The following is a 288,358-nucleotide window of genomic DNA, read 5'->3' as shown; positions in this document are numbered from 1 at the left end:
AATGTCTTAACACTGTGATTAAGTAAATGAGGTGAAAGCTATGTTAATTAGTAGGATGTGAGCACTCCAATTTGTACAAATAATCAACACATTGAATCCCACAAAGGCATAAATGTATTCATGATCTATGCATATATGACTTAATAAATAAATATATATACATATATATATATAGAGAGAGAGAGAGAGAGAAATGGGTCTCACGAATCCACCAGTCTCTGCAAAGCTACAGAGACTCCTTACTGGGCAAGTCACATTTCTGAGGAAATAGCAGCTGTAAATATGTATGCCTTTTATAGTAATAGTTTTAGTTTATATTGAATATGTTGATGCTTAAGTTTCTTTTTTTCCTTTTTTAAGCAAACTGTCACTCTATCACTCTGGGGTTGAGTGCCCTGGCATCATTATAGCTCACAGCAACCTCAAACTCTTGGGCTTAAGTGATCCTACTGTCGCAGCATCCCAAGTAGCTGGAACTATAGGTGCATGGCTAATTTTTTTCTAATTTTTTTAGTTCTGCTCTAGCTAGTCTCGAACTCCTGAGCTCAAGCAAGCTGCCATCTTGGCCTCCCAGAGTGCTAGGATTACAGGGAGGAGCCAATGCACCCAGCAGATACTTAAGTTTCTTAATTATACCTTCCTTTTAGTGAGCCATAAATTTTCAAGGTTTAGGGCACTGTTCTCAGGAGTCGGTCTGCACCAAGGTCTAAGGGGCATGTTAAGTAAGTATACCCCGGATTTCTTCCTGCTTCAGTGTCCAGATGATACATTCTACATGAATGTGTTCATGACAGTAAAATTTTCAAGCAACTGAAGAAAGTTGCTTTCAAAAAAGCTTTCTGAGGAAAAGTGACCATATGACTGATCTGAAGGAAGGATAAAGGTGTGTAACTGATCCACACATATTGGCCCTATTAGGTAGTATCTTCTATGGGAGGCCACTGTGATCCGACAGAGCAGAGAAACTAATAAATGAAAAGACCATTTAAAAGCCAAAATGACATTTTAACAATATTGATTCTTCCCAGCCATGAACATGGTATGTTCTTCCATTTGTTAATATCCTCTGCTATTTCTTTTCATAGGGTTTCGTAATTTTCTTTATAGAGGTCCTTCATCACTTTCGTTAGGTATATTCCTAGGTATTTAATTTTCTTTGAAGCTTTGGTGAAGGGGGTTGTGTCCTTAATTAGCCTCTCATCTTGGCTGTTATTGCCGTATTACTGACTTGTGGATGTTAATTTTATATCCTGAGACATTACTGTATTTTTTTGATGACTTCCAGGAGTTTTGTGGTTGAGTCTTTGGCATTCTCTAAGTATAAGATCATATCATCAGCAAAGAGGGAGAGTTTGACCTCCTCTGCTCCCATTTGGATTCCCTTTATTTCCTTGTCTTATCTAATTGTATTGGCTAGAACTTCCAGCACTATGTTGAATAGAAGTGGCGATAGAGGACAACCTTGTCTGGTTCTAGTTTTAAGTGGAAAAGCTTTTAGTTTTACTCCATTCAATAAAATATTAGCTGCGGGTTTGTCTTAGATAGCTTTGATCAGTTTAAGAAATGTGCCACCCATGCCTATACTCTTCAGTGTTCTAATTAGAAAAGGATGCTGGATTTTATCAAATGCTTTTTCTGCGTCTATTGAGAGGATCGTATGGTCTTTGTTTTTACCTCTGTTGATATGGTGAATAACGTTTATGGACTTGTGTATGTTAAACCAGTCTTGCATCCCTGGGATGAAACCTACACTATTATGATGTATAACTTTTTTGATGACAAAGCTGTAATCTATTGGCTAGGATTTTGTTGAGAATTTTTGTATGTATATTTATTACTGAAATTGGTCTGAAATTCTCCTTTGTAGTTGGGTCTTTTCCTGGTTTTGGTATCACGGTGATATTTGCTTCATAGGACGTGTTGGGGAAGATTCCTTCCTTGTCAATTATTTGGAATAATTTCTTCAGTACAGGAATAAGTTCTTCCTTGAAGGTTTGATAGAATTCTGGTATGAAGTCATCTGGACCAGGGCATTTTTTTTGTTGGAAGATTTTTTGTTTCTTTAATTTCAGTGCTTTAAATTGGTCTGTTGAAATGTCTATACTTCCCAAAGCAATCTACTGATTCAATGCCATCCCTATTAAAATGCCAGCATCATACTTTCAAGACTTGGAAAAAATAATTTTTCATTTTGTATGGAATGAGAAAAAAACCTGTATACCTAAGGCAGTTCTTAGTAATAACAACAAAGCTAGGGGCATCAACATACCATACTTTAGGCTATACTACAAGGCCACAGTGGTCAAGACAGCATGGTACTGGCACAAAAATAGAGACACAGACATTTGTAATCAAATAGAAAACCAGGAAATGAAACTAACATCTTACAGCTACCTAATCTTTGATAAACCAAAGAAGAACATACACTGGGGGAAAGAATCCCTGTTCAGTAAAGGGTGCTGGGAGAACTGGATATCCATATGTAAAAGACTGAAACTGGACCCATGCCTTTCTCCACTCACAAAAATTGATTCAAGATGGATAAAGGACTTAAATTTGAGGCATGAAATGATAAAAATCCTCAAAGAAAGCATAAGGGAAAAAACTGGTTGAAGATATCAGCCTGGGGAAAGAATTTATGAAGAAGACTTCTGTGGCAATGGCAACAACAAAAATAAACAAATGGGACTTAATTAGACTGAAAAACTTCTATACAGCTAAGGAAACAACAACCAAAGCTACTAGACAACCTACACAATAGAAAGGATATTTGGATACTTTGGATCAGACAAAAGCTCAATAACCAAATCTACAAATTTGGTCTACATCTACAAATAACTCAAATTAATCAAAATGAAAAAAGCCAACAATCCCTTAGATCAATGGGCAAGACAGATGAATAGAACCTTCCCTAAGAAGATAGACAAATGGCTAAGAAACATGAAAAAATTCTCTTTGTCCCTAATTATTAGAGAAATGCACATTAAAACCACCCTGAGATATCATCTATCCCCAGTGAGAATGGCCCATATCACAAAATCTCAAAAATGCAAATGCTGGTGTGGATGTGGAGAGAAGGGAACACTTTTACACTGCTGGTGGGACTACAAACTAATATAACCTTTTTGGAAGGAAGTATGGAGAACCCTCAAAGAACTCAAACTAGACCTCCCATTTGATCCTGTAATCCCATTACTGGGCATTTACCCAAAAGAAAAAAAAAAATCCTTTTACCATAAGGACATCTGCACAAGACTGTTTATTGCAGCTCAATTTACAATTGCCAAATTGTGGAAACAGCCTAAATGCCCACCAACCCAGGAATGGATTAACAAGATATGATATATGTACATACATATATATACATATATACATATTATACATATATATATATATATCATGGAATACTATTCAGCCATTAAAAAAGACAGAGACTTTACATCCTTTGTGTTAACCTGTATGGGAGTGGAACACATTATTCTTAGTAAAGTATCACTAGAATGGAGAAGCAAGAATCCTATGTATTAAATTTTGATATGAGGACAATTAATGACCTAGTACATGGTGGGGGGGGAGGGGAAAGCAGAGAGAGGGAAGGAGGAGGAGAGGTGGGAGAAGGAAAGAGAAGAGAGAGGGAAGGAGGGGAGGTGGGGGGTCTTGGTGTGGGACACACCTTTTGGGGGCAGGACACAATTATAAGAGGGACTTTACCTAACAAATGCAATCAATGTAACCTGGTTCTTTGTACCCTTAATGAGTCCCCAACAATAAAAAGTGAATAGTAAATAGATAAATAAATAAATAGATAGATAAATAAATAAAAGCCAAAATGGTAAATATATAAACATTCAAACTACTCTTAGAATCTCAGCCATTTTTTAAAAAATATATTAATTTTAGAGCTGGAAGGGGCCTTAGAAATTACTAATTCACACTTGAAGTTTAAGGTAGAAAAATAGGAGTTTTATGGGATTTCTCTTTCCTCAGAAATATTCCCTGGAAAATCATGAAGAGAAAATTGGGGGTTGCATATTACTGACAACTCTAAGCAAAATGAAAGAAATTGGCTCAGAGATCATAGCCAGACACATGGTAATCAGGCCCCTTTTGACTCTAATGCTCTCTTGGATTTTTCTATGCTGGTGCCCTTCCCAGATTGTGCTTTCTAAAGATTTTAAGACCTACCTCTCTTGAAATATTCCTTCTTCATCTCCCCTCTCCCTCAGTACTGAGTGGTAGACTGGCTAATCTAATAGATTCTCTTTGAGAATGTTTTTCAATAGTTAATAATAACCTAGTATGTTATTTTCTTAATGTTAGTTTAACAATTGTTTTCTATGCTTAGACCCAATACTTTTTTAATTATTTAGAAAATTAAAATAAAGTCTAACTAACTCATATCTTTTTTCCACCAGACAAGAAAACATTTGAGCAGAGACCTATTATTCACATTTTTTAAAAATCTGGCTTTTTAAATCCGGTTTTCTACCTTAACTAGTTTTTTTTGTTGTTGTTGTTATTTTCTAAGTAGCATTCACATTTTTCCAAATGATATGCCATGGTACTCTCTTGCTTTTCTAATTCTTTTAGGCTACCTGTAATTTTATTTTACTTCTTATTTACAAGGCTATTTCTTTGTGTTAACTGTCCACTTTTTCTTGATTTGATTTCCCAAGGGTTAATGTTTTTATTCCCTTCATCCCATACATCTCATACATCCCACACATTTTGGAACCTATTTTACTTTCGATTATCAGTTCTACCTTTTAAATTATTTTCTAACTTAATTTCTGCCTTTACCTTTATGAGTTCTGTTTTCTGTTTTCCCCGGACCTGATTTTTTAGAGATACATTTTACATTTTACTTTATTTGTGAATCCTTTTACTTCTTTGACTAACATGTTCATATATTTCCTCTTTTGAAAATAATAACAGCATCTGATGTTATTAATTTGTCTCTGAATCCAGCTTCATGTTGTATGTTTAGACATATGATTGACATACTGATCATTTGTCCCATACTATACTATGTCCCCTTTTCTGATAGTGTACCCATGCAGCCTCTAATGAGCAAGAACTTGGGACATCATTGGATTTGGATTGGACCAGACCAGTCCCAAGCGACTAAACAGAGATGGACATCTGATTCAACTAAACCAACCAGATTTTTCTCTACTTGAAGGTTAGATTTGTAAAACAGTTTCTCCAATCAGTAGCTGCTGGACTCTAACTGGGATATAAGAAAAAGTCAGAATAGAAGAAGCTATGCTGAACCCATAATAAAATGGAATGAAAAAAAGGGCTATATATAAAGCTTGTGCATAAAAAAGGGGAAGAACCAAAAGACTCTTTAGAGTGAGACAGAAAGATTTTAATGATTTTTCTTTATTTTTCTAAGACTTTCTATTACTTCTGCAGTTTGACTTCTTAGAAGCAAGAGTTAGTTTGTTTTCTTGTACCAAAATTATTCCTATCATAGCAGTTATTTTATTTCATACTTATTTATTTGTTTTGAGACAGGATCTCTCTCTTGCCTGGGCCCAAGTGCAGCAGCAGCATCATAGCTCCCTACAACCTCAGACTCCTGTGCTTGATTGATCCTTCTGCCTCAGCCTCTGGACTAGCTGAGACTACAGGCACGTGCCACCACACCTAGTTAATTTTTCTATTTTTTGTAGAGACAGGGTCTCACTATCTGGTGGCTGAAAACAGTAAAGTTTACTCTCTGTTTCTGGAGGTCAGAAATACAAAATGAGTTTTGTGGACTAAAATCAAGATGTTATCAGGTCTTTGATCCTTCTAGAGGCCTTGAGGGGAAATCTGCTTCTTGCCTTTTTTAGATTTTCGAGGCCACCTGTATTTCTTGGCCGTGGCCCCTTCTTTATCTTCAAAGCACATTGCCGATAATCTTTTTCCATTATCTCATCTTCTCTCTTCTCTGACTTTTCTTCCTGTCTTATCGGGACCATTGTAATTACCCTAGGGCCATCTAGATAAACCATTTTAACTTAATTACATCTGCAATGTCTCTTTTACCATTTAAGGTAACATATTCACAAGTTCTGAAATTACCAGACGAACATTTTTGAGTGCCCATTGTTCAGCCTACCATAGAACATTAGATTTAGGGGATTTTTACACCCGTGCCCTTCTATAACCGTAGATCTTAGTCACATAAATTCTCTGCACCTCAGTTTCCAAATCTGTAAAGTAAGGGGCTCAATACTGAATGACTTTAAAAAAAAAAAATCCTTTTCTAGGCCAACCTTTCTAGGTTATGATGAATCACTCATAAAATAACACCAAATTGTCAGCATAATTTTGGAGGGTGGTTATCTTTTCTGAAGAATATTTTACTAATTTTAAGTACTAGGTTTCTTAGTTTCATGCCAGCATTTAAATTTTCCCCTTTCATTTGACAAGAACAGCATTCTGCTTTGCACTGTGTATAATGATTTTGTCCTTTCTTAATGACATTGTTCCTCCTTCTTATTTAACGCTTCCTTTTCTTTCTTATGCTTCTCCTTGTTCCGTCCCACTCATACTGCCCTACCTCCTAATTCTCTTGCTCAAAAATCACATTTAAAAAACTTGTGAGACTAACTAATATGCTGTGGCTTTTAAAGGAGCTTATTTTAAATAAACACTCCACTGTTTTTTCCATTCACTTTTCAAAAAATATAGAAGTGAGTTATGAGGCTTATCATCTATTCTCTCCTCACCCCCTTCAATCTCACAGACTAATAAAGCTCTACTTAGTCAATACTTAAGCCTTTTAATAAAGTGCTATTTTAATAAAATAACAACCATGAGAAATGTTAGGATTTGCATCTGCAATTTTCCTTTCTTTAAAGTCACTGTTCTTCTGAAATCAGCTGAGGTTCTCTGGTTTCTCAATCATACTGGAAATTGGACTGGAGAGGGATCCTTGGTCAAACATAAGAAAGGTGAGGGAAATACACTTGTTTATAAGATTAACCTTTGGAAAGCCAGTTAGTTAGGTAAGCACCCAGTGCCAGAAGGAACTGGCAATCTCTGATGTAACAGGGATGTCTACACTGATAGACCCTTCTGCGTAGGGCCTGGTGTCCAGGTGCTGGACAGAAGGCAGACCGTGAGATCAGGCATGAGGTAGGCACTGTCCTTGTATTCATGCATGGTTGGAAGTGGAGAGGGGTGTCCTACTGAAGTGGTAGATAATAGGTCAGGTACAAGGTCACTATTGTTCCCTGCTGACCATTCCTAGCAGTAATCACACCTATGTGGACAGGAAAGGCATCAAGGTCTAACTTTTTTGTTCTCACATTAACCTGATGAGACTATTAATGCACTTCCTGCTTTTCAAAATTGATTCAGGAAAAGAGGCAAGAGAAAAGCAAAGACTGACTTTCAGACTTAGCCTTTCTTTTCAGAAACTAAGCTCCTACCTTCTGAGACATTACTTTTAATTCCAAACCCTAAACATCACACCATTTGGAGAAACAAAATACTTAAAAGAATTGTCTGGGGGGCGGGGGAGTGGGCATGGTGGTTCAGGCCTCTAATCCTAGCACTCAAGGAGGCCAAGATGCGTGAATTGCCTGAGAAGTTTGAGACCAGCCTGAGCGGTGAGTGCCTGTAATCCCAGCTACTCAGGAGGCTGAGGCAGGAGGATCCCTTGAGACCAAGAGTATGAGGTTGCTGTGAGCTATGACACCTCGGCACTCTACCTAGGGTGACAAAGTGAGACCCTATCGAAAACAAAAACAAAAACAAAAAGTCAGAGATTACATAAAAGACCTAAGTGACAATCTCATACAGGAAAGAGAATAGGCTTCTTTTAAGTGGGCATTTTTAAAATTTCAACTTGTTGTGTTAGCCCCATTGCTAGTACATTCCCATCAATAAAAATTAATGCAACTGTGTATTTCAAAATCAGCAAGAACCAAGATGAACCAATTTCTTTGGCTTTTTCCAGTATTTGTTTTCTATACTTCCATTATCCTAACTCTGAATTTGGCCTGAAAATACTTTCCAATTAATGTCTAACATGATGCAGCTTATGATGTGGTTATAGCTCCTTGGGGAACAGAATTAAACCATCAAACCCATTTTCTAAGTCTAGAGTTAAAGGTTAATGGATTTTCTAAAATGCTAAACAAATTCGAAGCAACATCCCTCAGAGGGAGAGATGAGGAAAAACATCAAAGGTTTGTCTTGCCAATTTTTTTCTCTATATGTTCTAAGTAATATCAAAAGAACTGCACAAAACTATGGAGTCTAAAAATTAAATTTGTTACTACCTTCTACTGAGGATTTTCTAGCAAATTTAAGTTTTTACCTTGTTTCTTGGAAGAAGTACTGTAATAGTCGGTCAGCAGCAAATGTTATATACATTGATCAGGTGAACCAGCTAAGAATGCTAGAAAAACCGACATGCTCAGCTTCTCACAATAATAATAGAAAGGAGATTAATATTCATAACATAAGAGCCGGCTACATTACTCATTACCTGGACCATCCTCTCTGAGAATTAAAAATACAATATCTCTTCAGAAAAAGATAAGCCCAATTATAGATGATGTGGTCAATTACATTGCTTTTTAAAATACTTTCTTCCTTTCTACTTCCATAGGAGGTAAGGAAGACTTACTCTGTCTGGAGGCTTCAGGCTCGCCTACACAACTTGCTTGGACTGCTGGCAACAGGTAAGACACCAGCAGAAGCTTGAAATGTGCTTGCACAATTGTCTTCTTGTGTCCCTGCCATTGCCATGAAAAAAGACCCCTGTACATAACTATTTGCCCCAAGATAAAGACCAGGGCCAGACCTGTAGCTCAACATGCTTCCACTCCACTGAGTCCAGCCAAGACTAGCCCACTCCTGCCAACCAACAGACCCACGAAGAATGAGCACTCTTGGTTGAGTGGCACTGAGATGACGCGTTACACGGGTAATGACTCACCAGACACATGCTGCCTATGTGGCGTACAGTCTAGGGGCTAAGACGGCTGGATTCCTGAGCTGCTTTCCTATTTTTTTAGCTCCTGAGCCCTAATCCCCCAGGCTCCCAGCCATTTCTATAGTTTTGCAACTAAACTGTGCTTAGTTGTCTTCCTACTGCCCCAATAGTTACAACTGAAATTTCTATAACCAGTGTCCCATCTTGCTTGGATTTTTCTGCTGAAATATTTCAGAAAATGCCAGCCTGGGATATGCTACTTTAGACTTCAATCTGAGGGCACCTGGGAACAGGAAATGCAGGGAAGGGCTTTCTCTGAACTCCACTTGCCTGCCCAAAGACAGCCTTCATATAGAACGCTGCTGCCATGGCGGATCCCCTGTGTGGGAATCTCATCAACCAGGAAGGATGAAACTCACATCACAGGAGAGGAGACCAGCCATCAACACCATGCTTAGACAGACTTTATCAGCTGTTCTCCTGAGGGCTTAGTCATCTTCACCCCCCAATTGCTCACTGTCCCCCAAGTTGCCTACATCACTCCACCCTCTCTCCTATGAAGAGAGTATATAAGCTTCTGGATCTCACTAGGTTTTGAGGTATTTGCTTTTCTTTCATGTAATGTCCCTGTGTACGTAGTAAATCTGTATACCTTTTCTCTTGTGACTCTGCCTACTGTCAGTTTATTTTGCAGACTCAATTATCAAACTCTCAGAGGATAGAGGAAAAGTTTCCCCTCCCCTACACTGCTATTGCTCAGGGCAATCTGTGGAATCCCCAGAAATTTAAATAGGTTTAAGGTATTTACAGATTTGGTTTCTGTATATTTTTGCTCTTCTGCTATATTTGAAGAAAGACAGCACTGAGGTCACTATTTGTTCAGAGTGAGTTTTATCACTGTAACATTGAGAAAAGTATTTTTAAAATGATAGAATAGCTCAGTGGCCAGGGCCCCAGTCACATACACTGGAGCTGGCAGGTTCAAATCCAGCCTGGGCCTGCCAAACAAAAATGACAACTACAACCAAAAAATAGCCAGGCATTGTGGTGGGTGCCTGTAGTCCCAGCTGCTTGGGGGGCTGAGGCAAGAGAATCACCTAAGCCCAAGAGTTGGAAGTTGCTGTGAGCTGTGATGCCATGGCACTCTACCCAGGGCAACAAAGTGAGACTCTGTCTCAAAAAAAAAAAAAAAATTGATATAATCTGGATGTAATTCCATAAGAAGTACGGCTGATAGGAAAGAACAATTGCTTTATCACATTAGAAGTCTACTTATATTGATACATCATATGCACACAATCGGATGTAAGTCAGACTTTCAAACTGCAGTGTTCTCAGCCTAACACTATTGACATTTAGGCCCAAATTGTCCTTTTGTGGGGGCTTTCCATGCATTGTACGATGTTTAGCAGCGTCCTTGCCTTCTACTCAACAGATGCCAGTAGAACCACAGCTGTGATAACCCAAAAACATCTCTAGACATTTCCAAATGCCCCTAGGCAAAGTTAATCCAGATGAGTACCACAAGTTAGAGAACATTGCATTTTAATTTGTCAACTAATGGAACAGTTCTATTTTTCCCTTTTTTCCTCCTGAATGATTTTGCTAATCTGCCCAATCTCTATGTTCTCTCTCTGCCATTAAGGGTAGTCATTCTTTACACATGCCTCTCAAATTTTAGAGAAATGTTTCATTGCATTGCAATCTAGTTATAATGCCAGGATAAATGTCAAAACAATGAAGATAAACTGTTAAATGGGGGCTTATGGGATTGGTAAACATAACATCTGTTATGCTAACCTTTTGGTTCCCATATTGTATATTGAAAACAAAATAGTGAATTTTGAAACTCACTTGTACCCGCACATACCCTTATTATTACATAGATCTGGACATCATAATGGTGTTCATTAAAGAGTTATTCTACCGGTATCTCCTTGTTCTAATTGTATAGCATCAAAAGTAGGGAATTTCTCTACTGACTTGAAGAAGCTTTATACTCCAAAACAGTTACAACTAGTCTGATTCTTATAATTAGACAGTATAAGATTTCTTGCACACAAACACTATAATCACATTTTGTTTTCAGCAAAGAACCATCTGTTTTCTGAAGGATACACTCTCAAGCATGCAATATTTCATTTAGATATTATGATGTTGCTGTTTTTCCTTGCCATGCTAGCCACAGTCAGGGCAAGTGTTAAGTCCGCAATTCGTGTCATGTGTTGTGATAAGGTTATCTCCTTTTCTAATGTTGGTTTTGAGGCAGTGTGTTAATATTTTACACAAAGAATGGCATAGAAAATAGGGCAGTAACTAAAACAGTTCATATTAGAAACAACTACACTGGCAGATGGTGAGGGCCCTTTCGCTGACAATGTTCAGGCTTAGTCTATAAAGTCAAGTAAGTTTTCTTGGGATGGGCAGTTAGCTATTCTGATTTTCACATTTCCTCTAAGTCTAACATTCTGTTATTCTTATTTTTAAAACTCTGATCAATGAACTCTTGAACTATTTTTGGAAAGTATGTGCTAGGAGAAGTAATGCCTAACATTTATCAAATACAGAGATTTCGTTTTATCCTCCACAAACTCCTATAAAATGGATATCATCATCTCCATTTTGCAGATGGAGAAAATAAGGTTTACAAAGCTAATGTACCTCCTTCCAATTCAGTGTCAAAGCAGAGATTTAAGCTCAGGTTCAGTTGACTACAAAGTCACTATCCTGAAATAGCAGACTAGAGGTCAGAGCTCATAGTAATTTTTTTAGCCAAGTCAGAATATGCAAGCCACAGATTTTTGCCACACACAACAAACTCTTTCTTTGTGTCTCTTAAAATTCTATGCCTTTTATCACTTATATCGAAGTTCTATATGAAACAGAAACCTGCTTAGACAATGAAGAGAAACATACTAATAAGAGTCCTGCTACAACATAAGCTCATTCTGTAGTTAAATAATTGCATTGATTCATAATATAATTAAATCTTCTATGCACACCAACAAACTGCATTAAGGGGAAAGAATAAAGCCATGTCACGTTAATTTTGATCTGCTTTAAAATGGTATATGCCCATTTACTGAAGTCTGTGTGTGTGTGTGTATGGTAAGAAGTAAGTTTTGAGTTCTTTCATGTTTGTGCCATTCTTTTCCACACCTTCAGAAATATTTGTCAAGAAACATGATCAAAAATAGATCAAGAATCTGGTTTATAATACAACTATTTCCTGACAGAAGTCAGACAACTACAAAATAAGATGGTTCTTTGTACATATTTCAGAGCAAGATGAGGAAACACAATGTTAAAGGCATGTACCAGAAATGCTATTTCTGCATGAAAACAATGAAATGTCAGGATCCAGAGGAATCCCATAAGTCACTTTATTCGCTTCTGCTTTAATTTATTACATGAAATGCTTGCGGCCAGAGATCTGAGACCTTTTCTCCTATTAAATCTACAATCGACTAAATTGACACAATTCCACTCTCTCACACAACAAAAGTCATCCTGTCTAAATTACATGATTTAGTTTTATCTATAGTTTGACCTTTCCTTAGCTTATATTTCTTATTCACATTTACAAGCTTTTGAAAGCTGACTTCACTTCCAAAGGCATTTTCCTAAGAAAAGCAAAATAATACCTTCAGAACACCTCATTATATTTGCATCCCATCATGTTCCAAAAGATATTTGAGAGGACTTACAAAATGATGCATAATAATATGACAGAATTTAAAGAGATAAAGTCAGAGACAAAATAATAATGAGAGAAAATTTAAGATGTGATTTAGTTGGAAAGTAACGTTGATTGACCACTTACTCACTATTACTCATGATTATAAACAAAATAAGCAATTCCAGACGATCCTGCTCTACTGGTTTTACTCCCCAAGGCCATTTCTCTCTGCAACAGCCCACTCTAACTTATCTCCTGTAGAGTCTCTCTGGAAGAGCACCAGGTCAGTTGTATCCTTAAAGTGATAATGGATACCATTTGTTGACTATCTCCTCTGTGCTACCTAAAACATCACTAATTAAATTTGGTCACACTCTAAGCTAAATTCAACTTGTGAATATTTTGTGCACTATTATTTTATTTTTTCTCACATAGGTATTTCTTGTATACTATGTGCATATAAGCCCTTCAAAGATAAGGAAAAGATATTTTACTCTTATATTGCCCCAAATCCCAATCCCACCCCCCCAACCCCTTAACAACAAAAATATCACTTTATTACAAAAGCAGTCTTTGCTCATGTTTGTCATATGTATGTGGGCAGGTGTGTTGGTGTGTGTGCGCGAGTATCCTATTCTAAAACTGCTGATTAAGGACCCTCGATCCCAATACACATACAGGCCATCCCTGGGTTACAAACGGATAGGTCTGTAAGTTTGTTCTCAAGTTGAACTTGCATGCAAGTTGGAACAGAGTATATACATTTACCTACTACCTGTAATAGCCTCCATTCGTAAGTGCAAGTTGTACATAAGTTGGATGTTTATAACTCAGAGAATGCCTGTAAAAACTTTGCAAGGAGAGGTGAAAGAGATTTTTATGAGTTGAATAGTATCCCTCCTGAAATTCCCATGTTGAAGTTGTAACCTCTAGTACTTCAGACTTTATTTAGAGATACTTACAGAAGTAATTGAGTTGAAAATGAGGCTATTATGGTAAATCCTAATCTAATACTACTAGTGTCCTTGTAGGAAGAGGAAATTAGGATGCAGGCGGGCACAGAGGGAAGACAGTGTGAAGACACAGGGCAAAGATGAACATCCAAGGCCAGGGAGAGAAACCTGGAACAGATGTTTCCTTCCCAGCCTTTAGAAAGAACAAACCCTACTGACACCTTACTCTTGAACTTCTAGCTTCCAAAACTGTGAGAAAATTAAATTCTGTGGTTTAAGCCAGCCAGTTTGAAGGTGCTTTGGTCCAGCAGTCCTAGCAAATTAATACAGGGGGCATTTCGTATTTTTGTTTGTGTTTTTTAACTTGTGGTAGCTAGGTATTATTTAAGAGTATCTGAATTCATTGAAATAAGAATTGTATACATTTTACTCTTTGTATTTATATGTACCAAACTATTAAAGCCATATATACAGTGGGGCCATATGCGCAATAGTTAGTTCCTACTCACTGATGGAAAGAAGGCAATTTTTCACCAGTGATTCGAAGAGAATAATATGTCTTATTCCAGTATGAATGATAGAATTTATAGTACTGTCGTACTCAACAACTTTATTGAGGTTGAGCTCTGTGACTGTTACTGTTACAAACACTGCATCCATAATAAACCATTTCATCCCCACAGTTACACGAAGAAGGTGATGCTATCATTATCTCCATAGCTTGCTGCTTTGCACAGTACCTCTTCTTCAGGCCTTGACTCCTAACCACAGAAAGTTCTAGTGTTCCCTTATATATTTGCCTAAGGAACATTCCTTTATTAACTAACCTTTGGTAGCTCCTTTTCTCAGAACACTTTCATTCTATTTATTCTGCAAGATTCTGGATATTAATATTAAAAGTTCATGAAAGTTTTACATATAATGTAGCGCTCTGTCATCCTATAGATAACTTAGTTCAGAATCCTTATTGATGATTCCTTAAAATTCTCATCCCAAGGCCCTCTCCCAGACCTAATGAATTAGTTTCTATGGGTAGAACCCTGAAAACTGTATTTGTAATTAAAGTTCTTGAATACTTCCCCAATACATTCAAATTTGAGAACCATAGCCTATTTTGAAAATGTCAGCTGTATTTTAATAAATATTAGTTTAATTTTTTCATTGATTAATGAAAACTTTGCCTACTAATCATAGAAGAAGAATCCTAAAAAAGGATAATCATGAAATTACTATATAATTTTTAAAATCAATGCAGCTTTAAAGTAGCTTACATGCACACTGTTAGGAAAACAAGGAAAGTAGGCATTAATACTCAACAAATGAGCCCAAAAACATCACTAGACCATCTGCTTTACATTAAATTTCCCATTAAGAAGGACAATTTTGGCATATGATTCCTGACCCTGTGGATTTCACCAATTATTTCATAATTCCGTGATCCAAGCTACAAGCTCCAAAAACATGTATTGACAATGAAATCTAATGGACTGAAAGAAAAAAAGAATTCATTATGAAAGATACATCATTCTCATTATTTCAGGAAATTTTCCATCAATTTGATTTCTTGAAAGTCAGTAGTCTTAGATTATAGAAAAGCCTAAATATTTCTAAGTTACGGATTAGTAATAGGAAGAACTACCCACTGATCTTCAGTTCCTGATTTTCAAATCCTTTTGTAGTCTTTTTTCCACATTGAATAGAACTGACATGTCTAACCAGTAGGTTATTATAAAGTGATAGAGTGGGACTTCTGAGGGTAGGCCATAGAAGATGTTGTGGTTTTTCTCCTATTTTCTCCCCCACATTACTGACTTTGAAAGACTCTCACTGCCATGCTAGGCTCCCACTGCAGGAACACTTAAGCAGCCTGTAGAAAGCCCCATGTGGAGAAGAACCACCTTATGCCAACACCCAACTTTCTACCCCTGGGATTGAGTCTTCTCAGACAATCAATCTTTCAAATGAATGCAGCCTCAGCTGCCATCTTGCTTGCAACCTCATGAGATACCCTGAACCAGAACCATGCAGCTAAACCACTGCTGAATTCCTAACCCACAGAAACTATGTGATACAGCAAATGTTTGTTCACTTTGAATATTTTGTTATATAGCAATAGATATAAATTAATACAGATATAAATGCAATGATTGCAAGAATGCTTAGAAAATGCTAAACTAGCTCTTAACACGATTGACCTATATGTCCTCACTTAGCCCTCCAAACCCAGCTCCATTTTCACTTTTCCACCATTTTTTTTCAGATAGCTCTTTCTCAGTCCCCTCTGCTTTCTTCTTTCTTCTCCTATACAGTGTTTGGCCATTTCTCAGAGATCTACTTTTCATCCTCTTTGGTTCATTCATCCCATATCAAATCATCAAATCATCATCTCTAGGAAGATGGTTTTCAAACCTATTTCTCCAGCTCTAACTGTCTCTCTGAGGCTACAATATACAAATGGCACTTGAACATTTCCACTTAGATGGTCAGAGTCAACATATCCACAACTGGATTTGACTTCTTGTCTTTAAAATTGGTTGTCCTAAAAGATATTTGCAGGTTATGCTCTGACAAAGGTTAAATAACCAGAATCCACAGAGAACTCAAAAGTATTAGCAAGAAAAAAACAAGTAATCCCATCTCAGGCTGGGCGAGGGACTTGAAGAGAAACTTCCTTGAAGAAGACAGGCGCATGGCTTACAGACATATTAAAAAATGCTCATTATCCTTAATCATCAGAGAAATTCAAATCAAAACTACTTTGAAATATCATCTAATTCCAGTAAGATTAGCCTATATCACAAAATCCTAAAACCAGAGATGTTGGCATGGATGTGAAGAACAGGAAACACTTCTACACTACTGGTAGGAATGCAAACTAATACATTCCTTTTGGAAAGATGTTTGGAGAACACTTAGAGATCTAAAAATAGACCTGCTATTCGATCCTACAATTCCTCTACTAGGTACATATCCAGAAGACCAAAAATCACATCATAACAAAGATATTTGTACCAGAATGTTTATTGCAGCCCAATTCATAATTGCTAAGTCATGGAAGAAACCCAAGTGCCCATCGACCCACGAATGGATCAATAAATTGTAATATATGTACACCATGGAATATTATGCAGCCTTAAAGAAAGATGGAGACTTTACCTCTTTCATGTTTACATGGATGGAGCTGGAACATATTCTTCTTAGCAAAGTATCTCAAGAATGGAAGAAAAAGTATCCAATGTACTCAGCCCTACTATGAAACTAATATATAGCTTTCATATGAAAGCTATAACCCAACTATAACCTAAGAATATGTGGAAAGGGGATAGGGAGGGGAGGGGAGGAGGGAGGAGGGAGGGACGGAAGGTAATTGGTAGGACCACACCTACGGTGCATCTTACAAGGGTACAAGTGAAACTTACTAAATGTAGAAAATAAATGTCTTAACACAATAACTAAGAAAATGCCAGGAAGGCTATGTTAACCAGTGTGATGAAAATATGTCAACTTGTATATAAAACCAGTGTGTGGTGCCCCATGATTGCATTAATGTATACAGCTATGATTTAATTAAAAAAAAAAGTATTCAAATTGTAACTGAGGTAGAATAGTCTTTGAGAGGCTATTCTCACTGTTCTCCAGAATTGTTGGCCTTCTGATAATAAAGCTTGTTGGACCTAAAAAAAAAAAAAAAAAAAAAAAGGTTGTCCTGGTCTGACTTTAGATATTTTAGTGAGACCATTCTTCTCCCTATTGATAAACCATCAAACCACAAATTCTCTAACTCTTCACTCATTTTCTGACTTACATATTTTACTTTAAATTCTGTGAATTTATGCTACTGATACGTCTTTAAAATCCTGTTTCTTCTCATTCTTGTTACTTGATTCACAGCCACTTCCTTGCAAGGTGCTAATTACAATAACTTCATAGGGTGATAATTGCAGTAACCACGTATTTATTCCTATTAGCTTAAAGCATCTGTTCACTTCAATCTGTCATGCACACAACTGTCAAATTCATCTTTCTAGAGACAACATCTATTCTTCTTTCACTCTGAAACTATCTATGGAAATTCCCTGTCTTTAATTTTACCTTCTTCAACTAAGCTGGAATTTTACTAACATCTTAACATGCCAAATATAGTACCACCTCCATACACTTACCAGTTAGTTCCCCACTCATTAATGACCTTCGTCTCATACCTGTTCATAAAAATTAAATCCTTGTCATGTACAATCCAACTCAAGTCTCACATTTCTAATAAACTTTCTTTGTTCTCTCTGCTTCATAAATGGTGCCAGTATATGTATAAAAAAAGTTCAATGAATAGAAAGGCAATCTGGAATTAAGGTACTATCCATAAAACTTCTCTGAACTACTATTCTACTCACTACTTATTGCATTCATTAAGCAATAAGTAACATATATCTTTCAATCAATGAAGAAATAGCTCAACAGGAATCAGCTGAAATAGAATGATATTTTTGTAAACCTCTAGAAATTACATAGTTCCATCAGAAATTATGAATGAATGTTGGTGATTAATAACTGGCACCAGTTCTAACTAAGTGCCTAGATTTTAGCTCAGAGTAAATCTGTTGTAATTCAGAAGAAAAGATAGCTTTTTCTACGGTTGTTTGATTTCCTTGCCATTGTTCTATATTGTTATAATACTTAAATTCTACTTTTTACACAACATCTATTACAAAGAGTGAGCAATGCTGTCTTTCTCTTAAAACAAAAATTGTTTTATATGTTCCTGAAATCTCTTAAATGCTAGACCTACAGGCCAAGCCCACCTTATGGTATTTCTCTAACAGCACCAACATAGCATACCTTCCAAAGCCAAAAGAATACCACATAAAGCCATTTATGATTTATCTAACTCCAAAATACTGACAATAACATTATGGAACATTTTCATGTTAATGAGTCTCTTCTTTCTCCATAAATTGCTCTCCCCTGGAAGTCAGAAGCCAGGTTCAATGATTCATTTAGGAAATGTTTACTGATTATTAGTAAAATTTGAAGGAAGAGTCCATTTAAAAGGATCCATTTAAAAATTTGAAGGAAGAATGTATGAAGCAGTCAGAGTTCTGAGTTGCAAGCAACAGAAACCAACCCTGGTCACATTAAGGAGAAAAGAAAAACAATGTGTTGAAAAGCCACTGAGACATGCAGAATCATCTAGAAGCCTAAAGAACCAGGCTTAGAAAAAAAAAAGGTGGTGGGGGGCAGGTGAACTAAAACATAAATAAAACTGGTTGGGGGAGAGCGTTAATGTACTATGTCTTTCCACTGGACACTGGAACTTCTACCACTGCTACCTTCAGCCCTGGACTCTAGAGTCCACTTCTAACACTGTTACCTGGGAGACTAGATGGTGCTGCAGATTTATATTCTGTAGCAGGCATGTCTGATTTGGCTTGCCTAGGTCATGGTTATACACCTCAGATACAAGAGGCTGAGAAAACAGTGACAATTCTTTTGGCTTCAATACAAGAGGCAAAAGAAATCAAACATGGGAATGAGATTCAGATACAAGGCAACAAAAATAACTTTTTAAAATTTTATATTTCTATGCCAATGTATTATGATCATTTTACACTTTATTTATTTTTATTTTTTGAGACAGAGTCTCACTACGTCGCCCTCGGTAGAGTGCTATGGCATCACAGCGATTCTCTTGCCTCAGCCTCCCGAGTAGCTGGGACTACAGGTGCCCACCACAATGCCTGGCTACTTTTTTTGTTGCAGTTGTCATTGTTGATTTTAGCTGGCCCAGGCTGGATTTGAACCCGCCAGCCTCAGTGTATGTGCCCAGTGCCCTACCCACTGACCTACGGGCACTGCCATTTTGCACTTTAGGAAGATTATTCTAACACCAATATTGAAAATAATTATAGAGACAAAATTGGAGTTTCAGTTTGAAGCAACATGAAAAACATTACGAAGCTAAGAGGATACGAAGAAAACAATGAATTTAAAAGAAAGTAAAGTGATAAAATTGACAGAATCTGGAGACCAACTGGACTAGATAAGTAAAGAAAGGTTGCCAAAAATTGTTCTTAGATTGCTGGGCTGGGGTTCCGTGTGAATTAAAACAGAACATTTAGCAAATTGATGGAAGGTAATGAATATCAATTAGGGTCATGTTGAGAATAAGGTGTTTGTGGTAGTTTAAATATGGCCATAATTTTTTTTTTTTTTTAGTAAAACTAAAAAGAGTGGAATCTATTTTCCCCAATCCTCGAAATTGTAGTAGCTCTTATGATTTGCTTTAACTGATAGAACATGGTAGAAACAACATGAGACTGGCAAGTCTCAGCCACAAGTAGTCTTGAAGTTTCCAGTTTCCACTCTTATTATCTTCAAACATTTTCGCCACCATATGAAGAAACAAATGCTGGCCTGGACAAGAGACCCAAATGGAGAAAAAGAGGCTCAGCCATTCTAGCCTTCTGAACTGAAGACCCCAAAATATGAATGAAGTCATTCAGAACTAGTCAACCACAACCAACCCATTAACTAACTATAGCTCCCTGAGTGACCAGGGCAGAAGCACCTTTCAACTGAACCCCACCCAAATTGCAGATTCATGAACAAAGAAATAATTATCATTTTATGACACTAGAGTTTAGGATTGCTTGTTATACAGTGATACAGAACTGATATATTGCTGACAGAATGTCCATTTGGGAGTTGGATACGAGACTAGAGCAAATGAAGTATGGTCAATGTCATGGACTGCATGAGATCATCCAGCATGAAGTCATATTGTTTCAGTAATTGGCAAAGGTAATGATTTAAACTAACACTTAAGATAACAGTAGAGGGAAAAAAATGGTGGAAGAAACTATAAAGGAGCAGCCAGTGATGATTCAAGCAAATCCAGTAAACAACTAGGAAATCATGGATGACCTTGGTGAAAACTACTTGTGTTTTTTGGAAGTTGGTATAAAAGCGAGATAATGTGGATTGCAATGGGTTTGAAAAGCAAAGAAAAAAATCAGTGGAGATATCTCTTTGAAAATATTTCCGTACAATTAAAAGCAAAAGATAAGACAGAAGTTGCAGGATTTTCCCCCCAAACATGAAAAAGATGTTTATACCGTGATATAAAACAAGAGAGAGATTTAGGTTACTAAAAGATTTCAATGATGCTGCAATGTTCCTAACAAATAGTAGGAGCAAGGATTGGGCACAAGAATAAAGGGAACAGCCTTTATCAGGAAAAATCTGTACATCCACTGATCTTGTAGGGCAAGTGTCAACAGCTTATGTGGTGGGGAGGGGCTGATACTGGAGGATAGGGAGGCATAGTCCACAGTAAATTAATTGCCAGGAAAGGAAAGCAATTTCAGCCTGTGGTTTTCCATTTTTCTCTATAAAGTTATAAATCATTTATCTTCAAAAAATGGGGATATGTGAAAGGTTAACAGGCCTGAGGAGAGTAGCAAAGATTTGAACAGGGAACAGTTTAAATATAGCCACAAATTGTTTGTAGTTCTTAGCAAACAGACCTCTGGAGTCTGTTTTCCCAGCTCTTGAAATAGAATTTGTCTGATGACTTGCTTTAACTAATAGAATGTGACAGAAATAAATGCGCCTGGCAAGTCCAAGAACTCTGGGTTCATATTCTGCCTCTCCCACGTATTGGCTGTGTACCTGTGGAAAATTGTTCCCTCAGTTATGCAGCACCCATTTGTGGACTAACTGACTCTCATACGTGCCAGGCAGCATGCGGCATATTAACTACTTAATGATGAAAGAATAAAAACAACAGTACATTCACTACTTCTAAGAAGTGTATGTTCCTTGGAAATTACTTATGCTGTGTTTCAAAGGCTGTGTCTGAAAATGTGTCTAAAAATTGTGGCAACTACACTGACAATACCTAACAGAGAATATAAGCTATGTGTGTGATACTATCCTCAGCCCCTAACTGTATTATCTCCCTCTACTCTCCCAACAGCAGTAAGGGGTTAAGATATTATTTTTCCCATTTTATAGATAAGAAAACTGATACCAGGAGCTTAAAAACATTTTTTTATGTTTGAGTACTAATCCATGGTTTGTGTATAGATAGTACATTTTCTTAATCCACTCATACATTGGTGAGCACTTAGGTTGATTCCCACATCTTTGCAATTGTGAATTGTGCTGCAATAAACATCTGAGTGCAAGTGTCTTTTTATTAAAATGAATCTTTTTCCTTTGAATAAACACCAAGAAGCAGGATTTGAGGGTAGAATTTAAATACATTTATTTCTATGGGTATCACCATATTGCTTTCCATAGAGGTTGTACAAATTCACATTCCCACCAACAGTGTGGAACTGTCCTTTCTCTCTGCATCCACACTAGCATCCATTGCTGTCTGATTTTTTTTAATAATGGCCATGCTGACATATATATCATTGAGTACTACTGAGCCATAAAAGGGAATGAAATAATATCTTTTGCAGCAACCTTGATGGAATTAGAGACCACCAGTAAAGTATCTCAGGAATGGAAAAGCAAACACCACATAAACTATACTCTCTTACAATTGGGAGTTAATCAATGGTCACACATAGGCACAGAGATACAAAGGTCATTGGAAATTAAGAAGGTGGAAGGTGGGGAGGGAAGAGGGGCAAAACTTACCTACTAGGTACAGTGAACACTGTTAGGGTAATGGGCAAACTAAAAGCCCTAACTTAAGCATTACACAAGGCATCCATGTAACAAAAACATTTGTATTCACTTAATATTTTGCAATAAAAAGAGATGGAAAAAACTTATCCAAATCCACACATCTTGTGAATCCTAAAGGAGGATTTTAAATACAAGCAAAATGACTCCAAATTCTCTTTCTTCTACAGAGCCGCTCTATATAAACTAATCAATTCATGTTAGTGATTATTATTTTTCCTATAACTACTGCTTAGCTGAGACTGGACACCATTACTCTTTAGTAGTACCAATTCTCACTGGATGCATAACATTGGTTTCCTATCAGTATTCAGTGTAGGGAAGAGAAGACAGACATTTGGATTGACCACAGACTGAACTTTTCTTGGGCAGATATAGTAGATGGCTGTGAAAATTATATACTACTAAGAGACTATTAACACAAACATCATCTGTGGGACTTGATTATACACAGAAGGGAATTAAGCCATGAGAAAGGTGATAAATTGAGAGAAAATTAAGTAATAAAGAGAACTGAATCTCAGCTAGATAGAAGAATACTTGCAGTTGGAGTATGAAAGTGAACGAACAGGAAAGACAGTGGCACAGGCAAGGATCGCGGTGGCTAATGTGCCTTCAGTAGAACTTGCAGTCTCTGCACACAGTATTTGAGTAATAAAAATGTGGGTGTTAAAGAGTGCCACATGGAATCTTGGTAAGAAACCTCTTTGGTACCTGTACAAAGCCTAGTTCTGTCTGGGTAGGATTAAACATTTGTGTATGGCATAATGAGGGGATTCACCATTGCTTATGGAAAAACTTAGGATTTTCTTTTGGAACATAGTGACTTTAAGTCAGCATTTCTCTCTTCTGTTTTTAAAACTTATCCAAGAAGCAAAAAGCAACAAAGAGTATGAGGGGAAGGAAAATAAAAACTTCAAACTCTATTTTTAGTGATATTTTTAGTGAAGTTAGGAGACAGCTAAAACTCCAGAACCCATAGAAGACCACCAAAAGCATAGAGTTTGGGAGGAAAAGCAGATACGTAACACTGTGCTCCATAGTGGCGGATCTCAGGAAGAGACGGCATAGTAAACTTCTTGAAGTTAGAGAGAACATATAAGTTGCTAGACTGAAACCCTTTACCATAATGAGAATAGGGGTAACCAAATAGAACTACCTCAAGTTCCAAGAAGAAAAGAAGGTAGAATTAAATGGGGAATCGCACGGCCTAGCCATCTTTACAGGAACTGGTCCATTTCTTTAGCGGCAAAGGGGAGAAAAAACACCTTTCATTATAAAAACATCCCCATGACTGCCTGTTTCCACAAGCTGGGGAGAAATAAGAATTCACTAGACTTGATCACAAGAAATATTCAAGCTTCTCTGATATACAGGTTTGACTCACCCCTAACTTAAGCCTTCTACTGATACTGAACTGAGGAAAAATTGTGTAAGTAATTTAAAAGGTACTAGTATGCTCTAAAAAAAAAAAAAAAAAAAACCTACAAAAAAATGAACTGAGGCATGAAAAAGAAAATAAATGGAAAATGAAAAACTACCAGAAAGAAGTTGTCCCCCACACACAAAAATGACCAAATTAAGGGGGGAGGGGAGCCTCTATAAAAAAAAAGCACGTACGAGGCTAACAAGGAAATACTGTAACTTAGGAAAGAGATGGCAAGATAAGAGAAAGGGATGCAATAGGAGATAATAGAAATTAGGAATAAAGGAAAAGAAAAAAATATAATCACCACAGAAATAAACTTGGAAAGAGTCGAAGGGAAGCAACTACCACTTCATGATGGACCTAGAATAAAAACCTTAAAATTAAGCAAAATGAAACAGAAATGGTTAAGAAAATTTTCATGAAATAAAAGACTTTACAAATATTGGAAATCTACCATTTACCAAGATAAGCTAACCCAGAATGGTCTATACTAGTCTAAACTTTATAAGGAAAGGAAATTCTCTGGGCATTGAAGAAAAAAGACCTTGGATTGGCCTGAGATTTTTCCCTTTCCTTTCAACATCAGAACACACAGTGGAGTATAAAATCTCAAAAAAAAAAAAAAAAATGTGATTTAAGCCTTTTGTACACAAACTGCTTATCAGCTATAAAGACAAATGGCTTTATCTAAATAACTATAGAACTAAGACTAAAATAAATATAGGAAAGAGAGTAGCAAACTCAAAACACTATAAGCTCTGACAAAGTATAAATCATTTAATAAAAAGGAGTTTAGAATAGTAGAATGTAGAAGAGGTTAGAAATACAATAAGTATCTTAGTATGGCTTTTGAGACGGCAGCACATGTGATAAAGGCTTTTGCGCAAGTACTTTATTGGCAAGTGTGATCTAAAGCAGTTAGAAATCTAAAGAATAAAAGAAGGAAAATAGAGGAGGGAGAGTTGTCACAAAAATGTATTATCAAATTAGGCATTGCTACCTGCCCCACTAATTGACCCAAAATTGTTCAATTGTACCTTCACCCTACACATTTGGGGTGACACTTTACTTACATGCGACATTCCTTTTTTTACATCAAAACTATTTGTGGAATTTTGTTTTATTTCCATTGATCTGTCTTTCATCTCAGGTACCAGCACCACATTATTTCTATTACTGAAGGTTTAAAATGCGTTTGAATATGTGGAAGAGCCAGTTCTCCTCATAAATTTTCTTTTTCAGATCTTTTTCTTGACTATCCCTGTTTTTTATTTTTCATTTGAACTTCAGTATCAGCTTGTCTGAATCCAAAATAAAAATGCTGTTGCTATTTTTACAGATCATGTTCAATCTTCGTGATGCTGCTTTTTCCTATCCAAGAAACGATACACATTTCCATTTATTCATCTTCTTTAGTATTTTTTAGTAACATGTTAAAACATTCTATATATAGATCTTACACATCTTGCACGCTTATTTCTAAGCATTTTATCTTTCTTGCTGAATTGTTGAATAAGGTTTTTCTTCTCTTTTATCATATATATGAAATTGATTTCTATAGATTGTATACTCAGAAACTTACTAAGTTTCTGTTACGCTGGTTGCTTTCTTTAAGTTTTTGTCATGAAATCTATATCTTTATTGAATCTGAGTGTTGATAAATTTAATATGGTTTGAAGTCAAGAGCTACCAAAATCCTTTGCATTTGATAAATGATGCTATTTGAACCCCGATCTCATCTTTTATAAATGCATTATTTCAACCTCATTTTGGCATCTGAAACAATGTTTTGATTGCTGCCGATATGTTCGCTTTTATTCAGTACTGAAAACATTATTTATCTATTAAATACCTGCAGCTATTGAAACAATAACTTTGAGTAGATCCCTTTACTCCTGAAGTGTATAGAAGGGTTGTTGGGTGTGCTGGTAGAGACACAGAACCAGCTTCTACCTTTACTGTGGCACACAAAGACGACCAGACTCTGCCCTGAGAATCTAAGGCTGGGATCAGGACTTGCTGTCTTCATTTAAGAAGTATTTCGGATGCTATCAGAAGTAGCCTCGATCTAGGCGGAGCAAGATGGCAGCCAAGTAACAGCTTCCTTGCATCTGGGCACTCTGAGTCTGGGGAGATAGTACTCCAGGCATCTCTAGCTGGTGGGATCTGCCTATCATCCCCCTGTGAGGATACAGGGAGTCAGCGAGAGACTTCTGGACCCCAAGAGGAGGACTAAAACAGTGGAAAAACGGTGAGTTGTCGCGTGTGTTCAATCCGTCTAAACCCACCCGCAACTGTAAGTTCAGTAGCAGCGAGACTGCAAATGGGAAGGGCCTTACCTGTGAACTGTTTTGGTGTCTTTGGACTTGGCACTCAGTTGAACTGCCTTGGGGAGAGCCTGAACGGGAGTGCAGAGAACTTTGTCCGTTGTCTAGGGCCCCAGTCTGAGCCGCTGAGCCAGACGGAGCTAATAGTGTTTGGCTGTGGGTCACAGGGAGCCATTGTGAGTGATCTGCCCCGGCAAGCTCCGCCCTCAGGGTCGCAGAGCTAGAATCTGGTGGGAGCTGGTAACCCAGCGACCAAGTAGCCTAAGGGTGGGGTCTGAGCCACCTTGCAGCCGTAACCCTCAGGGACAGAGTGAGACCGGTTTTGGCACACTGGGTAAGTGGATAGCCACTTCAGCAGTGATTCCAGCGACAAGCACTTGCCTGGGAAAACTTCTTCTCAGCAAGTTTACAAGTTCAAAGTGCCTTTTAAGTGGGCTGAAGAGAGATTTAGGGTGTCTACCTGCTGGGGTTTGAGAAATCAGCAGCCTGCAGTAGTATCAGACCTGTGATTAACATCTCTTACCCCAGAAGACCACGTGTTGCCCAGACAATATTCAATAACATATACATACTACTTCGTTTTTGGTTGTGTTTTTTTTTTTTTCTTTTTTTGGTTTGGTTGGGTTTTTTTGCTTATTTTGATGTTCTTTTGTTTTTTTAATTTCAACCTTTTCCATACAGATCCTTTTTCTTTCTCAATTTTTCTAGTTTAGTTATAATTTCTCATTGCTGCCTTTTTCAATAACTAGAACTTCATTTTTGCTAGTGTTTCTACTGCTATTATTTGTTTTTTCACCCAATTTTATCAAGTAAAGTTTTCTGTTTGCTTGTTTTGGTTTGATTTATAGCATTTTTGTCTTTCCTCTCTACTTGGTGGAGGTGGGGTACTGTGTCTGATCAGGTTAGCAAAGAGCTGCTGACCTCAAGGGAACCACCCAACTGGGCATCCCCAGAAGGTGGTTTTTTTTTAAGGTTGTGTCAAAATACCCTACTGTACACCTATATTGCTCTGTCTCCCTCTTTCTGTGCCTCTCTTCTTTTTGTCAATAGTCCTTTTATGCACCCCCTCTCCTTTCTCTATTTTTCTTTTTTTTTTTCTTATCGCTTGGTCCTCCTTTCTTTCATTGCTTTTTTGCTCTTCAACCTTCTCACCCTTCTGGTCCTGTAACCCTTAGTCCACAGGCACGAGAACTTAAAGAGCAAGAGGAAGTGAAAGGAAAATTAGGGCAAGGAAACAGATAAAAGAAATCACCCATGAGGAAGAATCAGCAGAAAACTCCAGGCAACATGAAGAACCAGTCCAGAACAACCCCATCAAGGGACCATGAGGTAGCTACTGCAGAGGAGTCCACCTATAAAGAAATGTTACGAATGACAAAAAGGGAATTTAGAATACACATGTTGAAAACAATGAAAGAAATGATGGAAACAATGAAGGAAACTGCTAATAAAGTGGAAAATAACCAAAAGGAAATCCAAAAACAGAATCAAATAAGAGATGAACGATATGAAGAATATAAAAAGGATATAGCAGACCTGAAGGAACTGAAACAGTCAATTAGGGAACTTAAAGATGCAATGGAAAGTATCAGCAACAGGTGAGACCATGCAGAAGAAAGAATTTCAGAGGTAGAAGACAAAGTTCTTGAGATAACTCAGATAGTAAAAGAGGCAGAAAAGAAGAGACATAAAGCAGAACATTCACTGTCAGAATTATGGGACTTTATGAAGCATTCCAACATATGAGTTATAGGAATTCCAGAAGGGGAAGAAGAATGCCCCAGAGGAATGGAAGCCATACTAGAGAATATTATAAAAGAAAATTTCCCAAACATCACCAAAGATTCTGACACACTGCTTTCAGAGGGCTATCGGACCCCAGGTCGCCTCAACTCTAACCAAGCTTCTCCAAGACACATTGTGATGAACCTGTCCAAAGTCAAGACAAAAGAAAAGATTCTGCAAGCTGCCAGCAGTAAGCGCCAGTTGACCTACAGGGGCAAATCCATCAGAGTGACCACAGACTTCTCTAATGAAACTTTCCAAGCAAGAAGACAATGGTCATCTACCTTTAATCTACTTAAACAGAACAATTTTCAGCCCAGAATTCTGTACCCTGCTAAGCTAAGCTTCAAAATTGACGGAGAAATCAAATCATTTACGGATATACAAACATTGAGGAAATTCGCCACAACAAGACCAGCTCTACAGGAAATACTTCAACCTGTTCTGCACACTGACCACCACAATGGATCAGCAGCAAAGTAAGAACTCACAAATTGAAGGACAGAACCTAACCTCCACACTGATGCAAAAGATAAAACTAAGCAATGGATTCTCACAAAATAAGATGAATAGAATACTACCACACTTACCAATTATCTCAATAAATGTTAATGGCTTGAATTCCCCACTGAAGAGACATAGATTGGCTGACTAGATTAAAAAACACAAGCCATCCATTTGCTATCTGCAAGAAACACACCTGGCTTCAAAAGACAAATTAAAGCTCCGAGTCAAGGGTTGGAAGACAATTTTTCAGGCAAATGGAATTCAGAAGAAAAGAGGAGTTGCAATCTTATTTTCAGATACATGTGGATTTAAAGCAACTAAAGTCAAAAAAGACAAAGATGGTCACTTTATATTGGTCAAGGGAAAAATACAACAAGAAGACATTTCAATTCTAAATATTTATGCACCAAATTTAAATGCTCCCAGATTCTGGAAACAGACCTTACTCAGTCTGAGCAATATGATATCTCATAATACCATCATAACAGGGGACTTTAACACTCCTCTTACAGAGCTGGAAAGATCCTCTAAACAGAAATTAAACAAAGATATGAGAGATTTAAATGAGACCCTAGAACAACTATGCTTGATAGACGCATATAGAACACTCCACCCCAAAGATAAAGAATATATATTCTCTCATCATCCCATGGAACATTCTCCAAAATTTATCATATCCTGGGACACAAACAAATATCAACAGAATCAAAAGAATTAAAATTTTACCTTGTATCTTCTCAGACCATAAGGCAGTAAAGGTGGAACTCAACTCTAATAAAAATGCTCAACCCCACACAAAGGCATGGAAATTAAACAATCTTCTGTTGAATAACAGATGGGTGCAGGAAGAAATAAAACAAGAAATCATTAACTTCCTTGAGCATAACAACAATGAAGACACAAGCTACCAAAACCTGTGGGATACTGCAAAAGCAGTTTAGAGAGGAAAATTCATCGCTTTAGATGCCTACATTCGAAAAACAGAAAGAGAGTGCATCAACAATCTCACAAAATGGAAAAAGAAGAATTGGAATGGAATTGGAGAAAGAAGAACAATCTAAGCCTAAACTCAGTAGAAGAAAAGAAATATCCAAAATCAAATCAGAGATCAATGAAATTGAAAACAAAAGAATCATTCAGAAAATTAATGAAACAAGGAGTTGGTTTTTTGAAAAAATAAATAAAATAGATAAACCATTGGCCAGACTAACTAGAAATAGAAAAGTAAAATCTCTAGTAACCTCAATCAGAAATGATAAAGGGGAAATAACAATGGATCCCACAGAGATACAAGAGATCATCTCTGAATATTACCAGAAACTCTATGCCCAGAAATTTGACAATGTAAAGGAAATGGATCAATATTTGGAATCACACCCTCTCCCTGGACTCAGCCAGGAAGAAATAGAGCTCCTGAACAGACCAATTTCAAGCACTGAGATCAAAGAAACAATAAAAAATCTTCCAACCAAAAAATGCCCTGGTCCAGATGGCTTCACTCCAGAATTCTACCAAACCTTCAAGGAAGAGCTTATTCCTGTACTGCATGCAGAAATTATTCCAAAAATATGAGGAAGAAGGGATCTTCCCCAACACATTCTATGAAGCAAATATCAACCTGGTACCAAAACCAGGAAAAGACCCAAACAAAAAGGAGAATTTCAGACCAATCTCACTCATGAATATAGATGCAAAAATTCTCAACAAAATCCTAGCCAATAGATTACAGCTTATCATCAAAAACGTCATTCATCATGATCAAGTAGGCTTCATCCCAGGGATGCAAGACTGGTTTAACATACGCAAGTCCATAAATGTTATCCACCATATTAACAGAGGCAAAAATAAAGATCACATGATCCTCTCAATAGATGCAGAAAAAGCATTTGATAAAATCCAGCATCCTTTTCTAATTAGAACTCTGAAGAGTATAGGCACAGGCGGCACATTTCTAAAACTGATTGAAGCTATCTATGACAAACCCACAGCCAATATTTTACTGAATGGAGTAAAACTGAAAGCTTTTCCTCTTAGAACTGGAAACAGACAAGGTTGTCCTCTGTCACCTTTACTATTCAACATAGTGCTGGAAGTTCTAGCCAATACAATTGGGCAAGACAAGGAAATAAAGGGAATCCAAATGGGAGCAGAAGAGGTCAAACTCTCCCTCTTTGCTGACGACATGATCTTATACTTAGAGAACCCCAAAGACTCAACCACAAGACTCCTAGAAGTCATCAAAAAATACAGTAATGTTTCAGGATATAAAATCAATGTCCACAAGTCAGTTGCCTTTGTATACGCCAATAACAGTCAAGATGAGAAGCTAATTAAGGACACAACTCCCTTCACCATAGTTTCAAAGAAAATGAAATACCTAGGAATATACCTAACGAAGGAGGTGAAGGACCTCTATAAAGAAAACTATGAAATCCTCAGAAAGGAAATAGCAGAGGATATTAACAAATGGAAGTACATACCATGCTCATGGATGGGAAGAATCAACATTGTTAAAATGTCTATACTTCCCAAAGCAATCTACCTATTCAATGCCATTCCTATCAAAATACCAACATCGTACTTTCAAGATTTGGAAAAAATGATTCTGTGTTTTGTATGGAACCGGAAAAAACCCTGTATAGCTGAGGCAGTTCTTAGTAATAAAAATAAAGCTGGGGGCATCAGCATACCAGATTTTAGTCTGTACTACAAAGCCATAGTGGTCAAGACAGCATGGTACTGGCACAAAAATAGAGACATACACACTTGGAATCAAACTGAAAACCAAGAAATGAAACTAACATCTTACAACCACCTAATCTTCGATAAACCAAACAAGAACATACCTTGGGGGAAAGACTCCCTATTCAAGGAATGGTGTTGGGAGAACTGGATGTCTACATGTAAAAGACTGAAACTGGACCCACACCTTTCCCCACTCACAAAAATTGATTCAAGATGGATAAAGGACTTAAATTTAAGGCATGAAACAAAAATCCTCCAAGAAAGCATAGGAAAAACACTGGAAGATATTGGCCTGGGGAAAGACTTCATGAAGAAGACTGCCATGGCAATTGCAACAACAACAAAAATAAACAAATGGGACTTCATTAAACTGAAAAGCTTCTGTACAGCTAAGGAGACAATAACCAAAGCAAAGAGACAACCTACACAATGGGAAAGGATATTTGCATATTTTCAATCAGACAAAAGCTTGATAACTAGGATCTATAGAGAACTCAAATTAATCCACATGAAAAAAGCTAACAATCCCATATATCAATGGGCAAGAGACATGAATAGAACTTTCTCTAAAGATTACAGACAAATGGCTAACAAATACATGAAAAAATGTTCATCATCTCTATATATTAGAGAAATGCAAATCAAAACAACCCTGAGATATCATCTAACCCCAGAGAGAATGGCCCACATCATAAAATCTCAAAACTGCAGATGCTGGCGTGGATGTGGAGAGAAGGGAACACTTTTACACTGCTGGAGGGACTGCAAACTAGTACAACCTTTCTGGAAGGAAGTATGGAGAAACGTCAAAGCACTCAAGCTAGACCTCTCATTTGATCCTGCAATCCCATTACTGGGCATCTACCCAGAAGGAAAAAAATCCTTTTATCATAAGGACACTTTTACTAGACTGTTTATTACAGCTCAATTTACAATCGCCAAAATGTGGAAACAGCCTAAATGCCCTCCAACCCAAGAATGGATTAACAAGCTGTGGTATATGTATACCATGGAATACTATTCAGCCATTAAAAAAAATGGAGACTTTACATCCTTCGTATTAACCTGGATGGAAGTGGAAGACATTATTCTTAGTAAAGCATCACAAGAATGGAGAAGCATGAATCCTATGTACTCAATTTTGATATGAGGACAATTAATGACAATTAAGGTTATGGTGGGGGGAAAGCAGAAAGAGGGACGGAGGGAGGGGGGTGGCGCCTTGATGTGTGCCACACTTTATGGGGGCAAGACATGATTGCAAGAGGGACTTTACCTAACAATTGCAATGAGTGTAACCTGGCTTATTGTACCCTCAATGAATCCCCAACAATAAAAACAAATAAATAAATAAACTAAATAAATAAATAAAAAAGAAACAATAACTTTGTTCATTAGGTAGAAATATTGACAAATACTAAACAAAATGATTCTAAGTGAATAAATAATGTTATAATAACTACATATTCAATATTATTACTAATTAAAAATATACAATAAAGGCAAAACTATGGGAGACAGAAATAAAATCAGTTGCTGACAGTGTTTAGAGGGGAAACAGGGATGCAGAGAGGGAGCATAGAGAATATTAGAAGCAGAGAAACTCCTCTGCATGGTACAGTCATGTGCCCTGTAACAATGGGATACTTTCTGGGAAATGTAGCATATCATCAGGCAGTGTCATCCTTGTGTGAACATCACAGAGTGTACTTTAAAAAACCTACATGGTATGGCCTACTACACACCTAGACCTCATGGTATAGCCTATCACTTGTATGCTGCAAACCTGCACAGCATCTTACTTTTCTGAATACTGTATGCAATTGTAACACAATGGTACATAGAAAAAGTACAGTGCAGATATAATATTTTAATATTATAGGACTAGTGCCATATATGTAGTCCACAGTTAACTAAAATATTTATGCAGCAAACGACTGCACTGTAATGGTAGATACCTGCCATTACACATTTGTCCAAACCCACTGAATGTATTACAGCAAAGATAAACCCTGATGTAAACTATGGACTTGGGTAATGACGGTGTGTCAGTGTAAGTTCATCAGTTGTAAGAGATGTGCTACTCTGGTCGGGAATGTTGATGATGAGAAGGCTATGCATGTGTGGGGCGATATGGGATATCTGTACTGTCTGTGCAATTTTTCTTTGAACCTAGATCTGCTTTACAAATAGAGTTTCTTTTTAAAACCTCAACTACCTGTCAACAAAATTTGTAAAAGAAATAAATATTAGAAAGTTGAGATTTTAAAAGTAAACTTTGCATCAATTTAGCAAAAAATAAATAAATTATATTATCAAGGTATGAGTTTAATTGAATGGACAGTGTGATGACAACAAAAAGACCTCATGAGTAAGGCTGGCATTTACTTTAATCAAGTAATTTTATATACCTCCTGCTATTATCACTAATAAGAGCTAATATGCTTTTATATGCTGAATCCTTAATGCAAAAATTATTCCTTAACTATGGTTAGAGTCAGTGTTGCATGTATCCTTTCTTGCACTCCTGTCATAAATAGACAATATAAGAGTATGTATATAAGAGCTGTAATGTGGAGAAAGCAATAGAGATGGCAAAACGGAGGCAGTTTCTGCTTGTCGCTTAAAGGAAACATGAAAGAAATATAAGAGATGACATTTGCCCTCAAGGCCATCAGATCTTAGCTGGGAAAGATTGTGCCTGAAATTACTGGCAGTAAAAGGTTCTGTTTTCTGTTGCCTCGAAGTGCAATAATACATTTAAAAAGAAAGCAAATACATAAAAGCAACTCTATCAGTGTTTCTCAAGAGGAGTGATGTTGGAATATGTGACAGTACAGTCCTTCATGTGTGCAGGACTGTCCCATGGATTGCATGATTGTTTATATTCCTGGTCCCTATCTTCTAAATGCCAGCTGTCCCCAGCCATTGTTTCAGACAAAAAGGAATTTAATTTAATTTCAAATGACCTCCCATATTTATTTACAAATTGAGACTCATTAAACTAAATGTTTTGGAACTCTAGTGTTCCAAAGAATCTTAGGTGCTTGATGTGTCCTGTTCAACTTAATATTGCAAACTATAGTAAAAATAATAATGATAACAGGATATTCAAAACTGTTTAGATATCTTTGATTCCTCGCTTTCTCTCATCTTCCACATCAGATCAATCAGCACTGCTCTGCCTTTTCTACCTTTAAAACTGCATCACAGTCCAACCACTTTTGTCATCTACCACACCAGGTCATCCAAGCACCCATTATCTCTCACCTGGATTATTATTTTTTTAATTATTATATTTTTTTTATTAAATCACAGCTGTGTACATTGATATGATCATGGGGCATCATTCACTAGCTTCACAGACCGTTTGACACACTTTCATCACACTGGTTAACATAGCCTTCCTGGCATTCTCTCAGTTACTGTGCCAAGACACTTACATTCCACATTTACCAAGTTTCACATATACCCTTGTAAGATGCACCGCTGGTGTAATCCCACCAATCCCCTTCCCTCTACCCACCTCCTCCCTCCCTCCCCTCCCTTTCCCCCTTTCCCCCTATTCACCTGGATTATTGCTGTAGCTTCCTGTAATGGACTAAGTGTTTGTATCTCCCAAAATTCACATGTCAAAGCCCAACCCCCAATATGATGGTATTTGGAGATGGGGCCTTTCAGAGGTGAGTAGAGTTAGATGAGGTCATGAAGATGGGGTCCTGGTATGATGGGATTAGTGGCCCTGGTATGATGGGTATGATGGAATTGAAGAGACACTGAGAGCTTCTCCCCTTTCCTGGGCACATCCATCAAGGAAAGGCCATGTAAGCACATGGCAAAGTGGTAGCTACCTACCCACTAGCTAAGAGAAGAGGCATTCCAAGGAATATTACCTTGCCTGTACCTTGATTTTGTATTTCCCAAACTTCAAAATAATTAGAAATAAAAACCCATTCTTTAAGCCCCCCTAACTGTAGTATTTTGTTATAGCATCCAGTGCAGACTAGTACCTCCCAACTAGTTGTTCTGGTATCCACTTTGCCTTGTTCAGTTCACTCTCAGCCCGGTGGTGGGAGTGATTCTGATAAAATCAGAAATAAGATTGTATAATTCCCTCCTCAAAATACTCCCATGACTTGTTTCCTCATGAGAGTTTAAAACAAGGTCCTTACCTAGCCCTTTATGACTTGGGCCCTATGAGCTCTTTGACATAGCCTTTTAACAGCATCCCTCCTCTTCACCCACCATGCTGTTTGCTGTTCCTCCAGTGTGCCAGGTCACTCTCCACAGGGCCTTTGCACAATCTGCTCTGTCTCTACGGAGCTCCTTCATCCACCAAGGTCTTCACTCACATGTCCAAGGTCACCTGAGATGGCATCATTCCCTTTCTCCCACACAACTGCTTCCTATCTGCTCTCCTTGGTTTGCTTTTCCCATTGTTCTGTGGCGCTTTATTTTCTACACATTATACATTTTACTTATTTATCTTGTGTACTGTGATACACAAGATACACAAGATATTATTTTTACTATAATAAAAAGCTTACCTTTTCCAGTGAAAATGTCAGCTTCATCAGCACAGAGCTTTTCTTTTCTGTATTATTCACTGCTATTTACCCAGGAACTAGAACAGTGTTTCTCAACTTTTTTTTTTATCATTGCTCTTCTCATACATGTTCAGACATCCTTTTTTCCTAAACATCCCCATGAAATGTTAATATCACAGATAATTTGCCACAAATCATTTAAATATCTAAGATTTTTTTTGACCCCAATAAATAATATCTCCCCCATTGGTATAATACCACCAGATTGAGGATGTGTAGTCTAGAATAAAGTTATATAAATAGTACACAGTATATAACTGTGTTAAATAAATGAATGATTTAATTAATATATAATCAATTTTGTCATACTGAATACTATAAACATGATAAGTTATACAAAAATAATTCTTTTGTATAAGTAAGAGAAAGCTTTTTCTCTTTCTCTTTTTCTCTTGTCTGGTATGTCCTGTTCAACTTCTTAATATTTTTTCTATTACTTTTGTTTAATACAAGAAAATCCCAAGATTCCAAGGTGAACTGCTAAATATTGTTAACATTAACACCTATGTAACCATATGAATTATAGTTTTCTACATATTAAGTAACCAGAATAAAATACAAAGACAAATGGCATTTTGAGGCTAAATATAAGACAGCCACATTAGTCTAAACCAGCGGTTCTCAACCTGTGGGTTGCAACGGGGGTCTCCTGCATATCAGATAGTTACATCACAATTCATAATAGTAGCAGAATTACAGTTATGAAGTAGCAATGAAAATAATTTTATGGTTGGGGGTCACCACAACGTGAGGAACTGTATTAAAGGGTCATGGTATTAGGAAGGTTGAGAACCACTGGTCTAAACAATTCCATTTTAAATTTGGCATTAATTAAAGCAGCCTCATTAGCTTGATAATTAAATTCTATAAGTTCAAATATATGGTATTTATAATATCTTGCACAAAAAAATTACTTAAAACTTTGAAAATCATTACATTCAACTGCCTGTTCCCAGAGGTAAGAAGAACTGTGATAATTTATCTTCATAGCTCTGCTACTTTGTTGAATACCTGGTGTATAGAATGCACCTAATGAAGACTGCTGACTGGGTAATTACTCACTCTATTTGGGAGAAGTTTATGGAGAACTGAGGACCTAAATAGAGACTAAAGGTATACATTGAATTTGCAAAGAAGAAACACATCTCAGTTGAGAGAATGTCAGGAAGAAAGATCGTCAGTTATACAGGGAGGACATGGAGAAAATATATTGAGGATATTTTTAATGTGTCCAATTATGAAAGGCCTTGAAAACAAGTCTTGGGAGTTTGGACTGAAAGCTAAAAGCAAAAAGAAACCATTATAGGAATTTATAGAGTAGAGTGACATCATGAAAATTGTCCTTTAGGAAGAATCATCTGACAATAGTTGAAAGAAGAATTAGGAAGAGGAGAGAATGAAAGTGTGTAGATCAGCTGTGAGACGTAGGTAACCTGATGTGAGTTAAAGGGATGACAATTGTTAGTGGGGAAGAATGGAAAGATTCAGGTTACTTTCAAAGAGAACGAGGTAGAGAATTTTCTCACTAAAAGGCTTTGGCTGCAAGTAACAGAAACTGTTTTAAATAGAAAATAGAAGGATTGAATCCCATTGCTGGATACACTATCCGAAGGTAGTGTGCCGTTTGGGACAGACTTAATCCAGTTTTCTCATATTCCATTTCCTTGAGATTCATTTAAATCAGCGATCCTTCATTTGCTAGCCTCAACCTTAAGACAGTATTCTCATAATGACTTCATTTCCACTGCAGTCAGGAAGAATTTCCCCAGAATCACTACAACTCTCAGAGATAAGAACCAGTTTGTTTTGTGTACCAATTCCTAAATCAATATGGCAAGAGGGAAGAGGTTCTCCTCAGAACATGCTAGTGCATTCCTGGGCTGGGGAGGGGGGTCAAGCCTTTCTGAGCCACATAGACAGCCTTGGAGAGGACTGAGTATTACACTAAAATTTGAGTTTCTTAAAGAAAAAGACAAAAGGGATGCTGGGTGTACAATTTATTTAAAAATAAAATAAGCAACCAGGAAGAGAAAACAACAATGACTTACGGTTTCTAGCTGTTGGGCAATATGACAGATAAGAACAGTTTGAGGGTCAGAGATGAGTTTAACTTGATTTTTAGACAAAGCATATTAAGGCACAAAAGAATATGCTATTCAGAGATAGTATCGCTTCAGATTGGAGGAAGGAGGAGAGGATGCTAGGGGATTAAAGAAAACAAATTGCCGCCAGAGAGAGATTAAAGGAATAACAAAAGTAGCGGCATAGACATGCAATTTGAAAAAAGAAAAAAAGTGTCCTGTTGAAGGTGTCAAATGGTACACAGAGATCATGGAGAAGGAGCACTGACAAAGCCAGGTTTGGAGCTTAAAAGGAATGGGGAGAGCGTGAGGAAGTCATGAAGAGATTCACGAAAGATTTCCAGCAAAGACTGAGCTGAAGTTCTCAATATATGTCTGCAACAGGCAGGGTCAACTCAGTCCCCGCCACAGAGCTATTAACAACCGTGGGCAACATTGAACTAGTGTCCACACCATGGCAACTTAGACTCAGCCCCTCTGGAGACACACAAAGGAATTGTGTAGAATGCCCTCAGAATTTGCGCATTAGAGAACAGGGAGGTTGAACACTGGGTGAGGGTTGCCCCCATGTGATAAGATCTATGCAATCCCAACCTCCATCTGCACAGGTGTTTCAGAGAAAGCCCTGAGGTACAAAAGTAAAGGGGACAGACAACCACATGTGCTTAAAGTGACACCCTAGAAGTTGCATCCCACTGTCCAGCACAGCTGTCCAGCACAGCTGAGTGCCACAGCTGCTCAGAGATCAGCAGTGCAAGAAGCTGTGACATGAGCATCACACACAACTGTTACACCAAGGTTTCTCAACCACAGCACTACTGACATCTTGGACCAGATAATTTTTTTGTTGTGAAGGCTGCCATGTGTTTTGTAGGATGTTAAGCAGCATCCCCAACTTTCCCTACTACATGCCGACTGCCTCCTGCCAAGTGTGACAAAGAGAAATGTCTCTGGACTTTACTGAGTGTCCCCAGGAAGGCAAAATCACCCCTAGTTGAGAATCACCATGAAACACCATGTAACCTTGGGAAACTTGCTTCCCTGCTCTAAATCTGTTTCTTGTCTGTAAAATGAAGATAATGATAGATCTGACCTCATTGCATTGAAGAAAATTAAATGAAATGATGGACATTAACAATTTAGCAGAGTTAAGTGGACACTTAGCACATAGCATATGTTTAATAATACGGTAATAATAATAATGGCAGTGCTGTAGAAAATCCCCGATTTTATAGTGGTATATTTTCAAGGTTTAATTCCTCTTCTTCGATTAAAAATAATAAAATAAGGTGCTTAATGATAATAAGGTACTTATTCCTAATATCTGTATTAGCAAATGGATCAAAAGTTGGATCTCCAGATGGATAAATCAAAGTGAAAAATTTGACAGCAGTTCCTTTTGATCTTCTTTCATTACCAAACACCAATTAATTCTCTTAAGTTAAACATGACCACATGTCATTTGGTTACAGCTAAGTGATCATAGAATGTGAAAGAGATAAAAGAACTCTGCTTAAAAAGGGAAGAGAAAATCAGAATGCTGTATTCTAGAATAATCTTGCAGAGTTTACACCTCAGTGTTTTACAAAATATAGATGGAAAATGTACATTTACTAAAACAAATTTTTTGAGCATAGTCTGCAATCTCAGACATAAAGCCATGAATATTTTAGGTTCATTAGCATACACTGAATACCAGCATGCAAACAATGAAATGAATTTAAGGAAATTGTTAATGATTCATTACATAGAGTAATTAGATTTTTGTATGATTGGAGTAAATGCATTAGCAAAAACAATTATGCACTGATACAATGAAAAACCACTCTCAGGGAAAAAAGTCATTAGTGGAATACAAAGGACATTTTGCAGGGCTCCTCCTGTACTTTCTTAGGCTCAATCACAAACAGCTGTTGCCATCTGCCAGGGAGAGCCCTTGGCAGAGACACATGACAAACCTCTGTCAAACCTGAGTGTTGAAAATGTCTACCCCAGAACTGTCAGAGACCTAATAACTTCAAGAGACAGTAAATGAATTTCCAGGAGAACTGACTGACACCATTCTTAAGGGATATCATGGGGGGGAGGGGCAGGAATCAGATAAGATAAGCAGGAAAAGCATATTTCTCAGGAATTACATTTGTGGCTGCTGTTTCTATCTCTGAAACTTGTAGAGGCTTTTGCCCACAGTGGAATCATTGTTGAAGTTTATTACATTTATTGTAACTGCTTTTTAATGTGTATCAAACACTTCAAGTGCTGGTGCCAAGACATTGTCACCTCTGTATCCACAGGACCTAGCACAGAGCAGGCACTCACTAGATGAGGAATGAGTGAAATTACTGGTCCAGCTAAGAACTTAAAATATCAATCTGAGGCTTCACAGGCATGTCTTAAGTTCTGTACATCAGAATCACTGAACCTTCCTGTCAAGTCCTAGCTGTTCTACAATAGATGCAGTCTGAGACAGCAGGAAATGAGGCAATCAAAGCCATGTGACAAAGGCCAACTGACACCCCCCGAGAAAAGAAGTTAGGCAATCTTTCAGAGCATTGGAACAGAAAAAGATGTTTGCCAGCAATTTCCAGATAACTCAGGCAAAGTGCTTTTTTTCTTTTCTACTTGAATTAATAGTATAATTGCCACAGTTTTCCATTTGTGTATTCATATTCAGACACAGCTTCAGATAAAATAATTTGCAGCAGAGTCCTAGGGGAATAAAAGAGGAGCCCAGAGACAAAGGAGGAACCTTAAAAACTAGCCCAACTGTGTCACAGAACAGACTGCATGCATCCAGGTGTCAGTCTGGAAATTATGAAGTGAAACTAGATCTACACAAATGTTTAGGAAATGCTTATTTGAATTTTACAAATAGTGGCAGCTATTTTCACAACGTGAAGTTTTTGATTTTACTTTAATGCACCATATTTCAAAAGTAAACCCATGTTGTTTCCAGTTCATTTCAGTGGACATTGACTGCAAAGAAGTTTTTCTGTAAGAATTCCATCTGGAAAAACTTAAACACAATAGTGATGAAGATTGAAATGATTTTAAAAAATAAACTTAGATAATAATACTGTCTCCCAGGGACTGATGTTGAATAGTAAAAACTCAAGTTAAATACAGTAGAGTTTCACGTTGGTGTTAGCTCTGAAGTCCCACCTCTGAGATTGTGCTGAAGAGGGAATCATGTATGAACAAGCCTCTTCTGAGGCTCTCAAGATTCCCCTCTGCTGTATTTCATCCAAGACAACTGATCTGCTATTTCTCTCCTTGTGTTTATAGCCAGCTGCAAGCTTCAAATGGCAACTGATCACAACAGACTTACAAAATCTGACAGAAAAATAAGCAGACACCATATCAATTAAGATGAAATTAGCTGTGAGTAAGCTTTGTAAATGGCAGCATGTCATGCAAATCTGAGTTATTACAGTACAGAAGATTCATTGGAGCCTTTTTATTGTAACAAAATGATGTGACTATGAGGATAAAACCTCATTAAATATTTTAATCTGATTTTCCTTTCTAATTATCAGTCTTATGTATTTCCTAAGACTAGATTTTTTTTTCTGAAACTAGAAACTAGCCTCTCCCTGCTTTGATTGGATTTCACAGAGCTTCCCCTCCCCACGTTATATCACCTCTGGAACTGTTAGATTCAAAGAAAGATAGGATTAGTCTACCTGCATTACAGGAATTCACCATGGAAACCACAGAACAGGGAAAAAAATGAGTGAAAGAAAAGCAAATCAAAATCACCGTGACTCTTGAAGACACATAGTTAAAATTATAGTAAGAGTTCCCCTTGCTTATGTGGGATTCTATTCCTAAGCTTTGAAGAGAACTCACAGACTTACTATTAGTCAGATTTGAGGCATAAAATGAAATGACTTTATTATGTTAAGCTAAATGACCTGCATAATAATTTCATTTCCCTTCAGGCTTAATTTTTTTTTCTAGATCTGATAGCTTAAAGGTAATATTTATTTATTTATCCATTTATCTATCTATTTATTTCAATTTCAGTTTAATAAAGGGGTACAAAGGATTAGGTTACATTGTGATTCTAAACTGAAGTTTCAAGTGTAGTTGAGCCCTTCACCCAGAGCGTGTGCTGTATACCTTTACATTGTGCACAATAGGTGAGAACTTAACAATCACCCACTTTGTCCTCGTCCACTTCTTTTCCTCTTCTACTGTCCCTTTTCCCTCCTTCCCTTCCCCCTTTCCCTTCTGCCACCTCTCCCCACTTGAATTAGTTGTGTTTTTCTCTCCTGTGGGTGTATAGTTGTTGATTTATTGGTTTCACTGTATCCTATGTACACAGTATTGAGTACATAGGAATTTTGCTTTTCCATTCTTGTGATACTTTACTAAGGAGGTGTTTCAACTCCATCTGGGTAATTAACAAAGGTGTAAAGCCTCCATCTTTTTATGGATGAATAGTATTTCATGGTATACATATACCATAATTTATTAATCCATCCATATATAGATGGGCACTTGGGTTCTTCCATTGTCTTGGCAATTGTGAATTGAGCTGCAATAAAATTCTAGTGCAAATGTCCTTGTGATAAAATGATATGCTTTCTTCTAGGTAGATAAATTGTAATGGGATTGCAGGATCAAATGGAAGGTCTATTTTTAGCTCTTTGAGGAATCTCCATGAAAGGCAATTTTTAAAACTGTTACAAATTTTAAAATAAAACAGGCAAATGTTGACACATTTAAAATATAGACTCCAGGAGGCATATCCATAAGACCATTGTGAATGACTTTATAAACCAATTGTCAATGATACGCTCTGCTTCAAGGATCTTCTTCATTGTTTAGGAAAATTTTGTTTTTCCTTCAAAGTTTACTGCTTTGAAAGAGAAAAAAGTGTGCTTTTAGATGTCTCATCATATTAAACAACTTTAATATTAATTTTTTTGTGAAAAACTGGTCTCTAAACCAGTTTTTTTTGTATCTCCCTTCAGTTTAAAAAGAAAGATCCCCAATAAATCTATGTTAAAACATTCTAAAACATATTTTAAAGATGCTTTAATAATAGTATTTGGTCCTAAGACAAGATATTTTTCATAATCACCTTTGTTTCATTATCTGTTTTCTTTTCCTTTACTATGCCATTGGGCTTTCCTCACTTCCTAAATTGCATCTAGATACCTATGTTGCCTGGATCCCCCCTGGGAGACGGTCATACTTTGAAAACATTATAATCCAGTTTGCAACAATTTTTGTCTCAGTAGGGGTCAGTTTTTTCAAGCAGGACCTACTCAAAGTCAATTGGAATGAAATTTAATGGGCTAAAAAAATTCTCTTGACTAAAATTTTGTAGAATTTAATATGTTATGAAATAAGTGGTTTATTATTATTAATACATACTTAAATTCCTTTTTCAGAATTTCACAATATTGCTATAGCAATGAATACTTGGAAATTTTTTATTTTCATTTTACCTTTCTAAAAAAAGTAAAATTATACCAGAATATTTAAAAAAAAATCACCATTTTATTGACACTGGTGTTGTATTTCTAGAAAAAAGAAAATATTCTTAATTTTTTTCAAAGAAAATATATTTAAGATAGGCCTGAGGGCCAGAATTGAAAACTTATTATTTTCTTTCTTGTTGCTATTTTTTAAAACATACTTAACAAAATAAATTCACTGAAAAACATTTACATATGAAGAACTTATATGCTGTTACAATAGGAAACGGTATGGGAAAATTATATTTGAAAATGATTTCAAGTAATATCTTTCTCTCCCTTATACACACACACACACACACACACACACACACACACACACACACACACACACAGTTTGTTACTTTTTCCAAAGCCTAGCTAAGAGCCTGTAGTAGGCTAATGGTCCCATAATTAAGTTATCTTAATCACTGTAAAACATTGGAAGGAGATCTCCTAGTCATGTCTGACTCACCATACATACATGGTCCAATAACATATTCTGTAACTTCTCCTATGAAAATGTATATAATTTATTTTAAAAATTAAAAGACTTCTAGAATCATACAGATTTTACAATGTTATCCATGTCACACATCCCTTTCCTTTCTGTGGATAAGAAAAGTTGGGAAGTATCTACTTGGTCATATTAGAGAACAATTCAGTTAGTCTTTTCCCATGCTCAACCCTTTTAATTTGATAATTATTTTTCCTTTAAAGTCTTAGTTACAGCTGAATGGAGGAAGAGATGCTATTCTTATCATAAAAAGAAGAAGGCAGTCTTCTAAATGTTTAAATGTGCCTCTTCTTAAGTTTTATGTTAACTTACTTCACATTAAAAATTAAACTTCTCTACTCTTCAGAAAAGTGAAAATTTTGAACAAGTGATTGGAGAAAAAACTTATGTACATATTTACTTATTTAATTATTTATTGTTGATCCATCACTTCAGTCACTGCCACTAAAGCTATAAATCTGAGAAGATAGAATTTGGTGCCTTGTGACAGTGATGGGGCATTTTCAAATCTGTAATGGGTTGCTGTAAAACATATTATCCAACATCTTTGTCATAAGCAATTTCCTAGGGCAAAAGGAAGCCATCTTTCCTAGGGTGGATGGTGTATTTCATAGGTCTTTTGCAGTAGCCAGTTTCATAATTTATTACAACAGCTTCATTCCTAACATACTAAATATTTCCCTCCCTCATTGCTAACCAACCTCTGCTAAATTATGAAGAGATAATCAGGGAGATAACTCCCTTCTTCAATTTCACCTGCTCCTCATCTTCTTCCACCCCCGAACTCATCCCCTAGTACAAGACTCCACCCATATCTGACTGTTTACATCCTTAGCCTCAGAAAGATGCCCACATCAAAGTTTAATGCTCTTCAAGGTGCAGGTAAGAGGCAGCTTACTCAGGCTCAAAACCCCACTCATCTACACAATGATCACAGCTGAGATACCAGAATGATCTTTGGTAGTATCTTCTTCCTCCAAAAAGCTTTTTGGGACTTAAATAAATTTCTCAGAAGGAAGTAAAGAAATCTAGATCAGAATGACGAACCAGGGATTAAAAGAGAGAAGTAGAAAGTTTGAATTAGGGAGATTTTAGCAGCTGACAGCCATGTGACTATGTTCTCAACTGTTCCTGGGTAAATGGTGATAGGAAACATCATAAATACTAATCATTTCTGACCATGAAGTGAGCGCTGTCTTTATTAGGAGTCAGGCACTTGTATAATTCCTTTCCCTTCTACTTTCCTCCACATTCCTATTTAGGAGAGAAAAACATCAGAGGGTCTGGAGTAGGGGGAGGCCATTAGAGGATAGGACTAGGTATGAAAATGCTGTGGTTTTACATTCTCATTCCAGCCGTCAGTTTTCAGTGTTTCTTCCAAACACTTTCTTATTTTCACTCTAAAGCTAAATGAACTAGAACATTTTCTGGAAGATCTTACCTACCTCACAGGATCTACTAATGGAAAACTACTTCATCATCAGAAAAAATAAGCAGCAGTGAGATAGTCAAGCTCTATACTCTGAAGTTAAACTTGGCCACTTTGGGGGCTTGGTAACTTCTCCCTCGGTTGCCCCTCCAGACAGCGTCTGATTTTCATAGCAGTAGTAGTTGTTGTTATTTATCAAAACAGCAGGATGGGGAATCATGGTATATGACAGACACACCTCTTGGGTGTGGGACACAGTTATAAGAGGGATTCTGTCTGACAAATGCAATCAGCATAACCTAATTCTTTGTACCCTCAATGAATCCCAAACAATAAAAAAAACAAAAAAGAAACAGTTTAAAAAAAAAAGACTCTGCCTCAAAATAAATAAATAAATACATACATACATCATAAAAATAATAATAATAAAACAGCAGGAGACCATCTTCTAAATTCATTATTCATAGAAAACAGAAATTAGGTGGCCTATTTATAGCTCCAAATTGTTTTTCTGCGGAGGAATGGGGTGGAGAGATCATCTTGTGCCAAGGCCCTGGATCTGAGGGGGAGATGATGGTGAGCCTCGTAATTCTAAGAATGGATAATTTGCTTTATGGCTTTGTGTCCAATTACCCTCATTTTTTCAGCTTTTAATTTTGTCAGGAATTTTTGACTGAAAACCAGCACAAGACCCAATGCATTAATTCTGGTCCTTTAAACCTAAGATATTAACATAGTATCCAATCTGATGGTGGGAGGGGATGATCTCACAGCTGCACAATCGCATGTTGTAATCACGGCCATTATGTTCTATGCTTTATATTCAATAATTCTCTGGTAGTTCTTTGTGCTAAGCACTGCATATTGATTTGGAGAAAAGTAAATGAGTTTCTGAATACATAAGTCCTTTCTGCTTTACTTAGGACAATTTATTTCCCTTTTTATTCTTTTCTGATTTATTTTCTAAATTGAGGTCATCTGACTCACCTGTTTAACTTTTTTACATAATCTGTTAGGTGCGGTAATTGTTCGATGGGGTAAGTGCTCAAAAAATCAAATTAGAAATGAATTTCATCCTCCTAAGAGTCCAGTTCAAACACTCATGCTTAAATGCTCTGACATAGCACCTGGGATATTTATGGCCATCTTCCAACTTAGCCATCTAGATGGACAAGGGGGCAGTGATTATGTTAAAAAGGCAGCACTCTGATTCCAACACAAGGTTTTTCAGTTGTCTGAAACCTCAATGTTCTCTGACAAGAGACTTCAGGTTGTAGACATGCCCCAAGACACTGAGTGTCCCTGGTGGCTGCTGCTCACATGCCCCTGATGAATCTGCAAGGTGACAAACACAAAGCTGGGTGGTGGGGACAGGACCGTATACCTAAGTGGGGTAACTGGTGCACTCACTCTCCACAGAGAGGGCTGGAAAGCAGGGAGCTTCTGCCTTGGGAGGCCCCCAGCCTCAGCCAGCTAGCTCCAGTTGCACACCACTCCTGCCAGCCCACAAGGGTACAATGAGGTACCGGATGTGCCCAAACTTACAAAGAGCAACTGAAGGGCTAAGCACTCTCCTCTAAGGTGGTAGGTAGCTCCCATTTATTGAGTGACAAACATGCCTGGCATGAGGTTGGATGCCTGACATAAGAAGCTCATGTAATCCTTAAACAACCTTCTGAGGCAGATTTTATTATTAGTCCTATTTTAGAGATCAGAAGAGTGAGGCTTAGCAAGATAAAGTTACTGATCCAAACCTGCACGGCTGGAAAGAAGTAATGCTAATGTTCTAAATCATGCTCTTCACCAGCCACGAACAGTGCTGCTCTTGACCATGAACCAGGCTCCATCCTAACATGCTGTTATTTGTGGAGAAAGCAAATGATTAATTATCTCATGAGATGACCCCCAAATCTGTGGTCAGAAGACCTGCTCTCGCACCCTTGCTCTGCTTCAATCTGGTATGTGTCCAGTGAGTCAGACTGTTCCCTCGCCCCTTCCTGGCAAAATGGGAAAAATTAGGCTTATTGCAGAGAACGACTGTAAGAATCACAGGAAAGAAGAATCAAAGCAGAGTATGTGGCATACCATCAGTGCTCAATTGACGTTTGTTGCATGGGATTCTCAGCTATCTTCATTCCATAATTAAAATGCATATATATTTTATATAGTTTGATAACATCTCACTTCATCTTTAATAGCAACTTGATAAAATCTCAGGTTGAATTTGTTAGCTTAATTCTCCACTTTACTCTGACCTTGTAGGTATATGCCCATGCTATTTGCTTCCAAATTTAGAGCTCACATTCTCAGCCTGAAGCATAAAAGTTGAGGAAGAGGTGAGCACCTAGCTCAGAGGGGGCCACAGCAGGAAACCTGTGAGAAGTTTTTGAACTGAATCTTGGACTTGGTAGTGAACTATGCTACATCCATTCCCTGATATGGTCTGTTTGTCTACACAGGGTTTCTCCTCCTCTTCTCCACAGGGTTTGGGGTTCTTCCAGTTTACAGCCTACAGCACTTCACTGTACCTGCCTCAAGAGGAAGGTGTTGCTGGCAGTGTAGCCAGGTGGGAAGGTAAGTTATACAGAGTGACAGAAACAAAAAGAGGCAAGAGTCGAAGTTGGGGGTGTAATATGAGCCTGCGATAACCTTGGCTTCCTGGAGGTGCCGCATGCCTCTAGACATGAGGGAGTGAGGTTTGGTTGTGTTATATGAGACGGAGAGACGTTGAGAATATCCCTGGTCTTTGAAACACTGAAAAAAACTACCCCAAACCAGCAGACTACAGGACATTTGCACATGCATTGTCTGAAATGCCCCACGCTACCCAACTGGCATCTCCTCCTTCAGAGCCTTCTTTGACTTTTATGTTTAAAGTAGTCACCATCATTCCTATGATGTGTCATCCTCATAGCACTTCTGATCTGAAATAAAATTATTTATTGAGTTAGTTGTCTTTCTATCTGTCTTTCTCTCTGAGAGCTCTAGCACTCCTGAATACTGTCTCCTTAATCCCAAGAATTGATTCGATGCATACTTATCAAAGGAATGAATATTACCAGTGAAATCACCCCTATTTGACTAATTTCCTCCTTATTCTAGGAGTTCTACACTTAGATATTCCATTTTATTCAAAGCTAAGCCTCAAAAATTGGGCTACATGCCCTCTTTTCATATCCCCAAACACTCAACATATTTCCTCTGGTGGCTGGCACATGCTGTTCCCCTACCTGGGCTATCAGTCACCTACACTCCCTCCTCATTCCACCAACTCTCTGTTCTTAGGATGACTGCTTCCCACTCAGACTCAATGTCCTTCCCTAGAAAAGAGTTCCTTAATGATGCAATCGCCCACAGTCTTCTCTTCAATATTTCTATTAGAGCAATGTGGGTTTCCTTTTTCCCTTTGTTTTTTTCAATTCAGTTACTTACCTATTTATTGGCTTCTTATCTGCCTTCCCCACTAGACTATAAACTTCATGAGGGTAGTCAGTGTGTGTATTTTATTTTGTAATGCATGCTTACAGTATAGCCCAATTCCTAGGGTATAAAGTATTAAGCAAATTATTGAATAAATGAACAAATCAGTCTGTCCACATTTGGATTGGGAGGCAGATATAATTTACAAACTTATTAACAGGTGTATCTCCTCACCTCTTTTAGTTTCTATACAGACTATCTCTCTGCTAAAGGACAAATTAAAATTTTATAATATAGTAGTTAGTGGCTGAGACCTTTTGACTGGGATGATACGCAATCCTGGTGGAGACAGAGGAGCTGAGGGGATCTATAGGCCATACAGTGGTAGCAGCTGAACTAACCCTTGCTGCTGTAGGATTTGTAGGCTGTTATGTCTGGCAAGCCATGAAGGATATGGAACCTCAAGTAAAACAAGTTTTTCAAAGTCTACCAAATCTGCCTTTAGTGGGTTTGAATCCAAAATGACAAAATGAGAGGTAGCATTAATACTAGGTGTAAGCCCTACTGCCAATAAAGGAAAAATAAAAGATGCTCATCAACAAATTATGCTCTTAAGTCACCCAGACAAAGGAGCAGCTCTTTCTACAGCAGCCAAAATCAATAAAGCTAAAGATTTAATAGAAGGTCAAGCTAAAAAATGGAGTGAATTTATGATGACTTTTAAGTTCATGTTAGTTTATATATACAAGTACCAGCTTTTTATAATAAAATGCCTCATAGGTACAGTTTTAAAAAATGATTTAGAATAAAATAAGCTAAACCAAAGCCTTGGTATAATTTTCCTGTTTAATTTTTTTTTTTTTTTTGAGACAGAGTCTTACTATGTTGCCCTCAGTAGAGTGTCATGGCATCACAGCTCACAGCAACCTCAAATTCTCAGGCTTAAGCAATTCTCTTGCCTCAGCCTCCCAAGTAGCTGGGACTTCAGGTGCCTACCACAATGGCTAGCTATTTTGTGGTTGCAGTGGTCATTGTTTTGGCAGGCCCAGGCTGGGCTCAAACCTGCCAGCCTTGGTATATGTGGCCAGTGCCCTACTCACTGAGCTATGGGCACCAAGCCTTCCTGTTTAAATTTGAGGATTTTAAACCAGACCATGGACAAGCATATTTGATGGACAAATGCAGACCATTGAATAGAAATACTACTCCTTACTTATTTTGCCAGTAAGCTGCTATGTGTACTATTCAAGACAGAGTGAAATGGACAGTCCCTGCTCTCCAGTCTAACAGGAGACTGATAAACTGGTAGTTATAAGACTATGTGATAAATATTATGATAGAATTAGCATAGGCTGTTGAAGTAGGCACTCTAAGTAGGATGAAAAGCTGTTCAAGGTACAGATAGCTGGACCATCTACTTGGAGCCTTATATTTAAAAGTGAATTAAGCCATGATTTTGATCTAAGAAAGTGACCTGTGTATGTATATAATGTTCCTGACAAAATTTAGTTTCATACATTAAAAATTCTTTTAACAGTAAATAAAAAGAATTCTATAATACTTTGGGGTAAGGAGGAAGTGGAGGTGATTGATGGTCCAGGCAAGGGAACAGCACGTCCTGGAGAAAACTTTAAATTTAAAATCCTCAAATTTAAACAAGAAAATTATACCAAGGCTATGGTCAAGCTTATGCTAAATCATTTTTAAAAACTGTAACTGTGAGGCATTTTATTATAAAAAGATGGCACTCATATATATAAACTAATATGAAGTTAAAATTCATCACAAATTTACTTAACTTTTTTAGCTTGACCCACTAAACTTAAGCTTTATTGATTTTGGCTGCTATAGAAAGAGATGTTCCTTTGGGTGATTAAAAAGCATAATTTGTTGATGAGTATCTTTTATTTTTCCTTTATTGGCAGTAGGGGCTTACACCTAGTATTAATGGTACCTCCCATTTTGTTATTTTGGGTTCAAACCCACCTCTGTAATAGCCACCACTAAAGGCAGATTTTGAAAAACTTGTTTTACTTGAGGCTCCATATTTAGACATACTTGAAGCATATTTAAACATTGCAGATGCAGTCAACCTTCCCTTTCCCAGACCCTTACTCATTTCATTCACAAATGTGTTCTGAGCCCTTTCTGGTGCTAGGTGCTGACAGAAAGATGCACTGGGTGTGGGCCCTGAACTCGAGGAGGTTTGAGTAGCTATCACATACTTTTAGATTTAACCATAATTCACATGTGTCAAATGATTAAATGAATGTGGTTACTTACAGCTTTGTTGACATCTCCTTGTCTTTCATGATACTAAACACAAACAAATAGCTTCTTCCCATAATCTTCCCGGAAAGGCTAAGGATAGGTCATCTTTCCAGAAGAATCAAGAGAGTGGTCTATTTCTGGTACAGAATTGATGCTAAGAAACAAAGTAGTATCCCAGCATCTCCTGGGTCTGACTTACACTCTACTAATTCATTATATTTAAATGAATTTCCTGAACTTCTCACCCTTTTGTATACTCACATAAACATGAAAACATTTTCTAAGCCAAAGGTACTAGGATTCTAACTAGTTATCTTAAGAAGTAACTTCCTTTCACTGGCTCAAATTACTCTCCAGCGGACTCCCCTTGGTGTCCACTGGGGATTGGTTGCAGGACACCCCTCAAATACCAAAATCCTGGCACACTCAAGCCCCTGATGTGAAATGACAGTATTTGCATAAAACCTATGCATATCCTCCCATTTACTTTAAATCATCTCCAGATTACTTACAATACCTAATACCATGTAAATGCTATGAAAATAGCTGTTACACCAAATTTTTTTTATTTTTTTATGTTTTTATTTTATTTTATTTTATTTTTATTAAATCATAGCTGTGTACATTGATATGATCATGGGGCATCATTCACTAGCTTCACAGACCGTTTGACACACTTTCATCACACTGGTTAACATAGCCTTCCTGGCATTCTTTCAGTTACTGTGCCAAGACACTTACATTCCACATTTGCCAAGTTTCACATGTACCCTTGTAAGATGCACGGCTGGTGTAATCCCACCCATACCCTTCCCTCTACCCACTCCTTCCCTCTACTCACTCCCCTTCCTTTCCCCTTTCCCCCTATTCTTAGGTTGTAACTGGGTTATAGCTTTCATGTGAAAACCCTAAATTAGTTACATAGAAGGGCTGAGTACATTGGGTAATTTTTCTTCCATTCTTGAGATAATTTACTAAGAAGAATATGTTCCAGCTCCATCCATGTAAACATGAAAGAGGTAAAGGCTCCACCTTTCTTTAAGGCTGCATAATATTCCATGGTGTACATATACCACAACTTATTAATCCATTCATGGATCGAGGGGCACTTGGGCTTTTTCCATGACTTAGCAATTATGAATAGGGCTGCAATAAACATTCTGGTACAAATATCTTTGTTATGATATGATTTTTGGTCTTCTGGGTATATGCCCAGTAGAGGGATTACAGGATTGAATGGCAGATCTACTTTTAGATCTCTAAGTGTTCTCCATATCTCTTTCCAAAAGGAATGTATTAATTTGCATTCCCACCAGCAGTGCAAAAGTGTTCCCTTTTCTCCACATCCACACCAACATCTCTGGTCTTGGAATTTTGTGATATAGGCTAGTCTCACTGGAGTTAGATGATATCTCAAAGTAGTTTTGATTTGCATTTCTCTGAGGATTAAAGATGATGAGCATTTTTTCATATGTCTGAAGGCTGCACACCTGTCTTCTTCAGAGAAGTTTCTCTTCAGTCCCTTGCCCAGACTGCGATGAGATCACTTGTTCTTTTCTTGCTAATATATTTGAGTTTTCTGTGGATTCTGGTTATTAAACCTTTGTCGGAGACATAACCTGAAAATATCTACTCCCATTCTGAGGGCTGTTTGCTTGCTTCACTTACTGTGTTCTTGGCTGTGCAGAAGCTTTTTAGTTTGATCAAGTCCCAGTAGTGTATTTTTGAAGCCGCTTCAATTGCCTGGGGGGTCCTCCTCATAAAATACTCGCCCAGACCAATTTCTTCAAGGGTTTTCCCTGCACTCTCCTCTAGTATTTTTATAGTTTCATGTCCTAAGTTTAAATCTTTAATCCAGTGAGAGTCTATCTTAGTTAATGGTGAAAGGTGTGGGTCCAGTTTCAGTCTTCTACAGGTTGCCAACCAGTTCACCCAGCACCATTTGCTAAATAGGGAATCTTTTCCCCACTGAATGTTTTTAATTGGCTTGTCAAACATTAAATAACGGTAGGTAGCTGGATTCATCTCTTCGTTCTCTATTCTGTTCCAGACATCTACTTCTCTGTTTTTGTGCCAATACCATGCTGTTTTGATCACTATTGATTTGTAGTATACTCTGAGGTCTGGTAGCATAATTCCTCCTGCTTTGTTTTTATTTCTGAGTAATGTCTTAGCTACTCAAGGTTTTTTCTCATTCCATATAAAACAAAGTATTGTTTTTTCAAGATCTTTAAAGTATGACAGTGGAGCTTTAATAGGGATTGCGTTGAAATTATATATTGCTTTGGGTAGTATAGACATTTTAACAATGTTGATTCTTCCCAGCCATGAGCATAGTATGTTTTTCCATTTGTTAACATTTTCAGCTATTTCTTTTCTTAGAGTTTCATAGTTCTCTTTATAGAGATCTTTCACATCCTTTGTTAGATAAATTCCCAAATATTTCATCTTCTTTGGCACTACTGTGAATGGAATAGAGTCCTTAACTGTTTTTTCAACTTGACTATTGTTGGTATATATAAAGGCTACCGATTTATGAATGTTGATTTTGTAACATGAGACGCTGCTATATTCCTTGATCACTTCTAAGAGTTTTGTAGTAGAGTCCCTAGTGTTTTCCAGATATACAATCATATCATCTGCAAAGAGTGAAAGTTTGATCTCCTCTGACCCTATATGGATACCCTTGATCGTCTTTTCTTCCCTAATTGCAGTGGCTAAAACTTCCATTACAATGTTAAAAAGCAATGGAGACAATGGGCAGCCTGGTCAGGTTCCTGATCTGAGTGGAAATGATTCCAATTTAACTCCATTCAATATGATATTGGCTGTGGGTTTGCTGTAGATGGTCTCTATCAGTTTAAGAAATGTCCCTTCTATACCGATTTTCTTAAGTGTTCTGATCATGAAGGGATACTAGATATTATCAAAAGCTTTTTCTGCATCGACTGAGAGAATCATATGGTCTTTGTTTTTTAATTTGTTTATGTGCTGAATTACATTTATAGATTTACGTATATTGAACCAGCCTTGAGATCCTGGGATAAAACCGACTTGGTCATGATGTATAATTTGTTTGATGTGTTGCTGGATTCTGTTTGTTAGGATCTTATTAAATATTTTTGCATCTATATTCATTAGTGATATTAGTCTATAATTTTCTTTTCTTGTTGGGTCTTTTCCTGGTTTGGGGATCAGGGTGATGTTTGCTTCATAGAACGTGTTGGGTAGTCTTCCTTCCTTTTCTACCTTTTGCAACAGGTTGAGTAATATAGGTACTAATTTCTCTTTAAAGGTTTGGTAGAATTCTGACGTGAAACCATCTGGTCCTGGGCTTTTCCTTTTAGGGAGGTTTTGTATGATTCATGCTATTTCCGAACTTGATATGAGCCTGTTCAACATTTCCACTTGATTCTGGCTAAGTCTTGGAAGGTGACATGCTTCCAAGTATCGGACAATTTCCTTCAGATTTTCATATTTCTGAGAATAAAGTTTCTTGTGATATTCATTAAGGATTTTTTGGATTTCTGAGGAGTCTGTTGTTATTTCATCTTTGTCATTTCAGATTGATGAGATTAGAAATTTTACTCTTTTTTTCCTGATTAAGTTGGCCAAATGTTTATCTATTTTATTGACCTTTTCAAAAAACCAGCTTTTTGATTTATTGATCTGTTGTATTATTCTTTTGTTTTCAATTTCATTTAATTCTGCACTAATTTTGGTTATGTCTTTTCTTCTACTGGGTTTGGGGTTGGAATGTTCTTCCTTTTCCAGTTGCTTGAGATGTCCCATTAAGTTGTTAACTTCCTCTCTTTCCATTCTCTTGAGGAAGGCTCGCAGTGCTATAAATTTCCCTCTTAGAACTGCCTTTGAGGTGTCCCAAAGGTTCGGATAGTTTGTGTCTTCATTGTTGTTTTGTTCCAAAAAATTGGCAATTTCTTTCTTAATCTCATCTCTGACCCAGCTATCATTCAGCATAAGGTTATTTAACTTCCATGTTTTTGTATGAGTATGCAGATTCCTGTTATTACTCAGCTCAAGTTTGTTTCCATGGTGGTCCGAGAAGATGCATGGAATAATTTCTATTCCTTTAAATTTACTGAGGTTAGACTTGTGACCTAAGATGTGATCGATTTTGGAGGATGTTCCGTGGGCTGATGAGAAGTATGTGTATTCAGTTTTGTTGGGATGAAATGTTCTGTAGATGTCTGCTAAATCCAAATGTTGGATGGTTAGGTTTAAATCTAAGATTTCTTTGCTCAGCTTCTTGTTGGAGGATCGATCCAACACTGCCAAAGGAGTGTTGAAATCTCCGACTATTATGGAGCTGGAGGAAATCAAGTTGCTCATGTCTGTTAGAGTTTCTCTTATAAATTGAGGTGCATTCTGGTTGGGTGCATAGATATTAATTATTGAAATCTCATCATATTGAGTATTACCCTTAACAAATATGAAGTGACCATTCTTGTCCTTCCTTACTTTTGTTGGTTTAAAGCCTATTGTATCTGCAAATAAAATTGCAACACCTGCTTTTTTCTGATTACCATTTGCCTGAAATATGGACAACTATCCTTTCACCCTGAATCTGTATTTGTCCTCTCAGTTAAGATGTGACTCTTGTATGCAACAAATATCTAGCCTGAGTTTTTGTATCCAGTCAGTTAACCTATGCCTCTTTAGAGGACAGTTTAAGCTGTTCACTTTAATGGAGAATATTGATAAGTCTGGTGAAATTTGGGGTATTGAGTTTTTCAAAAGGCCAGTGGACATTTTTAATCGTTTTGCCAGTGTGGAAATTGGAGTTTGATCCGAAGTTTCTGAGTGAGTTTACTTTTGTGGTATAGGATTGGGTTGTTCATTATGGAGGATAGGTCTGAGAATATCCTGAAGAGCTGGTTTGGTTATGGCAAATTTCTTCAACATACGAATGTCATTAAAGTATTTAATTTCTCCATCATAAATGAAACTCAGTTTAGCTGGATACAAGATCCGGGGTTATTTTGCTTTAGGAGATTAAAAGTTGATGACCACCCTCTTCTGGCTTGAAAGTTTCAGCAGAGAGATCTGCAGTCATTCTAATATTCTTCCCTTTGAAGGTAATGGTTTTCTTTCTCCTGGCAGCTTTTAGAATTTTCTCCTTCATATTAACTTTAGTGAAGTTAATTATGATATGCCTGGGGGATGTCTTATTGGAATTGAGTTGTGCTGGGGTTCTGAAGCTGTCTGCTATCTGAATTTCAGAATCTCTAGGCATGTTTGGAAAATTCTTTTTCATAATTTCATGCAGAAGGGCCTCTGTGCCCAGCGAGGCCACTTCATCTGTTTCTGGAACTCCAATGATTCAGATATTCACCTTCTTCAAATTATCCTAGAGCTCTCTGAGAGAATGATCCATTTTTGCTCTCCATTTCTCTTCCTCTTTGAGAGTTTGGGAGCATTCAAAGGTTTTATCTTCGATGTCAGAAATCCTTGCTTCTGCTTGTTTCATTCTGTTGCTGAGGGATTCTACTGTATTTTTCATATCTTTGAGGGCTGCAAATTCTTGCTTCAATGTGTCTAAGTCTTTTCTGGTTTTGTGTTTAAATTCGTTAAATTCTTGAGACAACTTTTGAATTTCTCCTTGAATTCCTAATTCCACTTTATTAATTTTGTCTGTAATCCAAATTCTGAATTCAGTTTCTGACATCTCAGTGAGTTGTTTATGAATGGGATCTTCAATTACATCTGCCATATCTTTCCTTGGGGGGGTTGATCTATTCTGGTTATTCATGTTAGCAGAGTTTTTCTGCTGATTACACCCCATGGTTGTTTTACTCCCTCTGATTTTTTCCCCTGGGGCTTTGTCGAGGGCCTGTACAGTGTTGTGGCCTGAGAAACTGGGGCCCTGTCTGGTGTGGTTGGGCTATGTGGTTCTGTCTTGTTTTCAGCTGGTTTCTGTTCCACCACAGTGGAACAGATACTCTGGATTGAAGTCTCAGCTGTAGAGAAATATCAGCAATTAAGTTACCCCACCTGCCACAGGCAAACAATTGGAAAAGGAATTCAAACCTTCCTACCACTGTGCACCCAGGGCACCAACTGGTTTGTCCTTAGGAAATTGGTTCAGTTCAAAAGGTCCAAATCAATTGTCTGAGTCTGCACCTGTCTCGGGTGAGAGAGTTTAAGAGGTCTCTGGGAACTGGATCACAAGGGTCTGGTGACTACTCTGGTGTGGCCTGCTCCAGTGCTGCGTGGAGTCAGAAGGAGCCACCGAGCCAATAGATCAGTCTGGGAAGGTTGCTGCCTCCTTCCCCACCTTGCACCACTGTCACACCCAGTCACTGATAGCCCTGCAGTTGGCTGACCCGGTTGCCTGTAGTGAACCGATACTCCAGGAGTTTGCACCTGCCTGTATCACAAGGAATTCTGCCAGGCCGCTGCGCTCTGCCTCTCTCTAGCAGGAGGAGGTGAGGCCTGACAACCTCGGGCCCTTGATGAAGGTTGGGGGGTTTTCACTCAGGTCCAGTCTTGCCCCTGATTAATGTTACTGACAGAACAGAACAGAACAACTTTGCGGTTCCCCTACAGAAGAGAAGCTGAACTGAGTTCCAAATCACCTTGTATTTGCTCTTGTATTGTCTATAGGCTGATGATCCCCTGAGGGCCAGGTGCATCTTAGGTTCAGTAAAGCGGACCTCTGACTCAGCCCCACCCTGGGAGTTTCCCTGGTTTGCAAGTTGGTGTTGCCTCAGGCAAATCCTATACTAACATTACTGGTTGCCCTGGGAGACAGTGGGTGTGGCTTCAGAATATCCCATAGTGAGCTGTATTGCTTCCAAAAGAGGGCTGCTGTTTTATGCCTCAGGGAACTGCTGCTCCGGTGCAGCTCCCTTCCAGCCACCCATTCTCTCTCTGTTCCTGCACCCCAGAGTCTGCACCAACTGGCTGCAGCCCTGGCAGTCCAGAGTCTGGACTCCTGGGGGACAGGCCTCCAGATCTCAGAGCAAAAGCCGAGGGGAGCGCTGGGAGCCCAGGGTTGCAGGCAGAGAACACACACAGTTTTATGCCTGGCCGTATTTTCGCCAAAAGATGGCTGCCACACTGTGCCTCAGGGAACCACCGCTCTGGTGCAGCTCCCTCTCAGCCGACTGTCCTCTCCTCACTCTAGCCCCCACCAGCTGCAGCCCAGGCACTGTCCACACACCCCCCACCTCTGAGAAACCACCCAAGAGTCTGGACTCCTGGGGGACAGGCCTCCAGACCTTGGAGTGAGAGCGGAGGGGAGTGCTGGGAGTCCAGGATTGTGGGCAGTGAACACACACAGTTTTACACAGTTTTTACTGTGTTTATGCCTGGCTGTATTGTTGCCAAAAGACGGCTGTCACACTGTGCCTCAGGGAACCGCCACTCCGGTGCGGTCCCCTCTCAGCCGACCATCCTCTCCTCAGTCCCATGCCCACAAGCTGGCGCCAACCAGCTGCAGTCCAGGCACCATCCACAGCCCTCGAGAAATCACCCAAGACTCTGAGCTCCTGGGGGACTGGCCTCCAGACCTCAGTGTGAGTGGAGGGGAGTGTTGGGAGCTCAGAATTCCAGGTAGAGACTATATACAGTTTTATACAGTTTTATGCCTGGCAGGAGGACGCTGTGGCACCCTAGTAGGGGGGGTAGGTCCAGTTTTTAGAGGGTCTCTCCCGTGGAGTGTAGTGGGAGGACCTTTGAACTCTGCCCGATTGTTTGTGGGGCACTCTGAGCTGTTCTCATGGGGGAGGGGACTCCCATCTGCTTGGTGATGGATTTTTTACCTTTTGTTTGTATCCTTGTGGTCACAACTCGCCTCAGCAGGGTTGACGTGCGTTCTTCAACCTTCTCTCTTAGTGAAGCTCAAATCCACCAGGTTACTTGCTAAATTTTTGTCCTTTAACTCTCCTTCTGGACGGGAGCCTCTATGGAAAGCTGGCTTCAGTCAGCCATCTTGTCTCCTCCCCCCCACCATATTCTTTTTAATTGTATCTTTTATTGTATTGTTTTTATTGTTTGGGTTTATTCCAAACTTTTTTTTTTTTTTTTTTTTGGCTGGGGCTAGGTTTGAACCTGCCATCTCCAGCATATGGGACCGGCGCCCTACTCCTTGAGCCACAGGCGCTGCCCTATTCCAAATATTTTCTATATGAATTTGTTTGAATCTACAGGTGTGGAATTTACAGATACAGAGGGCTGATTGTATTAGTCTCTTTTTCTTTTTCTCTTTGGCAACACTGTAGTTTGTGCCTTACTAATTTGAAACCAAATTAGCAATCAAATTCAGAGATTTTTTTCTTTTCTTCATCTATGACATCCAATCCTGGGGGGGAGGGGGGCAGCTTTGTTTATGTAGTATCAAAACAAGTAGCTGAAATGTGGGAAATGCAGTCTGTTGCCTGTGATGGTTTCATGATGCTCCCCCCAGATATAAATGGTTTTTGTGTGTTATATGATAAATGGGGCTTTGGGGGTGGGGGGGAAGCAGGATCCTGGCATAATCAGTGTGCTACCAACTTTCTGTAACGTTTTTAAGCTTTATTCTTTGCAAAGTTTTTTTTTCTCTCTCTTAATTACAGTCTACTAAAAGAACTGCCTTCTTCCCCTTTCTGTCCTACCTACCTCAGTCAAATACTAGTATCCTTGGTATGTGGAACCTGCAGAGCAGCCCTCTGTACTAGCTCATGATCTCAAACTTCCAAAGAACAGAGTTTAGGAAGTTCGCTGCCCTTCCTCATATCCTATAATACTCTGGTTGTATTTTCAGCTTAACTAATGCATATCTGTTTACATTTTCTCTTAAGCTAAAGCGAGTCACCTTCTTCCATAGACTCCCAACCCAGTTGTTCAATCTCCTCATTAAATCTATCGGTTCTCCCCCCACAATCTAACTCCAGGCACATTTGACCATCCTCACTGCCATAACCTTAATCCGAGCTGTAACCATATTCTTCCTATATCTCTTTAAGAGACTCCTTCAGGGACCTCCCTGATTGTCTTCTATACAACACCTCCTGCACATTAACTGCAACAGTTCACAGATGTGCTTTCTAAAAGACAAACCCAATCATGTTACTCTTCTGTTTTAAGTGCTCTGGTGGCTTCCCTTTAAGATCACAATATCCAAACTTCCTACTTCAGCTTGCTGTGGCCTGTGTGATATGTGGCCCTTCACTTCTTGCTTTCACAATTCATTCCAGGCACACAGGCCTCTGACTCTTAAGAAACACCAAGCTCTCAGGATCTATGTCTTAGTCCACTTGTGCTGGGTAAACAACTGAAATTTATTCCTCACAGTTCTGGAGGATGGGAAGTTTGGGTCTGCTGAGGGCAGCTCTCTGCCTCCAAAATGCCCTTGTTGCTGCATTTTCTCCAGATAGGAACTCTGTGTCCTCATATGGCAGAGGGGGTGGGGAAAAGAGCCAAATGCTTCATGAAGACTCTTTCAAAAAGGCTTAATCCCACTTACTCCAGGAGGAGCCCTCCTGACCTGATTGCCTCTTAATGGCCCTACCTTTTTCTACCATCACTTTGGCCATTAACCTTCAGCATCTGAATTTTGGAGAGAATACATTCAAACCATAACAGCTTGTGACACTCTCCCACTGGGTTTTCACGTGGCTTCCTCCTTCTCATGACCTATGGTTCAATTCAAATACTTCATCCTCAGAAGCCTTCCTGGTTTCTCATATTAAGCAACACCCCTCTTTACTCTGTGTGACGTATCTGCTGTGGTTTTGCTGTTGCACACACTAGTGTGTGAAATCATCATGTTTACTTGTGTAATGGGTATTATCTATCCCTCCCCGCTTAGGATATAAGCTGCTTAAGGTTAGGCTCATGGTGAGTATTATTCACCATTATATTTCCAACATCAAATTTCTTTCATTCATTCAACAAATACTTGTTTAGCAACTACCATATGTCAACTATGGTCCTGGGCACTGGGATATTAACTCTGAATAGAGTTGAAAATTTCCTGCTTTCAGAGAGTCTACATTACACTTGGGGTAAGGCAGTGCACATTAAAAAACTTGTTAATTAACAACCAAATACATACTATATCAAGTGTTAATAAATTCTTTAAAAGTACAGCAGGAAAGGGAAATAGGGTGTGCTAACAAACACATTTCCCCCCCCCCAAAAAAAATTAAGCTGAGTGAATTACTAGTCTTTGCATTAAGAATATAGGAAGACTCAGTAAGTGTAGTTGAATCAAATAATAAATGAATTGATGAACATTTATATTTCTATTCAGAGGATTTCTTTCTTGTAAAACTTCATGAAAGAGCAATCATAATTTAACCCTCAAATACGCAGTGCTGCATTTGGTGTCTCTGAGCATCAGTGTACAGAAGGAACACCCCATAACTGCTGTGTATTTTTAATTTGTTAAATTATCCTCTACGGCTGATCAGACTAAGATCTGCCTATTTTTACTTCAGGCCACAGCATTACAGGTTGTGTTCAGTTGCCTTTCATGTGACATACGCTATGTTAGGCACACAAAATGATACACAGCACGCACTGATTTGGGTTCCTTTCTTACACAGGAATAGTCATAGAGCACATGCTGTGTATCTTGTACTGCTAATCTGGCTCTTCCACACCCAGACACACATCAGAGTTAAGCCAAACTTTCCAGCAGTAATACATAATACATATGAGTTTCTTCTCAGCAGTTACACTACTTTCCCAGATAAGCAAAGGCCAACATCTTTGTTCAGTGCTTCTAGTGTATTTCGATACTAAAAGTAATAAAAGGCTATAAGCCTACTTTTATTTTTTAAAGAATTGGCTCCTGAGTTACATCTATGATATAGCTGAGGAAACTGTAGATAAAATAATGAAACCTCACACTACAACCTCATGAGGGATATTAAAAGGAAAGGTAAGTTTTTCTCAGAGAATTTGAATGGTGGGAAAGTACCTCAGGAGAGCAAATCAGCTAAGCAGCCCATTTCCTTACAAAGGACACTTCATGTACTCCTATAGAGAAGAGTAAAACAAAAGGCCTGTTCCTCTACTAAAATTATATAATGACTAATGTCAGAGGGTAGAGAAGAGGAAGAGATGATTGTATTGCAGATTATATAAGATTACAGGATTTCAAAATGCATGTAGCTTCTTGCTAAAAATTTAATTTCTCTTCTCCCCTTCTGAACAGTTTAGGCTGGACTTCCCGTGTTCCTTCCTCTCTGATCCTAAGTTTATAAAAATAGAAAGCAAGGAGAAACATTCGTCAGCCAAAATATACCATTTGTGTTTCTAGAATCCAGTAAGAGAGGAAAAAAGACTACACCATTAGTTCAATCTATTACATGGAGATTTCAGTTTTTATGTCTATCACAGGTCTCTCTAACTGCTGCTGGTGTGGAGGGCCAGGGGCCCTTCAGATGAAGCATCAATTCAGCAAATGAGATCCAAGTACATGGAGAAGCTCTGTGTCTTTTGAAACAGCCAAGGAAAAATGAATACAAGTATGTAATCTACATGGGAAGTGGTATGGGATCATTTTTGTTTCAGGCAATCAAAAAGCTAGCATTTCATAAAATCCTGAAAAATATGGGTCTTCCCTGCCAGTCTGACACTGGTGTGGGAACCACAGATGGATCCAATAAATCATGTTTTAGCTACCTCATAAATGGGATCCTTTGGAATGCTCAGCAATAAAGCTCACATTATTGACCCAACTTTCACCAGCCATTGTACAGTCCACATCTTGTTTGCTGTGCCTATGAAAAGAAGTTGTTAATGATGTATGTATTGTCAAGAATTTCTCATGTATTTGGAGTGTTAATTAGTACAGGTGTTTGGGGACAAAACTTCTCAGACACCATTATTTCTGCTATTCTGTAGGTTAGGGAGGGACACACACATGCGCAATACAATTGCATCAAATCAGATTGAAATGTTTTGACAGCGAGATGTAGCAAATGGTTAGGCTGATCTTCTAATGCAAGAGCGATTAACAAGTGATTTACAAGCTGCAGCAGAGTCACAACCTTGAATTACAATGTATAGATGGAGGGGGCTGTTAAAAATGTATAGTGGTTAATAAAACTGCATTTGATTAGATGAAGATTTGGGGATTATTTCTAAAGGATCATATATAATGGTTCTCATACAGCCAAGTGGATTTAAAAAAAATTTTTTTTCTTATTAAATCATAGCTGTGTACATTAATGAGATCATGGGGCATCATACACTGGTTTTATAGACCGTTTGACACATTTTCATCACACTGGTTAACAGAGCCTTCCTGGCATTTTCTCAGTTATTGTGTTAAGACATTTATATTCTACATTTACTAAGTTTCACATGTACCCTTGTAAGATGCACCGCAGGTGTAATCCCACCAATCACCCTCCCTCTACCCATCTTCCCCCTCCCTCCTCTCTCTCTACCCCTTACCCCTATTCTTAGGTTATAACTGGGTTATAGCTTTCATGTGAAAGCCATAAATAGTTTCAAAGTAGGGCTGACTACATTGGATACTTTTTCTTCCATTCTTGAGATACTCTGCTAAGAAGAATATGTTCCAGCTCCATCCATGTAAACATGAAAGAGGTAAAGTCCCCATCTTTCTTTAAAGCTGCATAATATTCCATGGTATACATATACCACAATTTATTAATCCATTTGTGGATTAATGGGCACTTGGGCTTTTCCCCTGACTTAGCAATTAAGAATTGGACTGCAATAAAAATTTTGGTACAAATATCTTTGTTATAATGTGATTTTTGGTCTTCTGGGTATATACTAGTAGAGGAATTATTGGATTGAAAGGCAGATTTATTTTTAGATCTCTAAGTGCTCTCCAAACATCTTTCCAAAAGGAATGTATTAATTTGCATTCCCACGAGCAGTGTAGAAGTGTTCCCTTTTCTCCACATCCACGCCAATATAAATGGTCTTGGGATTTTGTGATGTGGACTAATCTTACTGGAGTTAAATTGTATCTCAAAGTAGTTTTGATTTTCATTTCTCTGAGGATTAAAGATGATGAGCATTTTTTCATATGTCTGTAGGCCATGCACCTGTCTTCTTTAGAGAAGTTTCTCTTCAAGTCCCTTCCCCAGCCTGTGATGGGATCACTTGTTCTTTTCTTGCTTACATGTTTGAGTTCTCTGTGGATTCTGGTTATTAAACCTTTGTCAAATACATAACCTGCAAATATCTTCTCCCATTCTGAGGGCTGTTTGCTTGCTTTACTTACTGTGTTCTTGGCTGTGCAGAAGCTTTTTAGTTTATCAGGTCCCAGTAGCGTATTTTTGAAGCTGCTTCAATTGCCCAGGGGGTCCTCCTCATAAAATACTCACCCAGACCAATTTCTTCAAAAGTTTTCCCTGCACTCTCTTCTAGTATTTTTATAGTTTCATGTCTTAAGTTTAAATCTTTAATCCAGTGAGAGTCTATCTTCATGAATGGTGAAAGGTGTAGGTCCAGTTTCAGTCTTCTATAGGTTGCCAGCCAGTTCACCCAGCACCATTTGTTAAATAGGGAATTTTTTCCCCACTGAATGTTTTTAATTGGCTTGTCAAAGATCAAATAATGGTAAGAAGCTGGATTCATTTCTTGGTTCTCTATTCTGTTCCAGACATCTACTTCTCTGTTTTTGTGCCAGTACTATGCTGTTTTGATCACTATCAATTTATAGTATACTCTGAGGTCTTGTAGAGTGATCCCTCCTGCTTTGTTTTTATTTCTGAGTAACGTCTTGGCTATTTGAGGTTTTTTTCTGATTCCATATAAAACGAAGTATTATTTTTTCAAGATTTTTAAAGTATGACAGTGGAGCTTTAATAGGGATTGCATTAAAATTGTATATTGTTTTGGGTAGTATGGACATTAATAACGTTGGTTCTTCCCAGCCATGAGCATGGTATGTTTTTCCATTTGTTAACATATTTCTTTTCTTAGAGTTTCATAGTTCTCTTTATAGAGATCTTTCATGTCCTTTGTTAGATAAACTCCCAAATATTTTATCTTCTTTGGCACTACTGTGAATGGAATAGAGTCCTTAACTGTTTTTTCAGCTTGACTATTGTTGGTATATATAAAGGCTACCAATTTATGAATGTTGATTTTGTAACTTGAGACACTCCTGTATTCCTTGATCACTTCTAAGAGTTTTGTAGTAGAATCCCTGGTGTTTTCCAGATACATAATCATATCATCTGTGAAGAGCGAAAGTTTGATCTCTTTGGCCCCTATATAGATACCCTTGATAGCCTTTTCTTCCCTAATTGCGATGGCTAAAACTTCCAGTACAATGTTAAAGAGCAGTGGAGACAATGGGAAGCCTTGTCTGGTTCCTGATCTGAGTTGAAATTATTTCAATTTAACTCCATTGAATACGATGTTGACTGTGGGTTTGCTGTAGATGGCCTCTATCAGTTTAAGAAATGTCCCTTCTATACCAATTTTCTTAAGTGTTCTGCTCATGAATGGATGCTGGATATTACCAAAAGCTTTTTCTGCATCAACTGAGAGAATCATATGGTCTTTGGATTTTAATTTGTTTATGTGCTGTATTATACTTACATATTTACGTATATTGAACCAGCCTTGAGACCCTGGGATAAAACCGACTTGCTCATGATGTATAATTTGTTTGATGTGTTGCTGGATTCTGTTGGAATCTTGTTAGGATCTTGTTGAATATTTTTACATCTATATTCATTAGTGATATTGGCTTATAATTTTCTTTTCTTGGTGGGTCTTTTCCTGGTTGGGGATCAGGGTGATGTTTGTTTCATAGAATGTGTTGGGTAGTCTTCCTTCTTTTTCTACATTTTGGAACAGGGTGAGTAATATAGGTACTAGTTCCTCTTTAAAGGTTTGGTAGAATTCTGATGTGAAGCCATCTGGTCCCGGGCTTTTCTTTTTAGGGAGATTTTATATGGTTGATGCTATTTCAGAACTTGATATTGGCCTGTTCAACATTTCCACTTGATTGTGTTGGAAGGTGATGTGCTTCCAAGTGTTGGAAGGTGATGTGCTTCCAAGTATTGGTCAATTTCCTTCAGATTTTCATATTTCTGAGAATAAAGTTTCTTGTAATATTCATTAAGGATTTTTTGAATTTCTGAGGAGTCTGTTGTTATTTCGTCTTTATCGTTTCTGATTGATGAGATTAGTGATTTTACTCTTTTTTTCCTGGTTAGGTTAGCCAAAGGTTCATCTATTTTATTGACCTTTACAAAAACCAACTTTTTGATTTATTGATCTGTTGTATGATTCTTCTGTTTTTAATTTCATTTAATTCTGCTCTAATTTTGGTTATGTCTTTTCTTCTACTGGGTTTGGGGTTGGAATGTTCTTCCTTTTCCAGTTGCTTGAGATGTCCCATTCAGTTGTTAACTTCCTCTCTTTCCGTTCTCTTGAGGAAGGCTTGCAGTGCTATAAATTTCCCTCTTTGGCCTGACTTTGTGGTATCCCAGAAGCTCTGATAATTCATGTCTTTATTGTCATTTTGTTCCAAAAATTTGGCAATTTTCTTCTTAATCTCATCTCTGACCCAGGTATCATTCAGCATACGGTTATTTAACTTCCATGTTATTCAATGGGTATGCAGATTCCTGTTGTTACTGAGCTCAACTTTTATTCCATGGTGGTCCAAGAAGATGCAAGGAATAATTTCTGTTCCTTTAAATTTACTGAGGTTAGACTTGTGACCTAAGATATGCTTAATTTTGGAGTATGTTCCATGGGCTGATGAGAAGTATGTGTATTCAGTTTTGTTGGGTGAAATGTTCTGTAGATGTCTGCTAAATCCAAATGTTGGATGGTTAGGTTTAAATCTAAAATTTCTTTGCTCAGCTTCTTATTGGAGGATCTATCCAACACAGCCAAAGGAGTGTTGAAATCTCTATTATGGAGCTGGTAGAAATCAAGTTGCTCATGTCTGTTAGAGTTTCTCTTATAAATTGAGGTGCTTTCTGGTTGGGTGCATAAATATTAATAATTGAAATCTCATCATATTGAGTATTACCCTTAACAAATATGAAGTGCCCATTCTTATCCTTCCTTACTTTTGTTGGTTTAAAGCCTATTGTGTCTACAAATAGAATTGTAACACCTGTTTTTTTCTGATTACCATTTGCCTGAAATATGGATGACCATCCTTTCACCCTGAGTCTATATTTATCTTTTAAGGTAAGATGCAACTCTTGTATGCAGCAAATATCTGGCCTGATTTTTGTATCCAGTCAGCTAACCTGTGCCTCTTTAGAGGACAGTTTAAGCCATTGACATTATTGGAGAATATTGATAAGTCTGGTAAAATTTTGGGTATCAAGTTTTTCAAAAGTCCAGTGGACATTTTTAATCCTTTCAGCTCTGTGGAAGTTGGAGTTTGATCAAAAGTTTCTGAGTGAGTTTACTTTTGTGGTAGAGGGTTGGGATGGTCATTATGGAGGATAGGTCTGAGAATATCCTGAAGAGCTGGTTTGGTTATGGCAAATTTCTTCAACATATGAATGTCATTAAAGTGTTTAATGAAATTCAGTTTAGCTGGATACAGGATCCGGGGTTGAAAGTTATTTTGCTTTAGGAGATTAAAAGTTGATGACCACCCTCTTCTGGCTTGAAAAGTTTCAGCACAGAGATTTGCAGTCATTCTAATATTCTTCCATTTGTAGGTAATGGGTTTCCTATGTCTGGCTGCTTTGAGAATTTTCTCCTTCATATTAACTTTAGTGAAGATAATTATGATATGCCTGGGGGATGTGTTATTGGGATTGAGTCGTGCTGGGATTCTGAAACTGTCTGCTATCTGAATTTCAGAATCTCTTGGCATGTCTGGAAAATTCTCTTTCATAATTTCATGGAGAAGGGCCTCTGTGCCTCGCGAGGCCATCTCATCAGTTTCAGGGATTCCAATGAGGCGGATATTACCCTTCTTCAAATTATCCCAGAGCTCTCTGAGAGAATGATCCATTTTTACTCTCCATTTCTCTTCCTCTTTGAGAGTATGGAAGCGTTCAAAGGCTTTGTCTTCAATGTCAGAAATCTTTTCTTCTGCTTGCTCCACTCTGTTACTGAGGGAGTCTACTGTATTTTTTCAGATCTTTGAGGGCTGTAAATTTTTGCTTTAGTGCATCAAAATCTTTGGTGGTTTTGTCTTTAAATTCGTTAAATTCTTGAGACAACTTTTGAATTTCTCCTTGAATTCCTAATTCCGACCTTTGAATTGCTCCTCAAATTTCCTATTCCATATTTTCCACCATTCTATTAATGTTGTTTGCAATCCAAATTCTGAATTAGATTTCTGACATCTCGGCCAGCTGTTTATGAATGGGATCTTCAGTTACATCTGCCATATCTTTCCTGGTGGGGGGGGGGGTTGATCTATTCTAGGTATTCATGTTACCAGAGTTTTTCCACTGATTCTGCCCCATGATTATTTTACACCATTTGATTTTTCCCCTGGGAGCTTTGTCGAGGACCTATACAGTGCTATGGCCTGAGAAACTGGGGACCTGTTTGGTTTGCTGGGGCTAAGTGGTTCTGTTTGTTTTCAGCTGATCTCTGTCTGACCCTAGTGAAACAGTTACTCTTGGTTGAAGTCTCAGCTGTGGAGAAATACCAGCAATTAAGTCACCCCACCCCCACCCCCAGGCAACAATTGGAAATGGAGAATAAAACCTTCCTACAACCACACACCCAGAGCACCACTTGAATAGTCCTCAGGTGATTGGCTCAGTTAAAAAGGTCCAAATCAATTATCTCAGTCAGTACCTGTCTCAGGTGGGAGAGTTTAAAAGGTCTCTGGCAACTGGATCGCAGGGATCTGGTGACAACTCAGATATGACTTGCTCCGGTGCTCCATGAAATCAGGAGGACCCACCCAGCAAATAGATTAGTCTGGGTAGGTTGATGCCTCCTTCCCCACCTTGCACCTCTGTTACACCCAGTAACTGATAACTCCATAGGGCTGTGACCCAGTTGCGAACAGATACTCCAGGGGTTTGCACCTGCCTGAATCACAAGGAAATCTATATCTGTTCGGTCAGGCCACTGCAGTCTGCCTCTATCCAGCAGGGGTGTTGTGTCCTGACAACCTCGGGCGCTAAATGGAGACTGGGAGGTGTTCATTCAGTTCCAGCCCCGTCCCTGATTGATATTACTGACAACAGAACAGAACAACTTTGAGGGAATTTGTTTCTGTCCCTGCTAAATTCCCCTGCAGAAGAGAAGCTGTTTTGAGTTCCCAGAGCCTGCGTCTCAGACCCTGTCTTTGCTCCTGTAGGTTTTTATTCAGTTAGCTGTCAGCTCTAGCTTCCTGTCTTCCTCTGTCTATAGGCTGATGATCCCCTGAGGGCCAGGTGCATCTTAGGCTCAGTAAAGCAGTCCTCTGGGTCAGCCCCAACCCGGGAATTTCCTGGCTGTGCATGTGCATGCTCCACCCAGGCCAGTACCACCTCAGGCAAACCCTTTACTCATGGGGCCTGCGTTTCCATCCCAGATCTGTTCCGCAGTCATTGCCACCTGAGGAGATGCCTGGCCTCCTCTGGTTGCCCAGGGAAACGGGGGGGTGGGGTGGGGTGGCTTCAGAATATCAGGGAGTGAGCCCTATTGTTGCCAAAAACAGTTGCTGCTCTGTGCCTTGGAGCACCGCAGCTCCAGTGTGGTTCCCTCTCAGCCGACTTTCCTCTCCTCACTCCTGTGCCGTAGAATCAGCAGTGATCAGCTGTAGTCTAGGCCCTGTCCACACCCCTCGAGAAATCACTCAAGAATCTGGACTCCTGGGGGACAGGCCTCCAGACCTCAGAGTGAGAGTGGAGGGGAGTGCTGGGAGCTCAGAATTGCAGGTAGAGAATATATACAGTTTTATGCCTGGCAGGAGAATGCCGTGGCACCCTAGTAGGGGAGGTGGGTCCAGTTTTTAGAGGGTCTCTCCCGTGGAGTGTAGTGGGAGGAGCTTTGAACTCTGCTCGTTTGTTTGTGGGGCACTCCGAGCCATTCTCATGGGGGAGGGGACTCCCATCCTCTTGGTGATGGATTTTGTACCTTTTGTTTGTGTCCTTGGGGTTGCAGCTTGCCTCAGCGGGGTTGATATGCATTCTTCAACCTTCTCTCTTGGTACAGCTCTAATCCACCAGGTTACCTGCTAAATTTCTGTCCTTTAACTCTCCTTCTGGATGGGAGCCTCTGTGGAAATCTGGCTTCAGTCAGCCATCTTGTCTCTGCCCCTGATTTTTAAAAATTTTGATTTATAGTACCTAGTCATGGATGGACCCTTCAGGCATATGTACGGCAGCCCAGCAGAATTCAAATAGGTGAAATTGTCGAGAAAGCCCATGTCTGTTTGTATCAAGAAAAGCCTGATTTAACAGACATGCTTTATGTACTACCCTGAGGGACAATAAGTTTTGATTTTTTTTTCAATCAAAGAAAGCAAAATTCCAGAGTTTTCCATTTCTTTATAAAATTCTCCTACTCTCAGTTTTTAGCTAACAGCCAACTCTATTATTCTCATCTTAACTTTAGAATACAATATCCTTCCTTATGCCTTGAAGACAATTGAATGCAATCAGAGAGAATGGCTGAGCAGTACAATTTTCACTATTTTTTAAAATGAAGTATTTCTATAAAAGTGTTAGGAAAGGATGTGAATGGATTTGAAACGGGCTAGATAAGATCTGAGAGGATGACACTGATAAAAGAAAAGAAAAGAAAAGTAAATCATCATGATATAGATTAATGATGTTTTCAGAGTATTTTCATTTCTTTTTATCATTCAGGGTGTCCTTTAAAAGAAAACAAAATTTTATCCCCATTTGGCAAATTAAAAATCAGATATCTAGGAGTGAAAAGAAATGTCATAATAAATATAAATGATCAAATATTAAACACAGTGCTTTGAAATATTCTTTTGTTACTAGCCAAGTGCTAGCATTTCTGGGATAACTTTAAGAAATAACCAAAGTACTGTCCCAATGTCCTGCTCACACTGTCTCAACCCTTCCTTCAAGCATATTCAGCATATTTATTCTTTCCTCAATCCTTTCCATCCCTACTTCACAAATTATATGTAAATTATACACATGTAAGAAAACTATAGAAATAGAAAAAGTGTAGAGATTAAGAGAAGAATTGTATGTTAACATATTTAAGAAATGTATTTATTAAGGTCAATAAATATGTGAAAAGTGTTCATATTTAATAATAACTGAACAACTGTGAATCAAATAAAATACTATTTCCTCACTATCAGAATCATAATTTTTTTAAATTAATAACAAGTAGTTGGCACAAAGATGTAAGTAAAGAGGAGTTTTCATATCAAACACTGGTAAAAGTATAAAATGGTATGCTGCTTTATTGTCAATGTGTATTAAAACCTGTCCATATATATGTATATATCTATATTCTTATAGCACTGTTTTCCTTGGAAGGAAAGTACACAAATATGGAAAAACATTACTTTCTTGAAGGACTACTGTATTTTTTAATATTTAAAGTTATAGAAAACTGTATAAAACAATTTATAGAAATAAAAGAAAGATGTAGACTAAATAAACAACTATATATAGGAATATATTCAACAACTATTAGATATTATTATTATTGCATTCAAAGTCCAGGTTGATCTGGACTGTCAGATAAATTTAATTCCTGCCTTTTCCAAACCACATAGGGCCTTTGTCTCCCTGTTCTCTTAATTTACATTTGTTCTCATCATCTACTTTATACAAAAAATACACTGCATTTTGTTTGCCTCACCTCTTCACTAGAAAACTCCCGCCTGCATCCCTGTTTTCTTATGTTTGTCCAAATAGAACTGTCCCCCATCACGCCCTGCCCACTCTCACTTCTCATTGGAATTCTATTGAGGCTAGAACCCAAAACCATTTTACTCTGTTACCTCTATCTGTCCTTTGCCTCCTAACCAAATTCCAAGTCTTGCTTTTTAATGGAGATGGATGCAGGCACCCTAGTATTTCCTAAAAGAGCTTGTTTCTCTTATGATATCTATAAAATGGACAAAATATTATTTTTAAAAAATTTGGACAGAAAGTATCAATGTGACCACAGAAATACTATGCTTAGTTATCATGATTGACTCAACTATTTGTTCAGGACAAAAGAAGAGGTGGATTCCATTTTGGACAATATTTTCATATTTTGAATATGTTCCTTAAAATCTTTAATGGGACAGTTTCACTGATAATTAGAACATGAAGCTGTTCTAATCTCTGCTGTCCACCACTGCAGTCTTACGTGATCACAGAAACTGCCATGTTCCTTGACTCTGCCTGCAGACATCCTGTGCTAATAGGCGAAGAGCCACATCAGGAGATGAGGAATAAAGGGGCTTTTAAATTAGCAGGATTTAAATTCTTTGTTCTTCTGGACAAAGAATTTCTCTATCTTGTTTATCCAAGGTTTATCTCAGAAACACAAGTTTGGTTAATTTTCTTGGTGTTGCAACTGGGCAATGAATGGAGAAACACGCTTATCTCCTAACTATAGCAACAATCTCCAGGTGTAATGAAATAGTTCATTTGATTGCATCAAAAAGCAGGAAAACCAGGGCAGTGAGATGATGCTGTCAGTAGTTTATGTCCCTTTTTAAAGGTAATAATCATTCTGCCGTACATTTCTGCAGCTCCTGATGGTTCACAAAGTACTTTCACATACATTATCTCATTTCAAGGAAAAGAAATGCACATTCTATAAGGGCCATTCCTGAGAGAAAATAAAATGTCAAGCAAATGAAAATCACTCCTAGAATGAATAATTCAGGGAACTGCTCTATCAAAATAGTTACGCTTTTCACGAGAAACAGAGGAGGCAAAAAAATAAAGTAAAATCACCATCACTGGAGTAAATGTGAAATATAGGGGCAGACTAACTTTTCTTATTATGTTCAGGATTCAGGGACTATAATGTGTTTCACATGTATCAAAATTGGAAATAAGATGGGTGCCCTGTGGAATTTCAATGCTTTTCTACCTAAGCAAAAAAAGAAATGCACGTGCCCAAAGTTTGGCAGTATGATGACTTTCTTCTGGCCTCTGATTCCATATGAATTTCACTGTCTGTCAAGACACCTGCCCCGCCTTTATTTCTGTGTGCCTTCTAGTCCATCCAGGCTAGGGTCTTCCCTTGAAAACAGGTGTACACCTTGGTGCCTCCAAGCCTTTGCTGCCCACACTATTCTTCACAGCTAAAATAATCTTTCTTCTTCCAAGCACTTTGCTTCCCAACTACTCTGAGCTACAATCTCCTTTCTTTACTTCTAGCAGCTCCTATTTTTTATTCATTCATTCAACAACTATTTAACAAGAACCACGCAGGCACCGGGCACTGTGCTTGGCACTGGGAATGGAGTGGTGACAAAAACAAATGAGGTCTCTCCTCTTGAGGAGATTACATTTTGGGGGATGTGGAAGAACAGATAGGAAACATATTTCACACATTTCAGATGTTGCTAAGTGCTGGGAAGATCTAGAACAGAGTGCTACGAGAAAGTGGCTGCAGGCTGGTACAGACAGCTTAGAATGACGATTTCAGGAAGGGCTTCACTGAGGAGACGACTTCTGAGCTGAGACCTGAATGGTGAGCCCTGAAAAGATGGCATGCAAAGTGTCCTGGGAAGATTGAACAGCATTTTTAAAGGCCCTAAGGAGGGACCATTGTTTCTTGACTTAATAATTACAAGAACGAGTTTACACCCATGGCAAAGCTACTGTTCATGGATAATATTTTGAAAACAACATATCGTACAGACCATGCATGGCACTTTCCAGGAACAGCAAGAAGGGTGATGTGGCCAGAGAGGCGTGAGCAAGTTACGCCTGGTGGACATAGCGGAGCAGCAGGAAGGTGCTAGATCCTATATGGACTTCACCTTTTACTCTGAGCACACCCAGAAGCATGGGAGAGTTTTCCATAGCAGAGTGGCAAGACACAATTTGCATTTTTCGAAAGATTTCTCTGGCTACTGGGCATAAGACTGACTACAAAGTCAGGACAACATAGACCTGGAGGTTGTTGAAGATCCAGAGAGATAAATGAGGCTTGGAGTTTAAGAGGATGGAGAAAAGCTGGTAGATTTGAGGTCTATTTTGCTCCTTATGCCACCAGAGCTTGTAGATAAAACAAATGTAGAAAGGAAAAGAAACTGAAAGTCCTATTCTACCTTAACTAAACGATTTCATGTGCACTTGTACATGTGTTCTCCAATAGATTATAATTACTGTGCAATTAGTTGTATCCGATTGTTTTTAACTCAACTGCAAAATGAAGATGGCCCTTTTAAAAAGGGCACACAATAAAGACTTGCTACCTTGACTCTAATTAATATTATTTCTATTTCTATTGTGAGGTCAGAAATAGTCCAATCCAGCTGACGGTTGCAAAGCAAAGTGTCTCCCCTCCGTTTTCTCTTCTCCATCGTGCCATCTGTCCCTTCACCTCCTGCTACTTTTTCAGTAGCCCTGATTCTCTCTGTGATTTCTTGGCAACCACCCTCTGCTGATCAGATTTCTGCTTCTGTAAGAGTGCCTGCCCCCTCACTCACTGCACACCACACCTGACTGTGTGCAGCCGGCTCCAGCCATTTACTCTGCTTCTGCTGCCTTCCAGGCCCTCTCTAAGTGATGAGAACCCACAAATAAACATAAGCAGGCCTGAGCAACCCCACAGTGTAATCATCACTCAAGAACTGGGTGGGAAAAGCATCACAAAAATGGAGAAGCATGAATCCTATGTACTCAATCTTGATATGAGGACAATTAATGACAATTAAGGTTATGGGGGGGAAGCAGAAAGAGGGATGGAGGGAGGAGGGTGGGGCCTTAGTGTGTGTCACACTTTATGGGGGCAAGACATGATTGCAAGAGGGACTTTACCTAACAATTGCAATCAGTGTAACTGGCTTATTGTACCCTCAGTGAATCCCCAACAATAAAATATATATATATATAAAAAAAAAAAAGAAAAAAGAAAAGAAAAATAAATGATTACAAAAAAAAAAAAAAAAAAAGAACTGGGTGGGAAGAAAGACACAGGAAAACTCAGATTGGATTCTCTCCGTTAGAACTGAGTTCTCACAGAGTTCTCTAAAAAAGAATTCCTTGCTTCCCTGCACCTTATCTCTCGACCCTCTGGCCAATGTGTGGTTCAAGTTCCAGGAAAGGGAATCTTGATCTTTTTTCGAGAAGCCAAGAGGATTCAGTGATTATGTGAACAGAAATGTCTTTGAAGTTTCTTAAATGATTACATCTATCTCCTCTCCTCATAAACAATGTCCTTTCCTGCGTTTGAGTGTATTTATTTTCAGTAAACACTCATCAAATGACTGCTATTAAGCACAAGAGATAAGTTACTTCTGTCTTCTTAGATCTCTGAAGAGAAGACACAAAATAAAGTAACATGAAAGCCACACCAAGTAGATATCTGCACCACATGGTGTTCTATCACAAAGGAAGGGTGATGTATCCTGAAAAGAAGGCTCAAAAAGGACACCTCAGAGGAGAAGGAGCCTGCCTGGACATGGAAAGGTGGGTGGTATTTTGGGAGGCTGAGAAGGGGAGCATGGTGGTGCAGGAGCAGCTCGAGCTAAAGCTCAAAAGCTCAGGCTGCATTGAGGCTCCAGGTATGGTGTCAAGTTGCATGTGGTGGTAAACAAGCGTCAGGGAGAAATATACAAAAAGTAGCAAGTGACATAAATTCCTTGTCAAGGTTTCAGAAAATTTCTGTGGATAGCAGAGCATTATTCTGTAGCCAACAAGGTGCTGCTGAAAGCTTTCAGGAGAGGAATGGCCCAGTCTAACCCAGAATAAGGGAGATGACGTTGCTGCGACAGCCTCAGGAAAGGCCTACTCAGCTCTCACTTCAAGAGAACCCACAGTTACTTGTTTGGGACTGGAATGGTGTTTTCTCCAAAGTAACCCTTCCTGACCAACAGGGAGCTTCCTCAACAGAAAATTTTCTTCTTAGGGGCTTCCCATCAGCTTCTCTGAGACTTTCTCAAAACTGCGCCGCCCCGAGGCTCTCTGTCCGCAGTCCTGCCTTCTCTGCCTCCCTTCCGGGATGTCGAGGCTATTGAGCAGTCTGAAGCCTCTCTCTGTCAGCCCCTAACTCCTGTCCTTGTATTACCTACAGACAATTCCCCCAAATAATCCTCTTGCATGCTTGGCAGCGGCTCTGCAGAGCACCCAGACTGCCACAGCTGGCAGAGGCAGGACAGATGAGCAGCCCTGACCCATTTTGGGGGTAATATCCAGGGGGGCTCAGACAGCTCCATACCAACAAGGAAGTGTAAGGAAAGGGTGAGGGAGAGAAACACTTTTTATGACCAAAAGAAGAGGAGATTTTGTTTGTCATCTCCAATATTATTGTGGGAGCAGGGATTATGCTTATTACTTTGAAATCACTCCATCATCAATGTATTTTTCCTATTTAGTCAGGCACAGTACAAATAAATATTGGTGTTTTCCTCATTTCTGAGTCTTGCCTATGGTATTTTTTTCCTTATGTGCCCCTGTAGTTGTGTTTACATTAATTTAGTGTGGGATAACTTTAGTAACTCAAGTAAGTGTTTGAAATTGAAAGTTTGAGACATTTATACACTTTCATTTTTGTGAATAACAAATAATATTTATTATGAGCACACTTTATTCATTAGAAAATACAAAACCTTTTATTCACATGTGATGGGGTACAACCCTAAAGATTGTCTCTAGCGAATATAGTTTCATTTGCAATCTTTCTGCTAATATTTCCTTAAAAGAGCAATCATAGCTTTACAAGAGTGTTTAGTTTTCTTAAAAACCAATAGTTTATCAAAAAATCCTCCTCCAGTATCCCAAAATACTTCCAATGTTTAACAAGAGAATAGTAACTATTCTGATTTTCTATGTTCCTATTTTTACCTACTATAGACATATCAAAATATCAGAATGAATGAGTATGAATTTATAGGTAAACTAAATATGGAACATTTAACAGGAGTTCTTAGCTACTCTGATTTGATGAAAACAAAAATTATTCTGTATTTAAGGACTATATGAAACCGTAAAAACTATGGCACATTTTAACGTATGACCACCAAAGTAAAGATGTTTCAAAATCCCTAATAACTTGATAGTAATTATGCATTTGTGTATACCCTAAGAAGGGTTGGTTCAACCCTTATGATTCTCTCTAAATTGTGGTATGTAACTGGTCTCATAACTTGTTTTCATCTCCACATCCTGTGAAATGCTTTTGTTTCTAATATTCTCTTTGAAGTCAAGGAAAGCTTTGCAAATAAAAGAGATGGCACAATCTTGTTCTTTCATATTGTAAAGTAAATAAGGAGAGTAGTTCATTTGATCAGTAGTTATCACCCTGAAATAATTTCCCACCACATCCAGAATCTTGGAATTATTGGGGAAAGGATAGTCATTACCAACATTTATAAACCATATAAAAAATTGAGTCATTACCAACATTTATAAACTATATAAAAAATATAAGGCCTTCAAAATCTAAACCAAAAGAAGATAACCTTAGTATTATCCTAATATCTACCATACCCCTCCTCTTCTTGGCTAAAAGAGTCTTAATTTTGTTTGGAAATCTGCCTATTTGCCAGAAATGGCCGTGTTTGGACTAAGCCAATGATAATGTTCTGTTGTCCATGCTCTCAGCTTCTCTCACTGCTAGTGGTAGCCAGTAAAACACTAACAGAAATTTGTCCCTGGGGGCTTCTGGGAAAGTTTTTGCTTTCCTAATCAAGGACAGATGTCCTGCCACCACCTTTTCTTCCTCCCTCTTGGTTTGACTGTAGATGTGAGATGAAAAAGTGATGCAACCATTTTGCCACCAAAAGACAAGGGCCAAGAGAACTGCAAACACACTGGCTCTGCCACCACGGGGCCACTGAACCAATCCTCAGCCTCCTACATTTAGACTTCTTACTTGAGGAAAAAGAAACCCCTCTTTGTTTAAGCCATTGTTATACCCTCTGTCACCTGCAGTAGAAAGCATCCTTAACTGAAACAGATGGAGATTACTTGTGCTCTAGACTCATTTCCTTATTATTCAAGCTCCAAAAATCAACTTACTGCTCTATGAATCCAATGGGCTGTTTAACAATTGGCGCAAAACCTTTTTCCCTCTGAAATTCTTCTCATCAAAACAACTCAGCTTAAATAAGAAACATTCCCCAAGTAATCACCTTTGCCCTCAGTTCATGCTCCTTCAACACTGTGTACTAACCAGGTGGTGTTTACCAACTAGGTTAAGGGATCCTCGACGTCAGGACTTACCATAATGGTGTAATTACCACTACACTGTTCCCGTTCCTAACACAGTACCAGGAACACTTCATTGAATGTGATACCTTTTAGATAAATCTTACATGGCTACTTGAAGAGAGAACCTTGGTCTCATCTTACAGGCTTTCCTTTGGTTCTAAGTAAAGCTGAACTCTCCTTCCACCTGGCACTCCAGATTAGTAAAAGAAACATACTGCAGAGGTCTTCTTGAAGGACAATTTTGTAATAACAAAGTTTTACATGTGTATAACATTTGATCCAGCAATTCCAATTATAGAAAATTATCCCAGGGATCTGTGGCCAAAGATACCTGCACCTAGCTATCAATTAAAATATTGTTTAAAACACCAGAAGTTGAAAACAGGCTATACGCCCACTGATAAGAGACAGGTTAAAGAAATAATGGTATAGCCACTTAAAAATAGAGTACTGTGGTACTGTTAAAAAGAGGCAGAAAAATCTATATATGATGACATATAAGGTCAAGATACATTACTAAAAAAAAGTTTATAAAAGAGTGTATTTATAGCCCTTTTCTTAAAAAAAAATCTATATGCATTTTAAAAGTCAAAATGAATAAACTTACTTAAAACAGTGGCTGATTCTGAGGTTGGGACTTTAATTCCCTTAGATTTAGAGAGCAGTATGACAGAGTGTGAATTTTTATGATCCATACATGTATAATCTTTATAATCAGAAAGAAATTACTGAGGAAACAGACTTACTCAGGTACAGTTTTCTAGCAATAGCAGAAGGCCAGGAACTTCTGCGCAGCTACTGTCTCTATACAGAAGGGAAGAAATGCAGAGTCAATTTGACATGTGAGATTGAAAGGAACTGGAACTGGGACCATAAGACTGAAGGTTTGGGAAAAAGAACACATCATGAGAATTGTCTGGAACTGGAACAAGGTTTATTGTGCAGTATTGAGCTCCCCAGCCATCCAGCTATACAAGCGAGAGAACCAGTAGCCTTCCTTTACACCTTTCTCTCCCTCGTTCCCCTGAGATGTCCTCTAACACATACACTCTTCTCCATCTCAACCAACACCACCCTCGTCCAGATAAGAATCTTCTCCTGCTTGACCTATCAGAATAACTTACTAATTGGTATCCCTCTGTCAATTTCGGTAGGCAGAATATTGCCCTCCCAGGACGTTTGCCCCCTGATGTCACACCTGTCAATAACTTATGTATGTGGCAAAAGGGATTTTGCAGATTCAAATCAGTATATGGATCAGTTTAACTTCTAAATCGGGAGAGCATCCTGGCTTATTCAGGTGAGCCCAGTGTAATCACATAAACCTTAAGCTCAGGTGAAGGCAGAAGAGGAAGTAAGAGAGACGTGCCGAAGAGAAAGTTGGAGAGATTATAAGTGTGAAAAGGTCTTGACCATGGTTGCTGCCTTGAAGATGGGAGGTGATGCATGAAAAGCAAATGAAGGAAAGGAATTCTGCCAACAGCCAGTGAACTCTACATGAGAACCGAAATTCTGGCAGATACCTTGATTTCTACCTTGTTTAACCCTAGAGAAAAACCCAGTTGAGCCACTCTATGGAAACCATGATGTTTTAAGCTGCTGAGTTTCTGGTAATTTGTTTTAGCAGCATAGAAAAGTAACACATTAACCCTGGCCCATTTCTGGTCTAATCTTCCAACTGTAAGGAGAGTGACTTTTTAAAAAATATTTACTGTTTACTTAAAGCTTTCTACTGTTCTTAGAAAAACTGAAGACTCCTTAACATAAACTTCAAGTCTTATAGGGCCTTTAGTACCCATGAACATGGCCTCATCTAGCCTCATCTCCCCTACAATTCAGCTGCCCTGATCTTCTTCCATTTATGCAATGCTTCCTCTTGCCTCAGGGCCTTTGCACAGGCTGTTCCCTCTGTCTGGAGTGTCCTTCTCTTTCCTCTTACCCTTCTGGACACCACCATCCAAACTTCCATTTATGTCCCTGAACCTCCATCTCAGAGAAGTCTTTCTTGATCTCTGAGTAAAACAAGTATGAAAATTAAAGGCCCCTGTGCAGTGATGTATCTTTCTTTCTAAGCAATTGTGATGGCTGCAATGATTTGTCTGATTACCTGACAATTATCATCTCCCACACTATGCTTAAGTTCCATAAGACAAAGAAATGGTATGTCTTTCTTCATCATCATATCGACTGTCCCTAGGGGAGGGGCTGAACTATACTTAGTTCTTAAAAAATAATTACAGGCCGAACAATGGAATGAATGAGTCATATTCAATCAACTGAACTGGAGATGTAGGAAAGAATACATTAGAAAATACCACCACTAATAAATGTTGAGTCAAGTGGCCACACAATATTCCACCAATTTTTAGGTTGTGTAGTGCTAAGTATTCTGTGCCTATGCAAAGTTTGAAAACTGTCATTTAATCTAACACTACCCAGGAACCCTGTTTTTTTTTTTTCATTAATTGAAATATCTGCCAAAACATTAGTTCATCATCAGTACATATCCTATCTCACCAAATTTAATAAATATTTAAAGTAATGAACTAATAGAAGACACTGATCTTCCATCTTGTACCAAGTTTGTATCCCAAGGGATGTAAACATATCCCCAAATATTAACATGGTCAATTTATGTATTGAACTTCACACTTTACAAAATTTATCTTTGCTTATATCATCTCCCTTAATCCTCTAAATAACTTTATATTTCTATTTTTTATAACTTTTTTCAATTCAGCACAGATTAAGTCGGAGATTTGCTGCTCAGAAGTTTAACTGACTGGCTCAAGTTAAAAAAAAAAACAAAAACTTAAAAGTAACAGAATTTCATCTCAAGTTTTCCTACACCACATCTTAAGTGCTTTAACAGCATCCTGGATTTTCCAGGTAGCAATTAAGCCTTGAACTCTCCTATGTACTTCACTCTCTCCTCCCCTCCTCTTTGGTGACCAAGCCCAGTTCCCCAGAAGGGGTTGGGGTATAGGTCCTCCACCTTTGATGTGACTTCTATTTATGCCTCTGCATATTCATAGATGAGAAAATGAAAGAAGTTGTCATCAAATAAATGTTTGTCAAATGTATTGGCTACTTTATCCTCACTGTTCACACACACACGTACACACACGAGCGTAATCATTGAAGCTTTAAGCTCCTCGAGTTTGAGAGTATAGATTTCTACATAAGAAGTATTCTATTCATTATTTAATATTTTTGGATTGGTGTGAGAGTATGCCTTTTTTTTAAGTAGTTCATAGCTAGAGGAGAAAGTCCTATGGAATTTCTGAGAGATGTAGTTTTTTTCTATGAATTTATGTCCTGATACTACAAATTAGTGTGGAGAGGGCCTTGCCCAGAATGACTTGGATGTGGCTAGCACATAGAGATCAGCTCGAAGATAATTTTTTCTTAACTGGAATGGGTACCATATTCCAATGGCTTCACTGAGCGTACTGGAAAATCCAAGGAAAATTCCAAAAACTGTTAATCTTTACTGTCATAAAGACATAGTCTCTACTTAGATTACATTAAAAGAAATTATTCTCATTTGGATTTTGTTGGCATGTTCTACTTTTTGAAAAGAAACTTAGGAGTGAAATTAGTAGGTCACAGACACACACAACTTCCTTACACATTTTATTTTTTGCTAATTGTTACATTAATGCACACATAAGCAGAAAGTGCTTAAAATTGTCCAGAGGGAGAGAAAAAATTCACTCATAATGATCATTATATTACTTTGAGGCAAATATTGCTAACATCCTCTTATTTTCATCTCCATCATTTCCCTATTTGTTTTTTGTAGTTGAGATGTGGTTTGTTTTTTCTACTTTTTCTACACTAGAGTCAGGGCTTAACCAGGACATTCACAAATCCACCATTTGCCACTAGCTTAGCCACTCCTGGGCAGTGTAACTGTAATTTCCTTCCACTTCACTTTTTTCTTTATTTGTAAATTGATTGAGTGGCATGGTTCTCACATTTTAATGCACACTTTATTCCTATCATGTATCTGATAGTAATGTAATACAGTAAATCCCTTTTGGCATTAAACTGATATATTAAAATTATATGTTTTCAATTATGAAGATACTTATTGACATCTTTTTATAGCATATTTCACAGGCAGCGGATGAAACGACTATCAGATTAAATTCTTCCCACTCATTGACTCAGCTTTAAGGTATTTAAAGTGTATGTGGGAATTAGTTCCAGTAGTTCACAGTCACCCTGAAAAATACATGGCAGCATTAGAGGGGTGAAGAAAAAAGAGAATGCTGATAAATCTGTATAAACCCATTTATTTGAGTAGAAAATTCAAAGTCCCCTGCCCCCCAGGGGTAGGGTCAACACTCCTCTTGATCCTTGACATCCTTGACATCCTTGACAGGATTCACAATAATTAACACTTTTTTGTCCTTACTTGAATTCTAAACAAATTAAGATACAAAATAGAGGAGTTAGGTAGATGTCTCCAACAAAGACATTATGGGAGGATATGACTTACATAGATGGGACAGCCAGCATCCCTGTACGGCGGGCTCTCCCCATGCTGGAGGGGGGTTTGCACCAAGCCACAGCTTCCTCTTCAGAGGCAGACCCTGCTCTGTGATGCAGACAGGAGCCAAGGGCCAGAGCATAAATGAGAAAGGGAGGATGCAGGCTGTGCATGACCTGACTCTCTTTTCTTTCTTTCTTTTTTTTTTTTTTTTTTGGCCGGGGCTGGGTTTGAACCCTCCACCTCCGGCATTTGGGACCGGCGCCCTACTCCTTGAGCCACAGGTGCCGCCCGACCTGACTCTCTTTTCAACCTCACCACCTAGACTGAGCGTCTCTCCATCCCTGGCAGGGGATAGGTACTGGGGAGAAGAGACTCAGGCATTTGATGCGAATGACCCCTATTACATGGAAGGACATACCAGGTATGGGAAAGAAAACCTTCTCCCCTTATGGCTCACCATGAAGAAACACATTTTATTTCCTTATTTTGCTTATATATGTTGCTGCTTTTTACTGAAATTTGGGTTTTGAGATAGCAGCCAATCTGTACAACCCCTGATCACCTCCACAAAAGATATCACACACACTGCACAGGGGCACGAACACATCTTCTGCCAAAGCATATGGTGGGGGGCGTTTCTGCAGATGGTGAGCTAGGAGAGGTCTAAGCGGGAGCTAAATAATGCATACACATGGACATAGAGTCACTGGAAATGTGGAAGGACTGGAGGGTTGTAAAAGATGAGAAATTACTTAATGCAAATCAATACGGCTATGTGCATTTGAAAAAAGAGAAATTACTTAATGAGTACGATGTACACTCTTCGGGTGATGGTGCACCAAGAGCCCAGACTTCACCACTATGCAAGCTATCCATGTCACAAAACTGCACTTTACCACTTACATTTATATCGATTAAAAAGGAAGAAAAAAATCAGACAAACGCACTCCATGTATCGTGTCCAGCAAGGTGCTGACAGTACCCATTCACATTCTTGTTTGCCTGTCTGGTCTGTGAGCTTGTTGATGGCAAGCGCTGTGTCCAATTTAGATTTTATTTTTTTGTTCATAACTACTTTATTGAGCTATAATTCATATACCAAAAAATTCACTGTTCAAGTGTACCATTCATTTTAAGTTTTTTTAATATATTCCCAGAAGTTGACCGCATCATCACTAATTTTCAAACGTTTTCATCATTCCTGTTACAGATTGAATTGTGTTTCCTGAAAATTCACATATTAAAATTTCAACCCCATTACCTCAGAATGTAACATAATGGAGTTAAGGTCTTTAAAGAATTTATTATGTGAAAATAAGACCAGTAGAGTGGGCCCTAATCCAATGTGAGTGGTGTCCTTATAAGAGAGAGACAGACAGACGTAGTAGGGGCACACTCACGCCCAGACACAGAGGAAAGACCATGTGGAGACAGGGCCATCAACAAGCCAAGGAGAAAAGCCTCAGAAAAAACAAATCCTGCTGGCACCTAGGTCTTGGACCTCTAGCCTCCAGAACTGAGAAAATAAATGTCTGTTGTTCAAAAGAAAGAAAGAAGGAGAGAGATTAAGAGATCCTAATTGAAAATTATGTTCAGAGTCTCAGCTTTTCATTTTTCTTTTATTTATCTTTTTTAGAGACAGAGTCTCCCTTTGTCACCCTCAGTAGAGTGCCATGGCATCACAGCTTTCACAGCAACCTCCAGCTCTTGGGCTTAGATGATTCTCTTGCCTCAGCCTCCTGAGTACCTGGGACTACAGGTGCCCACCACAATGCCTGGCTATTTTTTGGTTGCAGTTTGGCTGGGGGTGGGTTTGAACCTGCCACCCTCAGGATCTCAAAACAGAACCAATCTGGATTCCTGTGGAATTAAAAGCCCTTGAAATAATAAAATTCAAGCTAATCTCTGAGAATTTCTTTTGAAAAGTCAAGTCACCCAGATGCCCCTCCCCCATCAACAGCACACACATGTATGAGAGTTTGTATGGAACAGGTGTGTGTCAGCATCTGCCCCGTGTCTTCTGGGAATAAGGCCTCAGACAGAGGTAGAACGGAAGGACTGTGACCATTTCCCTTAACTGTGAAATAGCCAATAACATCACCTGCTTCATCTTAAAAAATGTGTCACAAGTATGTCTAAACGTAAGACTCCAGGAAACAATCATTTCTGTCACTGTTTGCCATTTAGATAAAGCTCCTTAAGAAATGTGTTGAGAATCTATCAATATGTGCTCATTATTGAGCTGGTTACATACTCGGCTCAAAGTTAAACAAACTTTGAAGTTTACTACCACGTTTGAGGAGAGTTTAGAGCTCTTAATGGACATGATTACATGTTGTCAAATAGAATGTCACAGTAATGACTGTTGCCTAACTCCAGTTGCTGTCATTTTTAGAGATCTTGTTAGTTATAAAGAAATGTCTGGTATGTTAGAAAAGCAAGTAATTTCTTCTGAAAAGATAAGTCAGATAAAATAAAATGAGATTTCTCTCTCTGCTTTCCCATCTGAAATAAAGTATTGGCTGGTATAGCCCAGACATTAAAAATACTTCTAGTTGCAAAGTTACTGTTTCAACTCTGATCTATAACAAAGAATATTCAAAGAATGAGCCCAGCTACAACTCAGTAGTAGGGTTAATTACATCTTAATATGATAGATAAGCAAAACAATGATTTTTACACTCTGAGATTTCTTTTTAAACAATGTTTTTTGTTTCTGTTTGTTTTGTTACTGCCTGAAGTCTCTCTTTTTAAAACAGCCTATCCTAAATGAAGTGCAATTCCTAAGCTTTCCTATTAGCATAAATGATTCACTAACTTAATTTGGTGAGAAGACACCGAGTTCAGTTGCCAGCATAAATGTAAGGCTAAATGATCAATTCTAAGATGAATGACAAAGTCCTCCCACATGTACCACGCATAATAGAACCTAATTCTGAGCATCAGTAACTACTTCACTGCCTATCATCTTCCACATGATGGTCAGAACCCAACATGACCAGTAGTTCTTGATACTTAAGTACTAGGTATAATTCTTAGGTGTGACAAGCTATTTTAGGACTAGTCCTAACTTTTTCTGAGATCCTAGGCCAGATATTTACCTTTGGCTTAACTTTCCCTATCTGTGAAATAAGAAGATAAAAAAAGATTGTTAAAGTAATGTCCAGAGAGATGACTATTTAGTAGTCATGAAATGCAAGGTGAATATTATAAATAAAAGGTGCATTTTTACATCATCATGTCAGCCATAAGCATTACAGTAGAATTTAGGATATTTAAAAATAACACACTAGGCTACACTGAAGTACTAAGATAAAGAATATGTGGACTTGACTTCCAGAAGTCTACAGTCCAGTGGGAGAGACCATCAGTCATCACATGCGGATTGACTGGTATGGACATAATCACCTGGTATCACTGCTCCCTTCTTCATCCTGAGATGGTGATATCATTTCTTCTCTGTGTTAACCAATACTATAAACAGGCATCACAAAAATCAGACACACAAAGAATGTTATATTATGTTCCAACACCAATTCTGACATACTAAGTGTCCTATAATTCAATTCAATTTTGATGCTAACTACCCAGAGTGAGGGTGAGGTCCCACAATGTAGAGGGCACGATTCCCATAAGACTACCCTCACTTCAGGCACCAACTGCAAGCAGGCACCCCAGGCACTTCTGTCTGACTTGGCTACAAATTCCAAGATTTTTTCATAACCCCTCTCAAGTTTAATAATTCACTAGCAAAACTCACAGAACCCCAGAAAGCATTATACAGTACTTACGATTACCATTGTTTTCATTATAACAATACAAATGAACAGCCAGATGAGGTGACACATAGAGCAAGGCCTGGAAGGGTGCTGAGTGCAGGAGCATCTGTCCCCGTGGAGCTAGGGTCTATCACCCTCCCAGCACACCAATATGATCACCGACAAGGAAGCTCCCCAAGCCTCAATGACCTGAGTTTTTTATTGGAGGTTCATTAAGTTAGCATGACTGGTTAAATCATCGGCCAGGCAAGTGAACTTAATCTCTAGCCCAGTTCCCTCCCCAGAGGTTGAAGGTGGGTATGAAAGTTCCAATCTTCTAATCGAAGAATTGGTCTCCCTCGCCTCACTGGCATAAGTCCAGGTACAGTCCAAGGAATAGAAACAATATTTTAAGTTGCTGTTTCTGGATCTACAAAACAAAATAATGTCTCTTGGATTCAGCTGTCCCCTTGTATATATAAACAAAACACTCCTCCAGTTTGTTTCTTTCCTAGCCAAGAGAAATTAGGCTCCCATGGCTTCAGACAGCTGTCATGCATTTTCCCAACTGCTGCCACATGCATGTTAGGCTCTGCAAATCATTACCCACACCAACATCTGGCTCTGCTTGCTTTCTTTCAAGCAAGAGTTTAATTTTCCTCTAAGTTTCTAGAAACAGGAAATACCATGAACACTTCAGTGGAATGTGGGATTAAATATTTCTAAAAGCAACTGCTGTTTTTACAAGACATTTGGAGTGATGGCTTATTTTATGGCTTTCAGCTCTGAAAATTCTTCTCACTATTTGAATTGCTGTGAAATCTCTGAGGTCCCTTGCCTTCCTATCAGGCTGTTGTTGTGCTTTTATTCATTCCTGGAATAATGTAGTTGAGGCTCTGCTCTGGTCTGACCACTAGGCATAGAAGTAACATCTCAAATACCAGAAGTTTTGGTTATGAGCCATACGAATAACATCTGAAATACCAGAGTTTTGTCAGAACTGGAGATTTGACCACTAACAAGTGTTTAGAAGCTCTGGGAAGCCCTCAACCTCACTAGCCCTCTCAGGGTTCTCTTGTCTGGGAGTGGGGAACAAAAGAAGGGAATTCAGCAGAAACTAGATGCTTCTTATCATGGGGAAGTAAAGCTAGGTAAATGTCTAACTCTTTCAAAGAATGATAATCACTACTACTGTTGTCTCCATTTGCCAGGTAAGGCACCTTACCCAGATTTAGAAAGAAGCCATGGAAACAATGAGTATTCTTCCACTTCTAAATGGGCCACTGGGTAAAAGGGAGAGCTGGTTTCTGCTGAATTTCCTCTCCTTGTTCTCTGTTGTTGAGATATAGCAAGAGACGACCTCCATTCCCAGGAGGGTACAAGACTAAGAGCAGAAGATTCCAATGCCAAAAAAGTGGTGAGAGGGTGAGACTGCAGGAAGATATATGACAGGGAAAAAATGACAGAAATGCTTTAGTGACTAAAAGCCTTTCACATCTTTGTGACACTGGAGACAGCACAACTAGCTTCTCTGGGATTGAATCTCTCAGCCTCCATTCTGAAGTTTGGCTTGTTGGGCTTTTAAATGGTTGATGACTAATGAAATACAAAGTTTTCTCAGATGCCTACCTGAAATATGTTTCTAAAGAGTATATTATATTCAAGCACTTAGGCAGAAGAATTAAAAGTGAACCTAAAGAGTCTCAACCAACATCCTGAGAATCTGCATCAGTTTTCCAGGCACAAATCCTGAGTGCTGAGGTCAGTATAAAACTTTAAGGAATATGTAAGGTCAAGATGGCAAAGGGCAATGGGAAAGCCCGTTCTTTAATCTGTAATGTAAAGATATTGCCTTAAATCTCTCTCTGTTTTCACTTTTATAAGTACCGTCTCTCTTGCCACCATAATTTCTTTCTCCCAGGAGAAAGATCTAGATGTGAAGTCCTTAAGCCCTGCCTTTTCCTCTGCAGTAGAGGCCACAGAGTTACATTAGTAGGCTTTGCCTTAATCTCCCCTGAAAGCCTTTTCTACATGATTCTCTTGCTCTCAGAGGAGCCCTAAAGTAACTTTTACGTCTTCTTTCAGAAAAGTGCTCTCTTAAAAACAGTCAATCATGGCTTACATTAAAATGATAAAATGGACATTAAGAGATGTCTAGCTACAAATTTTAACTCGGGGGGGGGAGATAAAAAGGGAAAGATCACCACTAACAGCGCATTTATTTATTAGGAGCCTCATATGTGCTTCAGCTCTTGTCACTTTGTGTTCCACAATCAAAGATGGCAGCCACGTGCATGCAGCTGAGAGATGGTGACAGCCATCTCCAGACAGCCTAGGAGGTTCACCCTGGGCTGCCTGGCCTCTCCCTCAGGCTGCTCTCTCCTACTACTAGTGGGGAACTCCATTAGAAGGAAGCAGTAGGTAGTTCTTAGGGACTGAAATTGGATGTACATTTCTGTAATCATTCTTTGATGCATGTATAACAGATTTTAAGGAATTTATCATCTATTTGTTGATCTCTGTTTATTCCTTCCTATAAATCAAGTCAAACATGGAATTCTCATTGCTTTTGTTATAGGTAAGCCCTGTGTAGCCAGTGCAGTTTCACTGCTATTTCTCTTCTTGGTCTCAGGTCATCTCCCAACCTGATCTCAGTAGCTGCTGATATTTAGTCTCCATCACTCTCCACTTCTCAGCCACCAAACGCCACTTTTAGTCATCTTCTCCACTTCTAAATTCCACCCTCCCCTGCCCCTAATGCCACTCTTACCTCCAGCCAGAATCCTTACCCAACACCTACTTCTTTTCAGGCTTGGCATTATAATTCACACTGTTAGCTTATTTGTTAATAGAGGTTTTAAAAAGCATTTTGGAGTTAACCTGAAAATCCTGATTATTCACTGTATTGGCTGCTCTAACTTTTAAATGGACCAATTTTGACATGAACATTTGAAATGCAGGCACTTCATAAGTGTCCTGTGTTAGAACAGGAATTGCACTTTTCAATAGTTTTCTAAAGTTTCTCTGGAAAAAAGATAGAATGCTAATCTCCCCCACTTGGCCTCTACCATCCACCAGGGATTCAGCTACGGTTTCCAGTGAAGTTATCAGCTGCTGCATGTGTTCTAACAAGGCAAACTCCATAATAAGCCATGTCCAAAAATCAAGTACAATTTGAATTAATTTTTATGGCAAGCTTACTTTTCACCACTGGCATCTAATTCTTAGCTCTTGATTCTATCTCAGCCTCACCAGTCATCTTGGACTCCCCATAGTTCTCCTATCTTCTGGTCTTTGTCTATGGATTAGGAAGAGACTGAAGATTATCATGTCAAGAATCACTTTAAGTGAAATGGATAAAGAAATGTTTGTATTAACCTGGATGGACATGGAATACATTTTTCTCAGTAAAGCATCATAAGAACGGAGAAGCAAGAATCCAATGTACTTTATTCTAATATGAAGGCAGTAGATGAGCTAATACAAGGGGGGTAGGGAAATGAGCAATTGGAGAGAGAGGAAGAGGGAGGGGGAGGGGGAGTCACAGTGTACGGCACACCTCCTTGGGGATGGGACACAATTATAAGAGGGGCTTTATCTAAAAAATGCAATCAGTGTAACTTAATTCTTTGCACCCTCAATGAATCTCAAACAATAAAATAAAGGAAAAAAAGATATGTACTTAATAAAGGTGGAGAATTTTTGAGACAAAACTTTCCAGCTTAGTGATGAGTCTATGATTTTTAGCAGAAAGAATTTACCTATCCTAGGAACAGCTTCTTGAATGAGGGGATTAATGGGGTTCAGTGGAGTCATATGTGTCTGTGTAATTGAAAACCTCACTACTGGAGTTTCAGAGGCATTGAAGAAAGAAATTCTGAGCCAAAGAGAAGGCTTTGCTGACCCGTAAGGAATACAGACCTCAGAGGAAAAAAAAAAAAAAAAAAAAGTAGCTGCTATTCATGCCAGACAACAGCAGCTAAAGTGAAACAAATTCTAAATGCAGACAGTCAATATTAAGACACAGTCAATATAGTATCAAGGTAACATTATACATTTCATATGTTTAATGCTAATAATAATGATGCAAATAAAATGGCAGTAGGACATACTAATTTAAGATTTATGTAATTAAATCTTACATACATGCAAAGATTTATGTAATTAAATCTTAAATCTTTTCAAGCCAATATGTGAATGAATTCAAATATTATAGACATAAATATTTTGACTGGAGTTTCTAGTATAAAAAAAAAATTCAGAATGACGAGTTTAGTTTCCTTTTCTAGAAGTCCCAAGATGACTATTCTGCCACCTTAATAGTTTTTTTATTTAAACTATTTCTATTGTTTGTTTGCTTATTTCTGAGATAGAGTCACACTCCGTCTCCCAGGTTGACTCTCGATAATAGACCACTGCAACCTTGAACTCCTGGGCTGAAGCACTCCTCCACCTCAGCCTCCTGAGTAGCTGGGATTACAGGTATGCACCACCATCCCTAACTATCTTTTTCTTTTTAATTTTTGGTAGAGACAGGGTCTTGCTATGTTGGCCTCAAGTGATCCTCTTGCCTTAGCTGCCCAAAGTACTAGGATTGTAGGCAGGAGCCACTGCACCTGGCTCATCTTAAATATTTCTTATTAAAAAATGTGCTAAATACTATAACCTCTGTTGTGCCAGTTCCTTCATTTACAGAGAATCTCTTTCTACTAGGAATTTATTTATTTTTACTTCATCATCACACAAAATCACAAAAGAATAGCTCTAATGAAGAGTTATAAGACAAGTAAAGAGGCAAGTGGGTGGGACAGCATTTTAGCAAAACAGCATTTCAAGGCAAACCTCTGGATTAGAAGACTGCAAATAAATACCACATACTTTCTTCTGATACCTTACTCAGATTGGAAATACAGTTTATATCACAAGCACATAATTGTTCCTGACACTTCTGGTTCTATATTAAGTTATGGCTTTGAAGTGCATTTGGGTTCTAATATTCTGATGGCAAATCTTGGTATGAAAAATTTACAAATGAAAAACAATGGTCAGTATATCATTTCATGAAAAGAGCAAAGGAAAAGGACAGAGGCTTGAGACTGGCCCCTGCTCAGATTAGTGATTTTGTCTAAATTATTTAGCTTCTAGGCTTGGGTAAAATAAGGAGGGTCATTATACTTGTCACCAGAATATGTCCCTTTCAAAGTCCTCGATAAATCCTGCATTGTGTAACTGCAATGTCCTAGGACTAGAAAGACATCTCCCAAACCCAAGATGTGGAGCTGCAAAACTGGGATGAAGACACAAATGTATTTCCTTCCTACAAGAATGAAAGCCTTCTGAACAGAAAATATAGGCACAGCCTTCAAAAGATGAGACTAGCAAACTCAGAAACCATTTGCTTTATTTAAGAGCTGAATTGTTGTTTTCCTTAGAGTTATAGGAGCTGTGTTCTTCGCTAAGGTCCTTGCTTTTATTCAAGTTCCACTTGAACAGTCAACTAATGTTCAAAGTGTGTCACTTTTAATGTGTAAAATGGGCATAATTTCTTTTTTTATTTGATTTAAGAGAATATTGTAAGATTTCAATGAGGTAAAAGATGTGAATTGCCATGCCTTTATAAGCTCTTGAACGCCTGAATTTCACACCATGTTCTGAAGTCTGGTCCCTAGCTTTTCTTCCACAAAGTGCCTGTCCAAGCTTTATGTTGAGTCTGAAGTTGGTTTCCTCCTCCACACTCTTTGCAACACACTATCATCCCTTATTTCATCACTCTGCTCCCTACTCTCTCCCAAGTGAACCTCTTCTCCAATTTCAAGTCTCCTCTAATGATATGTGGAACTAGTGTTCAACAGAGTGTATGTATGTATGTTTAATACCATTTACGTCTTTTTTTTTTCCTGCTAAGTAGTTCACAATAATTGTAGATAACTGGAACTAGTCAGGTAAAGCACCATTTGGTCTAGAACACCTTGGATTTGGAGTTAGTTGTTCTGAGTTCTGGACATAGCTTGGCTCTCTGTCACCCACAAGTCTGTTCTCAATACCAAGTTGCTGGTGTAAACCTGTAGTTTGGTCCAAACAAAACCCCTAGTAGGGTTATGTAGAGTGCTTATTACACATGGAATACCAGAGCTCAACTATTCCCAACCACTGACCCAGAACCATTACCACAGTGGTTAGCGCCTGGCCATTTGCTCTGCATTTTTTTCTTTTTTTCTTTCTTCTTCTTCTTCTTTTTTTTTTTTTTGAGACAGTCTCACTTGGTTGTCCTCAGTAGAGTGATCCTGGCGTCATAGCTCACAGAGTCTTGGGCTCAAGCAATCATTTTGCCTCAGCCTCCCTAGTAGCTGGCAGCTCCTGGGGTGACTGTCAGGAAGACCAACTTTTCAGAAACCCTGCTCCAGATTCTAGACCACACTTTGGCAACGTGTGAAAGCTTGTTAGAAAGAAAGAATCGCCTCTTGTTCTCGCTCCCCGACCTACTGAATCAGAATCTGCATCTTAGCAAAATCCCCAAGAGGTTGTGTCCCACATTAGTTTGAAAAGCACTGTTGGACCTTGGTATCTTGAGGTAGCTTTACAACCTACTGATACCCAGACCCCGCCCAGAGATTCTCCTGTACTTCTCGGGTGCGGCCAGGGCAAAGGGCTCTTACAAGCTTCCCAACTTATTTTAATGTACAGCCACAATAGAGGACTATTGTCCCTCAAATCACAACTCTTTATGGGTAAGCTATAAGCTTAGTAAAATTGGCTTTTGTAAGCTGGCCCGCAACCTTAAGGACCGCTTAGAGTAAACGGTGCTTTTCAAGGGACCATGGACTCCAGAGAAAAGCAAGTTCAACCACAGAGGTTTAGGTTTACAGTACCCGAGGAGGCAGTCTTCTTACAGAGCAGCCCACAAGGATCATCAGCCTCCCTCGACATCCCCCACGCCGACCCCGCCCGGCTCGTCCCTTCCCCGCCCCTGCTCCCCGCCCCGCCTCCCCGTGACGTGCCGCAGCGGGCCGTGATCATGCGCACTCGCGCCCGGTGCTGCCGCGCCGCCTCGCCGCCTGTCATCCTCCGCGGCGCGGCGGTGAGAGGGGTCTGCGGTACCCGCCCGCTCGCTCGCCCGCGATGCGACCGGCCCATTGGCAGAAGGTTGGCGGTCTGCCGGTGGCGGCACGTCGGTTTCTCTCGGACTGGCTTTCCTGTTGAGCCGTGATTCCCTTGGAGCCGGAGACACGCGCCAGGGGCTCACACTCCGGGGCTGGCGGCAGCGGCAGCGGCAGCGGCAGTGGTAGGTCCGTGCGGCGGCTGCAGCCTCAGTTGCCGCCACCGTCTCAGGGCGGTGCGCCGAGGCCAGTGCCGGGCGTCAGGCACGGCTGAGCTGAGGCGGCTGGTGCAGAGCCGCAGCTCCTCGTCCTGCACCCACCGCTGCGGCGGGGCAGTGCGGTGCCGGTGGGGCTGCGCACCGGTTTGCGAGGCTGCCTCAGAGCGCCGTCCCCCCCAGGAAGACTCTGTGCCTCCTGAGTCCCGGTAAGTTGACTAAAGTTTCTGAAGTTGGAGGGGAGCCGTGGGAGGGAGAGGTTCATTTTTATCATCTTTATGTTGTGGGAAGCGGGGGTGGCACCTCTTGTTAGCAATGTTCCAGCTTGGTGAGAAAGTGCAGTGTGGGAAAAAGGAGATACTGCACTCAGACACGGGGAGAGTCTGGAGTCCAGGACTGGCTGGCCCCAGCCTCTGACGAATATGCCAGTTGGAAATGTGCTGGGAGAGGACAGGTGCTCTGAGGGCATTTTGCGTGCTGCTTGTTAATAGCACATTCGGAGCTCCTTAACTGTGTGTGTGTGTGGGGGAGGGGTCCAAGAGGTCTTCTCACCTCCATCCTAAGTCCTGAGGGAATGACTCTCCTTGGATGCCCAGCGCGGCTATGAATCTTTGGGAAGAAGAGCTAAACCACTCCTTTCAGGCCTGCAGGCTTCCCGCGCATCCCATTTTACACTTTCCCTAGGCAGAAGTTGCCAGCGTTTCCATAATTGGAGGCTAGTCCTTTAGGGAAAAAAACAATTTATATATCAAACTGGTGTTTTGTGCTCTAAGGCAAATGAAATGAGAAAAACGCTCTGTGCATGTGATTTCATACACTTTAAGAATGTGGGCAAGTCTCAAAGAAATAGAAATCAGATGATGACACTTGGGTTTCACCGTGCTTGTCCTGCACCTCTTATGTAAGCTTCCTGGCTGGATAACTTTGTCTCTCTGCAGTGGCTGCAGCTGTGGTTCTCCATAACATTTGTTCAAAGTCCAGCTTGAACAGTGTTTAATGAAATGCTGACATGATATAGCTGCCTGTAGTCTGAAACCGTGCACTCTTCAAATTGGAGCGTCTTCTCCTAATAGGGTGCATGGGAGGAAGAACCCCAATATATTTTTCAAGGCAGGTCCAGGAATTAGACACATAAATCAAGTTTTAAAATAGCATGCATTGTGCAGAGAGCATGCAGAAGATCCCTTTTTGAACACATGCCCTTTGTTTTAGAAAAAGTGGAAATTGTTCATGCCAGACAGTTGTTGAGTCTGAAAGTTAAGTGTACTGATGGGCTTAATTATGTTAATAAACAAAGAGCATGATTTATAGGTAGCTTCAGTGTTCTACTGTAAAGGATAGAACTCTTTAACCTTTCTTTCCCAGCTGTCCCTTAGAGCTTTTCCTTTTAAGCAGAGCAATGGATTATCATCATTGATGTTTAATACTTGAGTTGATTAGATTTGTAAAAGGAATAGTGCTTTAAAATGCTGTACAGTATATGGTAAACAATCTACAGTGTACAGTATATTACATAGTGAATATTAAAAAAACTAAGTGGAATATTTACATAGAAATCATGAGTTTAACACAACAGGTCACATTAAAACTGTGATCTGTTTAATTTGGACTTGAAATTGTTGTTTAAAGCAAAACTCAGTGGTGTATTTTAATGTAAGATTTTTTAGGTAATCTTTAGAGAGAGAAGTGCATTTATTTATGGTATTCCAGCATCTAGAACAAGATGAACTAGTTATAGGCACCTTATTTTAAATGTAGGGCTTTTTAAGGAATTCTAAGAAAATACAAAAAATGTTATTTCAGAAGTTGAGAAGTTAGTCAAGTCAACAGATTGCTGTTTATGAGAGCAGCCAGTACCTACTTCTGGAAATGAGTCCTTCTAAGTGTGGAACCTCAAAGAAATTGGCCCAGTAAGTACTGTTGCATTCATCTAGTACCATTTGGCTGAAACTGGGCGAGTTACCCAAACTCTTTGCCTCCATGTTTTCATCTTTAAAATGGGAATAACAGTAGTATCTATCTTACAGGATTGTGGTAAGGAATAAGTGAGTTCATAGATGTAAAGCTTTGAGCCAGTAATCTGGCATATTAAGCTTGCTCTAGGTAAAGTTAACATTGTTATAAAGGGAAATGCATCCTTGGATACTATGGACATTTCACAGCTGCTGTCGGAGGTTAACAGTAGCGGTTCACGTGTATAGTAAGAGAGAGCGTACATATTTATTGGGCACCACTTGGAGATACAGACACCAGCTGGTGTTTAACCTACTGTCCCCTTCAGTTCCTCATTCCAGTTCTTTGAGGTAGGTGGCTTCATCTCTGCTGTAGAGATGAGGAAATGGAAGCTCATTGAGATCAAATAGTAGAAATTGGAGCTAGGATTTTAATTCATGGCTGTGTTCAAACTGACCTTTGTGACCCTGCTGCCTCAACTTTGTAAATGAGATAGATGCATTATTATCCTTAATTTACAGATGAGGAAATCTAAGCTTAAGGATGAAAGTATGCAGAATGGCACCCACCGCTGAGATCTCCATGACTGGGAATGATTATTATCATCATAATTATTGTTAATTCATTCACCCATAGCTCCATACCTCCTAGTATGTAGTAAATGCACCAGAAGGTGAAGTTAGTTTTCTATTTGAAAGTGAATTCTGTTGCTTTTTACTTCTCTGTTCATATATATACACAGGGTCAAAAAGAAAAATTGGTGTAATGTCAGAGTTTACACTGGAGGTTGATGCTCTCCGTTTTGCTTCCTGCCTGTGCATGTAGCTGCAGCAACCCTCACACAGTCAAAACCACCGCGAGCAGCGGTAATCAATCCACAGACAGCATCCTCCCTGATTATGAAGTCCGCCCCAGTAGGAGAGCTCCCCTTGGGCAGAGAGAGAGAGAGAGATCTTGCACTTGGCTTCATATTAAACTGTGAGTTCAGAAATGGAAGTGATTATTCCTTCACATTAATAAGCACGCTTCCTTGAGGCCTCAGTACCAGTGTCACAGGAAGCAGTTTTAAGGATCCATGAAGTACTTTTTTAAACATCTCTCCACAGCCTGTTGAACTTCGGGCCTGAGCCCCAGATGTTGGGAATGATTGAAAGGCTATTTAGGGGGCTTTCTTTTATAGATGGTGTTCTGGCCCTTGGCAAATCTTTACTCTGTTTTCTAGAAATTAAAATCTAATTGCTGTATTAGGCGCCTAGGCACCATAGGCACACAGACTGATGTAATGTTTAATGAAATCTCTGAGCTTATGTATCCCACCATTGAAAGCCACTTCAAGACAGACTTCAGGTTGGCTTTGTTTTTATAAAATAAAAACTCCCTGGGAACAGGCTCCTAATTGTCTACTTCAGTGTACCTGGGGATACAATACCACAGTTGCAAGGTGCCAAAAGAGCCTCCGCCGTCGACAGAGACGTGTCACATCTCTCTGAAACATCTTTTACTTCAAGTTTAACCCTCCTTTGCAGAGAATAGATATTCCCTTTTTCCAGTCAATACTTACATTTCAAATGTTCTTCTGCTTTGGGTTATTCTATAGTAAAAGGCCCCCTTGATCACTTTTGTGACTTAGTTAGTTCCATAATTAATTATTTACTAATGCTTTAGAATTTACATCTAGTTGTTTTATTTCCTGTCTGTGTTGTCCCTTATCTGTTAAGTGGCCTATCTATGGTGACTTTTAAATCTCTAAATAACATTCTTCGGACATCCAGCTTTCTTTTGCTGTCAGAAGATTCATGCATAAGAAATGCAAACTAACTTTAATACGGACATAAGCAAATGAAGGTCATTTACTCTTCCCAGTCGTATGTACTATTTGGAATTTTCTTTTTTTTTTTTTTTTTTTTTGTAGAGACAGAGTCTCACTTTATGGTAGAGTGCCATGGCCTCACACAGCTCACAGCAACCTCCAACTCCTGGGCTTAAGCGATTCTCTTGCCTCAGCCTCCCAAGTAGCTGGGACTACAGGCGCCCACCACAACGCATTTTCACTTTAGGCTTGGGGAGTTGGGAGCTGATATTTCTAAAATGCTTGTCCTATGCATTATGAGGGGTGTATTGGAGGTTTATACAACTTATACAAGCAAGCAGTTCATACTCAACCAGCCCATTGAGCCTGAGTCATCGCTGAGTTTTAGGGCAGGGGGTGGATATGAGGGGAGCACAGCTCTGAGCATGATTTATGTGACTGCCTTTCTAGTCCTTTGGTGGCTATCCCCCTGCATAAGGATAGGAATGAATAGCTGGCAGGGAGCAATCACTACACACTGGCTGCCATGCTGCAAACTTTACACACGCTATTTCCTCTAATCCTCATGGTGACCTTGCGTGGTCTTTACTAGCCTGTTTAGCAAAAGTGGCACCTGAAGTCTAGGAAGTCAGGGTGCTTGTCCAAGGTGATACTAGTGAGTTTCAGAGTAAAGAGTGGAGTCTGGAGCTGTATGATAGGGCCAGTGCTTCTGATAGAATATTCTACTACCTCTGGGTTAATATGTTGCATTATAATACAGGTGTACTGTATCATGCTTTCTGAGAGAATCCTGTGCAATCTCACTTAGTCCCTATATAAAGGTCCCTCACTTGGTCGCTATCTCCCTTGCGCCTCTGTGGGAAGGCACACACCCACCTTCTTGCCCACAGCCAGCAGCAGCAGGAATTGACTGCACAGGAAGCATCATCTCCGTATTTTGGTGGAGGAAGAGCTTAAGCTTAGTTCATGCAGTGAGCTCAAAAAAGAAAACCACACGTCCGTTTTGTGAAGTAGGAAGCATGAAGGCTTCAACTGATAGTGGAGAGGCATGTTAACTTTCTCTGGGTTTGGGGTCATATACTTGCATCGTTTTCATTAACGAAAGGAGAATTGTGGTGACCTGAGATTTTTTTTTTAATTTTAAATGTCTATTTAAATCTAAAAAGTATCAGCAGTGAACTGTCACAGGAGTACCACATTAGTACAGCAGTGTTGTCTGTCATTCCCACGAGACTATGGTTTTTAAAGGAAATGAATACTTACAGCCAACAAATACGGCTCAAGTGTGTTGTTTCATAGTGAGAACACTGTCAACTCTTCCGTGTACGTGTTATAGCCTCTCTAACTCCAGCCCAATGTAGAATAAAAAGAATTTAAAACCATCTTATAATATTTTCAAAACCCTTCCCCTAAACCCTGCCTCCTGTAGTTTTTTCTTGATTGCACATGAGAGCCAATATTTGTTCAATAAGTTATTCATATTCCCTAGAGTTAAAATCGTAAAAGAACTATTGTTATTGTAATATTCTGGCATATTTTGATGTCTTATTCACTTGTTATAGGACTGTATGATTTTTAAATCAGAAAGTGATTAAAATTTTATTTTTAGAAATTTAATTTCCCAAAAGTATACTGCATTGCAGAAGTGGGAGAAATTTGGCCTTACTGGGGGCCTTTGCTAAAAAATACAGTTTTTGAAACTCTATGAACCTATGGAGCAGGCAAGTAAAAAACCATTCTTTGTTTCTAGTTGTTTGTACCTTCACATTAACCTGACATTACAAAAAAACATTCTTTTTTAATTGGTTGCTAGCAGTTTTGTGCCTCCCTCTCCAATTTCATAATCTCCAGCTAACCTATACCCTTTGTTCCATATCACGTATTCATTTACAAGTGATCACCTGTACTTGCTTTTCAAGAGGTATGACTAAATCAACATTACCGTCATGTGCCATCTTCAGGGTTAGAGAACTCCAGGTCTGCATGTGTAAGCTTTTATGTGAATTTGTTCTTTGAGGAATAAGGGTTGATCAGCTAAGTCCTCAGCCATCTCATCTCACTGTATTTGTGTCATTACTATTAATGGTACTTTTGCCCACTCTGGCCCTTTACTCTGAACCACACCATTCCTTCATCACCGCCATTGGGGTAGAACATGATGCAGCTATTGGGAAGCCTTAACATTGAGGCAGCTCATGTTCTAAGTCAGAGGCAGTGAAAACATACAACACAATGTGTTGTTGTTTTTTCTTTTTTAATTAAGAAAAACCAATCCCTGACATAGCTATGCTATGTACAAAAACACCACACCCTCTGCATTCAGCAGTTGGGTGTTGCAACCAGAATAGCCTTACTAATTTGTCCCTGACACCTTCTAAGGAGAGCTATGAACCTCTAATTTACACATAATCATTAGCAGTTTGGCTGTGTTTGAATAAGGTTTAGTTAGAGTGATATTTATTTATTTATATATTCACCAGATATAGGTTGGTATGATACCAAGCATGTTGTGAGATAAGACCTCAAACATAAGAAAATCCCTCTATCTGTCCTTAAGAATCTCAGTCTCATGAGAGAAGAGACACTGAGTTTGTAACCAGTACTTAACGAGGTGCTGGGTTCTGTCGGTGATGCTGACTCCAAGGAAGTGGCTTTCCCTAAGGATCCGTGATCTGAGTCTGGGGGAGCAAATAGGAGGGTACCAGGAAGCTGAGGGTGGAGGTGGGCCAGGGGAAATCCTTCTGAGCACAGGGAACAGGGAATATGGTGTAACAAAGGTACCCATGAGGATGGTGTGTTGTGAAACAGCTGGTCATTCTGTGTGACCGGTGCACATAGTGGGGGAGGGATGAGGCTAGAAGCAGAGATTGGAGGCCAGAGCCACTTCAGGAAGAAGGGTCTTGCAGGCCATATTTGATCTTGTAGATGAATTTGAACACTTGAGGCTATCCTTTTAAAATAATCATTGTGGGTGTATTGCTGAGTGGATAAGGTGAGAAGAGAACAGGAAAGCCATGTTAAAAAAAAGAAAAACCTTTGAATCTTAGTGTAGATTTAAGGTCTGAACTCAGAGAAGCTAGGAGGGGATGGTGACTTTCAGGATGACTCTCAGGTTTCTGGCTTTGAATAGACAGAGGTGATATGGTAATGGTGGTGAATTCAGAGGACGGAGCACTCTGTAGGGGAACATGACAAGTCGTGGGTTTATGCAGTATGACACACCAGAGGAACATCTGGGCTTGAGGTGCAGTTGACAGTTGTACAGCTTGTGCCCTGGAATTCAGGACAGAGGCTGTCCTGGAAATGTAAGTTTGTAGGTCCTCTGTGCATTGGAAATTGTTTTTCAGGTTGTGATCTGCCTGGGAGAGCATGTGCAGTTAAGAAACTGATAAAGGCCAAGGTAGCAGAAGTGATACAGTATTTGCCAGTTTACAGAAAAGGAGATGGGATAGTAAGCTTTTTTTCCAAATGCACTGACCCACCCTGAGTCTCCCTCCTTCCTTCTCTCCCACCTTTCCTTTCCTTTCTTTCATTTTTTATTTTATTATTCTTTTTTGAGATAGAGTCTCATTCTATTGTTCTGGGTAGAGTGCCCGGGAGTCATGGCTCACAGCAACCTCACCGAGCCATCCTCTTGCCGTACCCTCCAGAGTAGCTGGGACTATAGGCACTCACCACAATGCCCAGCTAGTTTTTCTATTTTTCATAGAGATGGGGTCTTGCTCTTGCTTAGGCTGGTCTTCATCTCCAGAGCTCAAGCAATCCATCCCCTTGGCCTCCCATAGTGCTAAGATAATAGGCATGAGCCACCATGCTGGCCAGGATAGTAAGATTAAGTGAGAAAAAGTTCTTGATGGGTGCTTGGACATAAAGTGGCAGAAGCCAGAGGCAAAGCAGAATGAAGTGCTTGACTGAATGGGAAGTGAGTGATAAGAGAAATGAAATAGAAAAGGCAGAGAGCAAAGAGACGGATCTGACTGTTAACTTGTGTTTATCTACACAGATAATGGTGACTGTTTATCATAGAGTTTCAGTTCCTCTCAATAAACGTTATGACCTACTATGTGGAGGGTAGTGGTGAAAGAAATAAAATTACAAGGGCGGCGCCTGTGGCTCAGCGGTAAGGCGCGGGCCCCATATACCGAGGGTGGCGGGTTCAAACCCGGCCCCGGCCAAACTGCAACCAAAAAATAGCCGGGCGTTGTGGCGGGCGCCTGTAGTCCCAGCTACTCGGGAGGCTGAGGCAAGAGAATCGCTGAAGCCCAGGAGCTGGAGGTTGCTGTGAGCTGTGTGAGGCCACGGCACTCTACCGAGGGCCATAGAGTGAGACTCTGTCTCTATAAAAAAAAAAAAAAAAGAAATAAAATTACAAAAAAAGTGTGATCCTGGCTCTCCAGCAGCTTATAGAATTATCATGCCTTGTTTTTCTGTTGCATTCATTCTTATCCTTTGTTGACATCAGGAGGCAGGCAAATGAGAGTATGGGAAGCATGAAAGAAATCACTTTGCTGGTGCATAAACTGCTTCTCCATAGCAGCCATATCTAGATGTGTCCATGAATGAGCACCCTGAGGAGAAAAGCAATAAGTGATACATTATTTGCCAGTTTACAGAAACTATGCTTTTATTTATTTATTTTTAGGTTTATGCTTTTATCATGTCCATAGCATCTTTAGAGGACGTGGACCTTTGAATCAATCCTTTTACAACTATTAATGAGACTTGTGGCTCACTGGATTATGTGACGTATGTTGAATACAGTGTCCTATAATTTTCACCTATCTTATAAAAATAGAACTTGTTGTTATAGACAACTGAAATATTTGGAGAGGATGGAAATAAGTACTGTGTGTTTAGTTCACATCATGCATTTCAGTCCTCAAATGTTTTGTCTTCTTATTTTGAGTTGAAGGCCAATTAGCAAATCTCTGGACATTTCATCTGGGATATTAATGTCTAGCAGTAAAAATGTAGCTTAATACCTTCTTTTTCAAGATCAGCATCACCTTTGAATTTTTTATATTGCTCATACCATACCCATGCTATGGTGTAGGCTTGGGTGCACTTAGTTATCAGAACTCTCAGACTGATAAAGTGAAAAAGGCCTGTTATAGAGATGAAGAAACTGAGAGGGTGGGTGGAGATATAAAGATGACTGGGTGGAGACAACACACTGGTAAGTAGTAGAGCTCCCAGGACCCAAAATTAGACATTCGGACTTCAGATCCTGGGTTCATACCACGCTGTGAAGGTTCTTGGATATTTGTGAATAGCTACTAAAGAAAAATTAAGGGGTGGGATGTTTAAGAGTTCTTTTTTAATAGTCTGCTCAAAGACGTGATAGAAACTGTCAATCCAATTTCCATATTTGATGAGCCACAGGTTCTTTATGCAAATATATGTGATTAAGTTAGACTGGAGCAAAATCTGTTTTTTTATAAAATCACATCTTTCGTTATCTGAAACAGCACTTAACTGAGTATTAAAGGCAGGGTTTTGATATTTTAAATTGTAAAATTATTGTAGTTAAACTTGTTATTTGTAATGCAATGGAAATTTTTTTTTCAGCAGTTGCAATTGCTGTTGAATATAAGAAGCATTCTGTGTGTGTGTGCGCACGCATGTGCATGTTCATGTATATAAAATAAAAGTCAGCTAAATTGTGAACTACTGGTTTTCCTTTATTAACATTCTTGAATTCCCCAAATGCATTAAATGATGTAGCTTGCTTTGTCTTGCCAAAGCAGCTATCATGTTACCCATTTAATGCCAAAGTGTTGAAGCTTTTGTCTTTTTTGTAAGCGGTGTAAAATGACACAGGATAAATCTGAAAGATTTATTTTAGTTTACAACTTCTGTTTTGGCTCCTGCTAGTCTAAAATTTTGATTATCTAATTTAGCTACTGTTAAAGCAGATATTAGCTACAAATATATAGTGATGTTAAAATCATGACATGTACATGGAACGTTATGGCTGTTGGAAAGTTTATGGTGCTGCATTTTTTTTTTATTTCACAAAAAAATAACTAGGAGGCTTACTAAATGGCAATATCTAGATGAAAGCAATTTCTAGCAAGTGCCAAAATGCTGGTGCCAATGTTATCCCTAAATCTCAATTTCAAGCTTCATGGTGCCAATTTTACATTTTAGCTCCAGTAGGAAAAGATGAATCCAAAGGGGCTTACGCATTTGTGACATTTGGTGACTTGCTGTTTTGCTACTGATGCTGATTTTCAAAAGTAACATTACATTTATAAATTTTTTTTTACATTTATAAATTTTTAAAAGTTTTATAAAATGTCAAGCAGCTACTTTCGTTCTGTTAGCTATTACCATGCATGATGTATTTAGAGTAGCCTTAGTCCACTGCATTTGAGAAATTGCAATGTAGACATATGGAAATTTAAATAATAATATAAAGTAATAGGATATTTTACATATGATTTTATTGCATTTATAATAATGTGAGGAAACTCAAATGAAGTAAAAGAAAGATTAATTTGTCCATTTCATGTTTCGTGTGTCTCAGTTTCTTCCAATGACAATGTTATAATGAAGGGCCTAGAGTTAGTATTTACTTACTACTAAGATGAACAATTAAGCTGCATTTCCTACTGGTCTTTTCATGAGTTTATATTTTTATATTATGAACTAGGAGCTCATTTTCTAAAATGTCATTAAATTTTCTTTTCCTCTCTTTCCTTACTGGCATTGAATTTTACTCATTTTAAAGTTAGTGTATACTTGTCATGATAGAACATGTCTAAATTAGTAATCTAATTTGAATAGCATAATTATGTGTTCGGTTGGAGCTTGATTGAATAGCGTGCTTCTGCATATTGTATATATTCTTTCTCTTAGAGGATTTAGGAATTACATACTTAGTATTTCAGAGTCATAAACCTGTTTATGTTTACCAATAGACACACAGAGCAAAATATAAATATTTTTACAAACAGAATTGGAAAAGATAGGCTTCCCATTCATGTGTTAGAAATTGACACATAACTGTCTACTATAGCTTTTCCTTAAACGAACGGATTGATAAGAAATATAGAACTGGTTGAAAACTAGGGTGGTGTCATTTGTAGAATCTAAATTGTTGGTGTTGATACTGGAAGCAACTCCTTTCTTTTGCTAAATAAAAAAGATGATTTGAGGTAAAATATTATTATGAATTCTGAATTTTTGCATGTCCTTAGATAGTGTTAAGAATATTTTTCCTTTGTGTTATTATATAGTGGTCTCTTTGCCCAAAAATGTATGTTTTGAAATTTAATGTGAACATAAAATGCTCAATATTTCCAAATTAGAAACTAAAAAGTCTGGAGTCTGATTATAAATATACAATATGAATAATAACAGCATTTTAAGCTTTGCATTTGAACAGGATTGCTAAATACTGCAGTTGTTGAGAAAAATAAAATAAAGCTCAGATGTATTAAACTTATACTTAATTTAATGGTTTCTGCCATTGCAGTTCTTAACCTTTCCAACTGGTTGAGTTATTTCCTAATAGTGCCATGTCAGGACCTGAATTATTGTAGATCTTTCCTCCTAATACATATTCAATAGCATTTTCAAAATTATTCTCATTGATATAATTCATGATACACAGCCTAGTGCTGGCAAGGGGCATGCTTCTTTGAAACTGCTTTATAGCTATAGGCCATTTGGCATTTGGACTCTTCTCTTTGTGTATTTCCCTTGTTCCATATATCCTGAAGATTGTCAGCCTTATATTAGAATAGCCCTTTTGCTTCTCCACAGTTACACAGAGAACAAAAAGAATTTCTTTCCTTTTCTTCTCGCCATCATACGCCAAGGCCTGTGGTCAGAGAATCATTGTTTGCTAGTCATATGCTTTTTCTTTCTTAACTTCTCACCAGCTTCAGAAGTGATAGCATGAAAGGCATCCTTCAGATGTGGCCACAGTGAGTTTGCGCTGCTTTAAACTCTTTCTATCTCGAGCTGTGGTTCTCAACTCCCCAGAGGACATTTGGCAATGTCTGAATGTTTTTTGGGTTGTCACATCTGGAAGGGAGGTGTTACTGGCATCTAGTGGGTTAGAAGCCCAAGATGCTGTTTTACATTCTGCAGTGCACAAAATGGCCTTCGCCAGCAAAGATTTTTCTGCCCCCAAATGTCAGTAGTTCTGAAGATAAGAAACCCTGATCTGGAAGGTAGGAAATAGCTCTTTAATCTGTGTTATGTTGGTCACGCGCTTGGAAATGTGATAGATCTGGTAAAGAAGACATTGCATTCAGTATAATCATTTGTTGAACACCTACTAGGTTCTGAAAATACAGTGAAGACCATGACATAATTCCTGTCCTTAGGAATTTGTACTCCCTTTGCAGGAATGACTACTAAATAAAACTTAATGCATGCTGTAATTAGAGGTATGCATGGCATGTTAAAGTGAAAACAATTTAAATTTCATTTGCTAAACGTAAGGGAATATCCGGAGGAGATCAGTTTTCTGTCTAGACGTAGTATTAGTCGTTTGCAGATGAAATTTCTCATTTTCCCTTGATAATCAGGAGTAGGTTCCATTTATTATTCTCCCCTCTTCTCATTTCAACTGGTATTCATTTGAAACATCAGGAGAAAATGGGAGATGATTATATAAAAAGTATTACTTTAGTCTATACTTAATAGATCCGACATGTACCCTTGCTTAACACAATAATTAAGTGAGGTGAGGGATATATTAACCAGTACGATATAAGCATTCCAAATTGTATATGAAATCAGCACATTGTACGTGATATACTTCTTTATGATTTAATAACAAAAAAATAAAAACGTATTACTTTAGTAATTTAGGAAATGAAATTTTTTAACATCTTCATTGAGATATAATTTACATGCCATAAAAATCTCCTATTTTAACTGTACAGTTTGCTGATTTTTTTAGTAAACCTATAGAATTTGGAAACTATCACCGCTGTTCAGTTTTAAGACTTCTCTGTCACCCCAAGAAGATCAGATTGGCAATCAATCCTCATTCCCACTGCCAGCCCCAGACAACTACTAATCTTTCCATTGTTTTCTCTTTTCTGTCTCACTTTCTGTCTGTATACCTTAGCAAATCTCTGGACGTTTCACATGGGATGTTAATGTCTAGCATTAAAAATGTAGCTTAATACCTTCTTTTTCAAGATCATCGTCACCTTTGAATTTTTTTTAATTTTAATTTTTATTTATTTATTTATTTTTTTATTATTTTTTTTTTTTGTAGAGACAGTTTCACTTTATTGCCCTCGGTAGAGTGCCGTGGCATCACACGGCTCACAGCAACCTCCAACTCCTGGGCTTAGGCGATTCTCCTGCCTCAGCTTCCGGAGTAGCTGGGACTACAGGCACCCACCACAACGCCCGGCTATTTTTTTGTTGCAGTTTGGCCGGGGCTGGGTTTGAACCCGCCACCCTCGGCATATGGGGCCAGTGCCCTACTCACTGAGCCACAGGCGCCGCCCTTCACCTTTGAATTTTTTATATTGCTCATACCATATACATGCTATGGTGTGGGCTTAGGTACACTTAGTTATCGGAACTCTTAGACTGATAATGTGAAAAATACAGCAAAGGAGAAGATGAGTGTGTGTGTTAAATGCAGCATGTTCTACATTAAAGGGTGTACAGAGTGGCTGTTTTCCAGCTGTGTCCTGCTTTGTTCCTGTGTCAGTGACCCCCCCATGAACTATACTACTTACACTTGTGAACTACTAAAATAATGTTACAGAAATCATACTTACACTTGTGAACTACTAAAATAATGTTACAGAAATCACTGAAAATCTGAGGTTAGGCAAATACCTACATGATATGGGGAAACTATAAAAGGATTAAATCTAGAAAATTCACCTGTCTATGAGTTGTATATAGGTCAACCAAGCCAAACCCTTTGGGGCCAAATGTCTTTAAGAATTCAGCTTTTATACTTTGTTGAATACTGTATGTTAGTGTAATATCCTCATGGGATACAGGGAATACACAGTAATTTCTGTAGCAAAGTGGATGAAAGTTCACCTTTACTTGGACAGAAAAAGACTAAATAACCTCATGCCGGTTCAGGTCAGATTTTGCCTAAGTTCATTTGGTAGCAAAATAATAAAGCAACTGTGTTCAGAAATTTTTGCTTTTCGAAATTGTAGATAAAGGTTTGCAAGACAGTCCTACCATGTCCCAGGAAATTACATTTCACATAATGGCTCTGTCCTCATATAACTTAGCCATGGACATATTTTTCCCATTGGGTTTGACAAAATGCCAAATTAGCTGGTCAGTTTTGGTGGAAGAAAGCCAGGTATGGATGTGTTATGGCCAGCCAGATTTGTGGTTTGTGGCTTTACCTCCCTGCTGTAGCTCTGGACTGTAGCCATGTTCATCTGCTCCAGCCCTCGGGCCCAGAAAGAATAAGATAGTTTTGTTGGATCAAAAATATATTCATGGTGAAAAACCCAAAGGTAGCAATGGCCACTGTTATCCTGGTTAGCTCCAGCCTCAGGCCTGGCAATCCTCACTTCCCTGGCAAAATCCCAGGAAGTGAAACTACACAGCTGTAGAAAGAGATTAAAACCAGGGATGAGATCCACTAGAGTAAATTTTCTTCAGATAAAGATGCTTAGAATTCAAGGAAGATAAAGATGCAAAGAAAACTACATGGGATTCTTAGTGGGCCTGCAACTGAGAAGTAAGTCAACAATCCAAAGTAAGATAGTAAAGATTTGTTGCGAATTGTTAAATTCTGCATAATCATCTTATATACTTTGCCTAATGGTACTTAGGAAGCCTCATTAGTCTTTTAACCATAAATTTCACATCTGTTTTAATTTCTAGATTCTGACAGCGGTACTTAGAAAAACTGTAAATGCAGGCCAGTGGGTCTTAACTTGTTTCTCATACCACTTCTAAGTTGCTACCCATCATGAATGCGATTGAATATTTTGATTGATTTGTAAAATTTGCTTTTGTTACAAGTGAAATGTATACTTGTGTGGGCAATGTTATTATACACTAGGCAGAATGTACTACAGATTGTGGGACCCATTTGCATGCAAGGGGATCCGGTTTCCGTAAATTGGAAGAAAGAGCAGAGTGTAGTATAGCACCAACGTGAGATTAAAAAAAAAAAAATTGCACATTTATAGAAACAGCCAACAATGTTGGCTCCTACAGACTCAGAGCAGCCTCAAGGCAGTAATAAGTTGTCAAAGAGCATCACGATGCTAATGGTCAGGCAAGGAAGAGAGGTGAGAATTCTGGATGCTTTCATAGGGACGCAGAAACATGCAGTAGAAACTATATTGGTACTGTTTATTACCTCTTTTAAAAAGTTTTTAATTGCTTTAAGTGTGCCACCAAAATCTGTCTGAAAGGGAACCATCTGTGTGAAGTGACGTTGAATCATTGCCATTCAGTTGTAGAAGTATGAACCCCACCTTTCCTACCCACACACCTCTCTACTGGGTGTCTTTGTTGGTGTACACCCACCTCCTATGCCGGCCTCTGCCAGTTGTCTCTTCACAGGTCTTACAGCTCTTCGTAAGTATCATTTTCTCTTCTGTCTCCCGACTTCAAAGAGCTAAACTTGTCTCGCCTTGATACTACACCTGCCTTCTCTTGACAGGCATCTTCCTGAGTTTGCACACATTTTTCTTGCTACCACATTTCCTGTTGTTAAAAAACTGATGGCCTCACCCTGTCACTGCTGCACCCCCTTCCTCATTTAAATACACCCTCTGCCCCTGCCCCGCCACAGCTCTCATGATGCTCTATGGAGCCATGTTTCTATTTTTTTTATTTTTGAGACAGGGTCTCACTCTGTTGTCCAGCTAGAGTGCCTTGGCATCGGCTTAGCTCACAGCAACTTCAAACTCCTGCATTGAAGTGATCCTTTTGCCTTCGCCTCCCAAGTAGCTGGGACTATAGGTGCCCCCACAACACTCACCACATTTTTTCTATGTTTAATAGAGACAGGGTCTCGCTCTGGCTCAGACTGTTCTGCAACTCCTGAGCTCAAGGGATCCACCTCCTTTGGCATCCCAGAGTGCTAGGATTACAGGAGTGAGCCATTGCACCCTGCCCGGAGCCATGGTTCTCCCTGCTGGCTACAGGTTACTACTGTCTGGGGAGGTTTAAAACATACTAATGCCCAAGGGTATACCAGAATGAAGTACCCTGGAGTGGGGCCTAGACCTTGGTGGTTTTTGGAAGTTCCCCCCCCAGGAATGCAGCCAGCATTGAGAACCCCTGATACAGAGGGTGCAACCTGTCTAGTGTAGGTAATAAGGGAGCCATTGTGGAAGCAGTAGCAGGGAATTTTGAAAAAGGATGGAAGGGGATTAGAAAACAATACTTCATCCCTCTGTTGATTTTCAGTTTCAACTCAGGAGAATGGGTTCTGGTAAGCCCACCTGGCTGGGGTGACTCCTGCCCCTCTGGGCTTGTATTTTCACCAGTAAGTTCTTAGCAACCATGTGCTCCCAGCAGGCCAGAAACCATTCCAGGCGAATCCTATGTTTACCTCCTCCTGAGACTGGCCACCAGGCACCTGATTCTCCTTTCTGAACTTGAGCCTCCTTCCTTGCAACCTAGTATTTCCATTTTTGTTTTTGTAAGGCTCTGTAAACCAGAGCCATGAGCCCTCCCCATCTGTCACCTGCCGTCGGTTCACTTATAAAGTCCCTGGCTAAAAGGCACACACAGCAGAACTGATTAAGTTCTCAAGTGGAGATCTTCACTTGCTAGAAAGATGAAAGACCAAGTCTTTGCTGGAAAACCTTTTTTTTTTTTTTAAACTTTTATATAAAATATAATTTTTCTGAATTAGTGGAGAGGGGAGACCACTACCAAAATAGAACTATCATCTATTTTTATTTTATTCTTACTTTAATGCACTTACAAGTTTCTAAAATCTTTGTTTATATATTAACAAGTCCAGGACCTGGGCAGATGGTAGGTTTCTTTATAAAGTGCTTTTCAACAAGTCTCTTTTCCAGACTTTCTGTGGTCAGAATGCGTGTTAATTTTCTAGAGGGCCCATCATGTGCTCTGCTGTTGTAGCTTCACGACACTCTCTGGGTCCTATGCTTTATAACTCAGGGATATTTTGTTCCAAAGACAGTATTTTTGTGATTAAGTAGTAAAATTTAAGTGAGGTGACTTTGGTATTAATAACAACTAGTTAGAGCTAACTGTTTTAAGGAAGTCCAATGTGAAATTTATGTGAAAATCCAGTTCTAGAAACAAATAAAGACAAAATGGTTCACTTTACAAAGTCCTTCGTAAGAATTCTTAAAATGCCAGCCTTTTTAAATGGAGTATGGAATCAGTTTACAGAAATTCTAGTTATGTATGAGTTTTTGCCAAGCACAGATATTGCACAAAGAAAACTCTCTACGCTGGATTTCCTTTTGCATGGTAAGAAATGTAATTTTCTATTTGTTAACCAGGGCTGGTAGGGTAGACCAATAATTAATTAAGGTGGGCATCCATCGGATGTTTATTGAGTACCTACTATGTCCCAGAAACTGTGATAGGTAGAGGATGTAGAAACAGACATGCTACCTGCTCTTCCTGGTGAGAGGAGACGATCACATAACAAGGGAGTATAGCACGTGTTAGGTTTTAGCAGAGATGAAGTACATTTGTGTCATTGAGAGTCACTGGATGGTTAGGGAAAGCTTCCCTGAGGAGATGACATTTAAGCTGAAATGTAACCAAAAGAACAAAGACTGGCAGGAATTGAGAGCAGCCTGGGCAGAGCAGACCCAGGCAGTTGAAGGAAGCTGGAAAGGCAAAGATTTGAGGTTGGGTGCCGATAGTCAAGAACAGGGAGCAGAGTAGCCAGGTTTGCATTTTTGGAAAATCACTCTGGTATCAGCATGAAAGGCAGATTGGAGCCAGAGGCAGAGATGCTGGGAACTGAGAAGCTGCCACCAGCTGCCAGCTTGATGGTAAATGCTGGTCTCACACTCTCTTGTGTCCTCTGTTCAAACCCAGATTGGGCCTCGTGGTTTGGTGAGTACACCAACCAGCCTTAATTCATTTGTTGTTTTTGTTTTCTGGTTTTTGGGTTTGGGGTTTTTGGTTTTTGTTTTTTTTTTTTTTTGAGCTGGACTCATTCTGTTGTTCAAGATGAAATGCTGTGGCCTCAGCCTAGCTCACAGCAACTTCAAACTCTGGGTTCTAGTGATCATCCTGCCTCAGCCTACTGAATAAGACTACAAGCACCTACCGCAATGCCCAGCTAATTTTTCTATTATTGTTAGAGACAGGGTCTTGCTCTTTTGCCTGACCTCAAGTGATCCTCTTGAGGATCCCAGAGTGCTAGGAGTATAGGTATGAGCCACCGCACCTGGATCGTTAATTCACTCACTAAAATACTGATTAAAAATGCCAACTGGGCTGGACCCAGCCCTCATCTAATGGTGTAGATTGGCACATAAGACTTCATTAAGCCTTCAGGGGACTCTGATGAAGAGAATTCATGGACCAATATTTGGGAAAGAATGTGTCTTAGGATTGTACTCTTTAATATCCCATTAATTCTTAAACACACACACACACACATACACACACACCATAAGAGAGGTGTATTTTTCCTAGCTACAGATTAAGAAACATACTCAATATGATTAAGCCCGTAGCCCAGGGTCACACAGTTGGTGCATATCATGGCTGGTAAGCAATCTGCCCCTTTTTGTAGGTAGTCCTGCCTGTGTGGAAATGGTAAGAAGAGCCCTGAAAAGTTCAGAAAACCTTTGCTGGTCGATGTGCCCTCTGAAGGAACATAATCCATCTCAAAAAATTTAGGACTCAATACATCACATCTTAGAATAAAACCTGAAATGGTCATTTTTGCTAGCTTTTTTCTTCTCTGAAGGAAGAATTTAATTTTGCTCCTAATTTTTGTCCCTCAGAGTTAGAATGTTAAGTGATAGGGAAAAATACATTTGTTGCAAAGGTGAGATTTGCTCTTCATTGGTCTCTCTGGGTCTCTTTTTGTCACTTTCCATAAAGAAGTTGAGATGGCTCAGAGGTAGCACATTTTTATTGCCCATGGACCTAGAAACCCAGCCATTATGCCTCACAGAAAATTATCATGCTTTCAGTTGCCATGAATTATTTATTTCTTAAGTGGTTCTTGAACTAAGAGTTGTGAAAATGGTGTTAAAGAGGTGGAGAGGGTTGCTGAGTGAAAAGCATGCTGATAATTAGAAATTTTATTTAAAAGCTGGCTTGAAAACACATTTGCTTCAATATATTACCTGCCTGCCCCCTTGTGAGTGTGTGTGAGGAAGGTTCCAGTTTAATTTGCTTCTGTCAATGGGGTATTGAACATATTTATCTGGAAGATTTAATTTCATAATAAAGTTAATCTTGGCCTGACTTTTAGGAAGGTGTCCTTCCTGGGGAGTAGGAAGAGAGGAAGAACATGAAAAAAAGGACAGATAAAGTTCTCCCAGAGAAGATACCCCCACCCCTCATCCACACCCTGTTTTGTGTGGAACCACAGCTTTGGTGTAGGATCCTCCAGAGTGTCAGCCAGCACCCCACACCAGACTCCAAGGTGTGAACTACTTGCCTTTGGCATGAGGCCAGTTCCACTGAGATTCCTGGAATTGATGGCGGGGCTCTGTCTCTCCCAGCAGCCTGGCTGTTCTGAACTGCCAGAACAGTTGGGAGGGGTATGAGGTGGGCCTTTTTGTTGGGAGGGGTGTCAGGTGGGCCTTTTTGTTTACAGACCACACTGTGATTGCCACCGTGTAGATAGCTGCCTTGCTTATTTCAGATCATTGGGTGAACACTCCTTCCTGAGGTTATTTTCATCAGCAACAATCAAATTCAGTTGCTATTGTGTGGGGATGATTATCTAGAGAGGACGATTTCTTGTGTATGGAGGGACGTTGCACTGTTTGGTGTTAGTGGTCGGTCTCATGCCCATCTTATGGTGGAAGGTGGGCCACCTCTGGGGGTATATAGTATATACAAGACAAGGTGGGTCATGTTGAGAGTGCAACATGTCCCCTATCTGTGCCTGCATTTGTGTCTAAGTGAAAGAGGAACTTCAGTGACAATCTGAAAAGGAAAAGAAAACTAAACTGTTAACTGCAGTTTTAAGAAAGGTGGATTTGTTCATAGGAGAGACTTTAGCTTTGTGATTGTAGTGGAAGCATTTATGTGTTGATAATATATGTTATCCATAAAGCCTGGAAACATAGATATAGCTTTAGATATAGGTATCCTAGAACATATTGTGTATTATAAAGTGATATTAATACTTTAATATTACTGTATCGTATATTATAAAGCAATATTAATTTTTTTATATGGCCATTCACCTATTTCTGGACTTTATGACTTCACACCTCTTTAAAATTAATTGTGATAGATTATCTCCTCAATTCTAGCTGTGTCCTTGATTCCTGGCTCACTCACTGAAGGTGACTTATGTGGGGCAGATTCAGGCCAGGTGTACAAGCCAGTTCTGCTTTTGTGTAGCAAGTTTTGATGGTGCCAAAAAAGGCTATGTGCTGTCAGCATATTATTTTCTCTGGGGTTTGTTGGTGGTGGTGGTGGTGGTGGTGTTATTGTTTTTAGTCTATAACTTCCAGGCTTCATTTGTTAAACATTTATTGAGAACCAAGTCTATTTTTCAAGCACATCAATGTATATTGTTAAGGCCTCATAATTCTTACATGGTAAGGGAGGAAATGTAGTTGAAGTGATGATATGACTTGCCTGAGACATGCATCTAGGAAGTTCTGAGTTGAGATTTAAAGGGAGATCTGATCTAAGTTGTGTTCTTTGCTTCACCCCTTCTATTTTCCTGTGATTATTCCATTGAAGGTCACATCACAAGAAATGGCACTAGTTTTAAGGTCAGTTAGGGATTAAATATAAATTATTAAATCAAATTACATGTCTATCTGATGTAGGTAAAGCGGTTTAGTATTATTGACTTGACTTGAGAAGTAATTTTTATTATTTTTTCTGTATGATGTTGGAAAAAACATACTGTTCAATGATGAACTTCATTTACAAAGTCGTAATGCTGTTTTGTTTGTTGAATCAGTTCCACAAAGAGGGATAAATTTTTGGACCGAGCTAGTATTGCTGAATCCATAGAGAGATATCAATATATGATGGTTAATGGTTGACATTTAGAAACTCTTCATTCTAGGATGCAGAGATTCTATGGATTTGTCATATTTAACAAAGATGAAATCACAGTCAGAATAAATACCTTTCTTCAAAGCCTCATCATAGAATTGTCATTTAATATTCATGAATAGGTTTGTTTTGTTTTGTTTTGTTTTTTGTTTGTTTGTTTTATTTTTGGCTGGGGCTGGGGCTGGGGCTGGCTGGTGCCCCACTCCTTTGAGCCACAGGCACTGCCCATGAATAGATTTATTTTTATTCAGATGACTAAATTAACATCATCAGGGTTTGGTTCTTTTATTTTGTTTTTGTTTTGGGTTTTGTTTTTTTGTTTGTTTTTGCTTCATTCTGTGACCTAGGATACAACTTTTATGATAAATTCCATTGCTAACGCTTGACATAGTGTTTGCTGAAAGGCTCAGTATTTACTAAGTCCTGCCATGAACTGTTAATTCATGTACAGTATATCCACATTCATGCACCACACAACATTTTGGTCAATGATGGGCCACATATACCATTGGTCCCCAATCTTTTTGGCATGATGTTTCATAGAAGACAATTCTTCCAAAGATGAGGGAAGGTGGACGGACAGGGGTGGAGACAGGAGACAGGGCTCAGGAGGTGATACAGCAATGGGGAGCATCTGTAAATACAGATGAAGCTTCACTTCCTTGCCCACCTCTTACCTCCTGTAATGCATCCTGGTTCCTAACAGGTTCCTGGAACTTTTTTGGCACCAGGGACCAGTTTCATGGAAGATTACTTTTACATGGAGTGGGGTTGGGGATTGGTGAAATGGGACAGGAGGCAGAATTCAGGTGATGATACTATGTGGGCCAGTTGCTAATAGGCCACAGACCAGTACTGGCAGGGATAGGGGACTGTAGGCATATGTAGTGGTATTCCCACAAGATTATAATACCATATTTTTACTGTACCATTTTTAATGTTTAGATATGTTTAGATGCACAAATATTTACCATTGTGTTACAGTTGCGTAAGTATTCAGTACAGTAACGTGCTGTATAGGTTTGTAGCCTAGGAGCAATAGGCTACACCTTGGAGCCTAGGTGTGTAGCAGGCTACACCATCTAGGTCTGTACAAGTGCATGCCATGATGTTCCCATAACAAAATCACCCAACTATGCTTTTCTTGGGATGTGTCCCTATTGTTAAGCAAGTATATTCTCAACTAGTCATAGAGGAAAAGAATTATATTTAGTGCTTCGTTTGGAGTTCCCCTTTGGTGCCTGACGCACAATGAACTTTTGCTATTTAGGACTCTAACTGAATGTATGCAAATACTCATCTGTCCGCTTGGGTGTGCTTCCCGCTGCCGCGTCTTATCTTCCCGTAGCCTTTGCCTTCCTTACTGCCACCCACTTAATTGTCCGGCAGATAAAATAAGAAATCACTCTTCATCATCAAGGTCTGTATACTAAATTAAATATTAAATCTGCTTTTTGATTTTGAATCCCTCTGCCATTCTTTGAGTTTAGATTCTCCTCATCTAATGACACGTGGTCCTATATTAATTAGTTTCCATTCTGCCAGACTTGGCCACAACTATATTATTTTCTACCCTGGTGCCAGGGATGAATTTTCTAACATGCCTCTTTGCTCATTTCATTATTTAAAATCCTCCATTGATTTTTCTGAACATGGTCTTCAGGAAAGAATTCTAACTCCTTAGTGTGGCATACAAAGTCTGTAGCAATCAGGTCCCTGATGGTCAGTCAGACTCATTTCTTACACAGTCCTGTGTGTTCAGTGTTCTAGTTATATAGCAACTCAGAGTTCCTCAAATGTGGCCTGACACTTTGCATGGACTACTCCCTTGAGTCCCTTAACTGACTAATTCTTTTTTTTTTTTTACACTAAGACAGAGCGATATTTTATAATATTAGAACATACATATAAATATAATCTACAGAAAATTAACCACTATTTCACATTTGACAATATATCCTATACATTTAACATACCAAATAAGCCTAATATGTCATTCTCAGACTTTAAGTGGTCTTAATATTTCAAAAAGATCAACTTTAGAGTTTTGATTTTGGAAGGTTTGTCAAATATCAAAGGCTTAAAACATTTGTTCAAGCAAGATTACAAGCTAAAAACTTCTAAAGGCAATACTGGATAGTCAACTGAATCACATGAAAATTCCTTCACAAATTCCGTCTTATGAACCTTATTCAACCTGCACAGACAATTTACAAACATTCTAAACCAGCAGTTCTCATCCTGTGGGTCATGACCCACAGGAACTGTATTAAAGGGCCATAGCATTAGGAAGGTTGAGAACCACTGTTCTGAACCTTCTGATTTGCCCTGCCTTTCGTATGAGGACAAAATTTACCCCACAAGGTTCCTTTTTACACAATGCCATTTTCTTTTTTGTCTAATTTTTCTTACTTTCAAAAAACCACTTTTCACAAAACAGGATCACAGTTTACTACTTTAACTGACTAATTCTTGCTTCCTTCTTCAGGTATCCATTCTCTGAGAAGCTGATTCTGATCATCCATCCACTTGGACCTAATCTGGTGTAGACATCCTTAATTTGCATTCCCACAGTGCTCTATTATATCTCCTTTAAAGAGCCTTTCACACTCTGCTATAATTACCTGGTTACTGGTCTTCCTCCCTGCCATTGGACTATGGGTTTCTTGAGGCAGACTTAACGTCTTGATATTTATTTCCTCAATGTCTAGCATTGAATCTAGTCTATAGTAACCAATTACATATTTGTGATATTGGGCAAATTATGTATCACATCTGCTTTATTGTCCTAATCTAGCAGAATTTATCTCATAGGATTTTTTGAGGAAAAAAAAGAGCTCTGTATAAAAAGCATCAGTAAGTTGCCTGGCACACAATAAGAGCTCCATAAATGTGCTCCTGTTTTATACTCTACCCCAAGGACCTATAGAAAGGTACTCACTGAATATTTATAGAATGCTATTGATTGATAAAGCAAAGTAGGGAGTTCCACAAGTTACCTGAGAGTTTAGAAAGATTGGGGGCTGTACATGTAGTCTCCAGGTTATGAATGAGAGTCTGTAGGTTTGTTCTTAAGATGAATATGTATGTAAGTTAGAATAGGTATATTTCCCTATTACCTCCTTTTCAGGCTTCCCAAATAGCCTCTATTTGTAAGTGTGAGTCATATGTCACTTGAATGTTTCTTTCTTTCTTTTTTTTATTAAATCATAGCTGTGTACATTAATGTGATCATGGGGCACCATACACTGGTTTTATAGACCATTTGACCCATTTTCATCACACTAGTTAACATAGCCTTCCTGGCATTTTCCTTGTTATTGTGTTAAATCATTTACATTGTACATTTACTAAGTTTCACATATACCCTTGTAAGATGTACCACAGGTGTAATCCCACCAATCACCCTCCCTCTGTCCCCCTCCCCCCTCCCTCCCTTCCCTATCCCCCTTTCCCCTATTCTTGGGTTATAACTGGGTTATAGCTTTCATGTGAAAGCCATAAATTAGTTTCATAGTAGGGCTGAGTATATTGGATACTTTTTTCTTCCATTCTTGAGATACTTTACTATGAAGAATATGTTCCAGCTCCATCCACGTAAACATGAAAGAGGTAAAGTCTCCATCTTTCTTTAAGGCTGCCTAATATTCCATGGTGTACATATACCACAATTTATTAATCCATTCATAGATCGATGGGCACTTGGGCTTCTTCCATGACTTAGCAATTATGAATTGGGCTACAATAAACATTCTGGTACAAATATCTTTGTTATGATATGATTTTTGGTCTTCTGGGTATATGCCTAGTAGAGGAATTATAGGATTGAATGGCAGGTCTATTTTTAGATCTCTAAGTGTTCTCCAAACATCTTTCCAAAAGGAATGTATTAATTTGCATTCCCACCACACTTGAATGTTTTTAACTTGAGGACTTACTGTATAGCCTCCGTTTGTAAATGCAAGTTATACTTAAGTCAGATGTTGGTAACTCATGGACTGTCTGAATTATTGTGTGCCTATGTGCCAGGAGAAATAGATAATTGTTTTAAATATATAAAAATACCATCTACATTAGCAACATAAACTATGAATGATCTGAGAACAGATTTGACCTTTGTGAAAAAAATTATAGAACTCTTGAAACACATGAAGGAACTAAGTGGAAAGATACATGGTATTTACAGATTGAGAAAGTCAATATAGGAAAGATGTAATCCTTTTTCAGATTAATCTATAATTGTAATGTAATTTCGATCAAAGTCCTCACGACTTTGTTTTTGTTTTTTAAATGAGAATTTGGGGAGACCATTCTCCACAGTCTAACATTTCTGCATGTCTTATAGGAAGAGGTACTAATGGCCCTTTGGTTCTGATCTATCTTTTCAAGGCAGTTTGTATGTGAACAGCTGTAGAAGATAAGAGATAGTTCTCCTTTCCAGAGCAAAGGGAAGGGTCGTTACTGTCCAGTACAATAAAGATAATGCCTCCCCACGGGACAAGGCTCCACTGTGAATAATTCAAGTTCCCTATACTCAGGATTCTTTGGATATGATGTGAACCCACTGCATGCACAGCATCCACTTGAGGCCCTAAGCAGTTCCCTCTGGTATTAGAGCAAAAAGCAGAAGTGATTGAACATAGACTACTTGCTATGCTACAAGCAGTTAAGTCCTTTGTCTCTGACCCAGGAGTTTTGTATCTTTTTCTAGCCTCCATAAAACTGTGCAGGTCAATTTGTTAGCTTACAAGTTGGATGAAATTGTCTATCTTTCATAGTTCTTGACAGAATCTCTACTTGTAATTTAGCATATTGAATTACAGTAGTGAACAATAAGAATTTGGTAAATGCTTTCTCAAAAAGCTAAAAGCAACCAGACCAACTGTTGTTGCCAAGAAAGAAATAGTTCTTTGCCGAATTAACTTTTTTCCCTTAAGGATGTCTAATGAACCTCTTCAGTTTGTTTAAAGCCTTTCATTTTGACATTTTCCGTAACAACTTTCCTTTGCTCTTGTTAGAGCTTAGCATATCTGGCATTTCTGGATCTTTCTACTGGCATGTTAAGCTGCCTTTTTTATGAAAGTGTGTGCAATGGGGGGTTTGTTTATTTGTTAAATGTTTGTTTGTATTACACAGACAAGGCAGATCTTTCCAGGCTCTTTTTTAGGACTTAGTACTTTCTAAGTATTTTTCCAGGTCTTTTTTTATTCAGCTCTCTCTAAAATTACACATAAAGATATCATAGTCATTTTCCTATTTGTGCATAATAAGTATAAACACATTATAAAATTAAATGCAGTAGGGGAGAAAATAGGTGTAAAAAAAAAAACCCAGTTAATAATGATTATGGAATATCTATTTTAGTGTCAGAAACTATTCTTTTGGAGGATGATGGACTTCAGGGGATTAAAGATCATGAATATATCATTGATATCCACTTCTAATTTTAATGAACTGCTGTTGTAACAATGCTCTGCTTGTGTCTAGTACATTTTTTCATAAACTTATAAATCACTCAGACTATTTGAAATCCTTTTAAGAAGGATTCGGTATATAAATAATATATAATCAAAGAAGCACACCCAACTCTAAAACTCTATTGAGATAATAGATATTGAGGAGCTATTTTTGATGAAGTAAATAGACAACATAAAAATATCTTAAAAGCAGAGCAAATATTGGTTCTGAGGAATTGTAAGCTTTAAATCGCTGTTCTTGATATATGTTTGGGAGAAGCCCAATGACACCTAAAATGACACCTTCCCTTTCCTATAGCTGTTACCATTCTTAAAATCATGTTGAGCACCATACAGAATTGCCTTGTTGGGTCTGTGGACCAGTGCAGGGTGCCTAGCCAGTCCAAGTAACTGACTGCAGTGTCGTCCTCCAGCTCACGGGTTAACTGACTGCAGTGTCGTCCTCCAGCTCGCAGGTTTGTTCCTCTGCCACAGATCCACAGTGCTCTGGCCTGCAAGGCACTGACCCACTACACTACCCATGCACAAATCCTCAAAATATTAGCTGGGTTTGTTCTGTAACTTTATGCAAGTGGAATCACACTCTGTATCCTGTGACTTATTTCTTTTACTCACGTATTTTTGAGATTAAAGTATGTTGCATCTAGCTATAGTTTATTTTCATTGTAATAGAATTCCGTCATATGAATATTCCACAGTTGATTTATCCATCCCCACTGCATGAACACTTAAGTTTGTTGTTCTGTTCTATTATGAACATGGTGCTAAAAACAATATGTCAGCTCTTCTTTAAAATAGATGTCAGCAAACTTTTTCTGTAAATGTCCTGCTGGTAAATGTTTTAGGCTCCACAGGGCAAATTCAGCCCCTGTTACATATTCTTCTTCCTCTTTTTCTTTTTCTAAAAATCACTTTAAAAATGTGAAAACCATTCTTAGCCCGTGGGCCATAGTTCTGACCTCTGCTCTCAGATATATACCTAAGAGCAGACTTGCTCACCATCAGTATGGACATGCTCATGTTAATGGACAATGAGAAACTTTTTTCCACATGGTCTTGTCAGTTTATCCTCTCATGAGCAGTACGTGAGATCTCCTGATGTCTCTCATCCACAGCATAAACTGACATTATCATATCTTTTAATTTGTCCAGTAGATAAGAAATTATATCTTATTATGGGCATTAATTTGCATTTCTCTGATTGCCAATGGAATAGAGCATCTTTTTCCACAATCATGAGAAATTTGTGGTTTCTATCCTGTGAAATGCTTATTTGTATCTTTTGCTTATTTTCCATTTGGTCTGTTTGTTTTTCTTATCTTTATGCAGGAGTTTTATATAATCTGCATACTATTCCACTGCTATTAATGTCTTGCATCTTTTTATGGAGTACCTTTTTTTCTTAAAAGAACAGCTTTATTGGGACATAATGTGCATACACACGCACGTATCATAGTTTACCATTTTAAAGTTTGACAATTTAGTGATTTTTAGTAGTCTCTTTGCGTTTAGCTTATAATCCTTCGTGACTTAAGAAATTTCACTGACCCTGACGTCATAAGAAATCTTCCACATTGTCTTTTCAAAGTTTTATTTCAGTTTTTCATTTTATTTTAAATTTAAATGTTTTAACTTACCAAAAATCGATGTTTGTATCTGGTGTGAGATGGGATCTTCTGTAATTACATATGAGTAGCCAGTTGGTAGAGCATTTTATGTGGTATCTATTTTAAGGGATAATATTGATTATTTATTCTCACACTAGGAAATATGGGCACTTGGCAAAGGTGTAAGTGAGAGCACATAGATTCTAGGTTAAATTGAAATTAAAGAAATAAATAAGCACACACATGCTAAATAAATATACACACCCTATTTTCCCCTAACAATGAAAATGAGAACTACTTATATTGGGCCTGAAGTATGTTAATGCAGTCCGGCTTGAAGATAGGAAAATGAACCAGATGACTTTTTATAATACTCTCAGCTCAAAATTCTGACTTAGAGTTTGTATTTATTATTAAATAAGGCAAAATTCTATTTTTTAAACAGCCCATATAAACCCAGCCAGATTAAAAGTATGCCTGCTGGCTAGAAGAATTAGAATTATGTATAGAAAAGATCATAATTCAAAAAAAATTATATATGGAAAAGATCGTAAGCCAAATATTATATAATAATAATATAGCAAAATGCATGCTATATAGTGTTAAGCATTCAAAGACTTCAAATATTGACTGTATACTTAGGTTTACTTGACTGTGTTAACAATTCAGTTTTGCATATGAAAGACTTGGCTCTGCCCAAACTAAACTCAGATTTATTCAATATTATTTCTAGGTGTCAGGCAGCTGAAGATAAGAGCTTTTACCATACCTCAGCTGTGCAAGGATGTCTGGTGTGTTCATTTTACATGAAAATAAGTCTTTATGTAATTCTATATGTCCCACTCTATTGGTTAATTTCCAATATTTTAATATTGGAAATTATCTTAATTATCTTGGAGATAGGTAGAGAAATGTATTATCTTTCTCCTAAGCAGATTTCACAGTGGGGCAATGGGCTGTTTCGGGCTTGCATTTTGAGTGCAGAGTGAGCTCTTGTTATTCTAGTAATGGCTTGGTTGATCCGAGGGTACAATGCACCTTTTCATGATTTTAATGCCTGAGTTATTTCAATTTTTGTGCTGCTTGTCACTTTACTGTTCGTTTTCTTTCTAGGGAGCTGTTTGCTGTGAGTCAAGCTGGTTGATGGAGCCTAATTTGGCTAAATCTCCAGAATGGCTTGTTAATCCTTATTTTACATTTCACTGAGTACTGTACCATGCAGTTTCCTTCTGTTCAGCCAAGGAAGAGAAAATGGCTATATGAAGCAATAATGTAGTTGAATTTAGAGTCTAGCCTCAGGAATCACCATTTGCTTCTAATTGGTACGTGGAACGTAAGATCAGAGCCCTGATTCTTCTGAGTACTATTCCGTGTAAATCCCAACAACCATTTTAACTCAGATCCTCGGTTCTAAAGTGCCTTTAGCAATTCGAAGGTTATTTTCATTTACACATTTCTTACCATTTACTATATCTTATTTGACTGTAATGCTTTCTTTCAACTAAATTTCTTCTTAAGAGTAACCTTTCATGTTGAACTGCAAAAAAAATATTTTTCATTTCAATCTATTTTAGGTAGACTTCTATTATGTTTGCTTTTAGCTGTGCTTTTGCTGCTCTGCATTTATCTTTTATAATTGAGGATTGGTTATAGGAAAATAGATGTAGTATTTGGACCCTGTCTGCTCTTTAATAGTGACCAACAGGGAGAAAGGAAGGTGGATGACAGGTGGGTGCTCACCCAGTGTGTACAGTGTGAGGTGTTCAGCATGTCCCCTGGGTGAAGGGCTCAACTACAATTTGAACTTTACCTTAGGACGAAAACAATGTAACCTCAACATTTGTATCCTCATATTAATCTAAAATTTAAACAAAAAAAGAGACTGATACTCTAAGTGTGTACACAGTTCTCTTAAATCCTGTAAAGAAGCCATTGGGAAGACAATCTTTTGGGTAAAATAAATATAAGATGTGGCTAACTACTTCTTACAGATAGCTTAGGAAAGAAAGAAGCCTTAGATTAATTACCAATAGAGAGAAAAGACAAAACTTCTGTATTCTAGATAATGATTACAAAAAATCACCCATACAGGAAAAATTCCTTTCTTTCTTTTTCTTGAAATGTCTTAAAACAAAATCCTAACTAACAGCATTGGGATATTTTTAACAAACATTTAAAATGTATTCTTTTTTAATTGATTTTCTTGAGGATTAAATGTCATTGCATAGTTTTTGAAGTTTTTCTTAAAAAGTTCTTTGAAAATATTTGAAATTGATTTCATATAACCTTTTGGTACTATTTGATTTAGCTTTTTCAGTATAGCAAATGCAATTTCCTTACTTAACAAGATTTCTAATTTTAACCTCAAAATGAAAGGAAACACTTGTGCTTCCAGGAAGATGAAGTAGACATATTCTTCCCTGGTTCCCCCTCTAAACACATCTAAGCCATATATATATATAAAGACTGTGAAAGGTAGAGAAAAGAAGGCAGACCATCTATAGACCTCAAGACCCAAGGAACAACACAGTGATAAGTTACCCAGGTTTTCTTTTTGCCCGGTGTATCTCAGATTGTGAATGAGTTGAAGAAGGCAACAAGCAGAAAACATCATAAACACGCCAGCAACATGAGCAGGCATAGACAAACATCAGTAGACAGAGACGTCCAAACACACCAGTACATGAATAGGCAGAGATGTGCAAACACACTAGCACACATGAATAGGCAGAGACATACAAACACAACAGCGACATGAATAGGTAGAGACAAACATCAATAGGCAAAGACATACAAACACACTAGTGTACATCAATAGGCAGAGACATACAAACACACCAGCGTACATGAATGAGTGAATGAATGAATGCATGCATGTAAGCAAATGAAAACCAGTAAAACTTTGTTCTGTCTAGCTGGAGGACTAGAAAGGGGACAGCCTAGCAAGACGTAAAACTTTCTGACAATAACTATCGTATTCCAGCCATTCCCCACAGAAAAAAGTGTGGCCCCACCCTGCCATCAAAGGCTGGTTTGGGAAGACTAGAATTCCTTCCTTGCCAAGGTGTGATGAGGCACCCTAGTCCTCCCCACTGGGTATTGTCACAGAAACTGAATGGGGAGCCAAGATTGTAATTTCTTCTGAGTGGTAACCTCACTTCACCCTGTGTAAGTAGGGACCACATGAAGGGCCTGCATATCTACCCTCACCCACTCCTGACATTAATAAGATATGCCCTTTTCCTCTCCCACTGAAATGCCCTTGGTTATTGGTGTTGGTATAGTGGGGAATCTGATTCTACCCTTCTGCTCTGACCTGGCAATAATTACAGTCTCCCCCTTCCCTTGCCAGAGCAGTATCAGTGAAAGGCAACTAAGAAATCTTAAGTAAGATCTAGAGCTTTGTAACATAATACCCAAAATGTCCGGGTTTCAATGAAGAAACATTATTCATTATACCAAAAATCAGGAGATCTCAAACTGAATAGAAAAAAAAAGGGCACTCTATAGAGGTCAACACCAAAATGGCAGAGAATTTAGAAATCCACTAACAATATTAAAGCAGTTATCATAGGCTGGGCTCCCATAGCTCAGTGGTTAGGGTGCTGGCCACATGCTCTTTGGAGGGCTGGTGTGTTCAAACCTGGCCCAGGCCTGCTAAACAAAAAAGAAAGATAAAAAGCAGCTATTATAAAAATGCTTTTTTGAGCAATGCTGCACATGTTGGATACAAATAAAAAAAATAGAAAATAAATAGGAAATATGATGAAGAACCTAGTAGACATATTAGAACAGAATAACACAGTAACCTAAGTAGAAATCTCAATGAATGGGCTGAATAGCAGAATTAAGAGGACAAAAAGAAAGAATCAGTGAATTAGAAGATAATCCTAATATCTTGTCTGAGCAATCCTGTCTGAACAATAGTTAATAGAATAAAAAAAAAAAAATAGTGCCTCATAGACTAACAGGACTATATTAAAGATTTAACATTGGTGAGAGTCCCATAAGAGTAGAAAGAAGGAGGGGCTGAAAAAGTACTTAAAGAAATAATAACTGAAATCTTGCGAGATTTAGCAAAAGATATAAACCTACAGATACAAGAAGCTGAGTGTAATAGGCTCAATAATGCCCCCCCACCCCCGCCACCTCAGGGATTTCCATGTCCTGATTCCTAGAACCTGTGAGTATGTTTCTTTCCAGGGCAAAAGAGACTTTGCAGAGGCAATTTAAGGATTTTGAGATGAAGAGAATATCTAGATTCCCTAGATGGGCCTATTATAATCACAAACATTCATATAAAGGTCAGCAAGAGGGTTAGGGAAGATGTAATGATGGAATTAGGGGAAGAAAAGGCAAGTTGATACAGACTCCCAAGCCAAGATTTGAGACAACCTCCAGAAGATGAAAAAAGGAAAGAAAACAAATTCTACACTAGTTTCACTGGATGGAATACAGTGGGTCATCTGACCTCCATATCTGTAACATAATAAATTAAGATATTTTAACCTAGCAAGTCTGTGATTTGTCACAACAGCAACAGGAAACTGATTCACTAAGTGAACCTCAATCAAGATATACCCAAAGATACCCACACGAAAACACAACAGAGTCAAACTTCTAAAACTAATAACAAAGAAAATCTCTTGAAAGCAATGAGAAACACTTCATGTGTAGAAAACAAACAAAGGCCAACAATGTGAATGACGGTAGATTTGTCATCAGAAACTATGAGTCAGAAAGAGTTGGTACAAATTGTTTCATAATCCTATCTCCTGTCAAAATATCCTTAAATAAAGGGGAAATCAAGATACCCGATGAAGAAAAGCTGAAGTGATTTTTTTCACCAGAAGAACTCCCCCAAAATATGGCTAAAAAGAAGTATACTAGTTCCCGTTTATTAGTAGAAGTTACATTTCAGGACCTCCAGTGGATGCCTGAAACTGGATAGTATGGAATTCTAATATACTATTTTTTTTATTCTTAAAACTGCTAGTAGTGACAGCTACTAAATAACAGGCAGGTGGTGTACACAGTGTGTACAAAAGGACAATTCACGTCCCAGGCAGGACAGAATGGGGCAGTGTGAGATTTTGTAATGCACAATTTAAAACTTCCAAATTGTTCATTTATGAAATATTCCATTTAATATTTTTAGACTGCAGTTGATTACAGGAAACTGAAACCTGGGAAAACAACACCACAGATTGAGGGTGGGGGGAGGACTCCTGTATTCTTTTTTTCTTTTCTTTTTTTTTTTTTTTTTTTTTTGAGATAGAGTCTCACTCTATCACCCTTGGTAGAGTGCCATGGCATCACAGCTCACAGCAACCTCCAACTCCTGGGTTTAAATGATTATCTTGCCTCAGCCTCCTGAGTACTTGGGACTTCAGGCGCCCACCACAACGCCTGGCTATTTTTTGTTGCAGTTTGGCTGGGGCCAAGTTTGAACCCACCACCCTCGGTATATGGGGCCAGCACCCTACTCAATAAGTCACAGGCGCTGCCCGACTCCTGTATTCTAAACAGAATGAGACAAAAGAGAAAGAACAAATGTGAAGACAAATGTGTTCAAATACTACACCTTCCTTCTCTTTGAGTTTTCTAAATTTTGAGGGTTGACACAAAAGTTATAAATGTTTAACGGAGTTCTAAATGTATATAGAGGACATGTTTAAGACAAATGTGTGTGGAAAGGACATAGAAATGTAAAGGAGGGATTAAAAGCTCTACCCTTTACCCAAACATGTAAAATGATGACACTGTTGACAGTGATAAATGGTGTATATATATTTTTATATGCAGAGCAACCATGAAAAAAGCTATGCAAAAGATGCATTTAAAATCACAGTGGACAAATCAAAATAGCATTCCAGTAAATGTTCACATTACCTACAAGAAGGCACAATAATAACAGAGACATGAAAAACAGAACCAACAGAAAATAAAAAGTGGCAGATTTAAACCCTAGCATATCTATTAAAAGACATAATCATAGAGTAGATTGAAAAAAGTGACAACTATATCAGATATAGACCTGTTGAAATTAAAAGGATGGAAAAAGCTAAGTCTTAAAAAATTCAGTCAAAAGAAATCAGGAGTGTGTATATTAATACCAGATGAAATAGACCAGACAAAGAAAATTACCAGAGGTAAAGAGGGATGCTGTGTAATGATAAAGGGATAAGTCTTTCCAGAAGACATAACAATTCTGGCATGTGTATGTACCAAACAACAGATCTGTAAGATATGTGAAGCAAAAACTTAGAACCAAAAGAAGAAATTACTAACAAATCCACAATTACAGTTAGCTATTTCAACATCTTTCCTTAAAGTTGGTAGAACAATCAGACAGAAAATATGTAAAGATACAGATTTCAATGCCACCACCAACCAACAAGATCTAAGTGACACTTTTAAGTGACCACCACCTCCAACAACCACAGGATATGTTTGAGTGCCCATAGAATATATGCCAAGATAGACCATATCTGTGGCCACACAACAAACCTCAGCATGTTTAGAAGAATGGAAAGCATACAGAGTATGTTTGTGGACCACAAAGGAATCAAACTAAAAATAACAGGCGAATTCTAAACACTTGAAAAGTAAACAAGACACTTCAAAATAATCCATGGATCAAAAAGAAAAATCTCAAGGGAAATAAAAAATACATTAATTAAATACTTAATGAAAATTAAAATATAGGCTATTAAAATTTGTGAAACATAACTAAAAAGAAGTGCTGAGAAGGAAATTTATAGCATTGAGTGCATACATTAAAAAGGAAAAAACATTTTGATTAAGAAACTAAACTTCTACCTCAAGATCCTAAAAAAATAAACCCAAAGCAAAAAGAAGGAAAGAAATAATAAAGAGTGACATCAAGGAAATAAAAAAGTAAAAAGTAAAAAAAAAACTATGAAACATACAGTAGGTCCTTTGAAAGGATCAGTAAAGTTGACAAATTACCCGAAAGACTAACAAAGAAAAGAGAACATATAATTTATCCATGTCAGGAGATCTTACTACAGATTGTATCGATACCAGCACTGTAAGGAAATAATATAAAACCTCTACATAATAAAGTTATCTTTTGTGGAATGGATCAATTCCTCAAAACAAACTACCAATAACTCACCCAGTCTGACAGAGATAATTTGAATAGTCTTCTATAACTACTAAGAAAGTTGACTTTTTGATTTAAAAATTGACTCTCCCAAAATGTCTAGACCCAGATTATTTCACTGGTGAAATCCACATATTTAAAGAGGAATTAGCACCAATTATATACCATCCCTTTAAGAAAATAGAAAGAGGAATGGAACACTTCCCTTTCGGTTTTATGAAGCTAATATTACTGTGAGACCAAAATCAAAGACAGTAGTACAAAAAAAAAAAGACAACAGCAGTATCTTTCAAGAGTATATAGACACAAAGAACATAATGTTAGCAAATAGAATTTCACAATTTCATTTTATTACATATAAATGTAATCTACTACATTAACAGGCCAAAGAATAAAATCACATGGTCAAATCAATAGTGTATAAAAAGTTTTTGACACAATGTAATGTCCATTCATGATAAAAATTCTCGGAAAAATAGGAATGGAGGGCAACGTTCTCACCTTGATAAAGAACATCGATAAAAAAATTACAGTGTGAAAGACGACTGAATGTTTTCCTCTTAAGAGGTTGAAAGCAAGGTTGTCCATTCTCACCATTCTTATTCACTATAGTGCTGGAAGTTTTAGCCAGTGCAATAAGGCAAGGAAAGGAAATAAAAGTAGGAAAAGGAAATATTTGTAGCTAACATTATTTTCTAAGTAGAAAATCCCAAGGTATCTACCAAAAACTCTTCTAGAACTAAAGTGAGTTCAAGAAGATAGTAGGATATAATATAAACTTACAAAAATTAAGATTTTTTTATATATTACCAATGAATATGTAAGCAAATTGAAAATACAACACCAAGAGTGAACCTTAATGTTAACTATGGAGTTGAGTGGTACTTATATTTTAGTGTAGGGTTGTCAGTACCATGTAGAGAGATAGACCTATACAGCAATGGAACTGAATAGATCATACAGAAATAGACATAAAAAATATGCCCAAATGATTTTTAACAAAGACGAGAAAGAAATTCTATGAAGGAACATTAGCCTTTTTAACAAATGGTGCTGGAGCAATTGAATATCCATAGCTTGAAAAAAATGAACCTTGACCTAAGTCTCATACCTTATGCAGAAATTAATTCAAAATGGAACACAGACCTAAGTGTAAATATAAAACTAGAACTTTTGAGGAAAAAATATAGGAGCAAATATTCAAGAATTAAAGCTAAGCTAGAAGTCCTTAGGCTTGATGCCAAAAGCCTAATGTGTAAAAGGAAAAACTGATTAATTGGACTTCATCGAAATTAAAACATTTTACCCTGCAAAAGACCTTGTTAAGAGGATGAGGTCAGTGACAGAGTGGGAGAAAATATTTGCAAACCATGTGTCCAGTAAGGAACTAGTAAAACCCAACAATAAAAAAATTGCAATTAAAAAATGGGGAAATGATATAGATATTTCACTGAAGAGAATATACATATGGCAGGAAAGCACGTGAAAAGATGTTTAACATCTGGAGCCATTAGGAAAATGCAACTTAAAACCAGAATGAAATATCACAATGGGATACATCCATATTGTAGGATCCCACTCAGTAATACAAAGGAAGAAGTTACTGATACATGCAGCTGCTAGAATGAATCTCTTTGGGAATCATGCTAAGTGAATCAGGCGAGGCCCAAATGATTATATGTAATGTGACTCCACTTATGTAGCAGCAGTCTTAGAATTACAAAATTATACAAAGAGAGACTAAATTAGTGGTGGACAGAGAAAAGGTTATGGTAGGGGCCGGAGGGAAGTAGGTGTGGCTACAGAGGGTAAGTTGAGTAATCCTTGTGGTGATGGAAATGTTCCGTATCTTTGCTCTATCAATGTCTAGTCTATATCTTGCATGTAATATTGTGCAGTAATGTTGCAAGCAGTTACCAGTGAGAAAGACTGAGCAGTGAGTACATGGGATCTCCCTATATTATAAGCATCTGCTTATGAATCTATAATTATCTGAAAAAAAATTTCATTAATTTGAAAACAGAAGGAGAGTTAGGAACTTTTATTACTTATTGTAGCCATATCAATTTGGCCACATAATGCTATGTCATACTATAAAGAACTTTCTGTGTCTAAATTCATAAAGACATTAGCATGAAGTTGGCTCTTCTAAAGTAGAATTATTCTTTATTTGGTGGAGATTGGGGAGGAAGGAAAGGAATTTTGCTGTATTGATTGTATGGATCAAAAAATTGTTAGTAGTTGACTCCCAACACCCTATGTAGTCAGCACTATTTTAAAGAAGAGGACCCTGAGACACAGAAAGGTAAGATAATTTGCCCTGATGAGTAGAGGGGCCACATTTCAACTGAGCAGTTTGATTCCAAAGCCTGCTTCCTTAATGACTACGCTCTTCTGCTGATTTGCACAGGCCATTAGGATCCAAGTTTCTTTCTGGAGCAGGACCCTCACCTCAGAAAGTTTAAGCACTTTTCATAGGGTCATAGGGTAGATCTGGCATTGAAATTCCAAACTTTTCCTATCCAAATCCGATCCTGCTCCCACCTGAGAAAAGCCATATTCTAAATGGCCCTCAGACTGATTCTAAAGTGCATTTTGTTGGCATACTTAGTGTTAGCCAGTTGAGTATTATTTTTAAATTGACTCTAGTGGCATATATTTAAATATTGTGAGTTATTTAAAAATCCAGATTTCTGCCTTCTCTTAGGAAAACATTCAGAAAATCTCACCCAACAGTGGCTTCATATCCCCAAATTCCTTCATCTACTACAGGCTACATGTGGATGCTTGGGGACTAGCCCCTATAGATGATGTATGTTTACCACAGTCCTTCTCACAGTCCTTATTACCTCCAAGAATACTGCAGCCAACCCTCAACTGCAGGATTGTACAATACTGTTGTTTTTCTTAAAGCAGAGGAGGGACTTCTAGCTGTTACTCTTGTTAGCACCATGTTCTCCTTCCCTTCCATACAAGTGTCTCATCTTGAAAAAAGGTCTCATACTACAAGGTTTATGCACACTTCCTGATCTTTTTGGTAAAAATCTGTTGCTCTAATTTATACTAGTTATTTTTAACCTTATAAGCCATTTTCATGACTTTTATGTTCTACCTTTTATCTTAGTGATTTGTATGGTGATATTTTTCCTGATTATAAACTACTTAAAGTTATGAAAACCTCCATTATTAGTGAGTTCGAAATTGTCGAACTTAAGACCCCATAGAATTGGAATTGTTGATATTACTAGTCCATCTATGAAAGCTATTCACTAAAATGAAAGAGACATGCATGAAATAAAAAATGTCTCCTTTGGCATTTCCTAAATTAGAAATTATGAGTATTGTGCAGTTACTTTGTTAATTGTTACAATTATTTAACATTCCTTGGTAAAAGCTTTCTAGAAGTGTATCTGAAGTTTCAATGAGATGCTTATAAATTAATTCTGCTATATGGCATGTGATATGCATAGTAAGAAAGTATTTTTTCTGTGTCTGGTTTTCTAATTAAGTAATTTCAATTTTATAACTCAAAGCCCCCTTCCTCCACCTACTGGTCTCTCTCTTAAGGGGCCAGATTCTCTGAGTAAACTCAGTCTGAAATAGTCAATCTAGAAGGAAATGGACTCCATAGGTGTGGTACACCTACTATCCCCTACTATCCCTCCCCTCCCTCCTTGGATCTATCCTATGTCGAACACAAATGTCCTAATGCTATAATTGGGTAAATGAGGTGAAAGCAATGTTGATTAGTATGATGTAAGCACTCCAATTTGTACAAATAATCAACACATTGAAAATGGCATAAATGTATTTATGATCTATGTACAAAAGACTTAATAAAAAAAATAGAAGGAAATGGTAGTAAAAGGATTTCATGGAAGAGGAATTTATCAGAGAGAAGGGTTAACAAGTTATTCATATGGATATGCTTTGAAGGACCTAGCACATTTCCATTACAGAGTAGATATTCAGAATTAAACTGATTGTTTGATATTGAGCTCCTAACTAACTTAGTATTGTCTGAGGATAATGGTATTGCAAACTATATTACAATTAGAAGGAATTTTTTCTGATCAAGGAGTAGATGACAGCAGGCTGTCATGTTTGCATAACTTGTGTTGGGATTAAAGGATGACTGAAAATTCCATCAGTGTCATGACCTTTCAGCCATAGGATTCCTGAAGAAGTGGCTACCATTTTTTTAGCTTCCATATTAATAGAAGAAATTAGCATTTGAGCTGATAGAAAGAGAGTGGGGAGAATGTAAAAGTGAAAAGGCTGCATGGGATCCAATCAGTAGACTCTTCCTGTCCTGCCTCTGGCTCCTGAACTCCATAGACTATTGAAAGGGGAGGCTGTGTAGGCTGGGTCCTGGGTAGGGTTTCATGAGACCAGGAAATTAGCGACTTCTTAGTTTATAATGCCACTGTGGGTGGGACGCCATCATTTGCAGGTGAGGAGCGAAAGGGTGTGTACAAAATAGAGGAAAGGTTGAGAGGGTCAGAAGTGTACTCTGGAGCCAGACCATTTGTATACAGCTTCTGCGTTGTGCTCCCTACCCCACCAATGGCATGACCTTGAGCAAGTAATTCATCATCAATCCTTCAGTTTCTTCATCTCTAAAATAAGAACAATAGTATTTACTACATAGAGTTGTTGCCTTGTGAAAAATGCACAGAATGGTGCCTGGTGTGTTGTCAGCCTGCAGCGTCCCCTGTGTGGGAGGGAAGGCTCGCTGGACAAGGACAGAGAAGCCTGCTGCCCCTGAGCTGAGCAGGCAGTAAGTAGCAGAGTCCTTCACAAGTCACAACGTTTCTGCACTGGATAATTGCTTTTCTTTATCTCTTGCTCTTTTTATTCTATACCTACGAAGTTATCTGAAACATCCTGTGTCTTAGTATAAGGAATCAGGAGCCTGGGAAGAAATTTAGATAAAATAAGGACAGAAGATAACCTGCATTCAGGACCCACGTCAGTGCACACATGGCTTCAGATGTCTCTTTGGAAGACCTGTTTTCAAACTTACATGTTTTTTCAGAGTGTCTTTGTGCTACACGCAAATATCTACTCATTTCCCAAACACATGTGTTTATGGCTTATAAGGTGTTAGGAAGATCTTTGGCCTTACAGAGAATGCCTTAGTCCTCATTCCCACTTTACTAAGGACTAGAGAATATAAATCTTCACATGATACTGAAATTTGATCAACCTCTCAATTTGGAGATTTGGGGTATTTGTTTTCAGAGTACCTTTAATAACACATTTTAACATTTATGCAGTTGATTTTATAAGGCAAATTAAAAGTTTGTCACCTTCACCTAAAGAACAAGTATATAAGAAATAATACATAACTGAGTAATTTGGACCCAGAAACTCTGGCACTGACAGAAATAAACTAATAGGCCCCTTCTGTATTTTTCCTGCTTTTGTACCTCAAGAGGTTTGCTGATTACCTTCACAGCAATGATCCTATTAGGAAAAATACTTTTGAGTTCAGGGATTTTCATGAATCCAGCTCCATTCACAAGGGTTGTTGCCACGAGCTACGGAACACAGGCAGAGTAACACACAGAGTGAACAAGATGCGAGGCCTATTCCAGCCCTGGGAAGCAGCTCTTTGGGATGGACTTAGGGATTCAGAAGCAGGGGCAATAAGTCATGGAAGGAGGGATTCCTGTGGCCGAGGGAGGACCGGGGCTGGGAAGAGGACACAGGAGTGAAGGAGGAAGATGCTTGTGAGATGGCAGGGTAGTGTAGGGAGCTTTCCTGCCCCAGCCTAACCCACCCCTTCTTTCTTTCCTGTTCTTTCAGTAACCACGACTTTACTGACTTTGTCTCTGAAGTGGGAGGAAGGGTTGGGGAGTGGCTGGGAAGTCATGAGGACCAAAGGTAGGGACGCTTCTTTCTGCTGCCTGTGCCACCTCCCCCTCACTCCTATCCTGCTGTCATGTAGACCTGCCTTCCCCACTGGGTTGCAGAGTGGGAGCTGAGGAGGAAAGTTCTAGAAGTGCTGGAAGAGAGTAAAGCAACTCTCTTTTCTTCCCCTTTTCTGGTCTCCCTGATTACTTACTCATTTCTTAATAGGTCCTGTGGGGCTAGGAGAGCCACTGGGGGAAGGCCCCTTTCCCTCCCCCCTTTTTGGCCATGTCCTCTGCTAGCAGGACCCCCTGCCTGTGCTGAGGTGTGTGGGGGAAAGGATGGTGAGAGGAGCTTGAGAAACTGTAACCAGGTGTTGTGAGTGATGTAAGGCCTAAAATTATTCGGGCATGACCAAAAGATTCAACCATTGATCTGTGCCAGAGACCCACTTGTAAAATTTTTGTACACGTAGTAATAAAGCAGTAGATTCTGATGGAAGACGTCAGAAAGGCTGCATATGCCCTGAAGAAGGACTTGTAGTTGGGCAGATGGGAAAGGGGAAGATATCATACTTCCAGCAGAGGTGACAGCTTGGTAGGAAACAGAGCAAGAGCCACAGACTCAGCTGGGTACCATAAATAAACAAAGTGAGCAGCGGGGGCATCTCAAAGCCCTCTCAGGAGATCAATTGTTTGAGAGAGACGGGGGCAAAGCTGCATCTTGTTCCTTAACCAAAGGAAAAACAACAATGCTATGCAGTGATACAAGGCAGCTGGCACTTGGCTGAGAGTACCAGGGAGACAACAGGGAATGGTAAGGACTGCAGCAAACAGGGAGCATGTGCTCATCTAATGGGGCAGCATTAGATGAATAGTTTCTTTCATTCACTTACTGTTTTTGGAAAGTGTGGAAGTGGGAGCCCAGTGCTATAGATTTCACATTCTACTTAACCATTTATAAGGCCCTATTCTAAGTGCTTGATATACTGACCTAACACAACCTCAGACTTGCTGTGAACATTTTCTAAAACTTGATATTTTAACTCAATTCATGATAGATTCCTTGGCATATGGAGTTCAGAAGTATATTTGCTTTGTACTTTTCCCCCAAATAATGAGGTGATGTTTTTTTATGAAGGCCATTGCCTTGATCTGGCTGTCTCTCAAGGTTTATTTAGGAAGTGGCAGAACATAGGTCAACCTATCCTTGTGTCCAAGAAATCCAAAAATTTTGCTTTGCAGGAAAGTTTTCATATCCTTTCCAGAACTGCACTCCAGATCTAAAGTATTCATTTAATTAATCTTTTGTGTTTTAAGGCATACCTGCTTCGATGCAGTACTTTTCTTTTATAGCCAAAAAGTTCCTTTATGATTTCTAAGTATGCAGAAGAAAACTTAGTTGTGGATAAAAGTATAGCTAATGTTGTCACCCCTGGAGAGATTAATGTTTGTTTCCACAAAAGTCACCATGTGTTGGGAGGGTACCAGTTGGCATTCATGTGTGAGTTAAAACATGTCTGCCATATAGAGACACCAAATAAAGTACATGTTGGCCCTTTTCAGGTTTGGGAAACAGTGATGGAATTTGAATATTATTGAATCTTCTTTACCAACTACTTTTGATGGCTGAAGTCTAGGGGAAAATTCCATAATAAAATTCCCCCAATCATACATTAATGTCTCCTAATCTGTGTTACAGAATATGTAATGTAGCCAGACTGGCAAAGCATGGAGGGAGCTGATTCAAAAGACAAATTGAAAAGCTAATAGATGAACAGCAGTTCAAAGAAGTTTTTGGGGAATCTAAAATGGTTCTATTTTCTCTTTTCTTGGACTACATATCCTTGAGGATTAGAATTATGTTCATTTGGTTGGACTCTAGAACTCCAAGGCAGAGCCCCATGCAAGTTAGAACTTAGGAGCATTTAATGAAAGGGAAATAGAGGGCAGAGAACAGCCTCACTGGACCTGAAATGGGCAGAAATGTGGGGATCCAGAGCTCAACCAAAAAGTAGTGTCCACATCCGCACACTGTCACAGCGTGGTCTCCTGTCTCACACTGTGTGACGAGCAAGCTTGTTTGTAAAATGGTTTTCTACGTTTCTACAAGTGTATTCAAAACTAAAGACCACCAGGCAAACACATACACCCAGTATTGCAGTGCTCCCTGCAAGCTGTAGGTGGTTATTTACTTACAGTTTAATTCCTGTTGACCTACCCAGGTATGAGTAATGTAAGGAGGAATATTCCTGAAGAAGAGGAGGCTGGAGAGCACTGGATTTGGGGGGTGGGGCGAGTCCTGGGTCAGGATCTGTACAGTAACAGTTTACAAGTCACTGTCTGGGTCTTAACACTTCCTCAGCTGTAAGATGAAGCCACTGAACTTGATGATTCTCTTGTCTGTGCTGCTCAGGCTTTAATGCACATACAGATGACCAAGGCATCCTGTGAAACTACAGATTCTGACTCAGTGGTTCTGGGGTGGGGCCTGGGGTTTGCATTTTTAACAAGCTCCCAGGCATTGCTGGTGCTGCTCCGCAGACCACATGCTGTTTACCAGGCTCTGCACGATTTCTAAGCTCAGGCTTCCATTAACTCTACCATTCTGTGAAAGTGTGATCATCTGACATTTCAGAAAAGACAGGAAGGTTTCAGGAAACATGCCTACCATGGTATTAGCTGTTCTCATGCTTCATAATCATCCTCATCAAAAACCCTGTAAGTGCCTAATTATGCATGACAGTTTCACATGCTTTACAGAAAGAACTACATAGTTTTGGTCCTTGCCTTATCAGACTTGACAACCTGCGACAGAGAAATAGAGAGAGAGATAGTAATAAATATCGAGGCAGCAATAAATATTGAGTGATAAATGTTCATCCAAATATACAACATGTTAAAATAAAAAGGGTATATATTTAGCATGGGCTCTATGATATGTATTTTCTTAGAGCTTTTATTCCTTTTAAAACTGAAAAGGTTGTCCTATATTTTTTTAAAATGAGATTTTTGCAGATGGGGGTTGGGAATGGGAACATGAGTTTCTGATGCTGCTTTTGTTGTTGTTTGCTTTATTTTGGCCTCACCACCTGAAAAAGAAATATTTTATGGTTCCCATATGCCTGACCCTGATTACCATTGCAAGGTACGTTGGCCTGACTGTGCATCTTCAGCACTGTGTGTATACACAGGACCATTAAATTAATCTCAGCTCTCCTTACCCAAGGACCTTAGCTCCATCAAGTCACCCTCACAGTGTCTTTGGGAAGCAAAGGAGACAGAGACATTGTCATCTCCAAATGGTGGGCTGTTAAGTGATGCAGAGAAGGAAACTGGTGTGTCCGAAGCCTCATGAAAACTCACACAGGAAAGTTTGCATTCACTTCTATTTCTTCTGTGCACACATGCGCTTGCTGAACTTACCCAAGGACTTGGGCTCCTTTGCTGTGGAAAGGGACCAGATGAGTGGCTATTACCAGCATTTTCTCCTGACAGCAGGTTCTGTTCCTGGAGGCCATGCCATTCCCCCCAGTTTGCTATAACCATATCACAGTTTAGCAGAGTGATGCCAGAATAGCCCAGTTCATGGATGATTCTAGCTCAGCGAGAGCTAAAAGTATTATTATGGATCTAAAAACTGGTCGCATCTAACCAAGGGTGTCTTTATCAAGTATTTACCAATAATGAGATTAGAGACCTTTGGTTTATGCTCTCTTGATTCAAGCAAGCACGTAGAATATTTTGTAGCGACTGTGCTCAGAGGCACAAAGACACAGAGGAAGCCGTACATGCCATAAGGTTAGGCTGTAGCTGTGTCATCCAGAATGTGTGTGTGAGTGAGGAGCCTCCATGGAATCAGGTACACTCGGGTTTGAAACTCAGCTCCACCTCTCATTGGCTGTGCTATATCACCTTTCTAAGCCCCAGTTTCCCCATCTGCATAACAATAATCTGGATTCCATGGAATTCTTGTGAGCATTCCATGAGATGAGGATGTATGAAATGTGTAGCATGGTGTCTGTGACTAGTAAGAGATTACAGCCGATTATTGTTAGTACTCATAGTAAAACTCTTATATGTGGCAGCATCTGCAATATTTGTCTGGAAAGAAGGGCTAGAGATTCTAAATTTGCTGTTTTTATATTATTTCATATGCAGGTATTTCTATGGGGGGCTGTGTCTGGGTCAGTGAAAATGTCACCCTCTGTTTATTGGGAGTAAAGGTGTGTGGAAGGAAGGCCTCCACTGGCGGGGCTCAGCCTCATCTTTCATTCTGTGATGTCACATACAGCTGTTAACTCTTAAGAGTGAAGTCAGTCTACTCATATTAAGAAAATACAAAACATTCAACATTATAGCAGGAAGCTAAAGGCAATACCATGCCTTTTGCATTAGTGTCTTATAAAGATGTTTGTGGGTGGATGGAATTTTGCAAGCTGCCCCTGGCAGCAGATGAGAATGGAGGAAGGTATCTGGAACTCAGTTGCAGGAAGTAGGGGGATATGGGAAGGAAGGCAAGCCAGATTTGGAGGGGGAGGGCAGTGTCCTTTGGTAAATGTAGTCAAAAGCTTGCCGACTACCTTGCAAGACCGTAAGACAGAGTGAGGACGTGGGGCAGCCGGAGGGAAACCTATGAAACTAAAATGGGAAGCAGAGCCCCAGGGAATTCCCTAACTTCAGAAACACATTCACTAACACCTTTTTATATGGTATCTGTGGCTTCATTCAAGCAGAGACTGAGCCAACTTGGAATTCTCCAAAGTAGAGCCCCAGGGAATTCCCTAACCTCAGAAACCTGTTCACTAACACCTTTTTATATGGTGTCTGTGGCTTCAGTCAAGCAGAGACTGAGCCACCTTGGCTCAGATGGAACAGTGATTCAAGGCAATTCTCTCCCAGAGGTAGTGTACACATGAATGCAGATTCTGATTCAGTAGGTCTGAGGTGAGTCTGAGATTCTGCATTTCTAACAAGTCCTAAACAGTGCAGAAGCTGCAACAGCAATTGTCTAACCAGCTCTCTCTCCAAGCAGCCCATTCTCCTGTCTTTCCCTCACCTGGACGTTAACTGCATCATGGACTCTGCCAGTATTCAAAATCCTTTGATCCTACTTCTTGTTACTGTCACCCCTCCAGTTCTCCTTTCCTAGTTACCCAACTGAAAGTCCCCGATTTCTCCTTTAAGCGCTCCTTTGCATCTACCCTCTTTGTTTCTGTCTCTCTTTCCTTATTATGCTCAGCTGGCAAAACCCCAACTCTGCGTAACCCAACTCTCTCCACTGCGCATCTTCCCCTTTATTGATGGATATGTCTGAGCAGCAGACACCACTGGGCTAACTGATCTCACTTTCGTCTCACTGAGTCCCCAGGGCTGCTGGTTCCCTTTTCTGGTCATTCCTCCCCTCTTCCGGAGCACCTCCTCCTACTCTCTCCTTACACCTCAGATACCCCCTTCTCCATTCACTTTCTCAGCTGATAACCTTGCTTCTTGTTTTCTTCTTTGTATCATGACTTTGAAAAGAAATTTTGGCTGGCCATCGTGGCTCACGCCTGTAATCCTAGCACTCTGGGGGCTGAGGCGGGAGGATTGATGAGGTCAGAAGTTAAAGACCAACCTGAACAAGAGTGAGCTTGTTCAGTAGAGCCCCTGTCTCTACTAAAAATAGAAAACTTAGCCAGGTGACCTAGGGGTGGGGGGCACCTATAGTCCCACCTACTTGGGAGGCTGAGGCAGGAGGATCACTTGAGCCCAGGAGTTTGAGGTTGCTTTGAGTTAGACTGCTGCCATGACACTCTAGCCTAAGCAACCGAGTGAGAGTCTGTCTCAAAGGAAAAAAAAAAAAAAGGGAAAGGGAAAAAAAGAACTTCTTCCCTTTGCCTCCATGGATCTGCCCATGTGTGCAGGTGTGCCCTCAGCCAGCTAAGCCCACCCCTGCTGTGGCCTTGGAAGCCCTGGGCATGCTCTGGCTCTATAACATGGCCACATAGAGGGGCCAGCAGGGCCAGCAGGATGAGCCCCTCTCTGACCTGCGTTTCCACCACCTCCTTCAGGTCTCTGCTCACCCAACAGTTTGTCAGTGATGTCTTTCCTGAGAGCCCCACTCCTGCCAGCCGTCCTACTCCCCACTGCTTCTGGTTCCTTCAGCTGTTCTGCCAGATGTTTCGTTTGTTTCCCACCTCCACTAGAAAGCTCCATGAGGACGGGGAATTTTGTCCTGTTCAGTATTGAAACCTCACCGACAATAGTGGCTGACATAGACACTATCTTTAAATAAAGTATTTGAATAGATAAGAGAGTAGACAACATGATTATATTAGAACAGAATCAGAGAAGGTCAATTAGGGAAAACTACATATAACACATGTATTTAAAAAGCTACTCCAGTCCTTTCTGAATAGACAGGTACCCTTTAGGACCTGAATGTGCTGAATTTAATAAAGATGATTGAGCCTTCTGGGACCTTCAGAGATGAGGAGGGAAAGTGACCAAGATCAAATTGTGTCGGAGAATTCCTATCCCTTGTCTCATTAAATGTTTTCGGGGAGGTTCATAGTTTAAGTCAGGACTTAACCAGCCCATACTGTCCTGGACTGCTCTGGATTATTAACAACTTCACGTAGGACCCTGGCAAGGACTGGTAACCAGTCAGCATTTAATAGTTCCAAAGGCCAAGTATGTCTCATTCACTATGGTTCTAGGAGAAGAGAGGTTTTGGCCATGCTAGTGACTGCATGTGGGCCTACCACCATGAAAACACTGCAGGATTTTAAGTTGGTAGAGGAAATGTCCTAAGAAGTCACAAAATGGAACCCTTGCCATAAGAATGTCCTGCTGGTCATTCTCAAGGAGGATAAGTTAAGCATTTAGCACACTAAAAGTGGAGGAAAGGCAGGTTGATGTCTATATGAAATTCTAGCAGTAATTTAATTTTATCCTGAGTTTTGTTTTTCATGACATAATTAGCACATACTAACCCATTGCCTGTCAAGATTTTGAGCAAGCTCTGATTCTTGAGGGTGGAGGGCACACTGACTTCCCATAAGGCTAGGAATACAGCAGGTGCTCAGTACATGCACCTTCCTCCCTCACTGCTCCCCTTCAGTGCCCTTTCCCCTGAGCCCTCTCCGCATGTACTGCCATCTTCCTACATGAAATGGAAGTTATGGGGCGATGCCTGTGGCTCAAGGAGTAGGGTGCCAGCCCCATATGCCAGAGGTGGTGGGTTCAAACCCAGGCCCTGGCCAAAAACTCCAAAAAAGAAAAAAAGAAATGCAAGTTATGATATGAACATTATTCTGTTTTAATAAGTCGTTCATTTTAGACTAGCAATCTCAACTTGGTGGTGATTTTGTTACTAAGGCACATTTGTCAAAGTCTGGAGAACATGTTTGGTTGTTATAGTTCAGGATGGGAGATGCTATACTCCCGAAACAAAGAACTTTCCAGCCCCAAATGCCAGCAGGGCCAAGGTTGAAAACCCCTGTTTCACAGCATATGTGTACTTTACACTGGTATTTACTGTTTGTTTCTTTGCTGGACTCTAAAGGAAGAAGAGGATTGAGAAGCCTGTGACTGGCTGAGGACACAATAGGATAGGAAGTTGGGACAAGTTGAAGAACCCACATACCAGGTACCTGGATCCACTTACACTTTACAAACGCACCGCAGCTTCCGGGTGAAAAACCAGTGCCTTATTAGATATTTGTTACTACATACAGACTCCAAGGCAGAGGCATGGGGGACTCGGGATGGAGGGTGAGGATGATGAAGTGACACTGGACAGGCTAGCAGACACCGTGATGGGGAGATTGTTGCACTGTGCCAGGGACTGGAGTTTTACCCCAAGAGAGCTGCATGTATGGAGGCCCTCCAGGGCAAAATTACCCTGCCCTTTTCTGCTGTGCTCACAGCATGTGCACACTTCCCTCATTGTTGGTGTCTTCTCTGTATTGTGCTATTTACTTGTAACTGGGCCTTGTCGTCTGTGCTTTTGTGTATCTCTTCTCTGTAGCACAGAGGTTTATCAGGGAGTGTTTATTAAACAGAATTAGCAGTGTTTTGCATACCACTAGCAGCCTCTCAAAATAGTTATGTCTCTACTTTTTTGAATAGGATCATTGCCAAGTACTGAGTTCTGATGCAGTTGTTTAGAGCTTCAAATGAATCCTCCTGGTTTTATAAATGATGGGTTTTAGGGCTGGTATGGAAACTTTCCAAAACCCACAAAGTTGTTGAACCTTAATGCTTCACAGTTCTAGATGGCCAATTTCCCAGCAAGAGGCCAAAGGGAGAGAATTTCCTTTGTCTTTCTTTGTTGCGAGCAGGTTAACGATCCTCACCATTTCCCTGCCTCTCCTGATGTGTAATGTTCTCTCACTTGCTGCTGCACTTTTCTCTTGCTGCTCACATCTAACAGGCCCTCAGACCGCATGGGCAGGGATCTGTGGGTAAGACAGGGGCTGGGGGCTCTTGTCTCTGACTGCTGCAGAGTCTGGCACTGGCAGCTCTGGAGGGATCGTCACCTGACTTGCTGGCACCTTGGCTGTTTTTCTCTTTGGTCTCTCTAGTACTGCTTTGCTTTTCATTTCTTTCTAGGTGATATCTTTCTAATTCTTTTCTCTTTTAAACTTAACCAAATTGCCTCAGTGGCTATTTCTCCTGAGAGGATTCAGTCTAGTTATTAGGTCATTCTTTTACTATCCATGCTTTTTAGTTCCACATAGAATATTTTTAAGATGTCTGCTTAGATCTACAGTTCTACAAAAACAGAATTTTAGATTTGAGATTGAATTCCTCAAACTCAAATCAGACTTATTCTCGGAGGAAGTGATCTTTATAAGTGATACAGCTTTATTTTAAGCATAGGAAACCATGCTTAACAAAAATACATCTTAAAATACACATTTTAAGATGAAGACATGAAATAATATAGCTAAGTAATATGATTTCTATATAATTTTGTTTTACCATTTTTCTTCCCTGGCATGACTATCATCTTTTTGAAGCATACAGCCATTTTTGTTTTTGCCTTAGTTCACGTGCCTGAACTACTCTAAGGGTCCATGTTTGAGGTGTGAGGTTGCAGGGCTAGCAAAAGATAACCCATAGTTACTGTCAGAAAGAAAGGAGGTGCCAGTGAGTTAAAACAAAACTGGGGCATGATTATCACAGGTGATTAATGCCATCATTTTTATTTTTCTATATATACAATTTGTGATAATATATAGGTCCGTGAATATTTTAAGAGCAAGTTTTTATTTTTTAAATTAATTAATTAATTTTTTTTTTTTGTAGAAACAGAGTCTCACTTTATGGCCCTCGGTAGAGTGCCGTGGCATCACACAGCTCACAGCAACCTCCAACTCCTGGGCTTAAGCCATTCTCTTGCCTTTGCCTCCCGAGTAGCTGGGACTACAGGCGCCCGCCACAATGCCCGGCTATTTTTTGGTTGCAGTTCAGCTGGGGCTGGGTTTGAACCCGCCACCCTCGGTATATGGGGCTGGCGCCTTACCGACTGAGCCACAGGCGCCGCCCTTTAAGAGCAAGTTTTAACTTTTGCTTTTTAGAATTCTTTTTTGATAGTTTTAAAGTGCTAACGTTTAAGCAAGTCTTTTCAGTTGCTTCCTTTACTGACCAAAACTTAAATAGGTAAATGTAACATTTAATTGTTACACTTGAAATCCAGTTTAGAATTTTGAAATTGTTTCCTCTTACATTTCCTTTCCAGAAAATACAGAGTTGTTCTCTTATTTCAGCAGTTGGGCACAACGTCATTGCTGGGAAAGTGTGATTTCAAGGTATTCATTTATCTCATTTATTCTGTATTATTGTCCATTATGGGAGGGAGGCTTTAGTTTAACTTTGTGTGGAGGCATCAGTGATTGATTAAAGGCTCTGTTTGGGTTATAAGTCTACAGACACACAGCTTGCAAGCTGAGATGCCTCCAAGGTCTGAGCTAGTCTAATTTGAATTTTGCTTTGTGAGTCTTCTGCCATAGAGAGTGAGACAGCAGTGGGTGTGCTTCCGACAACATGGTGTTTCCCACTGGATAGTGGTCTGCACATCCCTGGTTCTGCTTTGTAATGCCTCTGGGAATCTGAGAAAATGCTTACCCTCTCTCAATCTCTTTCCTCTTTGTGACGGGGCTAATGATTGAATAGCCTCATGGGGGGATTAATAGTATATACAGTGCTCACTGCCATCACCATCACCAAAAATGTATGAGGCTGTGTTTGTGGTTATGATGAGTGATATTTGTAATCTCATTTTGTGCTGATGATAAAAGCTCTATCAATAATTCCTTAATGACTTTGGATCCATCTTCTGTGAACAGACCAAATACAGAAAAAAATCATTCAATCTAATGACTAAGTAAAAATAGTGATATTCTAAATTTGACTTTAGTAGTTATTAATAGTTTACTACAGAGTTATCAACTTTTGTGATGAATCCTGGATTTGAAGCACTGTGTCTACACATTTAAAAGATTTACAGACCTCGAATTCTGTGGCCTGACTTACCCATATCCACCATAAATCATTATCCAATTCCTCTATGGCTGGAAATACAGGAGTACAACTGGTCTGAACTTTCCCGAGTTTTTTTGCCCACTGTCTTTTAATTAAATCTTTCCTTTAACTTACTGAGAAATTCTTTTTCTTGCCAGAGTAACCCTTTCTTCTTAGGGGAGCAAGGAGCTATGTCAGGGTCATTTTGGTTCTCCTTTGAGGCTGCAGTCTTTCCAAATATAACTGCATATCCTAGATATCAGCTTGCCTTTTGCTAGACTAAAGAATCAGTGTATTAAGAGCTTTGATTATCCACCCTCCAAAAATGCCTTCCTCTGATCTCCTAGCATTTGACAAGAATCTCAATTCAGGATTAGACATTGTTTTCTCCAATGCACTTCCATTTCCACCAGAGCTGCTCGCCTTAACATGTTATATTTGTGCCCCCAAACATAGAACATTTTCCAGTTGGGGGTAATTAAGATTTAACTTGAGAGTCTGTATGTTTTAAAATTGGTATCGGATGCTTCTGTAGTGGCGTCATTGTCCTCCTACTTTCTGGAAAGCATTGTGTGGTACTTTTTGATGTATAGGTGACTGCTTATGCCTCTTTTTTTCTTTATTTAACTTGAATTTCCAATTTTCTTTCTGCCTGTCCCCAGCATTTTGGTTACCTCATTTGTATGTGCCAAGCAGCTCTCAAAACTAATAGGTATACAAGTGTCTTCCCCTGCCTCCTTCACTCCTCAGCTTAACACTGATTTCTTCTCCCGGAATTAATATTTCAATTAACTGGCATTTCTGTAGTCCTACTAACGAACGCAAGCCAGAAATCTCCTTCCTGATACTGCCTCACTCTCCTCATTCAGTCTATACCAGCTTCTGGATTTAAAACCACATATGAAAGTTCCAAGAAGAGTGACTGGCGCTTGGTGACCTGCCAGCTGTCACAATGTTAATTGTTAAGATTTTTTTTTTTTTACTTCATTTTTATTAAATCATAATGGTAAACATTTAGGGGGGACAATGTGATGATTTGTATCCACATTCCATTTATGGGATACAGTGTGGAATGCTTGAACCAGACTAACTAACATAACCATCACCTCACTTATTTTTTGTGGTAATACATTTATAATATACTCTCAGTTGTTTGAAATGTACCCTTGCATTGTGTACCCTAGGTGAGATCCTGACAAATACCCTCCCTCTTCCCTCCCCTCCTCTCTCCCTCCTTCTCCTCTCTCTTCTCCCCTCTCCCACCTCTCTCCTCTTTCTTTCTGGACTATATTTGTGTTTTATCATTCATATGAAAGTGTAAGTGATTACATATTGGTTTCATAATAGTATTGAGTACGTTAGATACTGTTTCTTCCATTCTTGAAATACTCCTCTATCTCCATCATTGCTATTCTAGTTCTGGCCTCATGAGCTCTGTGCCAATCAGTTGCTGGAGATAATGTCATTCTCTTCTAAGAGATTGTCCCCACTCTAGTTGCCCTCCCATGATTTCCAGCTCAGTGACTTCCATGGGCCCTGGTAACCTTGGTGTGGACCCCTTGACCCAGCCCAGGTACTCCTGCAGTGCCCTGGCTACCCTCCCTCCTTTGCAGTCTCTGCTTCATTTGGATCAAACTCCTTGGGGAGTTCCAGCACATCACGCCTCTTCCAGGCACACATGCCTTTCTTTGCACCTGCTGTTGTCATGTCTGAGAATGCCTTTGACCCTTTTGTTCTCAATAAATACTAGGGCATCTTTCAAGATCCACCTCATTTTCCATCTCCTCTGAGAAGCCCTTCCTGATTTCCCAGGCTTAGCTGGATTCCCATAGTTCTTCAGTTACATCTCTGGACACTTTGTATTATACTTATCCATTTATATATCTGATCCTCCTATAGACGCTAACCTTAAGGGCAACATTTGGATCTCATTTTTGTCCCCGCAACATCTAATACGTGCCCAGAGCATTGTAAAACAAGTGGATGCTCTAATTTCTTTAAATGACTGCATCTCTGACACTGTAATAAAGAAAAGGATAGTATTCATGAAAAGTAATTGATCTCAAGCTGTGTTTTGTTCCAGACTAAGCATAAGCATTTTTCTCAACAATAATGCTTTGCTTTCTCTTTTCTTTTGGCATCCATATGTTAACAAAGAGCTAACAAAACCAATTTATGTCCCCTTTCCCTCTTCTGCTGATGTCAGTACTAGCATGGTCACTGCCTTCTTTTGTACCTTGTAATTTTTACCTTGAAAGTAGATTCAGCCAATGTCCTCACGAGTTTTGGTGATGATAATAGCTACTTTCATGATGTCTTAATTTGAGATTCAAAATTTAAATTGCCCTAACACGTTTTTAGGCTTCTAACATCTCTGTGCTCAGGAAGTGTCTTTCAAATTTCCAGAGTTCTTTCAATGTATTAGAAAGACAGCAAGGAGAACACAGAATCAGTAACTGTCCAGGGAGATGTGAGCTAACCCAAATCAACAAATAAGCATGTTTCTGAATTTGCCACAGTTAAAACAATTAGTGATGAACCACATCTTTGAGGATCTAGGGGGGGAAATGGGAGTCATTTTTAATTCAAACCAAGACTTTTTAATTCTAAGCAGGAGCCTGGTCTTTCTGGGGTGGCATTGTGATTAAAATCCCTGCAGGGCTCCTCAGAACTTTTAACAACTGTCTTCCACTGTGCAAATGGCCTTGCATTGTAAGGTGATTACAGAGTTTAAAAAATGATGTCTTCAGCCAGCTTTTGTCATGCATTTGATCTTTGGTTCACAAAGATGAGGTTAATTTCAACATAAGCTGTTAGCTTTGTTTTCTAAATCAGTCAATTTTAATAACAACCTGCTTGTGTCCTAAAAAACATCCAAGAACAATGAGAAAAAGTTGGCTTGGGATAGAAATAAGTGTTAGGATATAAATCTTAGGTATCTCTAGTCGGAGTTGACAAAATACTTTGCAATCAGTCTAGTTAATCTTGTTTTTCTTTTTTGTCTTCTCCTCTACATTTATTATGTGTGTGTTTTCTGAATTACAAAAGCAATAACATGTTCACTATGGACACTTGGAAAATAAAAAAACTCCCAAGGAACAACAGATGTTTTCTTTTCTTTTTCTTGTTGAGGAGTCATTGAAGACACAAGAAACCAGGTTACACTGATTGCATTTGTTAGGTACAGTCCCTCTTTTGTTTTTTTTTTTTTGTTTTTGTTTTTTTTTTTATTGTTGGGGATTCATTGAGGGTACAATAAGCCAGGTTACAGTCATTGCAATTGTTAGGTAAAGTCCCTCTTGCAATCATGTCTTGCCCCCATAAAGTGTGACACACACAAAGGCCCCACCTCCCTCCCTCCGTCCTTCTTTCTGTCCCCCCCCTTAACCATAATTATCATTAATTGTCCTCATATCAAAATTGAGTACATAGGATTCATGCTTCTCCATTCTTGTGATGCTTTACTAAGAATAATGTCTTCCACGTCCATCTAGGTTAATACAAAGGATGTAAAGTCTCCATTTTTTTTAATGGCTGAATAGTATTCCATGGTATACATATACCACAGCTTGTTAATCCATTCCTGGGTTGGTGGGCATTTAGGCTGTTTCCACATTTTGGCGATTGTAAATTGAGCTGCAATAAACAGTCTAGTACAAGTGTCCTTAGGATAAAAGGATTTTTTTCCTTCTGGGTAGATGCCCAGTAATGGGATTGCAGGATCAAACGGGAGGTCTAGCTTGAGTGCTTTGAGGTTTCTCCATACTTCCTTCCAGAAAGGTTGTACTAGTTTGCAGTCCCACCAGCAGTGTAAAAGTGTTCCCTTCTCTCCACATCCACGCCAGCAGGTGCAGTTTTGAGATTTTGTGATGTGGGCCATTCTCACTGGGGTTAGATGATATCTCAGGGTTGTTTTGATTTGCATTTCTCTAATATACAGAGATGATGAACATTTTTTCTTGTGTTTGTTAGCCATTCGTCTGTTGTCTTTAGAGAAAGTTCTATTCATGTCTCCTGCCCATTGATATATGGGATTGTTGGCTTTTTTCATGTGGATTAATTTGAGTTCTCTATAGATCCTAGTTATCAAGCTTTTGTCTGATTGAAAATATGCAAATATCCTTTCCCATTGTGTAGGTTGTCTCTTTGCTTTGGTTATTGTGTCCTTAGCTGTACAGAAGCTTTTCAGTTTAATGAAGTCCCATCTGTTTATTTTTGTTGTTGTTGCAATTGCCATGGCAGTCTTCTTCATGAAGTCTTTCCCCAGGCCAATATCTTCCAGTGTTTTTCCTATGCTATCTTTGAGGATTTTTATTGTTTCATGCCTTAAATTTAAGTCCTTTATCCATGTTGAATCAATTTTTGTGAGTGGGGAATGGTGTGGGTCCAGTTCCAGTCTTTTACATGTAGACAACCAGTTCTCCCAACACCATTTGTTGAATAGGGAGTCTTTCCCCCAAGGTATGTTCTTGTTTGGTTTATCGAAGATTAGGTGGTTGTAAAATGTTAGTTTCATTTCTTGGTTTTCAATTCGATTCCAAGTGTCTATGTCTCTGTTTTTCTGCCAGTACCATGCTGTCTTGACCACTATGGCTTTGTAGTACAGACTAAAATCTGGTATGCTGATGTCCCCAGCTTTATTTTTGTTACAGAGAACTGCCTTAGCTATACGGGGTTTTTTCCGGTTCCATACAAAATGCAGGATCATTTTTTCCAAATCTTGAAAGTACGATGTTGGTATTTTGATAGGAATGGCATTGAATAGGTAGATTGCTTTGGGAAGTATAGACATTTTAACAATGTTGATTCTTCCCATCCATGAGCATGGTATGTTCTTCCATTTGTTAATATCCTCTGCTATTTCCTTTCTGAGGATTTCATAGTTTTCTTTATAGAGGTCCTTCACCTCCTTCGTTAGGTATATTCCTAGGTATTTCATTTTCTTTGAAACTATGGTGAAAGGAGTTGTGTCCTTAATTAGCTTCTCATCTTGACTGTTATTGGTGTATACAAAGGCTACTGACTTGTGGACATTGATTTTATATCCTGAAACATTACTGTATTTTTTGATGACTTCTAGGAGTCTTGTGGTTGAGTCTTTGGGGTTCTCTAAGTATAAGATCATGTCGTCAGCAAAGAGGGAGAGTTTGACCTCCTCTATTCCCATTTGGATTCCCTTTATTTCCTTGTCTTGCCTAATTGTATTGGCTAGAACTTCCAGCACTACATTGAATAGTAAAGGTGACAGAGGACAACCTTGTCTGGTTCTAGTTCTAAGAGGAAAAGCTTTCAGTTTTACTCCATTCAGTAAAATATTGGCTGTGGGTTTGTCATAGATAGCTTCAATCAGTTTTAGAAATGTGCCACCTATGCCTATACTCTTCAGTGTTCTAATTAGACAAGGATGCTGGATTTTATCAAATGCTTTTTCTGCATCTGTTGAGGGTAAAGTCCTTCTTACAATCATGTCTTGCCCCCAAATGGTGTGGCACACACCAAGGCCCCACCCCCTCCCTCCTTCCCTCTCTCTGCTCCTCCTTTCCCCACCCCTCCCTCCTTCTTTCTCTCTCTGCTCTCCCGTTCCCCCACTCCCACCGTGTCCTTAATTGTCATTAATTGTCCTCATATAGAAATTGAGTACATAGGATTCATGCTTCTCCATTCTTGTGATGCTTTACTAAGAATAACAGTCTGTGAAGCTAGTGAATGATGCCCTATGATCATATCCATGTACACAGCTATGATTTCATAAAAAAAAAAAAAAGAAGAAGAATGTGTTCCACTTCCATCCAGCTTAATTCAAAGGGAATAAAGTCTCCGTTTTCTTTAATGGCTGAATAGTATTCCATGGTATACTTATACCGCAGCTTGTTAATCCATTCCTGCGTTGGTGACAATTTAGGCTGTTTCCACATTTTGGTGATTGTAAATAGAGCTGCAATAAATAGTCTAGTGCAAGTGTCCTTATGATAAAAGGATTTTTTTCCTTCTGGGTAGATGTCCAGTAATGGGATTGCAGGATCAAATGGGAGGTCTAGCCTGAGTTCTTTAAGGGTTCTCCATACTTCCTTCCAAAAGTTTGCAGTCCCACCAGGAGTGTAAAAGTGTTCCATTCTCTCCACATCCAAGCCAGCATCTGCAGTTTTGAGATTTTGTGATATGGGCCATTCTCACAGGGGTTAGATGGTATCTCAGGGTGGTTTTGATTTGAATTTCTCTAATAAATAGGGATAATAAACATTTTTTCATATGTTTCATATTTTTCATATGTTAGCCATTCATTTTTCTTCTTTAGAGAAGGTTCTATTCATATCTCTTGCCCATTGATATATGGAATTGTTGGCTTTTTCATGTGGATTAATTTGAGTTCTCTATAGATCCTAGTTATCAAGCTTTTTTCTGATTCGAAATATGCTATTATCCTTTCCCATTGTGTAGTTTGTCTATGTGCTTTGGTTGTTCTCTCCTTAGCTGTACAGAAGCTTTTCAGTTTAATGAAGTCCCATTTGTTTATTTTTTTTGTTGTTGAAATTGCCATGGCAGTCTTCTTCATGAAGTTTTTCCCCAGGCCAATGTCTTCCAGTGTTTTTCCTAGGCTTTCTTTGAGGATTTTTACTGTTTCATGCCTTAAATTTAAGTCCTTTATCCATCTTGAATCAGTTTTTGTGAGTGGAGAAAGGTGTGGGTCCAGTTTCAGTCTTTCACATGTGGATGTCCAGTTCTCTCAATTCCATTTATTGAATAGGGAGTCTTTCCCCAAGGTATGTTCTTGTTTGGTTTATCGAAGATTAGGTGGTTGTAAGGTATTAGTTTCATTTCCTATTTTTCTATTCAATTCCAAATGTCTATGTCTCTATTTTTTGTGCCAGTACCATGCTGTCTTGACCACTATGGCTTTGTAGTACAGACTAAAATCTGGTATGCTGATGCCCCCAGCTTTATTTTTATTACTAAGAACTGCCTTAGATATATGGGTTCTTTTCTGGTTCCATACAAAATGCACAATCATTTTTGCCAAATCTTGAAAGTAGGATTTTGGTATTTTAATAGGAATGGCTTGAATAGGTAGATTGCTTTGGGAAATACAGACATTTTAACAATATGATTCTTCCCAGCCAAGAGCATGGTATGTTCTTCCCTTTGTTAATATCCTCTGCTATTTCCATTCTTAGGATTTCATAATTTTCTTTATAGAGGTCCTTCACCTCCTTTGTTAGGTATATTCCTGGTATTTCATTTTCTTTGAAGCTATGGTGAAGGGAGTTTTGTCAATGATTAGCCTATCATCTTGACTGTTATTGGTGTATACAAAGGCTACTGACTTGTGGGCATTGATTTTATGTCCTGAGACATTACTGTATTTTTTGATGAATTCAGGAGTCTTGTAGTTGAGTCGTAGGGCTTCTCTAAGTATAAGATCATGTCGTCAGCAAAGAGGGAGAGTTTGACCTCCTCTGCTCCCATTTGGATTCCTTTATTTCCTTGTCTTGCCTAATTGTATTGGCTAGAACTTACAGCACTATGTTGAATAGTAAAGGTGACAGAGGACAACCTTGTCTGGTTCCAGTTTTAAGAGGAAAACTTTCAGTTTTACTCCGTTCAGTAAATATTGGCTGTGGGTTTGTCATAGATAGCTTCAATCAGTTTCATAAATGTACTACCTATGCCTATAGTCTTCAGTGTTCTAATTAGAAAAGGATACTGAATTTCATTGAATGCTTTTTGGCATCTATTGAGAGGATTATATGGTCTTTATTTTTGCTTCTATTAATGTTGTGGATAATGTTAATGGAGTTGCATATGTTAAACCAGCCTGGCGTTCATGGGATGAAACCTACTTGATTATGATGTATAACTTTTTTGATGATAAGCTGTAATCCATTGGCTATGAGTTTGTTGAGAATTTTTGCATCTATATTCATTAGTGAAATTGGTCTGAAATTCTCCTTTTTAGTTGGGTCTTTTCCTGGTTTTGGTATCAGGGTGATATTTGCTTCGTAGAACATGTTGGGGAAGATTCCTTCCTCCTCAATTTTTTGGAATAATTTCTGCATTACGGGAATAAGCTCTTCCTTGTAGGTTTGATAGAGTTCTGGTGTGAAGCCATCTGGACCAGGGTATTTTTTTGTTGGAAGCATTTTTATTGTTTCTTTAATCTCAGTCCTTGAAATTGGTCCATTCAGGAGCTCTATTTCTTCCTCGCGAACTCTAGGGAGTGTTTATGATTCCAAATATTGATCCATTTCCTTCTCATTTTTGAATTTCTGGGCATAGTATTCAGAGATGATCTTTTGTATATGTGTGGCATCATTTGTTATTTCCCCTTTATCATTTCTGATTGAGGTTACTAGAGATTTTACTTTTCTATTTTTAGTTAGTCAGGCCAAAGGTTTATCTATTTTATTTATTTTTTCAAAAAAACAAATCCTTGTTTCATTAATTTTCTGAACGATTCTTTTGTTTTCAATTTCATTGATTTCTGATTTAATTTTGGAGATTTCTTTTCTTCTACTGGGTTTAGGCTTAAATTGTTCTTCTTTTTCCAATTCCATTAGATGGCTTGTGAGTTTGTTCATGAGCTCTCTTTCTGTTTTTCAAATGCAGGAATCTAAAGCGATAAATTTTCCTCTCAAAACTGCTTTTGCAGTATCCCACAGGTTTTGGTAGCTTGTGTCTTCATTGTTGTTATGCTCAAGAATTTAATGATATCCTGTTTTATTTCTTCCTGCGCCCAACTGTCATTCAACAGAAGGTTATTTAATTTCCATGCCTTTGTGTGGGGTTGAAGGTTTTTGTTGGAGTTGAGTTCCACCTTTAGTGCCTTGTTGTCTGAGAAGATACAGGGTAAAATTTCAATTCTTTTGATTCTGTTGAGGTTTGTTTTGTGGCCTAGGATATGATCAAGTTTGGAGAATGTTCCATGGGGAGATGAGAAGAATGTATATTCTTTATCTTTGGGATGGAGTGTTCTATGTGTGTCTATCAAGCACATTTGTTCTAGGGTCTCATGTAAGTCCCTTATATCTTTGTTTAATTTCTGTTTAGAGGATCTGTCTAGTTCTGTAAGAGGAGAGTGTTAAAGTCCCCTGTTATTAGGGTATTATAGGATATCATATTACTCAGACTGAGTAAGGTGTGTTGCAAGAATCTGGGAACATTTAAATTGGGTGAATAAATATTTAGAATTGAAACATCTTCTTGTTGTATTTTTCCCTTGACCAATATAAAGTGACCATCTTTGTCTTTTTTGACTTTTGTTGCTTTAAATCCACATGCATCTCAATAAAAGATTGCAACTCCTCTTGTCTTCTGAATTCCATTCGCCTGAGAAATGGTCTTCCAACCCTTAACTCGGAGTTTTAATTTGTCTTTTGAAGCTAGGTGTGTTTACTTCAGACAGCAAATGGATGGCTTGTGTTTTTTAATCCAGTCGGCCAATCTATGACTCTTCAGTGGGGAATTCAAGCCATTAACATTTATTGGGATAATTGAGAAGTGTGGTAGTGTTCTATTCATCTTATTTTGTGGGAGTCCATTGCTTAGTTTTATCTTTTACATCAGTGTGGAAGTTAGGTTGTGTCCTTTAAGTTCTGAGTTCTTAATTTGCTGAGTTCTTAATTTGATCCATTGTGGTGGTCAGTGTGTAGAACAGGTTGAAGTATTTCCTGTAGTGCTGGTCTTATTGTGGCGAATTTCCTCAATGTGTATATATCAGTAAATGATTTGAATTCTCCATCAATTTTAAAGCTTAGCTTAGCAGGATATAAAATTCTGGACTGAAAATTGTTCTGTTTAAGTAGATAAAAGGTAGATGACCATTGTCTTCTTGCTTGAAAAGTTTCAGTAGCCAAGTCTGCAGTCACCCTGATGGATTTGCCCCTGTAGGTCAACTGGTGCTTACTCCTGGCAGCTTGAAGAATCTTTTCTTCTGTCTTGACTTTGGACCAGTTCATCACAATGTGTCTTGGAGACGCTTGGTTAGAGTTAAAGCAACTTGGGTTCCGATATCCCTCTGAAAGGAGTGTGTCAGAATCTTTGGTGATATTTGGGAAATTTTCATTTATAATATTCTCTAGTATGGCTTCCATTCCCCTAGAGCATTTTTCTTCCCCTTCTGGGATACCTGTAACTCGTATGTTTGAACACTTCATAAAGTCCCATAATTCTGTCAGTGAACGTTCTGCTTTCTCTCTCTTCTTTTCTGCCTCTTTAACTATCTGAGTTATCTCAAGAGCTTTGTTTTCCACCTCTGAGATTCTTTCTTCTGCATGGTATAATCTGTTGTTGATACTTTCTATTGCATCTTTAGGTTCCCTAATTGAGTGCTTCAGTTCCTTCGGCTCTGCTATATACTTTCTATATTTTTTATGTCATTCATCTCTTATTTGATTCTGTTTTGGATTTACTTTTGGTTATTTGCCACTTTATCAGCAGTTTCCTTCATTGTTTCCATCATTTCCTTCATTATTTTCATCATCTGTATTCTAAATTGCCTTTCTGTCATATCTAACATTTCTTTATAGGTGGAATCCTCTGCAGTAGCTACCTCACAGTCTTTTGGGGGAGTTGCTCTTGACTGGTTTTTTATGTTTCCAGGATTTTTCTGCTGATTCTTCCTCATGAGTGATTTCTTTTATCTGTTTCCTTGCTGTAATTTTCCTTTCATTTTCTCTTGCTCTTTAGGTTGCTGTGCCTCTGGACTAGGGTTTTGATGAGTCCTTTTGGTACAGGGCCAGAAGGAGGACAAGGTTGAAGAGCAAGAAGGGAAAAAATAAGGAAAAAAAAAAAAGGAAAAAGAAAAAAGAGAAAGTAGAGGGGGTAGGTAAAAGGGAATACTGACAAAAAGAAGAGAGGCACAGAAAGAGGAGACAGAGCAAAATAGTTGTACAGTAGGGTACTTTGACCCAACCTTAAAAAACCCCAAGCTTTGGGGGTGCCGGGTTCGGTGGTTCCTTTGATGTCAGCAGCTCTTCGCTAGCCTGTTCAGACACAGTACCCCACCTCCACCAAGTAGAGAGTAAAGACAAAAATGCTATAAATCAAATCAAAACAAGCAAACAGAAAACTTTACAGAATGAAATTGGGGGAAGAAACCAAATAATAAGGGTAGAAACACTAGCAAAAATTAAGTTCTAATTTTTGAAAAAGGCAACAATGGGAAATTATATTTAAACTAGAAAAATGAAGAAAGAAAAGAAAATTAAAAAAAAAGAAAAGACAAATCTATAGGGAAAATGTTGAAATTAAAAAACAACAACAACAAAAAAAACAAAAACAAAGCAGTATATATATCTTGCTGAATATTGTCTGGGTGACAGGTGATCTTCTGGCTTATGAGATGTTAATCACAATGCTGATATACCTGTGCAAGATGGAGACTGGAGGCCTCTGCTGATTTCTCAAACTCCGCAGGGGGGAGATCCTAAATCTCTCCTTAGCCCTCTTAAAAAGCACTTTAAACTTCTAACCTTTGTTAAGCATAAGCTTTATGGGATGACTCCTGAAGTGGCTATCCACTTACCCAGTGTGCCAAAACTGGTTTCACTCTATGCCCCTGAGGGCTAAGGCTGCAAGGCATCTCAGTCCCTGCCTTTAGGCTGCTCAGTCACTAGGTTACTAGGTCCTGCCAGACCCTTGCTCTGCGACTCTGAGGGCGGAAGTTGCAGGGGCAGTTCTCTTACAGTGGCTCCAAGCAGCCCACAGCTGAAAACTATTAGCTCCGTCTGGCTCAGCAGCTCAGTCTGGGGCCCTAGACAATGCTTAAAGTCCTCTGCACTCTTGTCCAAGTTCTCCCAAGGTAGTTCAACTGAGTTTCAAGTCCAAAAAAAAACAAAAACAGCTCACATGTAAGGCCTTTCCAGTTTGCACTCTCACTGCTGCTGTACTTACAGCTGCTGGTGGGATTAGACCGAATGAACACACGCAACCACTTGCCTGTTTTCCACTGCTTTTGTCCCCCTCATGGGGTGCAGAAGGCTCTCACTGACTCCCTGTGTCCTCAAAGGGATGTTTATGGGCAGATCCTACCAGCCAGAGATGCTGCCTGGAGTCTTGTCTCCCCAGAATCACTGTGCCCAGTTGCAAGGAAGCTGTTACTCAGCCACCATCTTGCTCCTCCTTGAAAAAATGTTTTCTTATGAGTCCATTCCCCAAAGAGAATCATTGTTAATATCTTGGTTGATAATAGGTTTGGTTAGAGTTTCCTCCAACCAAACATACATATTCTTTGTGTTCTAATAATGAAAATTTTACACACACAGGAGATAATCAGAGTCAACATAAAATTATAATCTAGATTCACAAATTATTAAGATTTTGCCACCATGGTTTTATCCATCCCTTTTTTTCCTCATTCTCTTTTTTATTCCTTTTTGAAATATCAACTAAGCCATTTTCAAAAGGGGAAGAGGACTCCTGATATTCTGAGGACTACGGAAAGCAGGTATTTACCTGCCAATTCCACATACTCTCACTTATCTTTTATTAGAAAGCAAAAAGTATGATTTAGTATTGCATCATATATTAGGGATAAGCTGCCTTACAGCTCAAATCTATTGCATGCTACATAGGTATCGATTTTTCCTCTTAAATCAATGTTTCCCTAGAGCATAGTTTTATTTATTCATAAAGCTAAGATGATGTCTGTCAGGAGTTACAGAGGTGTAACTCTGCGGTGCAGACACAATAAGAAGAGCTTTTGTAAGACTCTCAAAAATCAATGTTAGAGGGTATTCTCATAAACCTGAAAAAGTGCATTTACCATGCTTCTGAGTGTAAAAGGAAAATTTCAGCGTATGTTTAAGTTTAATTCCTCTGTTTTCTATGGTGCTTTGCAAGTGCACCTCAATGTGGTGTGGCTGAAGCCAGGCCGTGACTGTGTTCAGTGCACAAGCGGTTGCTGAAACACCAGGCTGGGAATCAAAGGTTTGGCCATGATCCCTTGTTGACACCAAATCTATGAGCTTGCTCATGAAGGATGCACTGGGCCTGTTGATCTGTTCTCTGTAATTCTGCCCTATACTGCAGGGAGCTCAAAGGGTAGGCTTTTCTGCCCAAGGAACAGTTAGCATGAGAGTGTTTACTTTGGAACATTTCATTCACTTTGGAATACTCTGGTGTGATTTTTTGGTATGTTAAAATATATGTAACAGTTCTTTTTGTAGCTAGGCCATATAAGTGAAGTGTAATCCTAAAACTGTTCACCTTTTGTTGATATATATGTATATTATGTATAGTCTATTTTCTTTCTTTTTTTTTGTTTGAAACAGAGTCTCACTCTGTCAGCCTGGGTAGAGTGCTGTGGTATCATCATATCTCACAGCAACCTCAAATTCTTGGGTTCAAGCAATCCTCCTGCCTCAGCCTCCTCAGCTGGAACTAGAGGTGTGCACCACCACACCTCGCTAAGTTTTTCTACTTTTAGTAGAGACAGGGTCTCACTCTCGCTCAGGCTAGTCTCAACCTCCTGAACTAAAGCAGTCTACCCACCTCAGCCTCCCAGAGTGTAAGGATCATAGGCGTGAGCCACTGTGCTGGGTCTATTTTTTTTTTAAAGTGTTTATCGGCTGTGCCTGTGGCTCAGTGAGTAGGGCGCCGGTCCCAAATACCGAGGGTGGTGGGTTCAAACCCAGCCCCGGCCAAACTGCAACAAAAAAATAGCCGGGCATTGTGGCGGGCGCCTGTAGTCCCAGCTACTCAGGAGGCTGAGGCAAGAGAATCATGTAAGCCCAAGAGCTGGAGGTTGCTGTGAGCCGTGTGATGCCATGGCACTCTACGGAGGGCGGTAAAGTGAGACTCTGTCTCTACCAAAAAAAAAAAAAAGTGTTTATCATGTGAAAATTACTATTAGACACCTTTAGCTGAAAGAAAACTTGTCCCAGATTTTCCCTTAGCCTTAACTGATTTTTCCCTAGTGGTTAAAATATGCTTCTAATGGCTAGAACATCACCACCTGGAGTTTTAAATATCCAGTTAAGATCACAGTAGAAACTGGTACTATTGAGTCAGACACACTATGGTTTTTTCATCTACTCTTAGCTACTTTGTGACCTAAGGCATGTTCTTGAACTTTTCTGGGGCATTTTATTTACGTGATTGTTTTGTTTCCTCATCTGAATATCACTAAGGGAGGGTATGTGAAATTGGCAGACATTCACTTCTTGTTTTCTGTAGTCGGCCACATGTCTAGACTCTTCCATTTAAAAGTAACCAGTTGATATTTATAGGGAAAAAAAGTGGAGGAAAAGCGGAAATGAAAGAGAAAAAAGGGATGGAGAAATGAGGAGTATGTCTTCCTGAAGAACAAACTTTCTTCCAGATTTAAAAGCCCACAGTTTTCTGTGAAAAGAAGAGATTCAACTGATTAGCTCAGCTATCAGTAGCCACGATTTATTTGTTTGTACCAGTGAGGACATAGAGAGAGCCACTGAGGACACAGCTTGAGTTTAGAGACTGGAATCTTCAGTGCCTGCCCCTGAGGCCAGCTGGGTGCTCAGCCAAACCACTGGCTCCCAGGAGGCCCCAATCCCTTGCCAGATTTGGGAGAAGTCTTGAAGGTTCCAGCCCTTTGGATCTTTGCTATTTCCTCTCTGCCGGTAGCAACATTGGGAGCTTCTTCACTGGGGGTTCTAGGAACTAGAGGGAAAGGATGTAGACACCATTCACTATAGCAGCTGTCACCTCTGGTCACAGCTGTTTGCCTTGTGGCCCCTTCAGCACTGAAGTAACGTGTGGTAGGTCAGTGTTTCAGAGTTTTTCCCATGAGCTTCCAGATCATTGCTATTCATTTCACGAATGGATGTCTTGGCAAATATGAGAAGATTCTTAGAGCTACTTTTTGTAAGACCAAGGCTGAGGTCTCTGCTTCAGTTGAAACCTGCATTGCCTGGAGTGAAAAGCACTCTTGAGGACCTATTTGAAGAGAGTTAGTTGTTTGGAATCTAACCATAAGGTTAAGGGCTATTTGTTATGTTTTCTCCAAAGTCTTTTTTTACATTCCTCTAATACAGTGGTTCTCAGCCTTCCTAATGCCATGGCCCTTTAATACAGTTCCTGTGGGTCACGACCCACGGGTTGAGAACCACTGCTGTAATCAGGTGTAGGCTGCAAAGAGCAGCTCAGAATTGAGACCAACTGGTGGCCATTTGCATGGGTATGGGTGCTTTTATAAATAGGAGGCGTTACTACCTGAACTGTTGTGACTGGGTTATAATTATTGTTCACTTTGAATTGCTTGGTTTGATAATCACTCTAATACAATCTGACAAATATCCTAATGTTCGAAAATATGTCTTATACACAAAAAAAATTGGTGAAAACCACTGAATTAATGGAACTAGATCACCTCTCCCCAATTTGCCAACTATCACCCTTTTCCCATCAAAGATGTTTTTTGTAAGCTGAAAGCATAGAGGCTGGTTCCTTCCTCCCCAAGCACTCATGGCTCAGGAAACCCCTCAGACACTCCATCACGGTTTTCTCCTTTACCGTTTAGATTTATTTTCCATATCTGATCCTTAGGATTAAGTCTCCTGTCACTTATACACTGGAGTGAGCTGGGACCTCGTCTGTTTCGTTCACCCTGTATCCTCAGTCCCTAGAGCAGTGCCTAGGGTTTAGTAGGCATTCATCAGATGTTCCTTCCTTTCAAGCCATCCTCTTTGCATCTTCCCCTTGCCTGTCATGAGGCCCCCTCATTGTCACTGCCTGGAATCACACCCTTGCTGTGGGTCAGTAGCACTCTCCACTTTGCGTTTTCCATCATTAGCCAGCAGTTACTTCCTGGTTGTGGCATCTGATTGGTACGACGATAATACAGCTACTGTGCTTCAGCGTGATAGGCAACTGTGACGTCTATCAAATTTTCCAGCTGTAAGAGAGCTTAAGAAAAGATTTTAAGCAACAGACACACAGATGTTTATCTATGATGGCATTGACACTCAAGATCAATTGGACAGAATGTTCTGCTCTGATGGGAGGTTTGAGGGATGGCCTTCCTTTGTTGGGACTCTGATTTAATTTACTCCTATGAACAACTCTGCGAGAAGGAAGGCTTCTCCCTTCAGGAACATCCCACTTCTCATCCCCCAGCTCCACCCAGTAGCCTGAGTCTGATCTTGTTATGTCTGGGAATATAGTTACTAAATTTTCTGCTAATGCCTGTACTTTACATGGTAATGAATCCAATCTTTTCTACAAATTCAACTTCATTAATGCAAAACAGATATAATTTGGAATGTGGATGAATTAAATAGTTCTTTTAGGGAGCAGAAAAACTGCTGTGGATCTTGTAGATACAGTCTTTTGGGCCTACATGTCAGATTCACACAAGAGAATGTTGGTTCTGGAGTCACCATTGGGCAGTTTTCAGGAAAAACAGAAAAGAACTTTGCATCTCAGGTCCTTTTCTACTTACTTCCCAATTTAGGAAGGTCAACTCATTTTCTACCACCTTTTACACTTTGAGGTAGTGATACTTTATATGTTAGCAGCCTGAAAGTATTAATGAGCCTCCTGCTCACTGGTTTTCAATAATATGGAAAAGTTATTCCAGACTGGTTCTGGCTATTAACAGAGAAAAAGCAGAAAATTAAATTAGCAGGGGGATATATGAAAAGCCTTTTGTAAGTGCCATAAAGTCTTTAAAATCTAATCCCTGAGAGAAATTTATTTTGTTCTGGAAAGAATAGGTTTCTCTCCCAAGAGATCCTAAAATGCCTTTCATTTATTAAAAGAATGGATTACTGCCTATGAATGGAATAGTGGGAGTTCTCGATTCTTACTTAAATTTTGCCATTGGACTTGCTGTGATTTACTTTAAAAAATAACCTGTAAGAAAAATATTTCTGTACTGGTATGTTCTTTGATTTTTAAATAGAGTTAATTCTATAGATAAATTGAAAAGTTAGGCATACTAATTAATAGTATTCATTGATTTTTATCTTTAAATTGAGCTTTATGAAAAGATGCCTAGAAACACTGAACTGTTTAAAAATTCTAAGTTAAGGCCAAGTTACCCTGGGTAAACAGTAGGAAAGGAGCTTACCTTCTCGCTAATGGACAAAATTTTAAGTTCAGATCTAATACCAGTGGTCTGGTGCAGAAACACAAATGTTTACTTGCTTAATTGGACTAATACAATTTTTTACCCTTTTCAAAAATAAGAGCTTAAAATTAATAATTAGGATTTTTAAGCAAGATAAATGTTCTTTAGGGAGGCCTGTTTGCAGAGCCTGATTTAGCTTTAGAGAGGTAATAGACTCCTTCAGTAATCTAATGACAATTCTAGACTGAAGAAAGACACATGAACAGAAAGGTTTGCATGTAATTGTGTGTAGTTTACAGATCCTGCAAAAGGACTCACTGGCTTCTATCTATAGGACCCCCAGGTAGAGAACCCTGATGTGCATCTTCTGTGTAGAGAGTATGCTTACTTTTTGTGCTGTGTGTTAACGGATCTTTTTATCCCTTCTATTAACATGGAACCCAAGGCATATTTGAATTTTGTGCTGTGCTGTAATGTTTTTATTTAAACAGAAGTATAGTCAGTCTTTTATAATTGTAGGTTCAGCATCCATGGATTTAACCAACCTTGGATTCAAAGTATTCAGGGAAAAAAAGGGATGGTTGTGTCTTTACTGAATGAGTAGTACAAACTTTATTTCTTGTCATTATTATCTAAACAATGGAGTATAAGAACTATTTATAACATTTACATTGTGTTAAGTATTGTAAGTAACCTAAAGGTGATTTAGGGAGGATGTGTGTAGGCCATAAGCAAAGACCACATCATTTTATATAATGGGCGTCCTGGAATAAATAAATCTCCCAGATTCGAATGACCAACTGTGTTTAGTCTTTTTGCAATAAAATATTTATTTAAGATGCTGATTGTTATTAAAGAAATTAGTTATATAGTTATATAGAATACTTACTGTAGATACTACACTTGATCTTAGCCAAAAGGCCGAGAAGCGATGAGAATACTTAACTATAGAATAAGAATATGCCATTTTAAATGTTATAGATGCTTGCTTTCCTTGGCTTCTCCTTAAAATGTAAATACTTTAAATGTTTTATGAGTAGGGATAATTTATCTCAGGGTCTTTTTCTTTTTCCGATATGTTAAGAACTGGCTTTAACTCCACCTTAGGAACAATTGAAAAATATATTTAAATAATAATTGGTTATGTTTCATTATTAAACTTTAAAAAATGTTTGGGAAAATAATATGAATGCTAAAATAGAATATGAAGGTCTATTTTTTTTTTATTTGTAACCTAAATCCCCTACTGTGGCAGGGGGGTGTTTAAAAATTTCCCTTGTAGGGCGGCGCCTGTGGCTCAGTGAGTAGGGCGCCGGCCCCATATGCCGAGGGTGGCGGGTTCGGACCCAGCCCCAGCCAAACTGCAACAGAAAAATAGCCGGGCGTTGTGGCGCGCGCCTGTAGTCCCAGCTGCTTGGGAGGCTGAGGCAAGAGAATCGCATAAGCCCAAGAGTTAGAGGTTGCTGTGAGCCGTGTGACGCCACGGCACTCTACCCGAGGGCGGTACAGTGAGACTCTGTCTCTACAAAAAAAAAAAAAATTTCCCTTGTACTTCTTGCTGCCATATATTGATATATAAATCCCTTTGCCACCCATTGTTTTTTAAATGTCAAGAAAAAAAGCAAAAAATAACTTCAGGGCTGTCCACTCAAGGAAGTCCTTATCTTACAGAAGGGATGAAGTAAATGCTGCCCTAAGAGTGGTATCAAAACCATAGCAAGAGAAGTGGAAGAGAAGGGATCAAGGGAAGGGATTAGGGGGCACTTTGCAGAAGGGACAATTTTAAGCTGGACAAACAGGAGTTAGTCAGTCAGAGATGTCTTGGTGGGAGTTCATTTTTCTGAACCCTAATACTAATTCCTGCCAAGATTAAATGCTTGTTAAAATGCTTATGGGACCCTTTTTTGGGTCCATGGTAGATACTAAAATCTTATAGCAAGTTTGAACCCCAGCTGCTTTAAGAAAAGAAATAATCCTCCTGGAGGTTTCAGTATATGTACACTGGGAAGAAAAAACCAGGATTTACTAGGAACACTTAGGGAAAACAAACCAATAATGCTAGGCAAGGAATAATCAAAGCTGATATTGTTTCCTTACATAAGCACCCCTTCTTAGGGGAGAGTCAGGCTGAAAATTAACAATAGAGTTGATGATGGGTATGGGGGGGGCGGGGCGGGTTGAAGCTAGTATTAGAAATTTAGTGATAGTCGGTATCTCAGAAAAAATTGACCTTGGCTTAGTCATCGTTGTATGCTTTAGCTATTAATGTCCTTTGAGGTTATAATAACGATAATAGCCATATTGAGTTTTTTTCTACTCTCCAGGTATGTTGATAAAAGGCTATCCCTTCTCCCATGAACTCCTCACATGATCCTTTAAAGTGTGATAAGAGTGAGGGTATCAGACTGAATCAGACCTCTTTCTCCAGCTGTAGCAGCTGTATCAGTTTAGTGTTTTTAGTGCCTCTGTGCCTCAGTATCCTCTTTTATAAAAGAGAGAGATAATACTATCTAATCCTGAATATACTCATGAGCCTGTCGCTGAGTGTTAGCTGTTACCATTTCTTCATCTTGCAGTTGAGGCACCTGAGCCTTAGAGGTTAAATAAATTGCCCCATTTTACACTGGGTATGAACCAGAGCAAGGGTTGTGGAACCATCTGTCTGACTGCAGGCCTTATAGATGATATGTATCCTTATTGAACTGAATTCAGAATTACATATTTTCAAATTTCATAGCATACAAATTTGCCTTCCATATGTTCCTCCTGGGTGTTCTTATTCATTGTGAGAGTTTCATTTGTTATCTAATTCAGGGCTTAGCAAACTATGACCTGCAGGCCAAATACAGGGTGTCCATAAAGTTCATGTGCAATTTTAAAAAAGACAATGCTGCCTGCAAAGCCCTTAGACCCTCTGGCCCTTTGCTGAAAACATTTGCATACCTTGACCTTGCTCTCTACTTTCCACCTTTCTCCCAAGATCTTGATTCCTAGATTTAACCAGCCATAAAATTTCTCTATCTGCATGCTCCGCACATACCCAGACTGAATCCTTCGTGTGTTTATTTCTCACCCTGAAATCAGTTCTTCCTCCTGAGTTCCCTGTCCTAGTTGATGGCACCACCATCAACTCAAGGTGCTTCTGTCCTTTTTATTGTTCAGGCCTAATTGGTTTCCAAGACCTGTCCATTGATTGTCCTACCTATCTAAACTTCGTGAAGACAATAAGTTAGGCATTTAAGTAACCAATGTGTATCATCTGGTGTTCTCACATCCCAACTGCAGATAGACCATAAGCATCCTTAATAGTACCTCAGAAATTGCAATAAGGTATATGAAAAATAACTATTTGTATATCTCCCACGAGTAAGTCATGGAGAGAGGAATTCATTTCTCAACTTTAGATACTGCTTCACAAGAATTTAGGAATGGTAGAAAATCAGAATATTATGAAATTTGTACTTTCATGATTTGAATATACTGACAAGCGCGTGGCTGTCTAATTTATTGAGGTGTCACTTTAAAACTATTCATCGTTATGTTTTTTTGTTTTTGTTTTTTTATTGTTGGGGATTCATTGAGGGTACAATAAGCCAAGTTACACTGATTGCAATTGTTAGGTAAAGTCCCTCTTGCAATCATGTCTTGCCCCCATAAAGTGTGACACACACCAAGGCCCCACCCCTCTCCCTCCGTCCCTCTTTCTGCTTCCCCCCCGATAACCTTAATTGTCATTAATTGTCATCGTTATGTTTTAAAATTAAATTTATGATTTTTATGCAGTACCTCATTGGCTTCAAAAGTTGGAGGAGGAGTTCAAACTGTTTTCTTTCTCATCCAAAAAACATATTCAGATAATGCATTCTCATTTATCCTCATCAGTATTACTTGGATATAATTCTAAAGCTCATGATACTATTATTTCTGCATTCTCCTTTCTGAATTTAAAATTAAGCTATAATAACTGATGAAGAGCATAGTAAAAATAAATAAATTTTGAAATATGAAAGGATCAGTGGGGATAATAAATATCCGCTCTGTATCTTAGCATCTTTGATCTTGGTATTTGTTTTATCCAGCAAATATTTTCATAGTACTTGCATTTCAGTTTCTCTATTTGAAAAATTATGCAGGAGCAGCCTTTGTTTTCCAAGAACACCAGAGATGTTTATAACATTTAAGTCAAAAGAAGGGGTCATATATTAATTCTAATCCCTTGAGCAAATATATTAGCCTTTGTGTAGCACAAGGATTTGGGTTTGTTCACACAAAATAATCCTAAGAATAATAGTCCCCTGTGTTTACAGTGTTCTTAAAGATTAATACATTTCTGTGGTTAATGATTATGTAATACATTAGTAAGCTTCTCTAAATACTTCCTGAAATGTTAATTATCTGTAGACTTTTAAAACTATATTTTGATCAGACACGTAAAGAAGCAATGTAGCTCAATCACTGTCAAATTAAGGATGATTTACATTTTGATTTAGAGAACATTGCCACCCACCATCAGCCTGCAAAATAGCTAAAATAGTTGGAGTAAAAAAGGCATATAATTAAGGATCTTAAAATAAAATATGGTTTCAACGTCCTTTTCGGCACTGAGCCTCCTGTAGTAATGTGGGGTGGGGGGCTGTTGCATTTACCATTTCATTGTTCTGTCTACTGGTGGTACAGGGTCCCCTGGACCTCCCACCTAAGCTGGAGGGTGACACATAAAGTGTCCCCACAGGTCTCACAAAAAAATCACTTTCAGATGTTTGGTGAATAGGTTTTAGCAAGTCGATAGTTCCATCTGTAAGAACTAGGCAGTTTGGGGCAATACAAAGAGATAAAAGACATCGTTAGAAGTATGGCTCTAATGGAGATTGTGTAGCCTTAGATGAGTCATTTAACCCTTCTTCATGTTTACAATGGGAATAATAATACTATCTGCTTTATAAAAATTATAGTGAGGAGTAGGTATAATGTTTGCAAAGCACCTGGCAGGTGGTAAATGCTTAAGAAATTGTGGTGGTAGTACTTGTTCACCCTGTCATCACCATCATCCCCTCCACCACTGTATTTTGAAGCATTATGCAACATTTCTGCTCAGTTTCATGACGTGGTCACAGGTGCGTCAGTTCGCTGAGTGGAGGAAGAGCAACTCAATCTTGATAAATTCTCCTTCACCAGGATTTCAGATTTTTCCATCATAGGATACCATGATTTGGTGTCCATGAGAAAAATGTGCACGAGTCATTGTGCAAATATGCACAACATTTTTTAAAAAAATGAAAATTGTGTTATCTCCTTCCACAATGATGAAATGACTAACAATATAAAATATAAAATACCTTACCATCCTTGAAAGATTATGTTATAGGCTCTTTTGGAACATGGTAATGCATTTTTGACAACCTCTCTGGGAATGGTATATAGCAATATATTTGCTGATGGCAACTTGCTAAATATTTATATAAAATTGAAGATCAAAGCAAATATCAGAGTACATTGAAGTTTAATGTTTATTGGTTTCTCTGTTTTCTGTAAAGCTGTTCACCTTTACTAAACTTGTTATGACCTATTTGTCTTAAGAATGTAAAAACCTTTGTTTTCTCATTGTCCTTCCAATAAGAATGTGTGTTCAGTATGTTCATCATTCTTTGAAGATGAATTTTTGGAATAAAATCTTTTGGTAAATTATGTTTCTTTTGCTGTGTCCCACCCTGTCCCCCCCCCACATCCCCAGCACCCGTTGCCAAAGTCTTATGTACATACAATAAGCCAGGACATCTGGGTTGAAGAGAAGATTTAGATTTTTTTTTTCCTGAGTTTGTTGCCCTCAGCAGAGTGCTGTGGCATCATAGCTCACAGCAACCTCAAATTCCTAGCCTCAACCTATCCTCTTGTCTCAGCCTCCCGAGTAGCTGGGACTACAGCTCTGCCATAACACCCGCTGTTTTTAAAGATGAGGTCTTGATCTGGCTCAGGATGGTCAACAACTCCTGAGGTCAAGTATTCTACCTGCCTTGGCCTCCCAGAGTGCCAGGTTTACATGCGTGAGCCACCTCGCCCAGCTTTAGTTGGCTAGTAAATATACCACAAATAAAATGCATAAGTAGATGGGCCATTTTTTAGTAATTTATGTGGCAATTTGGATTGTTCTCATGTGTCTGTTTCCTCTTATCACATCTAACAGAGATGTTAATCCAGTTATGTTCATGTTACATAAGAGATCAGAGCCTTGAGGAATGGTGGATAAGACCTACCTTGGGCATCCATTCACCTATCCCAGCACAGAAATAATGCTGCATTCATTAAGAGGCTTTAAAACATTCACACACACACACACACACACACACACACCACTTTATCTCTAGAAAAGTAAATTATTAAGACAAATATTAAGTCAGGAAGCTAAAATTCACTTTGGCAATCATCTCTACTTTTTCATTTCCAGAAGATTGATGGCTCTGGAGGCAGGGAGTGGTGGGTTTATGTTTCCTGTGTAATGAGCCCATGTTCTACCAGGTTCCACTGGAGTGTGAGGATGTTTGACTATGCGGCTGACTCACTGGCTGATGGACTTAAGCACCTACCTACTTTTCTTCTTTCATTGCCTCATTGGGTTTCTCTATATTGTCTTGATGGGTTTACTTGTCTGTCTATTTTCTGATCTGGAAGGAATCCAAATGCTTTAAATCCAAATGTGTTTACTACTCATGCATTGTGGGCAAATATAGATAGCGGGCACTGCGGGTACTGTGCCTTTTCATTGCAGGACTAAGCTTCGGCCGTCTTTCTCCCATATTTTGTTGCACTTCACAACAGCTACACAGATGAAGGGACAGCCTTATAGTAACATCATGGCTTAAGAGCTATAGCATGTGCCTGTAGTTCCAACTACTCGGGAGGCTGAGGCAAGAGGGTCTCTGGAGCCCAGGAGTTTGAGGTTGCTGTGAGTTATGATGCCATGGCACTTTACCCAGGGTGACAGAGGGAGACTTTGCCTCAAAAAAAAAAAAAAAAAAAGCTAAAACAAAAAAACTGCAGCATGGTACTGTGATCTCAGATCCTTGTGGTTTTAGATGCATGAAACTCAAAACTGAACTCCAGAGAGGGTGGGCTCCAGCAACATTATCATCCTTCTGCCTGTGAATGTTTAAATCTAAGTTTATTTCATTAGATAAATTTTGATGTTTTAGTATATAAATGAGGTAGCTAATTTATGTGATTAAATTATCGTTCATTCAATAGAGGATTAAATGCTTCATTACCAAATGCCAAAGGATATTTTTAATTTAGAGTCTCAATTGTAATTGAAACACTATCACATCATTTTGAGCATTGAGGAGTGACAGGGAAACATGTTTATGTTTTAAAGTAAAATGATTTAAGCTGCATTCATTAAAATGCAGATTTCTCTGGTTTTGTGGTGTTTTGTTCTTTTTTTTTTTTGCTTTTATCCATGTAGAAAATTAAAATGCTTCACTGAATGTGCCATATGCATGCTGAAGATTGTTCCTGGGTTAAATGGGGTGGCCAGGGGAGGGGAGAAGAGAGGAGAGCAGGGTCTTCCTCTATCCCCACTCCCAACATGGTATTTGTTACATAGTAAGCCCTCAATAATTATTTATTGAACCTCTAAATGAATGATTAACTGTTAGGAGTCAGCAGTCTGGACTAGCGTACCAGCCTTGCCAGTCCTTGGGAATATCACTGAACCTCTGAGCCTCGGTTTACTCCTTCGTATAGTGTATGTGACAAGGTTTGCTCAGTCATTTCAATGGAAGACTATAAGCATGAAAGGAAAGATGTGTAAGGAATCTTTACTAGCGTTAGTGTTGTGGGTCATGTACCGCTTGTTAGCATCCAGTTAGCATTCAATCAGTGAATATTTAAGTAAAAAAAGCTGCTGTGCTGTTAGTAAAATTGAGAAGCATTAGTAATTTATCATAAATTATTTGACTTATAGCTTTCTTTGAAACTGCATTTATTAAGACAGTTTCATTTAACAAACAAGCACATTTATTTGCTAATTATAGTTCCTTTATACACTTAATTTTTGCTTTTCATGGGAGGATACTCAAAAATGTATATATCTATATATACTTAGATAATCATTTCTCAGCAACACTGTACAGTGACAACTTTTTATATATACAGGAATAGGAATGAGCAAAGGATAATATAGCATATAATATAAAGGTTTAAAATGTAGTAAATGGAAGTTGGCTTACGATGGCTTGTCATTGCTGCGTTGAAAATTAGATTAGGACATATATTACGTAAAATTCACCCTTAGATGTGCTGTGAAGCTAATGACAGTTCCACTTGGTTGAAGTGAAATCTTGTAGGGTTTGATGGAGAAAATCAGTTGGCATATGTCTTATCTTTTATTCTCTCTTTTTGCTCAATGTGCAATTAGATTAACTCTGCAGGATCACAGTGTGTAGCATATATTAATTTTTGATTCACTCTACCCACGTTAATTTTATGCTAACACTGCTAAGTAACATTAAAAATGCATTAATAAAGTCATAATAATTAACAGGAATCACAAGTTTTATAGTCCTACATTTTGTTTTATTTTTAATTTTCTCTGTATCTCCTTAGTTAGGTGATGTTTTAATGAATGAGCCATTTGAGTTTATTTTCATTGTACATTGTATGTTGTGATGAAGCACTTGACCGCAAAGACTAATGAGACATGACCCTAAACTTTGTCTAGGCAGAAAGATAGGACACACACTCACATCAATTTTTAAAGCCATAAAAATATCCTTTGGCACATTTTTACATATAATTACATATGTGAATGATGCTGGAGTCTTTGATGAAAACCACAATGATGACACCCTTTGACGTTCCCAAGTTCTGAAAAATAATAGAAGAGAGGATAAAATCATTAGCAGGGTTCAAACATCACCTTTATTATTCACAAAGCCCAGGTTGGAGAGAAGTATTTATTTGTTCTACTAGTATGTAACCCCAGAATTAAATCCTCCCCTCTCCGTGGGCCAGAGGATCAACTCAAATTATGACCTGGGGGATCAGAGAAGAACTCATATGCCTGGAGGGCAGCCTCCCTCCCTGCAGAGAAAAGGGGGAACTGAGCCCAGGGTAGGCTTCCCTCAATCATCATTAATTAGGGCGCTTGACCCCCAAACCGCCACTGGAGTAAATGACGAGCTGAAAAGAGCTAGAAGTATTATAATGATTGAACTACATGAGAAGAAAATAATTTAATCCCCTACTATGAGACAAGTAATATTTTATTCAATGTCAATGTCAAGTGCATTGGACAGAATCTAAGGGCAGAAGGAAGATAGCAAGACTTGCTAAGTCCTGAGCTAAGAGGTCAGGGAAGAAGGGGAAGACCATTGCAGGCATGAATGCCCTCAGCAAAGGTATAGGCAGGGACAGAGAGTTTGTGTTGGGAAGGAGCCAAGGCTGGTGGATCAGGTTACAGAGGCCTGGAAACTCCTCACCACAGGAGGTAGGGAGCTACCTTCCTTCACAAGGAACTTTGAGAAGTGGCACATTTAAGGATTTCTTTGTGAATATGAGAGAGAGAAATGTATTTTATTTTCTTTACTGTGTTCTAGCACAGTGAATTCTGGAACTGTTTTTAATATATTTGCATGATTCTATCTATAATTTATCTTGACTAATTACTTTTAACTATAGGCTTTCCAATTATATATTGAGCTCAGTGACTAATCATCGGATTTCAATAGCAAAGACCCTGTAATTTTTTGTGTGTATGACCCACATAAGAACAAATCACAAGGAGAAAATAGTCCCTCCCTTTCTTTTTTCTTTTTTAAAATCTCATTTAAAACATTAACTTTATTTCTTTCTTTATTATTATTGTAAATCATAGCCGTGTACATTAGAGCAATCAAGGGGTACAATGTGCTGGTTTCATATACAATCTGAAATATTCTCATCAAACTGTTCAACGTAGACTTCATGGCATTTTCTTAGTCATTGTATATAGACATTTGTATTCTGCATTTAGTAGGTTTCGCCTCTACCCATTCTAAGATGCACCTTAGGTGCAGCCCCACCCATTACCCTCCCTCCACCATAACCTCCCCCCTCCCTTCCCCTTCCTTGGCCCTTTCCCCATATTTTTGTACTATAGTTGGGTTATAGTCTTCATGTGAAAGCTATAAATTAGCTTCATAGTAGGGCTGAGTACATTGGGTACTTTTTCTTCCATTCTTGAGATACTTTGCTAAGCAGAATATGTTCCAGCTCCATCCATGTAAACATGAAAGAGGTAAAGTCTCCATCTTTCTTTAAGGCTGCATAATATTCCATGGTATACATGTACCACAATTTGCTAGTCCATTTATGGGTCAATGGGCACTTGGGCTTCTTCCATGACTTAGCAATTATGAATTTGGCTGCAATAAACATTCTGGTACAGATGTCTTTGTTATATTGTGACTTTTGGTCCTCTGGGTATACCTAGTAAAGGCATTATAGGATCAAATGGCAGGTCTATTTTTAGGTCCCTAGGTATTCTCCAAACATCTTTCCAGAAGGAACGTATTAGTGTGCATTCCCACCAGCAGTGTAGAAGTGTGCCCTTTCCTCCACATCCACGCCAACAACTCTGGTTTGGGGATTTTGTTATGTGGGCTACTCTTACTGGGGTTAGGTGATATCTCAAAGTAGTTTTGATTTGCATTTCTCTGATGATTAAAGATTATGAGCTTTTTTTCATGTGTTTGTAGATCGTGCATCTGTCTTCTCTAGAGAAGTTTGTCTTCAAGTCCCTTGCCCACCCTGAGACGGGATCACTTGTTCTTTTCTTGCTATTACGTTTGAGTTCTCTGTGGATTCTGGTTATTAAACCTTTATCGGGGGTATAACCTGCAAATATTTTCTCCCATTCTGAGGGCTGTCTGCTTGCTTTAGTTACTATGGTCTTGGCTGTGCAGAAGCTTTTTAGTTTGATCAGGTCCCAGTATTGTATTTTTGATACTGCTTCAATTGCCTGGGGAGTCCTCCTCATAAAATATTCACCCAGGCCAATTCCTTCAAGAGTTTTCCTTGCACTTTCTTCAAGTATTTTTATAGTTTCATAACTTAAGTTTAAATCTTTTATCCAGTGAGAGTCTATCTTAGTTAAAGGTGAAAGGTGTGGGTCCAGTTTCAGTCTTCTACAGGTTGCCAGCCAGTTCACCCAGCACCATTTGTTAAATAGGGTATCTTTTCCCCAATGAATGTTTTTAATTGGTTTGTCAAAGATTAAATAACGGTAAGTTGCTAGATTCATCTCTTAGTTCTCTATTCTGTTCTAGACATCTACTTCTCTGTTTTTCTGCCAGTACCATGCTGTTTTGATCACTATGAATTTATAGTATAGTCTCAAGTCTGGTAGCGTAATTCCTCCTGCTTTATTTTTATTTCTGAGTAATGTTTTGGCTATTTGAGTTTTTTTCTGATTCGATATAAAATGAAGTATTATTTTCTCAAGATCTTTAAAATATGACAATGGAGCTTTAATAGGAATTGCATTAAAATTATATATTGCTTTGGGTAGTATAGACATTTTAACAATGTTGATTCTTCCCAGCCATGAGCATAGTATATTTTTCCATTTGTTAACATCTTCAGCTATTTCTTTTCTTAAAGTTTCATAGATCTCTTTGTAGAGATCTTTCACGTCCTTTGTTAGGTATACTCCCAAATATTTCATCTTCTTTGGCACCACCAGGAAAGGAATAGAGTCTTTGACTGTTTTTTCGGCTTGGTTATTGTTGGTATACATAAAGGCTACAGATTTGTGGGGGTTGATTTTGTAGCCTGAGACATTGCTGTATTCCTTGATCACTTCTAAAAGTTTTGTAGTAGAATCCCTAGTGTTTTCCAGATATTACGATCATATCATCTGTGAAGAGTGAAAGTTTGATCTCTTCTGACCATATGTGGGTACCCTTGATCGTCTTTTCTTCCCTAACTGCAATGGCTAGAACTTCCATTACAATGTTAAAGAGCAATGGAGACAATGGGCAACCTTGCCTGGTTCCTGATCTAAGTGGAAATGATTTCAGTTTATCTCCATTCAGTACGATATTGGCTGTGAGTTTGCTGTAGATGGCCTCTATTAGTTTAAGAAATGTCCCTTCTATACCAATTTTCTTAAGTGTTCTGATCATGAAGGATGCTGGATATTATCAAAAGCTTTTTATACATCAATTGAGAGAATCATATGGTCTTTATTTTTAATTTGTTTATGTGCTGAATTACATTTCTAGATTTACGTATATTGAACCAGCCATTAGACCCTGCGATAAATCCCACTTGGTCATGGTGTATAATTTTTTTGATGTGTTGTTGGATTCTGTTTGTTAGGATCTTATTGAGTATTTTAGCATCAATATTCATTAGTGATATTGGTCTATAATTTTCTTTTCTTGTTGTGTCTTTCCCTGGTTTGGGGATCAAGGTGATGTTTGCTTTGTAGAATATGTTGGGTAATATTCCTTCTTTTTCTGTATTTTGGAAGAGGTTTAGTAGTATAGGTACTAATTCCTCTTTAAAGGTTTGGTAGAATTCTGACGTACAGCCATCTGGTCCTGGCTTTACTTTTTAGGGAGATTTTGTATAGTTGATGCTATTTCAGAACTTGATGTAGGCCTGTTCAACATTTCCACTTGATTCTGGCTAAGTCTTGGTAGGTGGCATACTTCCAGGTAATGGTCGATTTCTTTCAGATTTTCATATTTCTGAGAGTAGAGTTTCTTGTAGTATTCGTTAAGGATTTTTTGAATTTCTGAGGAGTCTATTGTTATTTCATTGTTACCATTTCTGATTGATAAAATTAGGGTTTTACTCTTTTTTTTTTTTTTTCCTGGTTAGGTAGGCCAAAGGTTTATCTATTTTATTGATCTTTTCTTTTTTTCTTTTTTCTTTTTATTTTATTGTTGGGGATTCATTGAGGGTACAGTAAGCCAGGTTACACTCATTGCAATTGTTAGGTAAAGTCCCTCTTGCAATCATGTCTTGCCCCCATAAAGTGTGACACACACCAAGGCCCCAACCCCCTCCCTCCGTCCCTCTTTCTGCTTTCCCCCACTTATAACCTTAATTCTCATTAATTGTCCTCATATCAAAATTGAGTACATAGGATTCATGCTTCTCCATTCTTGTGATGCTTTACTAAGAATAATGTCTTCCACTTCCATCCAGGTTAATACGAAGGATGTAAAGTCTCCATTTTTTTTAATGGCTGAATAGTATTCCATGGTATACATATACCACAGCTTGTTAATCCATTCCTGGGTTGGTGGGCATTTAAACTGTTTCCACATTTTGGCGATTGTAAATTGAGCTGCAATAAACAATCTAGTACAAGTGTCCTTATGATAAAAGGATTTTTTTCCTTCTGGGTAGATGCCCAGTAATGGGATTGCAGGATCAAATGGGAGGTCTAGCTTGAGTGCTTTGAGGTTTCTCCATACTTCCTACCAGAAAGGTTGTACTAGTCTGCAATCCCACCAGCAGTGTAAAAGTGTTCCCTTCTCTCCACATCCACACCAGCATCTGCAGTTTTGAGATTTTATGATGTGGGCCATTCTCACTGGGGTTAGATGATATCTCAGGGTTGTTTTGATTTGCATTTCTCTAACATATAGAGATGATGAACATTTTTTCATGTGTTTGTTACCATTCGTCTGTCATCTTTAGAGAAAGTTCTATTCATGTCTCTTACCCATTGATATATGGGATTGTTGGCTTTTTTCATGTGGATTAATTTGAGTTCTCTATAGATCCTAGTTATCAAGCTTTTGTCTGATTGAAAATATGCAAATATTCTTTCCCATTGTGTAGGTTGTCTCTTTGCTTTGGTTATTGTCTCCTTGCCTGTACAGAAGCTTTTCAGTTTAATGAAGTCCCATTTGTTTATTTTTTGTTGTTGTTGCAATTGCCATGGCAGTCTTCTTCGTGAAGTCTTTCCCCAGGCCAATATCTTCCAGTGTTTTTCCTATACTTTCTTTGAGGATTTTTATTGTTTCATGCCTTAAATTTAAGTCCTTTATCCATCTTGAGTCAATTTTTGTGAGTGGGGAAAGGTGTGGGTCCAGTTTCAGTCTTTTACATGTAGACATCCAGTTCTCCCAACACCATTCATTGAATAGGGAGTCTTTCCCCCAAGATATATTCTTGTTTGGTTTATCGAAGATTAGGTGGTTGTAAGATGTTAGTTTCATTTCTTGGTTTTCAATTCGATTCCAAGTGTCTATGTCTCTGTTTTTGTGCCAGTACCATGCTGTCTTGACCACTATGGCTTTGTAGTACAGACTAAAATCTGGTATGCTGATGCCCCCAGCTTTATTTTTATTACTAAGAAGTGCCTTAGGTATACGGGTATTTTCCGGTTCCATACAAAATGCAGAATCATTTTTTCCAAATCTTGAAAGTACGATGTTGGTATTTTGATAGGAATGGCATTGAATAGGTAGATTGCTTTGGGAAGTATAGACATTTTAACAATGTTGATTCTGTTGATTCATACCATGGCCGTCCATGAGCATGGTATGCTCTTCCATTTGTTAATATCCTCTGCTATTTCCTTTCTGAGGATTTCATAGTTTTCTTTATAGGGGTCCTTCACCTCCTTCGTTAGGTATATTCCTAGGTATTTCACTTTCTTTGAAATTATGGTGAAGGGAATTGTGTCCTTAATTAGCTTCTCATCTTGACTGTTATTGGCATATACAAAGGCTACTGACTTGTGGACATTGATTTTATATCCTGAAACATTACTGTATTTTTTGATGACTTCTAGGAGTCTTGTGGTTGAGTCTTTGGGGTTCTCTAAGTATAAGATCATGTCGTCAGCAAAGAGGGAGAATTTGACCTCCTCTGCTCCCATTTGGATTCCCTTTATTTCCTTGTCTTGCCTAATTGTATTGGCTAGAACTTCCAGCAGTACGTTGAATAGTAAAGGTGACAGAGGACAACCTTGTCTGTTTCCAGTTCTAAGACGAAAAGCTTTCAGTTTTACTCCATTCAGTAAAATATTGGCTGTGGGTTTGTCATAGATAGCTTCAATCAGTTTTAGAAATGTGGCACCTATGCCTATACTCTTCAGTGTTCTAATTAGAAAAGGATGCTGGATTTTATCAAATGCTTTTTCTGCATGTATTGAGAGGATCATGTGATCTTTATTTTTACCTCTGTTAATATGGTGGATAGAGTTTATGGACTTGCGTACGTTAAACCAGCCTTGCATCCCTGGGATGAAGCCTACTTGATCATGATGAATGACGTTTTTGATGATAAGCTATAATCTGTTGGCTAGGATTTTGTTGAGAATTTTTGCATCTATATTCATGAGTGAGATTGGTCTGAAATTCTCCTTTTTGTTTGGGTCTTTTCCTGGTTTTGGTATCAGGGTGATGTTTGCTTCATAGAATGTGTTGGGGAAGATTCCTTCTTCCTCAGTTTTTTGGAATAATTTCTGCATGCAGTACAGGAATAAGCTCTTCCTTGAAGGTTTGATAGAATTCTGGAGTGAAGCCATCTGGACCAGGGCATTTTTTAGTTGGAAGCTTTTTTATTGTTTCTTTGATCTTAGTGCTTGAAATTGGTCTGTTCAGGAGCTCTATTTCTTCCTGGCTGAGTCTAGGGAGAGGGTGTGATTCCAAATATTGATCCATTTCCTTCACATTGTCAAATTTCTGGGCATAGAGTTTCTGGTAGTATTCAGAGATGATTTCTTGATCTCTGTAGAATCAGTTGTTATTTCCCCTTTATCATTTCTGATTGAGGTTACTAGAGATTTTACTTTTCTATTCCTCGTTAGTCTGACCAATGGTTTATCTATTTTATTTATTTTTTCAAAAAACCAACTCCTTGTTTCATTAATTCTGAATGATTCTTTTGTTTTCAATTTCATTGATCTCTGATTTGATTTTGGATATTTCTTTTCTTCTACTGAGTTTAGGCTTAGATTGTTCTTCTTTTTCCAATTCCATAAGATCTCTTGTGAGATTGTTGATGTGCTCTCTTTCTGTTTTTCGAATGTAGGCATCTAAAGCGATGAATTTTCATCTCAAAACTGCTTTTGCAGTATCCCACAGGTTTTGGTAGCTTGTGTGTTCATTGTTGTTATGTTCAAGGAAGTGAATGATTTCCTGTTTTATTTCTTCCTGCACCCATCTGTTATTCAACAGAAGATTGTTTAATTTCCATGCCTTTCAGTGGGGTCGAGCATTTTTGTTAGAGTTGAGTTCCACCTTTAGTGCCTTATGGTCTGAGAAGATACCACGTAAAATTTCAATTCTTTTGATTCTGTTGATATTTGTTTTGTGTCCCAGGATATGATCAATTTTGGAGAATGTTCCAAATACATATACATTTTGAGAAGAATGTATATTCTTTATCCTTGGGGTGGAGTGTTCTATATGCGTCTATAAAGCACAGTTGTTCTAGGGTCTCATTTAAATCTCTCATATCTTTGTTTAATTTCTGTTTAGAGGATCTGTCCAGCTCTGTAAGAGGAGTGTTAAAGTCCACTGTTATGATGGTATTATCAGATATCATATTGTTCAGACTGAGTAAGGTCTGCTTCAAGAATCTGGGACCATTTAAATTGGGTGCATAAATATTTAGAATTGAAATGTCTTCTTGTTGTATTTTTCCCTTGACCAATATAAAGTGACCATCTTTGTCTTTTTTGACTTTAGTTGCTTTAAATCCACATGTATCTGAAAATAAGATTGCAACTCCTCTTTTCTTCTGAATTCCATTTGCCTGAAAAATTATCTTCCAACCCTTGACTCGGAGCTTTAATTTGTCTTTTGAAGCCAGGTGTGTTTCTTGCAGATAGCAAATTGATGGCTTGTGTTTTTTAATGCACTCAGCCAATCTATGTCTCTTCAGTGGTGAATTCAAGCCATTAACATTTATTGAGATAATTGATAAGTGTGGTAGTATTCTTTTCATCTTATTTTGTGAGAGTCCATTGCTTAGTTTTATCTTTTGCATCTGTGTGGAGATTAGATTCTGTCCTTTAATTTCTGAGTTCTTACTTTGCTGCTGATCCATTGTGGTGGTCAGTGTGCAGAACAGGTTGAAGTGTTTCCTGTAGAGCTGGTCTTGTTGTGGCGAATTTCCTCAATGTTTATATATCCGTAAATGATTTGATTTCTCTGTCAATTTTTAAACTTAGCTTAGCAGGATACAGAATTCTGGGCTGGAAATTGTTCTGTTTAAGTAGATTAAAAGTAGATGACCATTGTCTTCTTGCTTGGAAAGTTTCATTAGAGAAGTCTGCGGTCACTCTGATGGATTTGCCCCTGTAGGTCAACTGGCGCTTACTCCTGGCAGCTTGCAAAATCTTTTCTTTTGTCTTGCCTTTGGACAGGTTCATCAGAATGTGTCTTGGAGAAGCTCGGATAGAGTTGAGGCGACCTGGGGTCCGATATCCCTCTGAAAGCAGTGTGTCAGAATCTTTGGTGATATTTGGGAAATTTTCTTTTATAATATTCTCTAGTATGGCTTCCATTCCTCTGGGGCATTCTTCTTCCCCTTCTGGAACTCGTATGTTGGAACGCTTCATAAAGTCCCATAATTCTGACAGTGAACGTTCTGCTTTCTCTCTCTTCTTTTCTCCTTCTTCTACTATCTGAGTTATCTCAAGAACTTTGTCTTCTACCTCTGAAATTCTTTCTTCTGCATGGTCTAACCTGTTGCTGATACTTTCCATTGCATCTTTAAGTTCCCTAATTGACTGTTTCAGTTCCTTCAGCTCTGCTATATCCTTTTTATATTCTTCATATCGTTCATCTCTTACTTGATTCTGTTTTTGAATTTCCTTTTGGTTATTTTCCACTTTATTAGCAGTTTCCTTCATTGTTTACATCATTTCTTTCATTGTTTGCAACATGTGTATTCTAAATTCCCTTTCTGTCATTCCTAACATTTCTTTATAGGTGGAATCCTCTGCAGTAGTTGCCTCATGTTCCCTTGGCGGGGTTGTTCTGGCCTGGTTCTTCATGTTGCCTGGAGTTTTCTGCTGATTCTTCCTCATGAGTGATTTCTTTTATTTGTTTCCTTGCTCTTAATTTTCCTATCACTTCCTCTTGCTCTTTAAGTTCTCATGCCTGTGGACTAAGGGTTACAGGACTAGAAGGGTGAGAAGGTTGAAGAGCAAAAAAGGGATGAAAGAAAGGAGGACTGAGTGATAAGAAAAAAAAAGAAAAATAGAGAAAGGAGAGGGGGTGGGTAAAAGCAATATGGACAAAAAGAAGAGAGGCACAGAAAGAGGGAGGTGGAGCAATATAGGTGTACAGTAGGGTACTTTGACACAACCTTAAAAAAAACCCACCTTCTGGGGGTGCCTAGTTGGGTGGTTCCCTTGTGGTCAGCAGCTCTTTGCTACCCTGATCAGACACAGTACCCCACCTCCACCAAGTAGAGAGGAAAGACAAAAATGCTATAAATCAAAGCAAAACAAGCAAATTGAAAACTTTACGGGATAAAATTGGGTGAAAAACCAAATAATAGCAGTAGAAACACTAGCAAAAATGAAGTTCTAGTTATTGAAAAAGGCAGCAATGGGAATAATAATAAAATACAATAATAATTAATTTATAATTAAACTAGAAAAATTGAGAAAGAAAAAGCATCTGTATGGAAAAGGTTTAAATTAAAAAACAAAACAACATCAACAACATCAAAATAAACAAAAAAAACAACCAAACTAAAAAAAAAAAAAAAAGCAGTATGTATATGTTATTGAGTATTGTCTGGGCAACACGTGGTCTTCTGGGGTATGAGATGTTAATCACAGTTCTGATACAACTGGAGGCTGCTGATTTCTCAAACCCCAGCAAGTAGACACCCTAAATCTCTCTTCAGCCCACTTAAAAGTCACTTTGAACTTGTAAACTTGCTGAGCAGAAGCTTTCCCAGGGAAGTGCTTGTCGCTGGAATCACTGCTGAAGTGGCTATCCACTTAGCCAGTGTGCCAAAACCAGTCTCACTCTGCCCCTGAGGATTAGGGCTGCAAGGCGGCTCAGACCCCACCCTTAGGCTACTTGGTCGCGGGGTTACCAGCTCCCAACCGATTCTAGCTCTGCGACCCTGAGGGCGGAGCTTGCCAGGGCAGATCGCTCACAGTGGCTCCCTGTGACTCACAGCCAAACACTATTAGCTCCATCTGGCTCAGCGGCTAGACTGGGGCCCTAGACAATGGTCATAGTTCTCCGCACTCCCGCTCAGGCTCTCCCCAAGGCAATTCAACTGAGTGTCAAGTTCAAAGACACCAAAACAGTTCACAGGTAAGGCCTTTCTGGTTTGCAGTCTCGCTGCTACTGAACTTACAGTTGCGGGCAGGTTTAGACGGATTGAACACACGCAACCACTTGCCGTTTTTCCACTGTTTTAGTCCTCCTCTTGGGGTCCAGAAGTCTCTCGCTGACTCCCTGTATCCTCACTGGGGTTATGATAGGCAGATCCCACCAGCCAGGGATGCCTGGAATCTTATCTCTCCAGACTCACGGTGCCCATATGCAAGGAAGCTGTTACTCGGCCACCATCTTGCTCCACCTCTTATTGATCTTTTCAAAAAACTAACTTTTGGATTTATTGATCTGTTGTATAATTCTTTTGTTTTCAATTTCATTTAACTCTGCTCTGATTTTGGTTATTTCTCTTCTTTTGCTGGGTTTGGGGTTGGAATGTTCTTCCTTCTCCAGTTGCTTGAGATGTCCCTTTAAGTTATTGACTTCCTCTCTTTCCGTTTTCTTGAGGAAGGCTTGCAATGCTATAAATTTCCCTCTTAGGACTGCCCTTGCAGTATCCCAGAGGTTCTGATAATTCGTGTTTCATTGTTGTTTTGTTGCAAAACAGTGGTGATATCGTTCTTAATCTTGTCTATAACCCATCTATCCTTCAGCATAAGTTTATTTCGCGTCCATGTTTTTGTATGGGTATGCAGATTCCTGCTGTTATTGAGTTCAACTTTTATTCCATGATGGTCTTAGAAGATGCAAGGAATGATTTCTATTTTTTTTTTTAATTTGCTGAGGTCATATTTGTGGCCTAGAATGTGGTCGATTTTGGAGTATGGTCCGTGGGCTGATGAGAAGAATGTGTATTGAGTTTTTTGAGGGTGAAATGTTTTGTAAATGTCTGTTAAGTCCAGGTGTTGAATGGTTAAGTTTAAATCTAAAATTTCTTTGTTTAGCTTCTTTTTGGAGGACATATCCAGCCTTGCTCAAGGGGTGTTAAAATCTGCAACTACTATGGAACTGGAGGAAATCAAGTTGCTCATGTCTATTAGAGTTTCTATTATAAATTTAGGTGTATTCTGGTTGGGTGCATAAATATTAATAATTGAAATCTCATCATATTGAGTATTACCTTTAACAAATATGAAGTGTCCATCCTTATCCTTCCTTATTTTGGTTGATTTAAAGCCTATTGCGTATGCAAATACGATTGCAACGCCTACTTTTTTCTGCTTTCCATTTGCCTGGAGTATAGATGTCCATCCCTTCACCTTGAATCTATATTTGTCTTTTAATGTAAGATGCGATTCTTGTATGCAGCAGATATCTGGCTTGCGTTTTTGTATCCAGTCAGCCAACCTGTGCTTCTTTATAGGACAATTTAAACCATTCACATTAATTGAGAATATTGATAAGCCTTTCGAGAGTCTGGTGGACATTTTTAATCCTTTTGCAACTGTGGAAGTTGGAATTTGATCAAATTTTTCTGGGTTGGTTTACTTTTGTGGTGGAGGATTACACTGGTCTTTATGGAGGATAGGTCTGAAAATATCCTGGAGAGCTGGTTTAGTTATGGCAAATTTCTTCAACATGTGAATGTCATTAAAGTATTTAATTTCTCCATCATAAATGAAACTCAGTTTAGCTGGGTACAGGGTCCTGGGTTGAAAGTTATTATGTTTTAGGAGATTAAAAGTCAATGACCATCCTCTTCTAGCTTGAAAGGTTTCAGCAGAGAGGTCTGTGTTTATTCTAATATTCTTCTCCTTGTAGGTGATGGTTTTCTTTAGTCTGGCTGGTTTCAGAATTTTCTCCTTCATATTAATTTTAGTGAAATTTATTATGATGTGTTTGAGTGATGTTTATTTGGGTTAAGTCATGCTGGAGTTCTGAAACTGTCTGCTATCTGAATTTCTGAATCTCTTGGCATGTCTGGAAAGTTCTCCTTCATAATCTCCTGGAGAAGAGACTCTGTGCCTTGTGAAGCCACTTCATTGCTTTCAGGGATCCCTATAAGACGAATATTAGTTTTCTTTGAATTATCCCAGAGCTCTCTGAGAGAGTGATCTGTTTTTGCCCTCCATTTCTCTTCTTTTTTGAGAGTTTGGGAGTGTTTGAAAGCTTTGTCTTCAGTGTCAGAAATCCTTTCTTCTGCTTGTTCCATGCTGTTACTGAGGGATTCTACTGTGTTTCTCAGATCTCTATAGACGAATATTGGTTTTCTTCAAATTATCCCAGAGCTCTCTGAGAGAGTGATCTGTTTTTGCTCTCCATTTCTCTTCCTCTTTGAGAGTTTGGGAGCATTCGAAAGCTTTGTCTTCAATGTCAGAAGTCCTTTCTTTTGCTTTGCTATTACTGAGGGATTCTACTGTGTTTTTCATATCTTTGAGGGCAGCAACTTCTTGTCTTAATGTGTCAAAATCTTTGGTCATTTGATCTTTGAATTTGTTGAATTCTTGAGATATCTTTTGGGTTACTGCTTGGAATTCTAATTCGATCTTATTTGCTATCCAGATTCTGAAGTCGATTTCTGACATCTCAGCTATTTGTTTGTGCATGGTATCTTGTGCTGTGTCTGTCCCATTGATCCTTAGGGGAGTTGATCTACTCTGATTATTCATATTTCCAGAGTTTTTTCTGTTGATTTCACCTTATGATTGTTTTTCATCATTTCTTCTGGCCATCCTCAGAGTTGGGGAGGTGTGTCTCCAAGATTCCCAGCGGGATCACTCTGTTGTTGCTGGATTTTTGTAGGGAGTGACCCTGTGTAGTTCCTCTGGGGCTTCCCCAGCCAGGAAGTTCTGGTTGTGGAAGCAGCTCTGGAGTGTGACACACAGGGATCCAGCAACAGGGCGAGGGGTGCTGCACATGATTCTGGGAGGGCCTGGCGCCCAGTGACTTTGGCACAGAGAGCCCAAGGCTCTAGCAGTCTCTGGCCAGGAGAAGGGCTCTGCGCAGAGGCAGGGTGAGCTCTGGAGGGCACTCAGCTACTAGAGTCCCTGGGCAGACCAGCGGCCCATGTAGAGGCAGGGAGAGTATAGGAGGGAGGACGCAGAGTTGCACGGCTCCCACAGTTCCTGGTCAGGGGGTACGGAGGCCTGGAGGGCACGGGTCATGGGTCAGGGGTCCCAGCGCCACTCTTACCAAGGTCTGGGCGGGTGTCGATCGTGGTCTCAGTTCAGTTCATACGGAGGTCTGGGTGGGCAGCTCTTATGGAGGTCCGGGCAGGAGCTGATCGCAGTCGCAGCGCAGCTCTTATCAGTCCCTCTCTTTGTATTATAAAAATCTTATTTGTGGTTATGCTAAAAACTACCTACAAAGGAGATTTAGTTCTGAGGTAGTTTTTACAAATTTGTAGTGTATGTCAATCTGGGTGGATTCCGTGGAATCTGCTCCTCACGTCATGCCCAGATCCATGCAGAGGAGCCAAGAAGCTCTTGATTTTAAAGACTTCCATCTGTGTTTAAGGGAGTATAAAATACATTTCTCTAAAATAGAGGTCTTATAAATGGGGCTTCAAAAAGTAGTAACAATGAATTTTTGGATGATTTATTGCATAGATGTTGTTATTTCATACATTGAACCACATTTGCCCAAAAAGTGTTTCATGAAGCCTGGAGTAGGGTCAAGGAGCAGGGCACCAGCCCCAATACTGGAGGTTGTGGGTTCAAACCCAGCCCTGGCCAAAAACTGCAAAAAAATAAAAGGTTTCATGAAAAAGAAAAAAAAATCCTTTAATTCAAGAAAACTCTGAGATAGGTCTATTCTGTACCTGTAAAACAATTGTTAATTCATTGCTGAATGCTATGAATATGGAATAGTAGTAAGTGGGAGAAAGGAGAAATACATGTCAACTGCCTTTCCTGTCATCAAGGGGCTTGGAATTTCACTGGGGAAATGTGACAAGCATTCACGTGATAGGTGGTAAATATGAAGTGTGTGGACACTCACCAGGAAGGCTGCGGTGTCGTTCATTGCCTCATTTATTCAGGGTGCTTACAAAACAGTTGACAGGGTGCTAGAGATGTTGTGTTCCTTCGCCTGACACATTGACAGATGTTCCCTCCTTGCACAGAATCGCTGGATTCACCATGTAAGAGTTATCCTCTCCACTGCCAAAAACTTGGTATGCTTTTAGGGTTCTTTTCTTAGCTAAAACTATATCACCTATAAAATGAGGGCTGTATCACTAAATGAATGTCCTAATTCCTTTCCAACTATAATATTTATTGACTTTAAAAGTCTTCATTAAGGACACAGAGAAAATACAGTCAGTACAGTGGAAGACAAAAGGAAGGTTCTGAGGTCTAGTTATGCTGCTACAGCAAGGCAACATCTGAGTCAGTGGGCCTGACGTAAAACTTGTGGCTGTCAAGACTTTTTTTTAGGCTGCTATAAACATTACAGGGTGTGGTGGTTTGTTTTCTTTCTTTTTCTCTTTTAATTAATGAAGAGGGTTCATTTTCTTTTGTCCATGTAGATGTTTGTTTACAAAAGAGTGCACTTATTTTAACAGTAATCCTTATGAATCAGGCTAGATTTAATGAAACACTTTTGAGGAAGGATTCTTCTTGCTTCTTCCAGCTTCTGGCAGCCTCAGACATTCCAAAATTACCCTCTCTGCCTCTGTCTTCACGTGGGTTCTCCCTGTGTCTCTTCATATCATCATCCCTCTGGGCGTATCACAAATTTCCCCCTTTTATAAGGACACCAGTCATATTAGATTCATATTAGATTAGAACCCACCTCTGATAATCCCCATTTTAACTTTCTTCTCTGAAGACCCTATTTGCAAATGAGGTCACATTCTGAGGTTATTGAAGATTGGGATGTCAACATTTGTTTAAGTGACAAAATTCAACCCATACCAGCCACAGGCCTTTAGGTGTTATTGCAGGGAAATTAGGTGTTAATATTGCACTTTAGAAAATCAGGCAGCTGTGAGGAGGGTGGATACAAAGGAGGCAGGAGAAGTTACGAACTGCCTGACCCTACATAGGCAGGAGATCTTATGAGTCTAGTGTGGCTGACCAAGAATATGGACCAACAACAACAACAACAAAAAGGAAATCCTCAAATCCACATCAGAATTGGAAAGTCAGAGAGAAATACCATCAGCAAAAGGATACTCAAAAATTCCCACAAGGTATTAAAATGAATGAATGTGATTGGGGTAAAACGCAACAGAACCAAGGATTGCATTCCCTTTTACAGTTGCCTGTTGAATATTAGTAAAACCTTGGTGTTAGGTAAATAAGAAAGAGAATGAAATGAAAAATGTACACGCTCTTTGACCCAACAATTCCACACCTAGGAATCTGTCTTGTCAATATCAGTGAGCTCAGATACATATGCAAGAATAAGTATTGTAATGCTTTTTGTAATTGAGGAGAACCAAAAATAATCTAATTGTCCATTGGCATGGAAATGCCCAAATATGATATATCCATACCATTCATGGGATGCTCTGTAGTTATTAAAAGGGATGAGATAACTTTATATGTAGTGACTTGGAAAGTTCTCTAACATATAGTAAATGAATACAATAAAACATTCTATATATGGCATCATATATAGAATAAAGAAAGAAAAAAATGCCTTTAGATTTTTGTATCTTTCCAAGCCATTTGTAAGTGTTGTTCTCAACTCTTAATAGTGCTTACATAGAGGGGAAGGAAGGGGATTTAGGGAATATGGTGAAAAAGATCTTTATTTTTTCGGAAAAAAAATATAACTGCATATTTTTCTGTATTCTGTAAACTTTTCCAACAAGCATGAATTATATAAAAACCAGAAATTTACCATAACAGACATTTAAGGAGATAGAACCTGTGGAACTTGCTAACAGTATGAACAGCAGGGTGGTAAAGAGAACAGAAAGTGGGGGGGGGTGGTGAAAGAGATGGGGGGACATGAATTCACACACTCAGAAACAAAAGGGCGATGTTTTAAAGGGAACTGTTTAAAAAAAGGGCAGAAGGTATGCATCTTGCCACAGACTGGATCTAGGAATTCTAGTTTGAGAAACAGAATATTTACACAATTTAAACTACAGTTAGCAGAGCCCATCAGCGTGAGAGTGGAGAAACAGTGCCAAGAGATGAGAGTCCGTTGCAGAAATTAGTATCATCCCTAGAATTTCTTCTGCTGAGAAAGCCACCAATAATTTAGCCCTAGTGATGTACAGATTGCAAATTAATGAACAAAATCAGGAATAGGGATGTATCTGTGAAAAGGGAGGGAAATCTTACCCCTTCTTCTCTGTAACCCACTGTTGGATTTTCCTTTCCCTCCCTCCATCCTGCTTCCTCTTTTGCACACATATGTACACCCACACACACCTACTTACCTTTGATATGGATCTACTAACCTGAAAACAAAAGTTAAAAGAAAGGGAACCCATACAAGAAAATTATGTCCAAATCAGTTGTACCTCCAAATTTAAAGAGAAAAAAAGATTTTCTGCCTAAAGCATCATGTGAAAATTTTCATGGCCTACTTATTTTATCATCAAAAATGTGAATCAGGTAATACTAACATCACAGAGAGCTTGAAAAATAAGCAGTAATAGTATTTCCAGAATTAGCCTTTCTATACCCTGCATTTCACAGTTGATAAGCAGAATGCATTCACACGCCTTGTCTCTTTTGAGCCTCATGCTGACCCTTTGAAGGCAAATTCTCCATCTCTTTATGGAAGGGGACACTGAGTCCCAGACATTGACAAGAGCCATGTCTGGTGACACTTCAGCTGTTTTCTGTCTGACACTCTGATGCCTGCCTGGCCGTGGCAGAGCATACTTGGAATGCTGTGGATTTGTCTCTCAGGTTAAACCTTTTAGGACTTCATTTTCCAAGGTCTTGTTCTATCAGCTGTCTTAACTTAGAAGAATTACAGAAGCTAGCAAAATATATTAATCTATGTTGTTTACTTATAAGGGAGAGCAGTCATTTGAACAAAAGCAAGCTTGGTCAACAGGGGAGGGATGGTGCCTTTTCAGAGGCTACCAACAATGGTTTACAATATAAAAATATAGAATTTAATTCCAAAAATGGTAATTATTTCCTTGTTCATGATGCCAAATCTCCAGACACTATTGTAAGCTATGAGCAATGGAGCAATGACAAAAGAAATGAGGTTTTGATATTAGCCAAGCTCTCAGGTAGTTCCTGATGCCTGGCCTAGAAATATTGGCTATACTTGTTTATAAGAAGAAATAGCTATTAATTACTTCACTAATTCATAGTGTGCAATCTTTAGCTTCCCTGGCTGAAGGAAGAAAGCAAAGAAATTATTACTAAATATGCTACTTTAGAGTACAATAAGGAAATCATTCACTAATCTAATCATTTTTTTTTGGGGGGGGGGGGACATTTCCAGACATAATGCTGCACAATTGCAACCCTTCCCCCTAGAGTCATCAAAGAGCTAAAATTACAGGTGGAATGTACCGTAGTACCTAGGATAAATTGAGAGCCACAACAGCTCTCCTATATGGTTCCCTGGCCTTGCTTCCTATATGGTCCTGGGCCAACTCCCTCTCTTCACAGCATCCCTTTCAGATAACATAAAGATTTGGTAACTAGCCAATCAATCTCTGATTACTTATTCTGTTAAGTTTGAGGTTAATTTTGCTATAACACACCTTTTTAATTTTTTCCCCCTCTTTCATGGTCTTGTGTAGATTTTCTTACCTCTGCTACTTCTTTAATAACAGGATAGTTACCATGGCAATACCTGTTGATGGCAGACCACAAAAAAAAAAAAAAAAAAAATGTAATTCTGCAGTGAGGAAGCTGCCTGTGTATTTCTTGCACTCACTGTTATGTTCAAGGAGTGTTTTGTTCCTTCTTTATAGTGTTGTGGGGGATAGCAGTTTTCTCCATTTTGGCAGATTAATGTGGAAACGGCTGTCTACTCTTTCCGTTTTACATGCTACAACATAACAATATTATCCCCTGGAGCATTTGTTGTCTAGTGATTTTTACCAACTATAATAGAAATTGCATCTTTGTCCGAGGGAGTTTAAAATCCTTCAAACCTGTTTTTTACTTCTCCTGTTCTTTTGGGCTTTCCTCTTTCACCCATACTTGATCAATTAAATTGGCTTATCAAAGACAGCCAGACAAAGGGTCACAGTAGTAGGAGCCCAGATTTCATGTGTTATTTAAAATGCCATTAGTCTGGACATGAAAACAATGAATAAAATGAACTTGAGTTATAGGTAATACCAATTAGTTCTACAGTCAGGTTAAAAGAAATATATTCTAGATATGGAATAAGTTGAAGAGACTTAAAAAATAACAATGTACTAAACAATAGTCATATACAAGCAGTTGCTAGTCTGTTCTTACAGAAATTAGCTATGTCGTAGGTACTCCATGTTTAAACAAGCATTTTGGAATCCCTGATCTTGAAGTGATAGGGGAGTCTTTAGATGAGAGGTTTTTTGTTTTGTTTTATTTTTTTCAAAAAGCACCAGCCCTATAACCTTAGGGAAAGCAATCACAGATAGCATGTTAAGTGATTAAGCTGCCACCATAGAGCTGAAGGTAATGAAGAGTGGCCTGGGTTGTGTGCATGGCCCAGCCCCTCAATAGCTATGTGATCGCAGCTGGGCCTCAGTTTCCTTATTGCTAAAATAGAGGTTGAGCCAAAATATTGTGGAGTTTTCTTTTAACTCTAAAAGTATATTAACATAAGTCTGAAACATGCACAAGTGCTGAACAGCAGAACAAAAGCATCATCATACACTGAGGGCTGAGGAAATGTAAACAGGGAACCATGGCACAACCTTAAGCATGATTTTTGAGTGACTTTCCAAAGGGAAAGCCTAGCACAAATTAACCAAAAGAGGAGCCAAAGAAAATAAGTAATCTTAATATAATATGTGCCAATAAAGCAAAAAAAAAAAAAATAGTCCTCAGGTATTTTGGTCAGTACAAATTCTTATGGAGTCTTGGAAAGTTTTCTCATTCATTGTGCTGTGTGTTGTCTTGGTCATTCATCTCTCAAGCTATTACTGAGAACGATGCTAAAAATATATATTTCATCTTTGAAGTTATACAGTGAATTATGTAAACCCTGCCTGTATTTCAGTGTTCATCTGCATTTATATACTTAAGAAATAACTCCAGTACAGCATTTCAGTTGATGTATAAACCTTTTCAGTCTGGGATATATAAAGTAATCAGTGTTGCCTTCCTCACCCTAATCTCTGTGTCTTTAAGTCAGGACTGGAATATTAGGAAATTTGACTGTTTTTCGTGTACTGGCTCTGCATTGGTTCCCTGGGGCTTCCATCACAAAGTACCACAAATTGGGTGGCATAAACAACAGAAATCGATTGCCTCTTAGTCTTGGGGACTAGAACTCTGAGATTCAGGTGTCTGCAGGGCCATGCTCCCTCTGAGTGCTCTGAGCAAGGATCTTTCCCCAGCTCCTGTCCTAGCTCCTTATGCTTCCCTGGCTTATGACAGTGTAACTTCAGCCTTAAAGTGAGATTCTCCCTATAAACGTGTGTCTGTGTCCACATTTTCTCTTTTTATAAGGACACCAATCATATTGGATCAGGACCTAATCTACCTTAGTATGGCCTCATCTTAACTAATTAAGGTATATCTGTGATGACCTTGTTTCCAAATAAGATCACATTCTGTGCACTGGGGGTTAGGACTTAAAGATACGAATTTTGGGGTGCACAAGTCAGGCTTGGAAAGGTAGCCCACAGGCATGTATACGCACACACACAGAGTACAGTATTTTAAGTGTGGCCATCCTGCAAAGATGGTCTCTTACTAGAATCCCTCATGATGCCTTCAGCTCTGCTAATCACACCCTGTTTTACCAATCATGGTATTAATATGTCTAACATTTGCTTAGTGCTTAATATTTCAAGACTCTTATTAGGATGCTTAAGCATACATTAATTCATGCATTCTTTTCCTTCAAATCAGTCTCCTTGACTTTCTCTGATACTGAACATTACATCTCACTGTATTTCAGAATTTTTCTAAAGTTGCACTTAGATCATCTAGTAGGTATTTTCCATCAGAGAAATGATCAGAATGTCATACCTGTGAGAGCACAGCCACATGGGCATGGTAGCCGTGGCACAGTTCAGGTGCAACATCTGCAGGAGGTGTAGAAAGTGTAAGATTGAAGCAATCAAATGTGTGTTCTCTCTCATTATGTAGATATAGATAATGTATATCTCTGTACACATATGAAGAGGGGAAGCCAGATGTAAATATATAGTCTCTCCATGTATCTACAGAGAGTGCAGGGAGCAAAGGGTGCACTGTAAACTTACTTCATTCCATGAGGTCCGTTACAAACTGCCAATCTACTGCACCCACCATTTACAAGCAGCCATAGCCTTCTAAACCTCAGGTATTTCAGAAACAACAATCTTTCAAAATGTAGAAAGCTGGCAGGCAGATAACAAGAGCTTAAATGCATCTTCTTCTGTGGCCCTGCAGGGAGAGCCATTGCCTCAGATAGCACAGCCAGTCTGCAGAACCTCCAGAATGGAGGGAAGGAAAGGCTCTTTCTATTCCAAAGTGACTCTGTGGCTGGGCCTTGCTGACAGGAGATTTCCGTGTACTTGAGGGTCACAGAAGTACACTGGGCAGACTTCAAGGTGGTTATCCCCACACCCTCCTCAACTTCCAGGGGAAGGGCGAGTCTTCCTTGCAGGCCCCTCCCCCACATGCCCACCCACTCACACAACTTCTGCTGGGAAAGGTGGCCAGCAACCCTCTCACTCCATAACCTTTTGAATAATAATAATTATTCAAATAATCAACCTTTTGAATAATAAACAGAAGCTATTTCTCTGCTTTATCTGGGGCTCCCTGTAGACACACAGTATTCCTGGTGGCTACCCAGTTATGGTACCCATCTGAGGTAACAGCAGGAGGCGGTTACGCACAGAGGCAAAGACAAACCAAAGTCAGAGGCTCTATATGGCAGCTAAAGTCCCTGTCAAAGAGGAGGTGTCCCAGACGTGCAGTAGGGAAGGGACTTTGTCCTTTGTATTCATAAACAAGGACATCATAGACCATTGGCAAGTGAATAAGAAAATTTATAAATGAATGTCCTATTTGGTTTCCCTGGTTGTTATCTCATGTTTACTTACATTGCCGAAAGGAGCAAGCCTTTAAGTGTTTCTTTTACTACCAATTTATAAACTAGTAATGAGAGGAGTCAATTTATATATTTTCTGTTCACTAAAGCAATATTTAAGTACTGAAGCTAATCTTGCTTTATGATGAGATGTCTGAGAAGCATGCTGTAGAACTTCCCTTAAATACATCAGATTTGCATTTTATAAACTATACTTTGCCAACAAGAAAGATTTATTTTTCTGTTGAGTACCTTGATCATTTTGATTCTCTTTCTGCTAATATTGAAACTGCAGGAAATTCATATCCAATCCACACTTGGGATGCATGCTTAGAGATAAGGTTTATACTAAATCATGCCATTTTAAGCCTCTTTTTGAGGTAGCATACTTAAAATAGAAGGTTTTTGCCAAAAAAGATGTCACTTTTAATAACTCAGTATATGTATTATAACTATATCTATTTTACCTTGGTCTGTATATTGTAGTTAGTCTAAGAATACATGTTTAAGGATTTTTATGATCTGCTTCCTAGAATTCAAGAAAAATATGTTCCTCTTGGAAAGGAGATTATGAAATTTTCATTAAATTGAAAAGATTGAAGAAGATTTTCAGAAGCAGCTATTTTTTCAGTGTCATGCAATGTTTTTGATGTCAAAACAAATCTGATTTTTTTTTGACCTTGAGCTTATCTTCACAGTGACCTCTCTTTGGCACCTCTGTGAACTGTCTTTTCTTGCCACTTTCATTTTTCTGTTCTCAATACAGAAAATAAAATCCAGAAAACTCTCCTCTCTTAATGAATGATTGCTTTGCATCTATCAAGGATTTCCACCATTCAAATGTGTGAGGAATGAAGCAGGAGACTTCAGAGGGCAGGAAGACTAGAACTGTTAACATAGTAAACACAGGGAGGGCTGAAAGTGTGAGCCAAACAAACTGGGGCTGGAAGAGAGAGAGGCATAGCTGGGAGAACCAGCAAGGAAAAATGGCCAGAAAACACGCAGGAGCTTAGCCAGCGGAGAAGAACAGCTGAGGAAAACGGGAATCCTGTAGCATTGTTAGCCTCACTTTGAGCATCTTTAATATAGTTTTCTTGCATAATTATTGTAAAGGACTGAATATTGAAATTTTAATGAAAGGAAGTGTCTGTGCTCTGAGGTTGATCTCTATTATATTGATAATTTAATAAATCCATCATGGAATTCAGGTGGATTAATGAGAAACGACATGCATTATTTTGTGGATTTTTTTTACTCAAAGTATATCAAATCGCTAACATTCATCATTTGGACAAATAGGGGTTGTGTATAATTAGCTGGATTAATAACTGGTTTACTAGGTATATCCAGAGGGACCTGATTAATAAATTGTTCTCTTCCTGGAGAGAGATTTTTGATATTTTAAGCTAATCCTGCCTAGTCAATGGTTAATAAATTATTTACACTTGGGTAAAACTCTGTAAACTCATGGTCCAAAGTTGGGAGAGAGGGCAAATGTAACAAATGATAGAAACAGAATTCAAAAACATCTTGACATTTAACACATTGACCCAAATCCAAGTAGCAGAGATGTCATGGGGGTCAATGCAGTCACCCCACTCCCCTAACTAAATTGCAAGATGACATGAGAAATCTAAATTTCATTTTAGTCAAGTATAAGACGCATGTACGTAGCAGTATAAAGTACCTAGTAACAAGGCGTCAGGGATCTTCACCTTTCTGAATAAAGTATAGTATGGGGCTAACAGAAGTGACAGTCCCTTTCTGCTCTTTACTTATGAAATATCACTTCATCTGGAGAATTGCCTTTGAGCTGATCTTTTAGAAGAAAATATTCAGAAAATGTAAGTGCCAGGCCCTAATATATCTCCTCTGCCTTCCCTGTTTCCTCACTATTGGTTCCTCTTGTATGCATGACCTTGCCCTCCCCAAATCTGAATTCATTCTAACACAAGACAGACGTCAGATGTTTAAGCCTAGCCCATGGTCCACTGGAGCATATCACTGATCATACTCTCTCTGTGCCTTGCCCACAGTACAACCGTGCTCAATGCTGGCTGTATTTGTTTGTTGACTTGTAATCTCCCAGGCTGAGATGGTATAGCCCAGTGCTGATCACTGGGTGACTTGCATTCCAGTGGCTTTCTTTGCCATTCAGATGTGGCATCTGGCATCCCAGGAATGACTCCCAGGCTCCCCAACACTCATCCCTGAAACCTTCCAAGTTTCAGCTCCTTCTGTGAATACAAGTGTCTGAGACTGAATATCTACTTTGGGTACCACGTCCATCTTGGTCTTGCCGTGTGGGCTTTACCACTGGCCAGATTCTGTTGCTCTGACTAGACCTCCAGGATGATAATAGACCACCTTCCTGACTTCACCAGCCTGTTACTCCACACTGATAGCTTTGCCTCCCTGTGATAGCTGGCCCCTATATCCTCCCCCTCCACCACACCACACCATGAAAACCCGGATGTGGACTATTTCCTGAATCAGATCCAGGACACCTTGTCCATTGGGTGTTGTGCTTGGTCACTGGCCTGCCCTCCTGGTTCAGGATTTATAGTTGGAGCAAGCTCTTAGCCTACCCTCCTCTTCTGAGCAGACCTGGCCACGGCCCCTCTCTCTTCTCTTTACAGCCTTTGTGCTCTTTTGACTTATGGAAGATGGTGCTTAAAACTCTATTTTTTCAAGTAGAGAAGCAGATGCTAAAGGGAAGGAAAAGAGAGACTTCCTTAAATAGATGTCTTCAAGTATTTGAAGGACTGCCATGTAGGAGAAACATTGGACTTACTCTACATGGCCCCAGAAGTTAGAACCAAGGCTCAACTAGGTTGAAACCACTAAGCCAACAGAAACAGAACTTTTCTTACTCCTCACTCAAATTTAACAGCACTTCCCAGAGAAAGAAAAAGATTTCTTGGGAGAGAGGAAGCCCTTCATTATGGAAGGGAATCCTGCATGGGTAGATTAGCAGGCGAGCTTTGTTTATTGGTTTGTTTCCATTGCAGCATGAGTAGTGGATAGTATTTGTGTGGATGGCATTTGCATGTGTGAAATGTAGTATGCCAGTCATGACCTGTAATCTTTCTAATGTGTCTTCAGGAACTGTAAGCACAGCTTTATTACAGCAATATCCTTGAGTCCACTCTGAGTCTGTGAAATTAATTCAATCAGTGAATAAATATCAAGTGATTACTGTGTTCTGTCCAGGCACTGTGATGCATTCCGTGCACAGTACTTTGACCTGTTCTGTTTAATCAAGTCATTTTGACATTGCAGCTATAGACTGGATATCATGGACATTATAGCAGAGGATTCAGGTATCAAGTGGGCTTGATTCATGGATGACCTCTTAAGTTTCTTTTAAATTGGAGAATCTGTAATTGAGCTTTGTGATTCTAGTCTCCTGCTGAGTATATATCTTGCCTCCAGGTATAGTTTTTAGAAGTCAAACATGAATTTGGAATAGTTTGCTCAAGACTATGCTCCCAAATATTTGTATTTATCTACTCATATAGCAGGAGAAAGGTATACTCTCACCATCACCAGCAGTTCCCAAGAAGAGGCTATTAGGGCATAGCCTTGAGAAAACACTCCCTCTCCTTGGACCCGTCCCCTGCAGTGCCAGTGGGGGCTCAGCCCAGGCCATCTGTCAGGTGTGTATCTTACCCCTCAGGGTCCCAGCATCTCAGAAATTGAATTCCATTTCAATTCCCCTGGAAAGCTGTAGCTGAAACAAGCCTTCAAGTTAGTTTGCCAATGCACCTTGTGAACTCAGGGAATTTACCTATTTGGACCTTCTTATGAATGTCATCATCAGTGTTACGAGCCTGCAGTCACTCTGCATAACAGCCGTCCACAAAATTGGTGTAGAAGAAACAGTGCTGAGCTTGGGACTCCACTTACTTAATGTGTGCAGGTGGAGAGAGTTTGCCTAGATTGCCTGTTTGAGAAGTCCTAAACTTCCATCAGTAGAAAAAGAAATCTATATTCAAAAAACAAGATTTCTGTTTAACTGGATCAGTAATCATTTGCAGTGATTCACTGCTATCCACACGTAGAGATAAGAAGACGAAAGGGGAAATGAAGGAGCATTTGGTCTGTGCAAAATTACAGTCCATTTGCCTCGGTTGGGATGTGATAGTTTGCAATGAAGCTGGATGATCTGTTTAGTGCAGCAACTCTAGTGCTTTTGGCTAAAATTGCACTTGGGTTTGCCATATTTTTTTAAGATTTATTTATTTATTTTTTATTAAATCATAGCTATGTACATTGATATGATCATGGGGCATCATTCTTTAAGATTTATTTAAAGAATGATATTATAATTTTGTTTGTGATATGTATATCCCACATTATTTCTTTCCTTGGAATATTTTTTAATATATTTATTTAGGTACAATTCACATACCATATAGTTTACCCACTTAATGTATACAATTTAATGGTTTTTAAATTTTGTATTAATTTTTAATTAAAATTATAACTGTATACATTTATGAGGTACAGTGTGATGATTTGATATATAACATAGAATGCTTAAACTGATTGATATAGCCATCACCTCACTTACTTATTTTTTGAGGTAAGACTTTTAAAATTTACTCTTAGTTATTTTGAAATACACCCTTGCATTATGCTCATTAGGTGAGATCTCACCGAATGCCCTCCTTCCTTCACCAGTTGCCCTCCTCCATTTCTCTCCCCTCGCCCTCTTCACCCCTTCACCTTGTTAGACTATATTTATGTTTTATCATTCATATCAGTGGGTATTTATACATTGGTTTCATAATAGTATGGAGCACATTGGATACTTTTTTCCATTCTTAAGTTACTTTACTAAAAAGAATGTGTTCTAGCTCCATCCAGATAAACATGAAAGATGTAAAGTCCCCATCTTTTTATCACGAAATAGTATTCCATGGTATAAATATACCACAATTTGTTAATCCATCATGAGTTGATGGGCATTTGGGTTGCTTCCACGACTTGGCAATTATGAATTGAGCTGCAGTAAACATTCTGGTGCAAATGTCTTGTAGTAACATCATTTTTGTTGTTCTAGGTAGATAACCTAGTAATGGGATTGCAGGATCAAATGAAAGGTCAACTTTTTTAGAACATTTTCATCACCTCTTTTTCCCCAGCCCCAAGCAACCACAAATCTACTTACTGTCTCTCTATATTTGTCCATTTTGGACATTTCTTATAAAAGGGATCATAAAATAAATATGTGGGGTTTTGTGATGGGCTTCTTTGATTTAGCATGTTTTTAAGGTTCATACATGTTGTAACGTATGTTAGTACTTCATTCAATTTTATTACTGAGAAGTAATTCTTTCATATGGATATACCATATTTTGTTTATCCATTCACGAATGGAGGGACATTTGGGTTGTTTTTACTCTTTGTCTTTTATGAATAATGCTTCTGTGAACATCTATGTACAAGTTTTTGTGTAAACATATGTTTTCATTTTCCTTTTTTTTTTTTTTTATTAAATCATAGCTGTGTACATTGATATGATCATGGGGCATCATTCACTAGCTTCACAGACCGTTTACCAAGTTTCACATATACCCTTGTAAGATGCACCGCTGGTGTAATCCCACCAGTCCCCTTCCCTCTACCCACCTCCGCCCTCTCTCCCGTCCCTTTTTCCCTTCCCCCTATTCTTAGGTTGTAACTGGGTTATAGCTTTCATGTGAAAACCCTAAATTAGTTTCATAGTAGGGCTGAGTACACTGGGTACTTTTTCTTCCATTCTTGAGATACTTTACTAAGAAGAATATGTTCCAGCTCCATCCATGTAAACATGAAAGAGGTAAAGTCTCCATCTTTCTTTAAGGCTGCATAATATTCCATGGTGTACATGTACCACAATTTATTAATCCATTCGTGCATCGATGGGCACTTGGGCTTCTTCCATGACTTAGCAATTATGAATTGGGCTGCAATAAACATTCTGGTACAAATATCTTTGTTATGATGTGATTTTTGGTCTTCTGGATATATGCCCAGTAGAGGGATTAAAGGATTGAATGGCAGATCTATTTTTAGATCTCTAAGTGTTCTCCATATCTCTTTCCAAAAGGAATGTATTAATGTATTAACACTTTGCACCAGCAGTGCAAAAGTGTTCCCTTTTCTCCACATCCGTGCCAACATCTCTGGTCTTGGGATTTTGTGATAGAGGCTAGTCTCACTGGAGTTAGATGATATCTCAAAGTAGTTTTGATTTGCATTTCTCTGATGATTAAAGATGATGAGCATTTTTTCATATGTCGGAAGGCCGTGCGCCTGTCTTCTTCAGAGAAGTTTCTCTTCAAATCCCTTGCCCAGCCTGCGATGGGATCCCTTGTTCTATTCTTGCTAATGCTTTTGAGTTCTCTGTGGATTCTGGTTATTAAACCTTTGTCGGAGACATAACCTGCAAATATCTTCTCCCATTCTGAGGGCTGTTTGCTTGCTTTACTTACTGTGTTCTTGGCTGTGCAGAAGCTTTTTAGTTTGATCAAGTCCCAGTAGTGTATTTTTGAAGCCGCTTCAATTGCCCAGGGGGTCCTCCTCATAAAATACCCACCCAGACCGATTTCTTCAAGGGTTTTCCCTGCACTCTCCTCTAGTATTTTTATAGTTTCATGTCTTAAGTTTAAATCTTTGATCCAGTGAGAGTCTATCTTAGTTAATGGTGAAAGGTGTGGGTCCAGTTTCAGTCTTCTACAGGTTGCCAGCCAGTTCACCCAGCACCATTTGTTAAATAGGGAATCTTTTCCCCACTGAATGTTTTTAATTGGCTTGTCAAAGCTTAAATAATGGTAAGTAGCTGGATTCATGTCTTAGTTCTCTATTCTGTTCCAGACATCTACTTCTCTGTTTTTGTGCCAATACCATGCTGTTTTGATCACTATTGATTTGTAGTATAGTCTGAGGTCTGGTAGTGTAATTCCTCCTGCTTTATCTTTATTTCTGAGTAATGTCTTGGCTATTCAAGGTTTTTTCTGATTCCATATAAAACGAAGTATTATTTTTCCAAGATCTTTAAAGTATGACAATGGAGCTTTAATAGGGATTGCATTGAAATTATATATTGCTTTGGGTAGTATGGACATTTTAACAATGTTGATTCTTCCCAGCCATGAGCATGGTATGTTTTTCCATTTGTTAATATTTTCAGCTATTTCCTTCCTTAGAGTTTCATAGTTCTCTTTATAGAGATCTTTCACGTCCTTTGTTAGATAAATTCCCAAATATTTCATCTTCTTTGGCACTACTGTGAATGGGATAGAGTCCTTAACTGTTTTTTCAACTTGACTATTGTTGGTGTATATATAAAGGCTACCGATTTATGAATGTTGATTTCGTAACCTGAGACGCTGCTGTATTCCTTGATCACTTCTAAGAGTTTTGTAGTAGAGTCCCTAGTGTTTTCCAGATATACAATCATATCATCTGCGAAGAGCGAAAGTTTGATCTCCTCTGACTCTATATGGATACCCTTGATCGCCTTTTCTTCCCTAATTGCAGTAGCTGAAACTTCCATTACAATGTTAAAAAGCAATGGAGACAATGGGCAGCCTTGTCTGGTTCCTGATCTGAGTGGAAATGATTCCAATTTAACTCCATTCAATATGATATTGGCTGTGGGTTTGCTGTAGATGGTCTCTATCAGTTTAAGAAATGTCCCTTCTATATCGATTTTCTTAAGTGTTCTGATAATGAAGCGATGCTGGATATTATCAAAAGCTTTTTCTGCATCAATTGAGAGAATCATATGGTCTTTGTTTTTTAATTTGTTTATGTGCTGGATTACGTTTATAGGTTTACGTATATTGAACCAGCCTTGAGATCCTGGGATAAAACCGACTTGGTCATGATATATAATTTGTTTGATGTGTTGCTGGATTCTGTTTGTTAGGATCTTGTTGAATATTTTTGCATCTATATTCATTAGTGATATCGGTCTATAATTTTCTTTTCTTGTTGGGTCTTTTCCTGGTTTGGGGATCAGGGTGATGTTTGCTTCATAGAACGTGTTGGATAGTCTTCCTTCTTTTTCTACTTTTTGGAACAGGTTGAGTAATACAGGTACTAATTCCTCTTTAGATGTTTGGTAGAATTCAGACGTGAAACCATCTGGTCCCGGGCTTTTCTTTTTAGGGAGGTTTTGTATGGTTTATGCTATTTCCGAACTTGATATGGGCCTGTTCAAAATTTCCACTTGATTCTGGCTAAGTCTTGGAAGGTGATGTGCTTCCGAGTATTGGTCAATTTCCTTCAGATTTTCATATTTCTGAGAATAGTTTCTTGTAATATTCATTAAGGATTTTTTCAGTTTCTGAGGAGTCTGTTGTTATTTCGTCTTTGTCGTTTCTGATTGATGAGATTAGAGATTTTACTCTTTTTTTCCTGATTAGGTTGGCCAGAGGTTTATCTATTTTATTGACCTTTTCAAAAAACCAGCTTTTTGATTTATTGATCTGTTGTATTATTCTTTTGTTTTCAATTTCATTTAATTCTGCTCTAATTTTGGTTATTTCTTTTCTTCTATGGGGTTTGGGGTTGGAATGTTCTTCCTTTTCCAGTTGCTTGAGATGTCCCATTAAGTTGTTAACTTCCTCTCTTTCCGTTCTCTTGAGGAAGGCTTGCAGTGCTATAAATTTCCCTCTTAGGACTGCCTTTGCGGTGTCCCAGAGGTTCTGATAGTTTGTGTCTTCATTGTTGTTTTGTTCCAGAAAATTGGCCATTTCTTTCTTAATCTCATCTCTGACCCAGCTATCATTCAGCATAAGGTTATTTAACTTCCATGTTTTTGTATGAGTATGCAGATTCCTGTTGTTACTCAGCTCAAGTTTTATTCCATGGTGGTCCGAGAGGATGCATGGAATAATTTCTATTCCTTTAAATTTACTGAGGTTCGACTTGTGACCTAAGATGTGATGGATTTTGGAGTAAGTTCAATGGGCTGATGAGAAGTATGTGTATTCAGTTTTGATGGGATGAAATGTTCTATAGATGTCTGCTAAATCCAAATGTTGGATGGTTAGGTTTAAATCTAAGATTTCTTTGCTCAGCTTATGTTGGAGGATCGATCCAACACTGCCAAAGGAGTGTTGAAATCTCCGACGATTATGGAGCTGGAGGAAATCAAGTTGCTCATGTCTGTTATAGTTTCTCTTATAAATTGAGGTGCATTCTGGTTGGGTGCATAGATATTAATAATTGAGATCTCATCATATTGAGTATTACCCTTAACAAATATGAAGTGACCATTCTTGTCCTTCCTTACTTTTGTTGGTTTAAAGCCTATTGTATCTGCAAATAGAATTGCAACACCTGCTTTTTTCTGATTACCATTTGCCTGAAATATGGACGACCATCCTTTCACCCTGAGTCTGTATTTGTCTTTTAGGTTAAGATGTGACTCTTGTATGCAACAAATATCTGGCCTGAGTTTTTATCCAACCAGTTACCTATGCCTCTTTGGAGGACAGTTTAAGCCGTTCACATTAATGGAGAATATTGATAAGTCTGGTGAAGTTTTGGGTATCGAGTTTTTCAAAAGTCCAGTGGGCATTTTTAATCCTTTCGCCAGTGTGGAAATTGGAGTTTGATCCGAAGTTTCTGAGTGAGCTTCCTTTTTTGGTATAGGATTGGGTTGGTCATTATGGAGGATAGATCTGAGAATATCCTGAAGAGCTGGTTTGGTTATGGCAAATTTCTTCAACATATGAATGTCATTAAAGTATTTAATTTCTCCATCATAAATGAATCTCAGTTTAGCTGGATACAAGATCTGGGGTTGAAAGTTATTTTGCTTTAGGAGATTAAAAGTCAGTGACCACCCTCTTCTGGCTTGAAAAGTTTTAGCAGAGAGATCTGCAGTCATTCTAATATTCTTCCCTTTGAAGGTAATGGTTTTCTTTTTCCTGGCAGCTTTGAGGATTTTCTCCTTCATATTAACTTTAGTGAAGTTAACTATGATATGCCTGGGGGATGTCTTATTGGGGTTGAGTCGTGCTGGGGTTCGGAAGCTGTCTGCTATCTGAATTTCAGAATCTCTAGGCATGTCTGGAAAATTCTCTTTCATAATTTCATGCAGAAGGGCCTCTGTGCCCAGCGAGGCCACTTCATCTGTTTCTGGAACTCCTATGATTCGGATATTCGCCTGCTTCAAATTATCCCAGAGCTCTCTGAGAGAATGATCCGTTTTTGCTCTCCATTTCTCTTCCTCTTTGAGAGTTTGGGAGCGTTCAAAGAGTTTATCTTTGGTGTCAGAAATCCTTTCTTCTGCTTGCTCCATTCTGTTGCTGAGGGATTCTACTGTATTTTTCATATCTTTGAGGGCTGCAAATTCTTGCTTCAGTGTGTCTAAGTCTTTGGTGGTTTTGTGTTTAAATTCGTTAAATTCTTGAGACAACTTTTGAATTTCTCCTTGAATTCCTAATTCCACTTTGTTAATCTTGTCTGCAATCCAAATTCTGAATTTGATTTCTGACATCTCAGCCAGTTGTTTATGAATGGGATCTTCAATTGCATCTGCCATATCTTTCCTTGGGGGCGTTGATCTATTCTGGTTATTCATGTTACCAGAGTTATTCCGCCGATTCCGCCCCATGGTTGTTTTACTCCCTCTGATTTTTTCCCTGGGGCTTTGTCGAGGGCCTGTACAGTGCTGTGGCCCGAGAAACTGGGGCCCTGTCTGGTGTGGTGGGGCTAAGTGGTTCTGTCTTGTTTTCAGCTGGTTTCTGTTCCACCCTAGTTAAACAGATACTCTGGATTGAAGTCTCAGCTGTGGAGAAATATCAGCAATTAAGTCACCCCACCCCCCACCGGCATACATTTGGAAAAGGAAAATCAAACCTTCCTATCACCTGTTTTGTCCTTAGGCAATTGGTTCAGTTCAAAAAGTCCAAATCAATTGTCTCAGTCTGCACCTGTCTCAGGTGAGAGAGTTTAAGAGGTCTCTGGGATCTGGATCACAGGGGTCTGGTGACTACTCTGGTGTGGCTTGCCCCAGTGCTGCGTGGAGTCAGGAGGAGCCACCCAGCCAATAGATCAGTCTGGGAAGGTTGCTACCTCCTTCCCCACCTTGCACCACTGTCACACCCAGTCACTGGTAGCCCTGCATTTGGCTGACTCAGTTGCCTGTAGTGAATCGGTACTCCAGGAGTTTGCACCTGCCTGAATCACAAGGAAGTCTGCCAGGCCGCTGCGCTCTGCCTCTCTCTAGCAGGAGTGGGTGAGGCCTGACAACCTCGGGCGCTTGATGAAGGTTGGGGGGTTTTCACTCAGGTCCAGTCTCACCCCTGATTAATGTTACTGACAGAACAGAACAGAACAACTCTGCAGTTCCCCTGCAGAAGAGAAGCTGAATTGAGTTCCAAATCAGCTTGTCTTTGCTCTTGTATTGTCTATAGGCTGACGATCTCCTGAGGGCCAGGTGCGTCTTAGGTTTAGTAAAGCGGACCTCTGGGTCAGCCATTGGGGCTTAATTTGCACTCCCTTGATGATTAATGACATTGAGCATCTTTTCAAGTGCTTATTGGCCATTTACATTTCTTTTTTGTGAGAAATGCTTATTCACATCCTTTGCCTGTTTTCGACTGGGTTATGTATCTTTTTATTATACATTCTAGATAGAGTGAGTCTCTTATTGGATATGATTTACACACCTGTTTCCCCATTCTTTGAATTGCCTTCTGACTCTTTTTTTTTCTTATTTATTTATTTATTTATTTTTTATTGAATCATAACTGTATACATTGATATGATCATGGGGCATCATACATTCGCTTCATAGACCATTTGACACATTTTTATCACAATGGTTAACATAGCCTTTCCGGCGTTATCTTACTTTGCCAAAACATTTACATTCTACATTTACCAAGTTTCGCAAATACCCCTGTAAGATACACCACAGGTATGATCCCACCGATCCCCCTCCCTCTACCCACCACTCCCCCTCCCTTTCCCACTTCCCCCTATTGTTAGGTTATAACTGGGTTATAGCTTTCATGTGAGAGCCCCAAATTAGTTTCATAGTAGGGCTGAGTACACTGGGTACTTTTTCTTCCATTCTTGAGATACTGTACTAAGAAGAATATGTTCCAGCTCCATCCATGTAAACATGAAAGAGGTAAAGTCTTCATCTTTCTTTAAGGCTGCATAGTATTCCATGGTGTACATATACCACAATTTATTAATCCATTTGTGGATCGATGGGCACTTGGGCTTTTTCCATGACTTAGCAATTATGAATTGGGCTGCAATAAACATTCTGGTACAAATATCTTTGTTATGTTGTGATTTTTGGTCTTCTGGGTATATGCCCAGCAGAGGAATTACAGGATTGAATGGCAGATCTATTTTTAGATCTCTGAGTGTTCTCCATATATCTTTCCAAAAGGAATGTATTAATTTGCATTCTCACCAGTAGTGCAAAAGTGTTCCCTTTTCTCCGCATCCACGCCAACATCTCTGGTCTTGAGATTTTGTGATATAGGCTAGTCTCACTGGAGTTAGATGATATCTCAAAGTAGTTTTGATTTGCATTTCTCTGATGATTAAAGATGATGAGCATTTTTTCATATGTCGGAAGGCCGTGCGCCTGTCTTCTTCAGAGAAGTTTCTCTTCAAATCCCTTGCCCAGCCTGCGATGGGATCCCTTGTTTTTTTCTTACTGATGCGTTTGAGTTCTCTGTGGATTCTGGTTATTAAACCTTTGTCAGAGATATACCCTGCAAATATCTTCTCCCATTCTGAGGGCTGTTTGTTTGCTTTACTTACAGTGTTCTTAGCTGTGCAGAAGCTTTTTAGTTTGATCAAGTCCCAGTAGTGTATTTTTGAAGCTGCTTCAATTGCCCCAGGGGGTTCTCCTCATGATATACTCACCCAGACCAATTTCTTCAAGGGTTTTCCCTGCACTCTCCTCTAGTATTTTTATAGTTTCATGTCTTAAGTTTAAATCTTTAATCCAATGAGAGTCTATCTTAGTTAATGGTGAAAGGTGTGGGTCCAATTTCAGTCTTCTACAGGTTTCCAGCCAGTTTACCCAGCACCATTTGTTAAATAGGGAATCTTTTTCCCACTGAATGTTTTTAATTGGCTTGTCAAAAATCAAATAGTGGTAAGTAGCTGGATTCATCTCTTGGTTCTCTATTCTGTTCCAGATATCTACTTCTCTGTTTTTGTGCCAATACCATGCTGTTTTGATCACTATCGATTTGTAGTAAAGTCTGAGACTCTAAGAAAAGAAATAGCTGAAAATGTTAACAAATGGAAAAACATACCATGCTCATGGCTGGGAAGAATCAACATTATCAAAATGTCCATACTGCCCAAAGCAATATATAATTTCAACGCACTCCCTATTAAAGCTCCACTGTCATATTTTAAAGATCTTGAAAAAACAATACTTCGTTTTATATGGAATCAGAAAAAACTTCTGACTCTTTTGATAGTGAACGTGAAAGGGCAGATGTTTTTATTTGATGAAGTTCAGTTTATCCATTTTTTTCTTTTGTTGAGTGTGGTGTCATATCTAAAGTGCCACTGGCACATCTAAGCTCACAAATAACTAGCTCTGTGTTTTCTTATAAGAGTTTTATAGTTTTAGCTCTTATATTTAGGTGTTTGATCCATTTCAGATAACTTTTTTATATTGTCTGTGTTAAGGATCCAAGTTCATCCTTTTGTACACAGCTATCTAATTGTCCTAGAACCATTTGTTGAAAAAAACTATTCTTTCCCCATTGACTAGTCTTGGCTTCCTTGTCAAAAACATCAACTGACTATATAATTGAAAGAATAAAAATATATGGATCTTTGTGGACACTAAAGATTATTCTGTTGATCTATCTGTCTGTTCTTATGATAGTACCACACTAACTTGATTACTTTGTTTCCTTGGAATATTTTTAATTCATGAAATGTATATTCTGAAAATATAAAACTATATACCACTAAGACATTGTTAAATTAACTATCAAATCATGTACCCAGTTTTCAAATTGGGTTCGTTCGTCATATTTAGAGGACGTCCAAGCATATTGTTTTTAGTATACATTAATAAGATTTGGCATTTTAAGAAAAATGTTTATTCTTTTCATTATTTTTTTTACTACAGCAATTTGATTTAGATAATGAAATTTTGCTTGTATCTCTGACTAATTCAGGAGAGTTCTTTGGGATCAACCATGATGACATGGAGAAGAGGAGATATTTGTAATGGGAATCCACATTTAAATATATCTGCATGGCAGGGGTTCAGAAGGAGGTTTGATATAAAAGCTAATGAAAGAGTGGAATGCTGGCTCCGGAACTCAGTTGTCTGTCAAACCCTGAACCCAGCGAAGCCCTCTTCTCCCAGTTTGCATGATTGACAGTAGAAAGAATTGGAGTCAGGTTAAAGGAAGACAGCCCACGATTGAGTGTCTTATTCTGATCTTTTTATACTTAGTAAAAGAAAATAATGTAGCTGAATGCAGTGGGGAAACAAAAGGCATCAGTTTCTCACTTGATAACTGTCAGAGGAACAATAGATATTCCTCAAGATAATATAAATTCTGCTGACTCTGCTGTGGAAGAAAGCAACAGAGTCTAAGATTTATGATAAGATGTGGTCCTAACAAAAAAACGTCAGTAGATGCAAATCTACAAGGCTCATGTTCTACCCAGTTTGTTTTACTGGAAATCAGGAATTGTGCCTCAGTCATTTGAAGTAATTGAGAAGTTCTGAATCTTAGTCGGCAGCCAGGATATTCTCCTTCTAATATAAATACAGTCATTCCTTCATTCACTCCAGCCCTCTCTCCTCCACCCTCTCAGCCTGCTCCTGTCATAGTGTCTTACCTAAAGTAAATGTTCGGTACAGGAGATACTTATCTGTGGCTGGGAAGAGAACTAGAGGGGGTGGAGGAAGGGCTGGGTAACAGAGCAGAGCAGAACTGCAGACAGGAGCGGTGTGCTGACAGATCAGGAGGGACAACAAGGGAGGATATCGCTCAAGTCTCCCCATTTCAACAGCAGAATGTGAGAAGTGATGATCTGGGATTAGATCTGTGTGTCATTCAGGTCACACTGTTCACACTGCACCAAAGTCTCCTTTTAATAAGAAATTTTCAGAACTGAACCACAATTTATGTTACCAAAAAGCATAAATGCTTATTTCAAACAAATCACTGGTTTTATTTCAAATTTAGAATAAGTTATTTGAATTTTACTATCACTAAAATAATACACATATTTATTTAGCGTAAAGTGGGAAAAATACAGAAGAGCACGTAAATTGATTTGTATTTGATTAACAAAAAATTTTTTATCCCCTCCTATTTGCAGTTTTGCCTCTACTTTGTAATTTGCTTTGTGTAGGAAGGAACTGAAAGCTCAATGTTTGACATAAATATGCTAGAATTTTTACAGTGAACTGGCTAAATAGCTCTAACAGTCTATATCTGTCTGTCTTTTTTTCTAACTTTCTTTCTCTTTGGTTCTAGGCCAAGAAAGAAGAGAGAACTCTCTCCACCACATTTCAAAGGGAACACATTGCCAGAATTGGAAATACTTTTTGGATAAACATTTCTCCAGGGTAAATATTACTATTATACTAATAAGGGGGCATAGCATTAGAATTTTTGAATTCCAGTGGTACAAAGGTTTAATTGTTTAGTCTTAATACAGACTTAGAGTAATAGGAGGGAAAAAAGGAGCAGGAAAGAGAGAAGAAAGCGGAGCTATCGGGGTATCCTGCAGACTCTTCTAAATGTGTTACCAGGAGAGTGGCATCAGAATCTGGGAGCTCATTGAGCTGTGCTGAAAATGTGTGGGAAAGGGACGAAAGGGGAAGCTGTACTTTTTTTCTTCACATTACAGATATTCATGTAAACAAAAGCCAGTGTGGTTTGACTATAAAAATAGCATTTTTGTCCTTTATGAGGGAGAAAAAATGGGTAATTTCCTTCAGAGGTTAAAATAAACTATATGCTCTATTCATGTGACAAGAAGGGAAAGCCTGAATTATAATATTGTACACCAAGACTTACAAATATGGGAGATTTTAAGGAAGTCCGTATTCTATGAAAACGCCTACAAAGTAAGCCTTTTGTTGGTTTGTGAGCAATGCTTCATAAGTTCTTATTTTGTAAAATCATATCCTTAGTGCCTTTTGGGAGAGGGGAGGGTGTGTGTGTGTGTGTGTGTGTTAGTGAAAGAGAGACAGAGAGCACGCAAAGAGGAATCTTTGGTGTCAGACCATACATTTCTGAGGAGTAACACTAGGTGCTTTCTTTATGGATCATAAGCTTGGCGGGAATAAAGGCTTACCAAAAGCAGCTGAATTTATAGTCAGCCTTGGCATTCATGAATTAGCTGCCAATATTTTAACACAAATTGCTGTGTCATTTCTATGAAGTTTTCCTGTTGCAGCTCAGTTGGTAGCTAAAAGCTGTTTCATTTTATCTGATGAAATACTTCCTTCCTTCCTTCCTTGTAAAGATATTTGTGCACCCACACACAAAGAAATGTAAAAATGTATGATCCAATTTCAAAGAAAATATACTTGTCAACTTTGCCTGTTTAGAAGGTAATATTATGTAGTTGAGGCTACCTCACCTGTCACTTCTAGAAGGCAAGTTCAGATTGGCAAGAAGAGAGAGAGTCATGTGGGTTTTCCTCCTCATTCCCCGGCCCAGTTATTCTCTTCTGAAGGGGTTGGGTGGGGGGATGTGGCTGTACTTTAGGGGAGAATTTCGTGATACTATTCATTCTCTGTTCTGACAGAGAGGACATTGTTTGTTCACTGTAATAGGCTTGGCAGGAATCTGTGCTGTGCATACAGAAAGGGAAAATAGCAGAGCAATGGGACACTGTGAATTTTTAAGCAATATGCATAGACCAGCTTGGAGATTTTTTAAAAGTATATTTTAATAGCATCTCATTATCATTATGCAAGTCATAATTTGGGAAAGTAGTTTTCTTTTTAGTGATAGTTTTCTTTACATTGCATTAAATGAAACTCTTTAAGAGAGCAGCATTTCTATCTAAATACTGTAGTAATAAGAATTAAAATCATGGAAGTTTACCAATACTTAGTGAGTGAGCACACCGGACCTGCTTTGATATTGTTGCTTGCTCATTAGCACTCACATCAGTACAAATGAAAATTAACCTGTGAGGGTCATCTGGTGATTCACAGAAGCAAGCGTGTGTTGCCTAAGGTAAGACTGAAAAGATAGATTTAAAGATGTGCTTTGAGGTAAGAGGTACACTGCTGGGGAGAATGCGAGAGGAAGCCATGTTCCAAATGTTCAGAATATTTAAGACAACATTTAAAGACAAGTACTAAAGCAAAGGTTCAAAGCAACATGCAAACCCTAGATTGAAAATTGAAATGTCCAAACTAAGGCCCTTTGTTAAGACTTGTGTATTCCTACCTCTCCCTGAACACAGGGACTGTGCAATACGATGGTCTCTGATAACCCCAAGTGTCTGGGGACTTAGTGTGAGTGAATATGTATATGTGTGTTCCTTACTAGAGCAGAAAATGATGTTGCCAGGCTGCAGTCTGCTGTGTTTGCACACCGAGCATGTGAGCTGGTGATCAGGAGAAACACAGGTGTCCAAGGGCCACTGCCAACTCCAAGTTTAAGGGCCCCTCATCCTTAGGCTCAGAGATTTATCATTAATCCCTAAATTTGGCTCATACTTATAAGACCAATTCTCTGGATATTTTTACAAAACTACATAATATAAATTATGAAATTTCTAAAGTTATAGTTGTGGTGGTGTTAGTATACAGTAGGTTAGTAGATTATTGCAAATCCTTCTCAGCTCTTTATGCAATCTGTGGAAAGATGATTGTTATGTAACCAAACACATGTCACCTGCTTTGTTTTTAAACTTCTCATCTTTTAAAATGTATTTGTTCAGTCATGTTTTTAAAGATAATGTTTGTGTATCTTTTTTCCTACTTCTTTCTCCCCTGTTATTTCAAAAACATATAGAAATATATTCATATGACAGTATTTTCAAGTACATAGAAAAGAAACCAAGAAAAATTAATAAAGCTTTTCCAAAGTCTTACCCTTTATATCTTCTATTTAGTACTTTTTTTTTTTGGTCTGTTTTTAAAATAGTTTTCATTTGATTGTTTTTCATAACTGAGTCAAGGGTTACTGAGGAAGGTGAGGCCCAGGCAGAGGCAGCACCATCCTCTCCTGTCCCCACCAGGAGGTGGAGGCACTGCCTGTGGCAGCAGAGCTGGGGGCCCTGGAATACACCACCTTATCTGGGGAGAATGCAAGAAGGTTATCGTGGTGTAATTGCTGGCCCATCCATGACTCTGCAGCCACACCTCCTGTTTTGCCTGGTTGTTGCTGTTCTGCTGGAATCCCCAGTAACCACTGTACTAGAGGCCTGACCATTAGCATTTGCCCCTGATAGCCGGCTCTCCCTAACATGTGACCACAGCTCACCGGTAAGCAGTGAGAGCTGCAGGCAGCTCCGTCAGCATGTGCGTTGGCCCTGTGTGCATCCTTGTCATGGATCAGGCTGTCTTAAAGTCAGGTGGGTGAGTGCCTTGTTTTCACCAACGCTGTGTGTTACTATCCATTATGAAAGGAATTGTTCATCAACCAGGGGAAATTGGAGTAAACACTTAAGGACACTATTTTATTTAACAATTATATAGTACCAACTATGAGGCAAGCACTTTGCAAATACTAAACTTTAATCCTCCTGACTACCCTCCTATTCATGTTACCATTCCCGTTTTACTGAAGAAGAAACTAAAGTTCACTGAGGGTAAGTAACTTGCCAAGTGAAGGTGGAGGCGATGTTGGCATCCAGCCATCTGCACCAGGGTCTGTCCTTAGGGCTCTGTGCACCCAACAGAAGTGCGTCCTGGACCATACCAGAGCTTGCTTAACTGTCACATCCTTTTGAGGTCTGTGAACACATATGCCACCACACAGAGGTACACACACCATGGTACATCATCATGTTTGGATCTCTACACCCTCTGACTGATGATGTTTACTTCAGTGGAAGAAGAGCTTGTAATTGCTGTCCTTCTAGAATTCACAGTGGGTGCAAGCTATTGCTGCATGCTGCATAGGCCTTCATGCCCCTCATCTGTGGTTGCCAGAGGAGCTGTTCTCCTTACTCCTGCAGCATGCCTGAAGAGGGTCACCCATGCAGCACAGGGAGGAAGTCCTCTTCCTTTATACCTCTTTCACTGGTGGGTCCTGTACGTTTGACATACTTTAGCCCTGTGCTCAGCAGAGGAACACAACCTACCATCATTGAGATCAGCCACTATCCAGGCTGATGTGTCAGTGGGATGGACATTTGCTTGTTACTCTCTCCCACCTGCTGTGGGGATTTGGCACTTTGCCTCTGGAGGCCTTGTCTTACCCCAGCACGTCCCAAAGTATGCTCTGAGGACTTCTAATGGGTGAAGCTCGCCACTGTGCTCTCAAAAGAAAAAAGGTTTATGATCACACACATAGGTTAATCTGAATTAAATTCATTTACTTATTGCAGAATTTCTCAGAATTTTCTTAGGACTCTCAAAGATGTAGAAGATAGAATTTTCTAACTTTTCTGTTCTTTTAGTTGGGGAAGAGTGTCTATCAACATCCCTTGGGCAGTGCTGTCTTAAGAAAAGGAGAAATAAGAGATGTAATGTTATAGGAGGCAACCAGATACTGAGGATAAATTAGTAAGCCATATTTTGGATCCCTAAATTCTAGCTCTTCTTCAGACCAACTTCAACTCATTGGGATGTTGTAGCATTTGTTGGCATCTGTTTGTTTATACCCTACCTTGTTCCAGAAAGTCTTTAAGAATAAGATATAAGATAGGATGCACCACATAAAAAATCAGTGGGGACAAAAAGGACCTGGGGAATATAGGGTAGGAAAGATGGAGGAAAGAAGGAGTTTAGTGTGGAGAATGCATTCCATGAACTCCTTAACGTGATAGAACCAAATTTTGCTCTATGCTTTCTACACAACAGTTTGAAAGAGAAACTACAGTCACAGCTTCATAATCAACAGGGTCCTGAGCTAAAAAGAAATAGATGTTTCCAAGAGAAATACCTTCCCCAATTTCAAGAACAAATTTTCCCCATGATTTTAACTCTGTGGTATGGCCCTTTGGGTCTTTTAGATAGAAATTTTGGCTCTGTGGCAGAGTGATACGAAAGAGATTGAGAGCTTCGGGCAATATACTTCATAGTTAGCTGTAGACATATCATCCTCATTTATGGAATCTTTACACACTGTCACCCAGCCTTGCTTGGTGCATGTGGAGATGTTTGGGTCTGAGCTCTGGGCTCTGAAGTATTCCCCAGCACCTGGAGGGGCTGTAGGACAGGAGGTCCAGGGTCTCAACTGCTCTCCAGGGTGGCTGGTAGCGGTGTGACCTTTGTGCATCCACAGGGGTAGCGGTGTGACCTTTGAGCAGGGGTAGCGGTGTGACCTTTGTGCATCCACACACCTGTTCTGTGTTTTCAGAATCCCCATTCCCATCCCCTCCTCCACCACCCACCTCTAACTTCTTATCACTTGTCAAGAGCTGGATCTGGGCTTCCCACCAGCCTCTTCACAAAATCATTGTGAGTCAAAGGTGTCCCAGGAGTTTAGTCTGTTCAGAGTTGGAAAGGTTCAAATTTAAATTATATTTTAAATTAAGTATTAATAAATAAAATGATTACTTAAATATGTATAAGAAGGATAGAGACAAGATGGCGGACTGAAGCCAGCTTTCAACAAAGGCTCCCGTCCAGAAGGAGAGTTAAGGGACAGGAATTTAGTAAGTATCCTGGTGGACTTGAGCCTCACCAAGAGAGAAGGCTGAAGAACGCACATCAACACCGCTGAGGCAAGCTGTGATCACAAGGACGCAAACAAAAGGTACAAAATCCACCACCAAGCAGACGGGAGTCCCCCTCCCCCATGAGACTGGCTCTAGAGCCCCAAAATTGAACAAACGGGCAGAAATTAAAGGCCCTCCCACTACACTCCACGGGAGAGACCTTCTAAAAACTGGACCTACCTCCCCTACTGGGGTGCCGTGGCGTTCTCCTGCCGGACATAGGGCTGAATAAAACTTTGGGAATCCTTTGCCGGCAAGCCTGAATCCCCGGCGCTCCCCTCCCGCCCACTGAGGTCTGGAGGCCTGTCCCCCAGGACTTCGGATCCTTGGGTGATTTCTCAAGGGGAATGGACAGTCCCCGAGTTGCGACTGGTCAGCATTGACTCTGAGGCGCGCGAGTGAGGAGAGGGCACCGGGCTGAGGGGGAGTCACGCCTCGCGGCACTTCCCTGCGTTGCAGTGCACCAACCCTCCCCGGGCATACGGGGCCCAACACTGAATCAGACTCTGGCCTCCCCGCTGAGAGCTGAGAACCCCTACTCTCACTCGGGGTCTGAGGGCCTATCCCCCAGGAGTTCAGCTCCTTGGGTGATTTCTCGAGGGGAGTGCACGGTGCCTGAGCTGCGTCAGGTCAGCGCTGACTCTGGGATACGTGAGCGAGGAGAGGGCACTCTGCTGAGGGGAAATCAAGCCTTGGCGGCACTTCCCTGCGGTGCAGTGCAGGAGCCCTCCCCAGACCGTAGTATTGCGTGAAACTGAATGAAACTCTAGCTTCCCCCCGCCCCACTCCCAATCGGGGTCTGGGGGCCCATCCCCCAAGAGTTCTGATTCTTGGGGGATCTCTTAAGGGGTGTGGACCCAGCACAAACTGCGGCCGCTCAGTGCTGACTCTGGGGCGCGGGACAGAGGAGAAAAGGGTCGCCTGAGTGCCCACACCAGAGCAGCAGTTCCCTGGAGGTAGATCAACAGCCGTTTTTTCTTTAACGGCAGAACGCTCACTTCTGGATATTCTGAGACCACACCCCCTGTCTCCCTGGGCAACCGGAGGAGGCCACTGGCCACTCAGCTCACAAACCCGGGAAGCTTCCAGGGCGGGGCCGACCCAGAGAGGTGTTCAGACGCAATTCTCCAACAGCAAAGACGTTTGAACTCAAAACAGCCCGTCTTCTGTAGGCGACGACAGGAACAGAGACAGAACCTCACAAAGTTGTCTGTTCTGTTCTGTTCTGTTAGCAGCATCCATCAGGGACGGGGCTAAGCCTGAGTGAACACCTCCTTCCCATCACCTGCATCAAACACTCAAAGATGTCAGGCCCCATCTCCTCCTGCTAGATAGCGGCAGTCTGCGGGGGCCTGGCAGACTTCCTTGCGATTCAGACAGGTGCAAACATCTGGAGTGTCTGTTCACTGCAGGCAACTGGGTTAGCCATCTGCAGAGATACCAGTGACTGGGTCCGACGGAGGGGCAAAGTGGGGAAGGAGACGTCAACCTTCCCAGACAGCTCTGTTTGCTGGGTGGCTCCTCCTGACTCCACGCTGCACTGGGGTGAGCTGTGTCAGAGGAGTCACCAGGCCGCTGTGATCCAGTTCCCAGAGACCTCTTGAACCCTTCCACCCGAGACAAGTGCCGATTGAGACAGTTAATTCGGACCTTTTGAACTGGGCTAATAGACTGAGGACTTTTCAGGCGGTGCCCTGGGTGTGCGATTGTAGGAAGGTTTGATTCTCCTTTTCCAACTGGGGCCAGAGGTGGGCAGGCGGGGTGACTTAATTGCTGATTTTTCCACACAGCTGAGACTTCAAGCCAGAGTAGAAGTTGCAATAGGATCAAACAGAAACCAGCTGAAAACAAGACAGTGGCCCCAGTTTCTCAGGCCACAACACTGTACGGGCCCTCGATAAAACCCCAGGGGAAAAACCAAAGGGAGTAAACCATGGGGCGGAATCAGCGGAAAAACTCTGGTAACATGAATAACCAGAATAGATCAACCCCCCCAAGAAAAGATACGGCAGATGTGATTGAAGATCCCGTTCATAAACAACTGGCTGAGATGTCAGAAGTCGAATTCAGAATTTGGTTTGCAGACAAGATTAATAAAATGGAATTAGGAATTCGAGGAGAAATTCAAAAATTGTCTCAAGAATTTAACGAATTTAAAGACAAAACCACCAAAGACTTAGACACACTGAAACAAGAACTTACAGCCCTCAAAGATATGAAAAATACAGTAGAATCCCTCAGTAACAGAATGGAGCAAGCAGAAGAAAGGATTTCTGACATTGAAGATAAAGTCTTCGAACGCTCCCAATCTCTCAAAGACGAAGAGAAATGGAGAGCAAAAACGGATCACTCACTCAGAGAACTCTCAGATAATTCGAAAAAACACAACATAAGGGTTATAGGAATTTCGGAGAACGATGAAGTGGCTGCCAAGGGCACAGAGGCCCTTCTACATGAAATTATGAAAGAAAATTTTCCAGACATGCCTAGAGAATCTGAAATTCAGATTGCAGACAGCTTCAGAACCCCAGCACGATTCAACCCCAATAAGCCATCTCCCAGACATATCATAATTAGCTTCACTAAAGTTAACATGAAAGAGAAGATTCTCAAAGCAGCCCGGCGAAAGAAAACTATAACGTACAAAGGTAAGAATATTAGAATAACTGCAGATCTCTCTGCTGAAACTTTTCAAGCAAGAAGAGGCTGGTCATCAACTTTTAATCTCCTAAAGCAAAAAAACTTTCAACCCAGGATCTTGTATCCAGCTAAACTGAGTTTCATCTATGATGGAGAAATTAAATACTTCAATGACATTCATATGTTGAAAAAATTTGCCATAAGTAAACCAGCTCTTCAGGATGTTCTCAGACCTATCCTCCACAATGACCAACCCAATCCTATACCACAAAAGTAAACTCACTCAGAAACTTTGGATCAAACTCCAACTTCCACACTGGCGAAAGGATTAAAAATGTCCACTGGACCTTTGAAAAACTCGATACCCAAAATTCCACCAGACTTATCAATACTCTCCATCAATGTGAATGGCTTAAACTGTCCTCTAAAGAGGCATAGGTTAGCTGACTGGATACAAAAACTCAAGCCAGATATTTGTTGCATACAAGAGTCACATCTCAACTTAAAAGACAAATACAGACTCAGGGTGAAAGGATGGTCATCCATATTTCAGGCAAATGGTAATCAGAAAAAAGCAGGTGTTGCAATTTTATTTGCAGATACAGTAGGCTTTAAACCATCAAAAGTAAGGAAGGACAAGAATGGTCACTTCATATTTGTTAAGGGTAATACTCAATATGACGAGATCTCAATTATTAATATCTATGCACCCAACCAGAATGCACCTCAATTTATAAGAGAAACTCTAACAGACATGAGTAACTTGATTTCCTCCAGCTCCATAATCGTTGGAGATTTCAACACTCCCTTGGCAGTGTTGGATCGATCCTCCAGAAAGAAGCTGAGCAAAGAAACCTTAGATTTAAACCTAACCATCCAATATTTAGATTTAGCAGACATCTACAGAACATTTCATCCCAACAAAACTGAATACACATATTTCTCATCAGCCCACGGAACTTACTCCAAAATTGATCACATTTTAGGTCACAAGTCTAACCTCAGTAAATTTAAAGGAATAGAAATTATTCCATGCATCTTCTCGGACCATCATGGAATAAAACTTGAATTGAGTAACAACAGGAATCTGCATACCCATACAAAAACATGGAAGTTAAATAACCTTATGCTGAATGATAGCTGGGTCAGAGATGAGATTAAGAAAGAAATCACCAATTTTTTGGAACAAAATGACAATGAAGACACAAACTATCAGAACCTATGGGACACTGCAAAGGCAGTTCTAAGAGGGAAATTTATAGCACTGCAAGCCTTCCTCAAGAGAACGGAAAGAGAGGAAGTTAACAACTTAATGGGACATCTCAAGCAACTGGAAAAGGAAGAACATTCCAACCCCAAACCCAGTAGAAGAAAAGAAATAACCAAAATTAGAGCAGAATTAAATGAAATTGAAAACAAAAGAATAATACAACAGATCAATAAATCAAAACCAGGTTTTTTGAAAAGGTCAATAAAATAGATAAACCTCTGGCCAACCTAATCAGGAAAAAAAGAGTAAAATCTCTAATATCATCAATCAGAAACAACAAAGACGAAATAACCACAGACTCATCAGAAATCCAAAAAATCCTTAATGAATATTACAAGAAACTTTATTCTCAGAAATATGAAAATCTGAAGGAAATAGACTGATACTTGGAAGCACGCCACCTTCCAAGACTTAACCAGAATCAAGTGGAAATGTTGAACAGACCCATATCAAGTTCAGAAATAGCATCAACTATACAAAACCTCCCTAAAAAGAAAAGTCCGGGACCAGATGGTTTCACCTCAGAATTCTACCAAACCTTTAAAGAGGAATTAGTACCTATATTACTCAACCTGTTCCAAAATGTAGAAAAAGAAGGAAGACTACCCAACACGTTCTATGAAGCAAACATCACCCTGATCCCCAAACCAGGAAAAGACCCAACAAGAAAAGAAAATTATAGACCAATATCACTAATGAATATAGATGCAAAAATATTCAACAAGATCCTAACAAACAGAATCCAGCAACACATCAAACAAATTATACATCATGACCAAGTTGGTTTTATCCCAGGGTCTCAAGGCTGGTTCAATATACGTAAATCTATAAATGTAATTCAGCACATAAACAAATTAAAAAACAAAGACCATATGATTCTCTCAATTGATGCAGAAAAAGCTTTTGATAATATCCAGCATCCCTTCATGATCAGAACACTCAAGAAAATTGGTCTAGAAGGGACTTTTCTTAAACTGATAGAGGCTATCTACAGCAAACCCACAGCCAATATCATATTGAATGGAGTTAAATTGGAATCATTTCCACTCAGATCAGGAACCAGACAAGGCTGCCCATTGTCTCCATTGCTTTTCAACATTGTAATGGAAGTTTTAGCCACCGCAATTAGGTAAGAAAAGGCCATCAAGGGTATCCATATAGGGTCAGAAGAGATCAAACTCTCGCTCTTCGCAGATGATATGATTGTGTATCTGGAAAACACTAGGGACTCTACTACAAAACTCCTAGAAGTGATCAAGGAATACAGCAGCGTCTCAGGTTACAAAATCAACATTCATAAATCGGTAGCCTTTATATACACCAACAACAGTCAAATTGAAAAAGCAGTTAAGGACTCTATCCCATTCACAGTAGTGCCAAAGAAGATGAAATATTTGGGAATTTACCTAACAAAAGACGTGAAAGATCTCTATAAAGAGAACTATGAAACTCTAAGAAAAGAAATAGCTGAAAATGTTAACAAATGGAAAAACATACCATGCTCATGGCTAGGAAGAATCAACATTATCAAAATGTCCATACTACCCAAAGCAATATATAATTTCAACGCACTCCCTATTAAAGCTCCACTGTCATATTTTAAAGATCTTGAAAAAACATTACTTCATTTTATATGGAATCAGAAAAAACCTCGAATAGCCAAGACATTACTCAGAAATAAAAACAAAACAGGAGGAATCACACTACCAGACCTCAGACTTTACTACAAATCGATAGTGATCAAAACAGCATGGTATTGGCACAAAAACAGAGAAGTAGATATCTGGAACAGAATAGAGAACCAAGAGATGAATCCAGCTACTTACCGCTATTTGATTTTTGACAAGCCAATTAAAAACATTCAGTGGGGAAAAGATTCCCTATTTAACAAATGGTGCTGGGTGAACTGGCTGGCAACCTGCAGAAGACTGAAATTGGACCCACACCTTTCACCATTAACTAAGATAGACTCTCATTGGATTAAAGATTTAAACTTAAGACATGAAACTATAAAAATACTAGAGGAGAATGCAGGGAAAACCCTTGAAGAAATTGGTCTGGGTGAGTATTTCATGAGGAGAACCCCCCGGGCAATTGAAGCAGCTTCAAAAATACACTACTGGGACTTGATCAAACTAAAAAGCTTCTGCACAGCTAAGAACACAGTAAGCAGAGTAAGCAGACAGGCCTCAGAATGGGAGAAGATATTTGCAGGGTATATCTCTGACAAAGGTTTAATAACCAGAATCCACAGAGAACTCAAACGCATCAGCAAGAAAAAAACAAGGGATCCCATCGCAGGCTGGGCAAGGGATTTGAAGAGAAACTTCTCTGAAGAAGACAGGCGCACGGCCTTCAGATATATGAAAAAATGCTCATCATCTTTAATCATCAGAGAAATGCAAATCAAAACTACTTTGAGATATCATCTAACTCCAGTGAGACTAGCCTATATCACAAAATCTCAAGACCAGAGCTGTTGGCGTGGATGCGGAGAAAAGGGAACACTTCTGCACTGCTGGTGGGAATGCAAATTAATACATTCCTTTTGGAAAGATATATGGAGAACACTCAGAGATCTAAAAATAGATCTGCCATTCAATCCTGTAATCCCTCTGCTGGGCATATACCCAGAAGACCAAAAATCACAACATAACAAAGATATTTGTACCAGAATGTTTATTGCAGCCCAATTCATAATAGCTAAGTCATGGAAAAAGCCCAAGTGCCCATCGATCCACGAATGGATTAATAAATTGTGGTATATGTATACCATGGAATACTATGCAGCCTTAAAGAAAGATGGAGACTTTACCTCTTTCATGTTTACGTGGATGGAGCTGGAACATATTCTTCTTAGTAAAGTATCCCAAGAATGGAAGAAAAAATACCCAATGTACACAGCCCTACTATGAAACTAATTTGGGACTCTCACATGAAAGCTATAACCCAGTTAGAACTTAACAATAGGGGGAAGTGGGAAGGGGGGGGGTGGGTAGAGGGAGGGGAATCGGAGGGATCACACCTGTGGTGCATATTACAGGGGTATTTGCGAAACTTGGTAAATGTAGAATGTAAATGTTTTGGCACAGTAACTGAGATAACGCCGGAAAGGCTATGTTAACCACTGTGATAAAAATGTGTCAAATGGCTTATGAAGTGAGTGTATGATGCCCCATAATCATATCATTGTATACAGTTATGATTTAATAAAAAAAAAAATAAAAAAATAAAAAATAAATAAAAAAAATAAATATGTATAAGAAAATAATACCATTTGAGGACCTCTTAAAGTATGCAAAGCTACTAGTGACAGATGAGCTAGCATGCTTATGACTCACGTAAACACTGCAAGCTCCTGTGGTGGCTTTATTAGTTTTATAATTAGTCATATACTGTCACTTTATACATATAATGGATAACTGATTAAAGATAATAAAGCATAAGAAACATTGGTGTTAGCTGCAATCATCAGGTCAGCTTTCTTATATACTTTCATAGTGTAGATACGTTTATTTCCTAAACTGGGTGGTAGTTACATTGGTGTTTGTTGTATTATTCATTTTGTAAACCCGAAATATCTTAATATGTTTATAAAGATTTATATTAGGGCATTAGATTTCTGTACTGTATAAAATTTAATGTTAAGAAAAGAAAATGTAGTGACAATGATGCACAATTTGGCTTTTTATTTATTAGAAATAAATGTTACTCATACCCTTTCTCTATCTGTATAAATAATCATCTCCTCACAGATTTCTTGATAATCTGACAACAGAGTCAAATGAAACACAGTTGGTATTAATTGCACAGAAATGCTTACAGCTGCCTAAAACTTTTTGTCTTGTCTCATTGTAACACAAAACTGCTGTAGGTTGATTGTTTTGTCCTAGATGCAAGATACCCAGTTAGTTAATGAAAACAACTTTTATCTATTGATTTTATGAAATATTAAATATAGCTTGAAACTTATGTAATTCACTTTTAAACCAAGGATATACCAATTTGCCATTTCAAAAATTTGTCTGCAAGTCATGCATTTCATTACATAATGAATTTAAAGTAAATTTAATAGCACATCCCTGGTCAAATAGGAAAAAGTCAAAGTAATAGAATTATTAAAATTTTTGTTTAAGTGAACTGAATAATATGATCTTTGATAACAATTTACCTAAAACCAAGTAGTTTTACTTAAGTCATTTCTTATATACTATAAAATTTTAAAATAATTAAAATACCTCCCAGGGAGGTTTGCAAAAATTTAACTATTCAAGTCAGAACAGGTGAATGAATACTTTAAAGAAGCCAGGAAAAGATGTTGCAATAATTACTTGTATTCAGTTTAAAGGGAATCTTGTTGTTCTTGAGTAGATGGCTGATAATTAGATAATATGACATCTGGTCAGTTTCAGAAGGAAGAAAATGTATGAAGCCATTCCTGCCATGCCTTCCCTTGTCCTCCACATAGAAGCATCTCCTATAATTTCCTATCCCACCTCTTGGTGAAAAAATCAATGATCATCTTAAATTGAAGGCTGACCCTAAATGGATTACACACATCCCTATACTATTTAAGTTCTCTGTATTTATTGAAGATATACATAAAATATTTATACTGTTTTAAAATATCAATTATAAACCAGTAGCATTTTCCCAATAATATATGGGCATTATTTCTACCATATTATTTGGTCGGTTTATTCCTTTTCAAGTTCTGACTTTACCATTAATTTATTTTTATTACAGTAAAAAAGTTTACACCAATAATGACATCCAATACAGCTTTAAAAATCAAAATGATTTAGATTGGCATCAATATTTTCCAATATTGATGTTGCTTGGCTATTCCAATTGTTAATTTAAAAATCCAATTGTCATCAGACTAACTACAGTTTCAGGAAACTTCAATAAAGTCTAAAGAAGTATATCAATGGGTATGATTTAAGGAAACAGAAATAACATAGGAATGAAATACCTTTTACCATTAAGTAATGAAAACTACAGCAATTCTCAAATTATAACTAGCTTTCCTTTTCAAACTTTGGAAGAACAATTTATTTGTACCAGGAAGTACATGGTAAAGAACTATGTTTGGCAACTTAGAGAACATTTTTAGCATTTGAATTTCCCTATTTATAGGACAGCATCAGGCAGAGGAAAATGTCTGGCATTTCTATAAGGGATGCAAACGCTTTAACATTCGCTGTTGTGATCTAACAATTCATTTCAGAGTAAGTGAATCATTCTTGTTTGGAAAATGTTTTATACAAATATTGGCAAGGAAACCATTACTGCATTTCTGTGGATTTTAAAAATGCAAACACCTCTAAAGTAAATGATGACAAATTATACATATTACTTCCTTCTTTTATACATATTACTTCTGTGTGAACTGCCTTTTATTACTCTAAATTCTTGCACGACTCTGCCCTATTTCTTACTTTTTAGATTGTGTTAATCCGTATTGAAATCAGAAACATGTTTTCAGGTCCTTCCAAATGTGAAATTCTACTTAACCTAACCTTCCTCTTATCCACTGTGTTTTTCTCACAATTGAAACTCCAGATTACCTCATTAACATATGCCCTTTTTCTCCTTACATTAGAGAACATGAGAACAGTAATTTATAGTTTTTTACCCTTAATTGACTAAATAGTAGAGGAGGAATATTCATATTCTCTCTCTCTCTCTCTCTCTCTCTCATACACACAGACACACACACACACATGTTCACACACACTTGAAAAAATAAAAATAGAGCAAACTAAATGTAATGCAGCATCTTGGCTAGGATCCTGGAACAAAAAAGAACATTAGATAAAAACTAAGGAAATCCAAATAATAATAGTGAGGTACCAATATTGGTCCATTAATTATAACAAATGCACCATATTGAAGATGTTTGTAATGGACTAGAATAAAAATCCAGCAAATGGATTTATAACTAATGTATTCAGTGACCATAGTTGACTTCAGCCAGCTTTGTAATGAGAAGAATTGGATTGAAAAGTGATAACAGTTTCTCCTGTTGCCAAAGTCTCCTACTGAACATAGCCATCTATACCAGAGATTGGCAAAATCTAAATGTCTGGCAAAAGCTGGGAACCAAATTCAGCCCTGCCACCTGTTTCTGCAGAGCTTAAAAACACTTTCTTATCTTCCAGATGCCCCAGGAGAGATGAGAGGATTCAGATTCAGATGTTCCAGGCTCTATTCCCAGCCATTTGGTATTAGGGGCATTGCTTCACTTGATTAAGCTCTCTGGGTCTTACTTTCCATATCTGTTAAATCAGAAGGTCAACCAGTTTTTCTTTAAGAGAAGCTATGGCTTAGAAAATTCTGACTCTGAATATGTGTTGGAGGACTGTTTGTGATTGCAACCATAGAGTTTGAGGATGAAATATTGACATTAAATCAATTTGCATGTATTATGTAACTTACAACAAGATTATTCATCGTTTTTGAGAATCATTGAACTTTACCAAAAAAGAATAATCACTGTAAAGAACACTGTTGCCATGTGAGAGTCACTTATGTACTTTGAAGACAAGACTATAGTTTTTTGAAATACCCATATTGAATCTGAACTCAAAATCATATTAAAATATTAAATCTATTATGAGTTCTTTGTAGATCATGGTTATTAGCCCTTTGTCAGATTCGTAACATGCAAATATCTTTTCTCATTCTGAAAGTTCCTTGTTTGCTTTAATTGTTGTGTCATTAGCTATACAGAAGCCTTTTTAGCTTGATTAAGTCCCATTTATTTATTTTTGTTATTGCTGCAATTGCCAATGGACGCTTCTTTATAAAATCTTTCCCTAGGCCAATATCATCAGTTTTGCCCACACTTTCTTCTAGAGTTTTTATCACTTTGTGTCTTAGATTTAAATCTTTTACCCATCGTGAGTCAATTTTTGTAAGTGGTGAGAGGTGTGGGTCTAGTTTCAGTCTTTTACATGTGGTTATCCAGTTCTCCCAGCACCTTAGGGATTCTTTTCCCCAGTGTGTGCTTTTCTTTGGTTTCTCAAAGATCAGATTGTGATAGGAGGCTGGTTTCATCCTTAGGTTTTCTGTTCTGTTCCATAGATCTATGTTTCTATTTTTGTGCCATTACCATGCTGTTTTGATCACTTATAGACTTATAACCTGAAGTCTGATAAAGTGATGCCTTCAGCTTTGTTTTTATTTCTAAGAATTGTGTTGACTATATGGGTTTTTTTCTGGTTCCTTACAAAACAAAGAACTATTTGTTCAAGTTATTCAAAGTAGAACTCAAACTAATCAACAAAAAAGAGCAAACAACTCCATTTATCTTTGGGCAAGAGGCATATACAGAACCTTCTGTGAAGAAGACAGACAAATGGCCTAAAACACATGAAAACATGCTCACCTTCCCTAACAATCAGAGAAATTTAAATCACAACCATCTTAAGATATTACTTTACCCCAGAGAGAATAGCCCACATCATGAAGTCCCAAAACTGCAGATATTGGCACAGTCGTGGACATAGGGAAACAGTTTTACACTGTTGGTGAGAATGCAAACTAGTGCAGCCTAATTGGAAAGAAGTTTGGAGAGTCTTCAAAGAACTGAAAGTCAACCTTCCGGAATGAGGGAGCAAGATGGCGGCCAAGTAACAGCTTCCTTGCATCTGGGCACCGTGAATCTGGGGAGATAGGACTCCAGGCATCTCTGGCTGGTGGGAACTGCCTATCATCACTCCTATGAGGATACAGGGAGTCAGCAAGACACTTCTGGACCCCAAGAGGAGGACTAAAACAGTGGAAAACCGGCAAGTGGTCGCGTGTGTTCAGTCCGTCTAAAACTTCCACAGGCACAAGAACTTAAAGAGCAAGAGGAAGTGAAAGGAAAATTAGGGCAAGGAAACATATAAAAGTAATCACTCATGAGGAAGAATCAGCAGAAAACTCCAGGCAACATGAAGAACCAGTCTAGAACAACCCCACCAAGGGACCATGAGGTAGCTACTGCAGATGATTCCACCTGTAAAGAAATGTTAGGAATGACAGAAAGGGAATTTAGAATACACATGTTGAAAACAATGAAAGAAATGATGGAAACAATGAAGGAAATTGCTAATAAAGTGGAAAATAACCAAAAGGAAATCCAAAAACAGAATCAAATAAGAGATGAACGATATGAAGAATATAAAAAGGATATAGCAGACCTGAAGGAACTGAAACAGTCAATTAGGGAACTTAAAGATGCAATGGAAAGTATCAGCAACAGGTGAGACCATGCAGAAGAAAGAATTTCAGATGTAGAAGACAAAGTTCTTGAGATAACTCAGACAGTAAAAGAGGCAGAAAAGAAGAGAGAGAAAGCAGAACGTTCACTGTCAGAATTATGGGACTTTATGAAGCGTTCCAACATACGAGTTATAGGAATTCCAGAAGGGGAAGAAGAATGCCCCAGAGGAATGGAAGCCATACTAGAGAATATTATAAAAGAAAATTTCCCAAACATCACCAAAGATTCTGACACACTGCTTTCAGAGGGATATCGGACTCCAGGTCACCTCAACTCTAACCGAGCTTCTCCAAGACACATTGTGATGAACCTGTCCAAAGTCAAGACAAAAGAAAAGATTCTGCAAGCTGCCAGGAGTAAGCGCCAGTTGACCTACAGGGGCAAATCCATCAGAGTGACCGCAGACTTCTCTAATGAAACTTTCCAAGCAAGAAGACAATGGTCATCTACCTTTAATCTACTTAAACAGAACAATTTCCAGCCCAGAATTCTGTACCCTGCTAAGCTAAGCTTCAAAATTGATGGAGAAATCAAATCATTTACGGATATACAAACATTGAGGAAATTCGCCACAACAAGACCAGCTCTACAGGAAATACTTCAACCTGTTCTGCACACTGACCACCACAATGAATCAGCAGCAAAGTAAGAACTCAGAAATCAAAGGACAGAACCTAACCTCCACACTGATGCAAAAGATAAAATTAAGCAATGGACTCTCACCAAATAAGACAAATAGAATACTACCACACTTATCAATTATCTCAATAAATGTTAATGGCTTGAATTCCCCACTGAAGAGACATAGATTGGCTGACTGGATTAAAAAACACAAGCCATCCATTTGCTGTCTGCAAGAAACACACCTGGCTTCAAAAGACAAATTAAAGCTCCGAGTCAAGGGTTGGAAGACAATTTTTCAGGCAAATGGAATTCACAAGAAAAGAGGAGTTGCAATCTTATTTTCAGATACATGTGGATTTAAAGCAACTAAAGTCAAAAAAGACAAAGATGGTCACTTTATATTGGTCAAGGGAAAACTACAACAAGAAGACATTTCAATTCTAAATATTTATGCACCCAATTTAAATGCTCCCAGATTCTTGAAACAGACCTTACTCAGTCTGAGCAATATGATATCTGATAATACCATAATAACAGGGGACTTTAACACTTTTCTTATAGAGCTGGACAGATCCTCTAAACAGAAATTAAACAAAGATATAAGAGATTTAAATGAGACCCTAGAACAACTATGCTTGATAGACGCATATAGAACACTCCACCCCAAAGATAAAGAATATACATTCTTCTCATCACCTCATGGAACATTCTCCAAAATTGATCATATCCTGGGACACAAAACAAATATCAACAGAATCAAAAGAATTGAAATTTTACCTTGTATCTTTTCAGACCATAAGGCACTGAAGGTGGAACTCAACTCTAACAAAAATGCTCAACCCCACCCAAAGGCATGGAAATTAAACAATCTTCCGTTGAATAACAGATGGGTGCAGGAAGAAATAAAACAGGAAATCATTAACTTCCTTGAGCATAACAACAATGAAGACACAAGCTACCAAAACCTGTGGGATACTGCAAAAGCAGTTTTGAGACGAAAATTCATCGCTTTAGATGCCTACATTCAAAAAACAGAAAGAGAGCACATCAACAATCTCACAAGAGATCTTATGGAATTGGAAAAAGAAGAACAATCTAAGCCTAAACTCAGTAGAAGAAAAGAAATATCCAAAATCAAATCAGAGATCAATGAAATTGAAAACAAAAGAATCATTCAGAAAATTAATGAAACAAGGAGTTGGTTTTTTGAAAAAATAAATAAAATAGATAAACCATTGGCCAGACTAACTAGAAATAGAAAAGTAAAATCTCTGGTAACCTCAATCAGAAACGATAAAGGGGAAATAACAACTGATCCCACAGAGATACAAGAGATCATCTCTGAATACTACCAGAAACTCTATGCCCAGAAATTTGACAATGTGAAGGAAATGGGTCAATATTTGGAATCACACCCTCTCCCTAGACTTAGCCAGGAAGAAATAGACCTCCTGAACAGACCAATTTCAAGCACTGAGATCAAAGAAACAATAAAAAAGCTTCCAACTAAAAAATGCCCTGGTCCAGATGGCTTCACTCCAGAATTCTATCAAACCTTCAAGGAAGAGCTTATTCCTGTACTGCAGAAATTATTCCAAAAAACTGAGAAAGAAGGAATCTTCCCCAACACATTCTATGAAGCAAACATCACCCTGATACCAAAACCAGGAAAAGACCCAAACAAAAAGGAGAATTTCAGACCAATCTCACTCATGAATATAGATGGAAAAATTCTCAACAAAATCCTAGCCAATAGATTACAGCTTATCATCAAAAAAGTCATTCATCATGATCAAGTAGGCTTCATCCCAGGGATGCAAGGCTGGTTTAACATATGCAAGTCCATAAACGTTATCCACCATATTAACAGAGGCAAAAATAAAGATCACATGATCCTCTTAATAGATGCAGAAATAGCATTTGATAAAATCCAGCATCCTTTTCTAATTAGAACACTGAAGAGTATAGGCATAGGTGCCACATATCTAAAACTGATTGAAGCTATCTATGACAAACCCACAGCCAATATTTTACTGAATGGAGTAAAACTGAAAGCTTTTCCTCTTAGAACTGGAACCAGACAAGGTTGTCCTCTGTCACCTTTACTATTCAACATACTGCTGGAAGTTCTAGCCAATACAATTAGGCAAGACAAGGAAATAAAGGGAATCCAAATGGGAGCAGAGGAGGTCAAACTCTCCCTCTTTGCTGATGACATGATCTTATACTTAGAGAACCCCAAAGACTCAACCACAAGACTCCTAGATGTCATCAAAAAATACAGTAATGTTTCAGGATATAAAATCAATGTCCACAAGTCAGTAGCCTTTGTATACACCAATAACAGTCAAGATGAGAAGCTAATTAAAGACACAACTCCCTTCACCATAGTTTCAAAGAAAATGAAATACCTAGGAATATACCTAACGAAGGAGGTGAAGGACCTCTATAAAGAAAACTATGAACTCCTCAGAAAGGAAATAGCAGAGGATATTAACAAATGGAAGAACATACCATGCTCATGGATGGGAAGAATCAACATTGTTAAAATGTCTATACTTCCCAAAGCAATCTACCTATTCAATGCCATTCCTATCAAAGTACCTACATCGTACTTTCAAGATTTGGAAAAAATGATTCTGCGTTTTGTATGGAACCGGAAAAAAACCCGTATAGCTAAGACAGTTCTTAGTAACAAAAATAAAGCTGGGGGCATCAGCATACCAGATTTTAGTCTGTACTACAAAGCCACAGTGGTCAAGACAGCATGGTACTGGCAGAAAAACAGAGACATAGACACTTGGAATCAAATTGAACACCAAGAAATGAAACTAACATCTTACAACCGCCTAATCTTCGATAAACCAAACAAGAACTTACCTTGGGGGAAAGACTCCCTATTCAATAAAGGGTGTTGGGAGAACTGGATGTCTACATGTAAAAGACTGAAACTGGACCCACACCTTTCCCCACTCACAAAAATTGATTCAAGATGGATAAAGGACTTAAATTTAAGGCATGAAACAATAAAAATCCTCAAAGAAAGCATAGGAAAAACACTGGAAGATATTGGCCTGGGGGAGGACTTCATGAAGAAGACTGCCATGGCAATTGCAACAACAAAAACAAATGGGACTTCATTAAACTGAAAAGCTTCTGTACAGCTAAGGAGACAATAACCAAAGCAAAGAGACAACCCACACAATGGGAAAGGATATTTGCATATTTTCAATCAGACAAAAGCTTGATAACTAGGATCTATAGAGAACTCAAATTAATCCACATGAAAAAAGCCAACAATCCCATATATCAATGGGCAAGAGACATGAATAGAACTTTCTCTAAAGATGACAGACGAATGGCTAACACATGAAAAAATGTTCATCATCTCTATATATTAGAGAAATGCAAATCAAAACAACCCTGAGATATCATCTAACCCCAGTGAGAATGGCCCACATCCCAAAATCTCAAAACTGCAGATGCTGGCGTGGATGTGGAGAGAAGGGAACACTTTTACACTGCTGGTGGGACTGCAAACTAGTACATCCTTTCTGGAAGGAAGTATGGAGAAACCTCAAAGCACTCAACCTAGACCTCCCATCCGATCCTGCAATCCCATTACTGGGCATCTACCCAGAAGGAAAAAAATCCTTTTATCCTAAGGACACTTGTACTAGACTGTTTATTGCAGCTCAATTTACAATCGCCAAAATGTGGAAACAGCCTAAATGCCCACCAACCCAGGAATGGATTAACAAGCTGTGGTATATGTATACCATGGAATACTATTCAGCCATTAAAAAAAATGGAGACTTTACATCCTTCGTATTAACCTGGATGGAAGTGGAAGACATTATTCTTAGTAAAGCATCACAAGAATGGAGAAGCATGAATCCTATGTACTCAATCTTGATATGAGGACAATTAATGACAATTAAGGTTATAGGGGGGGAAGCAGAAAGAGGGATGGAGGGAGGGGGGTTGGGCCTTAGTGTGTGTCACACTTTATGGGGGCAAGACATGATTGCAAGAGGGACTTTACCTAACAATTGCAATCAGTGTGACTGGCTTATTGTACCCTCAATGAATCCCCAACAATAAAAAAAAAGAAAAAAAAAGAAAGTCAACCTTCCATTGGACCCCACAGTCCCATTACTAGATATTGACCTAGAAGGAGGAAATTATTTTACCATAAGAACATTTGCAATAGAATGTTTATTGCAGCTCACTTCACAATCACCAAGATGTGGAAACAACCCAATTGCCCATCAATCCATGAATGGATTATAAACTGTAGTATCTGTATACCATGAAATACTATTCAGTCATAAAAATGGAGACTTTAAATCTTTTATATTAACCTGGATATATTTGGAGAACATTCTCCTAAGTATCACAAGAATGGAAAAGTAAGTATCCAATGAACTCAATACTGATACGAAACCACCAGGTGAACAACTACACTCCCACACGAGAGAAAAACGTAACTATATCCAAATAGGGAGAGAAGGGGTAGGAGTGAAGGGAGAAGGGAGAGGGAATGGTATGCCTAACAGGCACAGTGTGTGTGTGGGTATCTGGGTATATGGCACACCTCCTGGGTGAAGGACTCAAATACAACTTGGACTCCACCTAACAAATGCAAACAACGTAACCTAAATGTATTGTAACTTTATATCAATATGAATTTAAAAATATGTATTTTAACAATTAAAATAAAATTAAACCATGCTTTGTGATAAAAGTTATTCATACGATAATATATATTAATTGTATGCTTTCAGAAGGAAGGATTTTAGGCTAATGTACGTTTAAGTTGTATATTAAGTGCAATTTAACTTGAATTTATTATTTAATATAATCAATAGTGTTACATGGAATTTAATTTAGGCCAATAAAATTTTAAATTCTTAATTATGTTAAGGCCTGTATGGACTTTCAGACCTTGCAAAGTGTTGATATTTGGCTTGTTGAGTTAACCATTGGGAAGCTTCTCATCTGATAGTTACCGCTTAACTTCATTAGAGCAAATCATTATCTGTTGTAAGAAATAACTTTTCTGGTATAGTATTTCAGTTCTGGGTTTTGGGTACAGACACATGAAAAAGGTTTATAAATTTAGAACTACCTTTAAAATTAAATTGTAATAACCATTTGGTGGAGGCACTCTGGGAAAAGGTTAAGTAGTGGTTCTCAAATTCACTAACTCAACTCTTCCAAGGGGATGTTTAAAGGTTCCTCTCCCACATGCAGCTAGGTGTGCCCCAAACTAAATCAATCCCTGAAGGCATTTTTTAAAAGCTTCACAGATGGTTCTAATATGTAGCCAAAGTTGAAAACTCGTGGCCCTGAGAGGAGTTTCCTAGCATAGAAAGCCTCATGGGCAAGCCTTTCTACAGCAGAACTCTTCAGCTTTTTGTAATTAGGTGACTTGAGCAGTTCTGGAATCATTTAAAAGAGTTTGTTTTCAAAAGGAAAAAGGCTTGGCAATATCTGAAAAATAACAAAACAACAGGCTGCTTGCCCTAAATCTCCAGCCTACAAATACCAGGAGAGTTTGTCCTGGTTTTGAAAGGTTTAGGAAAAAATGACCTGCTTATGTCAATGCATGGTATTTTCTTTGATTTTTGTTTTGTTTGGCATCTTATTTCATGTATAAGATCAATGGGCGCTAATGCTTATTGAGCACACCTGCTAAGTGTCAGGCCCTGTGCTAAACACCACTCTGTCTCACAGCCAGGAAAGATAGCAGTTTCAAAATAAAAATAAGTCAGACTTCTGTTTTATTAAAGAACTATTTATCTCAGTGTAATTGAATATTCAGTCATTTATTCATCAGTGAACTTTATTAAACACACACGTTATTCCAAAAATAAGCTTTAAAATGCCAGAATACAGAGGATCTGTATCATTATTTACTGGATACAACTTCAGTGACTTTAGCTCTTGATTTCATGATTGACAATTTAGGCTGGGCTCACGTGGGCAATTCATCTCACCTGGGATAGGCTTTCTGCTGTTTGACCCTGCTGATGTTGGCAGGGCTCTCTGACATGTCTGGGGGCTTCAGATGAGACAAGCTGACTTGCCAAGCTCTGGTCCTTGTGGTCTCTCATCCATCAACAGGGCTAACCCAGACTTGTTCAAATAATAGAATTAGGGTTTTCTGGAGTATGCAAGGCACCTTGGGCCTTCTCTCAGAACTGACATACCATCACTTCTGCCACATTTCTTGGCCAAGGTAAGTCACAAGCCCTGTGGAGATTAAATGAGTGGGAAAATAGATTTCATATCTTCATAGAAGGTACTGAAAAGTCACATTTTAAAGGTGAGGATATAAAAGAAGGTGTGAGCAATTGTGGTTATTTTTGCAATCAACCACAGGCAGAAAACTTTACCTTTATCTTAGGCCATTAAGGGAGGTTCCTGAAAAGTGGTTACATTTGAGCTGGTTTCAAAGAAAGAAAATAAGTAGAAAATGCATTTCAGGGAGAGGCAATAGAGGAGCAAAACCATCAAATTTCAAAAACAAAAGAAGAGGTTGTAAACTCCCTATATGTGGAAGATATGTCTATTCAACACTGAGCATGGAGAAGGCACTTTCTCATTTATACCAACAAGAATCAGTACAGTTGAGTGACTGAGAGTATGAGCCCTTAAAGCAAGTATGATAACCTGCTGCTAGCTTTACCATTTACCAGCTTATTGACCATGGACAAGCTACTGTGCCTCTGTTTAGTACAGTGAGGATAATAATAGTACAGTTGATTGGCTTTTACTGCACAGCAAACCACCCTCTTGACTTAACAGCTTAAAAACAATAGCTATTTACTGAGCTTCTGATTCTGTGGTTGTATAGTTGCAGTAGGCTTAGCTGGCACGGTCTTCTGGTTTTGGTCTGGCTCATGCACGTCTGTACAGTTAGCTTTCAGTCAGCTATCTCTGTCTGCTTCTAGGAGTTGGCTGAGTGTGGAAGGGCAATGAGGATGAGGGTACAACATCGCTCATCATCCAGCAGGCTAATCTGTGCTTATTCACATGACATTCAGTGGGGTTCCAGAGTGGGTGTGGTAGCATGCAAAGCTTGTGGTCTAGGTTCAGGATTGACACACCATTGCTTCCACTGAGTGCTACAGGCCAAGTGAGCCTCAAAAGCATCCCAGAATTAAGAGGAAAGAAATAGACAACATTTCTTGCTGGAAGCAGCTGCAAACTCCCATTGCAGGAAGTGAGATTACATAGGAGGGACAACTTATAATCATTTTTGCAATCTGCTACACCTATCTATAGCTCATAGCAGTCCTATGAGGAAAAAATTAAGTGTAACTTGGTTTTTCTAGGTAAGGCTTGAAGTTTAAAAGTACCTGGAAAATAGTGTATATTTAGTATGTGGTAACTATTAAAACTTTTTATTTATATTGGAATACAGATTTTCAGACAAATTCTTTAATTCCTTACTTTTTTTAAAAGAGTATTAGATAGGCTTCCAGATGGTGCTCACAAAGATTAGATTTTATGTCTTCTTTCCCTGTGTACATGTGTATCTTGGCACAGAATCCAGGGGTTGTCACCTGATGAGCCTGACAGGGCTTGGCAGCGGCAGTTTAACATAAAGGGTCAACTTAAGAAAAGAGCCAGAAATTGTGAAGTGTAATTTTCTTTTATTATTAAATCATTGCTGTGAACATTAATGCAATCATGGGGCACCATGCACTGGTTTTATGCACAGCTTGATGCATTTTCATCACACTGGTTGACAAAGCCTTCCTGGCTTTGTCTTAGTTATTGTGTTAAGACAATTATATTCTACAGTTTTTCTTAGTTATTGTGTTAAGACAATTATATTCTACATTTACTGAGTTTTACATGTATCCTTGTAAGATGCACCGCATGTGTAATCCCACCAATCACCCTTCCTCCGCCATCCTCCCCCCTCCCTCCCCTCCCTCTCCCCCTTCCCCATATTCTTAGGTTATAACTGTGTTATAGCTTTTTTTTTACTATCAAAGCAATAAGGGGTTACAAATGCTTTTGTTTATGTAGTCACTTTTGTAATGCTTGAGTCATGGCTATAAGTGTGCTCACCACCCAAATAGTGTTCATTCTACCCATTAGGCAGGTTTGTACCTCTGCCCAAAGGCCTTTTGTAATGAGTAAAAACCCATTTCAGAACTTAAGCAAAGAATAAAAACCTTAATAAATCGTTACAGATTTTTCACTGTTATAAGTATTTTCAGAAAATCATCTAAAGCCCACATTATTCTAGATTAATTCATTAATTGCATTCAATGGAGATTTATTTAACTGGCAGCTAGAATATTTCTAATCAGTGATATAGACTGTGCCAAAAGAAGACCTTGACCTTGTCTTCTTTGAGCTAAGTAGAACGTTAAAAGTTATTTAGGAATGTATAGTTCATTGAGGATGGTATCTGGTTTTTCGTAATTATGAAACTTTTAAGCTTCTTAAAGGGATCTCGGGTGGTCATTGGGTCTGCCCCCTGACTGCAGCTTGCCTTATTCAACCCACCAACTCCAGAAACTCCACGGTCATCAAAAAGGTTCTCTGTTCACCTGTCTGTGCACCATTTTCACACACTGCTGTTCCTCTTGTGATTTTAAAAAGTCCTGGTTGTGGAGTGATTAAGAGCTGGAGCTCTGATCCTCATCTCGCTTGCTTTTTTCCTTTCTGAGTGACAGGGGAAATGGCGGGAGCTGTTAGCCTCAGTTCCTCAATAATGATCAGATAAGACATTTATGTTCACATGGCTGTCCTGTCACATTTAGAATCATTAGGTTGTTAATAACAGCACAAATATTGAATCCTAGAAATTTAGGTTGTCAGAAAAGAAAAAGGGAATATAAATTAACATTTTCAGGATAGCCCAACACAAACAGGTTTGCTAATGAACTTGCTTCTGCTTTTAAAGCCCACCAGGCACATCTACAATTTCTGCCCTGTCTCACTCTCAAACATAGGAGTACAGTTCACTTTCTGGAAAGGCTTCAGTGCCTTTGCCATAAAGAGTAATTAGTTCATTTTGAACACTCAGTGTTTTTGAAGTAATGTTTTACGGGCCATGTAATGAAATACCTAACAAAGTGGCAAGCACATAGTAATAAGTATTTGTAGACTTGATATGTCTGTCTTTGCATGCCTGAGAATGATTTCTGGTATGTGAAATTTATGTTGGCAAGGAAATGGTTTTTGTTGATACTGATAGACCATCTGGGGCTTGATAGTCTAAATTTGATGATTCTATTTATACAAAGTATCGTTAAGGGGAATTCCATATCTTTCAAAAAACTATTTTTTTTTTCCAAACTAGAAGATGTATGCAGATTTATGAGCCCAGCATGAGAGAATTTTATCCTTGCAAATACAACAAAATTCTAAATTACTGCAATGACTGTTTAACGAATAAAAAACTCAAACATGTAGGACTAGATTTCATAGACACCTGAACATTCTGAATTTTTTAATATTGGGACTGTAAAAAAATTTTCATTACATTAAACATTTTATAGTAAGCACCTGTCTTGAAAGCTGTTGGAAATTCTGTTCAAATGAAGAGCACCCACAGATTTAGTAAGCATAATCTATTTCACATTTAGTTTTTAGAGAATTAGTAAAATATAAATACTAAGTCTATCTTATATGTTTATAGTATTCACACAAGTTCTCACAAGCTGACACTAAGTAATAAGTCCTCATTCTTACATTTAAAAAAAACTATAGAACTTTGTGCCTTTCACAGGATTCCATGTCTTTTAAAAGAATGGAACCAGCACCCAGCTTGAGTGGTGTGGAATAATCATTTGCCCCAATCCCCTCTCTGCTTTACTGCTTTTCAATCATCAAATTGAGTATTGATCACTATGTTTTATTATTTTTGTGCTATAGTTTTAAGGTAGCATTAAGAAGAAACCAGAATAGAAAAAACAAAAGATAAGAGGTATGTACCATGTCTTTCAGGAAAAATGAGAAATGGGGCATTTCTTTGCAAAAGGGAAAATATTCACACTTGACTAATAACTGTCTGGCCTAACTCAACTCATCACACTGGTGATGCTGGAGTTTGTGATTGTGGCAGCTGTGTGGTCTGTCTTCTTGGCTGGTTGATAAGCACCACACTTGTGTGGAACTACATTTTCTCCAACACAGATGTATGATGAGGATAAGAATATAGGATTAAGAATGGAAGGTAAGACAGAGTCCACTATTTCCTAAATTAGCTGTTGGGTCTCAGGCAGCCAACTTAATTTCTTTGTCCTATTCTTTCCTCTCTGTAAATAACCAATGATTTTTTAAAAATCCCCAAAAACACAGCCCTGCTTCAACTTGTTTACAAGATCTTTGAGTGACTCAAAAAGTAAAATCTGTGAAAATGCTTCATAAACTCTAAAGTATTATACAAAAATAAGGTAATAATAATAATAGCTGTTATGAATCAGTGGGGCAAGAGAAGATGGAGAAGGTTCTTGGGTCTTTGTAGGTGAGTTGAGGACTTTATTTAGGAAGCTCAGCCAGGCCATGTGGCTTATCAGCAGAACAGGATACCACCTGTGGCTTTAAGACTCTTGGGTTCCCGTGCGTCACACCAGCATGTCAGTATCATTGACAATGTTATTATTGTCTCTTTGTTGTAGTCTGCTGTAAAAAAAAATGCTAAGTTAGATATAATATACTCTTTGTAAACCCATTTTATTTCAGAAAATACTTTGTGCTCCTATGGCTCTGTAAAACTTTGAGCTTGAAAGTTCAAAAAAACAATTAAATGACATTATAGAACGATTAGAAAAAAAATAGTGTGATAATTTATAACTGTAGGGTTTTGGAGAAATAAATAATGCAAATGTGCCCTGTTTTAACATCTTTCTTCGTGCTTTACAACTGTGCAAACCAAAACAAACAGAAACCAAATCCAAACAAGAGTCTCCAGATCCAGCCAGATTCACTTTGCCCGACAGGAAGAGAGACTGCCGAGCAGCAGGTGAGAGGACACACTGCCCTAGTGACTGCTATTTCAGGTTTGAGTTCAGAGTAGGGTTTCTACACAGTCTAGTAGGCATGACAGGTGTTCATCAAATGTATCCCACAAGTGAGTGGACATAGGGAAAGGAGGTACTCTGAAAAACTCGTACAGCAATGGGCAGTGACCTTGCACGTGGAAAGACTTCCCCATATCTGATGGAGGGAGGGACTGAATTAGGGAAAGGTTGGGGCAAGGCTGAAGGAACAAGTTCCAGCTAAGGAGGAAGTAGCTAGGACGTGGACAGTGAAGGAGGGGAATGAGAAGAGCAGGAAGGCAGGCAGGGGCCAGACTTGCAGACTTCTTTATCCCTTGATCGGTGGGAATCCATTAAAGGGTCTGAAGTAGGAGGTTTGGTGTTATGAAAATTTCTTTTTGAAAAGATTCCTCTGACTGTGGTCTGGAGAAGGGAGTGAAGGGCAGCAGTGGATACAGTGAGACCAGTGGGCTCTTGCAGTGGCCAAGATGGGAGACACTGGTGGTTTGGAATAGGTAGCCAGCCCTGGGAATACAGAGACAAGGACTAATAGAAGAGATGGATTCAGGGGCTTGCTATTGAATTAGATGTGGGGGAGATTGGGAGAGGGCAGTAAGTAGGAGAAACTGGGATTCTACCTTGTGCAGCTAGCTGAAGGTGGTACCATTTACAGAGCAAGTAAGCCCTGGGTTCTGATCCCTGGGCAGGGGAAGATGGAAAGTCCAGCCTTGGGCACACCAATGTGGAGGGCCTGGAGGACACCCAGGTGGAGAAGCCAGGTGTGGCAGCTGGATATGGGACCTGCAGCTCAGATTAGAGGCTTAAGCCAGAGGTACAAATTTGGGAATCAACCCTGGTGGGATAGGAATTGAAGCCATGTTTGTGGATCACATGCCCAGAAAGATACTACAGAACAAAATAAGGAAAAGGGCTCTAGACTGAGCCTTAAAGAACCAAATTTTTTCACAGCCAGGAAGAGGAGCCAAACTCTATGGGTATCTTCTCAAATGTGTGATTACCATAGTTTGTCATCTTGCCCATACCTCTGTCCTTTTAACTTACAGTTAGATGTTAATCTTTACACATCTGAAATGCAGTCCAATATTTTTACACAGAAATCTCTAGAAATTTATGCACAAAGTTCACAATCTTGTGGATGTGAATTGCCTGACATGGGTAGGCAAAGTCTTTGATTGATATTTGATATTTAAGTAACAGAAGTAAAAAAAATAATAATAATAGAAGAAAGGTCCGACAGGTAGATCTCGGGGCTTGGTCAATGCAGGTTCATGCTGTAGCTGGATTAGGTCTGACAGGTAGATCTCGGGGCTTGGTCAATGCAGGTTCATGCTGTAGCTGGATTAGGTCTGACGGGTAGATCTCGGGGCTTGGTCAATGCAGGTTCACGCTGTAGCTGGATTAGGTCTGACGGGTAGATCTCGGGGCTTGGTCAATGCAGGTTCACGCTGTAGCTGGATTAGGTCTGACGGGTAGATCTCGGGGCTTGGTCAATGCAGGTTCACGCTGTAGCTGTGTTTCATAGCTAGTGCCCAGCACCTCCTGTTGCATCACACAGCACAGTGTCTGGTTGTGCCTCCTTTCATGTTGTTAACATTCAGTACTGCATTCAGAAGAACCTGTTTCTTTTAAGAACTTAATGTGTATGAAGTTTTCAATAATCAGCTGGTATCTGATTATTTCTCTTCGTTAATTAGAGCCATGTTAAATTCAGGTCATAAGATAGAAATCATAAGAGCAAAATCAGCTGCTCTGAATGCAGTAAGATGTAGGTTCTTCTTTAAGTATATTTCTGAATAAAATAAGATTCAGAAAAACTCTAAGCATTAAAAAATAAATAAATAAAATAAAATAAGATTTTGTTAAAGCAGCAAAGGAAGCAGCAGGAGAAATTAATATTTATTGGGTGCCTATTTTGGGCAAGGGAACTGAACTATGCATGTTTCACAAGATACAAATGTAGCTGATTTTGATGGTGGTATCAAATGTACTTTTCTATGCTGAATGGAAAACTAAATACAGAAGATACTGAATGGAGCTGACATGCAAACATAGGCACATGTTTAGAAGGCTGTCAGTGTGTTATCAGTATGGCTGAAAAAGCTAGTCTAGACCAAAATGAAGTGCTTCAAAATAGTGGTAGTGCCCAACTGTCTATTCCATATGTCAATGGGATTTGTCCTGAAGATACAGCAGCTGACTTTCTGGCCAGTACTCTTAGTATCATGTGGAAATAATGGAAGGATTAGATTACTGACAGCGAGCCATGGCTATAATGAGTCTGCTGACATTGAATGGATGCTTTCTGCAGCGTAGCTCCTGTCTCAAGCCAAATATGTGTGGGAACAGAATGATAGCAAGAGACTTAAAAACCTTACAAGGGTAGACGGAGGACCCTAGGCAAATAAACATGGTGTTACTCTCAGTAAAGTTGTCTAAAGGAACCTCACTAGAACATTGGAAGTACAGTTTTGGACATTAACATCTAGCTGCTTTCTGCTGGAAATTAAAAGTAACAGCCAAGATTGCAAGATGTTCAAATGGAGAAGCTCTCCCTGGCAGAAGCTCTCCCTGGCAGAAGCTTAGAGCCAGCAAAGGTTAACAAGGCACAGGATGCAAAAATGCCTTCTCTGCAAAAGTAGCCAGCACTATGAATCTAATTAAAGTCCCCACATGTGCATATTGCATAGAGAACTATAGATTACAATGAAATTGCAGCTGTATACACTCATTAATTTGCTGTTAACCATCAGTAGTTTCAACCTTAAAGAACACAGGACTATATTCAATACTCTTCTTATAAGACTGAAAAGATATACCTTCATCCACTCTACAATATTTTCTAAGTACCTGTGACTGTTGTAGGTGTTGAAGTTAATAGCTGCAAAGACAAACAGGGAGAATATATTCTAGAGAGCATGTGAGCAAAAGTAAACCCAAAGATCAGTCAATATGATGCTTTAAAATAAGGGTTACAAGAAAAGATGACAGTAATGGGAAGAAGGCTGCATTGATCAGGGGTGGGACAGGAGGGCACTAGAAGAGTTGGTCAGAGAAGGATTCTCTAAGAACACGATGTGTGAGCAGGAGTGAACAAAGGAGCAGGAACCAGCTGAATGATTATGTGAAGGGTGATCATTCCAGGCAATAAACAGCCTGTATAAAAGTTCCAGGTGAAAAGAACCTCGATATGGTTAAGAGCTAGAAAGAAAAAGCCCATGGAAGGCCATAGCCAGAGAGAACTAGCTGAGGCTATAGAGCAGTTGGGCCCACCTGGCCCATGACAGTCATCAGTGAATATTTGTCTGACTGACCTGAACAAAGCATATGGTGTCCATTCAAGTAATGAAGATCAATAGAAAAGCTAACATAGCCTAAAGCATGAAGAAAAGTTATCATTAATAATGTATTGATTTCTAGTACACTTTTTACCTCTAAAAATTATGGATCATTTTGCAAGGGGATAGATAACAAGGTATTTTAGGTCAGCTTAGATATATAGCCCAAACATAGTGGTATGTGAGCCTTAACCCAATGATGGGTCAGAAGATTTTATGCATTTCTTGTTGCAGTGTTTATATTTGAAAATACTTCAAAATAATGCTATGTTAATTTCTCTAATAAATTATAACAGCTGTATAATGTTTAGAATTTTGAGGGATGCAGAGAAAAGTGCATAGAAATAATTCAGCAAATAATCAAAAAAACATGGTCCAAAATCTGTATTTTTCTGTATCTTCTGAATCAGAGTGTTTATGTCATGTGAGTTACCACCTTCTGGAATAAAGTCATTGCATGCTCTCTTTTGACCTAAGGATATACATCTGCAAAAGTTTGGTTTATGTGACTCCTGGTGTAGACTTATAAGGAAAGAGAAACAATGAGCTGTGTCTATTTTATATTGTCACGTCCTGATTATGCCCTCTTCCAATATTGCAAAAGAAATAAGATAAAATAGCATTTGCTAGTTAAATGTTTAGGCATATGCATAAATGGCCCATCTCAGTGATTCTCAGCTCTGACTGTATATTCAAATGTGGTTGAATATACGCATCTGAGGATTTATACATTTTATACATTTATAAATACCAGTGTCCAGGCCTCATCCCTGATCAACTGAGCCAACTTTTGGGGTTAGTTCTGGGCATTAGTATATTTCTAAAAGTTTCCCAAGTGATTCTAATATATATAATCAGGGTTGAAAACCACTAATCTAATTCAAAGGAATTTAATAATTCCCTATCGTCTTTAGGATAAAGTTGGTTTGATTTTAATCACACTGGTCTTGGCATCTTGTTATCTTATTATCTGGAGACATCCTTCATTATTTCCTTAGAGATTAGAGCTTATTGTTCCAAAGGTTAATTTGGTGGGAAAGTTTTCTTTTCCTTCCTTCCTTATTCCTTTTATTCTTCACAGATTTGAAAATTTATCTTCCCTCAAAATTGTAATGTAGACATTCAGAGCTTTTTAAATCTATAAAGTAATAGTAAATGGTAATTAAATTTGAAGTTTCATGTATCCATTATTTAGAAATTAAGATCTGCTTCTAAAAAATACTGAAGTTGTTATAACAAAGATTATAACAAAAAATCTTACACATGTAAGATTTTTCAAAACATAGGAAATAAAAAACTTATAAGTGGGGTTGGTGTAGAGAGATGAAACAAAGAGCTACACTCTGCATGAAGGTAATTGCTATAATTGAGGATAATTACGGCTTTGAGCTTCTAGCCAGCCATGTGAGGGGAAAAGAATAAAGGAAATATGATTTTTGTCTATACAGTTTAATTTTTATAAAAAAAGGTAAACTAATTCATCAAGACATAAAACCTTCTTCCAAGCACTAAAATCTCTGAGTCCAACAACAGACATATGAAGCTTTTTTAATGTATCTATAATAGAACAGTATTATTAATACTTTTAACAAAAAATGCAGATAAATCATGATATTCTTAATATTTTATAAAATCTGCTTTTGTATGATTTAAGTTCAGCTGCTACCTAATGTAGCCCACAGCCCATGACTCAATATGGCAGCCACAGTATAGGAGTTTCTTAGCAGTAATGACCTCCGTTCCTAAGTACATTTACCTACGACCTGTAATAGCCTCCGTTCAAAAGTGGGAGCTGTACATAAGTCAGAGGAGGTTTGTGACTTGGGGAATGTCTGTATTACAGTTACCAGTGGCATGAGGCTATCCTTCATTTTGTCTGAAAGCCATACCAAGTAATAAATTAGGGGTTTAGAACACCACTTTATTAGGAAATAGGAAGGATTATAATTTGATCTGTCAGGCTATCCCTGCCCTTTTTCATTCTTACAGTCAGTGGTAGTATTAGGATACAGTCTTTGGAAGAGTATTAATAGCTTGAGAATCATACTGAAATCAGAGACCGTGGTGTCTTAGATCTATCCTGGCTATGTGATCAAAGACTTATGGTAGAATGTTGCAGAATGTCTTACATTGTTCTTAATCTTGTTCTGGGTAAGGTGAAGCAGAGTAGATCAGTGACTACTAGTAGACCAGTTGTCCCCAAAATCTGCTTGCTTCTCATATATAGTATAATGTTCCAACTTACTAAGAATGAAAGGCCTAAGAAATGTAATGTGAACAGGACTGAGTCATTCTCATTTAAGGTGTAGTAATATATTGTTTTACAGTTGGTGTTGAGAAGTCACATAACCATCGCAAGTAATTGCTTTAAAACAGAGCTGGAATGTAACTTAGATTATTTAATCCAGTTAATAAAAATAGGAATGCCTTTTCCCAGTAGTAATTGCTAGATATTCATAACTACCTTGATTTTCCTAGATAAGTTTTTCTTTTGTCCTGAAAACACTTCTTTTCTCCTGAAAACACTTTTGTAAATATACAGTGTTTGTCTAGACATTTTCTTGCAACAGAGTCTTGAGAAACGAGTGCACAGCGACCCTCCCAGGGTCAGATCCCACTGTTTGCATTCCCCTCAGGGGGCCTTAGCAGAGCTGCTGCCCTGGCGATGCAGTGTAGATTTCCCACCTCTAGGAGGCGCCACTCGCATATGCTCTTAGCACAACCTGATCTACTAAAAGTCTCAATGGCAGAGAAGAGTGAACTCAAATTTCTGAGTCCATTTGAAAAATTTCTTTGAATTTCTGTGTTTTATGTTATAAATTCTTAACAGGACCTTATCTTCAAGAAATATTCATGTTTCCTTTATTATTAAATTAGCAAAATTAATTTCAACTCTCTTGGAAGATGTGGCCGGCACTTTTTTCCTAACTTTACCACAACACATCTTTAAGATAGGCCTTTCCCAATCTGAAAAGCTTGAGGCTTTGCTGCTTTCCATCTTCCCATTTAAGGCATTTAAGAATGCCCTTTTTAGAAAAGGAAGGAAAATGTAGCACAAAGTCAGGGGTCTGGGGGCATCAAAGCAGTGCCCTGATATTTGCTGTCATTGTGCAATTGAAGACTTTCCTGCTTTCTACTTTCCAGAGAAAATGGAAATTGAGGTGATCATATTGAATGCCTTACACACAAAGAGCTTTGAACCCAGCCAGGGGAAAGGCTGTTATTAAAATGTTAGTTTGATGAATCCATATCATAAGGTCTCTCCAAAAAAGTTCTCAATCTGTGGCTTATTATGTAAGTTCCATATAAGACTCTTCAACTTGGAAACCACTGTGACATTCAAAATATAAAACTCCATACATTATCCTCTAAGACTTTTTATAAACACAGCCTTAGCTCATAACCTTCATTTTGTTCATGATGTACAAATAAAGCAGAAAATCTTAAGGAAGATGATGTGGTTTTTTCCATTACCTATGAAGATGTTCAGAATTGCCTTTATTTCAATTTATAAGGTCTTATAATCACAGTAGCTACATGACTTTGTAAGGAGAAGAGTCGCCTGCAGTTTTCTCTCTGTGGACCTCACAGTCTCACTACCTCTCCCTATGGGAACTCAATGTGGCATGAAATCTTTTCTTTTCATAGGATGAACCAAGGGCACAGTGAGGCATGTTTACAGAACTGGTAAGGTGGAAAGGGACAAGGGAGATGATGGCACTTCCATGCTCATGTGGGGAAGGAAGAGTGGAAAACAGATTCAAGGGCAGTGCAGGACTCAGAATGGCCTCCTTTGAAATCACTTAGAAAATACAGATTCTTAGGTCCCTCTCCAAATCTATTGTATCCAAGTATCTGAGGGGCCGGCCTGGGGCTCAGCACTTTAACAAATGCCCCAGGTGTTATGAAGCGGGACTAGGGAAATGTGAAGAAGTGAGGGATTCTAGAAGGCATCTTTTCCTGGGAAGGAAAGTAAGTGAAACCCCTGAGACCAAAAAAGGGAGGGGCAGGTGGCAATGAAGGGCACTCCAGTCTACGTCGAGGCTGTTTACTGGGTAGGGCCACAAGAATCCATGCACTAAAGTTGACTAAGAATACTCTGTTGCTGAGAAGTGAGATACTCTTCTGTCCTACACGTCTCTACTTGAGACCTTCCAGCTTAGGTTGTATTGCCTTTCTATCTAGTCCAAAGTCTTTTTGACTCGCCAAGGTATTAGCAGCCTTTGAAATGAACAAGGACCTCTTCAAAGAACATGACTGATGATGATTGAGTTCCATATTCAGTCATGTTGGACTGTGTGAGCACAGGGTCTCCATAGGGTTACTATTCTGTTACACCTATCTCTCCCCATAGCTTTATCTTCCCTCTACTGGCAAAAGAGGACAGGAAAATGCATGTATCAGAGTACAAGGACAAGTACGTGCAAATACACATTTATATGTCACCTCCACAGAGTTCCCCATGAATTAAGCCAGCCCCAGCAAAGTGGTAAAGCAGAAAAAAATTACTGAGAAAGCCCCCCAAGCCTGCTCCCCACGTCCTGTCTCCCTGTCATCAGCATTCTCATCCTCCTCCTTCCGCTCCTTTTCCTCACCATGTGACTTGGTCTGTTGCCAGTAATTTATGCCGTGGTGTGATTTTAAGTGCATGCACCACTTCTTTTATGAATATTTTCTTTTTTAAGCTTTACGTAAAATCAGTTTTTCTCCATTCAAAACAGTAGGGGGTGGGCTCTATGTAGGTACCCGGTCCTTGGAACCCAGTTCATCCTCAGAAATCCAGCTGGCCCTGGCTGTGGTCAAATGCACGCGTGGGAGGTGGTCCTTTCCACCCCGTGAACACGCAAAGGCTGTCTTTGGAATCCACTAGACACATTGGGGACAGATCTCAGCTTGAAGCAACATCAGTCCAAGGGCACTGCAGCTGCATCAATTCCATGGTGCCTCTGCTGCCAAGCCAAACAGAATCAAGCTGCAATTATTCGAACTAAATGTTTCTGATGCAGTGTGGTAGAAGTGAAAGGACTTGTGGGGTTTTTTTTTTTTCCTTTCTGATTTCGCAAGCTTGGAGTTCAAGAATAAACTGTTTGTCATTTGTGGTCTTTATTAGGAACTTAATTCTAAACATTTTTTTTACCTCTTGCAAAGTTTAATTACAATGTATAGCATATTCATGGTGTGATTAGAAGGTGAAATCATGCTGAGCACATAGTAGGTATTTAGCAATTATATGTTTAATGAATGACTGGGTATCAAAGAGTCAAAAAATCTCATCAGAGGTATTAGTCAAGAAATTAGTGAAACTAGCGCCAAGGAGCAGATTGTCTTTCGTGATAGAAAAAGATCTCCAGAATATTTTATCACATTTGGAACCCCTTCAGACTTATCAGGTACTGAGATTATAAATTAGATGGATCCTTTTCAAACTTGCTGTCTGTGCAAGATTTTCCAAAATTTGGGCATATGCCTTTAAAAAGCTTCAGAAGCTTTCCAGAAGTGTTTTCTTTCTTCATTACCTGTACATGCAACCATCTGCATATTTGGATTCTGTCCTTGCATTTTGTTGAAAGGCTATTATAAATCTGAATTGTAAATGTGTAAATATGCCAACTACATGTTAATGAAAAAATAAAGAGACTCTTAAGTCAGCCCCACAGCCGGTGTCTGTAGGCAGAGTGCAATTAATGTTTTGGAAGGGCTGTCGGGATTGATTCCTGGCACTGCATGCTGACTGGAAAGGCCACTCCTCACATCCATTTAACTGGTGCAGCCTCATCAGGTTTGCCCAGGAATTACTAAGACTGCTTTCTGGTGAGTTGAAACTATTGATCACATTGAGAATTTTAAGATTCTTGCTGGAGCAACATTTGCCTTTGTTTGGAGAGTCCTGCATTTTTTTCTGAGACTTCAGGAATCATGGTCTGCTCTTATAAACTGAGAGAGGCCGAGTGCTAGAAAGAAACTTTAGAAACAACTGCATTTTTTCAGAAGAGAAAGCTGCGGTTCAGGGAGCTTTTCAGGGTTGGTTTGTTTGTTTTGGACTTATTTCAGGCCACACAGCAGTTTGGGGAAAGAAAACAGAGTAGGACCTGGTCTGTATTTGCACATGACAGGGATATATCTACTCACTGCATTTCATTAGACTCAGGACTGGCAAAGAGCCAGCTTGTATTTAAGTTTCTGCCAAGAAGGGTATCAAGAAGACCCTACTATACAGAAGCTCTGAGCTTATTGTCACATAAACTTTGAGAAAGACAGACACCAGTTTCCAGTGCAGTGCTAATCTGTCTGTGACCCTTCAACCACAGCTGGAAGAAGGACAGGCGTCCCCACTAGCACCGTTTCAGACGTAGCTCACATGCCCACAGCCTGGACAGTGCCTGGGTACCAGCTAGCAATGCAGAATCCTGAGTCCCACCCAAACCACCTGAATCCGAATCTACAGCTTAACAAACCCTCCCAAAGTCTTAAAACATTAAAGTTTGAGAAGCACAGTTCGAGAACAGTCTTCCCACACTTAGGACACATCACAGCACCTAGAAGGCTTGTTAAAACAGAGGTTGCTGGGCCCACCCCCAGGTTTCTGAGTCATAAGAAAGTGTGGAAGATGGCACAGAACTCTGCATTTTCCAGAAGTTTGCAGGTGGTGTCGATTGGGACTACCCTTGGGGAACCTTCACTCTACAAAAATGATGACCATGTCCTTTTCTTCAAGGACAGTCACAAGCCTGGAGTCATCTGCCTCCTCTGACCTTTCCTGGCAGAGAACTCTGAGGATAAGCCCTGAGATTGTACGTTACCAGATACAAGTTCTAATGTAAGTTAATCAAGCTAGTCATGTTTGAGACATGTCTCCAGCCCTGTTCTTAGTAACACCAATAAATAACTTGCAAAGATGTGTTTTGACTATTTGGGTTCTACTTTTTAGAGTCAAAAAATATTTTGTCTGGGTATTTTATGATACAAAGACTTGCTGATGTTTTTAGAACATCACCATGATGTTTTAAGCACTGAATATTTTGCCGGTGCCTGGGTAGAGTACTGTTAAGTCAGTGCCCCCCCCTCACATGGAAGCATATCTGTTAGTGTGATGGAGACAATACACAACCTTATTTGTCTCCAGCGCACAATGAGCTGGTGTCACAAACAGGAATACCTCTGCTATGTTCCTCTGACATGCTTAAATTGTCATCTCCTCATAAATTCTACTTCTCCAATCTGGAGAGTTTACTTTTCCCAAAATAAGCATCTTTCAACATGCAGTCAGTGAAGTCATGGTTAGGTGACAGAGAGGGGAGCATTTGTAATTAGCCTAGTCTAAACAAGTGTTAAAAGGAATCTAATCTTTTCAAAATCATGACCCCTGAGTAGGGGATTGGATCAAGACACATTTATGTCAAACAGTACATTTCTGAACCTCTCAGCAAAAAAACTGAAGTATATTTTTGGTTAAGTCCTTTATTAAGGAAAAAAAGTGGTTGAATCACCATCCCTCAGGAGCCAAATAAAAATAGTGCAAAGCAGTGCTTACCAGAGTGCCTGTAAATAATGCTGGTCTCAGTAAAGTAGCCTGCAGGTAAACACCACATCCATCACAGCATAGCTGGTGGGATGAGGTCTGTGAAACCTTCCAGATCCCTTGGAAGGCCTGTGATTAATGCGTGGCTGGGAGTCCAGAAGGGAATGAACATTCTCTCTGGTGCCAAAAACAAGTCCTGATAGAGGGAAATTAAGATTGTGGAGATGATGGGTGTGGCTTCCTGTCCTAACCTGTCTGCTGCTGTTCTGGGTGGGACAGATGCCTGGGCTCTGTGGACATGCCAGAGATGAGAGCACCTATTGGGCAGGATGGAAAGCTCTGCAGACACTGCATCAGGACACATGGAGCTAGCTGGCTCTAGAGAAGGTCTTTAACTTTGACCTTCAGTTTCTTCATCCATAAAATCAATTCCATACCACCCACATCAAAGGGCATAAGGATAAAATAAAATGATATATTAAAAAGTGGCTCAGCATAGAGATGTTGGCGTAGATGTGGAGAAAAGGGCACACTTCTACACTGCTGGTGGGAATGCACACTAATACGTTCCTTTTGGAAGGATGTTTGTAGAATACTTAGAGATCTAAAAATAGATCTGCCATTCGATCCTATAATTCCTTTACTACCCTGTTTCCTCCAAAATAAGACCTACTTATAGGAAAGATAAGACGTCCCCTGAAAATAAGACCTAGCGCATCTTTGGGAGCACACCTTAAAATAAGACACTGTCTTATTTTCGGGGAAATGGTAGGTATATACCCAGAAGACCAAAAATCACAATATAACAAAGACATCTGTACCAGAATGTTTATTGCAGCCCAATTCATAATAGCTAAGTCATGGAAGAAGCCCAAGTGCCCATTGACCCACGAATGGACTAGCAAATTGTGGTACATGTATACCGTGGAGTATTATGCAGCCTTAAAGAAAGATGGAGACTTTACCTCTTTCATGTTTACATGGATGGAGCTGGAACATATTCTTCTTAGCAAAGTATCTCAAGAATGGAAAAAAAAGTACCCAATGTACTCAGCCTTACTATGAAGCTAATTTATATCTTTCATATGAAGGCTATAACCCAACTATAGCACAAGAATATGGCGAAAGGGCCAAGGGAGGGGAAGGGAGGGGGGAGGTTAGGGTGGAGGGAAGGTAATGGGTGGGGTCACACCTACGGTGCATCTTAGAATGGGTACAGGCGAAACCTACTAAATGAAGAATACAAATATCTACATACAATAACTAAGAAAATGCCATGAAAGCTACATTGAACAGTTTGATGAGAATATCTCAGATTGTATATGAAACCAGCACATTGTACCCCTTGATTGCACTAATGTACACAGCTATTATCTAACAATAAAAAAAAAATAAGTGGCTCAGTAGGGTGTGGTGGCTCATGCCTATAATCCCAGCATTCTGGGAGGCCGAGGCGAATGGATTGCCTGACCTCAGAAGGATTGCCTGAGTCAGGAGTTGGAGACCAGCCTCAGCAAGAGTGAGACTCCATCTCTAAAAAGTAGCCAGGTATGGCAGGCCCCTGTAGTCCCAGCTACTTGGGAGGCTGAGGCAAGAGAATCACTTCAGCCTAAGAGTTTCAGGTTGCTGTGAGCTATGATGCCACAGCCCTGTACCGGGGGTGACAAAGTGAGAATCTGTCTCAAAAAAAAAAAAAAAAACTCAGCGCCTGTGGCTCAAGCGGCTAAGGTACCAGCCACATACACCTGAGCTGGCGGGTTCGAATCCAGCCTGGGCCTGGCAAACAACAATGACAACTACAACCAAAAAATAGCCAGACGTTGTGGCCAGGCGCCTGTAGTCCCAGCTACTTGGGAGGCAGAGGCAAGAGAATTACTTGAGCCCAGGAGTTTGAGGTTGCTGTGAGCTGTGATGCCATGGCACTCTACCCAGGGCAACAGCTTGAGGCTCTATTTCTAAAAATAAAAATAAACCCTGCCTGGCACTGAGTGTATACTCATCTAGTTTTCTCAGTGTTTTTCATGTCCAGCCTATGAGTCTACACTGATACATAGCCAGCCTCTTTGAGACACTGGCGAGAATGTGGGCAAAGCCCACAAATATTTGATTATGTGTGGGAAGGGGCCCTGGCCAGATGATTAGGCCAGCATCTTTCTGCCTTATGTTGCCGTTAAATTTTAGCATCATTTGAGAAAATACTGAAGATTCTCCTTCCAATCCTTGTCGTCTTTGAAAGCCTGGTCAATATGGACCTGCTCTTGGAGGCTCTTCCCCCTCTTAACCATATTTATTTGACAAATATTAACCTCCAACTGTGTGATGCACCCTAGGGCTACAGCTGTGAACATGTAGATCTGATTCCTCCCTCTTAGGGTTTGGAGCAGCTGAAGAGACACTCAGATCACTTCATAACTTTAATTTCAAGTAATGCTAGGAAGGAAAATGCTTGTAAAAGATGAGCCTTAACTAAACGAGAGGTGAAAGGGTTTGTTAAGCAGGAAAGCTGCTCCAAGGAAGCGACATTAAGCTAAGACCTAAAGGACATCAGGCTTTCATAAGGTAAAACACATTTGAAGGACAACCAGGAATATTTAAGGCTCCTCTTTCCTTTGATAAATCTAAGGTGTAGCCCCCTTATAGCAAAAGGGAGAGAATGGCTTATGTCAGGGTACTAGGAGCTGGAGACAGTGTGAAATTGTCATTGCTGAGAACGGGTTAGAGCTTGCAGACACAGCGATCTTACCAGAGTCCAGAGACCTGCGAAGGGCGTTGATTCACATACAGCGACACCACTATTGCCAGCGTTGCAACTTTTCTCCCAAGATGCTCAGCTGCCTTGGTGAAAGTACAGAGAAGCCAGGTGGCTGCATTCATTCCAGGCTGAAACTTTTGACCTAAAACATACTTGGCTTATTTCTGAATTATTTGCTTAATGTGCTCATCTCTCTTACTCTCCTCTCCTTTACCATATAAATTACAAATTAAAACTTGCATTTTGAGAGTTCGCTTGGGAATCTACTCACCATTCTTCCTGTAGAAACATGTATTCAAATAAAATGTCCTGTTTGGCTCTGTTTCCAGATTGTGTAGATGCTGGTAATATGATGGGAAGTGAGGTAGATACATCACTACCCTGGGGGAACTTTTAAATTAGATCAGATGAGCAAACATGCAAGGCAGGAAGTGATAGAAACTAAAGCCCAAGCTGCACACTTTGTGAACATTCTATAAAGACCTCTTATGCAAAAGGAAGCCCCTTTACCTGTGTCCTCACCCACTAGTGTAGAGCATTCCAAATTAATATAAATATTTTAGCATGTCTCAGAGTTCGGTTAGAATGCACATGATACATCTAAAAAGACCATGGGGTTTTTTTGTTTGTTTTTTTGCTCGCGCTCTCTCTCTGTTTTTACTATTAAAACAAACCTTGGGAATTGGCTTCCAAGTCCAGGTATGAGGAAAAGCAACCTCAGACGTCATTCCTTGCCCATCACATTCACTTGCCTTATCTGAAGGCAAAAACAAAATAGCAGGGCTTTTATAAACAATAAACTATATTATTTCTATGAGGTAAGTTTAATGTATTCTTGAAGGTAAGTGACAGCCACATGCACCCCTCCCCCAAAGGGGTCAGCTTTCCTGTTTCTTGTGTGGATCAATAGGCTTGGTATGTACAGAAGTAATCAGGTTAGGCTGCAGATGGCTGTCAGGATTTATAACTTGCTCTCAGAATTAGAGTCTGGCTCTTTTTCCCATTAGTGGTAAATCTTGGTAACAGTCAGTCTGGTCTGTTGATGTTAAGGCTTTCTACTTTCTTTCAGTTATGTTCACTGTTAAGCTGCTGTAGAAAGAAGCATCAGGATACTGCTCTATAGGGACATTATAGAATGATCCAGGAAACCATAAACAAGAAAGAGTCCTTACCTTAGAGTCCTTCACCACCCTGCACTTTGGGAGTGTTCTCCCAGCTTCAGTGAAGAAGTGAAATTGAGAAATCTTGACAACAATTTTGTGTAGGCAAAAACCTTTGCTCCTTAGCCGGATGGAACAATAAACATTTGTGTAGGCAACTCCCATGTTTACACCAGACACACTCATACAAAGTTCAGAGTAGCAGACTTGTCTGTCTCAGAATCCTGTAATCTTAAGATAAGTCTACTGAATATAAATGCTTTAGCTTAGAGCTCCCTTTGGGGACTCTGAATTCTGTGAAGAGTTTTCTTTAGCCTTAACCTGTGTGTCTGTGAGTCTCACAGAAGGAGAGAACCCACCTGAGAAATTTGCCCCCTCGGTCATTATTAAATTTGTAGCCCAGAAGTGTCATTTTTACCATGTGGCTCCCACACCTGACAGTGGTGAGGCCGGAGGAGTGCCCATGCAGCTTGGAGCCTTCACTTCCTTATTCCACCCACAGGGAGGGGTCACGGGTGGAAGTGGTTTCTGTCACGCCTGATGATGAGTTGGCCACAGCAGCTATAAAATGGCCATGACTGTAATTGCAGACCTGAGACTGCTTCTCAGCAACTATAAAGTATAATTGCTCCTGTAGCTGGCCTCACTGGTCATCCCAACTCCACCAAATTACTATTTAAAGAATTTTCTATCATCAGAGCACCTACCTGTTGAAAGTGTTTGGCCAAAGAAATAAATAGCTGCCATTTTATCTACACTTTGCATGCACTTCATCTGGGTTTTATTTTCTTTCCTTTTGGAATTGATCATGGTGGCTGATAGTCCAGGCTAATGAAGATAATTAAAATGCCAAGCCTGAGGTATAAGCGACAAGAATAGTTAATAATCTCTCCCCAAGGAGTCGGCTGATCAGGGCCGAGAATAGAATGATGCTGCCATCTTGTGGTTAGAAGTGGCACCTGCTGCTCAAGTGAAAGTTAGGTTTTTCTGATTGAATCACTCATTCGTTAAAATACACCCTTTCCTGGATGTACCAGTTTACTTATCCACTCACATACTGAATGACAACTTGTTCGCTTCCTTGGCAATTATGAATAAACGCTCCCCAAAAATCATGAATGAAAACTATGAAAGGATGATAAGAGGTTACAGAGAGTTTAATCCAAAGTAATTAACCAGCCCAACTTCTGAAAGGATCCCCTACAGAAATCCTAGAACCTCAAGCACTGACCCTTCTGAGTGCCAAATGACAGTTTCCCACAGTAATCTGAAATTACAATAGACCTTCATAGTTGGACACCTCCTTAAGTTGACCTAATTTTCATAGACCAGATGTACCACATGCACATATCAGTACCGTAGGCCTAATTCCTCATGTTGACCACCTCCATGTTGATTAGTTTATTACTATCCCTTGGGTGGACAACTTAAAGAGGTTCTAATACAGAATTGGGGTGGTGGTGGCAGGGAGTACCACTGCCTGTTTTACAACACTATCATGAGATGTTACGTTCTACAGCCATAATTTCACATCAAAGCAACCATAATAAAGTTCATTCTAAAGAAAAAAAATTGATACACAACTATGAAGGTAAATCTGTGGTTACAATAGTATTACCATCTTCTGCAACTCATGTTAGTGGGGCATTCAAGTACCATAATTATTCACTGAGATACAATAATAATAAATGATCTGGACGTGGTGGGTCAGTCCTCAGCCCTTTAGGAGTCCAAGGTTGGATAATTGCTTGAGGCTAAGGATTCGAAACCAGTGTGAGCAACATAGCAAGACCCCCACCTCTACAAAAATAAGAAAAATTGGCCATCCACAATGGTGCAGGCTTATAGTTCCAGCCACTCTGGAGGCTGAGACAGAAGGATAACTTGAGCCCAGGAGTTCTCTGCCCTGTGTTGAATAACTCAAAGAATATTTACACATGTCCTGACAACAGAATTTTTTTAATTCTGAAGAAATAAAGTCCTGGAGTTGAATGCAAGTTTATTGAATCAGGCAAGAACTGGATTGAAGGAAATAATGCTTAAATTTTATCTCCACGAAAAAACGTGAGAGATGCTCTCCTAAATGTTCAGGTATTTCTGCTGGTAGCGATGATTCCAAATAGTGAGAATTTATCTTAATTTGTATAGGAATTAGCAAAAAATGAGGTGGTCCTCATGGGCCAGTAACAGTGTTAGAGGATGGGGTAGCCTCAGGTGACTTTTTCTACAGGGAGCCTGGTTGGGACTGTGTATGTTCTAGAAAATGCCATGATTACATCAGGCCATTTTTTTAGGATAACTTTTTATCCCTAGACATTTTGCCTCAACTCCTTTTATTCTTTCTCCCATCACTAATCCTGAGAAAAACCTTCCCACCACAGGGCAAGATAGTGGTACCACATTCCCTACTCAAACAAAATGGGGACCCCTAACTGTTGTATTTCAAGGTCAATAAAACCAATGCATGAAGACCCAGCCTTGGCAGGACAGCCCTGGGCCATCCATTGGAGGCCTTTATGTTCAGACCCCCCAAGAAGATAGAGCACAAAGTCATACATGTAAATCTGCACCACATAGGGGAGAGAAAGTCTATACACATGTGGCCAGAGGTGAGGAGGACGCAGTCTCAGCTCAATTGCAGATGGGCTTCCAAAATGTAAGAAGATAGCCAGAGAAGGAATGGGTGCAGAATTGTGGAAACAGAAGTTTAGAATAAAAGGAGACCAGGGGAGAAGAGTAGCAGGCCTCAGAGCATTTCTAAAACTGAAGTAATCCAGCCAGGGGCCTGCTGTGAGCATCAGACGTCATGATGTGTGTGCAGGTTTACACACACACACACATACACACACACACAGCCACACACACCTCCAGCCCCCCAAAGGTAATTAACTCAATAGTAGCCGCTTCTGCAACCAGTCGACCTGCCTGCGCTGCCCACCACCACTGCAACTGGTGTCACCACAGTCCTCCTGCAGAGGTGACACTTAAAGGGTTCGAGAGGTAGGAGCCCTTGTCCAAGTGACTCCAGAGTATGTGACTCAGAAATGTGCCCCACAGGATTCAGATGGTGATCATTCTGTTCATCATGAGATTTTTGTCCACAGTGGGAACTTTGGAAAAAGGCTTTCAGTGACTTTTCAGAAAATTCTAATGGAAGGGGAGTGAGCGGAGAGTTTTGACACATTTTCTCTGAGTTCCATCCTTTATTCAGTAGCTTATAATAATCCCTTTTCATCCTCTTTCTCCCTGCACCGTCCTAATAGGCTGGGCACCCCACGTATCTCATTATTCTTATTGGTGTCCTGATAAGAGAGAGGAGAAAGGAAAGAAAAAGAAACCTGCAGAAATGGAGAAAGGTGCAGAAGATCCCATGCTAGGCTTGCTGGATGGGTCTCTGGCACTTGAATAACTCACAAGACAAACTATTTTCTAAGAACCTGGCACTTTATAAATAAATAGGCATTGGTTAACCTGTGTGAATGAATGAGTGAAGGAAGGAAGGAAGGAGCAAACAAATGCTTGCTCAAGAGATAGACAACTTTTTCTCTGTGCTTCTTAAAATGTTTTATGCTTTGGACCCTTACATAAAATTGTATTTTATATATTTTTCATCAGTCACCATGATTTAAGTGCTTGCTTGAGTGTATATAAAAAACCCACCTACCAATTTTAGTCTCAATTTAAAGGAAATTATTCTTTGCATTCACAAATCATAGGAAATGGTTATTTTCATTCAGGTACAGCTCTCTAGAAGCAAAAACACAAAAGTAATTTGACTGTTTATTACTGTATGCCTGTGGCATTTACAAGCATAGCATATAACCGAACATAGGGAGAAGAGGTGCTACAAATGCTGACAAATAAGTAAATAAGTTCATGAACTCATCCTAGAAAAAGTACTGCATACTTTATTGCTAAATATCACTATGGTCACCTTTGAGGCACTTCCCTTGGGATGCTGTTCATCATCACCAGCCCCTCATCCACCCCCTTCAAAGCATTTTGGAATTCTTTTTCCAAAATGATATCAGAGCTGTCGTCATATGAGGTCTGAATAATTAAGTTCACAAACTTGCCACCACGTACTTAAGTTGGCAGCACTGTACAAACAACTCTGCATGGTTTCATAACCTTGGTATATCAGGGTCTCACAGTTGTGTTCATGTCAACATATGGCAGTGTCTTGCTGAGTGGTGTTAATTATTGTTGTTGCATGTTTTTGTGTGCTATAAGATGACAGCTCTGATGGTCATTCCAGAAAAAGAGTTCCAAAATTGCTTTAAAGGGTGGAGTAGGCGCTGGAGTCAATGCATAGCTTCCCCAGGGGAACACTTTGAAGGTGAATTGTAGTGCTATTCAGCAATGAAGTTTCTGTAGCACTTTTTCTAAGATGAGTTTGAGAACTTAATTGTCTGACCTCATATATATCACACAGGGAGTTTTAGGTAATTATATGGCATTATTAGAAGAGATGTTCATGTTGATTCAAAGACTCAGGATAGTTATCACCTTCATCTAGAAATTCTCTCTGCATATGTTGGAGATAAAAGTTTCTCTTTTTTCCAAACTTTTTATTATTCTTCAACTTGGAATATTCAAATAAATGTGATAATGTTTCACATGGAGATAGTTCGCTTCAGTTTAACTGCCTCTGTTGAAAAGGAAGGGCTCTCATTTTCTCCCTTTCAGGGTGCATTCTGGCTTGCCCTGAGCCACTCTCGCATGGCCCTGACAGCTGGATATAGTTACAGCTCTGTAGGTGAAGCAAATAAAAATGTAAACATTGGCAGTCTTTTTCAAGAAAAGTACTATGTCATTATCATAAGACAAAAATATTTATTTGCTTTATTCATGACACTTGAAATTAAGTTAAAGGCTGTTACTTTTCATGTTGAATGCTCTAGTTTGAGCAAATTAGCTGTTCTTTCAACAAGGCCTCTCCAATGATAGGTAATTATTAATTTGATATACTGCTCTTAATATTTAGCAAAATAAATCTGGCCATTTCCATTCCCAAGTACTATAGAAGCTCCTTGGGTTCCAGTGAGTTCCCCCTGCCAGTGAGGAAGAGCTTCTTTAAGGCACTAAGAGTCAGAGACAGCTGGGCTCAGCCCTCCCTACCACTTAGCTCCTATGACACTTGGAATTTACCTCTCTGTTAGGATTTAGCTGCCTTCTCTGTGAAACAGGGATTAACAGGGCCTCCTGCACAGGGTGGTGGTGGTGATTAAATAAGGAAAGCATTTAGCAGAGTCCCTGGTACATGCCAAGTGCTACGATGTACTAGGTAAAGCCTTTATGGGTAATTTGTAGTTGTTTATGAATAGCTCTTGTCTATTGCTGGGGATGTATCTTTAGTGCATACTCTCATCCACTCATTTGAAAATGAATCGATTTGGTGCTCACAGCCGCTTAGTGAAGACCAACCCTAAAAACAAAGTCACATCCTCAGAATATATAACTGGGTTTGCATGTGAATATGAAGACATAGTTTCATTAGGTGTATTGACCTTAATCCTTCTCAGAGAACAGTAGTTTTGGGCAGCTGGGGAGATAAGAGATGACAGGGCAGGAACAGATGATGAGTTACATGTTTGTAAAAGCTATATAAATATTGTTTGTATTGTTCTGGTTTTAAAAAGGAATCTTAATGTATCTGCTCTGTAGTCCTTGGACTCTTTATTTGAAGACATTAAGAATCTATACCCCAAACATATCAAGGTAAGACATCTATTGCTTCAAACACTGGAAAAGCCAGAGAATAGAGGCCTAGCCCATGGAGGAGGCTTGCCCGGAATCAGGTTTCACATCTCACTGTCTTCTGCTTTCTGCGCTCACTTCCCTGATTTTGCTCAAAGGTCTTGCTCCCAAAAGGAACCAAATTGTAAGATGCTGCCACTTTACACAAGAAACACTTTCCAAACATGTTGGTCTCTCTGCAGGATATCCCTCGACATCCCCATGTCACCACCTTTGAAGGACTGACTTCTTCCAGCAGCTTTGCCAGTTCCTGCCACAATGGGACCTGCAGGGAGCGCACTGAGTGGGGGACAGATGCAGATCATCCTGTGGGGAAGTTTGTTGGCTATTGCCACTTTCTTCCTCATCACCCTCCTCATCTTCCTGTGCTTGAGTTGTAATAGGTAAGAGCCTATCTACCGGAACCTTGAAATAACATTCCCTGTACCCAGAAGAGCCTGTAGACAGGAAGCCTACATAACCATTCCCAGAAACTCTGTGCTGCAAAGGGTCCCAGAACATTCTTTTTTAATTGAACGAAAGTCTGTATTTGATCTTATTGGGAAACAACTGTAAGAGCCCACATATTTTAAACTTCCCTGAATGGAATTCTTACTGTTCTCTTGACAAATTTTGTTAAAATTTGTACTGTCTTTTTCCTTCTGTGGACATGCCAAAATCTAAGTGTAATGTACATCTTTTTGCCACCACTTGGAAATTATTGAGAATTTTTGCTGTTTAAGTGGCTTCTTAGGGATCATTTACTATTAAAGATTTATAAGGTAGAATTGCAGTTTCTTTCAAAACATATTATTTTTCCTAGGAAAGAGACATGCTATATGTGAAACAATCATCTGTATCTTTTTTAGGATTATACTTTTGTCTCTCTCACGTATCAAATGTCAGTACCCCAAAATGTCACTCAGAAGTAAAGCTCTTTCTAATGAGGAGTGATTTTTCAAGACATTCAGGAACTGTTAGAAAGTATGCAGCCTTCGGGGGGAGTGGGGCTGCATGCTGACCAGCTGCTGGCTAGCCCTCCCAGGTCCAAACCCCCTCTCAATCATGGAGGATATTCCAGGAGTGTCAATTAAAAGTCTGATAAGACTTCCCACCCCAGAATCTTTCAGCAGTGTAAAAGCCAGACTCTCTGAACCCAAACCCAGTTTGGACCTAGGACTGGGTGTCTGGACAGTCTGAATGGCCAGGAAGAGCATGCGCTGCCCTGGGTGAGCTGCTGCTGTAGTTACTCATGCTCCCACTAGGCGTCACTCTTGCTTCACGTGGTGCCTGGGTGGTCCAAGTATTTCCTACAACTGATGGCTTTCTTTTAGACTGTCCTGAGTAAATGCATAGTCTATTTTTACTTGACAGACTTTTCCATAGACTGGAAGTACATATGACTCATCCTCAGAGCATGTACCCTTCCTGGCGTGCCAAAATTTGTATTTTCTTTATTTTCCCCATCCCTCTATAGTGTGTGACTTTGCAAAGATGAGATAATTGTCTGGGTTTTCTAAAGAAAAAAAATGGTATAACTCCTGCTAGTCTTCTGGATATAAACAGCTTCTACACAGGACCCTCGTTATCAGCTTGTGTTTTCTGTTCCTGGAAGAAGGGATGCTCAGGACAGGTGAGCAGTCCCCTCTGTGGCTTGACCACCCTTTATCCCTAACACCCAAAGACAGATGTCAAGTAACTATCTAGTTTTTTTCTCTTTTAACAAATATGGTTCTTAAAACAAGGGAAATTTAAATGTTGGAAATATTTAGGATAGAAAAGGGTAGTTTTTTTTTTTTTTTTATTGTAGAGGGCACATTTGACATTACAACAATGTTTTGTTTTTTCATTTCAGGGAGAAGCCACGACAGCACAGCGGGGACCATGAGAACCTGATGAACGTGGTGAGCCCACATGTGTGTGTCTGTCCGTGTGCACACCCTAAAACATCACCCAGGTTTCTAAGCCTGCTCCCACGCTGAGCTGAGTTTCTAAGCCTGTTCACTGCTGAGCTGAGTGAAACCGAGGTAGAGAACTGACAGCCTAGACTGTGACCTCTTTCTGTAGGTTTGTGGTCACTATGGCTCAAGACCCGAACAGTTAGCCGTTTTGTTGCAAGAGTTTCTGACACGGATACGGCTGCCCTGCTGCCAGAATGATCCTCAGATGGGTCCAGTCCTCCACAGGGATGTTTCTTTTTTTGCCTCTTCCCAGCTCTAGCTGGTGTTTTCGTTTGCTAGAGTCATCATAACCATGGACCACAAACTCGGTGGCTTAAATAGCATATATATTGTCTCTCAGTTCTAGAGGCCAGAAGTCAATAAAAACCAAGGTATTGGCAGGGTTGGTTCCACCTGAAGGCAGCTCTGTTCCACGCCTCTCTTCTGGGGGTTGCTGGCTGGCTGTGGCGTTCATTGGTCTGTGGGTGCGTCGCCCCAGTTGCTGCCTTCCTCTCCACAATGTCTCTCTCTGTCTTTCACATCATCTTCCCTCCTCACATTTCTGTCTCCATCCATCTTTCCTGTTAGGAAGACACCAGACATGTTGGACTAGGGCCTCCCTATTCTAGTGTGGCCTCATCTTAACTATTTCATCTGCCATGACCCTGTTTCTAAATAAGGTCACATTCTGAGGTCCTGGAGGTTAGGACTTAGACATATGAATTTTGGGGCAATGCTGTTCAACTCGTAACAACAGGTCTTTAAGCTAGCCAAAGCCTGGGACCTTAGATATAGCCTGGACTTACTGGAGTTTTCTCAGCACTCAGCATTTTATAAGTCCTAATGATCCTCATTTGGGCCCTGAGGATCCACCCTTGTTAGGAACAGCCTGGGAGTGCCAGGTCCAGCTTTGTCTCCTAACTTGGGGCCAGGATCTTACATGGCTGAGCAATTCCAGCAGCTGGGGATGGGCTCCCTCTCCTTCCCAGATAGTCACAGGGCTGGGTTTAGAGTCCTGCCTGAGCCCTGCAGCAGTGGTAAAACAAGAGAGACTTCCTGTGCAGGACATGATTTCCCAAGGTCAGGCAAAACCATTAGGCAGAGGAGTGTGCACAAAAAGAAGTAAGAATGAGTCAAATATACATCATGTCTGGTATAAAGCACACAGCCAGCAGACCCATTTGGGGTTCCCCTGTGAGGCACCTCCAGATGAGGCTGGAGGCTGCCTGACCTATGAATTCAGGGGACTCCTGTAGCCCACACAGGTAGGAAGTTGTCAGGCTTTCTATACCTCCTGAGGCACCTCTGAGGCTCCCTTTCCCTTCCTCTCTGTGTGTGCTAAGCTAGCTCACCCAGCTCGCCTGCCCACAGCTCTCCTGGGCCTGCAGCTACTGCTTTTATCCCTTTTCTCTCCCCCATTCCATGTTTGGTTGTTCACATCATCCCCACTTCTCGTATGTTCCAGGTGCCTCTGCTCGGCCTCAATGACTGCCGCCATGGTGGCCTCGGGAGGATGGTGGCAGCATGGGGAGGTCCTCTCTGCTGTTTCTCCCATGCACAGATCCAGGCCCCATTTTCCCTCACCCACCTGTCTCCCTGTGCCAGCTGGGCAGTGAGATGGGGCTAGGGGGAAGGACGCCAGATCCAGGCCCCATTTTCCCTCACCCACCTGTCTCCCTTTGCCAGCTGGGCAGTGAGATGGGGCTGGGGGAAAGGACGCCCTCCTCCATCCTCCCACCTGGGAGCTTGTTCCAAGTGAGGATTCTCCCCAGGGTGGGGCTCAGGGAATGTCACCAGGCCCTCCAAGTGATCCTGATGTAGTGCAAGTGTGAGAGCCACTCCCAACCTTCCCTTCCTGCAGCTCTGCTCAGGGTCAGCAGCAGGCCTGGGTGAGACAGGAAGAGCAGGGCCAGCAGGGAAGAGGAAAAAGTTGGCTCTCTGCCCCTTCTTTCTCATCTGCCATATAATTAATTAGTACTCTGCCTGAGGCCCTACATACATGCATATGTGTGTCTGAGAGAGCACACAAGGATACGAGCACACATTTGCCCACCCAGCCCTCCTTACGAGCTTTCCAGCTCCCAAACCTTGTACAACTTGCAGATTGCCTGTAATGTAGAAAGTAAGACTAGAAATGGTAGCTATAGTGTGTCATTATGAGCCCAGGTCAGGGATTTCTTCTTCCACACCTACCCCCATTCCTGCCCAATTCCAGCAGTCATTTCTAGCTGATGGGCAGTGGGGTGGGGCAGGGCACGCACCTGCATCTCAGGGTTCTGACAGCCTGACACAAAATAAGGTTCTCGTGCTGTTCACAACAGAACTTTCCACATGAAAGCCTGGGGTAACCACTTGGGTCACGCAGGCCATGGAAAGGAGGGGAACAAATCATATTTGCAAGTGATTCAGGCAGCAGTCTGGGACCAGAGGGTATTTAAAGACATGCATAAGCTACCGACTTGCTTTCTGAGTCCTCTTAGCTGTAGCCCAGCCTAGCATGTGTTCAGGTGACATCTACACATTCTTTCTCAGCAGGAAATAAGCTGGCAGTTCTGGTGCCATTCTTCCCACCATGAGTCCTAAGTTGTTGTGAGAATGAGAAAGGTTCATAGAGCTGCTCTTCGGTGAGAAATTGTTTTTCTGAAGATCAAAGCTAGGGACTTGGCAGATTCTGAAAGAGCTTCAGAAATCAATAGCATTCTCATCTTGACCAGATTTAAGTCTTTTCCCTTCCAGTGACAAGGGGTGATGCTTCGTGTCCATGTTCTTCATGGCATGGCACATCTTTAAGAATAATGTTTTATAGCACCTGTGTTACACAGACGAGGAGTCCATTTTAACCAGCACTGGGACTTCTGTTTCCCTCCCTGCCTTGAGCTACCAGGACTGACATCTCACAACCTACCTATGGCCCATTTGTAGATCACAGGCGGAGAGCAGCACAGGTGGCCGATTCCCCATGCCTCTAAGATTCTGTACTGTCATATACTGTACCCGTTGCTTACAGGTCAGTACTGAGCTCTTGAATGTGACTAGTCAACAGGGGGACTTAATTTAATTTAATTTTACTTGATTTAAATCTAAAAACAGTAGTTCCCCCCTTTATCCATGGTTTTGATTTCTGTGGTTTTAATTACCCAGGGTCAATCATGGTCTAAAAATAGGCAAATACAAATAACATATTTTCAGGGACAGGAGAGGGCACATTCACATAACTTTTAGTGCAGCATATTCTTAGAGTTGTTCTGCTGTGTTATTAGTTGTTAATCTCTTACTGCACCTATTTATAATAGACTTGATTGGGCTTGTGCTTGTACAGGAAAAGACACAGTGCACACAGAATTCGGTCTCGTCTGCAGTCTCAGGCTTCCACTGGAGGCCTTGGAACCCCTGCTCTGTGGGTAAGGGTGGAGCCTACTCCAGTGGATTCTGTTTCCGTTTTTACTATTTTAATTTTTAGAAAAAGGATATTCTTCTCCACTCTGGAGTTTAAATTCTTAGCAATGTGATATGTTTGGGTTTTTTGCAGCCTTCAGACAAGGAGATGTTCAGCCGTTCAGTTACGAGCCTGGCTACAGATGCCCCTGCCAGCAGTGAACAGAATGGGGTGCTCACCAATGGGGACAGTAAGTTCTGTAAAAATGCCCCCTTTCCACACAGGCCTCATCAGCTATGAAAGTACTAGGTTTCAAAATATGCAGCTTGAAACGTAGGAAATGTGTCCTTGATCACTTTTAAGTATTACTACCAGGTTTAGCAAAAAATCTCATTTGGGTGAATAATATCTAGTTCTTTTTAAATTGGCTTCTGTGTGCCAGGCATTGCTATAAGATTTGTATATGTACTAACTCACTTGCTTTGACCCTATAAGATTGCTATTCTTTTCTTTTTTCTTTAAGATTAGTCTTCTTAATAGTAGTGTTATTATTACCCTACAAGATGGTATTACTACTACAAACAAGATGTGTGAGGATACTAGCACATTGTTAGTGTTAACAAATTACCACAAACGTACTACCTTAAAACAAAAAAAAGTTTCAAGTTATGATTCTGGAGGTCAGAAGTCTCAAATGGGTGTCACTGGGCTAAAATCAGCATTATCAGGAGGGCAGTGTCTGAAGACCCTCTCTGGGAAAAGCCACTTAGAAGGACCCCAGCAATTATGTGGGCCCATCTGGACCATCCGGGAGAGTCTCCCATCTCAGAGTTAGCTAATTAGCAGCCTTACTTCCACCTGTAGCCTCAATCTTCCCCTGCCTCCTAACATAATAGGGTCGCAGGTTCTAGAGATTTAGACGTGGCTAACATTCTGGGGATCACTACCTTACAGTGTCTCGGCTGTATTCATGTCCATGTGTGGCAGTGCCTTGCTAAGTGGCGTTCATTATTGTTGCATGTTTTTGTGTGCTGTGTGGTGACAGTTCTGATGGCCGTTCCAGAGAAAGAGTTCCAAAATTGCTTTGAGGGGTGGACTAAACACTGGCATTGGTGCATAGTTTCCTAAAGGGAGTCCTTCAAAAGTGACTATAGCAATATTCAGCAATATTAGCACTACGTATTCAGCAATACGTAGCACTTTTTCTAGGATGAGTTCATGAACTTAACTGTCAGAGTGTCATGTGTGCGTGTGTGTGTGTAAGTGATAGGGACACTATTTCTAACCCAAAGTGAGACACTAACTTAATAACTTACCATCGTGTAAGCACCATTCTCTGTTTTGTTTTTCCCCAGCACCTTGAACCATCCCTGGCATATTATAGACACTAAAAACATACTTGATAAAGGGACAACCGAATAACTTCACACAGTGCCATTTCTATGGCAGTCCAAGCATTTCGTATTTGGATTTTCTAATATGAGATAGGAATGTTGGGGCAGAGGAATGGAAGAAGCACATGGGCACTGCTGATCCCTTTGTGATATTATATAAGGGTACCTTTTTGCCCTGTTGGTTCCATTTTGTCTGCCAAGTGAGAGACCTTTGGGGGTATATGCTCCTAATAATCTCTCCACATAGGCAGGGGCCAGTGGGCCAGGGACAGTAGCTGCCACACATGTTCCCTTTCTGGTATCCAGCCCCAACAGTTTGCCCCATTGAATACCACTTTCACCCTCAGCCCTGCCTGAGTCTGATCAGATGTAACAATAACTAAGGAAAGTAACTGTGCACCACACTTATAGCCCAGATAATTTATTAAATCCTATGTTAGTAAAGATATGTAGATGTGGGCGGCGCCTGTGGCTCAGTAGGTAGGGCGCCAGCCCCATATACCGAGGGTGGCGGGTTTAAACTCGGCCCTGGCCAAACTGCAACAAAAAAAAATAGCCGGGCATTGTGGCAGGCGCCTGTAGTCCCAGCTACTCGGGAGACTGAGGCAAGAGAATCACCTAAGCCCAGGAGTTGGAGGTTGCTGTGAGCTGTGTGACACATGGCACTCTACCGAGGGAGATAAAGTGAGACTGTCTCTACACACACACACATACACAAAAAAAAGATATGTAGATGTCTTTAGTTTAAACTGAGATTGAAAAAGAATATCACTGGATAGTTGTAGTATCTGTTGTATCCTTTGCAGCTGAGAGTCTAATAAAAATCAGGCAACTAGATTCAACCCAACTTTACATTATCCAATTCACAATAATGATTATTGGAGGACCTGGCCCTCTCCACTTCTGACACTTCTGCTGCTTTAGTTCTTTCAGAAGACAGTACTGTGACCTGCATGCAACATTATGAGGAAGTCCAGACCTCGGCTTCGGATCTTCTAGACTCCCAGGACAGCACAGGGAAGCCAAAATGCCACCAGAGCCGGGAGCTGCCTAGCATTCCTCCTGAGAGTGCAGTGAATACCATGCTCACTGCGAGAAGTGTGGACGGGGACCAGGGGCCGGGGATGGAAGGGCCGTATGAGGTGCTCAAGGATAGTTCCTCCCAAGAAAATATGGTGGAGGACTGCTTATATGAGACTGTGAAAGAAATTAAGGAGGTGGCTGCAGCCACACACCTGGACAAAGGCCACACGGGCAAGTCAAAGTCTCCTTCTATTTTGAAAGAGCTTCCGGGACCCCAAACGGAGGGCAAAGCAGAGTTTGCTGAATATGCCTCCGTGGATAGAAACAAGAAATGTCGCCAAAGTGTTAATGCAGAGAGTATTCTTGGAAATTCATGTGACCCAGAAGAGGAGGCCCCACCACCTGTCCCTGTTAAACTCCTGGATGAGAACGAAAACCTTCAGGAGAAGGAAGAGAAAGAAGCAGAAGAAGAAAGAGCCACAGAGAGGAGCGGAGACACCAACAAGGTCGGTGCTGGCATTTTTGTTTCTTGGGCTTTGTCATAAAATTAGGAATCTGGCTAATCCTGGGATTTTTTTCCACATTGTTGAATGATGAAAGCTGTTTTAGTGTAAGCTGCGTTTAGCTGTCTTCTCCCCACAAGGAATAAAACACTGAAAGCTCATGTTTATCAAACATTCTTTTCTCAGCACCTTACTTGGACATTTTCCAGTTTTTACATCATGTCTAATTAGGGCCAAGTATTATTTGCTTCACTGTGAAGACCAAGAGTTAAGTGGAGAGACTAGGCTCTTTGCACATTTTACCTCTTCCCCTTGCCGCTGCCTGGAAAGTAAAGGCGTGGTGACCTTTACTTTTCCAGAAGCCCAGAAATCAAAGCATAGCAACACACAACAGGGAACCAACTCACAGGTACCCTGATTTTGTCTGATTGTGTATACTTTCTTGTAAATCAAATAAGAAATCTTATTTTGTGACAATTCCTGCACAATTACCTCTAACTCTTAAATTTAGATATTTAACAAAGGTCTAAAATGTATTAATGGTCCACAGGCTTCTGTGTGTGTATCGGATAATATCTGAATCACAGTGAACTTCTTATTTTCAGTCATCAAAATCTCCTTGAAATTTAACTAGGCCCTTCTACTTTAGGCAATTATATCTAATTTCTGTTCTATATATAGAAAAAAAAAGGAAAGATTCTCTTCTGTTCCAATTTTGGTAAGCGGCCAAGGAGGGCCTACTCAGTCACTGACAGCCTAAAAACACTTCTGAAGTTCATGGTCAGAAGGCTCTCATTGTATAGGTTAGACCAAGAACTCATTCTTCCTGCTGTTCTTTGAATGCATTTTAACTTTTCATATTATCCATGAAATCAGCTTTTGGGGGCACCAATAAAAGGATTTATGAACACATTCATAAAATGCAAAACTATAGTCTAATTTTTTGCCTTTCATGTCACCAAAATAATAAAACAGAGGTATAGTTGTGCTACCTAAACCAGGCAATGTTTTTACATAGAAGCATTTTAAAGATAAGATCTATTGCCTAACCATTACTAGTACATAGTTCTCCAGATTAAAAACTGGAAATAGACCAGGCGCAGTGGCTCACACCTATAATCCTAGCACTTTGGGAGGCTGAGGCAGGTGGATTTCTTGAGCTCTAGGGTTTGAAACCAGCCTGAGCAAGAGCAAGACCTCATCTCTACTAAAGATAGCCAGGTGTTATGGTAGGGGCCTCTAATCCCACCTACTTGGGAGGCTGAGTCAAGAGGATCACTTGAGCCCTAGAGACTGAGGTTGCTGTGAGCTATGACAGCACAGCATTCTACCCAGGGTGACAAAGTGAGACTCTGTCTCAAAAAAAACTGGAATTGCTCATCTGGGAACCAAATTATCTTTCCACAGTGTAATAAGTTTGAGTAATCTATCATCTTCATATAAATAATTTGAATTTTAAACGTGTTGAGAATTTTTTTTTTTTTTTATTGTTGGGGATTCATTGAGGGTATAATAAGCCAGGTTACACTGATTGCAATTGTTCGGTAAAGTCCCTCTTGCAATCACATGTTGAGAATTTGATATTCATGCAACAAAAAGATTTCAATGAGCATGTACTGTGTACCATACCATCTTCTAGATGCTAAGAATCACAGGGAACAACACATATAAATGAATTAAATTCCTGTCCCTGTAAGCTTGCGTTTTAGTTAAGAAACAGACATAAAGTTTATAAGAAAAAAATAGAATATGGAAGATTGGTAAAAGGGAGATTGGGAGTAGTTTTGGATAGAGCAGGCAGCATGTGCCTAACTCTGAAGGTGACACTTGAGCAGATTTAAAGAAGGGGCAGGAGTGAGTTACAGGCTTTCTGGGCAAGAGCAAGTAAAGCACAGGGCCAGCATGATGCCTGGAGGCTAGAGCTTGCCTGGCTTCTAAGGGGGGACTGGTGGGGGACTGGTGTCACTCGACAGGGATGAGCAAGGATAGTAGTGGCCAGAAGGTAACCAGGGCTCAATCCTAGATGGTCTTGGGTGACGGTCTAAAGACTAAGGTCACCAGAGAGTCCTGAGCAGCGGAATGGCACAACCCATCTGATGCTGAAAGGACCCTCTGACTCCAGTTTTGAAGGTTAAAAGTGGTAGCTCGGAGCGAAGATGGGTGAGGAGGTGCTTGAAGTTTGGGGAGAGAGGATGAGATGACTGGGTGTGTACTAGGAAAGAGTTGGATGATGTGGAGCCACATCAAGTGTTCATGGAAGGGTTGAATTCACCAGTGACCAGGGAGCATGATTGTGATGGCTAACTACGGAGTTGAAACTTGGTGAGGCAGGAAGAAAGGACATGAGGAGAAGGGAAGACATGGAAAAGGTGGTTGGATCCCAACAGCATTGAAGAAGCATCAGAATTGGGTCACAGGAGGGGTGAGCCTGGACAATGATTGCTGGTCTGAAAGGAACTGGGAGGAGCTGGTGTGCAGAGGCTGCGGGTTAGGGTGAGAGGGAATCTGTGCTGCATCCAGGAGAGAGAGTGGTAAGGTCAGGGGATAGAGCACAGCATCAGTAGGGGCAGGGGAGGTCAGGGAACTGAAGGATTTGGAAGGATGCATGAAGTCAGCATGAATTAAGACAGGAGATATGCCAGAAAGAGAACTGGAGGACCACGAGCCAAAGCCCTGGGAAATCAGCCGGGCTATCAAAAGTGAGTTGATTTAACTTCTTTTAGCTTTGAAGTTTTCAGATAACTTAAAGATCTTCCTGAAGACACCTGCAGTCTATAAAAGTATAGAATTCAGGCATTTTATAAAGAAACACTCTGGGTGTTTTTTAATTATCAGTCCTTTATAGATACCAATCCTTAACAACAATTAGGACTTGAAACAATATTCTATGGCTTATTTGTACATACAGATTCAAATACAAAATTAGAGGAAATTTCTCCAACTATAATACTATTAGGAATCCCAGGACATCATAAAATAATAGACATGTGTTTATGTCACGGTCCTTCACATATTTTCTTTGTGGTGCCCTAGAAATCATTCAAAAACATTTTTAGACAGATATGAGGAATTACATGTAAAAGAAAGGTTGTTTTATTGACCCTAAACTACTTTTATTTGGTTTGTGTTTGTTCTGACAGAGATTTAGTTCATTATCCTACAAGTCTCGGGAAGAAGACCCAACTCTCACGGAAGAAGAAGTAAGTTTTTGTTTCTTTTAAATAACAGAAAGCTCTTACAACAAAAAAAAACAAAGTAGAAGAGCTGCTCCCCTTGAATAAATGCACTGTAATGTTACCCTTTGTCTGAGGAGGTGAAATACTTTCTTAGGCCTGCATTTGGAGATCAACGTTGAGGATGTTGGATTTGTAGGGACCCAGAGAGAGTGACTAGCAGGTGGTAAGACAAGATTGATGACAACGTGAAGGGGTCAGCTTAGGAAAAAAGGCTGACTAGGAAAGAAGGATCACAAAATAATAGAGGAAGGGAGAAAATAAGAATATAAGAGAGAAAAATAAAAGAGAGAAAATAAGAAAATAAGAGAGAAATTCCAGTAAGGGGCTTTCGTCAGCAGTCAAGAAAACCACATCAAAAGGAAATAAATAGTGTGTTGGAAAATTCAGTGAATTGGAACAAGTAGATATCAGGGAATTTGATTCTGTCTAATACATACAAGGAGAAAGTCTCAGTGAGGAATTTTGGATGCAGAGAACAGATAACTTCAGAAAATATAATTCTAGGCTGGAACTAGGGTCAGACACAACAAGAATTGACCATATATTCCCAAGCACCGGGGCTAAAAATTCACTGTTTAGACTTATGGTGAAGTGTTAAAATCCTAAAAGCCCGTGTGTATACAGTACAGTCTCCATAACTGACCACCTTCCTGCATTGACCACATCCTTAAGTTGACCTAATTTTCATAGACCAACATGCACCACATGTACATATCAGTATAGTAGGCCTAGTTCCTTATGTTGACCACCTCTGTATATATGTTGATTAGTTTATGACAGTCCCTTGAGTGGCCAATTTGCAGAAGTCCTACTGCATGTAGATGGATGGAGAGATGTAGATATAGATAAATATCCATTGTTATGCCATGCTGGGCTCGCTAGAAAGCCAAACACCTGAATGATCAAGTTACACACAGCTTCTGTCTGTCATGCCTGGCACAGTACATTGTATATGTGTACAAGAACAGTGTACATATGCAGGTCCATCCTAGGACTCTGAGTAATATATGAAGCTAGACAAGCGTGCCTTGGCCTAGACGGTAAGGAGGCAGTCACCCTCCTGTGAGCTAGACTCTGAGTAATATATGAAGCTAGACCCACACGCGCACTGAAGGTTGAGGAAGCAGAGGGCCTTCCTTAGGTGATATTGTCCACCCCTTCTTGTTCCCTCTTCCCAGGAATGGACCTGCCATCTCTCTGTCTGTTTGCAAAAAATAAAACCCTGGAGGTCATCTTAATACATCTTCCCCTCACTGTCCTCAGACGCAGTCAGTGGCCAGGGCCCCTCAGTTGCACCTCCACACTGTTCCTTTCATTACCCCTCCCTCCATCCCACTGTGGCCGCCCTCACTAGGCCCTTGCATCCTGGGCCTCCCTCCACTTGGGTTTCTACACTATACCCAGAGTGATCTCATGTGGGACAAGCAAGTAAAATACATACGAGTTCTGGAAGCTAATCCTTTATAAAACTAAATCAAGACAGTGTAAAATTTCTAATTACTTTGCTTCTTACTTTACATTTGTTTGTGGTTTTTGAAGATAGGACCTAACTATACTGATGAAATTTTAACATAAAGAACTATGATTCCCCAACATTCATTTTAGGAAGAACATTTAGGAAAAATAAATATATAAATCATTTATTCTTGTATTTATATAATATCATGCTGATGGGCCAGACAGAAACTGAAATCTGAGCTTTTAAGTACTGTTATCCCAATTTAACAGAATGATGGGGAAAGGTTTGATTGTTAGAAGAAGAGAAATGGAAAAAAATAAAGAGAGTAACTTATAAGAATATAAGAACAATTTACTGAGTAATGAAATTAAAAGTATAAGGAGAAAAATTGAAAAACTAAATAGCAGGGTAGCAAGAAGGCTTGAAGAGTAACCTGTAAAATAATAGTGATAGAAAACTCCAGAAGCTCTTACAAAAATTGAAATGCACTGTGACACCCTCTCCACATTGGGTTCATTCCCAGAGCCAATATTAAACTGCAAGTTAATGAAAGAACCTGTAATTAAAAAAAAAAAAAAAAAAGAGTGTCTAAGAGGACCCAAGAACTCTTACAGAGAGCAAGGGACATTAATGGCAGGAAGCGTGGGGAAGGAAATTGAGGAGAGGAACTCACAGGAGGGTGACTGCCTCCTTACAGTCTAGGTCAAGGCACGCTTGTCCTTCATGTTACCCTGTCACCCACAGTTTACCCTTTTATAATCAGTCCATACTTTGAGCTTAAATTACTAGTTAGAGAATAAATCCCATATGTTCACACCTTATTGTGACATCAGTGGATTTTTTTTATTCTTCCTAAATTCAAAGAAACAATAATCCTTCTATTTTAAAGCAATTTTTTCATTAAAAGCTCTAAGGTGAGAATGTTAATTTAATATTCATTAAAATGTTCAGATCAACATGGAAGAGTTTTCCAAAGACTATTTCACTGACTATAAACCCTAGGCTTGTCAAGGCCTAGCAAATCTGAGACCCCAGCAGCAGTGAAAAGCCCCCATGGAGATGACCAGTTAGCATGCAGCTGGCCTGTCCCAGGAAGCTTCTGAGGCCAGCTGGAAAGCTCACCCGCACTTCGCGAGAAAAGTGAATGCGGGGAAAAATGTCCCCTAGCATTGGAAGCTGAGCATCTGTCAGGGAGCATGTTGACTTATTTCTTTGGTGTTTGAATGAATCAATCATATACGTTAAAGAATAAATACTTGTAATGGAGGATATTTTTACTTATTTCCAGCCCATGATTTATCACCATAGTGTTCCCCCCAAATTTTCTTAATCAGCACATTTAATCTGTCATTGCTAAAGAATTAAGTCTCTCTTCATATTAGAAGTTACAGAAATTTATTAGTGAGAATGGGAAGGTGTACTTGGAAAACTGCCTGCTCTTACCATAGGAAGATAACATCCTGTAAGTTATCTCCAAATTTCATTTCTGAGTTGGCTGGCTGCAGGTAAGAAATGAATTTTCCTGCTGAAGAGGACTAAGGCCATACTACAAATGTCTCTTTAACCAATAACATGCAATTAAGTCAAAAAAATGATGGGAAAACAGCGCCCTTACAGATGCGTGCACACTGCCAACCAGAATGCAGCAGCTGCCCCTCAGACCAGCTTGGTGCAGACAGTGTGAAGAGTCCACGCCAGTGGGCCTCACCCTGCATTGGATGTCAGAGTCGGCACCAGGCCTGTCCCAGAGGTTCTCACTTAGTGACACTGTGACAGGGCCTACGAATTTGCCCTTCTGGTAGATTCCCAGATCCCACTGCTGCTGGTTCACAGCCCTCAGTTTGAGAATCACCGGTAAAATACATGTTTTCTGCCCTTTTTTGTAAAGCAGTGGAGGCTTTTTCAGGTGAAACATCATCCTTGATGTAGAAAGGAAATAAAACGTGATGTGGCGGGAGGCCCAGGGCTTTAGGACCTGCTCCTCAGACTCGGCAGCAGACCTGAGAGAACTTGGTTTCCACAGAATTAAGGGGCTGTGACTGATGTGCTTACTCAGCTGAAGATAATGTACATAATTATTCTCTAGTGATGTCTTCCAGAATTAGTGCAGCTCATAAAGGACAGATCTTAAAGGGCTTGTCAATAAAAAGTTGGGGGTGGAGGACAGTCTCAGCTGGGAGCTTGCTTATTCATTGTCCCTTTGTTTCCTAGATCTCAGCCATGTACTCATCCGTGAATAAACCTGGACAGTTGCTTAAAGCACCAGAGTCCACCTACACCTCCATCCAGGGGGTCCCTCAGAGGCCACCCTCCTCCTGTAATGATCTCTATGCTACTGTTAAAGACTTTGAAAACACTCCCAACAGCGCACTTCCACCAGCAGGGAGACCCAGCCAGGAGCCAGAGCCTGATTATGAAGCGATCCAGACTCTACACAGAGAGGAAGAAAAGCCCCCCCTGGGGACCAGTGGCCACCATGGCCTCGTCCCAAAGGAGAACGACTACGAGAGCATCAGTGACTTGCAGCAAGGTAGAGATGTCACCAGGCTCTAGCAGCCCAGATGGCTTGCGACCAGCATCTGGGGACATTTCTTCTGTGGAAGAGACGTGACACAAACCTGTTCTTCACATGCTGCTTAGTCACCTGAAGACGGTTGGAGACGCTGTGGCCCTTTCCCCAGTTTTTTAATTTCTGAGACTGAGGCAGGGACCTGGCTGTACCTGCATGTGACCTGCCCACCGGGAGGAGCCTACTAGGGGGAACAGGCATACCCAAGCACATCTCTCTTCTGCACCTTCGCCCTCCTCAGAAGGCCCCCACTGTCCGTGGTCCCATCCCATCACAGAGGAAAGCCAAGCTGTAAAGAACTGTGCTCCCGGAGGACTGCACCTCCCGTGACCTGAAATACTGCCATCTGGAAGAGCCAGGTTTTTCTTCCTCTCTTCCCTTTTCTCTGTCTGCTACCGACTTTAAAATGAATGGCTTTTCCCTCTGGAAATTTTTTTTATTTCTGTAGTTCATTCCAAGGAAATCCTCCTAGGAAGTTTGGCCTTTGGATTCCACATAGGAGTTTCAGGATGGTGAGCAACCTTGCTGGTTACCATGTGCATGCCGGTCCTCACGGAGCTGCTTGTCAGTACATGGGATTCTGACCCTCCAGGTGAACGGGATTAAGGAGGGACCTCCTTGAGTCTCCTCGGGCTTTGTTCCTTCTTATTTTTTGGCAGTCTACATCAGCAGCCTCTCCCCAAAGTACTTGAAGTCAGTTTTAGATGCTTTATTTTATTTTTCTAGTCAAAGCATTGTTACCCCAGTGTTTGAAAACTTGTCAGAGCCTTTTCAGTATTTTCAATGAATATCGTGGTACTTGTTTAAGCCCAGAGCTCATTCCTCCAAAATACGAGCCTTAATCTTTATGTTGGGACACAGACCACATACTTGGACGGCGGCCATGCTTCCATCTCTGAAGGGCTGTAGGCATGAATATGTGTTTCTGGTGATCTCTGCTCCCCGCACCAACAGACTTATAAGTTAACTGCTACCCCAAGGTAATCCATCTAAGATTAAAATGTAAACATTTATTTTTGTTATATTAAATTTATAAGAGGGTTTCTGTTTAATGCCTAATTTCTTAAAAGTGCCAGAAAAATGTATATTAACTATTTTGATTTTATGTACAATGATTTATACTCTCATTTTGAAAAGACATCATAAAGCACATATGCTAGATAATTACAAGTATTTGTTATCTTTTTTCTAACCAAGTATTTGAAACATTGAAGATTTTTTAAAGACTCACCTTTTCAAATGGTACTTGGAGCTCCTGGTCCAAATTCCTTAGACTGCTGGAGAAGTAAATGGAGCAGACATAAATAATCATTTTCAGTGATTTGTGGTGAGCAATATTGAAATATATAAAATTGTAAAAATTGAAAAAGAACAAAACATGATGAGAAGTGACTGTGAAGTATGAACCCCATAAAAGTATCATGACTCTATGAAGGTTTAATTACATTTTTTTAAGAAAACAGTGATGAATTCTGCAGTTCAGTGCTTGCTTGCCAAATGCAAATTGCCTATTGAAATTTTTTCCCATCATTTTACAAAAATTTGTGGCTGAGATAACTCAGATTAAGAGCTCAGCCTGGTTTGAATTTAATCATCTCTTTAGATCTTATAAAGCCAACATCAGAAAACTCGTTCACTTTTCATTTTAAAAGGCACCCATTTGAAGTGCTATTATGAAGAGTGGGCTATGGAAATGCAGCTTTGCCTACACTGATAAAAAAAAAAAATTAGGCAATTATTCCATCCCACAGTGACATCAGTGACTTTTCAGATATAATAAGCATGCTGTTTTCCCTCTTTATGACAAAGGATGCAGTTGGGAAGATTAAGCATCTCGAAAATGGTAGAGCCCAACTCACGGGCATGCTTTTCCATGCCTGTGTCCACGGCTTGATTTTGTGACTGCTCTGTATTGCCTGTCTATAATTTTGTAAAGTGAGTGATGTTGGGGCAAACTGGTTGGTGGTTGTTATTTTGCAATCTGGTCTCGCCCATGAAGACATCACATGCCTAAGCACAGACATCATTGATCAGAAGATAATGGCAAAATTCTCTTAGATTATAGAGAAGTTTGTCAGGAAAGTGCAAGGTACTTCCTCTCTGAATTTATGTCTTTCAGGAGCACTGCTTTGCCTGGTGATCTTCACCACTTTGTATTAATACTTTCACCCAGCAACATATGCCATCACAGAGTTTCTCTAGTCAGCTTGGTGTATGATCATAGTTGTGTCATGTTGCACACCTCGCATTGTACATGCTCCAGTAACATCCTCTATAGGCACCTTACAGCTCAAAAAATGCATTGCATTTCATGTCTTACTTACCACCAGGAAAGCAGGTATGATATCCAAAGGATAAAACCTTTTCTGCTGAGAGAAGCTCATGATAAATAACCATGTCATCTTGAAATTTCAGTATCAAAATTTTCCCTACAAGTTTTCAAACGTAGACTATGTGATATAGCCATAACATAGTTACTGAATGTCTCTTTTAATTTGATAATCAGTTGGTAAGAATAAGTTGTGATATAAAATATTTTAAGTATTCTTTAAAAGGAATTATAAGGCCCTCCTGCAAAAACCCTAAATACAAATAACATGATAGCACAGTCCATGAGGGTAGGGGGAATGGGCTGAACTTCAGGAAGAAGGTTCTGCTCTTTGGAGCTTGGATACTTTACTGGAGTGTATGTATTGTTGCATCATTACCATTTGTCCTCATGCTGTAGTTTTTAATAAATTTTATCACATTGCTTTATTCAAAGTCTGTGCTTGAATCTTTGAGTTGAACAACAGCCCATGACTTTGAAAAAGTTTCACCTTGAGCTAAATGCTACACAGTTTAAATGTATTAAAAAGTATTATTAAAAAAGAATTTACTATATATTTAAACTTCAACTTTAACATCTATATTACACATCCAATTACAGTAACCTAGGTTATATGAAATTATATAAAAAGATAAATTTTAGGAAAATTTTTTTGAATTATGAAACTGTCTTGTTGAAACTGGGATCTTTGTTTTTATTCAGATATTTTGAAAGCTTAGTATTTTTATGCCACCTTTAGTACTTCAAAAATATAGTCTGCGGGAAAGTATAACCTATATTATGTGAAATATTTGAGATTTGAATTCTAGAAGAAAATAATTTTTGCAAGTATGTTGGCTACTTATACTTTTCTTCCTGTCCTGTACTAAATTAAATTACATCATTAGGTCTGTTAAAACTTTTGAAGCTATCACTATTGTTTGTGGGAAAAAGGCTAATTCTGCCCTTTAAATCCCAGAGTTAATTCTAATTGTGTGCCCAATTAACAATAAGTAGTTAACACAAAGAAATAAAATTTAACCACAGTATGTCACTATAACTATTTCTCTTGATTTTTATTTTGCCAATTAAAGCATTTACTTACTTTAACCTATCATAAACTATATACGTGTGTATATATATATGCACATATACATATATACATAGACATGTGTGTATATGTGTATTGTTGGCTCTGGCACAACTCTGGTGCTTAATTGACTAGGATATGTTCTGTTATGCGTTTTGAATGTTTTTCCTACTAGCGTGATGAGCTTTTGTCAGAAAAACAGAATGAGAAGAAAGAATTCTTCAATAATTCTCCAATGTAAGAAAGCCTTCTTAAGTCGCCCTCATTTAATTTTTTTCCTCATTTAATTTTTGTAATTAATTCATTCAGATTTTAAATTGTGTCCATAATTCTCTTGACTGAAAAACTGGTATTTTAAGATATCTTCCTACTTCCCAGGCTGCCAAGAAGAGGCCAGAGATCCACAGAAGGAAGCAGATGTTGTTGGTATCTGTAAAGAGTTTGCCAAACCATATACACTCTTGCTCATGTCTTTCATGATAATAGTTGTCATTAAGGTGCCACAGAATAGAACTTTAAAAAAATTCTGCGGAGAAATCAAGCTCACAAATGCAGAAATATTAGCCCCATGCTCTAACCAAGTACTGTCCCTCACAGTGTTTTGAGACTGGCCTGTGTCTCCTCAAGTCCTGGGGAAGAAACAGCCTCACCATGTTTAAGGTACAATAGCAGCGACCAATGGTTACCAGCGAAGTACAAGGAAGTAGATGAACTTGAAGGAAAAAATGTCTTTCTTGTAAGAGTGTATTATTTTTAAAGTAAAATGAATATAAAATGTTTTAGCTGTGTAACTGTTGCACCCTCTTTGCCTAGGAAATTAGTGCTTATGTGTTATATTAGTTGGAACTACTTTGCTCTACTCTCCCAGGTCTCAAGAAAACCAAGAATACTTAAGCATACAAAATGTGAAGTTATCACATAGTAAGGACAACTTGGTAAAATGTCTGATTTTGGAGTGAGAAGCCAAGTAAGTTGTAGGACAGATGAATAGGTGAAACAATAGTTTTCATTTTCTATATACTTAAGGAACCAAGATATGTTTGGTTTCAATTTCTTTAATTAATTATTTTTTTTTTTTTTGAGACAGAGTCTCACTCTGTTGTCCTGGGTAGAGTACCGTGGCTTTCTAGCTCACAGCAACCTCAAACTCTTGGGCTCAAGTAATCCTCCTGCCTCAGCCTCCTGAGTACCTGAGACTACAGGCACCCACCTCAAGGCCCAGCTAGTTTTTCTATTTTTAGTAGAGATAGGGTTTCACTCTTGCTCAGGGTGGTCTCACACTCCTGAGCTCAAAAGATCTACCTGCATTGGTCTGCCAGAGTGCTAGGATTACAGGTGTGAGCCACCACACCTGGCCTGGTTTCAACTTTTTGAATTTCACTATAGGTCATCATAGTTAATTATTTGAATGGATATTCTAGAGTATAAACTTTTTTAATTAACCAGATAACTACTTCTTCTCTTTATACGTTTAGTTTATGCAAGTCCACCTGGTATAGCAGTTAGCCTCCCTAAGTAGGATATAGTTAAAGCTAAGAGGCCAGTCTTGGTCCCTGAGCCTTTATTCAGAACTATCTGGTTGTAATGTCCTGGTTCGATTTTGTTTAGTTTGGTTGTTTTTTTTTTTTTTTTAACTTAAGTTGGAAACCAGGAGTTTAAAACAAACTATTCCTTGTTCCTTCCCTAAGTTTAAAGAGGTTTTTTTTTTTTTTTAACCTTTAACTCCCCATTTAGGTAATGGAGGCTTCCCTAAAAGACATGACCTTCCCTAGGGAAGACCCTGAAACCAAAAGCCTGAGTGTCCAGAAAGCATATCAGACATTCTTTTGACACGTTTTTAGGTATTTTTAATAGAAAACCCATAAGTGAAACTGATGTGACTGACATTCCTGACCCATCCCTTAAACTTGCTTGCTTGCTTTTGTTAAGCTTATTTTTGGGTATAGGCTTCTCTTGTTTTTCCCGGAGCCTGTGTGCTGCTCCATGACTGCTCACTGATGTCCTGGAAGGTGCCCAGTGGCCAGTGATGCTTGTCTGTTGGAGAGAAACAATGTGAAAAAGCATCAGAAAAGCTGAATTTTACATTCAAATCAACAAACATTTGTGAGCATGCTATATACTTCAGATCTTGACAATTTATTTATTTATTTATTTTCGAGTGCTAACATATTTGACTCTGGACCAGGAGAGGGGGTAGAGATCAGAAGCAAAATTTGGACTAAGTGACAAAAGCAAGATTTCCTGCTCTTGCATGTCACTGTGAAAAACATTTTATCCCAACTCCTAGAGACCACTCTGAATCTCAGGGAGAAAACAGTAAATGTGTACAAATGAGAAAAATTATCTCAATGATTTAACTGTCTAGATATTTTCTTCTTTTTAAACTCAGGAATAAATCTAGTGGATAGGTTTGGATAACGTAATATGGCTACTAAAGCTATAACTTGCAGGTGACTAGACAAATCCTTTCAAATATGTTTCTTTTAAAGACTTCTAACTTTGTCTTAACTAGAAAAAGAAACTTCTCATATTAAAAAAGCAAAACAAATAAAACTTCCATAGCTCTTTCTGGAAGAGTTTAGTATCAGCCATCCACCCCAGAGTGTTTGTTTCTTGCCTATAGTATTTTTCAACAATTTTTATGGGAGAAAAAAATGCACATTTTTCTTATTTCTTTGAACAGTGAATTGAGTTGTCAAATTCTCAAATGGGACAATTTAAAGGGAATCGTTGTTGGAGACAAGAGCACAGGGCTGTGAACCCTATTCCAGCAGTGATTTCACTGTGCAACCTTGAGCAAATGATTTTAACTTCTCTGTGCCTCAGTTTCTCCATATACAAAATGGGGATAATGATACCAACCATTGCCTACCTCATAGAGCTGTTATGGGGACAAATGAGATGATATAGATAAGTACAAATGCTTTGAACTCTTTGGAAGAAAGGTGCTATATAAATTGAAATTGTGTTTTTTTAATGATTCAATTATTAATTTAGAATTTAAATAATAGCAATACCGTCAGTCACGTTAAGAATAAGTTTCAATTTGATGGGTACTTCCAATTCTCTTCTGTGGCCAGATCTTCATAATTCCTCCTGTACTGGTACCTAAGGAACTGAAATGGGTATTGTTTTCTGTGTGTTTCTGCCAGTAGTATTTTGATTCTAAATATTCGGAAAAGGCTGGAGTTTAACTTGTACTATCTTATAGTTTACATGTAATGAACCTTATTCAAGCTGTGTATATAAATATAGTTACATGTAAATAGCGGGTACATTGTAATTAAAGGTACTTACCAAATTTTCTTTGTTCTTTTCTTAATTATAATAAAGGTCAGTTTTATATAAAAGCTTGTTAAGATTCATTTGGTATTTGCAAAGGTTGAGAATGGCTAATTTATATATCCTTGGTGCAGAACAAGGGTTTTGGGATTCCAGCAGTCAACTCAACGACCGTAACAGGAAGGAGAACACACCTGAAGATCAGACAGAAGAGTGCAGTGGTTAGGGTCAGACACTCCACAGAAAAGGACCTGGGTTGGACACTCAGCTCCATGATGACTTTCAGGAAACTGCTGGACTTCTCTGTGTCCCTGTTTCTGCATTAGGAAATGGGGAGTAACAGCATAGCTATTAGCAAAGTTGTCTTGGGGACTGAATGAGATATTGGGCAAGGCAACTGGCAAGAGCTGAATACTCTGTTCATGCTGACAGAGTATTTTCCAGAACAAGCCTGGGTTTCTGGGCATTCCTATGAAGATTTGCAACCTGAGAGCAAATAATGCCCCAGGCTGGTTGTCTGAAGGAGGTGCACCCCCAGCAGATGCCTCAAAGCAGACACCAGTGTCTGACCCTGACTGCCCCTTTCCTGATTTTACTTACAACTGGCCTTGGGGCTGAAAGGGGAAGCAGTGAAACTTTTCTTTGGCATGTTCCTGTCTCCTTTTTGCCTGTGCCCCCATGGATGGCCTCTTATAAGATCCGCCACCCAATCCAGCCTTGCTTTCTGAGACTTGTCTAAGCTTTCTCCTTCTGCCTCTTGGCATCTGTGCAATTATAAATGCCATGTTCCCTATTTTTCCAGAGAACTAACTTGTTGATTTCTAGCCAACTCCTTCCTACGTAGTGGGCTAATATTCACCCCTACTTCCAGGACTGTTTACAATTTAAAGAGCTTGCTACCTACTGTAGTTTTGAGCCCAAACCACCCTTCACTGTCATGGTGGGCCCTGCAAACCTGAGAGGCTGCTGGGAGTACCGAAGGGTGGAGGAGGCAGAGGAGGGAGCAGAGGCTCCCCGCAGAGTGCACACCACCTCAGCAAATGCCAAAGGGTCTCAGGTCACTCTAGGGCTTTTCCCTCTTGCACACGATAGAAAATCATGATGGCAACTTAGGAGCAGATTTAGGGAAGAGCCTGGCCATCTTGGTCCCAAACCCTGGTTTCATTTCTCACCACATGGGGAGAACTTCCTCTCCTTGCCAAAGCTGTTAGCAATAACTCCATTCTGTGTGTGAAGGCTCAGAACTAAGAAATGTTTGTTCTGAGTCTTCGGATCACAGACCCAGGTTTCTCACCTGGGCTACCTGAGGAAATTGAAGCCCCAGAGCTCAGCAATTTGGTAGGTTCCCTGCCACTTCTGAAATGGTCACAGATTACAATAGTAGACATTTAGCAAGTGTTCCATAAGGGGAGTGGAGAATTCTGATAACCCATGGAAGGTGAACCAAACATACACCACCCTTTTTTGTCACTGTAATCCCAGTACTCTGGGAGGCCGAGGCGGGTGGATCCCTTAAGCTCAGTTCCAAACCAGCCTGAGCAAGAGCAAGACCCTGGTCTCTACTAAAAATAGAAAAATTAGCCCGGCGTCATGGTGGTGCCTACTCGGGAGGCTGAGGCAAAAGAGCCTCTTGAGCCTAAGAGTTTGAGGTTGCTGTAAAGCTGTGATGATGCCACAGCACTCTACCCAGGGAGATAGAGTGAGACTCTGTCTCAAAAAAAGACAAGAATGATTCAAGGCCTTACTGTATTTTTAAGGTCACCATTCTGAATATTCCTAAAATCTCAAGGCTGGACTCTGGCTCCAAACCCAAGTGTCTACCAGGCATCACATCTGTTTACAAGATGTCTCCATCTGTATGTCCTGATATCATCTCAAGATGTGATCATTCTGAAGTGGAATCATCTTTCCCAGCTGCACTACTTGACCTTTGGGGCACATTTAGCTTTCAGGTGTCCCCTGTAGCACATACGCAGTCCCTGCCCATAGCAAGTGCTAAATACGTCCACTGTTCAGTTTGAATTTTCTCACCTCTCCGTCACCTATAGTCCTGGGAGTCTGCTTTGGACTAGTGTTAATCAACTCTCAGGATTTCATACTGAAGCTCTTCCCCAACCACAAGCTTCTCTGTGACTGAATTTCTGAAGAGATGGCAGGGTAACTAGGTAGGGACATCCTCCAAGTCAAAGCAGTCCAAAAAGGGGCAGAAGGGGGAGGAAGGCAGACATCTGACATGCAACCTGGCAGAGTGTCTTCAAAGCAAACAGCTTTACATGCTCAGACCCAGAGGAAAAAGATAAATCATGGCACCATCAAAGTAGAAAAACAATGGAAAAACAGAAGAAACCACACAAAACTGTATATTGATTCTTTCCATAAACATTTACTGAGCATTCACTGTGTGCCAGGTGCTGAGAGATAGTGAAGAAGAAAGACCAAGCTCCTCCCTTGTTGCAGCTCCGTCTAATGGCCTTAAAATCTAGCTTTAAATGTTTGATATGCATCTTTAAATTTCCAGCATATTCAGTATCTCATCTCATCAGGTCTCTGGGGAGCCAGTTTACATAGAGGGGTCCAGAAAAACCTCTGTGAGCAAGTTACATTCGATGTGAGACAGAAAGGATAAACTAGTGAAAGCAATTCCAGTCATGGAGCATGGCCAGTGCAGGACACTGAGCCAAGAAAACCTTAATCTCACACAAGTCCTCAGAAACCCCTACAGGGTCCACCTGCCAGGTTTCCCAGTTGCCTTCGTGTCCACCATTGTTGCCCTTGTCCAGCAAGCCCACATCATAAGTATCACTACAGCATCTCAGATCTACCTTCCATACTATCGCCCGAATCATCCTCTTAAAAAAGCAAGCCTGCATGGGTCAGGAGGAAAGGACAGACTGCTCAATAAAGTAATTACCTACTATTTCCCAGGCACTGTTCTAGATTCTGAGCACACAGTAGTAAATAAAACAGGCAAGGGGTTCTGTTCCAAGGAAGCTTACATTCTAGGGGGGGGAAGAAAAAGGATGTATCAAAGCAAAATTCAGATCCTAAGTGTGATAAATAAAACAAGATATAATAAAACAATAATAAAATAGTGGCTTGGTTTGTATAGGGAAGAAAGAATGATACTGTTTCTATGAGGTGAGCAGGGAAAGCCTGAATGACCCAGGACAGCCCTTGAAAAGAGGGAGCAAAATATTCCAGGAAGATAAAATAGCAAGTTCAGAGGTGCTATGGGGGGAAAGATGCTGACATGTTCTTGGACCACAAAGGAGAGCAGAGTGCCTGTACCACAGCAATGGAGAGTGGGGAAAAAGGAAATCTGAAAGATAGGAGCCAGATACCATAGAGCAGAGTACATTAAATAGGGAATTATACTGTGGTTGCAAAGAGAAGCCATTGAAAAACTTTAAACAGGAGTCTGGCAACAACCGGTTTTCCGTATGAAAACTTACACCATAAATGAAAATAAATTTCAGATGGATTAGAGAGATAATTGTGAAGAACAGACATAATTGAAGAGCTACAATAATACAAACTTATTTCTGAGGCTCCATTCTACATAAATTGTTTTAGCTCATGAAATTTTCAAAACAATGCTTGAGTTAAATACTCTTATTATTCCCATTGTGCAAATGATCGAATTGAAGCACAGAATAGTTAACTAAGTTGCCCATCTTTTAGAGGCATAGATGAGATTTGAACTCAATTAGTTTCATTCCAAGCCTGAGTTCTTAATTAAAATTGTGTTATGGGAGATTTTTATTATGGTTTAGAATGGATAGATTTCCCAACAATGCACACAGCACAAATCATAGAAGCAAATTTATATATTTGACTCTATATAAAATTTCTTTATAAAGATTTAGATGTATGCATTGGTGTAAGAAGCAGCATATCTAAGAACAGCAAGGAATATCTGTTTTATTCACTGCCATAGTCTCATTAACCTACAAGTGTGTCTGCACATAGTAGGCACTAACTAAATATACAGAGTGGCCATTATTTAAAATTGCACACAAACTTTATGGACACCCTGATTAATGAAAGGATGGGTAGTGGATGAGTGGGGTGGATGAATAGAGTTTGTATTTACTTGCAGCTGATCCACTAGTTTCTATACTATGTGTTGTCAATACAAAAGTGAATCAGAGGACTCTCCCCACCTCCCTGGATCCCTCAGCCTTATGGATGGGTGACACAGGCAACATTTGCAGATATGCTTCAGACTGAGGCACTTAAAGTTTGTGCTGGAGGCTGTTGAGATCAAAGGCTAGGAGACCAGTTATCAGATGGGAAGAGGGCTTGATTGGGACAGAGAATGGGGATGGAGGGAAAGATTCTACTTCTAGACACAAGTAGCTGGTCAAACAGAAGGGATCCTGGGACTGATATGATGGAGGGAATCGGGAACATGGTAATGAAAAGATAACTGCTTCATTTCTGGATAGATGATGATATTATTCATGAACTAAAGATACAAAAAAAAAATTGAAAGGGATAGATAACAGTTTTGGTTTGGACTTTGGAATGTGTACCTATTTCCACAACTAGTTATATTTATCTATTTCTTACGCCTTTCATAATTACTCTATAATATTGCTTTGAGTTTCTTGGTAAGAGAGATCATGTAATATCATATAAACTCTCCAATTATAATACTTTAGAAAACTATAGAGTTCCCATTGAAACATGATTAATCAGAAATAGGCTTGCTGAAAACCCGTAGTTACCTTCCATTAACTTAGTTAATCTTCCTCTATTCCCAGCCCCAGTGAGTAAGTGTTATGTCATATTATGATCATAGCCAATCCTAGAAGAAAGAATCCACAGTCATTTGAATGAAGACTAGCTTAGTAAGTGAATAGATCTCAACAAAGCAGAGAACTGGCAAGTGAAAGAGAAGAAGGTGTGCACTTTCTTTAAGACTAAAGACTTACATTATATCTACTGATCAGCCCAGTAACAACACCCAGGTAGCTTCTCTGTGACTGTGAATTTCTCAAGAGATGGCAGATCAACAGGATATGAATGCCCTCCAACTCAAAGCAGCCCGAAAAGTGCCAAAAAGTGCTATCATATAAAAATATTAATATCTGAGAGAGGAGCAAGATGGCGGCTGAGTAACAGCTTCCTTGCAACTGGGCATGGTGAGTCTGGGGAGACAAGACTCCAGGCATCTCTGACTGGTGAGATCTGCCCATAAACATCCCTTTGAGGACACAGGGAGTTAGCGAGAGACATCTGAACCCCATGAGGAGGACAAAAGCATGGAAATTGGCAAGTGGTTGCATGTGTTCCTTTGGTCTAATCCCACTGCCAGCTATAAGTACAGCAGCAGTGAGATTGCAAACTGAAAATGCCTTACCTGTGAGCTGTTTTGGTTTTTTAGACTTGGCACTCAGTTGAACTACCTTGGGAGAACTTGGGCAAGAGTGCTGAGGACTTTAAGCATTATCTAAGGCCCCAGACTGAGCGCTGAACCAGACAGAGCTAATAGTATTTGGCAGTGGGCCGCGGAGCCATTGTAGGAGAACTGCCCCAGCAAGCTCTGCCCTCAAGGTCACAGACTAAGGATTCAGGGGGAGCAAGTAATCTAGTGACTGAGCAGCCTAAAGGCAGGGACTGAGACGCCTGACAGCCTTAGCCCTCAGGGGCATAGAGTGAGACTGGTTTTGGCACACTGGATAAGTGAATAACCACTTCAGGGGTAATCCCAGTGACAAGCGCTTTCCTGGTAAAGCTTCTGCTTAGCCAACTTTAGCAGTTTAAAGTGCCTTTTACGTGGGCTGAGGAGAGATTTAGGCTCTCCACCCTGCACCATTTGAGAAATCAGCACAGGCCTCCAGTTTCCATCTCTAACACACTTATCAGCATTGTGATTAACACCTCATAAGCCAGAAGATCGCCTGTTACCCAGACAATATTCATTAAAATATATATACTGCGTTGGGTTTTTTTGTTTATTTTTTTGTCATTCTTCTTGTTTTGTTTCTTAATTTCAACGTAATTCCTTATAGATTTTTCTTTTCCTTCTTTTTTATGTTTTATTTCTTCATTTTTCTAGTTTAAATATAATTTCCCATTGTTGCCTTTTTCAGCAATTATACCTTCATTTTTGCTAGTGTTTCTACCTCTATTATTTGTTTTTCCCCCAATTTTATCCCATAATGTTTTCTGTTTGCTTGTTTTGATTTGATTTATAGCCTTTTTGTCTTTCCTCTCTACTTAGTGGAGGTGGAGTACTTAGTCTGAACAGGCTAGCAAAGAGCTGCTGACCTCAAGGGAACTACGCAACCTGGCACCCCCAAAGACTGGGGTTTTTAAGGTTGGGTCAAAGTACCCCACCTTATACCTATATTGCTCTGTCTCCCTCTGTCTGTGCCTCTTCTTTTTGATAATATTCGCTTTTACCCACCCCCATCCTTTCTCTTTTTTCTTTTCTTTTCTTTCTTTCTTTCTTTCTTTCTTTCTTTCTTTCTTTCTTTCTTTCTTTCTTTCTTTTTTTCCCTTCTTGTTCTTCAACCTTATCATCCTTCTGTCCTATACCAAAAGGACTCATCAAAACCCTAGTCCAGAGGCACAATAACTTAAAGAGCAAGATAAAATGAAAGGAAAATTATGGCAAGGAAACAGATAAAAGAAATCACTCATGGGGAAGAATCAGCAGAAAAATCCTGGCAACATGAAAAACCAGTCCAGAGCAACCCCCCCAAGAGACTGTGAGGTAGCTACTGCAGAGGATTCCACCTATAAAGAAATGTTAGAAAAGACAGGGAATTTAGAAAATAATGAAGGAAATGATGGAAACAATGAAGGAAACTGCTCATAAAGTGGAAAATAACCAAAAGGAAATCCAAAAGCAGAATCAAATAAGAGATGAACGATATGAAAAATATAGAAAGGATATAGCAGAGCTGAAGGAACTGAAGCAGTCAATTAGGGAACTTAAAGATACAATAGGAACTATCGACACAGATTAGACCATACAGAAGAAAGAATCTCAGAGGTGGAGAAAAAAAGCTCTTGAGGTAACTCAGATAGTTAAAGAGGCAGAAAAGAAGAGAGAAAAAGCAGAACATTCATTGAGAGAATTATAGGACTTTATGAAGCATTCAAACATACAAGTTATAGGTATCCCAGAAGGGGAGGAAGAATGCCCCCAGGGGAATGGAAGCCATACTAGAAAATATTATAAATGAAAATTTCCCAAATATCACCAAAGATTCTGACACACTCCTTTCAGAGGGATATCGGACCCCAGGTCACCTCAACTCTAACCGAGCTTCTCCAAGACATATTGTGATGAACCTGTCCAAAGTCAAGACAAAAGAAAAGATACTTCAAGCTGCTAGGAGTAAGCCCCAGTTCACCTTCAGGGGCAAACTCATCTGGGTGACTGTAGACTTCTCTAATGAAAATTTCCAAGCAAGAAGACAATAGTAATCTACCTTTAATCTATTTAAACAGAAAAATTTCCAGCCCAGAATTCCATATGCTGCTAAGCTAAGCTTTAAAATGATAGAGAAATCAAATCATTTACTGATATACAAACATTGAGGACATTTGCCACAATAAGACCAGCTCTACAGAAAATACTTCAACCTGTTCTACACAATGACCATCACAATGGATCAACAGCAAAGTAAGAACTCAGAAAGTAAAGGACAGAACCTAACTTCCACACTTATGCAAAAGATAAAACTAAGCAATGGACTCTCACAAAATAAGATGAATAGAATACTACCACACTTATCAATTATCCCAAAACTTGTTAATGGCTTGAATTCCCCACTGAAGAGGCATAGATTGGCTGACTGGATTAAAAAATACAAGCCAACCATTTGCCCTCTGCAGGAAACACACCTGGCTTCAAAAGACAAATGAAAACTTCAAGTTAAGAGTTAGAAGACAATTTTTAAGGCAAATGGAATTCAGAAGAACAGGGGAGTTGCAATCTTATTTTCAGATACATGTGAATTTAAAGCAACGAAAGTCAAAAAAGACAAAGATGGTCACTTTATATTGGTCAAGGGAAAAATACAACAAGAAGACGTTCCAATTCTAAATATTTATGCACCCAATTTAAATGCTCCCAGATTCTTGAAACAGATCTTACTCAGTCTGAGCTATATGATATCCTATAATACCATAACAACAGGGGACTTTAACACTCCTTTTACAGAGCTGGACACATCCTCTAAACAGAAATTAAACAAAGATATAAGGGGCTTAAATGAGACCCTAGAACAACTGTGCTTGATAGACACATATACAAACACTTCACCCCAAAGATAAAAAATATACATTCTTCTCATCACC

At 39.2% G+C, this 288,358-nt stretch overlaps 1 protein-coding gene and 1 pseudogene across 7 annotated transcripts; one reads left to right on the top strand and one right to left on the bottom strand.

Moving 5' to 3' along the window:
- The first annotated feature begins 93,459 nt into the window (after nucleotides 1–93,459).
- On the top strand, nucleotides 93,460–276,112 carry PAG1 (phosphoprotein membrane anchor with glycosphingolipid microdomains 1). 7 transcript variants are annotated; one of them, XM_053559406.1, is made up of 10 exons: nucleotides 93,460–93,896; nucleotides 142,252–142,335; nucleotides 144,433–144,502; nucleotides 208,133–208,224; nucleotides 258,063–258,263; nucleotides 259,715–259,763; nucleotides 263,329–263,425; nucleotides 265,494–266,098; nucleotides 269,236–269,295; nucleotides 273,002–276,112. In XM_053559406.1, exons 5-10 carry the CDS (start codon nucleotides 258,139–258,141, stop codon nucleotides 273,341–273,343), a joined length of 1,278 nt encoding a protein of 425 aa, XP_053415381.1. In that variant the 5' UTR covers nucleotides 93,460–93,896; nucleotides 142,252–142,335; nucleotides 144,433–144,502; nucleotides 208,133–208,224; nucleotides 258,063–258,138; the 3' UTR covers nucleotides 273,344–276,112. The 7 variants fall into 7 exon arrangements, with proteins under 7 accessions (XP_053415381.1, XP_053415382.1, XP_053415383.1 ...); XM_053559407.1 differs by lacking the exon at nucleotides 144,433–144,502; XM_053559408.1 differs by lacking the exons at nucleotides 142,252–142,335; nucleotides 144,433–144,502.
- LOC128564231 (uncharacterized) lies at nucleotides 163,092–163,191 on the bottom strand (annotated as a pseudogene).
- Nucleotides 276,113–288,358: the final 12,246 nt, after the last annotated feature.

The sequence above is a fragment of the Nycticebus coucang genome, chromosome 13, assembly GCF_027406575.1.
Source record: "Nycticebus coucang isolate mNycCou1 chromosome 13, mNycCou1.pri, whole genome shotgun sequence".
Classification (NCBI taxonomy): Eukaryota; Metazoa; Chordata; class Mammalia; order Primates; family Lorisidae; genus Nycticebus; species Nycticebus coucang.
The sequence above is the reverse complement of the archived record's forward strand: the minus strand, read 5'-3'. Positions and strand labels throughout refer to the sequence as shown.

Coding starts and splice junctions, on each gene's coding strand:
- PAG1 (XM_053559408.1), top strand. CDS start 258,139: ATGGGACCTGCAGGGAGCGCACTGAGTGGGGGACAGATGCAGATCATC. Junction 258,264..259,714: donor CTGTGCTTGAGTTGTAATAG/GTAAGAGCCTAT, acceptor TTTTCATTTCAG/GGAGAAGCCACGACAGCACA. Junction 259,764..263,328: donor ATGAGAACCTGATGAACGTG/GTGAGCCCACAT, acceptor GGTTTTTTGCAG/CCTTCAGACAAGGAGATGTT.